The 207,978-nt window shown below is 41.3% G+C and overlaps 1 protein-coding gene and 1 long non-coding RNA gene across 2 annotated transcripts; one reads left to right on the top strand and one right to left on the bottom strand.

Moving 5' to 3' along the window:
* The first annotated feature begins 43,174 nt into the window (after positions 1–43,174).
* PTPRO (protein tyrosine phosphatase receptor type O) lies at positions 43,175–203,388 on the top strand. The gene is given in 29 exon segments (XM_049822262.1): positions 43,175–43,551; positions 43,553–43,592; positions 43,595–43,647; positions 132,912–133,185; positions 141,794–141,952; positions 143,957–144,109; positions 146,320–146,766; positions 147,793–147,954; positions 150,691–150,890; positions 154,566–154,686; positions 157,170–157,363; positions 159,798–159,909; positions 165,846–165,997; positions 168,644–168,764; positions 172,326–172,465; positions 175,159–175,291; positions 176,689–176,809; positions 178,512–178,580; positions 182,065–182,148; positions 185,546–185,581; positions 187,074–187,155; positions 188,202–188,292; positions 188,807–188,883; positions 191,223–191,357; positions 192,364–192,486; positions 194,022–194,176; positions 196,264–196,399; positions 199,884–200,004; positions 201,735–203,388. Coding segments are annotated over 28 exon segments (3,795 nt in total). The 5' UTR covers positions 43,175–43,431; the 3' UTR covers positions 199,989–200,004; positions 201,735–203,388.
* LOC126047941 (uncharacterized) lies at positions 49,195–58,341 on the bottom strand. The gene is made up of 3 exons (XR_007508736.1): positions 57,804–58,341; positions 51,584–54,600; positions 49,195–50,172 (listed from the first exon to the last, which is right to left on the bottom strand). It is a non-coding gene; the product is annotated as an uncharacterized LOC126047941 (long non-coding RNA).
* Positions 203,389–207,978: the final 4,590 nt, after the last annotated feature.

The following is a 207,978-nucleotide window of genomic DNA, read 5'->3' as shown; positions in this document are numbered from 1 at the left end:
ATGTTGCTATTACTGGTTTTGCTCTTTGTTACAGTTTGCTTTTCTGGTATTGTTATTTCTCCCTCCACACTTAGTCAGATCACAGAGAGATCCTTCAGTAGGTGTTTGTTAATGTAAAATTAATTGCTGTATAACCCTAAAGAAAGCAGGGTGACTGTAACTCACTTGTGCATATTTGTAATGATTAAATACCTACTTGCTTTAAAACTGATGAAGTTCAGTTTCTACACCAAAGTATATTTGGACTAATAATTAAATCACCTACATAATAGTCTGCAAACTAGCTAGTACTCATCTGCTAGAGAGATTTGTGTCATGGTTTTAATAAAGTACAGTTATAGAATTAAAAACCACTGGTAACAGTTGCGACAAATTTTGCAACAAATGTGCAATACCAGACTTTATTAATGAATGAGTTACACTGATGTGTCATCTTAATTTCTTACAGATGTATTCATGTTCTTTGAAAGGACCAGTGGAAATTGTCATAAATTCATTTGCTATTCATGTTAATGAATGCTAGCTCTTATTCTTCCTCAATGGTATTATGATTGCAATCTGGATTGCCATAGGGACCCCACTGTAATTCATCATTGCTTCAGTGTTCAAATTCTCTGGTGGAACCAGATATTGGTGTCGACAACATCTGGAGTTTTACGTCTCTCATCTTTTTTCTACCTCCCTCCCTCTGTTTAATCAAGAGAATGGGAAGGGGAAATTGCTGCCATTGTTAATATCTTCAAGAAACCAAATGACTGCTAGGACTTTGGAGGATATTTAGACCTAGGATTAGGAGATAGAGGCCTGTTCACAGAGGTGAGACTGAGGAACATCTGCTTTCAACACACTGTAATGCCAGTCGCCATGGCATGTCCAGAGAGGCGGGAGGCCACGCTTCCATCTCCCATTCTGAAGCCAAGCAGTGGATTTGGCAGGGGGTGCCCTTTCACAGGAGAGTGTCTTGGCAACCATAGTATAAATGTACGTGTGAATATATACTCCGTTTCTTTCTACTGGGGCTGTTTCGTGTTGTATCAAACAGTTCTGTACTTGCATCAAGGAGAAAGGTAGGTTGTCGGTGGATTTTACGTAGGAATCTTTATCCATGCCTGATCAAATCCAGACTTGCTTCCTACCCAAGCCCTTCAGATGCCAGTCCATTCTCAGGGGCAGGGTTTAAATGAGCTCAGGGATACACTGCAAGGGAAATCTTGAGTGGGGGCTATTCCTTAGCATAAACCATGTCTGCCTGTCCTTGTAGCGTGTGACAATACGCTGCTTTGTGGGAATGTGACCATGGTGAACATCAGATAGACACGTCAGCCTGTGTCCTTCCTAAGATGGTCTGATAACATGTACAGCAAGGTACTGTATGACTGCTGGGCACAGCCACGTAGCAGGATGGGGATACACAGTGCTGTCAGAGAGCATCCGTAGACATAGCTGAAAGGGCTAACCCTGCAGCCCTGTGGCCAGGAGGAAGACAAACATAGCACTCCCTGCCACAGAGAATATTTAATTACATTTAGGAAAACATTGATGTGATAAAATGATGGCACCCTGCCTCAAAACTGTATGGTATTTATGGGTAGGGTACTGTCTTGTGAGTTTGGAGAGACCTGGATTCAGAACTCTTCAACAAAAGGAAAAATTCAACTTGGCATCCTATACATAGCATCAGCTAAAGATAGAGTAAAGATAAAAGGGGGAGAAGTGAAGAAATTGTCACCATGAGAGTAATTTTCTTGACTTTTCTGTCTAAGCTATCCAGAACTGAAATGATTCGTTTTAGGTTAGCCAGACCACTGCATTAACAGAAAATGAGATTTTTATATTTTTTTTTAAGAGAAACAGACTTTCATCCTTTCCTTGGTTTCTCACTGATTTCTATTCCTGTGTGTAAGAGACAGCAATTTTGTTTACAAAATCCATTAACATTTATAAATTTTCCAGAAATGTGCTTTTGTGCTTTCCTCTGTCCTGTCTGCTCTGCTTGGGAGATCACATACAGATAATCCATCATCCTCCTTCAAATCTAGCCCTTCAAATTCCTCCTTGCCATAATCCCTAAAATCAACTTGAGAAATGTTTGTCTACAAATATGTTATGACCACTGCCCATCATGCTAACTAATATTTTTACAATCTTTGTCCTTCCCCATCATCGGTTGTCTTCCAGGACTATGAGTGTGTCGTGGTAGAGAACCAACCTTTGTGCATCCAAGTGCTCCACAATTGGAATGGCCTCTGCACAATCCACGTCAATGGGATGGTGGTGCATCTTGTAAACATCTTGAATGAAAAGTAGTAAGTACATTTTTCAGTCAAGGACTGGATGACCTGCTGTCCATGAGTCAACTCAGATCTGATTCACGTACCCAGGGCTGTTGGGGGCTGAATGATTTCTTCTGTCCTCCAGTGTGTGCTTGAACAATGTAATTTTGCCTTGAAGTGCACCTGTGTATTCCTTCTTTTTGGTGCCGTTTTGGAGAATGATACCCTGGGATTTATATTGCCACTTTTCTCCACAATATTCGTGCACAATGTCTGGAGGAAAAAAACCCACCAACTATTTAGATACTTGACTCCTATGATGTGTTAGTGTCATCTAAATACTTTTTTTGAACTGTCCCTGAATTCTTTATGTATAAGGCGATGGAGGAATTCAAGCAGCCTCAGACTCTTCTCTGTTCAGGGCACAGCTGGTGAAGGAAATTAGCTCCTTCAGCATTATAGAAGCTAGTTGGAGCTGGTAACAGACACTGAGCATTCCTGTGCTGCTCTGTGACTGTAGGACGTGAGGTGATGGTGCTAGTGGATAATCCATCCTCGTCTGGAAATCATTATTGTTATTCAGTCTAGCTTTTATATACTAATTACTGTTATCATATTACTTATCCAAGTCTCTGTGAACTAGTTTCTGAGACTGTGTGTGTGCACTAAAAGTTTCAGTCAGCAACAAAGACCTTTAGGCACCATTTGTAAATGAGTGATTAATAAACCAACATAAAAGTTTGTCAGGACAGAATGAGAGAAGCAGTCAGAGATACCCTCCAATGAAACAGAAGGCAATGTTAACAAACAGATGTTACAACCCCAAATTTCTCAGCATATTATCCTATGAGGTGGAGAAACTCTGAAAGGACTTATTTTGAAAAACTAGGAATGCCATAATTTGAGAAATCTTTTAAGCACATGTTAAATTCCCATGGACTCCCTGTTCAACGGAAGGCAAAGCTTGAAGGATTCAATAAAACGGCAGCAATTAAAACAGCAGAAATAAATACCTAAGATTAAGTCTCTAGTTTTTCACCTAGCCTTCCCATCATCATATAAACACCAATCCCATGGAAAGCAGTGTAACATTATTATGGAGATTAACTAACCAAGCAGTAGCTAGTTTATTTAAGCTGCTCATATTTTCAGTATCAACTAATAGTGGAATAGCAGGAATACAATTAAGAGTCCTCCTTAAGGAACACTATCCACTAATGCCTGTACTATAACCTTAATTAGTAAGGTATCATCATCATAATAATGTCTTTTAAAAATCCATTAAATGTTTTGGGCTCCAGTCAGACAAAGGATTAAAAAAATAAATGTTTCATTTCAAAATATTTACAGCTAATACTTAAAATTAGTTTAATCTCTTTTTATTTTGGCTTTACCCAGGAAAAAAAAAAAAAAAAACATACAGGAAACTCATAATTTAGAGCAATGAACATAGCTGCAATATCCTTGCATGATTAAAGAACATCCTATGCAATGGTACATTGTTTTTTCATTTGTCACTTGAGTTTTCTTCCTCGGGAATGAAATAGCATGTTTTCTCTAACATCACAGAAGATAGTCATTCAGCCATTTCATGTGTACAGGTGCACAGCAAATGGGCACTGAGAAAGAATACATCAAGTGAAATAGCTTAGTTATAAGAATTTTACAATGTTTTGGCAGGTGTTGGTTAAATTTATTCTAAACTGTGGATTCTTAAACACAAGGACCAGTACTTTTTCCACAGTCAAGATGATTCCTGTTTACATCTGTTTAAGGACAAAGGTAATCTGAAGTCCTTGCAGCAAAGAAAGATTAAGACTTTTCTGTTGTGTTCCATATCCAGACTGAAACACCAAAACAACAGCTCATCGCTGTCCTTGCAACAGAACAAGGAGACGTCAACATATTAGAAAGTGTCACGCACAAAGCAGAGAATGGCAGTGTATCTCTTTTCAGTAACGTAACTCCGATGAAAATAGCATAAATGTTTATAAATATTAGTACTAACATGAGAGTTCATCATTTGCTTACCTCAGAGTTTTGGTAAAAAAAATGTTAAAAGATAGTTGTGTTTCAAATTGTTTGATGTCTGTTTGGGAATTCTTTAAGAGGTCATGATATTCATGAAGAATTGGTAAGCACATCTTCTGAAAATCAGGCACCCAGAGTTGTCCATTGCCTTTGAAAACACCACCTCTTGTCTAAAATCACTGTTAATTGAATCAGTATTCATCTTTTGAGTGATTTAATTAGTGGATGCTTAATCTGACATATCGCATACCAGTTTGATGTTCAGAGAACCGTGATCCAGTATTTTGTAAATACCTGTTCCATATTAGATATTTCAAAGTGAGCAGCCAAACTGATGTAGCCCATACCATCCATCTTGCATACGATATTGTCCTATCTCCTCTTATAGTCAGTGACCTATTTTGGTGAGATGCATTGAGTCTAGCGCACCCTTTTTTTTTCCCATTAATGTAAGGTGATTTTAGTTGAGTAGCTCAGACAGAGCCGTTTACTTTTGGTCAAATAACTCCTATTTCCAGCTGAACTCTTGAAGGTTTGGTTCTCACAGTGCATTCCTATAAAGTGTATTTCCCAAGAAGTGACTGCCTCACAGCTGGACGCGCAGGACTTTTCTCCAGGAGTTCAAAATTTGGCATTCATATTCTACGTGTGTGCCTTACCAGGCAGGTTTGTGGCTTTCATTCTTGTTTTTACAGAAGATGAGAAACCTATAAAAATGACATATATTTATGGTACAACTTGTACACTGTTTTGGTCTATGGACAACGGTTTGTTTTCCAGCCACAACAGAAGCGTCCTGGAAAGCTTCATAATTGTCATTCCTGAGAGCTTTTCACCCAAAAAACTTTATCTCTTTGTCTCTCTTAAGTCCCAGTTTTGTCTACCTCCAGCTTTTACAATAAAAAAAATTGAAAAAAAAAAAGATAACCTGACCACTGTAATTGTGAACTACGATCTGCCTGGCTTTATTATAAGATCTGAGGCAGACACCATCATCACCAGCAGCTACATAAAGGACCTGATTGCTCCTTTTTTTGAGCCTGAATGGGGGACACAGCTTTTGTTTTAAGGAGGTCCACTGTTGTCCTCAGTGCTAAACCCCACTCTTACTGCCCTGGCAACCACAAGCCTTTCAGTAAAACAACCATGTCCAGATGCACACAGCTATTTAACGTGGGTTTCAGAGTAGCACCTCTTAAAAGGCACAAACTAGCAGTCTGTATTTATAAATTTGAATTCCTAGGCTGAATTTCAAACAAAACAAAGATATTTTCCCTTTTAGGTTTTCTGGGGATGCCATGGTGAGAGGAATGCCTTTTTATGTCTTTTTTAAGGCAGGCAGCGTGCGCATTCCATGGCCCTGTGCCATCTGCATCATTAAGCCACCTTCTTCCCTGATTTATATTAATCTCGTAAGCACTAAAACTCTGCTAACTATCCAGCCAAACTAAAAATAACCTCTGAAAATAATCCAATGTAAAAATGTTTGGCTTCCGAGAGAGAAAGCAATCTACCTACTCTTTACAGCCCTTCTACCATGTTAAAACGCCGAGTTACTGGTTATTGATGGTACCAAGAAATTTAAAGAAACTAATTGGTTGTGAGCTACTTCTGAATGGTAATTAAAGAAACCTGGTGTAGGTGCAGCTTTGAACTATCAAAAAGCTGTTAGACTAACACTATGGAAGAAATACAGTGAGCTCTTAACATAACAGTGTTTATGCATGGAAATTTCCCTAATGGGGTGCAAATTTATCCCTCCTTTCTTTGATTTGTGCCAAGTGTTGAACACTTATCCTATATTTTTAAGAGTGTTCCTGATTTTGTTCATTTTTCACATGACTAATTGGAAGGTTGTATTAAGTGATCAAAAATTTGCAGAGAAAAACTAACACTAGAAGTGTGTCTGTTCTTTAAATCTTGCTTTCCATGTATAATTCAGCTTGAAAAAACTCCATATTTATACAAAATGTATACCTCAAAATAAAAAGAAGAAAGAAGCATTGCAATAGTTCTACCCTGTAAAGCTAAACCAAAACTGGGGATGTGGGCTCATGATTTTGGAGGCCTTTTATTTTAGGAAAAGAGACTCACCTTTTTGAGTGCTGCCCTGTTGTCAGTGCAAAAAATGAAGGAGTCCTCCAGGTAATTCAGGACACCTGCAGAGCTTGAATTCTGGTTCATATAACTCTTAACAGCAGCATCTCTTGATCACTGCTTACAAAGGGAGCAAAGCTGTTTAGCTTCCTTATGTCAAATTTATTTCTTGGAATTAATCCCTTTGCCTGTTAAGACTTATAACTCCCCCAGGTGTCTTTCCACTTGCGTGCCAGGTAAGGAGATGGCATGTAGAGATGCAGACTTCTAGAAATACTTATTAATGGCTACATAAACCACAAATGGCTGTTACATACGAACCCCAAATTGATTGGAAAAGGATCATTGCATACTGTGTGCAGTGTAAGGCTTTGAAATCTGATAGCCAGCCAGCTCCTGGCACAGGAAAGAAATTTCTAGATAGGGGCTGTACAAAAGCTCTTTGGATATTTTCATTTAATGCATAGGAAAAGAAACAAAACAAAAAAAAGACCAGACATTAATGGCTTCTTTGTAATCTGTTGGTGTGGGGTTTCAAACTGCTGAGACTAGCAGAACAGCATTGGAGCTCTGTAGCCAAATCATAACAAGAAATGCTTTCCCCGTGTTATTTAGGACAATAGCAGCGACTGAATGAGCGTTTCCAAAAAGAAATGGGGTGGGTAGAACCTTCAGTTCCTATGTCTGCCTGGTTTAATACTTGAACTCTGAAAAGCTGTGTCAATCCAATGCAATGAATTGGGAATATCTGAAAAAAGTGTTGGAAATACTTGTTTACAGTAGTGTTTCAGTGACTTGAGTTTGAATGATATTTACTAAAAGCCTTTCTGTTTGGCGCACTTGGTCTCAGACAACAACATTTGCATTTAAGCACCACCTTTAAAACCAAAGTCCTACGTATCCGTCTAAGTTTTTTCTGTAATGACTGTAACAATCACTGAAATGCAGAAAGGATGTTTTTATTTCTAGATGACCTAGTCTATTGTGTGGTAGTATTAACCTATACACTCAACATTTTAGAACATAATTGTAATTTTCATCCCCTATATTTGTCATGAACTAAATAAGGCACAATATCTGGGGTCTGTTATCCCATGGCTGGGTGGTGCAGAGCAGATAAGGTGACTGCTTTGTTTGTAGCTCATTTTAGCATGCATATACTGAACCTGGAAGAGTATAGAGATTAGCACAGCTCTGTGCAAGGATGACAACCAATTTTATGAGTTATTCCACATCGTGGCGCATGGTCGCATGCCCCTGAAAGCACTGGAGCTTGTCTGACCTCAAAGCTCAGCAGGGTTAGACCCCAAAAGTCAGTACTTGGATGGGAAACCTGCAGTAGGCTTCCAGCTTGACATAAAGGGGGAAAAAATCATCACCCCGAGGACAACTAGACCTTGAAAGGGCTACCCAGAGAGGCTGTGGACTCTGTCCTTGTGAACTTTTAAAACCCGGCTGAAGAAAGCCATGGGCAACCAGGTCTGCATTCAGTGCTAAGCCTGCTTTTAGCAGGAGGCTGAGCTGACTGACCTGCTGAGGTGGCATCCAACCTGAATTATTCTAGGATTCTGTGGTCTGAGGTTTAATTTTATGTATTTCAATGCATTTATGTATTTTTTGTTGATAAAGTTGCATGTCTACATAAGTTGACTGTAATGGTAATAATATTCAATAATCATGATCATTGTATCATAAAAAAGAGGTCACACTTTCTGGCATGAGTAGAAAAATTATTTTTCATACATTTCTAAAGATAGCACTAATTGCCATAAGACTTATTTTGTTTATGCATAGGAAAAATTTCCACCAATTGCTAGTGATAGACTGTGGGATACTCAAAAGCCTATAAATGAAGTAAATAATAAAAATAATTGCAGATAGCTTCTTAGGATAAAAGTCTTTTTTTTTTTTTTCCTTATTTTTTTCTCTTTAAGAAATAGAAATGACCAAAAGCAGTAGTATATTTGTGATAGAAGCAGACTGGGATGGAGTATTCTCAATTCACAGAAATTACACAATCCAGTCATCAAATAAAAGCTTTGCTGTCCAAGATTCATCCACAGCTAAAAAGTTTGGTCTAGTCACATTTGGCTTAAAACTCCTTGTTTCTCTAACAATATACTAGTTTTTCTTTCAGTTGGAAGAACAATTACTAGGTATTTTGAAAGGACATGTTTTTCTTTTTAGTCACTGATCCTTCAAAATAGGTAAATACTCAAATGTGTCCAAAGTCGTCCATTTCTCCATTGTTGAGAAAGGACTAATCCATTGTCCCCTTGGTTATTCTGAAGACCTGGATGGCAGTGTTGAAGGGTCTGAAAATGTGAAAAGTTTGATGTTTTCTAAATATTTGAACAATATACTTTCATACATTACATAAAGGATTGTCTGTTGCAGTTTTGAAATTCTTCAGGAACAAAGTAATAATGGAGAGACTCTTTCAGTGACTGAATATAAATGCATATTTGTGAAGTATTTTTAATACTATTGCAAAGATAGATTTGATGCATGTTGAAGCTTGAAATAATACATTTATTGAGATAAAGAAAAATTGCTGATAAATTCATAATATAATCTTGCTCTAAATGTACATCATGGCAAAATGGAAAAAAAATGGAAAGCAATGTTATTCAGTGATATAAATTACCTCTCCAGTATTTCCTGGTTTAACTTTTACTAAGTAAAATCAACTTCAGTCACAAAAATTAATCAACTCCATTTATTCCTCTATGAAAAATCTCGACTTTTTAAGGAAATTTTTTAAGTTTCTGGAAGGTTAAGGCTTGGCCAAGGGCTGTATATGGATTATTATTGGATGAGTTCTGTGTTCCTAAGGGCCAACACTGGGTGGGTGCATGCTACAGCAGTCTAGCAGTAGGACATGGGCAATGTCCCTTCATTGTATCTAATGCTCATTTCTACCTTAAGTGAAACAGCATAAAACTATTTTCCTTCTATAACCAGGTCTGGATGGACTGGAGAAAAAATGTACTGGAAACTGGTTCTCTGAAGGGAAGTGTCAAAAGCTAGTAGTTCTTTTAGTTCTACTGCTTCATAGCTCGTCGGATTTCTAACTTTACTTCATATTGGTAAATGGAAACACGGGTACGTGGTATTTTTCTCACTATGGGATTCTGGCGTGGGCCTAGGAGTTCTTGCTGTGTGGAGATTTTTCCCTGCACAAGCTACAAGTCTTGTGCAAACAAACACACTGGGGAAAGTGGTTGTCGCCGGCCCCCACTACCTCCGGTGCAGCTCGTAAAAGGGACAGAAATAAGGGAGAGGGTCCCGCTGTACCACCTCAGCCCAGCTGGGAAAGGGAAGGTGTGTGACCATGCAGGCAGGCTGGCTCTGAAGACAGAGGGCTGAATTTCGACCTTGATGTAAGTATTTTGCAGCTGCACTGCTCCTTAGTGGTGCCCTTCAGTTAGAGCTCACTTTTGCAGGGACTACGAAATCTAGTCCTGAAGCAGTGATCTCTGCCAGTAGGCATGTTTGGTTGGTTACTTATAGAATTAATTAGTCTTAATGGCTTCAGGAACATGTTGTTGGGAGGAATGTGCTGGTTAGGTGGATTATCTGCAACAATGGCAAAGTCCTTCAGGGCAAGGCTTGGTGGGAAAGGCTGGGTTCCAAGGGCAAAATAATGGTTTACATCATATAATTAAGAAATGTATCACTGAGTATACACCCAGTGAAGCTGAATTAGGAAGGCTTTTGGATAGATTAATTCTGGCATTTCATACTGTGAGTTCTTTTTGTTGTGGGTTTGTTCTTGGGGGTTTTTTTATATAATGTATTTAAACAGCACGCAAAACATATTTGATCTGAATCTGTACAGAAAAGACTGTAATAATACAATACGTTCTAAACAGAGAGATGATTTAAATCAGTTTGGGAACTGTGGCTGCTATGAAGGGCAGCAGCTTGCTTTATAGGAGTTGCACCTGGTAAAGGTGACACAGCAATGTTCTGTAACATCTTCCCGTAAGAAGGGACATGAAGACAATCAGATATTTAGTTACAGCTCTTAAAAGAACATGAATAGAAATTCAGACTTCCAAATAAATTTTTGGATCCATTCTTTACTTTCTGCTTAAATTAGGCTACACCCCGACTCCAGAACCTGGGAATAGTTTTTAGGCTTCCAGGCTGAGTGCATGTCCAGATGTATTTTGACGCAAGTCAAGGAGAGCCCCCGGCATGCACCAGCAGTCACAGCCTGCCTCGGTTCCACCAAAAGGCAGCTGGGAGCCATCTGGCAGCAACACGAAGTGTATCCTCTAATATCTCGGCAAATGAGTATAAATGTAGCTAATACGCAGCTTCTCTGCATTCAGGCCGTAGCCTCCTTGTTCCAAAAGTCAGGGACTTGTGCTGACAGTGGAACCAACTGAAATATTCAGGATACCACTGATCTGCAATGAGACGTATTTCACTAACTCTTAAGATACACCTATTACGTGGCCAGCTCAGCTTCCTTTCCTTGCTGAAGGTTGCGTCACTGCACGTTTTTGTTAAAACACACCCTGAAGGAACAATATGAACAATATTGACCGTAAAGAATTAACATGCATCCTAGCATTAACTTCCACCGAAGCAGATTTTGTCTGAGGGATCATGTGTGAAAGTCCTTAATTACATTGACTTTAGCCAGAAGCATTCTTTCCTCCAAGAAATATGTGCCTAGATACACTTGCACAGCAACCACCTGTTTTTTGTAGGATAGTCAAGTAATAACACTTTGAAAAAGAGCAACTAAGTGCCCAACATATTAAAGCAAGGCAGTGTTAAAGCATTATTTACTACATTAGAAGCAATTTGTATTTATAGTAAAAATACCAAATATTTAAAATTCTAGCACTGCTATTGAGATGAAAATGGGAACAATCTTTTTAGGGCCATTTGTCTTAAAGTTAACTTGAGCTGGGTTTGTTGTTTACTGGATTAGGCAAGATGTATTTCAGCTGATAAATAAAGAATGGAGGTTTTGCCAGATGATGGACTTTCCCTAAATCGTGATTGACTCTGAAGGGATTTGCTTTGCTTCTTATGTAGTTTTTCTATTACACAGCCTTTCTGAGACGAGCTTTGACCAGTTTTGCAATGAGATGCGATTACTTTCTACTGCTCTATTTAACTGCAAAAATTGCTGTGAGCTGCAAATTCATTCACATGACAAAGTTCAGACTGAGCTATTCAGAGCTATGGAGAGAGACTCCATGGAAGTCAAAAGATTGTTTCTCTTATTCTGCATCCTTTCGAGGAGGCAGAGAAAGAGCAGATTTTGCCCATCACTGTGGAATAAGATGGTGTCAAGTATAGTAGCCTGTGGAAATTATAAGATATTACTCAGAAAACTTTGTCAAATAATTTTAAACTGAGAAAATGGCAAAATTGCGTGGGAGTTGAATTCTAGAGCAATGTGAAAGGCTGACTTCGATATGTTTTGAATTCAACTAGAGTAAAAGAAAAAAATTTTCCAGCACCTCACACTTGAATGAGAATATATTCCCTAGCGTACCACAGATTTGTGCCCCAGTGATTTTTGCCAGAAATATTGTGAATTTATGTTTTTGAAAGGCTTGTTGCATCTAAAAGATTATCATCTGCCATAATCATGCAGGCCTCTAAAGCTTATTGGAATATGTTAATGGATTTGCATTCCTTTGCCCTCTTTTTTGTTTAAGCCCTCTTGGTTTATGGTTGTTGTCAGGAAGAGCCTGTGCTTATCTTGTTGCCAAAGTACCTGTGCTTTTTTTCCTTCTTTCATCACAGAGGAGAAAAATTATACTTTGGTATCGTTTTATGCAACTGTACAGCAGGATCTACAATGGGAAAGACTTTTTTTCCTAGTGACCAGCTGTTTGAAACTAGCAGTGCATAAACACATCCATTCACCCAGATAATAATTTTCCCAGATTTGATTTAAGACACTTCATTGAAGTTGTTATGCTCATGTAAAAAAAGCAACAATATATGAGTGAATCAGGCCTTAGGCCTTGATTTTCATCCAAAAGATAAAAGCAAATTAAGAAATTTAGAGAACAAAACAATCGGTAAAGAACTGGAACTGAATCACTTATGGAGGGAGATTTAGGACTTAATCCTGCAAAGAAAAACCTGCTCTGGCCCTGATCCAAAACAGTGCTCAAGTCTTAACTCTAACTCCATCAGCAGTTTCACTAAAGCCATGGTAGCTTCACTAAAGCCAAATGTCTGCCCAAGTGCTTTGTAGACTGGGGACAGAATATCAGTAATTTGCAGGACTGAACTCTCAAAGGAATTATCTTGGTCAAGTGATAAGGACTGGTAATGAGTTGAACTTGCAAGCGAAATAGAAGGTGCTGGCTGTGGATATATCAATGGGTTGCTGAAGTCGAGTGAGGATTTGTAGGAAAGTTGTAGCAAAACCTACAGAAAGAAAATAGGTTTGCTATTAAACATTTTCAACTTTTTCTTTCCAATTAAAATAATTTCTAAATAGTTTTTTGTATTGGGTTTGCATGGCAAGGTTTTGGTAGCAGGGGGGGTTACAGGGGTGGCTTCTGTGAGAAGCTGCTGGAAGCTTCCCCCATGTCCGACAGAGCCAATGCCAGCCGGCTACAAGACGGACCCGTCACTGGCCAAGGCTGAGCCCATCAGCAATGGTGGTAGTACCTCTGGGAGAACAGATTTAAGAAGGGGGGGGGAAAGTTGCCGTGGCACAGAAAGTGCAGCCAGAGAGAAGTGTGAGAACATGTAAGAGAAACAGCCCTGCAGATCCCCAGGTCAGTGAAGGAGGGCAGGAGGTGCTCCAGGTGCCAGAGCAGAGATTCCCCTGCAGCCCGTGGGGAAGCCCCTGGTGAGGCAGGCTGTCCCCCTGCAGCCCAGGGAGCTCCACGGGGGAGCAGATCTCCACCTGCAGCCTGGGAAGGGTCCCATGCCAGAGCAGGTGGGTGCCCAAAGGAGGCTGTGACCCCGTGGGAAGCCTGCGCTGGAGCAGGCTCCTGGCAGGACCTGTGGCCCCATGGAGAGAGGAGCCCACGCTGGAGCAGGTTTGCTGGCAGGACTTGTGACCCCATGGGGGACCCACGCTGGAGCAGTCTGTGCCTGAAGGACTGCAGCCCGTGGAAGGACCTCACGCTGGAGCAGGGGAAGAGTGTGAGGAGTCCCGCCCTTGAGGAGGAAGGAGTGGCTGAAACAACGTGTGATGAACTGACCCCAACCCCCATTCCCCGTCCCCCTGTCCTGCTGTCAGGGCTAGGCAGAGAATCCGGGAGTGAAGCTGTGCCCGGGAAGAAGGGAGGGGTGGAGAAAAGGTGTTTTAAGATTTGGTTTTATTTCTCATTACCCTACTCTTGTTTGATTGGCCACAAATTAAGTTAATTTTCCCCAAGTTGAGTCTGTTTTGCCCATGACAGTAATTGGTTGAGTGATCTCTCCCTGTCCTTATCTTGACCCAGGAGCCTTTTGTTATATTTTCTCTCCCCTGTCCAGCTGAGGAGGGGGAGTGACAGAGTGGCTTGGGTGGGCACCTGGCGTCCAGCCAGGGTCAACCCACCACAGTTTTGAAACATCACAATGTTTTTGAGAACTGAAAATTTTTGTTGTGGCAAAATTCCTTTTTTGCCCTCAAACTTTCCATCCAAATTTGTCAGGTCAGAAGTTAGAACCAGAATTGAAGCATATGAGAATGCCTCCACGTTTGCTCTCTGGATAGAAGTTATTGCTTGGCTTTCTTCTCAAATAAATACCTCTGCTGTTTGTCTAGTTATTTGAGTGATATATACAACTCTTCTGTTTGCATGGCTTTGAAGATGCACAGTCAGTTTAATGGTACATGTATATAAATGATATATGTAATATATTCTTAATTATTTTTCATCAGCATACTGATGCAAGCTATATCATACCCGTTTCCTTGCAGATTGCTGTTCCTCGAGCTGAAATCTTTATTGAACCCTTTAAAATGATGATTGTTCTGCGGTTAGTCACCTTTTCAGGTAGACAAGAGAGACGTATTTTGGCTGTGGAGGAAAAAGGCAGTGTCTGAATGGTGAATTCTTTTCATAAGGCAAGCATGCCTGTGGCAACGTCTGCGGAGATGGAAATAGGTTGTGGATAACTGCTTGGCACTGAATGTAGGTTAGGTAAGACCGTTCAATGCTAAGCCAGGTGGGAGAACAGCCCAGAGCCCTTGGAGCCATCCTGAAGCCAGCCAGCCTGCCTCAGGAGGTGACACCGAGGACGCTGATTTGGGGGAAGCTGGATTTGCAGAGGGGTGGCCGGGTCTGCCTGCGGTCTCCCCCCTGTAAGGGCAGGCTGTGTTTCAGCCAAGGGACTGGATCTGCTGGCTCTCCCAGCCCTGGGGCAGGCAGGGGCTGGCTTTTGGCGTGGGAGACTGACCATGCTGCCTCCTCCCATAGCTGGGCTTTGAGAGGTTTTGTGTCCTGCAGGGCCAGTTATGCCTGGTGCTCGCTCTGGGACTGCTGCATTTTGGGTTCTGCATGCTTCTTTCCAAACCAGATGTGATAAAAATTTACTTTATAAGGAGTGATTTGTGCAAATAACCCAGGAATCCAGAGCTCGTATGTGGGTCAGAGTTCAGCTCACACTTGCTGGCTCACGAGCTGGTTTAGGACTCCTCAAGCTTCCCAGGATTTGCATTAGGATCCAATTTTTTTTTTTCTTGGATGTTTGGATCTGGGACTGTGGTTTGTACCATTTGAGACAGGATATTCAGATCCAGACATAGAGTTTAAATCTAGATTTAATCTGAGCTGTCTCCACTTATAAGCACATGTAGAGGAAGAGAAACAGGGTGTAAAGAAGGTGACTAAATTCCTCAGTGATCCAGAAGTGTTCATGTTCAGTTTCATTTGTATTTGGACAGAGATTTGAAATAATTTTCAAGTTATTTAAACAGACTGCCTCATTATGTCTTAATCTAAACTGGACATCTTTCTAAAAAGATGTTTTTAAAAGCACTGCTATAAACTAAATATAAATTACTGATGTGATGCAGGAATTGCTAATTCAGAATCTATGGCTTATGGTATTTTAGCATTTCCACTAGATGATATACTAGCTAATCATTAAGATGATTAAGAGGAAGACATGAATGAAAGTAACTGCAGATGGTCCTCAAGCTGCTGGAGTGCTACATCCAGATTTCAGATAGACCTCCAGCTGTTTAGGCGCTCATTATGCAAAGCAAAGGTTGCCCCAGAATTAACTTTTACTGCAAGCCCCCCACGAGACTTTGACCACCCAAATACCTACTAAGAAAATTTCTGCAGCGTACCACTTCATTTTCATTTATGCCACACTTCATTATATGTGGTAAATAAGCGTAGAAAGCAAACAACCAACAAGAGTCCCTTTGTCTACTACCCCACATGGGAATCATCTAACCTTAATAGGGAAGATGTGCTTTTGGAGTCCAACCAAGCTGGTAGTAGTCCTTCTACATTTGCTTTTCTTTAAGAAAATGCAGTTCATGCCCTTTCCCACTGAATAAATGGTTCTAATTATCGGAAACATTTCACATTTTTTCCAGTGTTTAATCACTGGCTTCCAAAAGGCCTGGACTTGGAACAGAATCTTGAAGCTCTGCATGACCACAGCCATTGCTCTTATCTGACTTAATCTTGCCCAACTCAGGGACAATATACAGCTATTTGATCTGTTGTGTAAAATACATCCAAGGTTATTGACCTATAGCCTCGTGCAGTCCCACTTGCTCACACAGGGTATCCCAGGGTTGCTTTAGCTCAATTGAGCAGTAATATTTTTTAAAAGTAACCCCAGTGAAACTTGTAGGGTGGGCTACCTGTTTAGGAATGTTGTGTTTACTGTGTAAAAGTACAACAGTCCAACTTGGGCTAATGCTGCTTTCTTGATGAAAACACTTGCCAGGGAAATTCTGCAGCTGGTTAAAAAAAAAAATAAAAAATAAAAATTAACCCATATATGAGCAGCATTCCTAAAGAAGGGAACCTGCAATTATCTGAAAATCTGTGGGGTTTTATAGTGCTGAAGAGGACTGAAGGACTCATATAAACCATCCTACAACTTCTACCTGTTACTTGCTCAGGATGGGAGAGGATTCTCAGGCAAGTACTTGAGTACAAATGCTCCAGAAGTGGCTGCTTCCCAGTACTCTGATAGCTTTCGGCAAACTGGGATTATGGAAAACTAGTTGCCTTTTGGGTGTTGAGGTTTGAAATTGCTATTCATTTTCTGCACAAGACACTAAAAAGAAAGGTGTCATCACAGGAAGCAATCCTGTTGGGGGTTTTTTTGCTCTTAGATGGACTTATGAAGATGAAAGTGTAATTAGAGGTATAGTTCATCTCCACATCTGAGAAACTGTGTAAAACCGGTGAGAAGGAGCTGTACGGCAACAGTCACATGCACTCCTTAAGCCTGACGCTGATAGTGACTCCTTGGCTTGGTACAGCCTTTTAAAGGCTTGTGATGGAAAGAAGAAGAAATGTCTCCTGACTCTAAAAATCTAGTTTGACATTTCCGTCTATGACAAATTAGCTGGTTTCTTTACAGTGACCATTTACGCAGTTTGAATCCCAACAAAGGTAAAATATGTGACATGTCTGCCTGGCATGAAGCATGGAAGTAAGCAACATGCCTCCATTCACCTCTGGCTTACTGTGCCGATGCTAAATTCAAGAAACACAGAATTTGAAATGTATGTAAGAATGTACTGGAAGCAGCATCAAAGCATTGTCTTCATCCATTCACAGTCTTGCAGAGTGTAGTAATGCATATTTTCTTGCTTATTCTTAGATTTGTAGTTTGACCCATGAGAATTATTTTTATCTCTTGCTGAGATCGGGGGAGTAGACAGGCTACACTAGAGCTCTGATATATTAGCTGATTAGAGCTTCTGGCAGACCTCAGGATGGAGTTTCTCACCAGCGAGTTCTCCAGAGGATTTCTGAGGGTGGGATTACTGTTAAGTTTGGGGTTTTTTCTGATCACAGTCCTGCTGCTAATAGAGTGTGTGAAACAGAAGTTCAAATGTTGGCATGTTCTTCTATGGGATAGCAATAGTCACAGTTTATAATTTCCATATCTGAAATTAGCTACACGATGATTTTCTGATCTGTGATCTGTAGTGCACCCAGAAGAAGCACAGTCTGTGGTTACTAGTCTAGTTATTAGTGCTTCTGTACTGCTTTTTCTCAAGCTTATGCAAATTAATGTAGGGGGAAAAAATATCATACAAGCTATGTGATTGCTTTTCTATGAAAACAAGGTATCAAAAATTGAGGAAGCGGGAATTCCTGCTGCCTCAGGTGCCTGAGGTAGAAGCATAGTCATTGTTCAGCTCTGACACAGTCTCTGTAATAAGTTTAACATCTGAATTTCCTCCAAAAATGCTAGTTTTCTCTATTGACAATACAAGAATCCTACTGTAAGTAGATTCTTAAATTTGATACTTAAATATGGAAGTGATTAGTTATTCCCCTCCCAACTGCTAGCACTTTCTGGGGCTTAACTTCTGTTCCTCAAAAGCTCTGAAATCTTTGATGGAAATATAACTGTGATTTCCCCCCCCACCCTGTTTGGAACTGGATATGGACCTTGCAGGGGTACACTGGTAAGCCACTGGGAGACTATCAAGAAATATTATCTTTCAGACAGTTTGAAATAGATTCAAAGTAACCAAAATGCAAAAGATGCACTGTATCCTCTTACCAGTCCCACAACATATGCATGGTAACTGAGCAATATTTGTAAGCTGCTGCTCTTCGCTGCACATGTAATACTAGGTTTAAGAGAATTTTAGAAGGGTTTAAGAGATTTTAAAACAATCTTTTGTTCCCTGTGATAGTTAATGACAAGCTGTGAGTGCTGGTTTCTCTCCAGTGCTTCCACTGAAGAAGGTGGAGATTTCCTTCTCTCATCTAGCTGAGTGAGACAACTGGGGTCCCGAGATGTGTGCGATCTTTGCGGCTTCCAGTGGAGGTGTTACAGCTGAGCAGAAGCTCCTTTCCACCTCCCAGCTGTATACTCCTCATTACTATACATTGCCAAAATTTCTGCAGGAATGCACAACGTTCTCATCTTCCCTTGCTGCTGTCCCACCTAGAGACTTTTAGAGGAAGAAGCGCTGCCTTTCCACCTTCTTGCATGCTCCTTCAGCGATCAAGTCCCAGCCATGGGCATGGCTGAGGTGCCTGTGCCCACCTTCCCACCTTCCCAGCCCTTCGAGCCACGTACACACACCACCCTATACCCGTCCCTGCCACACCAGAGCCTCAAGCCATAGAAGGGCAGCTGCCTTGTACTTCCCAGTTACTGTCTTAACTGTATTTTTTTGCGTGGTTTGGAGGGAGAAGCAGGAGTACCCCAGCTAAGCTGACCTTAGTGCTTCCTCCGCCCCAGCCTGTGGGGCCGAAAGGCTCTGTGCTCCCTGGGGGGGATGAGCAGGTGCGCACACAGACACCACAGCCGCGCTGCTGCGATAGGAATTTAATTTCTGTACCTTTGATTGACATGACGATATAGAAGGCTAAACCCATATGCAGTTCAACAGAGATCAGCGCCACGTTATGTGTTGATAATGAGGTCTAGGGGGACTTAATATCCACCAGCTGCACATCTACGGAGAAATAAAAGGAAGAGAAATTATGAATACTATCTCTTCCTTGTAGCAGTACTTAAAATATCGAGGCTTCTGGAATAAATCCTTGGCCTGAAGGAGTCTTAAACATATTGAACCTGGAGCGGTAATTTACATCTCCTTTGGGCCTGCCAAGGTCGGCCAAGTATAGGCAGCATCAGGCAGAGAATATAATGAAGTCTAATTCTTCCATACGCCAAAAACTTTATCGCTGCAGAAAACACGTTCGGGAAAGCCCATAAATGAGGGAAAATGAGATAGAAAAAGCACAAGTTTTAGCAAATCGGAAGGGAATTCAGCACTGGAATGGCTCTTACGGTGGGTGCCCGGTGTAAGAGAAAACTAAGCCAGAAGTGATCTAAGAAATAGTCAACAGGAGCAACGGGAAGACACTGCGTGACACCATCTCAGGCCACGGTGTGTCACGAAACCCTCAAAACCCGATCCAACATTGCCACCTGCGGGTCGCTGCGATGCGGAGCTGGAGGGCCCAGGGCAGCTCTGCCCGGGGGGGGCCGGGCACAAGGCCGAGCCGTGGGGGGCTGTCGGGCTGTCTGTCTGTCTGTCTGTCTGTCTGCCACCGCCAGCGGGGGGGGGGGCAGCCTCCGGGCAGGGCTTTGTCCACCGCGGGGGCGTCGTCCGGTTCATCAGGCACAACGTGTGATGCTGGCCTGAGAGGCTGGTGACTCAAACTCTCCACCCGTTGTAAAAGAGCGGGTTTGCTGATTTAAGAGAGGGGAATCGTTAATCTTCAGTTCCTTCCTTAGATCAGGTACCGGTATCGGTGATCCGGCTGAATGTCTCTTTGTGGTTTTAACTGAGTATTTGGAGCCACACGCCACTCTCGTTTGCGATGTCGGATTCTCAGCAGCTCCGTTGACTTCCCTGGGTTATACCTGCAGGGAATTTTGGCTTCAGGTGAGTTACACCAGAAGACAGTTTGCCAGTTACTGGCAGGTCTCTGGTTGAGTGCTGTCGCTGACCGTAGTTAAAAATTATACTCAAAGGTAACCCATCTTTCAGCGAAGCGTGAATTTCGCCGATATATCTGTTTATTCAATGGTATTGTGTTTAAATGCAGATTTTTAATTAAATATTTCCGTTTCTTCATAGTTTCATACACTAATCATACATTCTGATTGTCGTATATACATTATTTCCACACCTTCATTCTTATGAATGAAATACAAGAACGAACAGTGAAGTAGAATAATTATAAAACAAAATAAAATGTTCCACTGATATACAAACACTATATATATATATTAGACCTGTTATGTATGTGTTCATGCCTACAAAGAAGACAAAGTAAGAGGATGATGATGCATTTAAACACTCCAAATTCAATAAATGGGCAGCATTGAATTAGCTTGGGTTCCATTTGTGCAGGTGCACCACAGTTGGCTGGGGGTCACTTGAGAGGGTCACTGTAGAAGATGCAACGGATAGTATCCTACTACTTTTCAGGACGCTATCTTCCCTCCATGGGGTGTGCAGAGAAATTAATAAATACATGTAATATGTTGATTTCACTGGGTCTATGCTGACTTCTTTCAGCTGAAGGTCTGGAATCTGACATAAAAATCCGTATTGCTTGGCCAGTGTTTTGTTGACCAGGTTTTTCTTCTGGAAAGAACAAAGGAAGCAGATGGAAAGCTTGCAGAGTGTGTTGCCTGGGTACAGAATGACGAGTGGTCAGCTGCAGCAGGAGAGCTGCTGCTGTGAGAAAAGTTGAGGTGGAAAGGTAGCCGATGCCATCTCTGTCAGCAAGCGCTATGAAGACAACCCTAAAAAGATCTTGCAGTTGCTTTTCTGGGAAAAATTAAAGTAGAAATTTGTCATGTTCTGCTCTATGGGTGATAAGGCACCTGCTATGTAGTCTGAGGAGGGGTAGAAGAGGGTTGTTCTCATGCTTCCGACTACTACTTATATCTCTCCTCAGCTGACTTGTCCAACTGCTGGCTCCCTTTCTGGGCCAGTTGTGCCTGTGACCTGCCAGATTAGAGAGAACCAGAATGCAAAGGGTGGAAGCTGCACTGGTTACACCAGCTGCCCCTGCTTTGGGGAGAACCAGGTTTGCTTCTCACAGAAGATGACATACTTTATAGGTGGGATGCCACATAATTCTTCCTTTCCTTTATCTGCCCTCTCATCTCCATTTAAAGTGACTTTCATTTCTTCTTGAGCTGATGGTGAGATAACAAAGATTAGAAGACGATATAATTTGATCCACACCCAGATACTCACTGTTATCCCCTGCTTAGCAGATGACCCTAAAGTCTTTTATAATTTATGGATGAAACAGCAAAACATATGTGCAAATTGTTATTAATGCTATTGTTAGGCTATATTATCTCTCATAGTGCTGTATTGTGAATTAAAAAGTATTACAAAGCTGCTATGTAAAATAATTATCTTCATAATAAAATAATAAGTACGGGGAGGTCCTGAGGATTATATAAATATGACCATAGGACAGGTAAGCTATTCCTGCCAGGTACTGCAAACGGTTTCTGCATGTAAAGGTTACATGCAGCTCACAATGTGATCAAAAAAACAATCTCCAAAAACTTATTTTTACTCTTTGAAAATTGAGCAGGAGGAATTGTTCTCCTATAGGCCTTTCAAAAGATTATTTGCTGTGCCTCTTCCAGCTGTGAAAAAATATTTCTGAAGGAAATGGATGAATTCTTTTTATATACATTATGGCTTTGAGAAATACTAATTAGGAGTGGACTTATTTTTTTCTATTCTTTCAGATGCAGATGGGGATGGGAAAAAGAGGGTCTGCTGTGCAAGAGGAACTGAAGCAGACTTCCAACACTATATTTTAATCTGATTGTAATACTGGATTTCTCCACCTTCAGAAGCTTGAAGTCTTTTTTGAACACATTATTGCTCATAGAACATAGAGGTTGTGTGTTATGCTATTTCAAACTACTGTGCCTAAACTATCTGTTGCGATGTATTGTGAAAAACATGTACTTCATTTATTCATTTTGGAATGTAAGCGTGTGGGGCAAAATAAGGATGAAAAACCTCCTAAAATATTTGAGGGCCTCAGAATTATTTAATCCTCTTTTTTCTATGCTTTCTGTTTTGTTTCACAGTCATGACATTTGTGTCTTGAGATTCTCAGTGGGACTTGAAATATTTCTTGCCTAATTTCAGAGCAAAGACATCAGATGGATGTTGGCTGTGTCATATGCAGGGGTATGTTGTTATGTTCCTATTAGACTATAGGGGTGTTTTTGGAGTTGTGCTCCTGAAATGTCTTAACTCTGTTCATTTCTCTCTCTCTTCTTCCTTGGAATAGCGTGGTTGTTCTCGTGAGATGAAGAGATGCAAAGCCTAGTTACACCACCGTTGGCCAAGGAGAAGCAAACGGGGCCACGCTGTTGCTTCAGCCTCTGCTTTTGAGTTTTACTTCTGCTGCATCCTGTGAATTGTGATATGTAAATCTCTGTTGGCCATAAATCCCCAGTCTTGTCAGAATGACTGCAGATCATAGAAGGGAAAGGAAGGGTAGGATGCATTTTAATGCTTTTAAGCTTTGCTGAGGACATCTGGCCTGTGGTGATTTGCTTAAAAGAGGATTAATTGTAACGCAAACTCAGGAAGAATGGGGATTCTTTAGTGACAAGTGTCAAGTATACAGGAAATGTATTGTTTATAGGAGCCAGTGGAATCAAAACAGAATTATAAAACCTTTCCAGGATCTCCCTGATGTTTCAAAACACTTCAGAGAAATCCATTATATCTGGAGAGTTTCCCCAGCAGGAATTCTTCGTGTAATAGAGTTTTGTCCGCAATGTCTTCCGTTAGAATAAAGAAGTTCTTTGAAATCCAGAGTTACAGCAAGTGAAGTGAAGCTAATTTGTGTTTGCCTTATGCACAGAAGTGCTTTGCACAAACACAGTTTTGTCAGCAAATAGACTGTTACTCGTTAAATGAGAGTGTTTGTGCCACGTAATTAAAGTTCCATGGTCTGGCTTATTTGTTGCAGATGATAGACACCAACATAGACCCACAGCTCTATCCCTGAGGATGAACATCTGCAGCCCCACAGCCTTACTACCTGAGGGAGGACTCACTAACCCCAGGCATACCTACCGGGTGAGCTGGAGGCTGGTATAAAGATATCCAAGCTAGCAGAGATCCCAGCCAGTGTGGATTTCCAGTGTGGCTCTGAATGCAGCCCAGCCATTTTTTTGTGAAGTATGGTGCTCAGACTAATAAATCTGCCCCAGAAAAGTCTTTGGCTGTGGTCCTGCAGATACACAAGGGGACAGATTCATAAAGTGAACCAGATCTGTGATAGGTTTTCTGAAGGGTGACACTGCGCCAGTTGGATTTTTTAGTAACAGCAGCACTCACTAGTTTTGAAAATGAAATGTTGAGAACAGAGAAGTGCTGATTTCAGAATAACGTGGAAGTCAGCTATTACAGTCTTTGTATGAAATAAATATTGGATACCAATAAATAAGTGACGTTACACCCTGAAATGTTAGAAGACTTTGGCTTTTTGTTCTGAGAATGTGCTTTTGTTGAGCATCAGACAGGAAAGCTGTGGCATATGTTTTAAAATAAGGCTTTATTTTTCCCCATCCCCTTTAGAAATTTTTTGAGAATATGAGATTAAATGCCGAGGCTGTCAGGAAAGTAGTTGTGTGGTCAGGAGTGCGAGTGTTTGTAGGACCTTAAGCAAATAAAATTGTCAGTTCCATAAGACAAGATCCCCAAAAGGCAGAAGGGGAGGGATCAAAATGTTTCTACTTAGCAGTAATCTTTGTTGGATTGCTTGCTGTTTTAGGTTTAGGCTTGCTTCCAAAACCATAAATTTAAGACGACAAATAAAAAGAAATTTGAAATAGTAAAAAATTTTCAATCATCTGAGGTTTTTTTCAGGAAAATAACTGCATGAATTTACTACAAATTTGTGAATCACATCAGCTGATAAAAATGTGTACTTTTGGTGAAATATTTTAACTGAATCTCCTGTGATGTTTCCAAGTCACTTCACTTTTTGCTGTTGTGCTGATTTGGGCTGGGATAGAGTTAATTTTCTTCATAGTATCTGGTAAGGGACTATATTTTGGATTTGTGCTGCAAACAGTGTTGATAACACAGAGATGTTGTCATTACTGCTGAGCAGTGCTCACCCAGAGCCAAGGCCTTTTCTGCTCCTCACCCCACCAGCGAGGAGGCTGGGGGGGCACAAGGGGTTGGGGGGGACACAGCCGGGACAGCTGACCCCGACTGACCAGAGGGACATTCCAGACCATAGGACGTCGTGCTCAGCATAGAAAGGTGGGGGAAGAAGGAGGAAGGGGGGGACATTCAGAGTGACGGTGTTTGTCTCCCCAAGTCCCTGTTACACGCGCTGGAGCCCTGCTGTCCTGGACATGGCTGAACTCCTGCCCGCCCATGGGAAGTGGGGAGTGAATTCCTTGGTTTGCTTTGCTTGTGTGTGCGGCTTTTGCTTTACCTGTTAAACTGCCTTTATTTCAGCCCATGAGTTTTCTCACTTTTACCCTTCAATTCTCTCCCCCATCCCACTGTGAGGGAGGTGAGGGAGAGGCTGTGTGGGCCTTAGTTGCCGGCTGGGGTTAAACCATGACAGCTGTCTCCTTTTACGTGTATATAGAAGCGGCACAACCAAATGATCCAGCTAAAAAGAGGGACACGTACGGAGTTTGTGTGTGGCAAAAGTATTTCATGCTTTGCCTGCTCTTCTGACAACCTTGCGCTCCCCTTGTTCTTCGGCAGCAGGATGCTTCTCTGCACACAACCAGAAGAGGAGCGCCGGCCTCGCTGGGGCTGGGAGCCCCTCTGAGGCAGAGACGGACCATACCCAGGCACTGCTGAGACAGCCCTTTACAGCCATGTGTGGGTGCCTAGTCCAGCAGTGCTGGCTGGTAAACTGAAATAATGATCACTTCACTCAAAACAAGTGCATCCCCCTCACTCTCCATTTTGACTGTGCTTAAGCCTGGGTTCACTGAAAAGATCTAAATCTCTCCTTTCAAGGCACGTTTTGCATCATGTCTCTTTAAAACCTCCCTTCCACTTCCACAATCAGCTAATTACAATTAAAAGTAATGGAGAGGGTCACTTTCAGCAGTTGTTAATGGCAGCTAATCCATTAAAGGAGGGGAAGTAAAGAAGTATCTCATCCAACTGACACAGGAAAGAGCTTTAGAAGAGTTAGATCATAATTGTTCAGACTAGAATTTGGCTATGATGGTGCATTTAGCACCCCTAATCTCATAGGAAGGGCTGTGGGATCCTAAATAACTGTGTGAGTAGTTAGGAATCTGGTTTTATGTCTTGTCCAGAAGAAGTTTTTAAAAAAAGAAACAGGAAGGAAGATGTGGGTACCTGCCAGTGCATGACTGAATCAGTTGTGTTCACTGTAGGTTTTCTCACTTTCTTGGGAGCACCTGCTCAGGATCCTTTTCATGCCCACAATTTTTCTGCTGAGCAAGCTGCAGAATTATTGCCAGCATGGCTGCAGATGGCTTACTTGAAGGTGGTTGCTAAATCCCAAGCAGAGATTTAATTGGACACTCGGATAACACAGCCCTTCTGCGCATCACTTGTATTTATTATCCTGATTGCAACTGTATTGAGACAGCAGTTCCAAACAAGAATCATTTGCTGGACGTGGTGGGGATTTCTAGATGCTGGTCTTCCATGGAGGAGGGTCTGAGTGGGTGTTATGACACGTTGTGCTTTGTGGTGTTTGGGAGCGAGAAACTGCTGTCGGACCTGTGTATGCTTCTGTCCCTGAAGGTCAGTCCCAGGAGCAGCCCCCCATAGGCAGCTGCCTGGGTTGAGCCACGTGGTCCTCACCGCATCGAAGGCTCCCATGTGCCCTGAGAAAGCCTCAGCCCCAAAACACATTGCACAAAGCCAGCCCCTGCCAGAAGTATCTAGAGCTGCAGTGAAGTGGAAGGGACTACAAGTGGTCCAAAAAAGGTGGCAGGCGAAGCAGAAAGAAACAATAGCCCCTCTACTGCTGGGGGCAGCTGCTGGCCTGGGCAGTGGTGGCAGCCCCAGTTTTAGCAACGATGCACCGTAAGCTTCCACTGTCAGATTTGCAAAAGCAACCTGCCTCAGGCTTCCCGCATTTATTGCTGATTACAGGCACCAGATTGTTTCACTTTCTGTGGGTTTCTCCGAAGCTGCTTAATGTTCAACTGCACTTATTTTTTTGAAGCGTGGAAAAGCATTGCTGTTTGCTGGGAAGGGCTGAGAGAGGATCTCATCATCCTCATCACTTGAAATCTCGTGAGGTTCCTTTCCATAGCCATGGTTCCTTTCTCCTATCCCATAGAAAGCATTACATTATGATAATATTAAGACCGAGTACAGGTGCAGGATGAAATCAAGAACTGCTGAAGTTAAAGCTGTGTACACTGACTTAATGCTGCTTCTCCCTGGCTAGTCTTCTACACAGCCTGATAGGAAAGCATTTCTATTTTGCCTCTGCAAATCAATCAGCTCCCTAGCACCTTGAATAATTGCAGTTAATTTTTCAGACCCTCCAAAGTGGTGTGGGGGAGATTTCTCCTCTGCTGTATGAGAGGCAGCAGCTGAGTAAGGGATGGGTCAGCAGAAGCTGATGCTTCAACTGCTTCAACCTGTGTGTGGCTCAATGGCATTTTAGCCAAAATGCCGTTCAGAGACCTGGCCTTTCTTCTCTTTTGCTTTCCTGAGACTGGGCTAACAGCAGGAAGCTCTGTCCCTTTGCGTGGCCTAGTTACGCTGACGGGTTTACTGTGGGAAGCAGAGATAAGCCTTCTCCTGCCACCTTCTACCTTCCCCTGTTCTGAGAAGGGGGCGATGGGCAAGAACCCATCCAGGAGCACCGCTGCCCGTCTACAGTCCTACAGAGTTTGTCCGTGCTGCAAGGCAAGATGGCCTCGCTCCATCCCATGGGCTCATCCCAGCGAGTCTGACGCGGGCTGGTAATATGCTACTTTGTTTATTCTGGAGAAATGCACGTTAACTACTGGGTTACCTTTGCTAGTAGGAAGGAAATTGATGGCTTAGGTGTTATGTAGATTTCTAAATGTCTCGTAACTTCTATGTGACTAAGTGCCTCAACCCAGTAAGTATTGTGGATGTTGTTTGGGGTTTTTGCAGTACTTATACTGGATGATGTATCTTGCAGGATGAGGACCACAAATGACATTTGAAATATTACAAGTGGCTAAGAATGGTGCTGAACTCATTTCTTTTCACATTCAGTACTTTTTTTTAAACCATTGAGTATTTGCTAATTAACAGAGTCAGTGGCACAGTCCAACTATGTGCTCTAACACACATTTGTCTCTGAATGGAAGACTTCATTTTTTTCTTATAAGCTTAGATTTAAGCAGGTCATATACAAGGCTAGGTTAAAAATGTCAACTGTTTTCTGGAGAAAATTTCTCTGCTCACACAGGAAAAAAATACCTTTTTAACTTCCAGTGTGAAAAAATGGAAACATCTTGATGGGTAACTTACGTTTAAAGTAATGCCTCTCCTTCTTTTTTTTTTTTTTTTGTATAAAAAGTGTGACCAGTTCTATATACTTCAACAAAGCACATAACTTGAAAGCAACTAAGTAATCTGCAAGTATCCCTCTTTACTTGTCTTTATAATAGCAAAGTATTTTCAAAGGCTTTATAGTGGCTTTAGTTCTCCTGTTTCCAACTTCTGAATGTTAACTAAATTATTGTCACACTGCTACAGCTTTTCCTGTTTACTTTGGTACCTGTCATGCCAAACAGCATGAAATCCACTGCTTGCATGGCATACGTGGGGTTGGATTTTATGTCTCTGTGAAGAGGAGGACCATGGTTTCTCTAGTACCTCAGAGATTAAAATACTTTTTCTTACTCCTGGGAAATCAGCAAAACATTTCTCTGAATAAATGCTGCATTTGCAATCTTAGATAAATGTATGAATATTCTGGGATTTTCCTCAAGATGGAACACATTTATATTCTTAACGCATGCGAAGTTTTACGGTGTTTGCTGTGGGAAATGACATTTTTATCCTTGGTGGCATTCATGGATAAGAGGCTCATTTTTGTTATATGAGTAGCCTAAGAAGAAAAATCATCCATTTTGCATATTACCAAAGGCAGGGAGTGGGGTTTATTTTACTTCTGAAAAAAAGCTAAATAGTGATTTTTTTCTTTTTTTTTTTTTCCTGTGTGTGCTTGTAAGGCACACTATTGTGATGAGAAATAGTTAATCGCTCTTCTCTGAGCCTGATCATGACCTTAGATTTAAAACAGGAGCAACTCCATTTGCATCAGCACTACTATCTGAACTTAAACGGAATTTAAAAAACAAACAAACAAAAAAAAACCACAACAAAACAAAAAAAGAACCTCAAACCTCCTTTCTTCTGATTTTTAGAAAGTTGTTGATTTTAGTGATTTCAGTTCCAAAACCCAATGGTGCTTTAGAAACTGGGGGCTTCACAGCTTACTAACCAATTACTTGTGGATTTGGTATAGCATTGGTAGGAGGAGCTGCTAAAACCTTTCTAGCAAATTTAAAACGTTCACTAAAATCTTCATCAGTATTTCAGTAAAATTTAAAAAATAGTCTCTCTTCTTAGCATGTCTCCTGCTGAGAATAGACATGTGGATAAACTTTCCTTGGCAGTGAAGCTTGCCCTTGGTGGTTAGTAGGGGAAGAATCACAGCCTTGGGGCTGAAGGGGCTGGAAGGGCTCTGTGCTGTCTGTAGGGCGCCTGCCCCACGAGAGAGGCTGCTCCAGCTGAAGTCCCCGTGACAGCTTACTAAAAACTGGTGAGCCTATGATAAATTACTAAAAAAATGAAAGATAAATGGCTGTCTGATGTCCTGCAGTAAGACATGTGGTAACACGCTGCTGTCCCCAACGAGGTGTCGGTAAACTCCGTTTGCCTGCCTTACCTTTGAATGTGCTATGGCAAAAGTCACATGAATAATAATTTTTAAAAATCTGCCTTGTTTGCCCTCGAGAAACAGTGCAAAATGGGCATTTCATCTTTGGGACTTATGAATTGCCATTTTTAAGCAACTTAGAAAGTATAAGTTCTGATAATGTAATATTTGTGTAATATTGGACACACTTGTGTAATGCTTCTTTTTAAAATTCCACTGTAACTGGTCTCAGTGAAGGTACTGCAATGTATGAAGACCACTGTGGTTTCAGGGTGTGTTTGTTCGGGTTTTTTTACTATATCTTAATTGAAGCTTTTTTTTTTTTTTTTGCCAGAAATCTTTCTCTTTTTAACATCATGTGCCACAAAAGTTAAAAGCAGATTATACAGCTAGAGAAAATGATACCTGTTATACTTCCGATTGCCACATGGTGGCAATGTTTCAGAAAATTTTATGCAAGTCTGCTGACGATATTGTTGAACTCCAGCAGCGGGCTGATGGTGGGGGGTTTCCCTGTAACCCTCTCTGTACTGTGCGTAAATCAGTGTGGCAGTGCGGTGGGGACAAACACCCGTGTCAAGACGCAGGAGGAATCCACTAAGATGCTGGGGCAGAGAATTGTTGTGGTTGGCGGTGAGGATAGTGTAGAGGGATTTAATTATATTTTTTAAAATCCTCATAATCTCTTTAAATGGGATGGGAGAAACCAGCATTGCTGCTCTCTGAGCTCTTCATGTTCTCTTACTGATATTTAGGATTTAGGGGATTCCCCCCACCCCACCCCGTCCTACTCGATGTATTTATTTTACGTAGGGAAAATCAGAACTGTGATTTTTGAAGCTGAACAATGGGCAGAATGGCATATTTATTTATTTCTCTCACACGAGCATCTTCCAACATTGTAGTCTATGTCTAAGTAAGCAAAGTAATCTATGTTCACACAGGTACTGTCTTAACCTCTCAATGCACTGGAGACTTATGCCTGTTTGAAGCTTTACTCTGATAGGTGCCTGTGAAGAAATAAGTGTCTGTGCAGGAATAAATGCCAATATAATTTCTCAAATTTGCCATATTTGACAAAGACAAGAAGTAGGATGCAGCCAAAACCCTGGATCCAGCTAGCTTCAAGCATAGTCATAGTCTTGCAACTCAGGCAGCCATCTCTGCATTTCCTCAGCATCCAGATTCCTTTACAGAATTATTCTGTGGTTTAAATAGTAAGTTGAAAAATAAAATTAATGAGTTGGATTTTGCTAATCCCTGGGATTATGTTTTGACTTTATGCCATGTAATTGTTGAATGTCAGTTGTATATTGGTGAATATAAAGGAGTTGGAATTCCAGGCTTATGGAAAAGTTGTTACTGATCAGTACACACTGCTGCCCCATGAAATGACATACAGCTGTGGATCTATAAAATCAAAGGTGGCCTTTCCTTTTCCCTGGGTCTGGTCCTTTTTCCTTCCTCTTTTTGCCTAAAGTTGAGGTGGAGCCCTCAGGCTCTGCAAACATGCCTGCCCTGGCCTGACTCTCTCCATCAGGTAAAGGTACTCAATACATACTGGGTAGGACCCTGGGATAACTAAGCAATTTGTCGGATATGAAATTGAGTCCTAAGGAGAGATTAATAAAGTGTGAAGGTGCTGAACGTGTCTATGCATTCAGGAGTAGTCGCTTACACATTTTGTCCCCTGCAGAACTGCTGTGGAGTAACACAGGCGAAGAAAGGAGCGGGCGAGGTATGGCATTAACAAGTGCTGCTGAGAGGCTGCTGCAGTGCTTCTGCCAATAAAAGAAGTAAAAACAAAGTTCAGGAGAACTGAACTGAAGCTTTTTGCCAGCCATATTCCTCCGCTTCTTTGCCCTAATAAATAAGGGAATAAAGGATTAAGAGAGCTTCAGACTTGTTTTCAGCGGTGTGAAAGATTATGCTCAATGCTTAGGTTTATTTTCACCCACAAACAAGGTCCAGAGGGACGTTATGGCTACAGCTGTGAGAAGATTTATACTGTCATTGTCAATTTTTGTAGCACTTGGTGAGTGGGTTGTACGTTCGTACACTGGTCTATTTTTGTTCCATCTGTATCAAGTAGGCTAGTGTACATTCTTGCCCCATCCTTCCGATTTCAGAGGCATATCTTTGAATGTCCCTCCCAACCCACAGACTAACCTGAGCAATAGGAATTAATAGATCTGTCCCACCAATTCAATGATACTCTTTTTAAATCTTACCAAGTTTGCACAGACATACTTTAGCATCTGTTAGTTTCCAATGACATTCCTATTCCTGAGGCGATCTTAAATTCATTGAAGGGTTTTCCTTTCTGTAGAATATTGAGCAATAGAGTTATCTTTGATACCAATTTAATTAATTCTGCTGCAAGACACTAATTTATTCAGAAGGCTACCACTGATATTACACACACGCTGTATCACTTACAGCTAGTCTAATTTAATGTGCTGCACTTGTATTGATTTTTACTTTACAAAATACAGTCAGACAATAATGCATGGATTTGGAAAAGCTTTATAGTTCATAAACATTGGCACATTCATATTTGACTTTGTCAGCAAAGGAAAATTAAATCAAACAAGGTGCAATGATGCATTTGTTGCTTTGGGAGCCTCTAGTTCAGAACTTGACATTGATAAACTGTTATAATTAATTCTCTCCATTTAATGAGACGGTATACATTATCAGCAAATGTGAGCTTTGATGTCAACATATTATATTGACCATCTTCCTATATTAATTAGAACATGCCTTGATGGAGTCTTTCTTATATGTGACCAAAAGGGAAATGTAGTGAATTTTGCTTATGTGCCTAACCAACAACACTCATTGAGGCAGTTCATGCGTGCTTACCCAGAGCAACACTTACCCAGAGTCGGAGAATGTTTTTCAGTGATAAAGCAGAAGGAATTGGGAAAGTGAACTTCTTGGCTCTATTCCTGGATTTGTCATTGAGTCAGGCAAGTCATTAAACACAGTTTGACTCCAGCTTACCTAGCTGTTTAATGGAGATAGTAATATTTTCCTGTTATGGAGAGAGATTTTAAGGCTTAATTAATTAATATTGTGGAGCTCTTTGCCATACTCATATGAAAGTCAAAATATTGCTTGGCATAGGTTAAAGTGTATGAAAACAAAGTGTAATCTGATAGTGCTTTAATTTTATGCATTTTTACTGACAATTAAAATAATTTGATTGCACTGATGCTAACATTCAAATGCTTCAGGGTTATTGGAGAGCTTGTACTAAAAATGAGTGTCGTAATAGTTTACATACTTGCATGTAAAACACTAAGAATAGCTGGTTACCAATGCTGTTCTCATTTGATGATTTTATTTTGCCTTACAAGTGGAGAGAAAGTGCCAGAAAAATAAAAAAATTCAGGATGTTTTGACATTAACAGACACTAATAAGTGGTACTCAGTAGAGCTGCAGAATAAAGTGATTAAGTAGGTCAGCTTACTTGAAGAACAGGGAATAAAAATAAGGCTAAAACAGGGGTACAAATGGGTAGAAGGCCTGAAATCCATAAAAGACAGCAATATTTGTACAGCTGTGCCCAGGTAATGCACTGGTAACCACGAAAGAGAAGTACTGTTAATGAAAAGCAGACAGTCTGGCAAAAGAGGGTGTCTAAGACATATGTGTTAGATTCCTACAGCACTGTATATGGGGAGAAGCGGCAAAAGTACTTCATCAGCTGATGGTGATTGATCCCAGGACCTCAAACTGCTATGCTTCTGCTCTACGCCTGGTGCCACATCAGGCTATTGCAACGCCTGTGCCTCGTTTGAAATCTGGAGGACTTGGATGTGTTGCTACCAGTCAAGGGTTTTGCTTACTCCTCAGGCTATGGGCCAGACTCTTGCTTGATCACGTTTTGTTGGACGAGGACTTTCTAATAGTAAGCAACAACTTAAATGTCCACCTGTGTGTATTCTGCATGGATAATGATCTTAGCAGTTATCAATTCACTTCCATTACTGTTTGATCTCCTTTCTTAAAAATACTTTCCAACATTATTAATGCCATTCCAGTGAAAAGAACACCGCTATCTTGAGCTTCTTCAATGTCTACTTGCTTGTGAGACTCTTGGAAGAAAACAAGCATTTTCAGGCTCAGTCGAGCCTTTGGGGCTACACAGTCCAGTGGGTTTTTTCGCTATCATTGCAACAATGAACTTGTTGCCAGCACAGTAACCATCTTCTCATTGCTGACTCCTGTCGTGCTGACCGCTTGAATCAATATTGCACCTTAAAATGATAAAATACCTTGATTCATGTTGGATGGATCAGTGCTGTGAGGATGATTGACAGAAGTCTTGCAGATAAATCTCCGAGTCTTACAATGCACTGAAAATTATCCTGAAAATCTGTATTTTCATCTGGGTATTGTCTGTCGTCTTAGTTTCATCCTCTTTTCCTCAGGAATTTCAGTTGACCTCGGTATGTGTTTGCTGGCACAGTCAGATTTTTCCAATAAAATGAGTTGCCATATATAACAGGATCCCATTTCTCATCTCTGTCAAATGTAATTACTTTGACGGCAGTGCATTCAAATCCACCTTGATATTAGCACATTACTTCTTTCACTCAGTGACCGGACAGAAGCTGAAGAGTTGTTTGGTTTTTTAATATGCATCCTTTCACAAGGGTTTTCGTGGTCAAACATTTGCAACAAGGCTTACTTAAATTTGCGTCTTGCTATTCTGAACCCCAGCATGTATCTGTACCTTTCCACCAACCATTTATGTGTGCTACTGCAATAATGGAGTCCTTTTAATTTCAAGCTGTCCACGGTCAACAAGCTCCCCAAGTTAGAAGCAGGCCTGAATGAAATTCCTGGGAGCAAATATCTAATTAGACTTGGAGGGGGACGTGTTGTTCTGCCCAAGACAGGATGGGTTGAAAACAGGCATGAACCCCAAAGCTGAAGTATTCTTGGCACATATGTGAATTATTTTCAGCCTGACCTTGTGAATTCTTAAGCCTTTTACACTGAATAAATGGTATTTCCTCCTATAAACTGTTCCGTTGACTTGCGTAGATGTTTGTCACAGAACGCAATGCTCTAACAGAGTAAGCTGTTGTCAGAAAGCACTCACGGCACTTCATACATTTCAAATGGAGAGTTCTACATTTTCACTTCCTTTGCTGAATAGAAGACATAAGGTGTATCAGGTCTCATGAGCATCACCCTTTATTAGTTGCTTCTGGTTACACTCAGGTTCTGAGAATTACTGTACCAAGGTGTCTTTGTTTTCACTGGTTTTTAGCCCCGTGCATGTATTTGGGTCATGTCAGCTAGCAGTCTGCTTCAGAGGGGCTGTTTCCATGCACAGCCTCAGTAAAGCTCCACATTTAATTATTGCAGCTGAAGCTATTATGCTTGTAAACACTTTACCTCTGTCAAAGTCCCCATAATGTCATTTTGATGTTTTCTATGCTATTGATCTACCTCTCGCTTTGTGCGGCTTTCCTAAGCTGACAGAAAATGTCAGAGCTGTCTTGTCCAAAAGCGTCGGACCACTCCAGCCATTTCATAGCTGCCTCCGGTTTTACAAGGCGTTCGGTGTGTACTTGAACAGCTCTATAGATGCCTGTTTGATGTGTAGCGTGCAGTCTCCCGGGGCTCCAGAGTTTTACCCCGAGCTGATGCCAAGGTTCTACTCTATGATATGGAAATGCCAAGGTAATTTCATGCTTTGTAAAGCTCTATGAATATTTTTAATTATGACAAAAATGCCATGGAAATGAAGATTGTTCTGGGTTTTATTGTTGCATGTAGCTTTGTATGACTCTAATTTCATAGCAATTTAGTTCGTGTGGCACTTTGAGATTTGTGGGTTGTCTGGAAGCATAAGAAAGTGAACCCCATATTTGTCACGGATTTGATAACCTTGGCTAAGCTAACGCAGGGACTCTTCTGCAGAGTGCTAGCAGTGCTGGTTTGTTTGGGGGTTTTGGTTTTTGGGGGTTTTTTGGGGGTTTTTTGGTTTGTTTTTTTTCTGCCACTCCCATTGGAGACTGACAGTCTCTAGGCTCTGAAATGCCTCTGAAGCACAAGCTTGCCCCACGCTACTTCAGTAGACTTCAACACTATCCTGTAAGGACTTTGTGGGTCAGGGCAGGAGACAATATGTAAGTTAGCTCAAACTTTGGCCTTTTCAGAAACTGTGGGAGGTTTTCCTTATAAAAAGCTTTCTGCCTTGTAGTAGACTCCGAACATCAGATGATTTCTTTTATCTCACAGGAACTCCATAATGGGACACACACACACACAGAATTTACTAGGTTGATACCTGTGCTCAATTTGGGCAATATGTGTCCTCATACGTATTAGCCTACCTTGAGCACTGGGTGGGCATAGCTTTTGGTGTGGTACCACCGAGACTGGGTAAGGACACATGCAGGAGCGTGCTTTGTGGGGAGAGGACAGGCACTTGGCCTCTCCCTCAACTTTCCCTATCTAACCTAGGTCAGTGTCATTGCAATGAGCTCTCATCCTCTGCCCTCCTCCAGCATTAGTCAAATAGGCTGATTGAAAACACATACTGGTTTTGGCCGTGGTGAAGCAACTAAGAGCCCAGGCAGAGCTGTTGCCTGTGGAGTCGCCCCCTTGGCGTTGCTCAAGGGCCGATGGTGAAGGCGAAGCTGCCTGGTGGGGCTGGGTGGAGAGCAAGCACCCGTACAGGCAGGCGCTGCTGGCCCAAGGAAGGTTGCAGATGTGCTCAGGGGACTCGTGCTCATCCCATGTGAGACTTCACCTGCTCTGCCAGAGAAAGAGCATCGGTGCTGATGTCAGCTGGAGGCAGCAACTAAGGGCTCTGCTTCTCCTAATTCACTCGGACAGCATGGCTACCTGACTGACTTGCTCAGGTCTGCTAGCCTTCTTCTGATTTAAGGGATTGTTGAAGGTGTCACGGTAGGGACAGCAAATCACGGCATTAGAAAGAGCTGGGTGTGAAAATATGCTATATGAACTGTGAAGGAGTATTCCTAGAGGTGAAAGTCATCTTAGAAAAAAGCTTGCTGACTCATCATATCAATCTCTATTAAATAACTTTCCAAAAAATAAGGGAGGCAACCTATGTCTGCTGAAGTCAATAATGTAACTCCCATTAGTCTGAGAGTGTGTTAAGTTCATAAATGATGCATTTGACGTATTAATCTGCTAATTTATGTAAATGGGATAGACTGTATGTGTTCCTTGAGAGATGATCAAGAAAAAGGAAAGCAGACTATTTTTAATTAAGATTTTGCAAGTAGGTGTGTAGTGGGTCTGAAAAATGGGGGGGAGATTCTGTAGAGATGTTCTAACAGTTATGTATTTGAAAAAGCTTTTGTTTCCTGTCCTACTGTTGGACATTTTTTCCAAATACTCTGGAATGAGCCCACGTATAACGTACAGACAGGCAAAAATGAAAAAAAGAAAAATCCTGCATCATCCTGTCCTTTGTGTTTAACACTCTTTCTGACCCCTGAGATCTTGGAATGTTAAAGACTGAATTTAAAAAGAGAACATTGTTGCCTTACCTGATAAAACTACAGATTTTCTTCCTATTCCCACATAATACGTAAAATTCTCTTAAATCCTGCTAACCTGATTTCCTTAGTGATTTCTGCAGCTGAAATTAGAACACCTGATGGTGCCAATAATATATTTGCTGAATCTTGTCTTTTCTCTCTTCTCTGAATGAAACTCACCCCTAGGAAGTAAATTGTGAATGAAATGGGATTTTTATGAATATGTTTATGATTTCAAGTGATTTGACCCATTCTTACATAGCTGCAGGCCCATTTTCCACTCTGGGTTGCTTTTGAAATTGTTTACTCTGAGTACCCGGTAATTGGCACGATTAATCAAACGATGTGACCGACTGCTTTAGTAGCGTGTTGTCGCCTGATTGATTGGCTGGGATTTTCGTGAAGCAGAGGGAAGATGCTGAGTGTCCTTTCTTTAAGCAGAGCATCTTATTTCAAAGGGGTGAGGAAGAGCACGGTGGGAAGGTGGCCAGGGCTGGCAGCAGCATCCCACTAGGGTGGGTCAGGGCTGCTTACCCCACCCACGGGTACCCCAGGACAGGAGGTCGGCATCACGGATGCTGCTGTGGGAGTACAGGCAGGGAGCAGATAAAATAACGGGGCACTACAACCAAATGCGTGAAATGGTTCTTTTGTCTTAGTTTGGATTTCACGCTGCTGTCCACCCGTGGGTAACTTCTGCTGAGAAGAGATAACAAATCTGACTGCAGACTTCACAAGGGCTTTATTTTTCTTCAGTTTCAAGGTGAAACTTTGACTCTGAGGTGCTTCTGTTCATGGCCTTCTGCTACTATACAGTATATGAGCTATATACTTCCCTCACCTGCAGAGCCAGGGGACAGCTATTCTTGTTCCTTTGAGAAATGCTTTGATACCTGTGGTTGGGAAGTAGTACGCAGAAGCTAATATTATTATCTTTCTGTAGGAAAGAAATATTGCTAATGCAAAAAGGCTGTTTATTGAGGCCGTTTAGGAAATGGGAGTGAAAAGGCACTGATTTAAGGCATGCACATTTATACTGGGATATGGTAACCCCATACCATGAAGAAAGAAAAAAAATTTTGTGTACGTGCAGGGGAAGAAAAGAAGGATGTTATCTGTGCAAAATTGCAGCTCCTATTGTAAATTTCTGGGGAGAGAAATGTTTCCTGTAAGTATGACTCAGATTTCTGTGAATCAATAGAGCCTCTGAGGGTCAGAGGAAGTCAATATATTTTAGAGGTGAAAGGTACTAAAGTCTGTGGCTGACTGGAGCGAGCCAGAACCCAGGCTTTCTTCTGAATGTTTTTCCTTTCAGATTTTGGGGGGGATAAAGAGCCTGGACTGTTCTGCCATGTAAAGTACGTTTGAATACTGAGAATTACCCCTGGAAAGATGTACCCATCTTAAGCAGAAAAGATCACTTGTTTTGTTGTTTGGTTTTTTTTTTTTTTTTTATCATCTTATATGGCTGGGGAAGGTGCTAAAGACAGTCAGAAATGCCTAAACTCCTTCGTTTTCCAGAGTGAATGTGCCTTTGACCTGTTCAGATCATAGACAAAAATGGAGAAACGAGCTGCATCTGGAAGGAAACATACAGGCTACAATACAAAATAAGCACAGTTAGAAACTACAGCAATTATTTTAATTGACTGTATCTGCTGAAATTTGAAGGAGAACTATAGAGTAAAAGAGATGGTTCCTGATACTAGGCAGCACTGACCAAATATTGTTAGCTCACAAGAAAGGTAAACATATATGAATATTTTTCTTGATATAAAACTCCACTCACAGAACTTGCTCTGTTTCTCAGGCATCCTGTAGCACCCAGACACCCTAGGAGAGAGAAATAAAAGTTGCTTCTTACATTCTGCAAAAAAAACCCCAAAACATCCCAGTTCCTCTCCATACATAATTTCAGTGAACACTGCACAGTGTTAAAGGAAAGAAATATCAGACAAAATCTTTCATAGACTTATTTATAGGGGAGAAAATTCAATGTCAAAGACAATTTTTTAAAGGGAAATGACCTTTCATGGTATAGTTCACTGCTTCTCTTGCACTGAAAGACTAATAGGCATCTGGAAGCTGGTCAGGTTGTACATCTGAAGTGTGTCAATCATTCTTGTTATGAAAAGACAGATCTTAAAAAAAAAAAAAACCTGTCAAATTGTTTGTTAGGGGGGCTGTGGGACATGCTTTTAAAAGTCACAGGGCCTGTACTTATCAAAAAGAAAGCTAAGATAAATTTGCACTTGAACGCATAAGTGGCAACCCATGCACGTTATTCCAGCCACCCTTTGCACTTGTTTTTGTTATTGTTTTATCCGTTCCTGTCATTGAAATGACAGAATTTTAGGTTAGAATATATTTAAGAAGGATTCATGCTTTTTTTTTTCATAAGCTATTTTTCAGCCACAAATGTTTTTTGCTTCAAAAACTTCAAGGAGTAGGACTTCTTCTGCTTACAGGGTTTTGGGGTTGGTTTTTTTTTTTATAACCCTCATTTCATGCCATATTTATCCAGACTTGCTGAGGCCTGTAAAGCTTCATATAAATCTGGGCTTATACTGCAGCTAAGAATAAATGGTAATTTACAGCTTTTCCCCCTAGGCCAGGCAAACTTGGTAGATCTGACTGTGTTGCTTTGGGGTTTTCAGGGGCAAGGGAAGAATTTACTGTAAACCTGAAATTAAGTCCATGTAGGCTACAAGCAGGAACACTTTTATCAACTTTTGAAACCAGAAACCATCTTGACTTTTACTTTTCTCTAGTAATCTAGGGTGGGATATGGTAATTAATGCTCGTTCAGTTAGGATGTCACATTCATTAAATCACTGATTACAAGCAACCACGATTGTTTTAATTCATTAGGTCATTAAATTAAAGGTAAAGCTCTAACATTGTCACTAGCACAGCCTTCAAGCAGTTGATGAGCTACCCAAGAAGCTCTTGACAAAGTGTGTTTGATGTGGAGTCCTGCTTGTACGTGGTGCTCGTAAAATGCAAGAGGATTTTCTTTTAACGTTTTTTGTCTCCTAGTGATCTGTGTCCTATAATACCTTGAAATATCTTTATCGTGTTCCTGCATACTACACATCACAAAATAATTCATCCCCAGATTTTACAGTAAATCTAGTGAGCACAGACAGGTCTCTGGGAATTTTGTCGGTATCATAATACCCTGTTGCGCACCTCACTGGCAGGTCCCTCTGCTCCAAATTCTCTGCTTCACCATAATTCTGCCAGGTGGATGTAGAGAGAACCAAAGTCCCTTAAACTTGCTCTGATACCACTGCAGCCCAGCGTACATCATAGCCCAAGAAAAATTAAGGATGCCTTCCAAGTATATGCTTAGAACAGATTCCTAGGGAAAAATGAGAAATGCTCATAATACAACACGCTCTGACCATATATCCATGCCATAATGCCACATATGACCTTCAATAAATTCTGGGAAAAGATGGCAGGGATTCACGAGTGTCAGTCTAATGTGAGCCAAGGGACCTTCCTGATGGAGTGAAGGACTCCCCGTTCAGTCAGCTGCTGTGTACTGCAGGAGCTACAGAAATGCAAAGGTCGGGGCTTTGACTTAGTCCTTGCTACAGGGCCTTCTCGGTAACTGGGAATATGTTTCAGCTCGCACTGTGCCAAGAAGGGGTTTTTCAGAATTCTGGAATGCAATGGGGGGCGGGGGAAGTTTTAGGTCAAATCACCAAACCCACAGTATCTGATGCAGAAAAAAGCCATGTTTTATTCCAGAGTGGGTTCCCCATTTGAGCACTTTTATGCTGATTTTTATTTTTTATTTTTTTCTCAAACGTTTGCCTCTTTTACATTCAAAGAAACCAAATTCCACATTAATTTGTGAGGCGTGCTGCTGAATACTTCCTTTGTTTCCTCCTGGACCGATGTAGTGGGCTATCGAGCCCTTTGGAAGCCTTCTGACGGTCGGTGTACCTTTGAGCGGTGGATAGGGGCTTGAAGGACTTTCTGGAGCTTCTGGAATACCCTTGTATCAGTACCTTTCACTAACTGCCCACTTTCAAACACTTACAAATTGCCCTGTTTCTTTTTCCCTGAGTAAAAGGAAGATATCTCATTGCCTTGTTATTTTTAAAGCTTTGCTGGTTTATTAGTAGACTCATGGTTTTTATTGTTTAGATGCTGTAAACAAGTAAGGCTGCCATTGTTTTCATGGTTCCTTTTTTTTTTTCTCTGTAGTCTGCACTTGCTTTTCACACCTCCTATCAGAAAAGAAGAAATTTCTTTTGCTCCTCCTTCACGTCCTACCTTCTTGCATTCTTATGAAATGCTTTGTATGACTTTCCAGGCTTCACCCATTGAAAAAGCCTGGAGCACAACCTCTCCAGTATGACAATCTTTGCTTGATAGCTTTGCTCACATTATACCTTTTTTCTCTAAGCTGGTGTAGGCTTTTCTTGGCGGGAACTGGTCTACTGCCTGTGTCTAACACAATCCCAAATAGTTGCTAGAAAACACCTTTTAACTTTTTTTAATTAAAAAAAAAAAAACCAACCCCAAACTTAATGATAATTTCCTAAGGGATTCTATTCTATTGGCAGATTGGAACCTCCCAAAGCACTGGCACTTTTTTAAAAGGTTCAGTATCACTAGACACCCCCCCCCCCCCCCCCAATTTAAAAAGGATGCTATTCTTGCATTCTCTTGGCTGCATTTTTCTTTGTTGCAACAGCCAGACCAGAATGTTTTAATGTCTTAGTTTTTCACTGCAGGTGTCATTCCAGGAACGCTTCTCATTTCTTTCAGCTATTGTTCACTTCAACTCTTTGATTCAAATAGTGTTGTTCTGAGGCTAAAATGCTACTAGAAATTTATATTTAATTTTTTTGCTTTTTAGGTGTCTTTTAGTCTTGTTTGTGCCATCATCATTTTAACCTCTAAACATTGTAAATGAGTGGAATATTGGAGAAGAAAGACTGCACAAAGTACAATCTTAATGTCAAAAATCACTGGCTATTACAATTTAATTTATTCAGTAAACGAGAATTTCCTAGCCTAAAATTAAAGCCACAGCTCTCAAGTACTGATGACAATCTTAATTTCCTAAAGAAATTCACTGCTCTGTCTTTCAGATAACCTCTCTCTTCATCTTAAACCTGTGTACTGAAGGAAATTTAGCTACGGTTAACTCCTTGCATACCAATTTCAGATAATTCTCCAAACACCAACAGAGTGATGAGTACCCAAGAGAGGCCTGTGTCCTTCACTGGTAGCATTGAGTAGGTCTTTTCTGTCCCCAGCTTCTTATAAATGAAGACATGAATAGCATTTGCCTTCTGGAGCTCTAAATTTGGGCTTTGTGCCAGCATCTACACAGGACCTGACTTTCTCCTTCATTTTCTGGATTAATCCCCATCAAGTGTGGCAAATCAGTGCTTCAGGGCCCGTTTCAGTACAAAATAAGCACATCCCTCTGTGGCTTTGGCCACTTTGAAATCAAGCTTTTGTTGACTGAAGGCCCAAATTGTATGAAAATCAAAAATACGCCACGTATAAGCCGGGCAGGGCTCTGAAATGCAGGTTCTTTATTGTCTAATTTAGTAACGCTGGTAGAAAACAACTTTGTAATTGATCAGTTTAAAGGACATTCCCACAAGAATGTCAATAGAGTTCATCTTGCCTAAATGACTTGAAAAATTTGGTAACAAACCCTGAAGCTACTTTCAGCCACTATTTTAGTTTTCTAAGGAAAAGTGAGGTTGTGGCCCATTACTATAAGCGATGGACGCCACACCTAGATCCAAAATTGCTCTGAAGTTTAATGCCCTAGAAACAGCCTTATTACACTTACGACCTTATTTTGTTCAGATAGACATTGGTCATAGCTCCGATGGATGCACCCTAATTTATACTGGTGTGAGTGAGAGTGTGGTTGGTGACAAACCAGATTCTGATGTATTCCTGTTTTGGAAAGACTATTTTCATCATAGTGGTTGAATGAGGGGGGCATGCATAGGTGGCTTTGGGTTTGGTTTGGTTTTGTTTTGCTCTTCCCCCCCCCCCCCCTTTTTTTTTCCTGGGGACATCATCTTAAGCAAGACTCTTGAAAAGATGAATATTTTGCCTATCCTTAAGTTTGGAGATGGCCCTGATCAACTTGCAGGATTTCAGGGTGGGATGTGTGTGTGGGGGGGAAGACACAACAGGAGCCGTGACCTCAGGTTTTTCCGTGTGCCCCTCTAATCACTGGGCAGGAGGATCTCATGGGACAGGGTGAGTTCTTCTCCCCCCTTTGCAGGCTTAGACCTGTACCTGGAGCCCCCGAGGAGCTCTCCTCACGCTTGTTCTACCTCCTGAGAGCAGCCGTAGGGCAGTCCGCCCCGTTTCCAAACGCCGTGTCTCCTGCTGGTCCCTGGGTACCGGCCGCCGTAGCTCCAGCACGGCCGCCGCTGAGCAGCCGCCTCCCGCAGAAGCCCAAAGCCCCGTGCGGGGCCGGGTCCCTTCTCCGCCGCCCCCCGCCTCGGGGGATCGCGGCGGGGCGAGGCAGGGAAAATGACACTGGGAAGGGCCTGTGGCGGGGATGCGGGATTTGCTCTGCCGCCCGGCTGTCCCTGCCGGCGGAGAGGAGATGCTGTGGCGAGAGGGAGAGAGACAGCGGGGGGGGCGGCGTAGGGCGGCGGCCGCCGGGGGCTGGGGCCGCTCCCGCCGAGGAGCCGGAGCTCCCGGAGCCGCCGGGCGGCTCCCCCCACCCCTGCGCGATCGCCCCAACTCCGGGGAGGAGAGACACCCCCCGCCGCCGCCTCTCCTCCCCTTCCTCCTCCTCCTTCTCCTCCTCTCCCCCCCACCCCCCCCCCCCCCCCCCCCCGTCGCAAACCCCAAATAAAAGGGGCGGGGGGCGGCAGGATGCGCCGCTCGGCGGGGAGGTCGGCGCCGCCGCCGGCCGCCTGATGCTGCCGCAATTCGCCATTGCCGGGCACGGCTCGGAGCCGGGCGGAGGGAGGCGAGGCGCGGAGGCGGGGGGCCAGGGGGCAGAGGAGCAGCAGCCCCCCCCGCCCGGCCGCCCCCGCGGGCCGCGGCCGTCGTCCCCCCCGATGCCCGGCCGCCGCCGGCGAGGGGCCCCGGGGGCCCGCTCCTGCCTCCTCTGGCTCTTTGTGTTGCTGAAGGTAAGTGCCGGGGGAGGGGTGCGGGTGCCGTGTGTCGCTTCCCCCCCCCCCTCCCCCCCCCCCATCGCGGGCACCGAGCCCCCTCCGCGCCGCCTTTGTGTGCCTCGCCGGGACCTGCGGCGGAGGCAGGCGCTCAGCCCCGGCTCTCCCCGCTTTGTGCTCCCGCGGGCGGGTTTGGGAGCGGGGCGGCTTTTTTGGGGGGGGGGGGGCGCGATCCGCCCGGCGGGCAGCCCGCTCCGCCGGGCCGAGACGCGCCCCCCTCTCCCGCGTCCCCGCCGAAAGCGCCGATCTCGGCCGCCTCCGAAGTTGCCCGGCGGGGGGTGCCGGGTTTGGGGGGGGGGGGGGTTGCCCAGCGCTGTCCTTCAGCACCCACCGGCCCGGCCCCGGCGCTGGCTGCGGGGAAAGGCCCCCGGCAAAGGGCTCTCGCCTCCTCCCGCCGAGAGAACCGCTGTGGAAGCGGAGCTGACAAAGGGGCGGGCGGCGGATCGTGTCGGTTTTGCCGTGGCAGAATCTAACGCTGCTTTCTGATCAGCACCGCGCTCTGCTCAGGCTCAGCCTGTCTTCTTGGCAGATTAATTTTTCAAAGTTCTGCTTAATACTGCAAGCTTGGTTTCACATGACGGTTTTTATCTTTACGCTTTCGCTCCTTTAATGGTTTCTCGAGCGTGTTTAAGATGCTCCGTGTAACTTCCGAAAGAAAATGTACCCGTCGTCTAGGCGAATACAGCTGCCTATAAATGTCACTGCCCTGAAGTACAGTGTTCAGCACTACTGGAAACTTTGTTGTCTATTTGTCAGTCAGTGCTAAGGAGAGCTCTGCGACTAAGGACCTGACCTTTGAGAGTCTCATAAATGTAAATGTTCTATGGAAATCAGCAGGACTCCCTGTGTGAATAAGAGTTTGCAGGATCGTGTCCTAGAACAGCAGTGGTGTCACTTCTAAAATTGACATTGCATTGACAGAACTATTTAAAGGGAAGCTTTCGCAGCATCTGTTCACATATAGTAGTCAACTGTCAGCTGTCTCATTTTCATAACTGCTGAAACATACATTTATGCAAGATAGAATGTTAATATACAGGCAGAATTTTGTTCCTTGGAATTGGGTGATTTTTTTTTTTTTTTTTTTAGCCTTTATTTTCAAGAAAGTAAGGCCGTGGATCTTATGGCCCAGCAGAAAAATGAAGGTTCTAGTTTGTTCCCTTATATAGAAATGCACACGGTTTTAAGTAGCTGCTTTAACCCACAGTCACAGAGTTCATATTACTCTGAATCCTGGCTTTAAAAAAAGAATAAAATCAAGGTGTTGGGTTTTTTTTTACTAGCACTACTGTGACAAAAATTACTGTGGTAAAGCAAGACAGGTAGTTTAATTTTGTAAAATACTATACTTGTAAAGTAAATAATAAATCTCAAGAAATTTGGTAAGATTTGAAGGTAGCCAAGGCCTCAGGTTTTCATTCTGTTGGTAAGTAACCATCACTTCTGAGCCAGATAAAACTCGGACAAACCCAGGACTGCAATGACAAAGAAAGCTGATGAGCCTTAGCAGAACTTTGCAGTGTAAGAGAAGGGAAAGCTGTAGCTCAAGATAAAGGTGCATCAGTAACGTCATGTGTGACTGGATTATGACTTTGGTTGGATAGCAAGTCTACTGTAATTAGTTATCTTGTGTGTTGTTATTAGACACTACAATAGGAGGAGAACTGAGGCTTCAGAGGCTGCTTAAGAGTAAACATGGTTACGGGAAGGAAGTTGGGGAAGCAAGAGTGGTGCTTGTTTCAGATCACTGGAATAGGACCATTTTCCTGAGCCTGAAATTCGCTGCCTTTTCTTTAATGTCTGCATATTTTTTGCAGTGATAAATAATTGAAAACAGCTAATTTCAAAACAAGGCATTTCCCTAGTTTTACGCTATTTAGTTCTGCCAACTTGTTGAAGCAATACTAAAATTATCCAGCCTCGAATTATTAAATTGATGTTTCACCTGGAAGTTAATCTTATTGAAGAAGCAGCGGCATTGAACTGATGAATCTGAAGATGGGCAAAACTGATGTCTGTGTGCTTGCTATTTCAGCGTTAGCAGCCCAAATGTCACTTGCTAAGCTGTATCCGCTTGATGTGGCCTTGATGCCCATCTGGCAGTTTGTGAAATTATCAGCAGGCTTTGCACAGTGATAAAACTGCTCAAAGCACATTTTCTCTTCTCTTCCAGTTGCCATATTTCACAGCATAAAGTAATAGTGCCAACTTGTTCCAAGTCCTGACGTTGTCTCAGGTTGCTGCTACAGTCGGTGACAAAAGGAGATCAAACAGGGAGGGATATTGCCCGCCGCATGTCACGTGCCTGGTATTGTTGCCCATGGGCTAGTAATTAGTTCCTTCTCTTACAGTGTGATGTGAACGCTTTCTGTGCTCCAGGGTAATACTATAATCTTTTTTGGAAATACACCAATGTGATCTTAAACCTTTATCATTTTCTTTCTTCAGTGGTTTTCTTATCTGATGGCTAGCTTAGGAACTAGCAGAAGAAAGGCATTGTGGGCGAGCTTAGATATTAGTATGGATTTACAGTACTTGGGAGAAGAACAGGGCTGTGTCTTGCTTCAGATGAAAGCCTCCAACTATTCTGCTGTAGGAATCTCTTAATATATTGCCATTTCACAATGGGTCTGCGTTCTCTGGTGTTTCAGTCTCAAGGGCTGGAAGGTGCAGTGTTTAGCAGCATGCTTCGTAATGGTCTCATTTTGGTGTGGCAAAGACATGGCTGATCATAGCCAAAAGGAAAATCTGTACTTCAGCTAAATAAAGAACAATAAAAAGTAGACACGTTCCCTGATCCCAGTGACTGATGTTATCTTTCCCATCTTTTCTAACTGCAATCCAGCAACCTTTCCTTAGTCACGTCTACACTGAGCTTCCACCAGTTGAAGTTCTGCCCTGGATTATGTGACCGATAAGTCAGATGTCCCATGCTGTTAGTAGCTTGCAGCTGGGTGATTTTATGCTTCTTTGCTGTGTTATTTGTGTGGGATAAGGTAGAGCTTAAGTAGAGGACAAAGCATCTTAAATGTGCCAAACCTGATGCTGGGACATCATTTACAATCTGTTACACCTCCAAGAGGCTCTGACCAATGCTCTCAGTAGGAAAACAATGAGAAAAATGGTTGTCACAGTAGTTCCATCTATGGACTAAATAGGAGGGATGACACTTTTCAGGAAAATTGTCTACAAATGCAAATAAAAGAAAATGCATCTCTTATTTCCAGGAGACTGAAGTCTTTCTATATCAGTCATTTATATATGCTCTTCAGGCTCTGCATATAAACCGACAACACCCTCTTTCTTTCTCTTAGCAAGGGCAACTTTTTGTGTCTAGCAGGGTAGACTTTTGTCCACTACTACATCAGTTTATGGAGTTTGGTGTCATAGTGAAGTCTAAATACAGGTTTACGTGGACCAAGGCATTCAAAAAGATTTAGGTTCTGTAAGACTTTACTCAGCACAACCCTACCCAACAAAGGAAGTATATTTCTATTGGTGTAATTTGCAAGAATATCTGCATATAATGTCAGTAATTTGAAGCAAAAGCCATACCATCAGGACACTGCCTCTTTCTGTGGGAGAAACCTTTTTAAGAGAAAGGTTGATTTCACAGCTAGAAGCCCCAGTGCTTCACCACTGTTTCCTCCTGGCTGCAAAAAAACCCAACCAACCAACCAAAAAAACCCAAACAAACCAAAACCCCAAAGGACACTTAATGTGAATTTTCCTATGGAGTCCTTTTAGCATCTCTTCTTTCTCTAAGAGATGCTGATTGAAGTTCTTATTGAGAAAACAAGTTTGATTGGGTTTTTTTCCTCATGACCATGTCCTACTAGTACCAAAATACACACACACACACACACACGCCCCCCCTCCCCTCCATCTTACCAGTTCATCTTTGTTTGCAAAACTAACGTAAGGTTTCCTCATGGCTGGACAGGCTCAGAGGAGCAACTGAAGTAAAACAGTCTGAACTTTTCTGCCTACCACTAGTTTGAGACTATCCAGGCCATATGGGAAAGAAAGAAAGGCATTCTCCCAGCAAAAGCATAAGCTTTTCTTTTGCAAAAAGCTTGTTATGAATGGTCATCCTTAGCCCAGAACTTCTGTAAGTCATGTTCTCTCTCACTTCATTATTTTCATGGATTATTTCTAGACCAGGGTGATTCTAGAGGGCAAAGCTGATGAAGAGGATGCTTGGATGCCAACTCATGTTTACGGAACTGTAGTAGGCACTTGCAAAACCCTCTCTGCTAGTGGAATAAGGGTCTGCTATTACTCTTTGGCAAATTTCTGATTTTGTTGTGGTGAAATGATAGTGGGTGATCAAGAAAAGTTCTTTCATCTCTGCAGGAGTTATGAGCCCCAGACTCAAACTGCACGAGGTCAATAAGGCAATTTCTAGGTTGTATCCCCTCAGTCAGAAGCTGCACGCAAGGGTGATCCCTCATTCGGGTTAAGGCAGGGACCATGATGAATAAAGACTTACCTGTGGTGATCCCATGGCAATTCATTGATGGGCTCACAGACAGTGTGCCAACTGAACTTGAGAAGCCCACTAATCTCTGCATTTCTGATGTCACCATACAGAGCAATCCAGGCAGATCATGAAATGACCCTGCAGAGCTTCAGAATGAATGTTAAACTGAACAAAGTCTTGTGTAAATCTGTCTTGAGACTTATTTTACTGGTCAGTCTCAGCTCTGGAGAAGAGAGCTTTTTTTACTTAGGCATATGGGTCAGGACAATAACTGTCAAAAAATAAAGCTTTGAAAACAGGTCTTTTTGCTGAACAACTTTAAAGGCTCGTAGTTTACTTTGGTTTTAAGTGTTCTTTAAAATTATTTGCCTTTTCCGTTGGAGAAGTACGTATCCTTTTTATCATCCTGAGCGCTGTTATCTTCTAGTAAATTAGTGATTACATTTTGGTTACTCAAGATTTCAAAGATTCTATTCCTGTAGCAAAATGTAATTGACTGCAATGTAAAGAAAAAAATCAAACTTTGATAATTGTTAAAAATATTTTAAAATGAAAACCTTGACACAGAGCTTAGTACCTAGGAGTCTACCAGGAAAATGAAGAGAATGGCTTATTAAATATGTTCTGCACACAAAAGCTATTATAACTTTTTTTTTATTAAGCTTCTATCAGTGTATATTTGAAAAGAGGAAAATCTTTATGAAAGAAATGTGGCAATACACTCCAGCTGCCACGTGCACAATGTGTAACAGGTGAATAGAGAATGGGAGATACTTGAAACACAAAGTTTACCTTGCTTTTCATAGCACTGTGTAATCTTGAATGAATACAACCAGTGAAGGGAGCAACTCCTAAGGAAGAAGTCTGCTGTCTTTACGGTAAGCCAAACGTGATGCATTTTATTTCTGGAACTCCTTCATTTAAAAGCCACTGTAATTTCCTAGCATAAGAATGAAGGAGTTCCAGAAATAAAATTATATGCATCATGTCTGGCTCGCCATAAAGATAGCACATTGTACCAGAGCAAAAGTAGTATGTGCTGTGCTCAAATTACTATGGTTATCTTTGCACTTTCTTTTCTGTTATATGCGTGTATTTAGAGAAGAAATGCTTTACAGTAAGCATCGGTGATGGGAAAGTTGGTGACACAGCTGATAGTAACAGGGAGGAGAGCTATCGGGAGATATGTTTTTAAGGGAATTAATAGACTCAGCTTTCAGTATGCTGGTCTTGAGGTGGCAGCATGGCAACAAGAAGAGAATATGTGGGATGGGCACTGTGAATGGTTAGAAAGCATAATGTCGGGGATGGAAAAATTCAAGTGGGACATTTAAGCACAGGGATTGAGCACTTCAGAGGAGCTGAATGGAGATAACAAAAGTCAACAACTCTGTGCTATTATGTCAGCCAGAGATTTAACACGAGGTAGCTGTTTGGTAGATACGAACCTCCTGGAGGATAAAAATCTAAATTCCTTTTTAAGTACTTTGGGAAAAACAGATAATATTGCCTGTCAATGTAACAGCTGTGATTCTGAAATGATTGGGCCTCAGTGCTCTTTGGGAGGCTGAGACACGGGTCTTCTAGTTGTGTCAGAAGGATTGAACAACTGTAGCTTCTTTGTGTGCTGTAAACCTGGAAGTCCCCAATTTAGTTATGTTGACTTCCAACTATGTAGTGCAAAGGCCAAATCTTTGGGGTAAGAGAGGTAGGACCCAGTCTCTAGGTTGTTGATCAGATCAGAAACTCCTTCAATTTTAAGAGCTTTCAATCATTTCCTCTTGGGCTAGACACATCCCTGGAATCAACCAAGAAGGGGCTGTTCTTCTAGGCCGAGAGGAGTCTCCAGAGCAGACCACAGACTATCCCAGTTGCCTTGTTACCTTTGTGTAACCTGCTGTTTGGCACATGTCTCATCTGCACCACAGCTTTTCAGGATCATTTCCTCATTGTTCATATGGAATTCATTTTAACATGGAGAATCTTTACTCCTCATTCACCTATCAAATGAGAAGGAAGGGTCTAGTTCTCATTCCACTTACAAACAGCAAAGAAAGTTTAAGCTTGAGTAAGAAAAAAAAAAAACCAAACCAAAACCCCAACACCCTATTAAAATGTGGTGAAGAACAGTAGAGACAATTGGTGGAAAAAAATTCCACAGAAAGAATGCTAATTAGTGTTTTCCCAAAGTACTCCAAGGCGGATTTAAGAAAAAAATTAGCATTTTCTAACAGCAATGAAATTAATTTATTTATTATTTGCTTAGCACTGCTGTGCCTAGCTTTGTTCTGTATGCAAAATATCTGCAGACTCTGCCTGAAGTCTGAAAGATAGACACATCAAAATAAAGATGCTCTAGATAACTGAGAAATTATTATCATATATGCCAGTTGCTGGTATTCTCCAAGGGGCGGTATATCTTCCAAGCAGAAATAAGTCACAATCGCTTCCCCCAAGAGCTGAGCAGAGGGGTTTTTTTTGTTGTTGTTGTTTGCTGCTTTCATTTTTATTTGGTATTGATTTCTAGAGGATGTTGCTCATCAGAGCTTCTGGACATTTACATCAATTTAAAACATCAAAAAATAATTAATAATCAATGTGACTTTAATCCCTTCAAAGAGAACCTATTAACCTACAAAAAATGCTCTAGCTCACAATAGTTTCATGAAAGTAACTGTAAGCAGGGCAAGAGATGAAAGAGAGAAACATAACTCAGTTGTTTTTTTTTTTTTTTAAAGAGAACTTTTATTCAAAACAGAGAACATAGTCAATATTTTATTGTAATCTGCTTACCTTAAACTAGGAGGGCTGTTTTTTTAAATAACTTTCTTTCTCTAACTAGGCTGCCCCTGCCTAACCTTGCACTGATATTATCTTGAGTCATCAGTGTCTGCTTCTGAGGAAAAGATTATGATGTCACAAAATCAATATCAGAGGATCCTATACTGTAATCCCTTTTCAGGGAAGTCCATTAAATCAATGCCTCTCCTTCTGTGAGTAATGACTTTAGAATCAAGCCCTCTAATTTCGCTGTGGGAAGGAATAAGCAGATGGGATGGGATTTTACATAATTAACTAGCAGTTATTAAATACAAGAAAAATTATGACATTTTCTGAAAGATAAATGAATACATAGTGAATACTTAACTGTATTTCAAAATGATCTCTGGTATAAAATTCCTTCTCAGTGGGTTACAAAGTAATGTGTTAAGCACAAAATACTTTTTTTAATTTTTAAATCTTTCTTGAAAGCTAACTCAGGACTCCACAGGCTTCGAAGCCCATCAGGTTTCCTCAGCAGCATTGTGGGAAGGCATGCAAACTACAGAATGGTGACACCATATGATGTCACTGGCATTTAACTGAAACGGAAGCACTCCATGAATATGGATAATAATTTTGTGGTCTCACCTGTTGTTTATGTGAAACACTGATTTCTGTTAGCTGGAACCAAAACTGCCGGGTTGCCTCTAATTCTTAGGATGCTGGGAGCTATCAGAGAGTCTACTGTGCTTCTGGGAATGGGTCCAAACTCCAAAGAAAGTCAATAGAAGTCTTTATGTTGCTTTAAATGGGCTTTGGACCAATCTGCAGCAGGAAGACCTGCGATCTCAGCTGGGTGATGCCGTGAAGTTTGACGTGCAGCATCGAGTTAACCGCGACGTGCTGGTGACCTTGGGCTCGCTCGCCGCGGTGTCGGTAGCGCAAACGGGAGGCCACGGGATGGTTTTGATTTTTGGAAGCTGAGAGTCTGATAGCTTAAAGAAACTCCCCATCAGATAAATCTTGAGCAACCTTCTTGCTTAGGGAGTAGCTGTATTGGCAAGAATTGGTGTGTTGTAATCCGCTGCCGGAGCCAGTGTGACAGGAGAACACTTGAATGTTTCTGCTCTTACGAGAGAAGCTTCTTTGCAGGAAACTTAAGTTATGTAACTAGTGCTAGGCAAAAAATAGGGTGGTTTTCTCAAGGCAGAGCCATCAGTCCCCTCTTTTTCTTCCTCTAAATATTTCGGGGACTGTTCGAGTAAGAGTTTGGGTTTAAGTACGTTTTAACCTACAGCTACTTTTGCTGACATTGCAGCGTTAACACAGATACGTGGATGGATGGAAACCAAATTCTGCATCAATACCAGATACACACTTATATATGGATCTGAACAATACAGGTGGTCCCTGCCTCTTTAATAGGCTAGCTGAGTCAAAAGCGATACCAAAACCCAATGATGATCTGGGGCCTTTCAGTTTGAGAACATAGACTCTTATCCCGCTCTGCTCGGGTGCGACCTGAACACAGCCATTATTTCCCAGACTCTTCCACTTATACGCTTCCAGTTAACTACAGAGCAGTAGACTTTCCTATCTGATGACACAAATGGAAATACCAGTTCAAAATACATTCACGTGCTTATCTGAAATGCAGAAAGGAACCAGAATCTGAAAAGTAATTTAAGATAGGTATCTGGAAAATAATTTTTCTCTAAAGGGCAAATGCACAGTCAAATTAAGAGCTGGCAATGTGTTCAAGTTACATATTGAGTAGCTCGGCTGCTCTTGCTTGGAGGAACTCATGGTGGGGTTAAATCCTCTGAATTCCTTCCATGAAGAGGAGAAAACTGGATGTGTTCTTAGATACGCACCCAGAGCCATTGTGGAGATTAACTGAGTTCTGTCTGTTTCTCTGTGGACATAGTTTGGTTTAAAACTTGAGAATTAAAGAGGGGTGAATGGTCAAAAGAAGTTAACAATAGCAACAACTTTAAATGGGGTCTGTATCCGTATCTGCTGCATATTGTAAATATTCTTTAAAAAGAAGATATATAGTTTTTCCTTTTAATATTTTGCCATCGATGACCTGAAATTTGCAGGAGCCTTTTTGCAAAGCAACATGCCAGAGACCAGTTGGCTATGGCAGACATCGTGCTTGATGCTGGGACGAAGGGGTTTTTATGTGGTGGCATAACAGCCTAGCTATCAGATACCAGTTTTTCCTGGTAGGCATTACTGCACCAGGTGATGGACAGTAGCAAGTCAGGATATTGGTAAGTGTCCAAGTGGAGGAAACAAATTCTGAAATGTCTGTTATATGGTGCATGAGCATTCGGCTTGGAGCAGAGCCAGAATGCCTTCCCTGTGGCCTCACCAGAAGGACTGGTGTGACTGGAATAGTTGTTTGTGAACGTTATGAGGTTAGGAGACAAAATGGAAAAGAAACAGAAGTATTTTGGAACGTGCCAGAGTGTATCTTGCAGGCTTCATCTGTTCCAGTTACGTACATGGTTAATTCTGCATCCCTTTTCTGTAGCTAACTTTTAATAAAGAAGGGACCTGTTTGGAGATTGGCTTTTCGTAATGGTAGCTTGTAATGGTTGTAGAGAATCAACTGTTCATTGTCAATGCACACTGTGGGGGAATCTCATCTACTGATCAGGGTATTTTCATTTTTATTTGAAAGATTTTTTAATTTTATTTTTTCTTGAGGTAGGAATTTGTTGCCCTTTTGAGTGCTGGTTATATTATTAAAGCATATGAGAGCTAGCAGATACCTGAATTAGCATTAGTTTTAACTGGAAGAATCAATCTTGCCATTGAACTGTTTAGAATAATATGATTTGGTTTTCTAAGCTGATAGTTTACCATGTCTGCATTTGTCTGCTGTCCCGTAAGGTGTATGGGTCCCATACGGTGCTTAGAAAGGAAGAGTCAAATTTTCTCATGCTTACTTCCCAGTGTAGTAACTTATTGCACTGAGGTTCAACAACACAGCAGAACTGGGCTCGCAGCAAGCTATCTTGTCTAGAGCGAGGAAAGCCAAGGGCTGCTGCGTTGGGACTGCCTGGAGGTGCAGCCGTAAGGCTGCAAGTCAAAAGCAAGGAATGATTCTTTCCAAAAATGGTGAGGCGAAAGTCACAAGGGTATTATAAGCTGAATATGGTCTGGTTGGATATCACTGGACAGCTTTATGTTTTGCTGCCCGCTTTTTGGACTATCATAGGTATCTTCTTATTTATCCTTCTAGCTGGCTTTAGGCTGACAGTAATGCTGATAACTCCTCGCTCCACTGCATAGCTGGGAGGGTGTACAGGGCACACCGCTCAATTGCGGCACGTGGGGAAAGGGGGGAACAAGAGACTGCAATGGGCCAGTTGACAAAGCAGGTGATTCAGAATTGTCCCCTGGTTGTCAACAAAACGGCAAATGCTATAGTATAGAGCGGGGACTCTGTGCGTCTCTCAGGATACAGGGAAATGCGTAACTGTTGAGAGTCGTGCAGTAATTTAGGCTGGAAGGGATGTCTGGAGACCATCTGGTCAGAGCCTTGGCTCAGAGCAGGGCCAAGTAGGTCAGGAGCTAAGGGCCGTGTCCAGATAGGTTTTGAGTAACTGCAAGGATGGAGATTCCACCACCTCTCTGGACAACTTCTTAGGGCCCTGCAGTAAAGGAATGACAGTCAATTAGACCTTTTTAAAAGTCATGAATTGGGACTCAAAAAGCACGAAACTGTCTTATTAACTTGACCCTTTTTTTTTCAAATTCATTTAAAAAATAAATTTAGTCTATCTTTCTTTGTAGAATTTAAAACTCTGGGTTACAGTCACAAGGTTTTTGCTGAAGTCTGCTGCTTTTCTTGCATTCAGCATCTCCTTGGTGCTGGAGATTTAAATATAACATCAAGGAGAAAATTCTTAGAGCTGCCATTGTTAGGCTGTGCCTTAATTATCACTTAAACTTCCTAAAGAATCAGGCAGGTATTTGCCATCGTTGCCCATTCATTTCACACGATCACATTTCTCAAGAAGGCTTTTTGATTGAGAGGTGGGTTCCCCCCCCCACTTCTGACTTACACTTCTGGGAGGAGTACCATGTCTTTATATATTTTACAAGCTCAGGTCTTAGGCATGCAGGAAACCATTAAAGCTTCACTGCAGGGGTACTCGTGAGCAATGTGAATTAAAAGCTGTTGGGGCATGGCTGGCCTCTGTCCTAGCTGGCTTAGTGCTGGAGCAGAGGAGCTGCTCATCACTGCATCCTGTTTGAGAAACTTGTAAAAATCAAGGTTGAAAATTCTTATCTCAAAGAAATATGTGGAATCCTTTCTGGAAATTTCCCTTACACTTTTTGTATTGATAACTGAACCACTGCTCCTGAAATCAATAGAAGATTACCGGGACTCGATACACTTAATGAGCTCCAAAGGAACAGTTACTTTGGGCTGTGATTACAGCTTCTGCTGCCTGACTCTGCATCTTGCTAGCATTTTATTACTAATGATTTATAATGTCAGAGGGGAGGGTAAGTTCAGTGATTCATTAGCTTTTTTCACAGATTTTTGCTTTTAAACTATGTTAGCTCATACTTTCAGATGTTTACTTTTCCTTGCTAAAATACAGATTTCTTTTTTTTAACTACAGGACACAGAATAAAAAAAAAACCACAAACACAACAAAAAAACCCCAAACTCCTCCCCCGTTCCCCCCCCCCCCCGTCCCAAACACCCCCAAACAACAAAACCCACCTCCCACCTCCCCCCAAGATTAAAGAGTCTATAAAATGGTTGCTGTTCCTGTGGTCCTTACTTCCTCCAGTTCTGTTCCATGAATCCTGATTTCCAAACAATATCACCATAAAAAAGCCTTCTGCTTTAAAGAGTCAGATCTTCCAGCGAATAACACAAAAGCATGTTTTGCAGTTCTCAAAAAAAAAAAAAAAAAAAAAAAAAAAAAGAAAATCATCTCATAATGTCATCTGTTAGAGAAACAAAATGATGCTTTTTCCCTGAAGACCCTACAATGCCAGATTTAATTTATTTTGGGAAGAAAGAAAGACTATACTGTGGAATGTGCTTACCACTTGTGAAGTGAAAGGTGTCAGCAGAGAGTGTGAAGATATCCTGGAGAACAGAGCTTACACAGAACGAGACGAGTTTATAGTAAAAGGAAAAACCTCTGCACCCCTATATATTTAGCATAAAATAAATGGATAGAAGGGATTTTGAGATGCTATGCATGGCCTAGGGCAGATCAGCTGTGCTCAGTCTGTGGGTTCAGAAAGTTTGGTTCTCCAATCCAGCTCTTTTCAAAGCTAGATTTAGCTGTGCTGAAATCTCTGGCCTCCACTGTGCAGGGAGGGTGGTGTGGAGGAGACCTTGAGGTTTGCTTCACACGCCACTGTGCCCAGGAGAGCTGCAGGGCACGTGGGAAAGGGGCTCCAGACGGAAATGGCTCTGCCACAGAGCCCCTTGCCTGCAATGCAATTTAAATGCATGATTTCAGTTGATATTAATAATTTGGAAGGCTCATAAATTATTAAAACAGGAATTATCTGACAGTTGCATGTCGTGGATGCAGGAGTTTCACATATACTCTGGTTTTCCACAGTGTTTTTTTTTTTGATTTGTGTCTTTTACAAGTTTAAAGAACAGAGTCTAGTGGTGTCAGGTGGTGCCTGGGATATTGATCCTTTATGTTTTTGTCCAGAAACACTACCCCTTATTCCTACAGTTCTATGTGATGGATGACTGGTAATTGCTGGATGGCCGCTGTGAATTTTTGAATTTGTGAATTTTTGTGAACTTTTGAATTTTTTTCATTCCCCTCTGAATGAGGGGAAGCAGATGGACTGCAGAGATGTGTCTGGATCCTGCATTCAGGAACGCACGTGCTACGTGAAGAAGGCTAATAGAGGTGAAGGGGAATGTCCCCTTCTGCCCCCTGATAAATCCATCTCTGTGCTGTCAGAAATGGCTGTAGAATGGGAGCTCTGGGATTTTTCTCTACTGAAATGGTCTAGTCTCATTTATATCTTTTCCTCTTTGCATATTGGCATATTCCTTCTCTGCAAGTATTTATCCAAAGTCTTTACTTGAAGTGTCGGACTAAAGGTCATATCCATTTTTTTTCCCTCTCTCTCTCTCGTTTTTTTTCCCTCTAGTCCCTCTGCTTCTAAAGATGTCAAATTAAATAACTGATGATTTCTTCTGATGCCAGAAGGCCTTCACAATATGCATATTAGGGTTTAGTGTATTTTTCTTTTCTGCATTTCAGTGCTTTCAATTTGTATGCAGAGCCATCCTCTTACCATGAACTCCTGTGCCCAGAGCTGAGGATTATGTTCTTAGCCAACATATGTACTCAGCCTGAAATGCTAAATCTCTGCTACTAGAGGAATGGAAAGATGTTATGGTTAAAGGAGCTATGTCAAAGTAACCAGTCAGATCAAACTATAAATCTTTTCTGGTGAGAGGCAAGATAAAGATACTCCCTGAATGTTTGTGTCCCCTGACCAGCACTACCTCATAAATTTAAATATTGCTATTCTGACTGTGAGGGGTTAAATAAATATGTTTTTTAATTAAAAAACCCCAACAATCAGTTTTGTGGCATTGATGGAAGAGTCTCTGTGGATGCTGTTTGTTACAGGAGCGGTCAGATTTTGGTAGCCTGTAGCATGGGGACTGTGGAAAAGAGGATGGCAGTGGTGTAGTGGGGCCTGGGTTGTTTCCCCCCGCTTCAGCCAGCCGGGTTTCACTGGGAGACCAGAAGCGGTTCCTGCAGGACTCGACCTACCGATGTCTATCCTGTCCTGGCCCTATTGCAACAGGTCAGGCAGGAGAAGAGGGGGCAGAATATCTCACCTGGCTTTGTAGCTCCCCGCAGGATGTGTCAGGAGTTGCCACTGATGGTGGCTGTTGGCTGCAGCGCAAGGGTCGCTTCGTGGCGGGACGTGGGAGGCTGGTGGCCGGGACCTGCCCAGGCATTTGGGGAGGGTCCAGCTGCTCTTACCTCATGGCCTTGCCCGCCTGGCAGTCGTGCCAGGGCTCGTGGAAGCAGGTGGCCGGCCAGGCTTGCTAACATTGCCTTGCTGATGGTGCTCCTCCATCCCTGCAGCTCTGCGCTGGAGAAGGGTGCTGTTGTCTTCTCATTTTCAGAGAAAGGCAGCATTGCTAGCTGGGGAGAAGGTGGCAACACCATGCTTTCAGCTGGTCCTTTCCCTTTGAGTTCGTTTGTATCCTGAAAGGGAGGAAGCAGACGCTGTGTCCTCCTCTACAGTGCGACTGGATTGTGCTAGTGCATCCCTCTCTGATAAACAACTGGTACAAGCCACAGAGGGATTGCTGTGGTACCTCAGCTCTGATGTTTTCTGAGGGCTTATGTTACCATTCACATTCTCACATTGTCATAACAGAGTGCTGACTGGCACCTAAAATGCTGGTGGGGAGCTTATCCGTGGATAAGCTGCAGGCTGATCTGGTTTTCAGGTTGTGAAACTAGGCTTAGTACTTGAGGGGGAGAGAAGGAGCACCTCTGAGGCAGCATCTTGTTGGAGAGTTGAAAGACGTTTCTAGGAAAGTACAAAGACAAAGAATCTTTTCCTCTTCCTTTCCCTCATGAATTAAATACTAGAAGATTTTTTTTTTTTTTTTACAGTAATGGGCAGAGTGTGTGGATGTTTTATTTATTAATGCTGTGCAAGAAATATTGTAGAGGTTGGGTACTCAGAAGGTTTGAAAGGCAAAATAATAATTTGGATTAACCGACAAAAATTATTTTGTAGTTCTTGCTATGACAGAGAAGACTAAGAGTCTTCCCAGCAAATATTTTGATTCTCCAGAAAGAACATTTAAATCCTAAGCTTTCAGACCTCTTTAAAGAAAAACGGAGGCAGGGAGAGTCAGTCAAGGAAAATTCAGCAGCTTCAACAACCTTTGCAGGTATTCAGTGTCCGAGATCTGCATTTTTCCAAGAATAAAATATTAGCTCATTTCTCACATTTATCCTTTCTAGTGTTTGTCCTCTCGCTATTGTTTCCTCAACCCCTTTCCTCTCCAGCCCACTTCTTCCCCTTCTGTTTAACCTGTCATCTCCTCCTGCCCTGCTCAGCCCTGATTCTCCTCCACCCGCACATAACCCGGCTCAAGTCCTTTCGGCTCACACCCAGCCTCTAACACATTGTCCTCACCTAAACTGTGTAACCTCATTTCTGGAGTATTTTGCTTTTCACTCCTATGTGAAGTCGTATTTCTCCAGTAAACATTCTGGATTGCATTTTATAACAGTCAAAGAAAAGGCTTCTTTGCACACACCATTTGCAGCCATTTAGCCCAGCTCAATAGTTAACTTCCAGTGGAATGCTAAATAGTCACAAAAAGACTGATTACATGAAAAGACTATTTTAGTGAAAATAGCTGCTATTCAAATAGAGATCATATTTCTCAGGGAAAAAAAAGGGCCAATTACTGTGCTTAGTCACCTACACTGTGAATTCAAATGAACTTCATCTCAAGCAATGGCATTACACTGATTTTTACCAAATGTAACTAAAATCAACATCGGTCCCTGTGACTTTGAGCTCAGCTGGCTGTAACTATGCTAGGGTTTCATAACCTTGTCCTGATTACAGTTCATAGAATCACAAGATGGTTGAGGTTGGAAGGGACCTCTGGGGGTCATCTGGTCCAACAACCAAGTTCAAGCAGGGCCACCTAGAGCCAGTTGCCCAGGACTGTGTGCAGACAGCTTTTGAATAGCAAATAAGCATGTATCTCCACAACCTCTTTGGGCAACATACCACCACCAGCTGGCCCTGGGATACTAGCACAGGATCAACACATAGTGGACCCTTGATGTAGATATCCTACTGTAAAATGTAAATAGACTAACTGGGTTTTTTTTAACCTAAAATTTCTTTACACCTCAAAAATAGGTAGTTGTCTTAAAAATATTGTGCTGTAATCTTAGAAGGATGGGGGTTCCAAAAATCTTTGTGAAGAGCTTAAAATTGATTTTTATTCTTGTCTCCCTCTCATCACCTTTTCTTGGAAAGCACTTAATGCAAGCCTGTTTGGGTATTTTTGTCTGTCTGAATTACATATATTCCTTCCATTAATCATACTCCAAGCTTTCTGGTAGATAAATTGGTCCTCCCCTACACCAGGACAGGTTGATGGCCCATAAAATAGATTTTCCAGGGCTATAGCTATGGCTATGTGATTTACACGAAGGCCCTCCCTAAGTTGTAAACTCACAATTACTAACAACAGTGGTGCTCCCACAAAACACACTGGGATTTAATTGGTCACATTATTAACAAACGGTAATGCTTTCCCTAGAAGGTATATGACCTTTTGAATATCGCAGTTTTAAGTTCTTATAATCTTGCTAGAAAACCAACCACTCCGCCAATTTGTGAAAGCAGATAAATAATGAACTAAAACCACAAAAGCATGTTTTGTGAAGGTTATCTTCAAAGGGTTTCACTGGAGGCCCCTAATCTGTGGATTGAGACCTGGTGGCTAGGTACAGGCTCTGATATAAAAGGAATTGAACAACAGCTGTAAGCTGCAGCTGGGGTTGGTGGGGGTCCCCTTCAACAGAGGTGTCTCGCTGACAGTACAACTTTGTGGGTTCGGTGGTGTGTGGCCTTCCTGAACAGGTTGTGCGGCTGGACTGGTGGCTCTGCAAGAGTGTTGAGGGGTACGTGGGTCACGTAGCTGCAGAGGGGAAGCAGGAACAAAACGATAGGGACAAACAAGCAAGCATCAGGTGGCCGTGCTGAGAGTCATGTGGCTTTGCCAGTATTTCCTCTTTTTCCTTCCAGAAATTTTGTCCAGCCACACTTACGTGACTTTGCAAATCTTTCGTGGTTTCTGCATGTCTGATAGCCAGAACAGGTTGAAGGAGCTGCTTGTAGGAGCTACCAGGCTGTGGAGACTTGTATAACCAGTAGGTCCAACTTCCCCAGTGAGCTGAGATTTGCTGCGCACGTGCGGGATACCTTACAGAGTAAAGAGGAAAGTGATGCCTTCATGCTTCTGAATACATTAGGAAGCACTGCAAATGCCTTCAAAAGCATCTGCACGTGTGTTTCTGTACAAGTCCAGCAGTAGACTTTCCTTAATCCTGCATGCTAATGTAATTACAGGTGGGCCAGCAAGGCTGTATCTGGCTTCCACTGAAATCGATGTCGGTCTCTCTACTATATTTCCACCTATGAAGGTGGTGGCACTGGCCACAAGTAAGGGCTTTTTCCTTGCAATACCTACTTGCGAGCATAGACCTTCTCTGAGCAAAGCCCGTAAGGCTGCGCCTAGCCTGGAACACACGGCTTCGACAAAGTGACCCACAGCCTGAGCCTGGGGATGTCCTTAACCACCCGGCTGAACTGGGGCTGGAGAATTCACTCTCGTCAATGATCACATTGACTTCAGGCTGTTTTGCGGGCCTCGGGGCCATCTTGAGTACAGACTGCAAAATGTGGCTATGTAATGAGGAGAGATATAGCGTCTTCCAAAGTACAATGTCTGTGATGACGGTACCTTGTGTTTAGTGGCAGCAATTAATACAGTGGTGTCAGATCTTAGGTTCACCCGGCTCATGTTGCTTCATCCTAAGGGTTTGCTGGTGCCGGGAGGTTTCACTCCTTTTGGCTCCAGTCCTGCTCTGTGCAAAGCCACTGGCCCCTCTCTTGCACCACCTCTGCTACTCATCAGACCCTTTTTTTGGAACCAGCCCTGCTCACTGCTTCAGCTGAGGTAGTTTTGTGGAGCGTTAGTAGGTTCAGCCTTCATGAGTGGTCCAGCAGGCAGTGGGAGCGGATGGCTGGGAGGGGATGGGGGAAACAAGGAGCAATTCCTCCTTCCTCTGCTAACAGCAGGCTGTTGGGGCCGCACAAACTATCTCATGTCTCTTCACTTCTAGAAATAGGAGCAAACCCAAGCGGTGCTTGAGCAGGAACCCACCTGGAACAAGCAGTTCACTAGGAAGGAAATTTTCCTGAGTTTCTTTTCAAGAAGAGTAGGAACTGTACTTGGAGTCTTCATGAAATTCAGTCGGGTCGATCAGATATTGTTTGTGTTTTCAGCTATGCACAAAGGCCTTGCCAGTGGACCTGGTGCTAGCGAGTCTCACTGTACGCTGGCCCAAGGTTGTTCTGTCCCAGAAGACTGCTGTGAGTCATGTGTGCATCATTAGCAGTGCTAGTAAAAAAAAGAGGGGGAAGCGGGGAAGAGAAAAGAGGAAAAAGACAAAAAAAAGAGCAAATGGAGAGACTCCCCTGGCTCAAATGAATAGGAGGCAGGTGTAAACACGTTTTTTAATATAAATAGAAGTTTCAGGTAGATTTCATCTTGCAAATACTTCAGTGTGTCTTATGTAATTGTTTTTGGGAAATGTGAGGAAAACTATTGGGAAAAATGGGTTCTGCATCAATGTAGGATGTTACAGTCCTGTCCTGAAATTTGTAAAGGGATTGTGCTGGGACTCTGCCTTTCATTCTGTAACAGATTTCCTAGATGGGCTTTGTGAATGGGGAATAAGGACAGCCAGTAAAGGATGGCTGAAATTTTGATGAAGACCAGGCCAATTTTACCCATGGCAGTTCTTTTACCCTCTGGTCATTTCTAGAAATAATTTATCGTTAAGTAAGAGTGTTCTAGATAGATGTCAGCTGTCAGTTGAAAAAGAGTCTGGAGATGAAATACATTTAAAATATCTGCCATTATTAAGTAAATAAAGTGACCTGAATTGAAAGCATTCATTTGGTCAGCAAACCTAATTACTACTGTAAAACCTTGCTTGGCTGCATTTTGGTAAACTACAGTTCTTCACTGGAAATGGTTATTTTTAGGTTTTTACTTCAACAGAGACAGGTGATTCTGCTGAAGTGGAAGTATCTCTGCAGATTAACATGAGACAAAGGATAATTAAATCCTGGCACCTAAAGATGCTGAGAAGGGTAGAGAGTATTAGCACTGGTGTTCATGTACTTGCTAATGTCTATCTCATCTCCATAAGAAAATGAAAATTAATGATGCAGTATTTTATATTTTAATGATTCCATACCCATGTTTAACTGCAGTTTGTAAACCACAAATCTTATCTTCCTGTCATTAATACACAAATGAAGATACTGGGGTTTATTTTCTGGTTATTTTTTACTATGGATTACCATGTCCTTTTAAAACAGCTTATTGGTAATTGCTAAAAGTCATTCTCAGATTAATGTACACATTTTATAGATGTGTAAGAGGGCCCCTACAAGGAGAATGTTCATGGAGAATTTGGGACCAAGCTGCTCTTTGTGTCTTCAAAAATACACGCTGGGTGAGCTGGGTAACCTGTCCGTGGCACACATAATGCGCTTGCAGAGAGGGAAATAGGATTCAGGAGAGTGAACCGCTGCCTGTTCTGATCACAGGAATGAGTGAATTAGTGAATACAAACCAAATTTCAGTCATAAGTAATGCATTAACATTGGTATTACACCATCAGCATTGCCCTTCTGCCCTTAGTAAAACTAAAGTAAGTTCACCTTTTAAATTATATTCAGATTATAATTGAGCATTTTGAGTGATGGCTTCATCTACTGCAAGCAAAAGGAAGTGATTTATAATGTGTGTCAGTAGAACATTGTTATGCGAGGAGAGATTAACAATCATAATTTCAGACCCAACAGTATTTGTAATTCTGAATTGTCTGTTTTAATGCAAATGCTCTGTCTTAAATACTGTGCTCTGTCTTAATTAGATAAAATAATCCTTCCTTGCTTGAGTAGTCCCCTAAATTAGTGACCAGCCTAACATCCTCAAGATCATGCTTTTGCATTATTTAATCCATACCGATTGTACAAACTGAAAGACAAAGAGAAGAAACTGCTCTCTTACACATGCAGCACAAGAAGCATAGCTTCGGATTGAAATTCCTCTGGATTCATTTCCAGTTGTTCATTTCAAGAGGAGGCTCCCGTAGGCACCAGTGGGCTCAGATCAGACTTCCCCCTGGTTGAGCAGCTTCTGCAGCACGCTTTTTGGGAATTTCTGTGCTGTAGAAGTAGTGTCCGTAGAGAGTCAGCATCAGCCTGACCCAGTGCACTGCTGACACCGTGAACAGAGCACGCTCAAGCAAGGAGAAGAGATCTGGGACTGATCCCCTAGTGCTGGTAGCGATTACTCACCGGCCCTTTGGCTAGTTGGGTCTGCAGTGCAGTCGGGATGTGGGATTACATCTCGGGTACTTGTGCCTAAACTGGTTTTAATCCAGTCGGGTCAGCTACCGTTAGCAGCAGAGCCGCGGTGGTGTGGGCTTCAGCCGCCGAGTACGCAGCCAAGGTGCAGCCTGCACCGAAACCGGTGTTTCCATGGCTCCGTAGCTAGCGGGCATGAGGCCAAACTGCCTTCCACGTGTGTAATCCTGTTAAACTCAGTGGGACCGCTTCCATGAGGGAAGAGCAGCAGAATTGGACTGTGCAGCATAACCGAATGAAAATTGCTTGGCAGCGGAGTGCAGCTGCATTTGCAATAGGAACGCCTGGGAGCAATGGATAACCAGCCTGTGCTGGCGTAGGGTCCTCCCCTCACAGAAGGAGAATCTGCTTTCTGGGACTCGTCCGTTGCAGCTGAGGCTTGTGTCTGTGGTGAGATTTGGTTTGCCTCACGTTGCCATTAGAAAGATGTGCATAGCCTGGGCCTGGGCTGTAGGTTTTGCTGCGTGCTCAGTGGAGGGGAGTGGATTATACATCCCAGATGTTTCACGTCGGTGCTAAGGTGTGATAACTTACTCTTCAGACCCGGTCATCTCTGTCCAGACAGCATGAATCCAACTTGCTCAGACCAGATGCCCCCATTTTAGGTAGTTTCAGCTGAGGTTGAGATGACTCCAGTGAGGAAAGTCGATGCTTTCTGGCAGCAGCTCTGTGCTGCCCTGGGGTCCAGCCAGCCCCCAGCACTCCTTCCCTTATGGCTTGGGTTGTCCTGTGCTGGCTTTTCTTGCCCACGTGACAGCACAGGCAGAGGGATTTGGGGGCAACAGATAGCAAATAAAGCACAGGGCTGGAAATTTCCTGGCATCCTCGAATACTGAGATTCAAATGAAATTTCATTTAAAAACTTTCTGCAAATTATGTGAAAAAATGAGGGGTGCACTCGTGCAGTACATTCTAGCAGTGCATGGCAAGGTCTTCTGAATTTTTTTTGTGCTTCAAAAGACCATGACGTTTTGTGAACTGACAACTTTACACTTTATTAATAGCACAAATGCTCCTAGGCATTTGGTATATGGTGCTGGAAGGATAGATGTCTGGAAACATTGCACATTCATTTTCCCCTCATTATTCACGAAAAAACTTTCAGCTACTGGGGAGAAGGGTTGTTAGTATTTTCTCAGTGCCAGATTTTCTTGGGTGGTGTTTTTGTTTTTTCCCCCTTTAATACAAGGGGAAATACAAGATTGTGTTCTGTATCAGCCTACAGCATTGCCAAAACCTGACATAGGATTTGTACAAAGTTCAGAGCTGATATTAGAAGCTCTATCTGTAATATTTATTAGGCATCACGGTGAAACCTGCCTGGCCTCTGGTTCCACTATAATTTTGAAGCTCCCATTAGACTCGTTGGATGTTGTAACTGAAGTTCATATCTCTTAAATGCACCTTTCGGGCTGCATACGATTATATGCTGCAAAAAGCAGAGGAATTTCAGTATCTCTTGGTCATGAAAGCTTCTGGGTAATTTCAGCAGTTTTGAATGAAGTCATTTGGACTAAGGTTTTCAAAGCTCTGGAAGAGATTTAAAGAACATTAATGGTAGGCGAATATTAAAGCATCAACCCTGTGTTTTAAATCCAGAATTGACTTCTGCTGCCTTTGTAGAGTTAGGATTTCACCCTGAAGTCTTAGTGATGATGGCTGAAACCTAGTCAGTCCTCTTTCCCTTCTACATATTACAGGTTAAACCAAGAAAGCCTGGATGAAATAAAGAAATACCTATTAGTGGCTTTCCACTTCATTTTTTTTTGGAGGCAGGGAAGAGGCTGACTAGCATTTTTTGTTTGTGTTTCCATTCCAACGAGCACTTCTTCTCTAAATAGATGTAGAAATACTGAAAAAGCATGAGAGAAACAGTTCACTGGCTACTAGCAGAAATTGCCTGGAATCATGTAAAACCGCATGTCCACAAAATCTAAACAGGCATACAAACTTTGAGTTGCTCATCTAACCTGTTAAAAAGATGGTCCATTTTATATCACCAGTTTTTAATCTCATGCATCCAAAAGCAAGGCTTTCTTATGCAGAAGAAAACAAGGCTGACGACCCGTATCTGGTATGTGTTATAATGTACCTGTTCAAACTGTGTTGCATTATTCATCTAGAAGTAAACAGGAGGCTTCTTGTCAAACACTCAGTTCCCTTCTTCTCTCCAAAACCATTGAGATCTTTAATTGCATGTTTTAAAAAAGTCTGACTTGATTTTTAGAGAGCATACAAAGCCATGTGATTAGTCAGCTCTGACTACAGAAAACATAACCCGCGTTGGATTCTCAATATCACAAGACAAATGCATAAGGCTTGGAGTACAATCATAAGATAATTTACTCCATCCTCCAGCTTTTGGACTCTGAAATCTTTTAATTGGTATTTTCCAATCCATGAAAGGTGCTGCAGAAAGTGGCACAGAGATCTTGTGTTAAGCTGGAGGAGAAACAATAGCATCGGTTCCTTCTGTGCTTAATCTGCTTATTAAAAATGTCTCTACCTCATATGAGATTCATTTGTAAAGCATCCTCTTTGCTTCTCAGAAGTTGAAATATTAACACCAGAAGTAAAATCGGCTTTACAGTGCTTTCTTTTTCATCCATGTATTTACTTAGATGCTTCTTCTAGTACACAGTGAAACTACATTGTTTCACTTCATATTCCTTGGTGGGTTCCATTTAATAGCTTTATTTATTTTTTATTTTTTTATTACTTGATTGTCATGGCCTAACATGGCATTGTGGTGGCTCCTTTATACAGGAGAAAAAAGGTGGGGGGTTGGGGGGTTTCTTTGGTTGTTTGGGTACATTTTTTTAATTTTTTTTTTTATTCTTTGGGTTTTGTTCATGTTTATTATGTGTTCTTTAAACATAATAAGCATTCCTAAAATATTTGTGTTCACATCAGGCTACATAATTTTTTTCCAATTCTCTGACTTTGTTGTTGTTGCTATTGTTTTACAAAACACAGTTTTGAAACTCAAATTGGTAGGTACCCTTTGAAAGGCTGAAATTAGTCTTTGAAGTGCAGTGTGATATGGACTTGACAGCTTTTTGAAACAAACAAGGCCGGAGATGTGGTTCGCAGCAATCTTCCTGGATGCAATCCATTTCTGGTGCCTGGGTCCCAAGGAAGTGGGTCAGCAGACTGTGCCAGTGGATAAAATACGTGGATAGGATCGTTTGGCTGCTTTGGTTTTGGGGATGGGACAGATTTGTATTTCTTCTATCTCTTTTTGTTACAGGCAATTTTATTTTCTAGATTATTGGTTCAGGTGTCTTATTCCTTTTCAAATTGGAATAATACGTTGCTTTTATTACAAGTTGTACTTACTGTATGTATTTCTATTACGCATAGCATGGCATAAGAAGTATACATAAAAATACTGTGGGTAGAAGAAAAAATCTCACGCACTGCCTGATAATTAAACTTATGTCAAGACCAGTAAGCTGTGAAATTTCCCGAAGTAATGCCTGAATCCTATGGTAATATGATTTTAAACAAATATTTCTTCAATAAACTGGGTGGCTAGGAAAGGTTTTTTTCTCTCCAAAACTAAGTAATAGCAGCAGTAAATGATGATAGATAATACCCTTGTGAATATTTCCATTTCACCTGCCAATCTCACACTACTTTACAGGAAAGAATAAGTAGCTTTTCTTGTTGGGTTTATAAGAGGGGGTTTGCTGTAACACATACATACCTTACAGATGGTTATAATTTCTAGAGCCGTCACTCAAATTACTTGATAGTAATTTAGCCCATGGGAATCCTTCTCACTCGTGTTACTCTTCCCTTTGTTAACATAAAAAAAAAAATAAATCAAGATCTGGGTAACCAACACCAAAGCCTCCTTTCTGTGGAAAGGCAGAATTTCCTTCCTGCCTTGGTCCTCTGCCCTGGACCATCGTTACACCTCTGCGCAGACATAGCTGTAGTTAATTACCGGACTAGTGAAAGCTGGACTTTTCCTTAGCACGTGCAGGTGAAACGCTTCCCCTGACAGTCCCCCCTTCACCTCCGCCGAGGCTGCTGCTCATGTTGCAGCCCCTGGTTTTGAGGGATGAGCCTCATGGACAGGCTTATCTACTGCCGCAGGAAGGCAGCAACGTTTGCTCTCCAATGCCCTTGGAGCTGGATTAAGTAGTGACCTATAAAAGAGCCCGTATATCCACTTCCCAGTCCCTTAAAGCCATTTATTCCTATTAGCGTTAACTTTTTTGGCATCAACTTATTTTCACTCGATGAGTTAAGATCATTATCAAAATGCAGTGAAATTAATTCAGAAAAGAATATGCAAAGGAAATAAAGTATGCTAATCCCAGGGAATCACTTTTTCATGGTTCAAATAAAAGCAGCCTCCTTCTCTTTTTTTTTCTGCCTTTCTGATTTTTATTTCCCTTTTATGACTGCAATTTGAAATTTTAGGCCCTCATTTTTACTAAGCGTAAGAACAGCTTACATGTTTCACTGGCAAGTGCTGAGGTCTTAATGTGACTATATCTTCACCTTGTCAGAGAGGTATTAAGAGACCTGTGACAGATGTCCTGGTTCTACCAGAATGAAATTTTAAACAGGGTGCAAGTGAATATGGCATGGATATTGTCGCTGGTTTTTGCCTGGTTTATGCCCCTTCTTTTTTTCTTTTTTTTTCTTTTTTTTTTTTGTCTTCCCCTTAATGTTCTTTTCTCGCTTCCTTCGGAAATCAGTGGTTTTGTCGTTAGCCAGGCAAGTTACTGTCTGAAGCTCCTGATTTACTCCAGATATAGGTACTGAGGTTTGTAAATACAAGCGGAGCCAGGGGCTAGTAACATTGGCTGAACTGAGAAAATTCAGAAAAATCAAGGACATATCTGGGATCATAATCTGAGTAATATATGGGGCTCCTATAGGACCTCAGAGTAGATAATTGGAGTTTCGTAACTTTTAAGACTGCTGATGTATTGAGAACATTTTATTGCCTTGTGGAGCACCAACAAAATTTGATTTCAGCTTCAGGACAGAGGCATCTGTGACTGCTGTTTTGCAAAAGCCAAGTCCCATCACTGTGAGGGACCATAGTGTAAGTCAGTGCCAAATTAATTTCTTTCCTCTTGTGTTTACATGTTGAGTGGGTGAGAGCAAACATTTCAGCACCTTGGAATTCTTCTACTTACTTGCCGTTTAATGCCTTTATCAGACAAACTGTAAATAAGAGTGTAATTAATTATTCTCTACTTACATGACAAGTTGCATATAAGTTCTCTCCCCCCAGGAGTCTATTATTTACCTGATCGTAAATTACTGCAGGGTTATCTGGAGACCACCTGGAAGATGAACATGAGTTTTGCATTCAGTTATTTGTACATCCTTTCCTACCTGATAGCTAGATTTTGCTGAAGACCCCACACAAAGAAAGGAGAATTTAGGAGACACCAGCTCTTACAACTGCAGCTGGCTCATTTTCTCTTGCCTGGGTGAATCAACATATGGCAAATTCTTTACTCTTAACTAAATTTGCTGCATAAGAAAGCTGCCAAATTCATAGTTCTGGAGACAAAATCCTCATGCCTATCCACACTGAAGATGCCACTGAAAATAATGCCAACTCCACATGCTGCAGCTCTTTCACAGCGGGCACTTTCTGGGGGTGAATCAAGTACTTTGTGTCCATCACAAGATCCTCTGCTTACTCCTGCTATTACTATTGGGAAATGAGTATTCTCAGGGTCAGGGACTGCATCATGTCACTGCATGGCTCATTCATGGTGTATATATGAACCACCAGCAAATTTAATTTTCTTCTCTAATAGTAGTAGAACTGCAGCCTGTCTTTTTGGTTCCCTGATTTTGGTCCCTTCCTGCTTCCCGAAGTCCTAAAAAAAAAAAAAAAAAAATATTTTAGGCATAAAACTGTAAGTGACAAAAATGTAGCTAGTGAGAAAATTCCTCCAAAAAGTGATGCAGGAGAAGCATTAAGACATTTGCAAAAGACAAAAGGAGGGAAGGGACTAATTAACCTTTTGCTTTGTCATTGTCATGGATTTGCCTTGAAATTTTGTGCGTTTTCAAAATTTCAAAACAAAGATCTAATGCATGAATAGATACAAAAGTATCCCCCCCCCCCGACTTTGTTTTGGGGAAAAATAATAATCATAATTTTGACTCATTTTCTCCTATAGTACTATAAATTAGAAGTGGTCATACGGAGACTGTAGAAACCTTAATTAGACACCTCATTAATAAATACTGTAACCTTTATAAATGCTTTAGGATGACCCAAACATTCAATAAGTAAACCTTTGTATAAAACTTTTCCCAAGTGAAGTTGGTGGGAACATTGCCATTGACTTCACTAGAGGTAAGACTTTATTTACACTGTAGCTTTTTAGTATGCAATCAACCTAATTCAAGGTTGTGTGACATAATGATTTTTCTTATCTTCCTCTAGCTATTCTGTCTGTTTTGTAATTACCTACTGCTTCTCCAGGCACTGGAAACAAGATTGTACTTCTAATAGATATTGAGAGATTTGGGGCTTTTCTTGATAGAATATAGAAAGACACTTAACATGTTAATAGTACACAGTGATCTGAAAATGCTATTTTTTTAGGAATGAAGTTCACCGTTTAGAGTGTTTCCATTTTGATCAGTTGGGCTTCATCTAAAACATCTTGTGAAGAGTCAGACTGGCTCTTTACTGGAATTGTCGTTTTGGTTTTCATTTATAAAGGAAGGACATTCACTGACCATCTTACCGATATCAAATGCACATTTCTTGCCATCCAAGCACAACCATCTTCCACTTTTGGCTGACAGAGAGAGGCACTGACTTCTTATCTTTTTACCCTTTGCATCTTCTTTAACACCTCATTAGAGAGGGGCACTGGTTCAGCATTTTATCCGCCTGAATCGCTCAGATAATTTAATTGTGGGATTTCCCTTCCTCTTTCCAGTTAATTTTTGCAGGTCAGTAACCTATTGCAGGGAAGCTGGCTAGCTCTGGTCTGCTGTTCAGCTTAGTAAGCAGTCTGGTGGTCTCCTACCAGGCAAAAGCACTCTTTTGAATTTAATATAAGGATGCCAAAAATTCTCTGGAAGATCCCACCAGAAACTGAAAAGCAGCCCAGGGAGGGAGAGGGGAGAGGAGTGGAGTTTGATCTGTACTCTTGAATGAATACATGGTAGATAATATACAGTAGGATAAGGCTATCCATATGGGAACTGCGTGCTACATGTTGTCTTTGGCAATAGCTTTCCCATTTCCCTGATACCTCAGCTGTACTGCAGAGGACTAAACCCTGTTGGAGATGGTCTCCAAAACTGAAAGACTGATGTTGTGCATCCCTCCAACTAGTTCGGTTGGTCTGCCTGATTATCCACTGGTTACAGCACAAGTATGGCTCTGCAGAGCAGGCTCTGTCAGCACCAACCAGCTTCTAGTTAAAGTTAAAGTTTAGTTAAAGCCAGCTTCTCCACCCCACCGTTACCAGTTTTCTAGCTCTTTCTCTTCACATAAACTGGATATTGACATAAGTGTACAGAAACTATGGAGGTTTCTGTGGCTTTGAGTTTGAAGAAATTTTCCCTGGCTGATTATTTCAGTATTATTGCAAATATTACACATGCCAAAAAAACCCAAACAACAATAACAACAAAAAAGACAAACCTACAAATCTGAATGTTGCTTGAAAGGGAAGAAGTAAATGAAGTAGAAGAAACACTTTACAGAATAGAAATAGGCTAAAGAAAAGCAGCCTAATTCAGTAACCAATTGCCCGAAGCCATTTTTAACCATGAAGAGGTTTGTCAGTTCAGCTTAGAAAAAACTTGGGTGAAAAAAAACCCCCAGAAGTGAAATGGTTAGCCTTCCAGGGTGAGGAGAATGCTGTGAGACTGCAGCAAACCAGCACATTTGCACACCACCGGATAGCAAGAAGCAGTCAGAATAGCATTTCTCGTTTACCTGCATGATCCTGCCTACAGCTTTCAGGGTTTGTGGGAACTAGGTCCTCAAATCTCATTGCAATTTGATTGGAGCTAGCTGTCTAATTTCCTCTTCTGCAAATCTCATTTTATATGAAGTACACAGCCACAGAGGGCCAAAAGCAACATCCCTCAGGTAACAGCGCTGTGTTCAGCATGCTGCGCTCCATGCTCAGAAGTTCACCCTAAGAGCAGCTGTGGTTTAAACTGACAGTACCAACAAGGATGTGACTACAGGCTTTATTATCATTTAACACTGTGATTTTAATAGTAATTTCCACAAAACAAAATTTTGCGAGACAAAATAATTTTTTACACAGGAAAGGGAAAACTACTGAATGAAAATGCTAAATTCCCATCAACCCTTCGGCAGTGAAAGGACATGTTAGAAGCTTCACAGTCCTCTGTTATTGTATATGAATTTGCATAAATCTCTCATCCCAGAAATTAAAATACCAAATGCCTCAAGCCACAAAATACTCTCAGTATATTTCTGATTTCACTGTGACAAAGAAGCATTGGAAATCTCAAGGAGATGAGAATGGTCTCCTGGGACTCTACTCTGATTTTTCCCTTAGAAGTTGGCACAGGATAGGTGTAAAGTGGCTTCAGATGAAATGATTCACGAAGTAATTAAAAAATGTGGTGAATGAGGTATCTTCAAACCATAGTCCTATGATGTAGATCAGAATTTATTCAATATTCAGAAGCAAAGTTTATGAATTGCCTTTTTTGGTGGATTAGACCTTGGCTCTCGTACTTCTGGGACTGAGTACTCCCATTCTCTTTGCACTGCAGCTGGCTCTTCTGTTGAGTTACACCCATTTGTCCTTTTTCAGTCTACTAAATGGCCTTCAGCTTCTTGTGAAGGTCAGGAATAGGAAAAGGATTGCAATAAATACCATTGTTCCAAAATATGCTTTTTTTTATTAGCATTAAATCTTGGAGCAGCTGCTAAGAGGAAAGGATCATTAACATTATTGAGCACTTTTAATTACAGTAAAGGTTGTATTATCCTGTCCTCTATATTTAGCATGAGTCTGTCTGGAGTGAAACTATAATATTGAGCCCTATCAGTATAAGTCTTATCTGAAATCATATGCCTATGGAAGCCAAATCCTGTTTGCATTCAAAGCCAGGTAGACCTATAAACATCAATAGAAATATCAAGTAAGTTAAGTGAAAGGAACGTGGCACTTGCTGTTTTTGGCATGAAGTGAACAATGCAAACGACTATAATTTACAGTTTATAAATATTCATGAGGAAAAGCTTAGATTCTGTGACACATACTAAAACTGGGTTGTTTTGTTGGATTTTGGACCAAACTGGGGAATTTCAGGTAAAGTTAGATTACAAAAAAAACCCCAAACCAACCAAACATAAACCCCCCCCAAACCCAAAACAAACAAACAAAACAAATGGCAAAAATGATTTTATCAGTGATTTGTCCAAGTATGGTGTCTGTTCATATTCCTTGAGAAAGAGCCTGGGGTTTAAACACTAACTTGTGTTTAAACTGCTGAAGTGACAAGCCTGGACTCCAGTTCCACTGACCCAGTTCTCTCATTGTGAAAATCTCGTTCCCCTGCGGAGTGAGCGATATGTCTGAGGCAGGGCAAGCCTGTGCTCTGCTCCTTATGTGATCAGAATGAGCTAGTATTTTTTGTATACTTTAATTTTCAAGCCACTTGCAAAGTGATTTTTTTTTTTTTTCTCCTGCTTCTCTGCCACATACATTTACCTTTAGACTGACTTATTTCTTAGCATCACCAGTCCTTATCTGCTGCTTCACAGACTGATTTCTCCTGCATAAAGCCAAAACAAAGCTTGGTGGAGTTTCAAATGAAGTGTAAGCAGGCAGCTGAAAATTAGCATCTATATGCCAGGCCTGGGTTATGAGATAGGCAAGGAGAATCGACTGCTAAATCATTGCTAAGAAGGACTGGTCCAAAAGTCTGTTGGTTGCTCTGTTCCCTTCAGCCCTGTTCACTTAACATCTGCCCAGAGGGTCAGCGCTCACTTAACACAGCAATTAGCCAACCAATGACCCCTGTAGGCAGCACCTCATTGCAGGGATTATGCTACATGGTTGTATTTTTCTCTTTTGAAGGTAGACAACCTCAGATGCAGATATAACAACCTGGACGCAAATGACTGGGTCACCTACTTCCACGGAGCACGTGGAGTGGGATCCCATTGCAGCTGTATGCTCAGAAATACCAAAGTGCAAATTTTGTTGCCACCTTGGCTTCCTCTGATCAATACTATGTTACATGTTAATGACCTTTTCAAAATGGAAAGTGTGATAGTTTTACTGAGGGGTACTCACTGAGAAATTGGAGCTGTGTTGGTGGTTTTGACCATGTTGAATATAATTGTTTCCTTGTAGTGAGAGGGTACCTTCCCCCTTTCAAAGAGGTGATGAAAAGGGGCTTAATAGTGTTTAATAACTTGCAAATTCATCTGTTTAAAAAGATCTGCTTGCAACTTATCAGAGCTTTTTCTATATCTTGATGAAAAACATTTTCAAGGACAGCTATAGGGGAAGACAAAGTATTGGCTGCCTGGTATTAATTTTAATTCATCAGAAAAAAAGGAGAAGCCAAGTGATTAGGAAGAGAAGCTCTTGTCTAATCATGCCCACCTCTGCAAAGTGTGGCCACTGCTGCTTACAAGTGATCCTCTTCTGATAACCCCCTGCTGCCAAACCTGTCTGCAAGCTTTTGGATCTTTTTTCCCAGATGTGGGATCTCCTCAGGTGTCTTCAACCTACTTCCCAGCTGCCCAGTTATTCTGCAGCCCGGCAAATCACACGAGCCAGGCCACATCCCTGCCGCCCACTGCCCTGGCGTTAGCACTGAATTGGTGAGGGGGGAACGCTGTAATTTTACAATTTCACTATGGAATTCAGTGGGAAGCCAGGGTGAACTTCCGTCCTATAAATCATCAGTAATGTAACCACCGGCTTGGTGCAGTCAGGATTTAAATTCATATCCTCACTGTTTGTAGGGTGGGTTGTTAAAATGACTTGCTCTCTGTTAGATCCTGGCTTTCAGCAGTAACTTGTATAGAGCCTTGGAGGTAGGGGCAGCTTTAGCAACTGGTGATTTAGCTGACGATCATAAGATGATCTACAAACAAGAAACATTTTTTATTTCTTGGCAGTCACTACATCTTGATGAAATCAGCAAGAGGTTTGACCTACAAGAGGGAAGGGCTGAGAGAAAATTATTCTTGGATACACATGAAAATAGGGCAACTTTGGCATTATCAGCGTGTTTGATTCTTTTTTTACATTTTATAGGGCTGTCCGTGTCTACCTTATTTGTCAAGTACAGGTGCAAGTCTGTTTTAAAGTCCAACTTGGTTCACCCTGTTTATTTGCTTATGCAGAAGCACAAAGTTAGGAGGGGCCGGGGCTGAGCTCCTGTGCCGACTGAACGCGGAGTCAGAGCCGTCCCGTGCCACAGCTTGAGCTACAGCTTTCTCCTACACAGTATGGGCAAACTGGCCCATGAGTAAAGGTGCAAGCGAGGACAAGCACTGCCTTGCAAAGGAGGCATTTTCTGAATCCCAGGTTCGCACCCCCTGGCCTATGTGAAAGGGGACCTTGCTTTTCCCCTTCTTGTCCTCAGTTGGTCCCCGTCTTCCTTTGCCAGACAGGGAAGTCAGAGATACTGCAGCGAGCTGGGAGACCTGTCTTCAGAGCCATGGCAAGATCTGGCAGACAGTTCTCCGGTTCCAAATAGTAGGATTTTTAATATGTTAAATTTAAATTTTGCCTGCTGTCTTCCATGCCCTCACAGATCACTGTTAGAAATTTAAAGATACTCCTGTAGTTCTTGTCCCCATTGGCAAAAACTAACTTGGGAATTTCTTAGGGGGAATGACACAGGAAAGGTGGGCCAGGAGGGAAACTGGATCTTCATGCTAGTCCTAAGCTAAAACGTGCTGAAGTAAATAAGAGCTCTCTATGGACTTAAATATGTTCAGCCAGGAAGTGTAAGTGCATTTGTACATGCAGAAGCACAAAAAGAGGTGAGCAATCTGCTTGTGTCAGCTTTGCTCTTCCTGAAGATACACGTATGGCTTTTGCTTTGGTGTTTTTTTTTCCTCTTTTTTCTTTTCCCTTTAACAAGAATATATGCCCTAGGGGTGATACAAAGACAAAAGTATTTTATCTGGAAATTTTTGTTATGGGTTCATTCTCCCGCTCATTAAAAAACCCACTGAAATGTGAAAATTTTCAGCCATCTCATTTCATTTATCTGTGAGGATCCAGACTCCACGCTGAGGTCATTAGTATCTCAGGTGTATTACCTCACCGCAGTCTGTTGCTATGGAAATAGCTCCAAGCATCTTCAGTGTCTTGGCCGTATACTGCCCATGCATCTTGGCAAGAAAGGCTACGTACAAGGGAGCAAACTTTAGTTTTAAAATGTACCGATGCAAATTTAAATATTTACAGGTATTTCAAATTCTTTACCTGGCTGTAAATTCACCTATACTTGGTGGTGACTTTATGCAGATGTATTTCCTTCTTACCTGCCTGATTTTCATCCCTTCCATTTGTGTGATTCCTGAAGAAAAGGAGTGGCCTATACAGAAAATAACAATCATATAAAGAAAAAGTTTTTTCCTCCCATTTGTCTTGCAGATATGTAGGTATTCCTGTGTGTCGCTCCCAGCAATATAGCTATACAAGCACTGCATCTAATATGCTACTGTATTTAATAATAGATCAAGCCTCAGATAATGTCATGTTCTCCCCGAGTTTACTGTTTTGACTTATTCTTTTTATACTACACTGCTAATTATCAAATGGCTTAAACATAGTTACTCTTCCAGGCTGTTTTGCACCTTTCATTTAAGGATCTTCAAGAGCTATATACAAGTTAAGACTGAATTAAGCTGCTCTTGCCTCTCTGAGCGAATATGGAAGAATTATCACAATATTCTCTCTGTTCGAGCTGCAGGCTGTAGCTGCTGACTCTGTGGCTTACAGCAATAACCCTTGGCTTAAAGGAGAGTGGGGCATTTTATGTGCGTGGAGTATCTGAGCGGTGCTGTGCCCCTGTGACAGCTAGGAAAGGTGACAGACCAAGGTGGCAGATGATGCCAGGCTGCCAAATATCCCCTGGAGAGCTATGTGCTGCTGCATTCAAGTTCAAGGCAGCTGTGAGGGCTGATCTTAAATTTCTTGAAGACTGAAGCGCTTTCCTTTCCTTCACAAGCTTTGGGGTTCGGAAAGCCTAAAGGTGAAATAAAACAGAGAGGGGTGGGTTTTTTGTTTGTTTTTTTTTTTCTCTCCCCTGTTCCTTACTTTAACTAAAGAGGTAGCATTCTTCCGACTAATCCAGTGGTGAAAGTTTTAGATATTTTACTAGAGAAAATTAGCCAACTGTTGTACGTAGGAAGGAAGTTAGCGCATTAGCAGAGGCACCTCCTCTGTGGGAGATGTGCAGTAAGAGTCCAACACCTGGGTACTGTCTTTACCTTTCTGCTCCCACGCTGGTCCCTGTTGCCACTAAAACTTTGAAGCCTTTGCTTTTTTTGTTTTTGTCTGTTTGTTTGTTTGTTCCCTCCCCCCTTCCCTCTAGAATGCTTTTCAGAAAACCCCAGATAATGCAGTGAGCTAGACTTACGTTTTTAATTTACCTGGCTCGAGATGTGCAGTGAGCAGTCCGCCTGTCATTCCCCACTCATTTGATTGTGCTCTAAGCTTATATACTTCTGTTTGATACAGTGCTCTGGAGACTTGCTAGCAGCCAGCTAATAATTTCTATAATCTTATCTCCCAGACTCAGGAGTGTGGGCTACATTCTGTTTCCACTCTTTCCTCAGAACATACTCACTTCCAGGGCGGCTGGAGAGATGCAATAGAAAGCCAAATTTAGTCTACGCAGCTTGACAGACCTTGCAAGGTTCTTCTCTTATGAAACCTGAGTATTGGTGATCATCAGCAGGTCGAATTAGTACAACAAAGTTTCCTAGTACACCTGCCGAGCTGTTGGTATAGGTAATTGGCTCATGTAGATCAGCAGGCTGGCTGAAGCAGCAGCCATGCGGTCTGAGATGGTATAAAACCCCCCAGAGCACAGGTTGGTTTGATACCATAGCAGGCAGAGTAGGAGAGTTTGTAGGATTTCTTTCTAACCCTTGCTAGTGATAGGTTTAGGCTTTGAAGCTGTGAGATTTGATTACCTTGGGTTTACCCCGCCGGCTTCATGTACCTAGCACGCCCACTGGCTTTTCCCCTGATTCTCTTAGGCATAAGTGGCTCGGAGAGGGGCAGTGAGGATGAAGGGGCAGCAGTAGCACAGAATATCTTTCCTTCTTAACATCTGAGTCCCAATCTTGCTGTTATCCAAGCATATATTTTATGCTTGCACTTGAAAGAGAAGGCTTTTTCAAGCTTTAAAATTCCCTAGAGAAGAAAATACTGGGGGTTTTTATTGCCTTCTCTTTTCGTTTATCGTTTTTAAGATGTGCAGAAATGGAACTTGCCTGGTAGCGGCTGGCAGTACTTCACTGACTTTGAAGAGTCTCTGCCAAGTTACACCCAATATGATCAGGCTCATTTTGGAAGGAACTGTGCAAACAAATTATCATGGAGTGAGATATCGGAGTTGGTGATGATACATAATGTTGCACCTAATATTTAGCAATGGAGTTTGGCTTGGTTTTCAGTGTTCTTGCTGAGTATGACATCTGGTATGATGGAAACTTATATGCACTTTATAAAGTTTAAGAAAAATATTATTAAATTAATTCTGGTGGCTGCTACCTTAAGTTCCTGATTTAGTTGGTGGGATTTTATACTGGGATTGTAAATAGAAGACATTGGTATCATGCTTATTGCAGCTGATCGAGCTATACATGGCCCCAAGGGACAGTTAACCCATATCACCCCCCAAAAAAAGGAGAAAGAAAAAAAAAAAAAAAAAGAAGAGTGCAGTGTCTGCTCCCAACGTGCTGACTGTAAAGCCCTTACTGCAAGGATTTGCTATAGACCAGAACTATGCATTAATAGGAATTCCTTCTATGAAGAAGCACACCCTTCCTGGGGGATGTCTTTCACTGCCAGTATCTTGCAGTGAGTGGAAATGCCAGGCAGTGATGGAGGAGAGAATTGCCAGGACTGAATGACAGCTTTTGTTTGTTGATGAAATGCTGCTTGTGAGGAAATCCTCAGGAGTTTGGCACTAAAGTTTGTGGGTGCCAGGGTGTCATGACTTCTTCCGCTAACTTTTGTGTTGATGTATAAGCATGCAACTCTGCCAAATAAATACTTTCTTTTCTTTTCTTTTCTTTTCTTTTCTTTTCTTTTCTTTTCTTTTCTTTTCTTTTCTTTTCTTTTCTTTTCTTTTCTTTTCTTTTCTTTTCTTTTCTTTTCTTTTCTTTTCTTTTCTTTTCTTTTCTTTTCTTTTCTTTTCTTTTCTTTTCTTTTCTTTTCTTTTCTTTTCTTTTCTTTTCTTTTCTTTTCTTTTCTTTTCTTTTCTTTTCTTTTCTTTTCTTTTCTTTTCTTTTCTTTTCTTTTCTTTTCTTTTCTTTTCTTTTCTTTTCTTTTCTTTTCTTTTCTTTTCTTTTCTTTTCTTTTCTTTTCTTTTCTTTTCTTTTCTTTTCTTTTCTTTTCTTTTCTTTTCTTTTCTTTTCTTTTCTTTTCTTTTCTTTTCTTTTCTTTTCTTTTCTTTTCTTTTCTTTTCTTTTCTTTTCGGATTTTGAGGGGGAAATGCCAACTACTGCAGGTATTACTAATCTTGATTAGTAGCAGTAATAGAGACATGGAGCCCAAGCAAAAAAGACCATAATCTTCCAGCACCTTTGCCTTTATAGTTGCTTCATAGAGCTTTAAATAATTATATTAAGTACCTACAGGAGACTGTCGTGACAAGCTCCTGCTGATGCTGTTGTCAGTGGAGCTATACCATTGTAGGCAATGGTAGGCAGTCTTTTTCATAAAAAGCTCTTGTATAGACATACACTATTTACAGGCATAATTGAAAAAAAATTATATTAGGAACAGACTAGAAGGAGAAAGGTACTAAGTTTGCCAGCAGGAATTCATGAAGCCCATGTATTACTGGTTTTATTGACAAAGACATTAAGAAGTGATAACTGACTTTGGGCAAATTAATTTTTGATCCATAAACAGAGATGAGTTAAAAGCTGGCGACATGCAAGGATTAGGCACCAAACACCTTATAATGATGTGGACATCTATTTTTCTGTCTGTTTATAGCTTACTACATGCTAGCCATTTTCCAGTCATACCGGTCTATCCCACGCAAACTTGTATCTGAGAAAAGCTATGTGCAAGAGAGAAAATAACAGACTGAATATGCTGTCTCTTATGTCAAATGCCTTGGAAATGGATCCACCTGATTCTATTTTTATTTCTGTGTTGAAAATGTGTCATATTTACTTGTAGAACTATACTGTATTTTTCTTCTTTTTTTTGACACAGAAGGAAGCCCAAGCTCTAAACAAGAGTTTAAGGAAGGGAAAAACCCCACCTCCCTTCTTTACTAACACTGTAAATTCCAATTACAGAAGTGTAGGCAGATCAAGTGCAGGGCCATTTATTTCCTTCAGCTGTCAGTTTTGCAGTTTTTTGTTTATGCTTACTAGGGATGAAGAATACATCTATTTTCTAAGAATGCGGTATAAAACACTAGGGTATCAGTTCTGATCCTGTGTGTTTTTTTTACATTAAAATTTTTACTGAAGGCATGAGACAAAGAAGAACTCAGAATCAGGCCCCTAGCCAGAAATATGTGAGAACTTAAAAGCCAAGCAGAATAATTGGATCTTTGCTAACAAACTGACAGAAACTGTCATAGATAATCAGATTAACATGGCAGAAAGCCCTTAAAACAGTGACAAAGTAATGTTCCTTTCTTGCCCACAGGAAACTTTTGAATTTAACAAGCCAAAGAACAGGCTAGCTGTGCATAATGTCATTATCAAAGCCAAAGCAATGTTCGCTGTCACACCTTTCTCTCTCTCTCAAACCTTTTGAAGAAATGGAACACGTAGAAGTGCTTTCCAGAGGAACCTCATTATTTATCCCCGCACCCGAGGTGCGTGCTGCGTGCCTTTCCCAATGCCATCCTTCACGGCCACCTCTGCCTGCTCGGTGGCCCCTCTCATTTTGCAGAGGAGCTGGTGTCTCTGCTCACAGCCAGAGCGGCACCGCGACGGAAGGCGACGGCCGTCCGAACCTCTTCTTGGAGTGGCGTACTCTGAAATAACTGTAAAAAGCAGCAAGAGTTTATTCAGTATTTTTAGCAGGGCCAAGCACGTAGGAAAAGCGTTCTCCCAGAGCTGTTGTCTGCTGATAAGATATGTATGCAAAAGACTTGTGTGACCTATTTGATTGGGCCTTTCATAGCTGAAATTAAGATACACTAGGAGAGAAGAAAAGGGTAAAAAAGCGGCAAAAAGACAAAGGTAAGCCTATTTCCAAATCCCTGCCCTTTAGATATCCGATATAGTGATAGCAAAATCCTAATTCTCCAAATGTGTATTTGGAGGCTTTTAATATGTGAAGAGACTTCTTTTTAAGCCTAGGCTTTGCGGAAACCCGCATTCAATTTCTTCAAGCTGCGTCTGTTGTCTTAGGCAAATCACTTTAATCTTCCCCTGCCTCAAATCTCTATGGTGTAGCACAGATAGATTAAGTTTACTGCAGATATCCAAATTATCAATGGCACAAACCCTCCAGGAAAAGGCTCCTTTGATCTTGCAGTAAGAAGAGCCCTACTGAAGCTAATGAGACTGAACGTGCAGGATAAGTGCTGCTGTAGGTATAATAAAGCTACTGGCGAGGTGGGAGGGAGAGTAATTTTTCCTTCGCATCTAGATTGCGTTTTGTTGGTGGAGGGAAGGTGGAAGTCCAAGCGGATCCAGGTTTGTGTCTATGAAATGTCAGTACATTTTTGTCAGCCTGCTTACGTAGGCATCCTTCTCTCCCTGTGCTCCTCACGAGTATATAAGCCATCCTCCTCCAGTGACCCAGCAGTGAGTAATTACCTCTCCTCCACATCGTTTAATCATGCTGGTATTTTACATGGCACAGCTGTGTTGCACTTCCTGCTGCTGGAATTAAACGCGCCTTATGGCTTTGGCCTCAAAAAGGGCTGATCCTGCAAGGTGTAGCCTGCCCTCCCCGCTGCTGAGAAGTGCCGGCTGGCACCCTGGGTGACACAACTGCAGGTCGTGGGGCCAGGTCCAAAACCGGGTTGGTTGAAACTTGTGGCCTGCGTGGTACAGGAGGTCGGCTGAGGTGGTCAGAGCGCCTCTAAAACGATCGATCTGTGCAGCCTTAGCGCTGAGGTGTTCAGGATTGCCCAGACTGAAACTGGAGTCCCTTTTACCAAAGATTATTCCTGCGAAATGGTACTTTAACGTGGAGAGCATCGTAAAGTTGCAGGCTGGTTTTGGATGTATGTATTCTGCTAACTCTCTGTTGTCCATCTGCCTACGTGATTTTGGTGGAGAATTAAGTGCTGCTTTTCTGTCCTTTGTCATGCTTGCTTTATATTCTTTCAGAGTGCTGTAGGAAAGACGTTAAGGATATGGCCATATCTTTTTTTTTTTTTTTTTATGGTTAGGTACACTGTTCAAAAACAATCCCTGAGACCAGAGATGGTGTGAAATAATTTTCTTTTCTATTTTTCTCTAAAGTTACTTTTATTCTTGATTGATGGGGAGATCCCTCATTAGTTATCAATGGAGTTACAGCATGATGGAATAATTAGAACAGGAAGGGATCTCTGATGGGAATTTTATAGAAATTTTGTAGAAATAATGAACTTCTGGTTAAAAAACAGAAATGGAACTTTGAAGATGTGCATTAACTTTTCTTCTCTGCCTTAGGTTTCTTTCAATAATCTCAGTCATGTTGTTTATAGTAAAAGACCTAAAGATACTTTATTTTCTAGGTTCTTTTATACTGTGTTTGCTACTTTGCTGACCTAATGCTTCCCTTTCCTGCATTTTGTCTATCGTTTGTAATAATCAAACTCCTTTAGGGAAAGGACTAGTTGTCACTCTGTACAACATCTAGTGCATTTGAATCTTGATCATGGTTGTAGTAACAATACTCTTCAAAAAAAGGTGACACCACCACCTGCAGACAGGTCTTTTGTACGGATGCTAGATACTAATTTTCTGTGACATGACTGTAGTACAGGATGTCCAGCATCAATCATAAAATATTATTTCCTGAAGCAATGAACTTTGGTAACAAATTAGTCACTGCTGTCTCTTGTACGTGAAAGAAAATGAATGTTAATCATCGTAGTGAATAATGACCCCAAGACGCATCTTATGGAAACAAGTGTATGTTATTTTGTTTGCTTCAATAATGGTTGTATTTGCCTCAGTCTGCTCTTAGCTGCTTGTCTGCTACCCATCAGAGGTTCATTACTGTGTTGTGGTGGTGTTAAGTACAAAAGCACGTGTACAGCATTTTGGATACCTACCTATGTTGAACACTTAAATGAAAAATATGCACCCAGACGACTACAGACAGCTTGCCAGGCTGAGGTAAAGCTCCCTTTAAACACGTACAGGTTCAAACAAGCTTTTTTAATAAGCAAGCTCTTGTAGTTGCAATTTTCGTCAGCTACTGACCTGGTTCCTTTGCAAAGTAGGGGCTCCTCTACAGATTGCTCTGTGGACCACAGGTCTCTTGTTCTAGGCTTGTCTTCCCTCCTGGAGAGGGAAAGGCATGTCAAGGCCCCTAAGTGCAACGAGGAGTCATAGCACTGATGCTGCAGGTCTGCCTGTGCGTCAGCAAGTACGTTCCAAACTTGGCAGAAATCGAGTTATCGGGGACCTGTGGGGTCACCCTTACAACCTGAAGTTAAACTGGCCTGTTTACTGGGTTGACGTGTCCTGTGCATCAAAGGTTTACAGAATAAACTGACAATGTCAAAGGGTTTGCAAATGACCTTTTAAACAATCCTAGCAATCAGTGCAGGCTGAAGGCTTACAGTCAAGCACTGTGAACTATTTTGGTTGGTTTTCACTAGCATGGATCATTAATGTAGTATGTCAAGAACTGTATATGAGCTTTTGTTTTGGTACAGTATTATTTCTGTTCTCTGAAATGACTTCTGCTTTGGACTAGTGTCTAGCACACAGGTCAGTATGTGAACTGTAGCTAGGGTTAGATCTTTTAAGGCTCTGCCTACAGCAGGAAAAATAGGTATTGAGTTCCTAATTTTAAAAAAATCACGTGGAATCTCTTTGTGTTTCATACTTTCAGATTTGGGGAGTTTTTTACATGCATGCAGTTTGGGGACTTAAGTGGGTGAACTTGTGCTGGGTGCTGTTCAAACACAAATGCAGAGGCCAGTTCTGCCTCAGAGGTCTACCTAGAAAAGACAAAGCCAGGCTGCTTGATCAGCAGTACTGCAGCTGCAGGTGGTTGAAGATGCAGTGATGCTGTGATATGAGCCGACAGGAGTAAGCAGATGTGCAGCATAGCTTAACTACTGGATGCAGGGGGAGAGCAGCATCTGCCACTAATGGAAATACCTATTTTCAGAAAATCTGATTGGCAGCAAGAATGGCTAGCAAAAAATAAAACATACAGAAGCAAAGAATACAGAGAACCACTATGTGAGTGTGAGTTTTGTTGGGGTTGTTTTTTTCTTTTTTTTTGTTCAGATTCAAAGACATGGCACAATGCTTCATCTTCCTATGCAAACAGCTGTGTGTATATGTGCCTCAAATTTAGCTTTATTTTAAGAATAATTTCTTGGGCTAGTTTTTTGCTCTTTCATCAGAACTCTACTGAGGCATGTATCAATTTCAAGGAAACATTCACTGAAAAAATTTACTGGATGCAAAATGAAATCCCTTGTTTTAAAGAGCGACTGATTCTGGAAGAGGTAGTGTTTTAAGGACCTGAGTGTTTATCTGAGATGTGCAACCCTCAGGTCCTCATCCTGTTTCAGCAGGATGCCACTTTACAAGCAAACGCCCTAAATTATTGATGGTTTCATGATGGTGCTCTCGGCCTTTCAGGTTGGAGCTGCCACAATCAGTGTTTATAATGTGCATTGCTCCAACCTAAGAGTGACTGAATTTGTAGCCTGGGAATCAAGCCCCTTGTGTGGGATGCTGTGAGCAGAGGGACCTGAACTCTAATTTTCTACTACTCGTTTCTATTCTTTTGACTATAAACTAAATTTCTTTTAGACCCTGTTACCGTGTATATTCACAGAAAGTGATGTCTCTAGCAGATGAAACATACAAAACCTACCGCAAAATAAAAAGTTTAACTGCAGTTAAAGTCAACAAAACTTGTCAAATGGGAATGTCTAAACTTCCCACCTCCTTCCCTTTCTTTTAATCTGTTTTCTCCTCCTTTCCCTGCTGCCCTCTTCCCTTCCTCCCACCTTGTGTTTCTTGTCTTCCATGGAAAATGTTACAAGTTCCGTTTCATCTTGGTGAAGAACAGGGAAAAAAATTAATCTCATTTCCTTTCTGCAAGATGAAAGAACAATGTCCCATCACTTTTACTGATGTTCAAGTCAGCCAAAAACTAAAGAACCTGCGTATTTAGAAAGCAAAACAGATTGTAATTGGTACTCCCACTAGATGCAATAATCTTTGAATGCTGCCAAGCAATGCTTAGAAAGGTGAGAATTTTTTTCCTAACACTTGTGGATGAAAAATGCAAGGAAATAAAATAATTCTTGGTGTGATTCTTATGAAAAGATCCAGCAATTTTAGTAAGAGTGGAGAGAAAACAGATCATAAGGGAAGAAAAAGAGCACAGAAGAAAAATAGCCTGTTAGAAAGGAAGATATGATTATGCCTTTTAGCAGTGTCAGTGCTGGCATAATTAAGCTGGTGTACGGCCTGGTTTGTGAGTGATTACTACAGAAGAAGCAGTGCTTTCTTTGTACCAAGTCTGATTCCTTCCTGATGACTTATTAAGGCTTCCACTAGCTTTGCAGAGCTGGAAGCGGCTGCACAAAGCCTCCATCAGCAGAGGTGGGCGAAAAGCATGACACGGGTGCTGGGGAACAGGGAACAGAATTGCAGAAAGAGTGAATTATTAAGTCAGCAAACTTTTAACACTTTATTTTAAATTGGCTGGCAAGATTTGGATAGTTCAAGGGATGATTAATCGAGCAGACTCTGTCTGCAAAGCAGGGGCTTTGGCAGCCGCGCAGGCTTTGGGTTTCCCCCACCTCCCTTTCCTTCCCACCCCGGTGCCGCAGTAAGACCTGGCCCTGCTGCTTGCCAGCCTTTGCTTTGAACAGCATCACGATGCCGGTTACCCTTCCCTCCCAAGGGTTTTCCTTCTCCTTCCCTGTGCGTTTTTCCTTTCACCCGGACCCATTTAATGGTTGGGTTCAGAGCGGTTTGCTGTGGCAGGACTGTGGGGTGGAAGGCAGCAAGGAGTAACTGTGCTGCAGGAACACCCCGATCGTTGCACCATGGCCTTGGAGCTTCTCCACTGCCTGCTTTGTAGAAGTTGGCAGTTTCACAGCTTTTCCTTTGGTGCTGGCGAGAGCCGTGCCAGGAAAGCAGCCCCTTTTTGTCCCCCGCTGTACCCTCCGCCTGCTCATTCCTGCCTGCAGCCCCAGGCTGTCCTCTGCCCGTGCCTTCGTTTGTGTGGCTACGCAGAGGGGGAGATGGGGGGAGAGTTTCAAGTTGGAAATAACCACTCCGAGTGATGCAATGTGATGTGCCAGTACTGTGCCCCCAGGCCACGGCACGGTCTCTCCTTGTTTATCCTTGTTGCTGATATAATTGTAATTTGTGCCACAAGAGAAAGGGCCTCCTTATATCCAATCTCTGTCCTTCCCTAAGTGGCTGAATAATACATCCCTAGAACTACCACCCGGCTCAAACTTCAGAATTCTTCTTGTAAGCTTGTGGAGCCCATTAACTGAACATTTCCTCAGAGAAGAATATTAGGATTGTTTCCAGGAGCATCTGGCTTTATCTTGGGTTTCTCTTACCCTCAGAAACCTCAGATACATCCAGTAACTGACTATTCAGAGAGGAAACTCATCATCTTTCCCGCTACCATGTGGCTTAAAGTTCCTCTTCTCCAAGGAGACGGCTCAGTGCAGAAGGGGTGCTACATGGGGAGGAGGAAGACTGGGAGGCCTTCTTTGGGTCTGAGGATGATGAGAGCAGTGAGAGGGTCGGCAGAGGGCAGCTGGATTCATGGTTCCTAAGAAGTTTCTACCTGGGGTGGATCAACGCAAATGAGTAACATATAAGGCCCCTGAAACGTCAGGAGACAGAGACTGTCTCTTCTCTCTCTTTCCAAGCCACTGAAAACCTAAAGTCCACAGATCCATCTTGCCTCAGGGCATCCTTTAGGAAGCCCCTCTCCTTCCTCCTGCCTCGCAGGACTGCGACACAGAGGTTATGAGAGCGGTTGATGTTTTCCGCTTTCCTGAGGTATAAAATGCAGCAGCCTAGAATGCAAGGCAATCGGGGCCACTGCAGAAACACTGAGATTAGTTTGCAAATGTGTCAGTTCATGCATTTTTTTAACAGGTGTCAGAAAGGGTGGCTGTCGTTTCAAAAGGCATTTAATTGGCATTCCAGTTTGTCTTTTTTTAATTGCACAAAAATGCAGTGAGAAGGAAAACTGTGAGTGGGAGATTAAATAGGACAGTCTGTCTGCAATAAAATGGAGTTTCCTTAATTAAATCTGTTCAGAAGTTGCTAAAATTTTGTCATTTGCTTTATCTCGCCATTTAGTTTCTGGAAAGAGGGGAAAAAGTGGGTATGTTCACATAAAAATTAATTTATTAGTATCACCTTCCGCAGATGTCTAACAGGCTGACGTTACAGTAGACTTCCTGGCAGAGAAATGGTTGACTCACAAAGGCTTAAGTTTGCTTAGAACTTCTGCACAGTAAATTCAGGAATTCTTTGAATGCTCAGCATCTGCGTGTGTCATCTGAATCCATGTGCTGACTTCTGAAATGCACTTGCTATTCAACAGCATGAAGCAAGACTGTAAAGACTAAAGAACATGAACCTAATTCCTGGCTATTTTAGTGATATATTTCCTACTGTTTGTAAGGGAAATCCATGGATCTGTGACTCACCGATCCAAAAAGTACACATGGACTTCTAGAGAGACAAATTTGTGATCGTACCCAAATAAATATAGCTAGCTGTACTCTAGGGTTGACACCTACAGTCCACGTGTGTCTTAACGCCTAATTTTTAATCAGTGAAGTCCTATTAGTTACCTGTATTATGAGTTCCTACCCATGTTCTATCTGAAAAGCTCTACACATCTTTTAATCAATTTTTGTGATTCAGATACTTTCATTCAAAAATTGCTTTCTTCAAAGTATTTTCTTGCATTGACTAAAAATCATTATTCTGCAGGCTACATTCTCAGAAACTTTAGATATTTGCTGAAATACAGAATAGCTACAGTGACATTTAAAGCACTTCCCCCCTCCCACCCCTCAACTAAATACCCCCTGGGAAAAATTGTAGGATATTTGTCCCTCTGAAATTCACCCATTACTTTGGTGAGCAATCATCCTAATTTCTTTCTCTTGAAAATTTGATGTTAGCTACAGCAAAGCAATTGTTAATGACACATTATTTGTTTTATGGAAGTATCCAACACACAGGACCCCGTGCAAATATGCTCTGAGAACTGTCCTTTTCTTAGGAAGATAAATAGAGAAGGAAAGCACAGAGAAACACAAAGTAGCATAGCTCCGAGCAGATAGCAATGAGCTAGTTTTAAACCTTAGCTGTCAGTTGAGTTGTTACAGCAGTTAGTTTATATTGCATGTATTTTCTTTCCTCAGCTTCTTGCAGAGGGTATTCATTGGACAGAATATAAGTTGCAATCTGGGTGAGGTTTTGCTCCAGGCACCCAGCTGGCTATGGAAAGTTGCATGCTTTTTGACCACCAGCAGGTTCTCTGCTCAGGGCACTCCTGCAACTCGTGGGACCCACCTTTGAACTGCATAGCACGATGCTACAGTTTGGGCCAAAGCTCAAATTATGCCCCAAATGGGTCTGATGCTTTGGGTGCCCCATCCGATACATGCAATATTCCAAACTCTGACCCTTGCTGATAAAGAAAATGGCACTTCTCCCGAAATCTGTTGGCAAGTCTTTCATGCCCAGTTTGGCTTTGGCGAGATTCTTGCCTGGGTCAGCTTGTTGAGCTTTGCCATTGCAGAGTGTTGTTTGTTTTTTTTTTACAGTATTTTATCCAAACTGTGGTGTTTACTCTTCCGTCGAAGGAAACCTATAAATGCAGGTGAAATTTCCATAGCCCTCACCCGACAAGCAGCACATAATGAGTTGGGTTAATGATACTGCTTCCTCGGGAGTAAAATGGAGACTTTTGCTGCTGCAGTTGGTAATTGGGGATTTCAGCTGTTCTGCGTGGAATGAAGTTGAGCTGACAAAAAGGTAATTACACTACAGTGTATTAAAAAGCAGGTACTGCACGTATAATTACTGAAGACTTTGTGTATGTGTGTTTTCTTAACTTCATAGTTATCCCCTAACAACAGAGCTGGGGATGGCTGGCACAGGGTGCTTGCCAAGAAAAGCAGATTAGGAGGGCTATTACAAACCAATGTTCAAAGCCAGACTTAACAAATGCTCGCTTACTCCTGAGAGGGGGAGTAAGGAATGGAAAGAGAACCAGAGAGATGAATTTCTGAAAGAAATGAGTTTGTTTATGTCTGTGCTGTTATGTTCTGCCCTTGCTTTACCACTACTAATAACACAGCAGAACGGCAGTATACGAAGGAGTCTCAGAAGGGCGTCAGTATTTATTTCCATGTGGGGTTGTCCGCTGTGCAGGGGCCGTCTCTATGGAGCCAGGCTGGGGCACCGGTAGCCACTGCGTTAGTTCTTCGAGCTGCAACAGCAAAATGGCGCAGAAGTGGGTGTCCGCTGCCCGCTGGCTGCACCACCTCTTCGAGCTGCCTCTGCCGCAGACTTCTCCCGCGGGCGAGACAGGGAAACTCCAGCAGTTCAGTGATGGGTGGTGTTAGTCACCAGAAGCACTCTTGTCTCTCTTGCGGCATTCTGGTTTTGGCGTTTAGTCCGTTTAAGTTTGCACTAGATCTTCCTTTATCATTTGCTATGTGCTATCTGATGTCTTCCTCTCTGTCGCATCCCCAGCTTCTGTGTGACAGCAGCCCCCTCCCCAGCCCTTCTCCCTTTGCCTGTACTTGGACAGCTCTGCTCCAGCTGACAGGAGGGGCGATTCTCTTTTTCTCCTCGCCTCCTTTCCATCCCCATGTCTTGAAAGGGTCAGGAACGTGACAGAAGCTCTCTTCATCTCCAAGATCATTTATATGTGGGGCATCGTGGCCCGTGTGGAGCTGCTGGCACAGCTGAGAGGAAAGGCCATCTGTGTCAGCAAGGACAGTCATTTCCTATGAAGATTAATTTGGAAGTTCCCATTGACAGGACCCCTTTGCTGCGGTCCTACGTGGCTGCTGGCAGCGAGGCGGCTCAGTGGCGGTCTGACAGCTCACCTCCTGGTGCAGTGAGTCCTGGGCCAGGGCATTGGGCTGCCGTGCCACGCTGTCACCCTGCTTCCCTCCAGTTTGGCTGCTTATACGTAGCCTATCCCTCTGGTCTTTAAACTGTGGGAACAATCAAGCCAGAGATTGGTTTAATGCAGAAATTCATGGCATTTGTGAGAGTGTTCAACGTGTATTCATTTTCTTGCAGAGGAGAGTGGTGTAGCCTCTCAGACCATGTAGAAAGGTGAGGAGCTCTGGGCTGGGTTTTCTCACCAGCTGTGATCACTGACCTGAAGCTACCTCCTTGATGTTTTGCATTAGAAACATATAAATTCAGCAGGTTAAACACTGTTAAAGTAGCCCAACTGCTGGCAAAGGGGTGCCTGCAGGACGCCAGGCGCTGGTCTCTCTCCCCACCCCAGGGAGCACGTGCTGCGTCTCTGAGCAGGAAGGGGGATGGAGAAACGTCCCCTGCAGTTTGCCCAAGCTCTCAGCGTACATACAGAGCTAATCAGGAGTGACTGCATCTAAACAAAAAGGGAAAGTGATGATAATGCTGTGGTATCATGACAGGTGCTTCATCCATACCTGGGTAGACCAAATTAGCCTTGCAAGACACCACACAGCAAAACACTTCTAGGTAGAATACATAGAAAATGAATTTGTAGTTGCCTTCTGTAGATAAGTTGAGGGCATTAGACCCTAGAGATCACAATTGATATTGTTCATCCTCTTCTGTCATATAGGTGTGTAAAGGTGAAAGAGAGAGTTAGGCTTCGAAGACACCACACCTGACAGGGGAGAAATTCCTAGAGGAATGAAGGGTGAAGTTATCACCTCGAATATGAGCAAAAAATGGAGATGCCAACATCCTACTTCTGTATCTGAAAAGCTGCTGAAGATTTTTTTCTCCATGTATGCAGGGAGAACAGCAAATACTAGTATGATGCCTTAGTAAGGAATTTCTTTCCATATACAGTACACACTTATGTGCAGAGAAAAATACTGGACTAGTGAAATGCTCACTTGGTGGTATCCATCAAACTTCCCCAGAAACCTAAAAGCCAACACTGAAATTTTATAGCCTTAAAGAAAATACTGCTGAGTGGCATGCTGCAACATAAAAATATGCAAAATGTTTTCACAATACAGATATAAGTGTAAAATAAGATTCTTTTCTGTGTAGTCAAATACATCGCAAAGAAGTAAATATAATAATCTGTTGTTGATACACAAACCTCAGGGAGAGTAATTTCCACCTAAGGCAAAGCACTGCTCTGTCATTAGCAAAACAAGAGTAACAGTGAATGCAAATGAGGTCATCTTTTTACTGACGGTCCAAATTGTGAGTCTGCTGCTGTAGTCGTGGCAGTGAGCATCCTGCCTGAGCGAGGAGCCCTGAACTGCATTCTGAGAAGGTGGCACTGAGAATAAGGGAAGTCTGCTTGTGCTTCACATCCTAAATTATTAATCTAGCTCCTCCTGCCATTTTAAAATTGTAATATTATTTCTGAGCTCTTAGGGCAGGCAGGTTTGCTCTGCCGCCTGAAAAACCTGTTTGTTTCATGTTCTTCCCTCCACCCCACCCCACCCCACCCCCTTACAGAAAAAAAACCCTCAAAACCCTGGAGATTTTTAGAACTAGCACTAATAAGCCACTCCCAGTTGTATTTTCTTAGTTACAAAGCAGTTACATAGTAGTTCCATGGCTCTTTTGATATAGGAAGCCCCTTTCGTACTTCTGCATTGTCTCTAATGTGGAATCCAACTTGCACATGCTCAGATACACTGTTGTCCAAAAGCAAGAATACTGGAAATTGGATTCTTAATAGAGCAAAGTGCTTGCAGCAGAATAACTAAGATTATATCTGTAGTTATCACCGTAGACTTCACGTCTTAGTAATGGAGGAGTCATTGCTGATAAAACAATAATGCATTTCTGCATTGCATGATGTAAGGCTCATGTTGATGTTATTTACTGTATTGGGCATAGTTATCTGAAAACTACCCAAAACGTTTAATGCAGGATAACAATATGCTTCCTACAGCATCCTGAGAGTTCTGTTGTCATCCAGTAAGGGTAACAGTGTTGTAGGGATAGGGAGTGCTTTTATTAGACAGGAGGGAACAAGATGTTGCTGATGAAATTCCTGCAGATCAGTAGGTCCTGGCTTAAATATTGCCATGAGATTTGTCATTTCAGGGTCTCTGCAGACTCAGGTAGCTTGCATTGCATTGATTTTTTTTCTCTAGACACATTCTCAGCTATTTCCTGACCATAAGAGTTTATAATTTTTTTTTCTCTCTCTTTTTAGCAAAAGTTTAACATTTAGCATGGTTATACAGTGGTAGCTGACGTTGTGTGTCCTGGGCTGTAACAGCTTGCCATAGTCCATCAGCAGATTTAGTTCAGAGGATTTGGAGGGTGAAAAGACACAGAATTTTAAGCAGTTGTTATAATGAAAAATTACCGGGTGCCTTTGTTTTTTATCCTTTGCCTTCTTGTCGCTATCATGATGTAACTAGAGCCTTGGTTACTACCATTCTGAGCCATGGCTCTTTAAATCCTGTTTGCCGCCGTCCAGGACATGAGGGTCACCAGGGTCTGATATCATGTTAAACGCGTGCAGCCTGGGGAAAAGCTAAGGGTGAGACATTTGCTTGATTGCACGTTTTTCAGCATGCTAGCTCCTTCCTTGTGTCAAGCCCACTGAAGTACCAGTGCTCGGCGTGACTTTGCAGACCTGGACCTTGGGGACAGGGTGGCAAGACAGGTCAGGCTCATGTCGCGCACTGGCCACATTTTATGATGACCCCATTGGTACTCATGTCTGAGCACACAACTTTCACTTTCCCTTAAATTGTAGCTGATTTTCCCCAATGAAATTAATTCCAGGAGCTTTCCCATGGCTTTCTTATGTGGACTGAGGGAGAACAGAAAGAGATCAAATTAGGATTTCCTGCTCCTTATTACATACTTCCAGCCAAGCAGCCTTGAATCTTTCCTGTGACACGTTCATGTTTAACAGTTGTGTACAAAAGAATGAGGATTCCTCACCAAAGACAGTATAGAAAGAGGCAATTTCCACTCCCCAGTAAGAGCTGGTATGTGGTTTAAACAAAATGGTCCTTGATAATTCTGAATCTCTCCAGAGATGGATTTTTCACCCTTCAGAAAATGTGGAAAAAAGAGATTACACAAAACAAACTTTATTTTTGTAATATCTCTAGTTCTTCCTAAATCTTTCTGCTGTCTCTGGATAGTTTAGGTTCATTTCTATCAGAGATCTCCATTAAAGGTTGTAGGGTTCCTTTGTTACAAACAAATGCAATTTCACCAATAATTTTAGCTCTGGGCTGATAAAAACCAGCTTCTGCTGGATCTTATAATGACATCCAACTGCCTGGTCTTATGACTCTGCAGGCTGTTTCTAAGCTATGTTTTTTATATCTCTTTAAAAACACTGCCACAAATTTGGAAAAGGCTTAGGAAAAAAGGTATGAGAGTGATGCGAGGCTTGGGAAACATGCCTTATAGTGGGAGATTAAAGCAGCACGGTCTGGTTAGTTTATCCATGGGAAGGGAAGGAGTCAAATTGATTGTGGTCTAGGAGAACCAACATGGACAAGAGACTTCTGATACTGCATAGCATTTTCATTTCCATATTTTTTATTCTGTTAGATCAGAAGATTTGATGCTGAATTTAATATGAAAAAAAAATTACATTATGGGTAACTAATCTGTGTGGCAACTTAGGGAAGCAGTGGATTCTTCCTTACTTGTAAGTCTTTATAATTCAGTAGTACCTACCTCTTTTATACATGTTTTTCTTTAATATATTATAAGGGAAAGAAAAATTGATACAGCCAAGACTGGAAATCTGTGTAAAAACATGTTATGGCTCAAGCAGCTGTTTTAGGCTTAACTTAAGAGAAATTGGTTGGTGTTCTCTGGCCTGGGTTATGTGAAATGTCAGAATAGACAACCAGAATGCTGCCTTCTTACCTTGCAAAAATAAATCTGAGAATATGATCAGTTAGTAAAATAGGCTGTTATGAATCAAGGGGTGCTAGTAAGCAAAGAAACATGTAGTAAACATGTACATTAGGAGAGAAATGATGAAATCGAGGATTTTCCTGGGGAGATAGATTCCCTGTCTTGTTTCCTTCTGTCTTAGCAAACCTTGTCAATTTGAATGAGTGTTGGTATTGAACTGATAATGGCCAATTATACTTTATTGGCTCTGTTAATATATGACAGTTGTGCAGAAGTAAAGCTCACAGACTGGTGCCGGTTATCCTGTCAGTGAAAGGCAGGTTAGCCTGATGATTCTGCAGAGATTGATTAAGCAATGAGTCTTGACAAGGCTTGCAACATTGCTGCAAAATAATCAGACCTCTGGGAACTTTTAAGATTACCAGCATGAGCCTTGCATTCCCGTGGGTGTATTTATCACATGGGATCCTCACCATAGAGTGGCTATTAATACGCAGTCGTTCGCGTTAGAAATATTTTGCTGGTACTGTTCGGGTCCCTTGGAAGATTCATCTGGTCTGTTTGACTTGCTATCAAAAAAGCCAGTAAAGCCACACTGCTGACTGTAAACCTCTGCTTCTTATGCTTAGTATCGCTCCTTCTCTGCACCCAGGTACAAATAGCAGTCCCCATGCTACCTACCTCATCAAATTTATACTGGCAAGTAAAAAAATTGGCTCCAGCAGTAGGGCTGTCAGGGATCAGTGGCCTAGCACGGATGACCCATCTCTCCTTGTAAAGCAGTCAGCAGGTGAGAAGCTCTCCTATAAATGAGCTAAATAAACTGAAATACCCTGTCACTGACAGCTTGTTTTCCATGCTCTGCCAGAGACAAGAGTTTTCCATGACTTTATCGTACAAATCTTTTTTACAAACTCCGTCTGTTTCTTGCATGGCAGACAAAAAGAGGGAACAGTCTTCTCTGCTGATGGCAGGAGGGAGAGACTTTCCAGCAGCATGCCGCAGCTGGGGCCTCTGCTTGCCAGAGTGCGACAAAACAGTCTGCCTGCTTACACCTGTGTGTACATCAGCCATCCGTGCAGCAGCGTTGCCACTTGTGCTTTCTTTACCCTTCACTCTCTGCCTGTGTTTGTTTACCTGGTCTGCCTATGCTCTTGTCCGAGGGAAGACGAAGATCAACTTAGAAAAGTTCGTGTGCTGCTAGAATCCAGTTTCTCTGCTCTTTTTTACTTCTTCCTAGAGCAGAAGAAAACAGCAGACGCGAAACCATCAGTCTCCATGCAGGCTGATAACACGTTGCACGAGGAAAGTTCTTGGCAGAGCTTGATTAGCTTAAGCACAGGGTCACGTTAATTGTATCTCTGTGGCTCTTGGATGAAGCTAGGCTACACGCAGGCAGCCCAAAGCCCGGGCAAACCGGTTTCCCATCTGTCTGCAAAAAACCTCTGTGGACATACCCCGAGTGAGTCAAGCTCTTTCAATTAAAAAAAATAATTGGGATTAGCAATTAGCTCTTTATTTCAGTGGGCTTTGGCTGTGGTTGAAGGCATGTCCATATGCAGTACCTGGGAGATACCCGAAATAGATATGAATAAACTGCTTCTCAGCAGCACTAATGAGGCTCTGCAAAGCACTGCTCTAATGTGGCTGTACTGCTGCGTTCCCCAAGTGCCCTGCTTCGTCCCTGTGTAGACGCTTCTTGGAGTACAGCGCAGGAAGTAAAAGCTCTATGTAAGTAGTCCTCATTCATGCAAATAATGCCATTGCCATCACTGACGTGATTTGTGTGGTGTAAGGCTCAAAGTTTGATGAGTCTTTTCTCCTAATTTAGGATTTTTATTTAGCTCTTCTAGGAGTTTCCAGATTATGCATTGGGAGGAATGAATGGGGCAACAGACAGAGATCTGAATTTGCTAAGAGCTGGAATGAGAGTCTTCTCAGCTTTAATAGCTGATGACTTCTGCTTACTCAGTCTGTGTGGAATCTCCCTGAGTGGATCAGGCAATACCTGTAGACTCAAACTACAAACTTTTGGCTCGTCTAGACATGGGGTTTTTTGCACACAAAAGGCAAAAATCTTAAGAGTCAAATTTGAGAATTTTGCTCACTTCATATACAGGGTTTGTGGGTGTTCAGTGTTTTTTTGGTTTGTTCTGGTTTTTTTTTTAAAAAGGTCTATAGTAAAGAAACTGAGAGGGGAACTTAGAAAACAGATTGTAGAATCTGGATACTGTTGGACCCAGTTTAGTAGCTTGATCTGAGTCAAAGAATAGAATTTAGCAGTATTTCAGTCACTATTGCTTTGACTGTATTTAAGATAGTTTTACTGGGAGGGAGGGAATGTTAAAGGTGGATGATGTATTCTGAAAGTATAATGAAGTGTTAGTTAGTTCAGTAGCACCCCTTCTATGCGAGTGTCCTTTCCAAAGCCAGCTAAATTGTTATCTGTTGAATAACGATGCAGTGAGCAACTATTGCCTTCTTGCTCTAGCATCCATCAGATTAAATAACTTGTGCATCAGTCATTCTGCATAGCGCAAAATGTCATTTTAATAGAGCAGTGACATGGGATCAATAGTGCCTGCTTTGAAAATTAACTAGATTTGTCTTGTACTGCTTGCTGGATCTTGGAGATGAGAAAGCAAGCAGACTGTATTCAGAGTAATGTAAAGAATGAATAAAAATGTGTTTCAGTAGTATTGAAGCATCCAGCATTAAGGAGTTTGCTGTCTTGAAACAATATTCTAATCTTCCAAGACAGGCTTAAGTCTATCTAAATGAATCATTTACATGTTTGCTAGACACACATGCACACTCACACGTGCACACACACTCACATACAGGTTTCCATGAAGGCATAAAGTGATGTGAAACTATCTCAGGTAACAGTCCAATAAAGCGTATGTACCTATCTGCCTTGATCATGGTGGAACTCAACTGTACTCCATATTTTTAAGGACGCTGTGAAGTAGTCTTTTAAGGAGAAGATGCTCAGTGAAGTAGTATCTTGTATAAACAGTAAAATGTGGGACCTTGACCAAATGTGCTTAGGCTTTTAGAGAATATGTTCAAAAGTCCTTTATGAATCCAAATTTAGTTAGTGATATTAATTTCAAAATATGTCCCCTCTTGTTTTCATGATCACTTCAACCCACATCAACATTTTGCCCTTTGGGCTAGTCTTATACTAGGTTGTAAGGGCTGTGATGGGACTATTTAATCAAGCTATATAGAAAATTGAGAAACAATTGTAGCTGGTCAACAGAACAGGTGTTATTCCGGCACACGATCACATGCTTGAATCTAAATTCAGTTAGAGGGCACTCACAAATGGTATGTATGCATGTCAGTGAAATAGGTTCGATGAGTTTATAAATCAACTGGTTGTTGCACAAATGGTAAAAAGGTCTTTAGGCATCCACCATGTTGCCACCATTGCTGCCAAACAAGTGACACCTTATCATCTCCTGTCTTTTCATAACTGTATTCCACAACTCAGCATCTCACATAGCTGAAGCCAAAACTACCAATAAGGTTAATTTCCAGGTCGGATGACTTAATGAGAAAAATGTGGGGAAGGATGACTTAGAAACTATGCAGTAGATACAGAAATATGGTAATTAAAAGAACATACACTTTCCCTAAATTGCTCCAAATTTATAGCTCTGCAGGGTAAAGGGAACTGAAAGCAGACATGAAGCTTGGTGAAAAGGAGATTCAAGAAGGAGAGAAATAGCACAGGCATGGAGAAAACAACCTGCAGGAGAAGGGGGTGAATTACTGTTATTAAAGCATCATATATCCTATTTTTAATTAATTTTTTACTGATTTTCACAATCTATAAAATTGATTTAATTTTTGTTGATCCAATGATATATCCTTAAATACTTAAATATAGTCTTAAATACATCCTTATATCTTTAAATTTCAATAGTCTTTTATCTTTTTCTTACTGGCAATGAGCATTGGTCAAGTTCAGATAGGATGATGTGTGTATTTTGACTCATGATAATCTCTGTGAATGCTGCTTCTTGTCAACTCTTTCTCATCAGAGCCCCTAACCTTCATCATCAACATAGCAAATTGGTCCATTTATTTGGAAATCATACACACACACAAAAAGGCATTGATTCTTTGTGTCTTAATAAATAGATGTGAAGTCTATAGCTGTGTTAACCACCCTATATTAGCTCTTGAAAATTGGTAAATATTCCTGGCTGTAATAACAGCCATAAGTTCAGGTGCAGAATTTTAGGAAGGCACATCAGGAACAGGTATATGCATTCATACATCTGACAAATGGTGTTAATTAGTGAAAAGGTAAAGGATAACTTGTGCTCAAACTTAGTCAGTCTAAAACACCTTACAAACCTGAGCCTGTACTTTGTGTGTGTGTGCATACACAATATGTACATATGCTATATACAGGTGTATGTATGTATACAGTGACAGTTTTGGTGAGGGGTCAAAAACATGAGCATTCCTCTGAAATCAATGGAGAGTCAGGGATCTTAAAGTGTCGTTTCTGAGTGAAAGCACTTTTGGATATTGTTTTCTTTCTCTAAAAATATATAGTGTTCTGGCATTGCATTTATCTAGGCATTGCATTCAAACCAGAAATGAACTGCAACAGACCACAGTGTAACGGAGCTTTTTGAACTTGGTATTCGTTGCGAGAATCTTAATGGGAGGTTTGCTTTGCTTGTTGGGATCATCTCTGTGTGGATCTTCTCATCTCTTTGGAGGAGTAGAATTAATGGCTGAAAACTACCTGAGTGAGCAGAGCAAGTGGTGTGCACTCAGCTTTTAGATTCAGCCTTTCTCTCCTCAGAAACTCGGTTCAAATTCCAGAAAAGGCTGCCTGAAAAGCTTCTTATATTATTTCTGTGCTCATCATTGCTCTCAACATGTCAGTGGGATGAAAGCCTCTACGGAAATGTAACATCATTATCATTCTTGTTTTCCTCAGTATGGAGTGAAAAAGGGGTCATGGAGAATGATGCTAACAAAAATGACTGGAGAAAGGTGAATAAAACATAGATATATGACTTCTAATGAACACGTTGACGGATTAGATGGGAAACAAGACATCAAATACTTCCTTGCTCTGACTGAAATCACTGCTGGCTGCAGTGCCCCAATTAGTCACAGAGAAATGGCAACACTGGGTCAGGCGGGTGGACCACGCAGCATTGTTTTCCCTCATCTCATTTGGCAACGTCGCAATAAAACCTGTTTAAAACGAAAATCAGGAGTAGGGCAGATGCTGTTTTCCCCTCGCCCTGCTTCATCTTCATGGCTTGTATATGGCTCTGACTTCAGCGAGGTCCCCGCAGTCACATCTGGGTCCAGCTGCCGCCCGCGCAGAGCCTGCCGAGGAGAGCCGGCAGAAGGGGCTGTGGGTACGGGCTCTTCCCCCGCCGCGGCTGCTGCCTTCAGCCGTGACCTTGGACTAGCCGATCCATCTCCCTGTGCCGGTCTTCCCGGTTGTGAAGAACCGAGAGCAGAATAATTCTGAATTACCTTACAAGGCTTTTGGGGGGTCTTAATGAATATTCGCAGAGCACTTTGAGACTCTTGAATGAAAGAAGCTATAAAAATGCAAGATGTTATTATTTATTTATGAAGGTCCTCTGGGTTTTGGCCAACAGCATGAATTGTTGACATTTAATTATTGAAACAGTATGCCTATCAGACCCCTTATGGTAGGAAGAGATAAATAATGCAGAAGACTTCAGAAAACCTGGTCAATACCCTCTCGAGATCTGAAGCAAATATACCAGACACGTAGCTCCAGCCTAAAAAGAACTGAATAATTAAACCCAGGAATGAGATCAGTGTTCTGAATGCTCTTTATAGTTCGTGCACAATGTTCTACAAGTTAGTTATTATTAGTCCATTACTTACAAGCAGCCTTTTCTAAATAAATACCATAGAGCTCGCCTATAATGGTCTCTTTGTTGTGAATGTATTAAGGACCGGTGAAAATGTATAAGTGTTTTAAGTTATTTGAGCAATTACAACGTTTCTCCCTGCTATCTTGCAGCTTTAAGGGTTTTTAAAAAAATTTACCATAGAACCAATTAATACTGTTAAATATGCAATCAATCATCTTGATATGAAAAGAAAAAAGGAGTTAGATGCTCAGAATGCTTTTGAAGAAGCTGCTTAAAAAGAAGGAAAAGGCTGTGCAGTCACATTAATTATACAGTGTACTTTAGATGATGTTTTTCATCCAAGCGTTGCAAAGTTTTTACAACTGTTGAGGCTTAATGCCACTGCAAGGCAGAGTACGTTATTTACAGTACTGATGGATAAAGTGAGACACCCTTGTGTTGTAAGACAGCCTGTGACAGGATCTTGGGCGCACAGCAAGGAAACAAGGAAATTCTATTCCTCCTCTGCAGGGCATGCTTCCTCCTCTCCAAACTCTGACTGTAGAAAAGCAGTGGTATTAACATTTACAGAGGGCTACTAGAAGGCAGAGATACTTCAGGAAACCAGAAAACAAACACCTTTTGCCCCATGTTCTTAATTGCTTGCTCATTTTAATGCCTGGATTTTGGTCGCACAAAGATTTATAAATTGGTGCAATTGGCTAACCCTAGCAAGTCCCTGTTTATCCGATGCCATGCTGCAGGCTAAGTAAATTTGAGATTAGAGCTCCTCCATCTCTGTGACAATGCAGTGATACTGGACATGATGCTAAATGAAACCTCTGACTGAGCCATGGGATTTTAGCAGTGATTTGAATGGAGATTTTTTTTTTTTTGCCAACTCTCTTGCAAGACAGTAGTTCAGGAATTTATCTATTGCAATACATCATAGGGATTTTGACTAACTTAGAGCTGTTCATTAAATTATTATATTCTGACTGTCATTTCAAGTAGAAACAATATTTCTCTTCATTTCCAGCTCCATGGCAATTATATCACAACTGACCGTACTGAAGGAACGATGGTCTCTGTAGAATCATGCAAAGTGTAATTTGCTGCCCATTGATTAACTGGCATCGTCTCCATAGCATCTCACCTCTTTCTGGCTGCCTCTTGTTAAAGTACTGACCGTGTCTGACCCTGTCTCAGTTAGCAGATATGACAAGCTCACAGCCTTAGGTAGTGTGGCTCAGAAATAGTTGGGGAAATGGAGAACAGCCAATTTCTGTGATGACTGTAGAAGAGGATTAGTAAAGTCCACAGATGTGAATGATTCCTTCAAGCAATGCAGCTACTGAGCTAGAGAATACTGAAGGAGGCTAATAATTCAGCCTGAAACTCCGCTGGCTGGGACAAACAGTGCTGCTGGATGCTGCTCCTTATCCGAGTGGAGGCTGAAAGGATGAAAAAACATATTCTCCTTTTCTCTCCTTCCTTCCTTCCTTCCTTAGCTGTTGTAGTTAAGGGTAGTCATTGTATATTTATATTTGATATTTCCAATATATTTGTGAGTTTTGGAAACAGGACTGAAGGTTGAGACTTCATCTAATACCAGCAAAAAAAGAGAATAATAATAAAAAAAAAAAGTGGATGATTGTCCTCTAACTGTTAGTCTGAATTTACTCTAGCATAAGCTAAAGGGGTTTCCTTTGCTTCATATTACATTATACAAAAAGCTACAAATGAATGACCAGATTTTTGAGTGCTTACTGATGTGTTTGGCTCAACTCTTGCAATTAAGCTTTCAAAACATTTGCTGTGATATTTAAATGATAGGCATTTCGCATGCTGCAAGTATATGGCATTTTGGAAGAGTCCAGCTAAAGCACTGTTAAGCATGCCTTCCATTTGACTACCTCACCAGTAAGCACTATGGTTAGTGTGAAGTCCAGGAATTAAACTGTCTGTGCCATAAACCAGGATAGTGGAATATTGAAAAGAGAAACCATACCCCAAAACACATCCTGTGCTTAAAAATCCAGTGCATTCTGGGATCCCTGACAGAATGCGGAAATGTTCCCATGATCAACACCTTTCTCTAATAATTCTGGTTAATTGCCTTAAAGCTTAAAGACAATCGGGGGGGGCGGGGGGGGGGGGTGCTTAAAAAATGAACAAGAAGATCTAGAGTCAATCTGTGGCTCAGGCATTGGCTTAAGCTTAGTGATGCTGAATAAATCAGATTCTCTTCCTTTGCCTTGCTTTATTCATTGGAGGAAGGAATGAGAATCTCTGTACTTACCGAGTTATAAGTTATGCTGTCTGCGACAGCCTGTGACTGTACAGTGCTCGGTACAGTGGTTCCCCTAGCTTGATTAATATCGTGAATTTAACACAAGCTTTAGGAGTACTGTGGTATGGGGCATGGCAAAGTAGGCAGAAAAGGACTGGGATATTAACACTACTGCAGATTTTGAGAACCAAGGTCTTGCATTAATTTCTTCCTGTCATTAACTTTCCTTGTCTTACCAATATTTTCTGTAGGATGTGAAGTCATATCTGATATTGATTGCTGTGTAGTCTGAAGCAGATAAGTGTCAGCTTGCATTAAACTGTAGTTAGACCTCTCCTCTCCCCCCCAACCCTCCCCCTCAGTGCTTTAATGCTGTAAGTAGGTCATTGCAGAACTGGAAGCTGTATTTTTTTTCCTTCTCCCCCATGTGGCTGCTGGAATACATTTAATTGCAAAGCAGAGCATCAAAGCTGGAGTAGCCAAGCTCACCTCCAAAAGATAATTAGCAAATCTCTGTTTGTGCAGTGCGCTGGAGGGTGAGCTGCAATTAGAGATGGATAAATACTCTGGCGTTTGGAGTCCTCACGTTTTTAAAAACAATTCCTGTTTGAGACTTCAAGAGATGTGTGTTTTATTGGGCCAAAGCAGTGCTCAGATTCCCAGTTCAAATGCACTGATAGGTGTATATATATAGTCAGGTAATGGGGACGTGGATGGCTTCAATGCTCTATTTTGGAGGCTTGGCTAAAACATAAAGCAGAAGTGACAGACTGAAACTGAGAAGAAGGAGAGAAATGAGGTTTTTTACTCGAAACTGTGTCAGGTGAAGTGCAAAGGGCCAGCTTCCAGTTGACATGTGGTGAAGCTGTAATCCAGCCAGTGACGGTTGGTATGCTTTTGGGTGTTTTGGTGCCTACACATTACTGTGAATATGTGAGGACAGCTGTTTGAAAACACTTGATTTCTGGATGCGTCTAACATAAAGACTATTTAAGCTTTTAGAAGATTGAGCTGGAGAATTGATTGGACTAGGGTTTGTGCATAAAAGTTTAGACAAACTGGTAGGTTTAAGCATAGGATGAGAAACTAGGATATCTAGAGTCTCTTCCCGACTCTGCTAGGAACTTCCTAGATGAACTCCCTGTATGAACTTGTGCAGTAATGTAGCCCCCAAAATAAGAAATATGGTATTATTTTAAAGACTTTAGTAAATCATTGCACTCTAGTGATTATGAGATAAAGTAATAAGCAGTGTCATAAAAATATTTATTAACAAACCAAATACAGACTCTCATATTGCCATTTTAAGCATTATACCAACATACTTTCTGGTTTTTGGTTCGGTCTTCATTTTTTAAACGGGATAAAATTCCTCATCTTGGTCATATAGATTGTCTTAATAACTGGACAGTTAAATGATGGAAGTTTTATGCAGAATTCTTTTGCGGTCATAAACACACATGTTGTCATTCATCACTGGAAAGGGCTAAATCTGCAGGGACTACCTGTCACGCTTTAATAATGCTAATTACGTTTCATTGGCAGCTACAGCCAGAAGATTTTAATCCAAATGGCTTCCTTTCAGGTTAGGAAAAAAGTATACAAAATCCTAAAATTTAAACCCCTATTATTTACCTGTATGTAGTGTGCCAAGACCTCACGTGACCATTAAATGAGAGATTATTGAGGGCTTTTTTTGAGACATCTGGGAAATTCTGAATTGGCCGTGACTTGTCTCAGGATGGGATGTTCAGAGGAGCTAAGGGCCCTGAGCGCAGCCGATCCAGGGAAAGTGCAGCTGCATGGGACCTCCGCAGCTTCGCTGGCCTTCTGCATCTTGCCCAGTGGACTGGAATAGAGAGTTTGGCAATGTGCATCAGAATGGAAACGGTGGGTCAAGTTCGGAGCTGAGGTGTCTGCCCTGAAGTTGTGCCAAGCTGGAAGTGGCCCTACCTGTTGTAAATCTTTGCAGCGATTACATTAGGGGTCTTTTTATGGGTCTTTATCCAGCCTTGGAACAAATATGCATGCTGGCACTGTGCTGCTGGCTCTTGACTGCTACACTTTACTCATTTTCTGAAATAGGGTAATAGAGCTAATTTCATGTGTGTTTTTCTTTTTGTCCTGGGCTGCCTTGTCAAAAGCAAGGCTAGTTTATTCAGTTTCAGTTGAATCCAGATTGGCAAATGCAGGGAAGATGTTAGCCCACAGTAAAAGACACCTCAGCTCCACTGGAATACATTTCTAAATGTGTAAACGCTTCCCTCTTTTTGCCATCAGATCATTCTGATCACTTTGCTTTATTTGGATATAAGGCATCCAGTTCTTGAGTTTTCCAAAACGTTTTTTTCTGGGTTTCTAATCTGTGCTAAATCCTTGTGGATACCTTTTTTTTTTTTTTTTTTTTTTTACTTCTTTTTTCCCCTCCTTTTGTGAGTGCCTGTCCCTGGGTTTGCCACTAGCTCTGCTGGTTACATGTGCCTTTTTGTGTCTTAATTTGTGGAACAGGATAATGCTACTTTATTTCTTTGTAAAACCATTCAAGAATTACAGCTGAAGAGAAAGCTTGGAATCATTATTTTTTCTTGCTGTATGGGGAGCTTCTTTTCTGTGGCAGAAATAATAACATTCATTCTCATTAATTTAAATTACAAATCGAAAATCGGTAGCTTCTCTGCAAAGATGGTGACAACACCGCAGCTCTAAAGTGTAGCATGCAGCCAGACCCTCAGCTGATATAGCTCAGCATATTCCACTGGAGGTAATGAAGCTGTGATTTACAGCAGATAAGCATCTACAATATCTCTAAAAGGCATCTACAGTATCTCTAAAAGCCCTCTCTACAATCTGTCACCTGCTATTGTGGGCTCACCAGCAGGATGTGATAATAGGATAGAAAAGGAATTATGGAAAGGCTCGCTTTCTTCTCACGTAGGAAAAGGAGCTTGGTCAGAAAAGCAAGGTATGAGTTAGTCCGTCTGTTCTCCAAGGAGCGCTCGCTCCAGACCCTGTCCCGTACCCGCTGTCTTGGGCCTCTGATGGCTTGCCAAAACTACAGGGCCAAATTTTCAAGCAAGCATTTCAGGTGGTGCTTAATGGGGAGACAGCGTGTGGAAACGTGCCCTAAAATGAGTTCCCTGAGTCCGTACAGCACAGCTGTCCTTAACCGGGGAGTTAGGATGGCTCCAACCTACATTTTCCACCCATAGCATTCCGAGACAGCCACCCTGGGCTACCACGTTGCCGTGCCCCCTGTGCCGGCCGGCTCCGCCGGGCCGTGCTGGCAGCTGCGGGAAGGGCAGAGGAAGCTGCCCGGGTTGGCTCTGCGCGAGCTAGGAAAATTCGGCAATTTGCCGTGCTCTTTGCCCAGTTGGAGCAATGCAAAAAGAGCAGATGGCATTAAATAATTTGGCCGATGCTGTTTTCATTATTCGCTCCGCTGTAGAGTTTTTTGCATAAAATCTGTGGTTTGGCACGTGCTATAGATAGATTTTTAAAGGAATAATATGCACATAGTTGCAAAAGCAAACTATTGAAGAAACAAGGTTTTTGTATTCTTGGTGTCTCCGGGAGTTGAGGTGTACCACCTACTTTTCGCTGAAATTTGCAAACTACTTTTGTGTTTACTTTTACATTTTCTACAAATATGTTTATGAGAAAGTAGTTCAACAATTGATAACTTTTCAATTTTCATCAATCAGCTTTAGTTAAATAGCCTTAGAAACCTACAACTTTTGTATTTTTAAAGACTTTTTTTTGTAAAATCATAAATTATGTGGTTTACCTTTAAAAGCAAAACTTTTTCCCCCCGAGGTGTGAAAAACTGGTTTTCATTTGTGTTAAAAGACAGAAAAGGTTGAATGACAGTATTCAGCAACTATCTTCTGAAGCTGTGTTACTTTGTTTTCTATTTTTATTGAGTGACCATGGAAAGCTAATTATTGTGTGGTTATATTGGCTGAAATGTGTAAGATATTGCTGACAAGAAAGTGGTATTCTTTTTTCAGTGGGCATCAAACAGACACTTCATCAATCTAATCTAACACCTCATCTAACTAATTTCCTTCCAGATGTTTTATTTCTTTAATTCAAACTGCAAAAAATACCAAAATTTTTCCATGCGCTTGTTCTTTTGGACATCTCCTACTCAGGTGACAGATCTCTATTTCATATAATTAGAGATGATATAAAAAGCTGAAGATTTCAGTTCTTTCTCTTCAGGGAACTGTCTCCTGGGCCATGAAGAAAAAATTGAAAATTATGTATTTCCTGTAAAGTATAATTAGAACACTTTAAAGAAATTCTATAATGAAATAGGATGCTGAGTTAGTGTGCAAAAACACATTAGGTGTTTCCTTGAACTTGCTTAGAGACCATAGAGAATTATTATTATGTGGCAGCTGATATTTTAGTGCTGTCCTGTCATTATATTCTTTCTGAGGTCCCATAACTAGGGCTGAGCTAAGCAGTCTCAAAAAATTAAGAATTTCCTCTTTAGTCCTGCAAATAAACCTTGGCTCCATATTAAACCTGAACTTTTCCCAGCCACTGAATTTTTTGAATATGTTGTTTTCCATGCCTGTTCTCCATTACGGACAGGAAGGGGAAGCACCAGAAATGCAACAGGAAATTTAGATGAAGATCTACAATAGCAGAAAACGTATCTCAGAGCACCAGCTGAAGATTCGTTATTCACCACCATAAGTTCAAAATGGCATGAATTTGAACATGGCTATTGATCCTCAGCCTACTGAGATGTGCAGAAATGTGTTTAAATAGACTGAATCTTTAAGTGATTGTCATACGTATATATGGCACATTTAAATATGACTGATGCATTTCCTTTCCTGAACTGGGAGTGAGGTAGGCTCTAGGCTTTTATTGTGATCTTGTCATAAAAAATCAGATTTTTTTTAACATTAAAATTTGCCTTCCTGAATCATCTTGAGCTGTGCATCTAAGTCCCTGTTTTATGGATATTAAAAATGTTAACAGATTGACAAAGTTTCTCCCCTCACCAGAGTCTAAGGAACATAAGCCTTTCTGAAGTCAGCTTAAACACTAAGGTTCTGCCTTTAGTAGGCGTAGTAGGAAAACAGCAGGAGAGCTACTAGCATATCTCTGACAGCTTTAGGTACCACCCTTGGCCCTTACAGGTGCATTGACATCCACTCTGAGACACACAGAGCTACGTGTACTCAATAGAAAATTCTGTCTGATTTTTGTACATGGTCAGATATTCCCACCAAAATAAACTTAATCTCTTGAGGGTCTGTATAGAAAGCTGACACAGGGACCTGGGTTTGAAGCAGAGAGTTTTATGATCATCTAGAGAAAGTTTATTCTAAAGTTTCCTACTTTGGGGGCATAAAACACTTTAATACTGCACTGATGCTGCAAACTTCCTTTTTGTTGTGGTTTAAGCCCAGCCGGCAGCTAAGGCCCACGCAGCCCCTCACTCGCCTCCCTCACAGTGTGATGGGGGAGAGAATCGGAAGAGTAAAAGTGAGAAAACTTGTAGGCTGAAATAAAGGCAGTTTAACAGGCAAAGCAAAAGCCACGCACGCAAGCAAAGCAAACCAAGGAATTTACTCCCCGCTTCCCATGGGCAGGCAGGAGTTCAGCCATCTCCAGGACAGCAGGGCTCCATCAGGCCTAACGGGGACTTGGGAAGACAAACGCCATCACTCCCAACGTCCCCTGCTTCTTTCTCCTTCCCCCAGCTTTCTATGCTGAGCATGACGTCCTGTGGTCTGGACCATCCCTCGGGTCAGTCGGGGTCAGCTGTCCCGGCTGTGTCCCCTCCCAAATCCTTGTGCCCCCCCCAGCCTCCTCGCTGGTGGGGTGAGGAGCAGAAAAGGCCTTGGCTCGGTGTGAGCACTGCTCAGCAGTAAGGAAAACATCCCTGTGTTATCAACACTGTTTTCAGCACAAATCCAAAACACAGCCCCATACTAGCTACTAGGAAGAAAAATTAACTCTATCCCAGCCAAAACCAGCACACTTTTGCTGCCTGTTGACTTTGCATCTTGATAGGGAGGTGCAATGGATGAGAAGCAATGTTCCCCACCTATGTGAAATATGAAACATAAAATGGAAACCTACATTCCTCCTTCCTCCTGCTTGAGGGCTGGTAAGGTACTGAGGGAACAGGCAGTCTTTTGTTCAGTTTTTGGAGATGTAACAATTTCTCTGTATTAATTTTTCATCTTTGAAACCTTCTTTTGTAACTTGTTGACTCCCTGTGAGAAAGGAGCTGGATTTTGAGGTCTCAGTTAATGCTGGTCTCTAACAGACCCATGGGGGCACTACAGACCTATGACTGATTCACTTTGGTGCTGAGCTTTCTTATTAAACAAATTTTTTCTTATCCAGTAGAAAGAGAAATACTGGACTACATTTGCTGTGACCAGGTGGTATCTGTTCTCCATGATGGTTACAGAAATATGGTGCCTACAAGAGGACGTGAAATTGGTAGGGAGGTGTTCCTTGTAATCCTCTGAGGAGTATGACAAGAACACAGCAGTCCCTAGAAGCAGTGATTTATGCTAACCTCAATACAGTCACTTCATTTAGATCTTCCTATTTATTCCCTGCACAGAGTATAAAATGCTATAGCCTCTGCAGTCAAGTGCATTGCAGTTAGTGCCTTTAATCTGTATAATACACTCTTGTTCGAGTTACTTCATATTCTGTATCTTTTTTGGATGCCTTCATGTTCATAAAGGGTTTGACTGGGTTGGGTCTGTATTCTGCGGATTTATGTTACCTTCTGAATACAGACTACACTGCAGAGTATTTTCCTCTATAAATGTCTAATAAAAAATAGAGTATTATAAAGCCTTGGCTGGCAAAGCCCCTTATTTAGTTAACCAAAATGTATAGGTTCTAGAGTCACTCTGAGGTTTTTTTAAAGTTATAACATGAGGATATGTAAGGATCAGGAACGAAAGGGTTCAGAAAGGCTGAGAGCTGTCAGCAATGGGTGGCAAAACCTGACCTAGATTGTCAGTTTACCCTTTTTAGTCACAAAACTTACATTTTTAGCGGGTAAGACCGTCTTCTGTCAGATTTTTGGGGGCTTGGGGATTTGCATTTATTTTGAACTAGTCTTCTGAATGCTTTTTGTGGCTTTTTTGGGTTGTGAATATACTCATACGTATATATGATGTTCTTGACAGATTTGCTAGGTTCTGTCATGTGCTTTATTTCATACTTTTCTTTTTCCTTTGTGGTACGCATTGTTTTGTGCCATGTCACATAGGATAAATTGGAGATGACAGTAAACAATGTGCCTGACGTAGTATCTTGTATCTGATCTGAGGGCAATGTCGATTCCACCCTTCAAGGATTTCCCTCAAGATCTGTACCACAGCCTCAGATGTGGCAGGGGTAGAAGATGCTGTCACAGCTAAATCCCTTTGCACAGTAAAACTCTACAGATACACTTGGAGAAAACTCCATTAGAAATGAAAGTCTGTTTCCAGTGAAAGTAGAATAAATTTAATTAGTTTAGTGCAAAATGAAAAATATACTTCCAGTTGCAGAAATGCATCCTCCCATCCCTCCTGCAAAGGGAACCTCTCCTTGCAGGAGTGAATATTACTACCCTGATCTACCATTACCTTTCGCCCTGTAATTATCACATGTGTGCAAAAGGGATGTAGCTGTATCTATTCTGATGTATCAGCATACACCTTTTGCTCACTCTTTTTGGGTGGTACAAATGCCTGAATGAGATGGAAAATGAAGAAACAGGTACAAGGAACAGCAAAAGGTTCAGACTTTTTGTGATCTTATGAGGCCTCTTGATATGTCTTAATAATTACTGCGGGTCATTGCAGAACTGCGGGGGGACTATTGCGTCTTTAATGTGCAGGACATTAGGGAACCACAGGGCTCAAATATCATGTTTTTATTACCGTAATGTCTCAGACCACCATTCGTGGTGAAATGAATATAGGTGAAATACATTGCGGTGTATTGACCTACAGGCAGGTAAGATTCTCAGGCTTTCTGAAATATTAGACTACACTTCAGGCACCTATAAGCAACTGCCTCGGGTGCTGCTAGCAGCCTCGAGCATGCTAAAACCCTCTGGGAAGCTGTGAAGACACTGTAGGAGTTAGCTCTGTCCTCAGGCACTTGAAAGCCAGCTGGGGTGCGCCTGCCCGCGCAGAGAGTGGGGAGCAGCCCAAGGCGAGGAGCATGGCAGCGGGCATCGCCCGGGCATCGCCCAGGCACCGCGGGGCTCCCCAGGCGGCCGTCTGCTCCCAGCTTGGCCGGGGCTGGCACCTCACCCTGCAGCAACCCTCATTTCCATGACAGAAAGGGGCTATTTCAGCTTTGAGTGGTCCAGAGGTGGGAGACAAGCCTTGCTGGTGCCCGACACCTGGGGAAAGCTGTGTGCTTCTTCGTAGGGAGCTGTTGTCTCAGGGCTCCCTGCTCCAAGGGTTTTCCTCCCTCCTACGTGCCGAGTACCCATCACGTATCGTGGTGGCACTTCGTTCTTTGAACCAGGAGTCGTGTTTTCAGTTTTGTTGTAAAAACCTCACTGTTGTAGTTTTTTTAAAAAGGTGCTCACCTTACTATAAATTGAGCCCAATTTCAATGCAGTCTTATGTATGCAATAGCATGAATGAATGAATATTAACCGAGAGTGGTGCATAATAATTATGTGAGGTTGACAGATAATTTCCATCGAGGAGCAGGACTGGGTGCAATTAACTTGCTGAAGGAATTACATGGACAATTATCGTATATTTTGGGTAATGAAGAAATGCCAACTCACTAAATGGATGTCTTCTGAGTAAACAGTTATGTTCATTTCAAACCTCATTTATATAATGAATGATATGCAAACTGCATTTGGACTGTAATAGATATAGCTCAGGTCACCAGCTAATTTAAAATACATATAAATATTACAACTCCCTTGCAGATATCATTAGTGAAAGTACTAAATTTGGAGCCTCTGGTCTTAAGTTCGGAAACTGCTAGGCTCGTTTGGCAAACCACTGCACAGCTTCACCCAACCTTCTGCAGGTCAGAGGAATAAGTTACTGTGCCCACCACGTAAGATTTTCCACCTTCTTTCCCTGTCTCCTTAACCCCAAAATGTCTTTTTCTTTCCCCCTGTAAAATACAGGAGGGTCCTAAGGTAATTTCTTCCCCCAGAAAGTTATTAACTCTTGAGAATAGGGGCCATTTCAATTTTAACTCCATCAGGTGTTTTGAAAGAACACTGCTTTTTCCAAATTTTACCCTACTACAAATAGCAATAAATCCTTGCAGGAGCCCTTTCAGCCTGTAGAAGCAGCCGTCTCCCAGACAGTCCATGATTGACCGATCCCAGTGCACAGCGGTTACTCTCAGGTTGTCTCTTGGTGATTGCACATGCTTTGTCATCAATTTTTTTCTTAGCTTTTCATGGATTAATCATCCTTAGCAAGTCAATGGCTAATAGGGCAAGGGCTGTGCTGTGTTGCTGCAACAAGCAAACAGATGCACTTGAATCTTCTGATGTTTCCCCACTGTTTCAGCTGAAATTTTTGAGGATGTCAGAATGTTTTTGTACTGACAAAGAAACAGAATGCATCCATGGAGAGCATTTTCAGTAGAGCAGACCAGACTAAGATAGGAACATTTTAAATGGTAAAGTGCTTAATTAAGTCTTTAATTACTACAGGAAAAGCTTAAATGCATCAGTCAACTTGGTTTAAGCTTCAGTGTGTTTTTTGAATTGTCAAAGACACAGAATAGACATTTTTCCATTTAAATCAGAATTTGCATACTTGAATTCTTAGCAATCATAGCAACTTACAGAACAAAACCTGTAGTGATTACGGATGGCTTAGAGTTCAGAGGTAGATTCTAGCTATAGAATCTGCTCTCGGATTTGAATATTGAGATGTTTGGAGTTGTTTAGATTCAGGTTTAGAGAGGAGCCATTCACAAAGACAAGAGGCAAGTATGGGTTTCAGTGTGGGAGGAGTGGCGTTCTGTGGTGGTTTGACCCTGGCTGGGCACCAGCTGCCCACCAAAGCCGCTCTATCACTCCCCCTCCTCAGCTGGGCAGGGGGGGAGAAAATATAGCAGAAGGCTCGTGGGTCAAGATGAGGACAGTTTAATAAAGTGAAAGCAAAGAAAAACGAATTATGTTATTCTCTGCTTCCCATCAGCAGGTGATGTCTGGCCACTTCCCGGGAAGCATGGCTTCAGTACGTGTAGTGATTGCTCCAGAAGACCAAAATGCCCCCCTTCCAGGTCCCTTTACTTATCTTTTATATCTGAGCTGATGTCATATGGTATGGAATATCCATTTGGTTAGTTTGGGTCAGCTGTCCTGGTTATGTCCCCTCCCAAGGTCTTGCCCTGCCCCAGCCTGCCATTGAGGGGAGGGGGCAAAAATGTTGGAGAGCCAGCCTTGATGCTGTGCCAGCACTGCTCAGCACTAGCCAAAACACTGGTGTGTTATCAACACCTTTCTAGCTACCAATGCAGAGCACAGCACTACGAGGGCTGCTATGGGGAAAATTAACTCCATCTCAGCCAGACTCAATACACATTCTCACTGATCTCTATTATCTACTCATTTCATAGATTAGAAAGCTTTAATTAGTATTAACAGCATGGAGCCCCCAAAACATAAAAGGGGAACAATTCATTTACAATTTTGTATTCTTATGTTACTGATATCTAGTTAGGAGCTGAAACTCCTGGGGTTCAGCTGAAGCCTAGAAAGCTGCTCTCTGTCCTTCCTCCCCTTTGGAGAATAGGAAGCATCTTCCCCTCCTCCTCCTTTCTTTGCTTTGGGAGATCAGTGCAGTTACCAGGGATTTCTCCTTTCCTTCCAACCCTGTCTCAGTGCTCCCACTTCTGTGAATGTTGCAGCAAAATATGCCTTCCTTGTTTTGGCTGAACTCCACCACATCAATCATCCTGTATGCAGGAAAGAAAGAAATCGCTATGAAATGGGTGGCTTGATCCAACTTTCTCAATTCCACTGAGACTGGGCTAAAGAAATCTAGTTACTATGGTTTCGTCTCTATTATTTCCCCTCTGTGGCGCCTTTAACCATTCATTTAGCTTATGATAGTTTACAGACAGGCATTAGCTCACCTAGCCATCCTCTAAGCTAGCAGGAAGCTACGCTAGCTAGTGCTAACTCCATGCTAATATACTTGACCTCTCATTAACGTGTATGACCGTAGCATCTTATTTATCTCAATTAAGTAGCACCTGTCTGGCTCACAGTTCCTGTAAAGTACCACGCAAACAAATCCTTCACACATCTTCGTTATTACTCTGTCTGTAGAACCTCTTAAACTGATAATTTCCATGGGAGTAGAGTGAACGCTTTGAAATTACTAAGGGCTTTTCAGAAATTCAGTATTAATAGTTAATTAAGCTAAGTAAAAATGTTTTTTAGTTAAGGGCATAGGTAAGTTTAAGAGATTATATATTGCCTTTTCTTCTGCTTTATAATTCAAATCAAGTCCCACAGAGGATCTGTACCTTTTGCATCCATACCCATCCCCCAGCAAAGTTCCTTCTCTTCCTTACACCCTGCCATAGACCATAGGCATAGTAGGGTTTGTTTAGCATAGGAGCTACTATACATTGCTTTAGAGTTTGTTTCCTTGTTAGAAGAATGGTCTGCATTTTTGGCAAGAGAACTGTACTGTTGTTGCTTTGCAAGGCAATTATGCAATGCGAGGGTTGTAGTAAGCAGGAAACATATCTCAGCCTCAGTCTCTCTAACTGGAGTCAGCCTTCAGGCAGATTGACCCCTGAAGACACAAGTATTGCTATTTTGGCTAAGTTCGCACAGAGGAATTTGCCTGAATGCTGCTCTGTCACTCTTGTTCAAACAGCGGTGTAGGTGATGTAAAATTAATAAGCCGCATGAGTCATAGACACATGATGCTGTATTTATAGCATTCTTGTGAGGTCTCATTAACGTGTATTAGAAAAGTGCTTTGAAATTCTCTAGTGAAAGATACCATATCACAGAAATACAGAGCATTTTCCAATCTTGATATCAGCTTTAATCAGCTCTTCAATATAAATTGACTCGATCTGAACTTCACTTTGGGATCGTCTTCCTCAGGGTGGCAAGAAGGTTACGAGACTGAAGTGCTCCCAGACTTCTTGGAAAACTAAGTGACCATCCAAGAAGTCTGTGGCTTGGGCACTTTTTACATTACATTTGTACCGTAAACCATACAGATTTTCTCTAGTCTTTCCCACTCGGCTGCAATATCGGCAGTAGAGCCACATAATTAACCAAAAATATTCTTTCATTACTATTTGTTAACATAATAGCTGGGAATTTAGGCTCAGATAGTCAACCAAAACATACTCCTCTGCTACTGAATTTTGAGTGGGAGGAAGCATGGTGGGGGAGAGAACATGAGTACAAATTGCCTTTTCTCCTCCACTCTCATTTGTTCTCAGTACTGGGTGGCCTTGCTGCCTTCTGAAAGGGAGGGAGGCAGAAGCAGGGAGTTAAGGGAGCAAATTGGGATTAGTCACTGCAGCGATCACGCACAGAAGAATATATGATTATTTCAGGCTGACTTTTCTTGGTGTCTTGTCAAAAAGCACAGTTTCTGTGTACAGAGTAAGTGGAGACTTAGCAGAAGGATCTTCTGGGCCGCCATGGCTGACATTAGAAAGTAGTTCCCAACTGAAAGCTTTTCAAACAAAATTATTTGTGGGATTCTCATGTTACTTCAGGTCAGGGTCTCTGTGTGTTAAGAATGATGTCCTTCTGCACAGAACAGAGGACATGCAAACCCCTTTTCCTCCTGGGGAGCAAAGAAATGGAAACTAAAATATTTTCATTATCCCATAGCTGTGCTCAATGGCTGCAATGCAGACTGAAGGAGCAGTGAGAACTCCTGGTAGCACAGGAAACCTATTGGGCTGGTTGCCATCACCACTGGATGAGGTAACCAGCTTGGTCTCCAAAGGAGCAGCATCTATCCACAACAGTCAGGAGCAAGAAAAAAAAAAAGATGCAGAAGAAAGAGAGAGAGCCTGTAGAATGCAACATGCAGTTAAATCAGTCAGAGATACAAAACACTTGTGTTTCTAATCTACTGGGTTTTAAAATTTATTTTAAAGGTGAGGAACATGGGAGCAAACCACATGCAAATTTTACATGAAATTTGTTTCCTAGTTATGTATTTTCTGAATATGTACCTGAAGTAAATTGACAGAGGCTGTTGAGATTTATTACAAACCTCTATAAAAAGGAGCATTCTTCCTTATTTATGGCAAGGCAGTGTCATGTGCAGGGAGCATTAAGGAAAGAAGCAGAAATAGGTACTTGTGTCTCCTGTTGCTGGCAGAACAGAAGGCGGGTAACAACGTGGAAAGACTAGCATCAAATAATGGTTGCAAAAGTCTTCGGGTCTGTGCAGGATAACCAGTGGGGGGATTCAATAAGTTAGCTGATATCATCAAAACACACAGGAAACATATTTTAAATATTAAGTGTTCAATTCAACTCTCATTTATCTAGGATAACAGAAGCTGGGATAAACCAAAGACAGGTGTAATGAAACATTTATAAACAGGGTTCTAAGAATATGAGCAACACATCCACCTTGAAAACTTATAAACAAATTTCTCTAGTGAATAGGCGTAGTCTTGAACTGGAGCCAGCAGAGAAGGAAAGAGCCTGAACGACTTGCGCCGTGGATCTGTCCTTGTGCGGCCGCCCAGGGCAGCCAGCCGAACCAGGGAAAAGCAAAGCCAAGATCATGAGAGCTTCAACATCTGCCCATACCCAGAGCTGACTGCGCTGTGTGGATGGAGCCCCTGAATTTGATCGCCCAATGTGTAATAACAGTTCTGACTAGCAGTGGCTCGAGGGGGTTATTATTCAGAGCAAATAATGCTGTGTCAAGCCCCTTATGTTTCTCCAGTTTCTAGCATGACACATAGTCACTAAAATAGTCCTTCCTTTTATGAACCTTGTGCTGCTCCCACAGCAGAACAAGCCCTCCTTCTGTTAATTGAGACACAGAGAAATGTCTTTTAACTTCTCAAATTACTGAGTGAATTTTTTTTTCCTCCTCCCCCAACTTCCTTGCTTCCTCCTTCTACCAGAGATCACTGTAGCAGGAAAGAAGTCAAACAGCACACATAATGCAGATAATTACTTCCCGGATGGTATCGTTTTTCTTTTGGATATGCTGCCTGACAGTTAAAATCTCAAAGAAAGAAAAAGATCTGAGAGGTATTCAATTAAATCCCTCTTAAAAAAAAAAAAAATATCTGTCTTACCAGGGCAAAATCCTTCTTAACATTTTTTGTGTATGTAGAATCAATTAGTTATCACAGTTGTAACTTCTTCTGCCCTTTGAGGAGTTTTGTTTGAATTATAATCATTATTCTATCTGCGCTCTTGGTTTTTCTCCCTAGATCCTCACTCTGAGCTGCTTTTGCAAAAGCGCGCTGGAATTTCTTGTAATAGCTGACATGAAATACTTGATATGAAACAAAAGAAAACCCCACCATGTAAGATGTGGATGTCAAGTATGTTCTCAATAATTTTTTCAAAACGTAAGTTTAAATGAAATAACGTACAAGATTTTCAGCGTCAGGTAAAATACTTGAGTTCTCTTAAACATAAATCAATGCTAGCATCAGTGAGTTAGCCTAGGACTGCACGAATCATGCTTTGGCCCAAGGTATGGAAGTTATAAAGGCCAGATTTTTAGATCTATGAAGGTACAAATTGGTGCCAGTGGGATTTTCAAAAGCAAAAATTTGTATACTGGATCTGTAAACACCTTTAAAAAACTCAGAGTGCTTTTCACCTGCTGGAAAAACCTCTGCCGCTACTTTGCTTACCCATGAGGCCAAGTCAGAGTAATGTTGGGATTAGCCACAGCGAGGGATGGCACAATTCTGAGAGCACTTGTTGAGATCACAGCTTCCCTGGGGTGAAATAAGGAAGGATGATCTTGCCATTAACCTGGCGGACTGGGACCCAAGGAGAACAGACTGGATTCACATTTGAATGGAGAAGGTAGCTTTGTTTCCATCCTCACATCTGCAGTTATCAAACTGTGCCGTAGCAGGTGATGATGAGAGTTGTAGGCATATGATTTCAAGCTACATTCATGCCAGATTGGATGACTGGTTTTTTCTGACCTGCAAATGAGTGATAGCTACTGGCTTTTCTAGGACAGCTTAATAAAACAGCATGGTCTTTACTTTCCAAATTCTGTCTTACCATGTGTAGATGCAGACTGCTTTTTGCTGGCAGAGACATGTTTTTGTGTTGTTTGGAATTATTTGTAATGTGCTTGTAGCAGGAGATTTCAACCAAGAATGGAGTCTCATTGTAGGAAGCACAATTTTTTCTTTTGTTATTATTTAAGTTGATATGGAAGAAGGAGTTGCTCTGTAGCCCTTAAAACTTACAAGTAACACAAAGGTTTATGGGCTGAATAGGCTCCAATGTGCTGTGCTGTACCAGGCACGATACTGGACCTAGTTGTTTGGGTTTTTTCTTAGAGCTGCAAAAGGAGAAAACTTTGATTGTTAGGTGAAACTGGTATAATCTTGAATCTTTCTTTAGATCTTAAAATCTTCTGTTCCTCCACAAACTTCTTGTCAGGTTAGGGAAGTAGCAATGGGGAGACAGTCTGGGTTAATAGTATGTTGTGTCTCATAGCAGTGTGAAGAGGAGAATTTTGAGGAGCTCAGGTGTGTCAGCATGAGGCACAGAGCCTCATCTTAGGGAATGAAATTGTTACATCCTCATAAAGATCTCTCTGAATTGTAGAGCTGTCTGGGTCTATACAGATGTAGCGCTTTCATTTTATTTTTGCTTCTGTGTGCCTTGCTAACAATTGGTGTGGTGTGATTTTTTGATTTCACACTTGCTAATTGCTATATGTTTCAGGAGCATGTGTCAGTTTTGTTTCACAGCAAGAGCCCTAATCGTGAATGACGCCTTGTTGCTGCTGTGCACTTTCAAATCTATTCTAGGTTAGTCAAAAAAGTCACACGTTATGATAGTATGAAACACTCAGAAAGAAGCCTGTTTTTATGACAGAGGTGAAGACGAGTTACACTGAGGCAGTGTATTGAGAGAATAATAGAACTCCCAAATCTGTATTCATCTGCACGTTACTTTGTACATAATGGGACTTTCATCTGGCTCAAGGAATACAGGACAAATTATTTCACAAGGATGATATGTCCTTGTACTGTTTCTCCAGTGAATTGGACACAGATAGGTCTTCCATTACACATCACTCATGCATGTCTTTTTCCCCCCCCTTTGTCACGGTCTAACCCCAGCCAGCAACTAAGAACCATGCAGCCACTTGCTCACTCCTGCCTCCCAGTGTGATGGGGAGGAGAATAAAAAAAAAAAAAAAAAGTAAAACTCATGGGTTGAGGTAAGAATGGTTTAATAACTAAAGTAAAATAAAATATAATAACAACAATAATAAAAATTAAGAATAGTAATGAAAAGGAATATAGAAAAAAAAAAAAGAGAGAAATAATACCCAAGGGAAAACAAGTGATGCACAATGCAATTGCTCACCACCCCCTGACCGATGCCCAAGCAGCAATCCACCCCTCCCAGCCAACTCCCCCCAGTTTGTATACTGAGCATGCCGTTCTATGGTATGGAATATCCCTTTGGCTAGTTTGGGTCAGCTGTGCCAGCCATGCTCCCTCTCAGCTTCTGGTGCACCTGCTCGCTGGCAGAGCATGGGAAACTGAAAAATCCTTATCTTAGGATAAGTGCTACTTAGCAACAACTAAAACATCAGTGTGTTATCAATGTTATTGTCACACTAAATCTAAAACACACTGTACCAGCTACTAAGAAGAAAATTAACTCTATCCCAGCTGAGACCAGGACACCCTTTCAAGTAGAGACAAATGGGAAAAATCCAAGATTTCTCCATCTTTTGTTTTTAGTGTGGCCAGTACTACTGTGGCCCAGTTCCTGCTCTTTGGAGCATCATCTCTAGTGTTTGGGTCTCGTCTTTCTTATTTATGCATACCTTCTGCACTTGTGTGCAACTTTATAAGGATGTTGATGTTTTTCTGTCTTTTTGGTATGCAAAGGCTGAGAACTGAATGAAGAGCTTACAGGGCTAATAAGATGAGAAAGGAGAATACTGTCAAATGGATTATAGTTTATTCATACACATGAAAATACTTAATGCAAGTACGAATGTTCACTTTCACATACATACTAGGAGATGTATTTGCAACAGCAGAGATAAGCAGAGCATGGCTAATTTTGTTTCCGTAGATAAATATGTTTTTGCTTACAGCCTGAGCTGTGGTAACTGATTGTGTTTATGATCCAAATCTTTGGGGTAATTTAAGCCAAACATTTTTTACCTGGTGCTTGAAGTGAACTCAGAGTATGCACCCAGTCTGTTACTGCTGGTGTTTCATTAAGCTGTGGAGAAGGAGTTGGCTGCAAATGGCTTTTGGTGCTGTGAGATGTAGGGAGCTCACAGGGCTGTTGGGTGATGAGTTTCTCCTCTGAAGTCTGGGAGGTGGGCAGGAAACATGATGGCAACACTGAGCCATAACTTTCTTCTGTGTGCTCTCAGCGCTCTTGGTATCACTTGAGAAATCATCACAAGAACATGCCTGGAGCTGCAATACTTAATATAACCTATTGTGAGTTAGCTACAAAAACCCCCCAACCAAACACCGAATATTCTCCCTTTTCTGCGGCTTTATATTTCTAAAGGCTGATGGGAAACAGCTTGGTTGAGAGTCTATTGACTCTCCTGGCACCTGAGTTAAGTAGCAAAAATTAGATCAGGAATAAACCTGAGTGGAGAAACAACACTGTAGTCTAATGTTGACAGTAAAGGGGTTTCATTGCTGCATGAGCACCCTGTCATGGAAGTAGAGGAAAAACTGAATGATGTCTGTAAGGACCTGGTGGAGAATAAGTCAAGAATGTATTTAAAATTTTAAAAAGCTGTAAATAACTAAAAGAAACCACTCATTTGGATTGGTTACCAAACAGCTCCCATTGCCATGGGGGCTCAGTTCTGCCAGTGTGCATGTTCTTGCATCTTTCTGATGGGTAGGTTCTGTATGTACACGTACATAAATGACCATGCTCTGCAAGTGGAGAGATTTAAAGGTGCACACTTGACAGTTAAAAAAAAAAGTCTAAGTGCCCAGCTCTGATTTTTTTTAAAGATCTTGTAGATACTTATCTGCATCGTAAGATACATATGTACATTTACAAAACTGATCGTAGTGACTTTTCATGGTCACATGTGGAAAAAGAAGAACCTGGATTTTGGTATTCTGAAGTACAGGCAGACATGCTTACAGGAGGATAGTGAAAAAATGCTTTGGTTCAGTCAAAGAGTTGGGCAAGAGCTTAGGCAATATATTTGTGGCTTGAATTTTGGGTGAGGGAATTGATAAGAGAGATGTATATATTTGCATTGCAGTTATTGAGAAACGACCATACTGAAACTGGCAAATGGCAGCCAGCCGACTAGACTGATATATTTTTTGCCTGGATTAGTGTAATGTAAAATGACCAGTGCTTATGTATGGAAGCACCACTTGCTGTAAATTAAAGAAAAGGAAAAAAACCACGTCATCATCTCCATCCTTCCCTTTCACTGGCAACAAAAATACTTCATAAAATGGAAAAAGAAAACAAAGACATAAACCAATACATGGTGAACTCATATCTAGAAGTTAACTAGGAAAGAAAATATTTATCACTTTTAAACTGTGCATATTTTTCTATGTCACAGTGATAATATTACACATTGCATTGTCTAGTGACCTGAAAGCTTTCTATGTTACCAATGAGATAATGCCTATGAAATAAAGCTCAGTAAATATTTACTGTGGGGTGTGTCTGGGAAAGGCCATGTTGACTCATTTAAGGTCATGCTGTTTATAAAATCATCCTTTTCAGAAGAGACAATAAAGGATTATCATCCTGAGTTAAAATGAGGAAACATTTTTCTAAAATCATATATTTTTGTTTTACAGTCAGTTCTACTTTAGGGAACAGATTTCCCATTGATGATTTCCACACACCCTTTTCTCAGCTGACTTTCATCTCTTGGTGTATTCAGCCATTGTCATGCCTCGGGAAAAGCTCTGTCAGGTATTAAAAGAGAAACATCTAAAAGAAAGCTAATGGCTAAAGTTTAATTCTATAAATTCTGTATTCAAAGGGTTTGTAACTGCTAAACCAGCTAGAGATTTAATCTGTATGCTCTCCATATTGTTACTGCTGAACTACCTCAGCCTAAGATACTAGTCTGAGGAATGTATTTATAAAGGTTTGTCTGCATCCCTGTTGGCCTCTGAATAACTGCCAAGTGGAAAAACCACACGACAGCAGCAAGGCGTAATAATTTCTGTGAAGAGAACACCAAACCTGCAGAACAGGGTTCTTGGTGTCACCTAATGAACCAAGACTTTTATTATCCTTTGAATGACTTTTTAGCAACCTCACTTCATAAAAGACACAAAACAAATTAGAAGGAAGTTTCAGGGGTTTATTATTCTTTGGCAACTCAGGAAGAGAGACCTTGATCTCCTGAATGATTCTTGTACGCAGGGCCAACCTTTGTCACATAGGCAAAGGATTTATGAACGTTCTTACATCTTTTGCTGAGTAGGACCTTTTGAATGCTTAAAGCTATATGCCTTGCTCAGTCATGGCCATCATGTACTTTTTCACTGCTGAAAAAAAGAATAGCTAAACAAAATTTAAACCTTATAATATCAATTTAGACAAAAAAAGATTAGGAGCCATAATACATAAAAGTGGCAATACAAATCTGAGTCACAGCTGTCATCATACCATACATAGCTGATGTTTCTGGTCTCATCTGACTTGTGATGTTTAAAAGGAAGGTGCACAGAAAGAGAAAAGCATCTGCAGAAGGCAGTTTGTTTCATCTTAAGTGGATAAATTAAATTCTTCAGATTCATCTCTCCCTACAGAGTACAGAGGAAGCCTAGATGATGAGATTTGACCATATGCCCAATTTTTAGTTTGATAAAATGAAGCCAGATGAATCCCACACCAAGTATGGAAGTCTCAGCATAAAAGTTCTGACCAACATGTCATTAAAGTCTCCTCCCTTTGAAGGTAACAGGGTATTCAGTATTTCAGTTATATACACAGAAGTGTGCAGAATATTTAAGCAAGTTCTTGTGATGGCACACAAGTGGATCCCAATGAAGGATAAATGTGGTGGCTGTGTATTAGAGTAGAAGGCATAATTATTTTCCTGATCTGGTAAACACAGTTGCAGAAGATTCTGCTTTGCAAGTTGAAGCCATTAAGCTGCTAGCAGAGGACAGTGTAGCAGAATTATATCTTTCATGACAGCCGTATAACACTCAGTAACCTGGACTGTCATCCCTCTGATAGATCACAGCAGTCATTCTCCCCTGGACAGTCTCTTCTTCTGGGCAGGTGGGGTGGCACGTGTTACATCTGAAAGGACTTTACCCCACAGCTGAGGATCCTGACTCCATTTCCTAAGCTCTTTGTATTCACTCCTCTCATTCACTTCCTTGAAGTCAACATGTGGCAACTGTACTAAAAACTAAATGGTTGATACGCTACGACGAAGTAAATCCTGCTGGAGCTGTCCCTGCAGGGGAAGGTGGCAGTGACAAGCTATGAGGTTTTGTGGCATTAGAGAGTTTGGTAGCGCTCAGGACTACTGAGCAGCACGTTGCCAGCAGTAGCGTGATGGACAAGCCTTCTGTGAGTAGGAATTTATCAAATCAGTACAAATGGCTGAGCTGAGCCTAGAGCCACACTAGAAATGAATTGAAAATCAGGCTGTAGCAACAACTGAAATGTTCTGTGTGGATTTTCAGTTGACCCTCTGCTGTATAGAGAATTACAGAGCTCATATCTTGCTAGTAATCGGGGAAATGGCACTGGCTGCTTGCCTCTCTTTGAGGACAGGTTGGGAAAAAGCAAAAAAAAAACCCAACCCAAACCACCAAATGAAACAACCAACTCCCCCAAAACCTGCACAGCAACTACTTTAGGAAAAAAACCCCAAACATTCAGCCACAGGAACTATGTATAAATAACGTGAGAAAATTTCAGCAGGTTACGTGGTCAGCTCTTGCCAATTTAGAGAACATATGAAAACAACAGGGTAAACAAAGGGCAAAATATCAGCTTCCACTTGTACCTCAAAACAAAATAAACCTGTGCTTGAACCTGAGTAAGCAATCTTTCAGGGGATAGCCATAGCTACATTATGGTTATGGCTTGGGGCAGAAAAGTGGTAAGTATTTTAAAGCACAGAATAGGAAGACTGGTGATCAGGATTTAGACATTTTTTTTCCTGACCATGCAATGGCTCCTGTGACCTTTGAAGAAAGGGTAGTGGGTGTTTGGGGCTTTTTTTTCTATGGGGATTGAGGGGCAGGGGGTGATAGAAAAATGAGCAGAAGTAAGGCAGACCACTTGTTTAAGGTCAACTCCAGACCAAACTGAAGTCAGCAGCTTAGATAGGGACAAAACCTCACATCTGCTTCTGAATTCTTCTTTGTGTCAGAAAAACTGATTTGAAACAGAAAACTATTCTTTTTTTTCTATTAATGGCTCCTTATTTCAAATTTCCAAACCTCTCTAGTAGTCTCAGAACATATTTGAAAAAACAGAGTTTTTTAAAATACTTAAGAGCATTTTGGTGCCCAGGTCTCTTTAAAATCACTTGGAGTTATGGAACAAGGGCTTAGGCTCCTGGAATAGCCCCTAACTATAAGTTTATTCATTGCATCTATTCTGTTCTCTTATTAAAGATTAACATGGGGGAAACAGAAAATCATGTTGTCTTCCATCATTTTTCATTAAGTTGCTTTATGATTTCAAATGAATTGTATAACTGCCTGGGTCTCCAGTTTCTCACATAAATGAAAACTCTTAACTTCCTCCCTGCTGTGCTCTTTGTAGATAATGCAAATAGCAAAGAATTCTATTCTGTCTTTAAGAACTAGTTCACTTGTGCACATACAACGGGTATATATACACCCTATCAATTAAAAATGAAGGCATTTTCACTTTTGTAGTACCCATAAGGGTCAGTCCCTAGTCCTCCATCATACTCTCTGCCAGAGCCTGTGAGACGAAGTTCAGCTCACACCAGTTCAGGCCAGTTCCTCTCAGCTGCACAGAGTGATGGAGCACATCATGGTCGCAGTTTTCTCATGGTGCAACAACAGTTTTCGTATTCTGTTGAACATCAGGAATTTTCTGTGTGACTTTCTAATGTCACCTTTCAGTATCAATAGCTGTTCAGAAGCTGCTTCAGCATCAGAAGCTTATATTACAGGGGTTTATATTACAGACTTCCATCATTCGCACAGGTGAATCCACAGTTTTGGAGCTGAAGCACTGAAGAGCGTGAATGATTTCTCCTTCCATCATTCAGAAAACACATCTCCTTCAGTATTGCTTCTCACCTCCCATAGGGCACTTTGAAATGTAAGACACCTCAGAGATCGTTTGACACCATGGAAAGAGAGATTTCTTTCTAATAAACCAAGTTCTTAAAAATCCACATTAATTTCTCACTCTGCCTTCTCCTTCAGCATTTTCCAGGGGAGATCTGTTCCTCCTTTCCTCTGTGATGGAGAGGGAACTGAAGTATAGTTGGATGTGTTTTGACCTGTAGATACTGTGCTGTGGAACCACTTACTCTCAATTGATAGAGAATGCGTACATTCTTAGGTTAACATATATGTGGAGCATACTGTTCAATTAACTCCTGTTCCTAGAAAGTAATCTTTCTTTTCCTTTCCCCCTAACTTCTCCTTTTCAGAATTTAAAAGAGAAGCCACGTAACATGACCTTGTCTTCCCACCTAGCCTATGTACAGCTCTGATCATTTTACATCTGTTCAGGTAGAAATTTGCTTTCACTGTTCTCTCAAAGACAGAGAACAAGTATTGACTGGAGAAGATCACTACAAGGACCAGTTTGGTAGAACTAAGGGAACTGATGAGGCGATGTATTATGTTTCTTGTGCCCTTTTTTGTTTCCCGTTATTCACATGCAGGCTCAAGAGGGAAGATGCATTTTAATTAAAGCACATGGTTCATCTGGCATGTGTATGTGTTTGAGTATATCCACAAGGGATGGCTAAACTTTAATTGCAGAGGCTCCATAAAGGTCTGAGTTGGGGAAGGGAACCATATTCATATTTTCCTTCAGAAGAATTATCCTTTTTGACACGGTTTTAGTACTAGAGAGAAGTAAAAAATCTAGAGTGAAGACAAACCAAACTATATCTGCCTGAGTGTGAATTCCTGTCATATTTGGGGTGTGTATGTGCAGTCAGGATCAATAATAGGGAGAAATGCCATCTGTGAAGTACTAACCTAGTTTCAAACTTTGTCAACATCAAGGTCTCTGGATCACTATGCTTGGGTTTTGCCCTCTCCAGTTTGCACTAGAAAGATGGGGTAGAAGTATATATTTAGCAATAATTTATTAAATATTGGATATGCTAACAAGGTGATACATAAAAGATATTAACCTTACTGAATGCAAACATTTCTTTTTCACATACTTAGCATTCTGGCATTTACTTAATGCTATCATAATAGCAGTTGATAGTGTCAAGAAAGATTTCCTTCCAGATTATTAACTTCAGAATGGTAGCAAAACGTGGTGGACTGTACATACCATATTGACATTTGCTTAAAAACCCCCACTCTCACATTCTGCATTCATGTGCAGAGAGGGGAAAAAATACCTGTCCCTTTAAAACTGTCTCCCAGAGCAAAGAAATGTTGAAGCTCATTTATAAAATATGACCAAGCAGATTGTTATTACTGGCTTTTTGAGACTGAGAATAGCAACAGTGCTGAGGACACTATTCATGGAGCAGAATGCCAGAAATGGTGTGTTAACCTGAATCAAACATCATAAATTATTGAGAACTGCTGCTTTTGCTATCTTTTCACTTCTTAAAGTATTCATTTTTGCATGGAGAATCTTTAAGATAAGGGTCTCCATTTCTCCCATGGAGTATTTCTTCCAAAGAGTATTTACTAACGGAAGTTCTCTGCACAACCTGTGGGGAAGTGTAGATAAAAACAAAAGCCACAAGAATAAATATCCGTATTTGCAAGAAGTCTTTACATTTTTCTTACAAGCCTGTAACATTTCTGTTCACACTCTTGAAGACCATTTCAAACAATCCTTTCCTCTTGCGGTGAACACTCAAGTCTGTGCCTGCTCTAGAATTCACTGGGACACATGGAAAGCTTAGGATGTACTTTCTTCCCCAGATTCTGTAAGTCCGACTTTGCCTTTTTTTCCTTTTTGTTAAAACTACAGGATCTAATAATGAGAGCTAGCAATTCCAAAGAAGCCTCGGTGCGGGGCAATTTCCACCCGGTCCTTACACCTTCCACCCCTTGTGCTCAGAGAGGATCTTTCTCAGGTCATGGCTGTTAACAACTGCTTTTTCTGAGACTGCTTGTATCTTTTTGTGAAACCACATCAGTTTCAGTTATACAAAATATTTTGTTATTGAGAGCCTTTGAAACTTTAAGAATAAAGAGACTGGATGTGGACATAAGCAGTGTAAGGTTTGATGTTGCAACATTTAGAAGAAAATACTTTGTGAATAGTACGAGCAGAGCGCTGTGAAAATAAGAAAGATAAGTATTGGGCTGAGCCAGGTGATACAGTAAAGATGGACGCAAGGTGGGAACCTGAACGGTCATCTAAAGTGAAGATTTAAGTATTAATTCATACTTTAAAACACCGATAAATTGTGTGAAACCAGAGTCTGTTGCCTGTTCTGGATGGTGACTTTACATTGCACCAGAAGTGAGTTTCAGGGACCCCTCTTTTTTCTAGCTATAAAGGATTGGAAGGTGGCTGGGATCATCCCCAAACTGTGACGTTTCTAGCCTGCAGAGAGAGAGAGAGAGAATTTTCTAAAATAGAGTAAATTACTAAACCAGTTTAAATAGGCCAGAATTTGACTCTGTTCCCATATGAGCCACAGTGAGTCATATGAAACAAATTTCCAACAAGTGCATAGTAGATTTATTGGAGGTAAGATTCCAATTTCTGAACAAAATGAATGTGTACCATTTTTATTGTAATTGTTGTTCAGTATCATTTGTCACCATCAGAGGAAAAACATACTTTAGGAAGCTGCTACAAAACTACTGTCATGTGACTTTTTTGCATGTTTTGCAATACTGTTTATTTTATGATATTTCTTATGTGCTGTCTGTGGAGGTACCACTGCAAGACTTTAGCAGAGGCCAAGATCCTGAAATCTGGATCTCAGTCCTGCCTTTGTAAGGCTTGGACTCACTGCACCCAGTGACAGAGGACGGAAAGAATTTTTCTGAGCCAGGAGCACAGACCCTTTGCTTGTTCAGTGCACTTTCAAAAGTAATTCAGATCTCAGATGAATCCACAGGTACTCTGTCTAAAGAGCTGATCCTGGATCTCAGTCATTCCATTTAAGTACCTAAGATTGAGTAAAATGAATCTTGGTGAGAACGAGACCTTGTGACTAAGAATTAAATTAGCATTATTGGCCACTGCAACAGATTACATCTGATTGTAGTAGAATCACTCACAAAAATAGCCAGTGTTTCATCCAAGAGTTCTGGATATAGCGTTCAATATTGTCTTGTAATACTTGCATTGATGTTACTTCTGACCACCATTATACAGTAGGTGATCATAATGGTACTTTTGCCAAGTAGTAGATCCTCATAACTTTGAAATTTATTCCTGCTTTGGGATTTCAGATGCCCACTTAGAAAACTCTGTGATACTTCAGGATTTACTCTGTAAGTGCTGACAGAAGTCAGATTTGTTCAAGGTCTTAATTCCACTTGTCTAGCGTTAGATAACGTGATGCAGTTACCAGCACTTTAATTTTACAGAGCTGATGAGCACCCACAGCTCCTCTTAAAGTCAGCAGAACATGTAACTATTTGCACTTCTGATAATTGGGTTCTGGCCCAATATATTTCAGAGTGAGAGGTTCAAAAGGTGAAGTACATAAAATTAGTAGCTGTTTTGCAACTTTGATCTCTTCCTCATGTGTAAAACTCATACTGTTATAAGGAAATAAACTGAGGATATAGACTTCTGAAAAAGAGAACTCTGAGCTCTGCTGCACACCATTTATTTTCCTATTACTCTTTGAATATTGTTTATTTGACATGTTGTATATCTCCTTGCCTCCCCCTCCTTTTCATTTTAATTGGGACCTGGTTATTGGCTGGAAATTCCACTAGCATGACTCATCCCTGCACTGGAAATGACTGTGAACAGGCATCACATTGTGGGATTTACTTCCCCCTCTGGTTTTTTTTTTTTTTTTTTTTTTTTTTTTTTTTTTTTTTTTACTAAGTGCTTTATCGTGGCACGAGCTTGTAATAATAAACTAGGAAGGAAGTTGGAGCTAATCATTTGGTTCTGAATGCACAAGCCCTGCCAAATTTCCCCACAGGCATGAAACAGCCGCTCAAGCTGTGACACCAGCAAATTAAATCCTGGAGGTAGCTGACCAGAAGTAATGAAATGTGTATTTACCATACTGATGCTGTCAGTCCTAAGACACACTGGCTTTACAATCTAGTTAAGTGGGGCATGTTTGTCACTTCCAGCAGTGCTTAGAAAAAATACTCAGGTTTTTCCCTAGCCTTCTCCTCAAAATCATAAGCCCAGTGCTGGCTGGTAACCCTCCCCTCAGACAACATGGAGAACAGGATGCCCAGAATGGTCTGTTCTTTTAAAACACTGCCAACATGAAATCCATATCCCAAAGGAGATAAGTGATCTCATCTTATGACATGTTAATTGCCAAGCCTTTTTATTCATCCCTTGTCTGGCACTTCATTCTATAAACCAAACCTTACAGCTGAAATGAAAGGATAAAAATTATTTCAAGAGCCAATGGATAATAAACAACAGATGCCTCCCACAAACCATGTGTCCCATGCATGCAGCAGTTTAAAAACCTGGACACGTACAGGTGTGTGGAAGAGGGCCACATAATCCCTGAAAAGACTACATGCCACTCAAGAGAGGGATGCATTATGCAGGTGGGTGCAGGCATGGGATGGATGAGCCACACAGCTACTAAAGAGAGGTCACTCAGAAAATGGCTGTGCATCATGGCAGCAGTGGTTCAAAAGCATCTGGACACAGGCACATGAAAGAGGGAGGCTATCATTTCACAATCCTTACCGGCTTAGGAGATCAAGGACTCAGAAAAAGTTATTTTCCCCAGTTAGGTGTTGTCATAAGTAACACTAGCATATGGCTGAGAGGTTTCTATGTGTTTAGATAGCAGAAGCATGTTATGCTAATTTTGTGAGAACTATTGAAGAAGGTTAGTGGGTCATCTGCTGAACGGTACTTGCTGTGAATTCAAGAAAACATTGCGAGGGGAAAAATGAAAGTATGGTCTTCAACACGTTTAATACAATACTCATGGAAGAATCGAAGAATAGAATCACACCCCATATGAGCACTCGCTGAAAGCATCTAATTATATCCTAGGAATGTCTATAACACTGCAATTATATGCTTAATTTCCAGCTGTACTTGATTAACATCACAGATGATTTATAATACCACCAAACACAAGGAGCTTGCTTTGAACCATTTGTTGGCATGTTTAAATTTGCTGGGTTCTTTTGTCTGTCTCTTCATAGCAAGGTAGGCACATTGAGTTAGTACCATGCAATAAAGCGGCAAAGCCAAGGGAAGACTAGAGTAATTTTAGAGATTACACTGTTCTCTTTCCTCTAGTGGAGCATTGAAATGCAAGTCTGTAGAAGGTCAAAACCCACTGACTTCTGTAGGATTATACATGCACTTCAAGCTTAATATGTAGAAATAACCTTGCTGAATCAGGTGTGTCTTTCCTTGCTCGGTCTTGGAAGACTACCATACTCTCTGTGATACAATAATGCACATGCTTCTGGAAAGCCAGTCTGGGGGTACCTTCTTTCTCCTGTCTTGCCACATCAGGAGAGCTGGAGTAGGAATCATTCCACATTTGCTTAGTGTGGGGAGAATGGGGAGAAAGAAGGATAAGAGAACCTCTACTTGTTTTTGACCAGATCTAAACATAATCCCTAGTTAAAGGTTTGATTCTGTGTGGATCCAAATGCTGGATCAGGATTTGAGGCAAAATACAAACACTTGAAATGTGGTATTTTGATCTACTCAAGGGTAAGCCTGTAGAATTCAGATGAGGTTAAGGAAAACACATGGAAGCTTTTGCGTAATTGTAGTCTTACATTGTAAACCTTTTGGAGCAATCGCTCTGCCATCTGTGACAAATTACCCAGACTTCCACACCAAAGTATTCGTCCATTGATAACATTGGCTTATATCATTTTAGCAACTTAAAAGTCATTTTTAAAAGGACTGATGAAAGCAAACCTCAAATCAGCAGCTGAAGTAGCATTGCCTCTATTTTTGGTCTCAGGCTTGAAGCTGTCTAGACTGGTTATCCTATTTGTGCTGGACCTACTGTATGCCTGTTACCTGTTCTCATGTTGAGTCAGATGAGTGGGTTTGCTTAGGTCCTTTCTTCTCAAGCCTATAGTTTTGCCTATAGGGTGATATGACCTTAAGTACACTGTGAAATCTCAGTGATAAAAGCATATATATATATGTAAATGCAAACTACCATTATTTAAAATCTTACAGTCCTAGAAACAATTCTTTGTTCTTGGGATTTTTGGGTTTTTTTGGGGTTTTGTTTTTTTGGGGTTTGTTTTTGGTTGTTTTTTTTTAATGCTAGGAGTTGGCAACACCATATGTGTGAATTCCAAATAGGGAGCCTGGCTCCTGCAGCACAAATCCAAAAAAGATTACTCTCATGAAACAATCCCCACGAAAGAAAACTACAGAACAGGAGGTAGGCAAGCTGTTAGAATTAATCTCTGAAGAAGGTGTCTAGCTCTTTGGTACAGGAACAACCTGACTGAATAAGTTGCAAACTAGCCATGGTTGCCCACCTGCCCACCCTGCCCTCCAAACAGAGCTCTCAGCCTGTGAAATATGAGGGAGAAAAAGATACTGTGGAGTTGGGAACTGAAAATATCAGGTATTACAGTTTTCACTGGGGGTAGGGGAAAAAAATTTTAAGTGGCAGTGTGGCCTAATAAACAAAAAGGCAACTCTTGATGTAAGCTTGAACTTTTCCATCTCATTAATTACCATGAATCTGTTTTGAAATTCCTGTAGAGAACAAGTGCTTCTTGCTGACAGCTGGTTTGCAATTAATAAAATGGAAAGTGTTTTCAGCTGGCAATGACTTAACATGCTCATGATATATGAAAACAAGGTTAAATTGCTCCTTTCTCTCTACTACTAATAGAAGAAATATTGAAAATGAAATGGCGTAGCTTAGGAAATGAAAAGTGCCAACCAAAGCCATGGACATAGTGCTGAGAGCTGCTTATCACCTGGTACTTGCTACAACGGGCATATTTGGAAAAGCTTAGTCAGTGCCAAAAATTATTCTTCAGTTGCAGGCTTTCAGAATATATTGCAATGAAGAATATATGATCCTGTTTCTGCAAGATAAAGGAGTCTTGATTAATTAATCTCTTTTGGGGGATTTAAATGACTTACCCTTTGTGGCTTTATCAGAAATCCTCTTGCCCCTGATAGCCTTTTTAATCTCATCCTTCTTCTGCTCTACTCCACCTTCCGTCAGGAAAGAATGGTGGAGGCTTTGTTCCTCGGGATGTAAGGGATGGAGTAGCCAGAGCATCAGAAAGCACACGGCAGGAACCAGCCTCCGCTGCAGAGACTGTCCTGATAATCAGATGCCTGTGGACTTTGGCTGACTGTGAATTGTGTTCTGAAATAATTGCTACAGTTGGATGTCAACTCTCTTGCAGAATACGAAATGTAATGTTATCACAAATATAACATGAGTATCCAACAATACCAAGGGAAATAAGTAAAAGTGAAATAATAGATTTTACTTCAGCAAAGTCTTTATTCTTGTCTTGTAGAATGCAGAACCTTTCCAAGTTACTGTCCGAGAAGACAATTGTATCATTGTCTCCCTGGAAGCGTCTGATGTGGTGAGCTCATCCTCTGTATATGTTGTGAAGATAGCTGGAGAATCCAAGAACTACTTTTTCCAGTTCGAAGAATTCAATAGCACTTTACCTGCCCCTGTGGTTTTTAATGCCAAATACCACGGCCTATATTACATAGTGACTCTGTTGGTAGTGAACTCAAATATGGTTTCCAAGTCAGCAAGATCAATCACTGTGTTAACCAGTAAGTAATACCTTATTCTTTTTTTTTTTCCTTCTGTTTCTTCCCTTTGTGTGTGGTTTTTCCCCCCCCAAAGTTCTTGTGGAGAAGGTTGGGTGGGGCTTTTTGTTTTCAATAGGTCCTGCTTGCGCGTAGGATGACTCCTTGTGTGAGAACAGCAGGGAAGGTGTGTTGAGAAGGCTTGTGAGTGAAAATTCACAAGGTCTGGGCAAGAAGCTGTGGGTTTCCCCCGGCTGACCCTTCCTGAACGCTGACTGGAGAGGTTTAACATACTGAAATAAGTGTGATGGATGAACCACCTTTCCAGATGTTTATCCTAAATCCTTTGAACCAGGAGTTCTAAAGATCTAGTAAAAGGCATAAAAAGTGTTGACTGACATTTCAGCATAAGCACTCCTGTTACATGGTGAGGTATGTTCTGTTTTAAATGCTGTAACAATGTTCTTTGATTGCTAATATATTGAAGCAGTACTAAACTTGGGAAGCAGATAATAGTCACTAAAATCATGTGTTTCTGCCAGTACAGCTGAAGGTTTTTGTGATGGAGACCATATTTGTAGGAGTCTGTCTCTTACTACCTCCAGGTGCATTGATCCTGGGGGAGAGGAGCGATTTTGTTTTCTCTGTCATCATGTGAAGCACCACAGACTTCTGTGTGATTCCTGCCATATTTTTGGCTGTGCTGTTGCTCCGGAATGGTTTCCATGTGCCAACCAAAAAACAATTTGTAGAATATAAAATGATTTCTTCATCTGGAAGACAGATTCAAGAAAAGACAGACAAAAATATTATTTGGATGGAGCAAACCCAGTTTCCAGATTTTTTATTTTTATTTTTTTTTTTGCTAAATGGCACTTGGAATCTACGGACAGTTTTAGTTGGCTTGCAGATGAGGAATGGTTATGATTTTGTGTACTTATATTATTCTGTCAATGAGGAAATGCCATCCACTGTAATAACATTCAAAGGATATTACAGTAGCCTCACCTGTTACTGAGTGAGGTGCTTGAAATTTAAGAGTAACCAGATTTTTGCATCATCTATACATTCTTCAGCCTTCCCTTGTGTGCTCAAGTGGTGCCCTGATGAGCACAATCACGAAGGGTCCCGTGGGGAAAGTATCATGTTGTTGTGTAATGCAAGTCTTTCATAAGGCATATGTGCAAGAACATCTATGTGTAGCAAGCAATTTAAGGATTCATAGGCAGCCTGAATTTCCTTTTCTTTGACTGCTTTAACCCTGCAGACAAAGTAGTAATCCTAACCCAATTTCCTATTTTATGGTTGGTTTGTTTGTTTTCTTAAAAGAAAATGATGGAAGCATCAGGTGTCATACACAACTGAAAAAAGATGCCTCACTCTCCATTTCCAGGGGGTTTTGAATGCTGCACTTGCGGTTGTGCAGCAGGGCTCATCGCGGTTTGATTTCCAGAGCCCACGAGGGTCACTGGTAGCAGGGGAAGGTGTGATCCAGGGTGGCAGATGGAGCACACGCTCCCGTGCAAGGGATCTCTGAAGGCAGAAGGGAGCCAGTGTCGCTCAGCCCATCAAAGCCAGCCCCACACTGCCCATTTCTGGCTCAGGGGGTTTCCGCAAGGTGTTCCCGAAAGAGCGGGAGGCTGACGGCTCCAGGGGGCGTATCTCATGTCACTCCCCCTCCTCCAAGGCCTGACGGTGTCCTTTCCAAGGGAAAGGAGCCCACCCCTTCCCACCGCCTGTCCCACGCGGGTGGGCTGGCAGCACCTCGGGGTTTCCTGCCGTGCCCTCTGCTGCTCACCCAGACCTCGGAAGGACCCGTGATTTTGGCCGTCGGCCAGCGCTGCTGGGGGAACTCGTGTAACAAAAAAGGGAACGGCGAATGTCACTGGTTTTGTCTCAACACAAAGACAACCAGCTTCATGGAAAAGAAAGGGCGCTCCTGCGGGCGGCGCTGAAGGATGCCGTACTGAGCAGGAAAAGTACGCTGGACATCGCAAGCTTGGCCAGGGAAAGGGCCCCATCTCCTTCCGAGTGGTTTCTGTCAGGCAGACTGATGAGTGCTAGCTCTCACGGGGCAGCCTCAGCTACTAACGTAGCTCGTCTTTTGGAGCACAAGGCTACAGGAATGAAAGTAAACTTGGAATGAAAAGGCAGCGTGGCAGGCTGGACTTTTTAAGGTATGTTTCAGTACAGTGCTTTCGAGAAGAGATCTTAAAACTCATGTAGTGACCACTGGCTTCTCCTACACAACGGCATGAGTTGATAGTCGGGTTTCCTTTTCTTTTTTATTTTCCCTTTTATTGGTATTGTCCACTGCCTGGTTTACATCATTTTCTGACTATTAATTAACTTGATTTTTTTGGCAGGCAATAATTAGGATAGATTCATATTTTTCTTCGTGCCATATGCTCTCTCTGCCTGTTTAACATTCTTAGTTTATTTTAACCGCGCATAGACATATAACTATCTAATTTCTTCCATCTATATCTTACGCATGAAAAAATAGCACATTGCAACCAGCTTCCAGGACCAAATTAATTCCTGTGCTAATTTCACTGGTATCAGGAGAGCTTTAGCAGTGGCAGATTGGCCCCATTCATTAGGCTGCCACAAGATAAATCAAGCAGGATAGCCAGTGATGCCAATGTGGTTATTCCCAAGTCTGTACTTTGATATTTCCCAATAGCTTTCTGGGATCTCCTGATGTCTGCAAAGGACTCCGTGCGGGGAGATGCAGTCTTTCAGCTTGGCCATATGCTGGAGATCTGAGTTTCACACAGAGCAGTGCGTATCCGAATTATGCCTGTCAAAACGAGAGTAAGGTCCTTCAAAGAGATTGCCTACTTAGAAATTCAGTGAGAGTCATGAAAGACCTCTGCTTTCCAATGGTATATCTTGATGACATTTCCTTTCTCCTGTTCACATCCCTCAGCGATGTGCTGCTTCTCAGCATGTTGGCAAGAAAAAGGTAGGTCTCTTCACAGGTTGAAACTTCATCCCATTTAAGTCAGAGAAGACTTTTGGTTTACCCCTCTAAGGTTTCTGTCCAGAAAAAAAAAAAAGATTCCTCCAAAGAAAGATGATTTAAAAGCTAACCAAACATGTATTTTATACATTATATATATGCATATAGAATTGTATGTGTAAATAGAAATACATATAAATATACGTGTGCATAAATATGTACGTATAAAAATATAAAATATCTTAACATTATATGAATATACATGTATGCACGCTACCATTTGAGCTTCTATTGTTAATTTGGGCCTTCTCTACAAGACTGAACAGTTTATTTTCTGCTTGTCTCTGACTGGGATAATTTCAGGGTTTTCTTATGTTAATCAAAACACCACAAACTATAGAGTTTACTTGTTTAGGTTCTGTAGTCCAGATTGTTGTAATGCAAAGTATGAGCTATTTGCTGCAATATTTCTTCTCAGAGCCCAAGGGTTTTGTCAGCTTGAGCACAGCCTGCATCCTTGCATTGCTTCCTGAGCTGGGACGTTAGGGAGGACGAGATGAACTGGGTGCATTCAACCCTTAGATAGGAAACCTGTAAAATAGAATTTGAGCGTAAAATAGCACTGCTTCTTTGGATTCTATAGCAAAGCTGTGTTCAGCAAATTAGACCCAGTACTTCACTGAAGGAGAAAAACTGAAACCCTGACCACTTCTTATTAAAGATCCCTGTGATGGTTTTCACAAGGACAGGTGTGTGAATCTTGCTGTTCTGGCCAGATTCCTGTGAGTGCAGTTGTGTTGTGCCTATCAAAATGACCTTCCTCCCAGTTTTCAGTCTGGACAAGGTTAGAATTAGTTCTGGTATCTAATGCAATTATTTCAAGTCTGCTTTCTTCTGCTCTTGGAGTTTTGGCTTTTCAATGGGAGTGAAGTAACTGCAGAATTTATATAATTAATTTAGTGTTTTGCAATATTTGAAAGAAAGTTCCACCTTATTACTAATTGGGTTTAAAGTAGTTTATGAGAGAATAAAGAGCACGAATGTAAAATCAGTGACTGAAATTCTCACTCATCCTCCATTTTCCCAGCTTGAAGCCTTATTTTATTTTTCTCAGGGTGACTCATACCCATATAGCCTTTTTTTTTTCCAAATTCACTGTCAATTTTTCTATTCATTGTGAAGGAAAAAATGTTTGTATATTCGAAGGAATCAGGAAAGCAGTACATTGCAAAGCTATCGTGTGCTGTAGGAAAAATGTATCTCTAGTGGGAATTAGAGAAATCAGGATCTCAGGACCTCTGAGGGTAATTAAGAGCAGCTCTGCCTGACTTTTATTTTGGCTCATGATTAGGAGTTTTGAGTGGTAAATGTCTCATTGTTTCGAAAGCAGATGATTCCTTTCATAAATCACTGTAAAATATATTCCCTTTAGGGAGAGTTCTGCCTCTGTATCTTGTACAAAAAGTACTCTCCTCAAGAGACCATCAGGCCTGCTGCCTGGGAGTCTGATCTCTTCAGCTCTCAGAAAGTAATTGGCATTAGACCTAGTTAATGCTCGGTTGTCATTGTGCCAGATGCTGCAGGAAGTGATTCAGCAGGTCCAATCCTTTCCTCTGGCTCGTTAATGGATCAGAGCATTGAAGTAGGAGCTTCAGAGTTGGGGGTTTTTTCCAATGAAATGTAAAACTTAAGCTCTTTGTGTTTTTCTTTCTTAAAGGATGACATGGCATGTCTTTAAAAAGGCAGGTTATCCATGGCAGCCCTAATTTTGAAATGTAACTCAGAACATCTAGGTCCGTTAGTGCTCAGCTTTACCCAGCAAACAAATCATGTTGTCACCCTTTTAAGGTGAAAAAAGTTTTCCATCAGAATCAAAGAAACAAAAAGAACTGCAACCATATGATTTCCTGCCATAATTTCCATTGGAGGGCAGATCTGAAGTATTGGCCTAAATCTGTTTAAGAACAACAGATATGCCTTTGTTCTTGTGAAGACATTATTTTTTAGTTTGTATCATCTTTTTGTCATGTGGGCATCTAGAAATTGCAGTATATACCATCATTGCTCAGATGCTACTTTCACTTACATTCCCCTTTCATAAGCAATAGCACATGGCATCTCTATTAGCTATGATAAACTTGAACATTATGTTCCTGAAGTATTAAACAGCAGCTTTTTAATCTCAGAAATGGTTGCTTTTTAGCAAGAGATAAAATGATCCCTAAAGTTTATAGCATAAGGGAAGCTTTATCCTGGCTATGACTTAACTCCCAGTAACTATATAGGCAACATAAATAGTGTCATCCTGAGTAGAAAATGGCATAATTCACAACTTCTTCATATGAATAAAGGGCATTACCTGTGGGAGTTAGGTCACTCCATTAATGGGGCTTCCTTTTTATAAAAGTCATGATATGAAGGTGAATCATGATTAATTTGGGTTTGAGTGTGAGAAGCAAGAGAGTTGATCTCAGTCCCATTTCAACCACCCACGTGTAATACTACATCTAACCTACCACAGTAATCAATCATTAATTCAATCTGAAGAGTGACCTAATCTACAATGGAATATAGTACTTATTTTCAATGTACTTTCCCCACCCCCCCACCCCGAATTGCAAATGTTAATGTGTCTGGCACAAATTGAATGCATTAATGGAGAATGTAGCATCCAGAATTTTCCAGGGCATTTGAGGAAGACATTAGCCGTATTTACTATGCTATCCTGATGTTTGTATAATGTGAGCTATGTGCTAAATGCAAAATGCTGTAGAGTCCAGGAGAAACACAGAAGTTAAATTTCCCATAAACAGATATAATGGGAAAACAGTTGCTATAGGAGCAGCAGATTCTGAGACACTAAGAAAAAAGGCAAATTTAGGTCTTGATCCTGCAAGCTTGTCTATGTGCATTTAATATAATCTGCAAGTCTAAAAATAAAGAGATTGTACGTGAAGAAGTGCCTTAAACATGCTATTAGAGGGACACTGAAATCCTCTAAGTCCTTCTGTAATATGACTTCACATGTCAATGTAGTGCAGAGCATTTATAAAGCTCTAAGATTTCTGAAGTATTATATTACACTTTATTTAGGCTACTTCTTGAGAACCACTGAAATCTTTGAAAAGCTGGATCCTAAATACTGAAAATTGTAAAATTAAAAAGACCAGACTGTTTATGCTCTGAATTATAAATATACATAGTGAAGGGTGACATTTTACATATTCTTTAAGTTTAATAACCCTAGGAGCAGTTAGTAAGTGAAAAACAGAACATGATTTTTATCTGCTGAGTGTCTTTTTAATTTCACAGTGTGCAAATAGCTTTTGATGTGAAGATTTGGTGCCGAAGGAAGTAAGATAATGGAAGAATCTTTAAATTGCATTATATCACTCATGCTACTCTGCTAACATCAGCCATGAGCAACGAGAGGATAGTAAGCGGAAGATAACAACAAGAGAGAGAGTCTGTGGTGATTACCGCTTAATTCAATTATTGGTTAATTAAATCAAAGCATCAGGAGGAAAAATCATTTGGATTAAAAATGAATATAACTTCCATCTTTTATTTGATTTGTTGTAGGAAGGAATAAATGGGGTAATTTAATCACTGACATAAGAAAGTTTCAGTAATTCTTTCAGAAATAAGGAGACATCAGATGTGAATGAGATAGCAGAAGAAAGCCCAGGGCACACCCGATAACATGAAAGATGACTGCACATAAGCGTTGTGCTATTTAGAGATTGTTATTGACATTTAAACTACTATCGTGTGCTGTGTGAGCTGTGATATAAACCCTCTGGTCATGTGGATAGTCAGATCAACTATTTATTTCAGAATAAGCAATGGGAAAAGCCTCAGCAGAAAGAAGAGGGTAGGCTTTGTTGTTTCCCATGATATGCTTTGCTCCTGTTTATTTCTAGGCTTATCACAAAATGTCAGCAAAATTTTCACAGATCCCATCACTGAAGTGCCTGTTGGTATTTGTGAGATTGGGAGTTTCTGTTTTTAAGTGGTTAACACACAAATATACTGATATTTACCTGAAGCTAATGAAGCGTCTTTGCCATGAGAAATAGTTTAATAATCCCACACGATTGCATTCCCATGCTCTGACAAAGTTGAAAATGATTCCACAACTTCTTCTTAAGACTTGGGGAAAGATTCTGTTTGCATCTGTGGCTTTTGTTCTTAGTTGTTTTCTCTTCTCCACTTCTCATCACATCTGGAAACTTAGTGCTGTGGTGAAAATCCTGTGCTGGTAATTGGGATTTAATTTTCGCTTCCACTACAGTCTTGCTTTTCCATCTTTGATTAATCTGTTCCACCTTCTGTGGCATAATTCCACTTTTGAAACTGACACTGGTCTTCCCTTTCATCTACTCTTTCTCTTGGCCGTTGTGACTCTATGCTCTAAGGGAAAAATATTTTGTGTTTTTCTCCAGGGCCTACCGCAGCAGAACTTTGAACACAAATGTGTCCTCTAAGGCTATGCTAATCAACAGCCTGAATTTTTCAATCTTTTCCCTACAGTGTGCAGGAACTAAATCAACACAATAATACTTATAAGGTTGTAGGCATAATTACTGAGGGTGTTGTGCATTAACTACCTCTATTAAAATATGTTAGTATGACAAACTTCAATGAACGCTATAACCTTGTTTTAAATATCTGCTTGGCCCTCTTAACCAATGTATATTTCGGTTGCCTTTTTTTTTTTTTTTTTTTTTTTTCCCCTGAGAAGAGCATCAAGCAAAAGGGTAATTATTTATAATTTTTTTTTGTGGATAAAGGAGGCTGAATAAAACTGTGACTCTCTTATTGTTAGCAACAATCCAGGTTTCCAGCTGCACTGAATTGACACAGCTTTCCTTAGTCGATGGAGCTACATGGGTCTAGATGCCATATCACAAGACACAGGGTATTTTTCTTACTTTTTGTAGCCCACCTGGCTCAGAGTTCAGAGCATTAGATCAGCAGATCCCCTGTGCCCTCCAGTAAACTACTTTTCTGTACCTCAGTTCTTCATCTGTAAAATAATGGTAATGGTACTGCTATATTTTATAGAAGTTTGGTGTGGATAAATATATTGAAGATGGTGGCCGTCTCAGATATGGTAGGAATGGGGACCCATGAAATAAAGGAATGAATACATATCAAAATAGAAAATCTGCATTCAGGTAGCTTCTTTTTGCTGTTACACTGATAAGCTTCTCAGCTAATCTTAAAAGTTCACATTTATGCCACAGTTATGAGCAATTTCAAGTGTTTTGTTGTTTTTATCTGGGCACTTTTACATGATTGGCAAGCATTAAAGACTAAAATCTTTCTGGGGTCATGACTGAGTGCTTAAATAGTAACTGCTATTTCAATCTTATTTTTTATAGCAAATAAGGAAATTTTATGTTAAAGTGTAAACATCAAGAACTTAAATTGTTTTGTGGGGGAACACACAAATATTGGCTCTGACAACATCCCAAGTAGCTTTTCCCTAGACCTCTGTGAAGCTCCAAATATCACCTGGTAGATTTAAGAGTGCCTAGCAAAACCTAGCAATACCTAGCAAAACCATTTGTTTCATTGGTCGTGCATATGTGTGAAGAGCTCAGTTTGCCTATTAACCTGCTTCTTTCTTCCTTTTTTTCCTTTTATTTGCATATCCTTTAGAACCCCTTCCTGTGAGCAATGTTTCTATCTATGATTACAAACCATCACCAGAAACAGGAGTGTTGTTTGAAATTCAGTACCCAGAGAAGTACAATGTTTTTACCAGGGTAAATATAAGCTACTGGGAAGGAAAAGACTACCGAACAATGCTGTACAAAGGTAGGAGGAAACTATTCCACTAAAACTTAATGCTAACTCTGCTGGAAACATTTTAAACAGTGGTCTTAGGTGTGTTTTTGACATGTATTGGACATAATAATTTCTATTTCTGGTAATGTGTCTGTTCGTATAATAACTTTTATATCATGAAGTAAGGGATGGGCCCTTGAATTGAGCTGGTGGTTCACATTGGATTTAAACCTGCTTCCCATCCTAGTTCTAGTGATGCTTCCTTTCTTCTGGATTTTAGAGGAAGACTGGGTGGTCTGGATTTTTTTCATCAGTTCTGCTATCAACTTGGGAAGGGATGCCCAATTTCTGGTGCTTCCAAATAAACATGTACACTAAAATCCCCAAAATGTTCCACCATTTTTTTTATCTTCCCTGCTGATGTACAATCCAAAAAAAAAAAAGAAAAAGAAAAAGGAAAGAAGCCCCAAACTCAGTAGGAAGGACAGAGATGTGTTTTTTGCTTTCTAGATATGCTTGTTGAAATCCCTGGATGACATTCTGTGTCAGTTGAAAGCATTAAAAAACTTACCAGTTTCTTCCCTCTGGCCAAGGTTTTGTCGTTGGTGAACAGCTGATAGGAGAGCTCTGGGATACCCTAGAGCTGGGAAACCCGTTCAATATACCTGATTCCTGGTGCAGGATTTAAACCTGGTAGTTCTGCATCACCGCACAGTGACACAGTGCTGATAGTACTATGCTGTATAGTACTGTATATTATTGTAGCATTCAGTATTGTCCCTGAGCTAATAAACCCTGCTGCATATTATAAATGTCAATTTTCGTAAAATAATCTAATCAAGGGCAATCAATCTAACAATCTAGACAGTCAGTTTAAACAATTTAAACAACCAATCTAACCATCTAAACAATCTAATAAGAGCAAATTCTGCTTTCTTTTTTATTTGCTTATAACAACTCCCTTTTGCCCTGCCATATAGCTTAAGCATAGCGTCTATCTCAGAGATGTAAATGGGACTGTGCTCTGGAAAACATCGTAAGAGATGAGAAAGGCACCTGCATACTCTGCGGGCCCTGAAACCCCAATGGTTTAACATTGCATAGTGGCAGTAAAATGCCTTTGAGCAATCCAGTAGGTGCTGGATTTTAGGCGCCGAACTAAGGGTCCCAATGTAGAAGTCTGGTCACTGTAAGCTCTCTCTGAAGTCAGCAGAGGGAGATACGCACCTCCAGAAAGAGGTCAGAAAATTTTGGAGTCTCTTTGCTTCAATACAGTGGGGCTAGAAATCACATTTTCAAGGCTGTGAAGTGCCAGAAGTTAGGACGGTAGTTCTGAATCATAGCACAAAATATAGGTGACCTCTTTCCAGGGAACAAAAGGGGTACCAGCAGTAATTTTTGTTTTCTACAGCTAATACATGTTTCCAGGGGCTGTGTGCAGCTGCAGCTGCTGATAAATAAAAAAGTCAAACCGAGTTAAGAGATTCGCTACTCAGCTTGCACACTCCTTCCCATAGCCAAATAGCCCTAAGCAACTTCTCTTCAGCCCCCACGTGTACCGACGGTGGACGTGAGCTCAGCTCTCGGTACCGCGGCTTGCACTCAGCTGCGTGGTGGATGGCCCTTTCAGCATCTACCCCGGACATTATGCCTCAGTCAGCAAAAGACCAAGGAGGCTTTTGCGTGCAGCAGTTAAAGGTCTGAAGAAACTGTCAGATACTCTTTGAGATATTCAGTGTCACGTGGAACAGGTTGCCAGGTTCGGTTCCCTTTCCTGTGAAAAGTAGTTCATGTTTCTTGTGCTGGGCTGCTTTTTTTTTTTTTTTTCTTTTCTTTAGCAAAGTGCCTTTGACAGCCAGGAAAAATGTTGGCAAACTAAATTATTAGAATTTCGTGTCTCAGACCAGGCTGTGCAATGTTTAAACATCTGAAACGCTGCCAGTTCAGCATGTGCAGTTGCATTATCAGAAAGTGAACATTTGATGCATTTTCCTCTTTTTTTCCTTTCTTCTTTTCTTTTTAAACCTTGGGCAGACTTCTTTAAAGGTAAAACGGTTTTCAATCACTGGCTACCAGGCATATGCTACAGTAACATCACGTTTCAGTTGGTATCAGAAGCGACCTTCAACAAAAGCACGCTAGTGGAATACAGCGGGGTCCAGCATGAGCCCAAACGGCACAGAACAGGTGAAAAAAATTATTATGTACCTCTTGCTCCAAGTCTGTATGGCTGCTTTCCTTTCTGCTGTGGGGAGGGGATGGATCCCACAGAGAGGAGGGTCTGTGTGGGAGCAGTCCTGGCCGCTGCTCCTGGCCAGGAGCATGGGAGGAGGATGCTGTGGCTAGGGATATGTGTACAATACAGTGCAAAGGGAAATTGGCCTGAGTGTTTCTGTTATAAAGCTTGCTTCTTAGAAAATAAATTCTGCTTCACATGAGATATCCTAGGCCTTGTGCTAGGAATTAATTTTTAAGCCACAGGAATAGCCACGCTGAGCATACTATTGATCTATCTGTATTGGTCTGTCTGCTTGCACAGTGAATCATAGCTAAACTGTTGGAGAAGGCCTTCCTCATTGTGCTGTCTTCTGTCACAAAGAATGTCATAGTCACCCCACTTGGTGGCCACTTTATGCCCTGAAGCATGAACTTTTAATCTCCAAGACAGCAATGTTGCAAAGGCTGAAAATTGCATTTGTTCAGGGTCCAGAACTAATTTAATTTGGTCCTGGGATGGTGCCCAAAACTTTTCTGTTCATCTGTTGGACCACAGACATTTTCCAGGGTCCAAAGTGAAACGAACCAGTGGTAAAGTCAAAAGGCCAAATCTTCAGATGAATACACTGATGTTGGTCCATTGCCTTGGGCAGAGCAAAGCCAACTGATGCCAGCTGAGTTCTGTCCTGAGGATCCTAAATATAGTTATTGAGATACTGAACCATAAGAATACAACCAACAGGATCTCATTTTTATTTCCTGCTGCCCTCCCATCCCCCATTCTTCGCACAAACTGCAACGAGATTGTAGTGTCTGGTTTTGTATTAGTGGCCGTGGCTGGGACAGGGGAGGTGAACAAATTAGTGTCTTGTAAGATGCCAGCTTAAATGCCAGTCAAAATTGTTTGCAGAGGCTACTCACACTTACCGTGTGTAAGGGCAGACAGACAAGCAATTACAGTGAGGCAGACAAAATGGTGTGTGTTCACCTTCTGGCATAACTTCTTCTCATGCCAGAATCTTGTCTTCTGGAGACCCAAATCTTAAGATCAAGCTTTCACAAATATTAAAATTTAAACTGATGTTTAATGCTTGTGAAAAGGTGGCTGCTAAAAGCATATGAAAAGCCCTACAGCAACGTGAAGGTCATACTTTTTAAATGTGAGCTATGCCATATATTAGTTTTGCATATGTTTTTCAATTCCTGTCTACAGAAGTATTTTTTTCCATGATCAAGGTCTTTCTGGAAGACACAATAGAATAAATGAAGATCTACTCTTACAAATTCACACTGGAGTAGCCTTGCTGCTTTAATAGCACTGAAGTCTGATTTACTGTGACTTCACATCTACTTTTCTTCCTGGCTGTCATGGTTTAAGCCCAGCCAGCAGCTAGGCACCACACAGCTGCTCACTCACTGCCCCTTCCCAATGGGATGCAGAGGAAAATCGGAAAAAAAAGTAAAACTCATAGGTTAAGATAAGAACAGTTTAATAACGAAAGTAAAATAAAATGTAATACTAACAATAGTAGTAATAGTAATAGTAGTAATGAAAAGGAATACAATATAATAACATAAATAAATAAATAAATAAAACCCAAGAGAAGACAAGTGATACACAATGCGATTGCTCGTGACCCGTGCACATCACCAATGCCCAAGCAGCAATCCACCCCTCCCAACTGACTCCCCCCAGTTTGTATACTGAGCATGACGTTCTATGGTATGGAATTCCTTTGGCTAGTTCAGGTCAGCTGTCCTGGCCGTGCTCCTTCCCACCTTCTTGTGCACCTGCTTGCTGGCAGAGCATGGGAAACTGAAAAGTCCTTGATTTGGGATCAGCACTACTTAGCAACAGCTAAAACATCAGTGTGTTATCAACATTATTCTCACACTAAATCCAAAACACACTCTACCAGCTACTAAGAAGAAATTAACTCTATCCCAGCTGATTCTTGAATCATGATTCTTCTGTGAATTTACACTCATCTTGATCCCACTAGAATCACTTCTACTATAAGTATATATAAGAGAAGGAAGAATCTTAATAAGAACTAGTTATTTCAGAATATCCCTAGATGCATTGTTTTCTTGCAAACAATATTTCTCTGGGGAATTAACACATCGTAAAGGCGTACAGAACATAGCTATTAAAAGACTAACCCTTGCTTCTCTTTTAGTTCCTTACCCACCTCGAAACATTTCTGTTCAGATTGTACCAATCAACAGAAACAACTGGGAAGAGCACAGTGGGAATTTTGCAGAAGAATCATTCATGGGACCACAAGAAATCATAAGAAAAGAAAAACTTAGCCATTTTTCTGACAACCCACCTGAAAGTCCAGCAGCGAACACATCTGCAGCCTGGCCGGACTACCGCTATAACAGCACTGAGTATGAAACCACATCACAGCCGTACTGGTGGTCTAACGAAGCTGAGTCATCCGAGGGTGAAGAGGAGTTTGTCAATGCAGTTGCCAGTGATTACGAGGCCAATGATGTCAACACATCGGGAAAACTCACGCCAGAGCCCCCCTCCTTCCTTCCTGTGCAAATGGTGCTGACCTGGTTACCACCAAAGCCACCTACTGCGTTTGATGGTTTCCATATCAATGTTGAAAGGGAAGGTAAAACAGAGCCTCACACCCTTTTTGTACCTCTTTTCTGTAATTCCATTGCTGGGTTGTCTCCTCTGCAAATTATTAATTAGCTAGTACTGTGCTTCATAGGACTTTGTTACATCTCCTGTATTTCTTGAGAAGTTTCTTGCATTGAATAGCATCTAGTTTTGGTTGAGCATCATAAAAGTAAGGGAGGAGGGGTAAATCGCAGTTTGCAATTCTCTTCTGTTAAACAAGATTTATACTCTTGTATATATTGCTGCACTGTTTACACTGCAGTTATCATAAATCCATTCCGGTATCGGAGAAAGGACAAATGAACTGATTTTTGAAATTTGAGACAAAGAAGGCACATTATACCTTGTAGTTTTGTCTGCCACTGAGAAAGGTTCTCAGGGGGACCTTGACTGGACAGGGCATACAGAAAAGATAGTCTAGATTCAGATTAACAGTTGTCTCAGAGGACAGCTACCAAATATATTCCTTAGGCCACAAGGAGGCTGTGGTGAAGAACGGGGAGACTTTTCAAGTGATGGAGCTACAAGAAAGTCACCATGTTGCTTAAAGATTTTCTGTTTTAAAAACCTATTCTATCCAAATGAATTTTATTTCCTGACAAGCAGGTTTTGTAAGCCTTCCCACACTAAGGGCAAATACTTTTTTTTTTTTTTTTTTTTTTTTTTTTCCCCAGAATAAAAATGCAATAGATAGAAAATTGGAAGCTCCTTTTCTTCCATGCCATGCTATTTTTCACTTGCACAGTCATGGAAACCCTATTTTATCATCCCTTCTACAGAATGAAAATTTAGCCTGGGTTTATTGTTCCTCTACACCTACCCTGCAACCTTGGTCATTAATTACTCTTGTACTGATGGCAAGAAATAAAACTACCCACATAAATCCAGTCCTTTTGGATACCTTTTAATCCCACAGCAGAAACAGTATTAGCATTTCTGATATAAATCATTTCCGCAGTGGCTGGAACCTTTCAAATTTCAATTAATCCACACTTTTTTTCCCCCCCTGATTTAGAGAACTCCACGGAATTTTTGACAGTAAGTGAGGACACTCACAAATTTGTTGCTGAACTGAAAGAACCAGGAAAATATAAGTTGTCTGTAACAACATTTAGCTCCTCTGGCTCTTGTGAAGTTCGGGGAAGTCAATCAGCAAAAACACTTAGCTTTTACATCAGTAAGTATCTCAACAAATCTCTTTTTCTCCCAGACCAATATAACTTTAATGTACAGAGTTTGACCACTGTGGCAGCTCTGGCATCTGCTGCAGGATCAGAAGAGTTTGGTCTTCTGGAATTCCCTGCAGCAGAGAAGGAAATATGGTGAAAGTGTGTTATATATTATATCCTGCCTGGATGGGCCTCCCTCATGCTGTCTTGGCAGAGCTAAGAACTGAAAGCAGGTGACGTATTTGAGAGAGTCGTTGTCCAGTGTTCAGAAATGGCTCACTGAAACAGGTTCCCCTCTTGCATCTTTCAGAGAGGATTTAATTCCAATAATTAAATCGGTGGTTATAGAAATTCTTGAAAATACTTAACTTCCTTACTCCTGGAGGCTGTATGTACCAGGTTAGGGATGAAGGGCATCTCAGGCTGACAGTGTGGGAATTGCACAATTAAACACTGAACTCTGAAATTGCATGGTCTCTGAGAGAACATGGGGCAAATTACAGTAGATGAAATAGTTCAGCCTGCTAAATTCAGAGAAGGAAAAGTAATTTATTATTTCCCTGTAGAATCCCAGGGTTTCTTAACTGAAGACTTGGTAAAAGAGAAAGTAGTAATACACTACTGTGTAAACTAATATCATGACTGACAATTAGATCAGCAAGTGAGACAGCTGTTGGTGAATTCAGATTATTATCCTTGTGATGGCTGTGGTCACCTTTGTACCTTTTTCTATGAAAGCAAATAGATATAGCCTACAAATTGCCCATACAATGAGAACAGGGGAACACTTGCAGCACTACACAACTTTACATGTGGGAGGACAGTGTCTCCCCTGAATCATGAATGCTGCAACAAGACAGGGTAGCTAAGGCTGGCAGAACTATTCATATTAAAATGAAATGTACTTAAGTACATTACTAATAAAAACTGTGTCTTTAGTAGCTCATAACATTTACAAATGCTAGCTATTTAGGCTTAAATTCATCATAAAGTTTGGCTGCATGTAACTCAATTCCCCTATTGCTCCTATGTTTTCAACTTCATAGTTGAAAGAAACAGTACTTGGAAAACAAAGAAAAAAGAGGAAACAGCACATGAGTGAAAGGGTCTCTGCTGTTGTAATTTCACTGTCTTCTGGTTTTCTTTAGGAATAGTTCTTAGGCAGCTTCATTATATGGAAATCATTAAAGTATGTATAAGCACACAAGTATATCAAATAAATTATGTAGCATTGCTATTAGTACCAAATATTATTCCATTTTACAAGATGTGACTTATTTCCATTAAGCAATATGTAATACAATGTCTTCCATGAAGTCTACTAACTGGTGAGAGAGACCCGAGAGAAATGAGACAATATTAATCCAAAGTATAGGTGTATGGATTGCTAGATTAAGGATGAACTTGAATCTCATTCAGTATAAAGTATTAAGGTGTTACAGGAATGTAACAAATATTTTCATTTTTTATGTAACACATGAGAACATTTGGTTTTTGTGGTTTTGTCTGTTAGTTTTGCAGGCTTTTAGAACCAGGTGAGGATTCTTGGCAATTGTCTTATTCATTTTGTCAAACACAAGATCCTTAGTATTTTAGAAAGATTTTTGTATGTATTTCTGGTAGTATGCCAAATCTGAGAGCACAAGTACTCTTCAGGTGAAATTGCTTTTCCATTCCTCTTTATGAGTCTGATCAAGTAGGTTTTTTGTGTGGGGACTTCAACTTTGGGCTGTGACATGAGGTAGCTCAGTTCCCTTAATGCTGATGCTGAAACAATTTCTGAATAGTAAGAGCTACAGATACATCCACTGGCTCCAGAGACTAAGCTAATGACCGAATTCCTCCTTTTACCTGTGTAGGTGTGAGTCTGTTGTCGTGAATAAATTTTGCTCAGAGCTTCAGCCTTATCTTATCCTTGTAGCACTCAGTCAGTGAATCATCTTGTCAAATTACTGGCTTGTATTACATAAATTTTTGTTGCACCCAGATATCAGTATGGATTGTCAAATCTTATAGGCTGATCTTACACCAAATTCTTGCTCTGGCATTTGCTTTATTTTCTCAATAAAAATAAAGTACCATTAGAATTTCATGGAGGAAGGAATGTCAGAGAGCTGTCACAAACGTCACTTAAAAGTAACAAGAAAAGCTGACGATTTTCATGAAATCTGAAATTTTGACCAAGTCTAGCTGAACTTATTTTCCAAATTGTTATTTTATCTACATTTAAACCTGTGTTCTCTAGTAAGTCCTTCAAAAAGTCTAATGGAGAATGAGATTCTTCACGGTGGTAACCTCTGTGAACTCAATTTTCACGCTTCAAGGCTGTAGTACATTTGGAGGGTATGTTAGTATGTGGAGAAGCAAAAAATTTTATATGCTTATCCTTTAATATTTGTCAGTTATCTGCCCATGATTGGATAGCACTGCTTTTAAACATTCCCTTGGAGCAAATCTGATATTGCTGGGTGGTTTCTGGTAAGCGATAGAGACTACTGCAATCCGAATTTTCAAACGGGGACGTTTCTCTCATCATCTGCTCTGCTGCAGGTGAAATAGCACCAGCCACAGGCTGTTTCCCAGGGGCTGCCATCTTCACTGCCTGAGGGCTGTGGAGATGGACAACTGTCAGTCCAGCCTCTTTCACTAGTAGTAAATGATCCCGTGAAAGAAGGATGTTTTAACATGTATGCCTCAAATGCATAGAGTGGCCTGCTCACGTGTGCTTTTGGGACTTGTCCCAGGCCCCGCAGGTGAATGGATAGAAGAGCTCACGGAAAAGCCCCAGCATGTGGCCGTGACGGTGCTAAGCTCCACTACTGCCCTGACATCCTGGACAGCGTCACACGAGAGTGGCGGCAACGGCACCATCGTGTCTGTGGTCTCCCTGACCTGTCAGAAGCAAAAGGAAAGTCAAAGGCTTGAAAAACACTACTGCACTGAGGTAAGGGGCGGAAGCTGGAGCCTTTACAAATACAGGAAAAAATTGCTCATCATCCTGCTGTCTGGGATTGTCATGCCTCAGGGCCCTATCAGGCTCAGGGCTGCAGAGCACAGCAGTAGGTGCTCCCTTCTGCAATCTAAAGGGACACGGATGATGCAGAGTGGAGGGGAGAGCACAGCATTCAGGAATGAGAGTGTGCAGTAAACTATAGTACTTTTAAAATTGTATTTCTTTTGGACCGACTGTGGCCAATCCTTTCTTCAAACTTGAGTTATGTTGTACGCTTTGAGACGTTTTTGTGGCAGTAGGCAAAATGGTGCCATATCATAATAACACTTAGACATATGCTGTAATCCGTTTGTATTAAGCAAAGTGCTCACATGCATGATTATCATCAAACTAACATAAATTCTTTCTTAGATAACCTACGTATGAATACAGAACCTGATTCTAAACTTCCTGGAAGTTTAGTGGTGATCAGAAGTCAGCTTTTCTTTTCATCTATAAAAAAAAAGATGTCAGCACTGGGAAGTAAATAGTAATTCAGACCACCTGTGATTTGGATGGACAACAGCTCTTTACAGTTGCCTCATGGGATGTATTTATAATGATCAAGAATCATGAACCCCAAAATATCGCAGTTTTCTGTTACTTGAAACCCTTAGTGTGTGCAACCCCATGTCAGATACTGTGGCTATGATGGATCAGTGGCATGTGGCTTCAATGAGAAAGAGGGTTTAGCCCACATCTCAGTTACCTTACCAAGATGCTGATAAGGCCATATTGCGAGTCATGCCACAACTTCTGTCTGGCTCCCTAAATGTGTATGATGGAGGAGTCTGCAAAGGACTGCAGTGCTGCCCTGCTGCACCCTCAGCTTGTAGATGTGGCACTTAGGGACATGGTTTTAGTGGTGGACTTGGCAGTGTTGGGTTAATGGCTGGACTCGATGATCTTGAAGGTCTTTTCCAACCTAGATGATTCTATGGGAGTGGAAAGAGACACTTCCAGTAAATCTTTATCTCCTTCAACTTTGCGGTTAGCCCTCCAAGTTAATTCATACAGAGAGTCTGCATCCTTTAAAAGTGTCTCTTAAAATGAATCTTTGTCAAAATGTTTTGAGGTTTATTCCAATGGCTGTGAACTTAAATGTTTGGAAGTGTCTTTTCATGATAATTTGAGAATTGTTTTCCAGAATCAGCCTGTAATCTCATTGAGTTATTTTCCTTCCATTTATTAAAAGTGCAGTCATTTAATCAGGAAGCAAAACAATACAGTAGGTGATTATAAACCACAGGTCTCAAGTATATACATATATGATTACAGTAAATACCACAGGATTCATCTACAAACTCAAAAACAAGTACCTAAAGCTAATCCATGGATAAACAAGATATCTGTAAAAGTAACTGCATGTTTATTGCAAGTAAGGTCTGAATACAGTTGTTTCTTTCTGTCATTACAAATATTCGTACCACCACTAATCAAATTTTATCAGCTTATTGTACCTGGAATTATTAATGGCTGTTAGTTTGAATTCTCCTTGGTGAGCTGAAAAGGGCAAAATTCAATGCAGAGTTCTATCCATTTCTAACATTGTGCAGGAGTTAAAAGTGATTTAGCTTTCCAAAGCAGCTGTTAAAGACAAATTCTGTTCCTTACTAAATCTGTGCTGGTACTGATATATTCATGTGCGTTGCAGTAAACCACCAGTGCAAAGGTGGCTGTGATACAGACTTTGGAAAGGTTGTGAAGAAAATGTTAGTAGGAAATACCAGACCGCAGTTCTAGAAAGGGTGCATGAAGTCCTTTCCTCAAAGCTGTTCTGTGCATTTGCTGTTAGCTGGTTCTTCAGGAGAGAAGACTTTTCATATTGTATCAGACCAGGAATCACTTGGTCAGGCATTCTGCCTCCAGCTCTGACTGAAACCTAGTGTGGCACAGCAGAAATTTTAATGGTGATGTTTCAAACTGAAAAGAAAAATCATAGTGTCCCTCAGTCAGGTTTTTGTAGTGCTGTGCAGCGGAGGTGAAAGAGAGTAATTTCTGATTTCACCATGCAGTCACTTAACACATCCGTTCAGAAGAAAGCTTTCTCATAATGCTGCCTTCAGCTCACAGAGCTGCAGATGAATTGGATGACTGATGAAAAGCCTCAGGTTTTTATTGAAAACACATGGCCTAAATACTCCAGCCTGAATAATATCACCTGAATATGACAAGACTACCTGGACTTGTGCATAGCGTTTGACACTGTCGCGCGTGACATCCTTGTCTCTAAAATGGAGAGTCATGGATTTGATGGATGGACCGCTCAGTGGATAAGGAATTGGCTGGGTGATCGTACTCAAAGAGTTGCAGTCAATGGCTCGATGTCCAAGTGGCGATGAGTGGCGTTCCTCAGGGGTCAGTACTGGGACCAGTGCTGTTTAACATCTTTGCCGGCAACGTGGACAGCCGGAATGAGTGCACCCTCGGCAAGTTTGTCGATGACACCAAGCCGTGTGGTGCGGTCGACAAGCTAGAGGGAAGGGATGCCGTCCAGAGGGACCTTGACAGGCTGGAGAGGTGGGCCTCTGCGAACCTCATGAAGTTCAGCAAGGCCAAGTGCAAGGTCCTGCACACGGGTCGGGTCAATTCCAAGCACAAATACAGGCTGGGTGGAGAATGGATTGAGCGCAGCCCTGAAGAGAAGGACTTGGGGTTATTAGTGGATAAAAAACTGAATATGAGCCAGCAGTGTGCACTTACAGCCCCGAAAGCCGATCTCACCCTGGGCTGCATCAAAACAAGTGTGACCAGCAGGTCAAGAGAGGTGGTTCTCCCCCTCTGCTCCGCTTTCGTGAAACCCCACCTGGAGTACTGTGTTCAGGTCTGGGGCCCCCAGCATAAGAAAGATATGGACCTGCTTGAGCAGGTCCAAAGAAGGGCCATGAAGATGATCAGAGAGCTGGAGCACTTCCCCTGTGAGGACAGACTAAGAGAGTTGAGGTTGTTCAGCCTGGAGAAGAGAAGGCTCTGGAGAGACCTTATAGTGGCCTGTCAGTACTTAAAGGGGGCCTACAGGAAAGATGGGGAGGGACTCTTTAACAGGGAGTGTAGTGATAGCATGAGGATGTTTTAAACTGAAAGAGAGCAGGTTTAGGTTAGATGTAAGGAAGAAGTTCTTCACTGTGGGGGTGGTGAGGCACTGGAACAGGTTGCCCAGAGAAGTTGTGGGTGCCCCATCCCTGGCAGTGTTCAAGGCCAGGCTGGATGGGGCTTTGAGCAACCTGGTCTAGTGGAAGGTGTCCTTGCCCATTGCAGGGCGGTTGGAACTAGATGATTTTTAAGATCCCTTCCAACCCAAACTGTTCTATGATTCTGTGATTCTATGAATAATGTAGCCTGAATATTTCAATAAATTTTCACAGTAGGAGAGAGTGGGCCTGCAGTGTGACAGCTGACCTTATGCAGCAAGGCAAGTGTGATTCTTTGTGTCAGATCATTTGTCAAGTCAGTCCTGACCATTTTCACAGTTTAGGCATTTGGGTCTTAATGAATGGAGTTTTAGCCACTGATGCCAGTGTGTTCAGAATAATGTGTGTTGTAACTGGAGTAGTTCAAGTATAGTCTCAATATTCTTTTACTTAACCAAGTAAAAACTTCATATCTGATGTGTTCCCCTCCTATTAGGTGAACTCAAGCAGCAGCCTCATTGAAAATCTTGTTCCTGGTGCTCAGTACCAAGTGGTGGTTTACCTACGGAAAGGACCATTGGTTGGACCGCCTTCTGATCCTGTTACATTTTCCATTGGTAACGCCTGCATCTACTGTTTGAAATGTGTTTCTTTTGTTTTGTTTTTAAATATGTGTAGTATATTCACTAGGTCCTAGAGCCCATGAAGGAGTACAAAATTGTCATGTTGGTGATTTCAAATGTAGTGAACACTCCTTGAGAATACTTTTCTTGTATTGTCTAGCCCATTGTAGGGAAAACACTCCTTCAGTGGAAGATAGATATTTCACATTTAAATGTTAAGTTATTACCAAACCTAACTACAGAGCAGTTATGGCCAGGATTCACACACAGAGCACCCTGTGGAAAGAACCATCTTCACTCTTGGACACCTGAATATATGTTTGTCTCTAGCAGTGCTCATGGATGGCCTCTGTCATTTAGTGTTGGAGTCACCTCACCTAGGTGTAGCCAGCCTGAGCTGCAGGTGGTCTGTGGTGCATGGAGAGATGTGGGCACTTCTAGACGTTATGCATTCCCACTGTCTCATGAAGTGTGTGGGACTGCTGTTAAGGCATTTGTTGCAAATATGCTTTATGAAGGATGTAATGTGGCCCAGTCTGAAAGCCAGAACGATAAGGGTCAGGAGAGCTGGCTTATCTCCTACAGTACTACATGACCATCACCAACTTCAGTTGTGTATGCCTTCATTTTCTTGAGTTTAACAGTGGATCTTGATGTTCTCTGCTTTGAAATTTGAAGATAAGAAGAACCCTCTGAGACCGAGCGCAACATTTTCAAGAATGTGGTTTTATGCCAACAGGCAGAGCTACTGCCCCATGCCTGTAATTTGGTATTCCACCAGGCTCCGAAGTAGTCACTTAGGATAGAATTCAGTATCTTTTAGTTTCAGTATCATTTATTTTGTTAAGGTTACCACTTTAACAAAATGTATTAAGAGAAAGGGCAAAGAGAAAAGAGATTCGGTGTATATACAGTTACATTTGCAGAGAAATATTTAACCTGAGTCACCCAGCTTCTCATTTTGACAAATAGTTTGCCTTGTGGGAAAGCAGGTGGCTGAAAGTTAGAGATCTTCAGTATTTTTCATTCTGCTGCTTCTCTGTGATGTAGGGAAGAAAGTGAAACAAAAAACCCAAAGTTAACTTCTTAAGAATTGAATCCTTAAATGAAAGGAAATACGTGGACTAGTGAATATAGTGAGACCCTTTTCATTCTAGGCAATCTTCTTATATATTTTCATAAATTGGGTTTGAATAAAACTTTGAAAAGAGAGTATGGTATATTTCAGTAAAGGAAAAAATAGTAAGTTAAAAATATATATATTTTCTTATTAAAATCTCTATCACTGGACAATTTTTACAAATGCTTTTGATTTTCTTTCGCACTGTAGTTACTTCAGAAATCTGCAAAATTCTATTTGCACTTGAGAAAGTAAAATCATATATTCCCAAAGTAAATAAGTTCCTTCATTTTCTCCACTTTTGTGTGGCCTCACAACCATAAAAGGTTCTTACTAAATTCAAAATGGTAATCAGTTTCTATACAAAACATCTCATAGGTTTCTTATTATAAAGGGGATGTTTTTATGCAGTAAAACAACAGTTGTATGAGTTTTAATTTCATAACAGGATATTGAATTTGATATTAAAATAGTAGAACCGCAAAATAAATTGTTCTGTGAAATTATCAGTGGTGGTTAATGACGAATGAAACTAAAATAAGATAAAATACACTTTAAAATGTATTCAATTCTCCCCACGTTTTTCCTAAGCCTCACTTTCACTGGCTGAGTATTAACACTTTAGAGAAAGCAAAGAAAAGATGTGGTAAATGATTTATGAAGGGAAAGGCAATCACGTCCTCACATGGGCTGAAGTAATCTGGGTGCTGATCTCCGCTCTGACCTGGCATACAATAGCTGGGGCTCTGCAACCCTTGCAAATGTTAGCAAAGTACTTATTTAAGTAGTCTCAGTTAAGTCATGAAGAATAATTGCTTTCCAGACAAGTAAGGGTTGCAGAAGTTGACCCTTATGTGACATTCTTCAAATCACTTGACTCCTCTTTCTCAGTGTCATCATCTGTGAGGCAAGAATAGCAATACATGGCAGCACCTTTAGGTTCCCCAGGGAAGGAGGGCTAGACAGAAAACCTGTTCTTTCTCATAGTCTTCATCTTCCAAAGTGTTATGGCTTTCGAAGCTTTTGGTTTTGAGCAACTTGAAATTTCTCCTGAACATCCTGATTTTCAAAGTAGAATGGAGCCCTCTGTTTATGAAAAAGCAAGCCCTGTGCTTTACCTCAGGCTAAGCAGCCAACACCAAGTACCCTGTAGTCATTTCTGAAAAAAAAAAGACATAACAAACTGGAGAACGAATGATGAAAAATGGTATTTGACTGATTGTGATAAGGAAGCTCTTGGAAATTAATGTCAGGAACAAACCAGAAATAGGTAGACCTTGGTTAAGGAAACGTATTGTTTTAAAGTAAAGTGTAACTGACAATGCAAACGTCACTAACCACAATTTCTGGTTTATAGTGCCCACTGGAATAAAGGATCTGACGCTTTACCCTTTGGGACCTACTGCTGTGGTTTTGAGCTGGAACAGACCTTTCCTTGGGGTGTTCAGGAAATATGTTGTAGAAATGTTTTACTTCAACCCATCGACGATGACTTCTGAGTGGACAACCTACTACGAAATTGCAGCCACCGTCTCCTTAACTGCCTCCGTGGTAAAGTGACCATTACTGACTATTGCTTTCCCATGCCTGTGTGGCCCTGGCACCTTGTGACATTTCTTTGCCTTTCCCCCATGATTATGTATATATGCCTTTAAGCCTGGCACATTTTTCCAGGCAGAGCAGAGAAAATGGCCAGGATGCTAGAGGCATTTTCTGTTCTAAAGTAAGGGAATGCCAGCTGAACCATGCTAAATTTTAAGCAGAGCGATGAGATAGGAGACGAGCCTCTTTTTTGTTGACAAATGGGCATGTTCAGCAAGTCCGGAGGCAGCTTCAGTTTGTGGGTCAGTTTGTCAGTCAAGGCTTTAAAAATTCCATCATCTCCTTGGGGGGAGTAGTCCAAACCCTTATCTACTTAATTAATATTGATAATATGGATTTGGGGCTTGCGGGCTAGTCTTATAGTGTGCCATCTGGAAGGCTTAGCTACAGGGATGCTCTTGTGAAAATAGCCTTCATGTTTCTGAAGCTACAAAGACTTATGCCAGGATTTCAACTAGGTGGAAATTGATCTCTAGAAGAACATGCATACACATATATACAAGGGCATCTTTGCAGAAATGAAGTGAAATCTTCTTCTTCTTTTCCATTATTTCCTAGAGGACGTGAACAGATTTTATTCAGACTTCACTGTAGCACAAGACAGCAAGCAATTTTAGCTGAAATTAGTTGTTCAGAAAGTTATGAGTATGCAAAAAGGATAGCAATAACTTTTGCTGCTTGTGAAAGCCACAGTGATTTACCATAATTATTTGCATAATACCATTTGTGGAGTCATTTTGGCTACAGCGGCTTAACTGTAATTGGGTATGTGACTGAAAATTTAGCACATAAATCTCCAGGGATATTAAAAACAAAAATAACTTACCAAATGAGTAATTAATATCTTGTAATCATGACTCAGCACAATTAGATTAACACCTGAGTGATCCGAGTCATCTTGGAAGTAATGCCATCTTCCAGAGTCAATGTGGCTCATTAGAAAATGAGATGATATTGTCCCTTACTGTTGCAAATCCTGTTCAAAGAAGCCAAGTTGGAACTCCTTTGTCTGAATTTCAGTCTGAAGTGTGACAGTGTATATCACAGCCAAAGTTGGCATTTCTTAAAGAATAATTTTAAGGGGTAATCCTGAATTAGAAAAAGAGTCTCTTCCTGTTCTTCTCTTATGGAATTTAACATATGGGTAGGTATTGGTGAACTTTTGTTTTGAGTTCTCCAGAGGCACTCCAGAATCCCAGCGCGTCCCACAAATTTCCCTATGATCTACTGACATCTCAGAGTCATGTGTACTGGAGCAACAGTGTAAGCCCAGTGAGAAGGCAGGGGAATCAAAAATCAAGCTATCTGACAGCTTAGGTCAAAAATTGTTTCCTGAAACGTTATCACTTAGTGAGAAAGAACCTTTGGAACTGAATTTGCCCTTTCACTCTATTTAGTTGCTTTGTTCATTTTGTGCTCTGTATCTTATTTTAAAATTGTCAAAGCAATGTTTTCCATATTACCAGGGGCATGTCAGAAGAAGTCCAAGCATCTTCAAGGTTTTGGTGTTAATTGGATACAACTTTTTCTAAAAAGCATAAAAAGAATAGTCCACAAAGCCTATATTTGGATTGCCTTGTAGTATCTGGGGAGAAAAGGCCACTGCAAACAGCAGAGATCTGTGAAAAATAGCAATTTCTGATTTGTTGAAAATTTTCATTATTTCCAATTTGCTTTTGTTATGAATTTTAAAAATATAAGGCTTTTCATTTTAACATAAAATTAAATATTTGAAGTGTTTTGTGCTGTCAGTGGAAGTATTTGAATTTTAACTTAAATATTACATATGATAGTATAAAATATATTGCATTTTATACTTCATTTATCTCATTTGTATTTATATATATATAAAATTTGTCTCATAAGTCATTTATGTTTCATTCATATTTCATTTATAATAAATGATAATATGAAGTGAAATACACTTTGAAAATTGGAAAAAGTCTTTTGAAGTGACAATATCTGAGTCAAAACATTGTTTTTAATTTATCCTCACATGCTATTTAATCAAAATAGAAAAGCCTACTTTTGCCAGTTAAATATTCTGCCTTCATCAACTCAGAATTTTGTGATGGAAGGTTGCTCTGCGGGAATTGTTCTCACCACCCTGGAAATCAATGAGAAGTTCCCGTGGAAGGTAGGACCTGGGACCATGTGCATGTGGAGAAGCAGCAGAGCCGTCACAACTGTGTTTGCTCCCACTGCACAGATTTTTGAATAAATTCAAACACCAAATTGCATAGATTTCTACCGGAGTAAGGAATGGGAGCTCAGTAAAATGAGTGTGGGCACTGGATTTATAAATATTGCTGTATTTTATAAGTCACACCTCATGATGGTGAGTTTTCTCCTAAGGTGCTGTTTGTCTTTTGTCACTTCACAGAAAATAGCTAACCTGCTGCCTGCTTGGTATTACAATTTCCGGGTCACTATGGTGACTTGGGGGGACCCAGAGCTGAGCTGCTGTGACAGCTCCACCATCAGCTTCATAACAGGTAAGCAGCTGTCTGAAAAGTCTGTGGAAATGCTCCCAGGAGCAGAATTGTTGAGAAAGTCCGTCTTGGGTGTTCTGTCTCACCTGCAGATACTTGCAAGTTAGGATATTTAACAGCTACGTGGGGTTGTTTTGGGGGTTTTGGGGTTTTTAATTTTTTAATTTTTTTTAAGGGAAGCTCTGAGGACTGCTTTAAATGAATATATATTAATTTCCTATGTAAAGCATAGTGCTTGATTACTCTGTTCCAGTCCTCCGTCGGCTCAATGCATGGCTCCAGTGAGGGCCAGCGATCCTGCTCACCTTTTATGACATCGTATGTTTTACACATTGAAAAGTTAATGGGTATATAAGTAATCTGAATTCTTCTGTTTGCTAATATTACGAAACATTTTTTCCATATATTTGCAGTGTTTCCAACTGCCTTTTCCTCCTCTTTCCCTCCTCCAGTAATCCACAGCTCAGATACCTTAACTAACATGGAGCAGAGCTATGCGCTCTTAGGCAGACCGAGGCAAGTAGTAAGTTTGGTAGCACGTTATTCTTGTCCTCCAGCTTTGTCTTTTCTGCTGGGTTTTTTTTGCTTGCTCACAGTAGGGAGACAAGGGTGCTCCTGTGATCAAAGCATTGCACCCACACTGGCTAAATTGGCCTTGGGAAACTGTGTGGTGCCAGCAAGTCATTTGTAATCTGAATTCTCAGCTGCAGTAAATTGATATAACCACATGGATCACCCTCTTCCAGTTGGGACTGGCCTTGCATTTAACACACTCCGTTGTCTCTTATCAGATACTTCGGGTTCAAATCTTCAATATGTCAGACAGATCAGCTGGAGAGGGAAGAGCATACAAGAGCTCCTGTTAGTGCCTTGCCATGTGCATTCCTAGCATCCAGGCTGGCTAAGTCAAAGTTCCCTATTGAATCATTTTGCTTTTAGGTACCACTGTTTAGTTCACCCTGCAGAAGGTGATTGAAAGCAGTAAATAATTCAGATGCATCGTGAAAGGAAATAAAGTATGCATTGCTCTTCTAGCTGTAGAAATCAAATTATGAGGAAAATCAGCCTACAAGGTCCCAGCCACTCTCTCCAAAACAAATACTAGCCTAGTCCCAGATATTCTTTTCAGTGAGAGGCTAAGAGGATGGAACTGAGGAAGGAACTGAACAAGACCCATTTGCAATTATGATTAATATAGTGCCTGTGCTCGACAGCGCGACAACAGAAAATTATTAGCGGGTTAAGACCTAGCTTCACTGAAGTCTTCAGAAACCCTCTCATTCTGAGATATCTGATCCCAAGCTGCACTGCCGACAAACTCTGGCGCTTCTCCAGTGTATCAGAAATTCATACCACCCACCAGGGCCCTGTGAAAGGTCTCCAGGGATATTCATTGTCCTTTGGCATCAATCAGCTTTTCCGTAGCACTATAAGGAAGCAATTTTCTAGCTGGTTTGTTGCTGTATGAGGAGGGGAGAAATGTCTTTTCCAACTGATTTGGGTACCAAGTTCAGCATTTTAGAGTGGAGATGTTCCAGTGGTGCCTTCACACTTCAATATTGTGTCTCCGAATATCTGCATCAGGAATCAGGGAGATTAAGGTTATTCCAAAATATAAGCCATCATTAGGATCAGTCTGGATCTCTGTATGGAGAAAGTAAAGGCTGTTACTGCTATTAGATGTAACATCAATCAACTCCTTAACTAGCAGATGTAGACAAAACCAGAAACGGATGAATCTCTTAAATGATGTCATCCACTTGTGGCTGGCAAAACCTCTTTTCGAAAAGGTCAACTGGTCTTCAGTGAAATATCCAACTGGAAAGTTGTACCAATGCTTAATTCCTCTTATTATCAAAGGTTCATACTTTGCTTCTGATCTAATTTGTCTAGTTTTAATACCCAGTCCATAATTCTTGTTACACTTTTCTCTTATTAATTGAAGAGACACAAAGTTTTTCCCTCCTCTCTATACAGAATTTAGTTTCACTCTTTTCTGTTGATAAATTGCTCTCATTGAACTCTTCAGGTGCTCTCACAGTAAGGCAATTTCTCATGTTACTTTTTTCCCTGCTCTGCCTCTCTAATTTTTGCTGTCTTTAACAAAGTATGTGAAAACTGAAAGTGTAATACCAGCCTGCTGAATACTCCTACAGAGGCAAAATCAGCTCCCTATTCAATTCTCTCCTGTTTGTGCATCTAGATGACTGCATTTGCTGTGGCATCATGCTGGAGGTCTGTGTTGATTTGCCACTATTCTGTGGTTTCTGACTCCTTCCTATGGTAGCTGCTTTCCAGAATTTGTCATTTGGGAAGTGTTGTCTGCATGTCTTTTTCCTAAAGACTCAATTTTGCACCTGGCACCTTGAAATACATTTTGTTTGAACAGGCCCAGCGTAGGGGCCAATAATTCAAATCACAGCCCTGTCTAAATCCTCCACTCCTCTGCCATTTGCCATGTTACTTGCATGGTTCATCAGCAGTGCTTTTACTTCCAGGCTATTGATGAAAATGTTGAATAGCAGGGAGCCAGATCACAGCATTTTAAGGGAATTTTAAGAGTCCTAACAGAGAAATCTGATTTGATCAAATTATAAATCCTTATCAATAGATGGTCACCATTAAATAGACACCTGTCCTCCGATTGCCTTACTACCTGCAATCTCTTCAGCTTTGTCCAGGGCCTGCTGTCAGGCTAACTTGCAAGAAAATGGCATGCCAATTTTTCACGTCTGCAGGTTTGAAATGTTTGTCCCCAGTAGGTGCTGCCTTTTCACTCATTCAAGTTACCAGGGGACCGCATAGTTCTTTATCACCCTCAGCCTCTCTTTCCAGAGAGGGAACAGATGGTTTTATGGAGCACTTGGTCCCTTTCCACATCATTCTGAACAACACTACCTCCCCTGCACAGGTTGCCAGGAATTAAAACAAACAAACAAAAAAACAACCAAAAAGCCCTGGATTTTAAAATACTAGAATGAAGGTTTTGTAGTCTTCCTGACAGTACACCATCTGTCAGTTCTTCCCTGTATAACTGGAAAGCTAACCTCTGCACCTGGAACGTAAGCTTGATTCTTTTAAAACCAAGCAGAAGGGTCATCTGGCAGTTTGGGACCACACCGTGCTGAAAGCTCAGAGCAGGCAAAGCATTTCCCTTAATGCAGGATCCCACCGCTCGCGTGGAGTCTATGGCGAGGCTGGGGCCTTGGTGACCTGCAGTACCTGGAATGAAAAGGGTATTACAGGAGACCAGATGATATATAGCTCTCTCCCACAACAAGTGGTCAGACATCCCCAGGAGAGTGGGGGAGACTGGGGGATCCCAGAGACTTATCAAAACCGGCATTTGTTCTGCCAGGCTCCTGCCGCGACGGCTGCACGCTGTTGTTTTAGCGCAGGGAGAGATTGTGGTGCTGCCAGTGTTGCTGTGGTGACTAATGAGTTTTTAATGCCACCTGCTGTAAACAGCTGGATTTAAAGCAATCCTAAGCGAGGGCTCTTTAGACCACCAACATTTTCTTTTACCGTGAGAACGCTTTTAGCTTGGGAGAAGCAAAAAAGAGTAAGAAAGGCGAACTCTTGGTGTCGGTGAGTACCACCATGTCTGCTACCTGTTGGACCCGTGGATGCTTTTGGCTCTCGCTTTAGGCCAGGTCAGCAGGGGGACGTGCAGCCCCCGGGTGCTACTCAGTGCCCAGGGGAACGCGGTGCGAGGGGAGTGGGTCACGCAAGGCCTGGCCCCGAGTCTCCTTTCACGTCTCCTCGATGTTCGGTGCCAGATACCTAAAGCAAACAGCTGTGTGAACGTTAAGAGGGAAGGCATGTCATCGATGTTTAGGTATAGGAGGAAATTATTATCGGCATGTAAGAATCATGCCAGTCGTGACCTTCATTTGTAAGGAAGCCTTGTGTAGGGATGGACCCGGAACTCTAGAGATTAAGAGAAGCGTTACTGTAAAGATTTCACACTAAATAAGGTAGCTTCGTTGCAACAGCATAAAAGGCCATTTTCGAGATTAATTGGAGAGAATAGTCTTGCTAAACGTTTCTAAACGACTCTAAATGGCCCGCGCGTTGTGTTTGCTGCCCTCCTCAGCCATCGCTTCAGTCAGCCGGTTCCCCGAGGAACGTCTGGGTGCCAGTCACAGAACCCTTCCTGAGAGCAGCAGTGACATCTTGTGGCCCCTTCCAGGAGACCCCAGCTCCCGAGGCCGTCCTGCCCTTCCTCACCCGGGGCTCTGGGGGGGGACCAGAGGGCAGGACCCCCCACCCGGGCACTGCCACCCCCCACCCGAGCCGCCTTTGCCCAGACTCGCCGGCCTCGGCGGGACCTGTGCAGGGGAGGCTCAACCGGCCCCATCGTTTTCCCTACGGTGCTCCTAAAGAATCTGCCAAGCACACAGTCGGTAGGCGATCGAGGTGAGCTGGCCGCCTACAGTCCCTCTGCAATTAATAGAGAGGCACCTCTGTCGTCCTAAAAGCGGATTCGTTTACCCTGTGTGCAAGCCAGTGCCACACAGAGTCGAGGTATTTTCAGATTAATTTCACTGATGCGCATGAATGGGTGCCTGTCTCAAGACAGCACACCCTTGTCTCAAAAATTCCCACATTCATATGCTTAAGTAATACTTATTCATTATTATTTTTCTAAACGGTTGCTTCGTTCTTCTTCGCCTCTCATGTAAATTAGTGTGCAGACTCTATCTATTCTTCCCTCGTTGTCTTCTTTTGAGCAGGTGGTATCAGTTGAGTAGGTGGTCAGTGAATCGGTGGTTGTGCTCTCCCCCTGTAGGAATTACCTTTTACCTACTTCTTACTCTGTCTTGGCAGTTCCAAGTGGTTCTTCAAGGTTTGTTGATCAGACCACAATCCATTATCTTTTCTGACATAAGCATTCTACCTATCTACAAAGCCCCATTGTCTAATAGTTTATCCCTAAACCCTAAATCATGTCTAGTTATTGTTTCCTTACTTTACATATTAACTGATGGGGGGGGTCTGTACACAGGACTTTAGCAGGTCCCTGGTTATTTCAATCATATTATGCGTATTAATTGAGAACACTTCCAGGAGGTAATTCTCACCTTAAATACCTATTTTAGGAGGAGATGCGTTGCTCTGGAGGTTGCTATCTTTCTTCTTGGGCTGCACAGGGAGCCAAGGCCTTGCTGGCAGCATCAAGCCGTCAAACAGGCTGATGGGGCTGCGGTGGGGCAGTTGGAGCTGCGCAGCGCAAGGGACAGCTGGGCAGGAGCTGGGTGTGTGGAGGAAGAGGAGGGACAACAGCTGCTTCACCTAATAATGTAGCTACCATATGCCTGGAGACCAGACACTTGGTGCTTAGATGGCTGTCACCTGGCGGCTGCCTTCTGTGACGGTGGGAATTCCTCCTGGGGATCAAATGTGGCCATAACTTGTTGTGCAAAAAGATGTTATTTGGAAAACTGCAGGTTCGGGGCTTTTCCTCCTAGGAAGATGCAAGCTCAATAAAGAGAAGATATTTTTTTCCTGTGGAAAAGCTATCCAAATTACTCGGTGTGACAATTCTTCTTTATTTCTCACTGATTGTCATTTTGTTTCAGTGCTATAACACAGTGAAGCAACATCTGAAGCTTTTAACTTGACTTTGAATTCCATTTCTAAATGTTGACTCAAAAAAATGGTTTGTATCAGCCAGTAGCTTCATGATTTGATATTTTACTTTTTTTAACTGAAAGATTGCAAACAGAAATGTATTTGTGGTCCAAATATCTCCCAGGTTAAATGCTGATTTTTGTTTGTTTCAGCTAGTGCTTGGGTGCAGATGCTTTTACTAATATTTTTTTGCTATCTTTGTGATACTCTCTTCCCAATAGTATCCTTTGGCAGAAGTTTATTACTGTATTTGATAATCAGCTATGCTAGACCCTGTCTGTAATACACTTGCCTTCTTCCTTCAGCACCAGTGGCACCTGAGATTACCTCTATAGAATATTACAACCACCTTTTGTACGTCACCTGGACCTATGGAGGAGATGGTACTGACCTTTCTCATTCCAGGATGCTGCATTGGATGGTCATTGCAGAAGGAAAGAAAAAAATCAAGAAGAGTGTGAGTATGAGGGGGGAAGGTGTTGCTCATTTCTCTGTATTTTTTTTGCTGACTTGATAATTTTCTATTATAAAGTTTAAGCAAGTTGATTAAGATTTGTAGAAGCCTGATCAGTTAAAGTTATTTCACAGTGTTAGCACGCACTTCCAAAGACTCAAGCTCTCAAAACAGCCAGTGGACAAAATGGTTCTATGGTGATCCGGTGCAAGTGTTGATAATTTAGGTAAGAATTTAAAAATAGCTTATAAACTTCTGAGCTCCAGACAGTAAAACATAAAAAGTATTTTTTAGCAAACAGATATGGTCTTTTCAGTTTCTATTTATGAATAACCAGACTACACTACCAGCTGAGTCTTTTTAGTTCATTCAGGCCAGGTACTATCACTTCCCATGTTCTGACTTTATCAGACAGACATCTTTATAAATTATGTTTTTCATTTTCTGTTTGAATACAAGTTCCGCTAACTGGTGGGTTACCCAGAATGTGTGCACTTCTTAGAAAACTTGCCAGATGTTAAGATGTGTTCTTGGCAGATTCTCTTGAACTCTTTGAGCGTATTTAAAAATCACTTAGAGAAAGAAATCCAGGGTTTCCAATTATGGAATAAAGTCACGCTGCTGTAAGGTGCTGAGATGCCTGTTTAACCTGAAGCAAAAGAGCAGCCCCTGGACGTACAGTGAGAAGTGTTTGAAGGAGCGGTGGAGCGCTGCAGCGCAGGAAGGCGTACAGCCAGCAGCGTAGCTTCATACAGCCTGTGGTCTGTGACTGCCTTCTACACCGCTATTGATCTTTTAATCATTGACAGGGAGAAAGTGCCTGGTCTTTTTCAAGGGAAAGGTTTCCCTTCTACAGCTGAAGACTCAGCTGAATTGGAAGTGGATTTTCAGCTTAAGTGGAAATTCGTCAGCAATTTTTGCTTGGATTTATAGGGACCTCCCCGCTTTCATTGGATGCCTAGTGGCTGCAAGAGTGCAACCCATCTGGAGCTTGTTGCAGCATGAATCTAATTACATGATTAGTAGAACTGTTCAAAAACATGACATTTCTGAACAGCAGGAACTTCCAATATTTGGATCTTTGTTTCAAATGATGAAGAAAACTCAAAATTTTATTTTTTTTCCTACAAAGAAAATATTCTAACAATTAAATTCTAAAAAAATTGTGCTGTGATATCCCTCTCCTCTCTTCCTTCCAAAAGTCATGTTCTCTGTAAGGTTATTATTCTTCCAGGAAAAAATCTGATTTCTGTGCCATTCAACTTCATTGAATATGAAAATCTTAAGATTAAATAAATATAAAATAAATATTGAATATGAAATTAAATTAAAAAGAATACTGAATACGTAATTTTAGATTAAATAAAACATTAAAAATAAAGCGTATCTACAACAGAGCATAGCTACAAATAAAACTCAAGAGCTTTAGGAATGTCTTTAGAAATGTTTGTCTTTATGTTATTTTCAGGACAAGGGAACCTAGAAAGTATTCTTTAGGAAGTTCCTGCAACAACCTTTCTATAGCTAACTTTTATTGTCCTGCTCGTATTTGTAAATATGGATATACGCTTGCAGGCATCAGGGAGTACTTCTTCTCCTAAGCTCTGTTAGTCACTTTCAGAAATTATTTCCTTCAAAAATCATACTATATTGTAATATTTTTATCTGGTTTATTAAGATTATTAAGATTGCTATTATGGTTGTTTTTCTTGTGGGGTTATTAAAATAAATAGGTAACACTAGCAGGCAGTGTTCACTTTTTGTTCCTGCTATTTGGTTACTTCCCAAGACTCTGTAGAAGTTGGTCAGTTTTTAAAGAAGTGATGAAAATAATGTGCATAGTTCTGTTAGTCTTTATTCAGAACTGTCTGGTTCTCTTGGAACTGAAGCTTCAACCTGAAAACTAAGTGACTATGAAAACCAGCATGAGATGCCTGCATGTGCCCTTTGTAGATAGTCTACAAGTGCTCTGAAAATAGTCTGTTGCATATCTGAGTTCTCCATGACCCTGGAGAAATGGGGAGCTTATTCACCCCTAAAGTAACAGGAAGAAGTTCTCCATAATCTTATGAATCTCAGCTTAGTTTTGGATCATATCTGGTTTCAAACTTGCAGATGACTGAAGTTAGCCCCTGAGATCTATTGTCAAGTCAACAGGTCTCCAGGTAGGTGTTAGACTTGCCCAGCTGGATTTAATTTGCAGGTTCTTAGGATATATGAAGGCTTGCCTATATGTGTCTTGTGTACTCTGCTTAGAGATATCTGACCTGATTTAAACTCCTCTAAAATTGCAGTGGACTCAAATCCATGGCTTGTTTAGTGTTTTGCACAACTTGAAAAATCTAGATGCAAGAGTACTTTCATTGGTGTGGGGCAGATTTTCTTTCTTCCTTACATTTTCACTGGTCGTATAGAAAATACAGCCTAATACTGTCTTCTTTTTGCATTGTGATATTCTGCCAAGTGTTACAGCTTTCCACAGCCAGTGTAAGTGCGAACTTGTTCATGTAACAAGTCTAGAGTATGCAGAAGACTCCTGCTGTGATGCACAGAACTTACTTTGTAGTATATTAAGTGACCAGATTAGTTTTACAAGAAGGAGGTATGGTTTGTGTCATATTTAACAGTTGGTGTCTATAATTATTGTAGGTAACACGCAATGTGATGACTGCAGTGTTGAGCTTGCCACCGGGGGACATTTACAACCTTTCGGTGACTGCTTGTACTGAAAGAGGCAGCAATACTTCCCTGCCCCAGCTTGTGAAATTGGGTAAGAAATGCTTGTTTGTAAATTATAAACTCACTCTTTTTCTCATTTGACTGTAAATGTAACTCTGTCAGCAGATTCAGCATCTTCCTTATTTCAGTCATGTACCTGTGACTGCGTTTCTTTTGCAAAGCTGTAACTTTCACCTCACCTTGCTATGAAGATTGTCTCATTCCTGTATGTGAAGCTACTCTCCTGAAATAGTATTGCTCAAGAGGAGCAAGAGTGGCAGAATTTGACTGTAAGTGGAAGTAGGAGAGTGGAAATCGCTTAATGCCTCGCTGGGAGAACAACTCTGCTTCATAGTTGCTCCCCTAAGGTCTTGAACACAGGCAGGTTTTGGGAACTGCGACTCAGGCTTTATAGATGAACCCTTCAATACAAAGCAGAATCTTCCCTGTTTCTGACAAGCCTACATCTGGGTCTGCACTCTGCTACCTGGTCTGCTTTCCTATCTCCCCTCCTCTCTCCCTGGACATATCCATAGTCTTCCAACATGAAAAATGTATCTTTAAATACAAATCAGTGACAGTACTCTTTAAAAAAAACTAATCAGATTCATGGCTGTGGAACCCAGCATCATTCTAAGAGAAATATGTGTAATCTACTCAAAGAAACAAGAAAAGACTTAAGAACTTCATCCTTTATGTAGGACTTTAAAATATAACTTTATGCCTAACATCTTCCTTTACCTATGAGGAAGGCTGGACACTACACCATTATACCTTAAAAGATTTTACTTTGCTTTTGCACGTACATAGAATTGTTGAGCCCTAGGTACCCGAAACTGTGAAATTTTGAAGCGTGCCTAACTGCTTTCACAGGCATTAACTCCACTGTGAAGGAGGGTAGGGAAGAGTTAGTAATTTTGAACTGGATTATCTTCTCTATACGCATGATAAACTTTTCCTGAGTGACAGTGAAAAAGTGAATTTAAAGGGCTCTGTAACTTCTAATTGAATTAGAGGTCTTGAAGCAATCATTGTCTATTCATCTTTCTCAGTAGCTCTTACTCAGATCTCTTAAACAGTGCTGGAGCAAGCAGTACAACCATAAGAATCTCAAGTTCTTCCAGGTCTTTTCACCAAAGGGAATACTTGAAAGATGTAGACAAATTCCGTGGATTTTTCTCTTCCCTGTGTAAGTCCTACCCACTGTTTTCCCCATGCCTTTTGTCTGTGCACAAAGTTACAGGCGCGTAGCTCTTCATTCCCAGGACTGGGTGGGTGGATGTGTGAGGGTGAGTGTATCTCCCCACTACCATTGTCCAAATATTTCAGGGGAGTATTTCAAAATATCAGCTAGCTTTATCTTTCAGACAGGTCCACAAGTGCCACGTACTATTCGTGTTGTACACCCTGCAGCCTAGCTGTATCTTCCTCTTCTTTGCTTATGGACAGGCAGTCTCTTATCGAACTGGTATAGTTATTGTGCTCTTACTCTTTCATTGACAACAAAGAGAAGGTGGAATGAATTCTTTTTCAATAAATCACTTCTCGACTTCTGGGTGTGGCTTTTTGTTGGTTTTGGTTTTGTTTATTTTTCTTTATGCTGTTTGCACTTTGAATAGACAATAGTAAGGATATTTTACCAGAGGTTTTCCTTCTCTCTGTTTCTCAGGGAGCAATGGGAGTTGTAATTAGCAGTAGTGGGAACTGACTCTAAGTGATAGACGACTCAGCACTTGGCAGTCACTTAAGCACTCTTGCCAAATGTTCTTCCCTCCATGATGTTTGCTTCATCCTGGCAACTTTCCACTTGCAGAAAAATCAAGCCATTTGCTGGAGGCAAAAGGAGGATTTGCTTGGGATGATGCCCAAATGCAAAACTCATATTTTAATTGAGGCCATTTTTTACCTGGAGTGAGGGGTGGAATGTGTTTCTGAATCCAAGAGCAGATATATGGGTGTAATTAAGAGAGAGGGACGCTTTCCTATGTAGTTCTAGGACAACATGTACACTGCAATCCCTGTGACACAGAAGAAGCCACGTGAATGTGCCTCAGTTCCTACCCAACTCTCTCCCTAATGCCAATATAATCTTGGCAACCTTGAACCCTAGAACACTGATCTGATTGTCTGAGGATCAGATACGTCTCCAAAATGTCTATAACCACTTGAGCAACTGCTTTGTGCCAAGTTTTTTGTGGCAGATCTTACATATCACGTCCAGGCTCCTGTGACAGCATCTCACTGCATGGGAATAACAAATTATTTGTGAAGGGAAAAAATACGAGAAAATGTTGTTGTACATAGCACATTGTATATAGCGTGTCAGGATCCTGGAATCGGGTCATTGTTGGAGAATGACAGCTTTCATTAAACATCCATAGATGAGGAAATCTGAACACTGTGGAGAACAGCTCGGAAATGTACAACCCAAACTTTGCACTCTCTGAAGGCAAACCAAAGGAGCCCAGGATGCCTGAGGCGTTGAAAGGTAGGGATTGCCAGTACCTGTCGTGTGAAGTCATCAGGATGAAAATCAGGATCAAGCCTTGGTCGTTAAATAATCTTGGGGAAAAAAAACGTATCTCGCCTTAACACATTACCTAGGCTGTTTGCCCCTCCCTCTGCTCCTCAAGGTTTCCCCCCCTGTTCTCCTGTGCTTTCTGTACTCCAGGTTTGTTCAGGTGAGGTTGCAGAGGAGGGTGGCCTTCGCCGGAGGTCAGAGCCCAGCCACGGGGATCCATGGGTGCCAAGGTGGCCCTGGAGGCGGCAGCTGCTGCCACCCCACGTGGGGCCAGGGGCGCTGGGTGCAGACCCCCAGCCGTGTTTCACAGTATCTCTGATACCATCACTCCCAGGAGAGCCTCCGTACCCCTCCTGTCACGGGGCTGCCTCCTCCTTGCCAGGCCCGTGTATGTGTTTGCCCATTGTCCGTTCATCCGGCACAGCAGCGACGAAAATCAAAGCAATAAATTGAAGACCCCTGAGATGTGGACTTCTGCATCCAGTGAAGAAAGAAAATTCCTGCAGCTAACTGAAACGAACACAGATCCAATGGCCCTTAAATGTTAGCCTTAAAAAAAAAAAAAAAAAAAAAAGACTGCAAGCTTTTTTTTAAACTGATAATTGACTAAATATTTCCTCTGCTACAGTTAAATGAACCTAGATGGCCTTCGCTTGTGGGAAGCTGCTTCTTTATCATCTCCTGGGGTAGGCCTTGTGAAGAAAAGCTTTCTCAGGCCAAATGTGTTGCTTACAGGTGGACAGTCATCTTCTCCCAAAAGAATTTCTGCTAACATCATTCTATTAATAGAATACACTGATCATTCTCAAACAAGGGCTTTGCTGAAAAGGGAAGTGAAGTAATTATCCAACTGTCCAAATAGAGAACAGTTTAAATAGAGAAGAAAAACCAAGACACTTCATCATCTTCCCATTTTACAGTGGTAGTTTATCATCATGAGAGGTAGGGCTTTACATTGACAGGCTTTATCTGAAGGAAATGAAAGGTAGAAAGACATCAGGCATTGCTTTTATTTTTGTTCAAGGCTGCTGCTTCTCAGTTGTCTGGAAACTTAAAGATAAGCTTAATAAAAGCAGATTTTCTCTTAACCAGAACCAGCCCCTCCAAAATCACTGTTTGCTGTCAACAAGACTCAGACCTCTGTGACTCTGCTGTGGGTGGAAGAAGGAGTGGCCGATTTCTTTGAAGTCTACTGCCAGCAGGCTGGATCTGGTCAGGAAACAAAAGTCCAGGTATGTAAGCTTCTCTTCTTTGGTTTCTGCTCTTCATCTCTAAAACTGAGACTGGTCCTTGCATCCTTCTGGTTTGCTGTCCGCTGCTTAGCGTTTGTGTGTAAAGCCCAATGACATTTTATGCTCAGTGCACAGGTTAGGTCATTAAACCGAATGTGGTAAGGTGGTTCAGAGTTAAACCTTTAAAGGCTAAATGACTAAAGCATTTAAAATACTAAAATATTTAATTATTTTGCAATATTACAATTGGCTTCTGTCTTATTGACAAAATTATAACTAGTTGGGCAGAAGCTATGTATATTCAACAGAGCGTCAGTCTTTGGCTACTCATGAAAATGGCTCTAATATACCATGCAAAACCTAAAAGGCCACAAAACTAAAGGAATGTCAATGGGCAGGAAGGGAAAAATGGTCAGGGAGCTTGATAAGTAATGTGAAAAATAGACATACTTAGGTGCCATGAGATCTTTTATGCTGCATTTAATTATTTCTGGCTTACTTTATTCCTGGCTTTGAGAACTGTTAACTGAAGTACAGTAGGACCTTCACTGCTATTCAAAGTGTAACTTTATGCTGCAAATGCAGCTGCTCCTCATGCATTTTGTCTCTTAGGGTATTTCCTTCAAGACTCACCTTCTCAGCCTCACAAATGAACCTCCTTTTCTCTCTGTCCAGTTAGGTACCTGTGCTCAACGTGCACCTGAATATCTGAGTGTTTAGATTGGTAACGTCATTCAGTGAAGAACAGAGCAGTAGTAGTTTTAATTCCTTGAGATTCAATGCCATGCAACTTATGAGGCTTTCTTTGAGGTTTAGCTGATGGTAACGGTGATGGTAGTGGTGAATCACTGTGACTACATGCCATGAAAAAACATTCTGTCATGTGTACTGTCACACATAATGTGAAATCATTCAGACAAAAGTAAAATATTAACCACTCACAGAAGAGACATACACACTCTTTAATCCTATGGAAGACCAGTCTGAATTATTTAATATTCTTTTTAAATCAAGAAAGGCACTGACTAAGGGGAAAAAAATAATGTTTAAATGCACTTTAATCTTTTAGATAGTTTGCATTCCACATCTAGATTTCCTGCTTTTTCACAGTGAATAGCTAAAGATCGTGAAGTCATTATCCACTTAGCAGAGATTCAAAATAATGATGTGATCAGGCAAGGGAGGTACCACAGGATTTGCAGCTTTAGTGCATAGCAGATCTGTTCTAAGAACATCAGGAAAAGACTGCTCCATTTGGCAGCAGCTTTAGTGGGTGTCTCATTTGTTGACATGAACATCTGGCACTGGGAAATGAACAGAGATTGTCAGCTCACTTGTCATTAGATTCATCACTCTCTTTTCTGTCTCTATGGAAAAAGGGGAAGGGCTCCTTTTTGAACTGTAAAAAGGGATGCTTTCCCATTAGACTGGTGAAAATTCATTGTTTGTGATTTTCCATGCTAATTACAGGAACACTTTAGTCCCTTTCCTCTATTTTCAAATCAGCAAAATGAACAGCAACAGCTTTCCGAGTTTGAACATCTTGGGTTTTGTTTGACTAATTTAAGTTTCCCAGAGGGGAAAATGGAAAACATCCAACCAAGTCCAATTGCCAAACTGCGGCCCCTCCTTCTAGCTCAGGGAATAAAAGTCTCCTCCCTTACACTCACGTACATGTGATTTCATCTGCGTAACATAACTCAGAATTGCACCGCAACAGGAACCCTTGCTTGCCTAGGAGCCCGTGACTGACAGCAGGCCACTGCAAAAATCCAGTGCTCGGGACTTGTTGCAGCGTCTCGCACTCCCCATCTGGAGTGAGTTCATTCATGAAACCTCTCCTTGTTCCCTTTCTAAACCACTGGCTCAGTGTCTCTATTTTCGCATCTACAACCCACCCTTGGTTCTGCTGGAGAGTACAGAAAAGCCTCTGAGAACCTTAAGGGGATCTATCGTTAAGTCAATGCATGTGTTCCGTTTGTTTTCTTTTGCCGTACCAGCATTTAAAAAACACAAGTGTTTACCAGGGACATAGTAATTAAAACATTGTATAAATATGTTACGTAAAGAGTTTCTACTAGCTAGAAACACTGAGGTGTAGGATGTCTGATCGTAGTTATTACCCAAAGGCTTTGCTCGAGTTTTGTGTTTCACCTTGGCCACTCAAACGACTCGCAGCTCTTCGCATCCAGACGAACTGCCTCAGAGGCAGAGATGACACATATTCGTACGAGGGTGCGGAGACTGTGGCTGCTTTGGCTGTGCTTTGAATAAAAATGACTCTGTTTTCCTCCTACCTGTATGGCTTAGTAAGCAGAGCTCACGAGCTCTGCCCATCTCTGGGGATGTCCCACAGGTTGCAGCGCTTTCCCCCCTCAAGTGTGTGCCTGACCAAGCCCCTGCGAGGCACCCTCCTGCCCTCCCCGAGGGGGCCTGGGGCTTCCTGGGGGGCTCTGGGCTGTTCCGCCTGCTGTTTTCACCCCTGTTCCTCTCCCTTCTTCTGCCAGACTGCCTATTTTCAAGAGCAGGCCCTGGCTGCCTTCCCTGGGTTTCGCAGTGCTGGGTTGCCTTCACCACATCTGCCTTTACCTGGTCAAAATGTATATATGGGCGGAGGGGGGAGCACTGATTTGTGCTCTTGCATTTACAGGAGAGACAGGCTTCTCTGTGTGTGTTTTTCCCCATCTCTGCAGGAACCTGTCACTGTCTCTTCACACGTGGTGACCATTTCCAGCCTAACGCCTGCCACTTCCTACAACTGCAGCGTGACCACCTTCAGCCACAACAGCCCCAGCGTCCCCACTTTCATTGCGGTTTCCACCATGGGTAAGCAGCACTTCCCTGCTTTGTTCTTCCTCCTCCACTTACAACATCTGTTTCTCTTTGCTTTCCAAAGCTGCTCTCGGTAATGCTGGCCCCAGGGGATGTTTGTATCGTGGAAAGGCTGCCAGAAGTGGATGGGATGGGGAAGTGGCTTTAAAATTCCGTAGGAAAATCCCTGCTGGGGGACTGACTTGGAAAAATATGAACCAGAGGGTCATTCTCTACTAGGTTTTAGAAATCAGGGACCTAGTTTTTGGTGTCAAGGCTGAACACCCAGGTACTGCTTGATGACATATACGGAGAAAAATGTCTTCTCAGCCAAGCCCAAACAAGAGGTAGATCACATTTATAAGCTGCTAAGGCAAAAAATCATTTTCTGCTTTTGGTAAAGAAGGGGAGATAGGGTGAGAGAGAAGGAGAAGGGCCACTGCAGGATCTTGAGCAGTCACACCCTAAAGGGATAGCTCCTGATGGAGGCTTCCCAGGCCTGTTGTGGGCCTGGCTCTCTGCTGACTCTGAAGAAAGAATATCGGTGTTGAACTGCCCAGAACACTGGACTTTTCTTTAAAATCTCCCCTTCAGAATGATCAGTGTCATTTCTGCTTAGTTAGGGAGTTTTGTAGCTTTAGTCACTAGTCCTGTTCATCATACACCACTCCACGCTGGAGTTCAGTGTCTGATACTTAGCTTAAATATCTCCATGATTTTTAATCTAAAAAATGCTTCTTTAGACAACTGTGGATGTAAAGTTATTCTGAGCAAGCAAAGTAGAGAGGGTTTCTTACATAGTGAGTAGAGCAAGGTATCGGGTCTCATAGTACAGTCAATAAGCATGTAATGTGGACTAAAATCAATCACGGTTTTGTTATTGAGGGTTGATTCCAGCTCTTGTTTAAAACAGAATATTTTTTTAAAATTTATTTGCCAAAGTAATTCAATCAACTTCAGCCCAGTATATTACAGAGACTCAGCCTGTTATTTTGCTTTTGGGTCAGAAAAGGTATTGATTACTGTTGAAGAACAAATTCAGAGTTGAAATGTGCTTTGGAGACATAGATGATGATGAATATCTGTATTTCATATTTCCTTCACCCTTTTCTCTTGAGTTATGAATGTCAGTTAAAAACATAAAAAAAAAAAAAAAAAAAAAAAAAAAAGAGAACATGACAGAGTTTAACAAAATGCCAGAGTGAAGTCATTTCCCCACAGAAATCTTGTAAGAGCAATAACTAGTCAAAACCTCCCTTTCTCCCTAGTGGCAGATTTTTCTCTCTGTAACACTCCAAGCTGAATGAGATCAGTTCAGAAAAATAACACTGTCAACATTCAGGGAAAGAAAAAACCCTAAACTGTCAGCGCTTCTGAATTGAATAACCAAGAGTCCTTGTTTGTATGTACAGTCACTGAGATGAATCCCAACGTAGTGGTAATCTCTGTGTTAGCCATCCTAAGTATCCTTCTGATTGGACTGCTGCTGGTGACTCTTGTTGTACTCAGGAGGAAACATCTACAAATGGCCAGGTAAGTCCAAATCTATGCTAATTCCAAAAATTTCAGACAATAATAAACACTTCGTGACAGTAGTTACAATTGAGGACGCTTGTGTGCATGGGTGCTGCTTGAGATGCTTGTGAACACGATACCTTCAAAATAATTGTCTTGCTGCTGTTTAGGAGTAGCGTGTCTTCTCCCTCTATCTACTTTCATTCTTGGCCTGAGTTAAAAGCCTCAACCTTTGTCTCATTTTGAGCTTTGCAAGATTGAGTCTAAAAGAAGTGCAGTCACTTATTATAAAAGGCTTGTGTCAGGAACCTAAAGGATAACTAGGATCTGAGGCAACTGGGCACGAGCAGGACACCAAGATGCTTTGCAAATCTTTTATATTGTTTGGAACAGATTTTCCATATCAACAGATAAGATGGTTTGTCCATCAGGTCCAGGATGCTGCATTTCAGAGGCCTGGCAGCCAAACCCCTGGGATGAGGAAGGATGTGCCAAGGGCCCTCAGAGCCTCCAAATCCTGGTCTTCCAGTTGTCCAAATTCTGCACTCTAATGGGCTTCATTCCTATGGGAACTGCAGCATCAGAAAGAGTGTATGGGCTCACCTAGACCTTGTCTTTCTACACAGTCAGGATGCAGCCAAATATACACTAAGACCCACAAATCCAGAAGGGATCTCAGGTCCTGCTGTTCATCTGTAACATTAATAATCCCAATCTGATGTGTCATACAGATGAAGGGAAAAATTATCTTGTAGGCATAAACCTTTTTTTTACAAAATCTGTGGTTCCTTCAGCTACCTGCACCAATCATTTGCACCTGAATATTGAAATTCAGTTTCCTTTTCCTGCTGTCTTATCTGTAACAGTTCACTTTAATGTGGGTTACATTACGGCCTGAGGAAACTGTGGAAGTTTCTCCACACCCTTGATATGTGGTCCACCTCCTGGTTTTGGAAGTGTCCTAGAGTCTTCATCCTTTTATAATCTATGTAATGTATTTTACATTAATTTACTGCATCAAGAAAAGAAATGACTTCATGTAAAAAAACTTACGTGAAGAACCTTGCACTTGGCTACCTAGCAGACACGCTGCATTTTGTCATGTCTTGGCTATCTATTCCATGCAATGGATGACCACATCACACATATTTTGCAGGCTATCTTTCAGGGAACATCATGTGGTCAGTTTATCATTTGTAGCTGAAAATAATGGACTTGTGATAAATTCACTGGGATGTTATTCAGAAAATTCAATTTTTTTCCACAATTATTTTGTGAACTCAAAATTACCATGATCCTGTCAAATGGAGACAATTATACATCTTCTCCTCAGAGTTGGGACTCTATTTAGTATAGAAAGGTAAATATTTAGCAAGTGTACTGAGGCCAGCAGCTAGTACTAGTGCCAGACTACAGAAAACTCAAATCTGCCCAGAAGATGGGGTCTATTGGAGATCTTTATTAGCAACTTCTCCCATGTTTCACACTTTTTAAGCATTATTAGGAACCCCAGTCTCGGGTGGTGTTGAACATTTATTGGGTTTGGATGACTACGTTAAGGGATTTCAGTTACGTTTATCATGGATTATCTCAGAACTAGTCACAGATGTGAGCGTTCGGCACTTCTCCACAACTCAGAGTTCTTTGTTAAGTCGATGTCATTGCAAGCGTTGTGAATCCAAAAATGGTAACTTTGTACCCAATGTTGTTCCTGAAACAGGGAGTGTGGGGCTGGAACCTTTGTCAATTTTGCATCTTTAGAGAGAGATGGAAAGCTTCCCTATAATTGGTGAGTGTTTGAAGCAAAGATTTTAACTATGTTTTTCCCCATCTCTGCTTTTTGGCAAATATGATCCTTAATCTTGAGTGCTTGTTTTTTATGTCATCACTGTCCCTCTTCAAGATAAAACTACTTTACCTGTTAGTTTATTATTTTACTTCTTGAGTGATGACTCGAGACCATGTATTCTGTTACCTGCTATTTTTAGTAGGCAATTATGTTTATACATGCCAACCAAGTCACATAGATGTGTTTTGGGAGGATATTTTTTTTCCTTTCTCTTACAGACGTATTTTCTAAAATAACACAAGTGTAGAAACTTGATCTATAAATCCATTAGCACTGCCACAGATATATTTGCATCCAGGAGTAAGCTTGACTGTAGATGACCAATTAGCAGCTGTCTTCATGCAGTACCATTAATTAAATTTTCCTTGCAGTGCAAGACAAGGAAAGCCAACTCAAATATTTACTGTAACTTAATGTTCAGTGCTGTTGAAAAGACTCAAAAAACCCCCCATGTTCTTGCTGGTCTAGAAAACCACCTACAAGAGTTGCAGGCACTGACTATGGACTCCAAACTGTCACTGACACCATCAGCCAAAGAGAAGTATTTGAACAAAGAAAGTCTGTAGGATTAGCTTTTATAGAAGCAAAAGGGCTCTGAGAGCTACCTGACTGGCGCCAGTGTGGTCATTTCCATTCCTATTTTGATAACCAAATGGGTGCTAATGACTGATCCAAGGTTTCCTGTTTTGTTATTAGCAATTTCTGCAAAAACCTCTTATCTTTCAAGGCAAGTCCGAACACAGATATTTAAAGCATGCTGTCAGCCCCATTCCCGTACATAGGAAGAAGAAAATATGCTCTTTGGTTTTACGCCCATGGTCAGCTTTGTTGACAGCCAGGGAGTAGGAAAGAGGAGTTGGTGCGTGGGGAACTGCTTCCATGATCTCATAGGACCCAGCCTGCCAGCAAGGACAGGATTAAATGGATTGACACTGCACCACAACAAGCCTTTTGCTAATAAGCGTGCAAACTGAACTAACAAGCCCAGCAAATCTTGTCAATACCTCACTGTGCTGCTAATTAACTGGATATTAAACAAGCTTCACTTGCTTGGTTTAGCTTTAATAGCAGCCAGCTGTATGCAGTACAAACTAATCTCTCTTTTAGCTTCTCTTGCTTGGACTATATTAATGGCAAAGAAGGCAGAAGATCAAACACTTGTGTTAATTAAATATCCAGGCTTGAATCAAATGATTACACTAGCGACAGATGTTATTAAAACCATAAAAGGCTTTTTTATGGGAAGGGGAATTAATTAATAGGTTTGGATGTGAAAGTGAACATTCCTGTTGCTTGATTTAGTCTATGTGTATGTATGTATGTGTGTATATAAGCATATATGTATACACACATAAATCATGTCATAAAAATATAAATTGGGGAAAATATTCCTGCTTAATATCTCCACAAATTTTTGCTAACTGAAGGCAGTGTGCCATTATCTTATGGTCCTGACTTTTCTGAGAGTTAGTAAAGATAATCTTGTTTTGTGTGCCTCTGTTGTCTGATGTCAAGACCAGATTCACTATCCATCCAGGCAGCCAAATGGGAAATAGGGCCCTAAAGGCAAGTAGAAGGATAAAGAAACCCATTTTGCTTGGGGTCGTTCAGGGATCTAGTAAGGGAGCTATGAACATATCCACCGATTCCTAAGGAAATCTCAGCTCAGCAGGTTTCAGGATTTGAGCAATCTCTGAGTCACTTTCTTTTAATTAAATAAAATTGTTCAGTACACCTGAGCAGTAGGTGAAAGACTATATAATTCCAGGAAAACAATATTGTATTTTGGGGGCAATTACATATTTTTCATGCATTGAAATGAAATACGTTGAATAAAATATCAAATCACGCTAGCCTGTGATTTGATAAAGTGTGAAAATTTCTCATGGTGATCTGACAATGAAGGAAGACCCAGTCTTGAATAATTCCTTCTGCCTCTGTAGGCAAGAGGAAGTAAAAATCTTACTTGGAGTTTCCCAGAGGAAAGAGGAGTATTCTGGCAACATCATCACTTCTCTCTTCTAAGCCTAATGAAAACCTCTCTGTGGCACCAGAGATCTGCTTATGGAAAACCAGATTTCATCCTCAGTCCCGTCCCATAGAAACCCTAACAAACACATAAGTTCTAAGGCCCTGATGCTGCAACCACTATGGCATATGATTAACAAGAAAGGGCTCTCGCTTCTGGCTGACCCACACAGTCCCTGCCAACGCCTTGGGAAGGTGCCCTGTAGAAACTGCACTGCCCATTTTCTTGTTGGCAGCAAAGCTCATTAAAGTATAACTTGGAATTTTTACTGTGTGAGCAGAAGTTTTCCACCACCGGTTGGAAGATTAAGATTAGAGATGAGATGATTACATTTGACATGATTTGCTCATCAGGGAAAACACGGTATCTGCTTACTTCATAAGAGCCAAGAGTACTGAAAAAGGAATTTTCACTTTGTGGTTCCTCTTTAGAACAGTTGTAGAAGGATGGTATTGCATTTAGGACAGCAGATTTTCTGATGGGGAAAAAACACGCTGAGGGTGTATTTGGCAAAAAATCCTGCTCCTGGGGCAATTTTTGTTTGAAGTTTCATGAGTTTTTCACACTTGCAAAGTACCTGTACCCACTCCACCAGTAGGTAGAACAGGCCTGAGTGGGTTTCCTGCATTAATGCATAGCAGAATCTGGTAAACAGGTTGCAAATGCAGAAGTTTAGAATGATTTTGTACTCAAATTTCCTTTAGCCACAGTGAAACCTGCTATGAAGAGTTAGTCATAGAAACTACAGTTAGAAAAAGTTCAAATGATGTTTTGCTGAAAACCTAGGAGAGAATTTAAAGCACTTAAAAATGGGACTCTGCAAAATGTTACATGGATGTTTTCAGAAATATGACTCAATAGAGGGTATTAAAAGATAGGGGAATGATCTGAATTTATCTCTGATACAGATGTTCCGATAGCCACAGGATCACTTGCAGAAGTGAACACAGGAGATTATCATAGTTGTACATGGTAAAAACAAACTACGTCTGTCCTGAAATACCTCAAAACATCAGTAAATAGACTTAGCACCACCTCTGTAATGGTCATAAACCTGTGGATGAAATTTTCAAACACATTTTACCCTCTGAAAATCTGCCAGTTTATCAATTAACATTGATTTAGAATAACACACCTGAATCAATACCATAAACCACATTTATTTTGATCATATAGAATTTTATGTTGGATAGCTGAAAATCCTGCATAGGGTGTCAGGTTGAGGAATAAAAATTCTATGGATGCTAATAATATTCTTATGAAGTAAGTAAGAAAAAGCCTTTATGGGTTTAGCCGATTTTTAAAATAGAATTTGCTGATCTCCTGATTTCTGTTTGTCTTACTAACTCTCCTCACTTTTTCATCTTTATGTATGTTATTTATTAATGCTCACAGGCGTAGAAGTGTATTTGCTTTCCTAACTCTGCTACCCTCATGCCTTTGGACTGATTATCTTTTGGCATTTTATATTAATCCTTGGTAAGTGATTTACTTGTTTTTCCATGTGCAATGTATAAACAATGTTAATTTCTATTACATGAAAAATGTGTGATACCTTTGTTTTCAAACGGGTCAAAGCTTTTGAAGGTATAATTTTCTTGTACTAGAACATGGATTGGAGAGGATGTGGGTATCAAAGTATTTGCTACCCTGCTTCATCTAGTTTGTCTGTTTATGCTCCAACCTATTTTGGTATTAAAAAGCTAATCTTATGCTGGTTGTCATATTCATCTCATTGCTCTCTTTGCGATTTTTGCCACTTCATTATAAGTCCTGGCTTCTTCTGTCCCAGTTATTCATCTGTTCATTGCCTGGCATTGCCTCCTGCTGCTGCTGCTTTTCTATTACTAAAATTGCTTGATCGTGCTCCACCTGTTTGGTGTGTGATGTCGAATACCTTAGCTTTTAAAGGTGCAGTTATGTTCTCCTGACATCAGTACAAGTTTTTTGCTTTTGGAAACAGCAGTTCACTGAGAATCAATGCAAACTAGCAGTCCCAAAGTGTAACAATTGGGTCACTGTGTGCGCGTCTCTGTGTGTATGTGTGTATATTTCATAGCTGAATCTGTAAATAATTTATGAAGACTTAGTAAGGGACTGATTGGGTTTTTTTTAAATACTTAACCAACAAAGCCACAGGATCTGTTTAGAACCAGAACTGTTTTACAAACTGTTTAACAAATAATTATAATTGACTGTGATCTAAAAATGCTTAATTTATATAAAAGAAACTTAAGTTCCTGATGGTCTTTGGTCCAAAGTATAGTGATTTACAAAAACTTGGTACCGAAGTTAAGATTAACTTATGAACAAACGTCTTCCCTGGTGTTACTATACGACACCAAAGCCCTGGCAGGCAGTCATCGACACCTTCAGCACAGGGATTTCCGAGACTGGTTTTCCTTGGGTCACACTGGGTCTGTAGAAAATCCCATCTAAATTTTCGGTTAGCAGAGAAATGTGTGGTTTTATGTAACTAAAGAAAGGTCCATTTCTTCTCCAATGAAAGGAAAAGCATGCTCTGCACATGCACCCAGCTGAAGAGCAGATGGAATTCTTCCACATCTCTCCAAGGCTAATATTATATTGACTTGTAACTTGTCTGATGTAAACTCCACCAAGTGTCAGAGCTGCACAGTGATGGAGGATCAGGCAAGCAGTTTATTTTTGTGGAGGTCACACTGATCTCTCTTAACTCTCTAATGGTCAAGAAGCCCAAGGTGGCTGCTGTCAATGGCACTGCTGCAAAAAGAGTCGTCATCTTCTTTTGCTCCTTTGCCTCTTTTTGTTTAATATGCACTAATATGCATTAACTCGCCTTTCCAGAGTGTGTTTCTCTTCAGAGGTTTCCTCTTCGATCACACTACCTAGTTTAGATGACCAAGTTTAAAGGAGCTGAAGTTGAATGAGATTAGATTAATCCCTCTCTTTGTATTTTAATCTGTAGGGTAAATGAAAGAACAGATGAAACACCAGCTCATGTTTCAAATGTCTTTGTTTTGCACACAAGGTGGCTTAAAACATTTACAAACATTCAGGAAACAATTGCAATGCTAAGAAACAAAGGCCTCTAGAGACTACCAAAGCACAAGAAATTGTTGCTGAGAAATGGATGTCAGTCATTTGTTTTATTGCCTCTTGAAGCATTCCTTGGAGAAGCATTCTTAGAAGCATTCCCATCATAAACAGCATTTAGATATCTTTTTCTTTTTAAATGAATTCCAATGTGCCTGACATTAAAGGGTTTACCACAGTCACAGGGGATAGAAATGTGTTGACTAATTTAGAGAAATTAATTTTAAGTTTTCTCTGGAAAAAATCTTTGAAGATGTAGAATAAATACTACTAGGCTATGTGTATAGTACACATGAATGTACAGATACTATACAGATAATATCTGTATAGAAAACACGGTAGGCTGAAAAGGTTTATAATATTTGCAAAGTAAATCTCCACATTAGTGTAAAGCTGGTATTGCTATAGCTCTTGTTAACTCTGCAGGCAATGCTCCACACCTAAATGGAAATGTACCCTGACAGGAACAAAATTACTACAGGTTGTGGCTGCTTCAAAAACGGAACATTTTGTAAAACTTAATTCTGGAAATGAATAGGGTTTGGGGTTTTTTTTATTTCACTTCTAAAATTAGCAGGGTAGAAAACTAAAAATACTCCACTTTTTAATATTTCTTTCTGTATATTTTCATTGTTTGAAAATTAAAAGTCTTTACCTTTCAATTACTGATTGAAGCTATGATCCAAGTGATCTAGAAATCATTTTAATATCATCATGAAATTAAAAATAGCATCATTATAATGTGATGAATGAACAGATATTGTTCAATGCCCAGGAAAAAAAAGAATGACACTACTAAAATCCCTTCTGAGTAAGCAAGAATCTCTTTGTGCTCAGTGGCTGGTTTAACAGAGGGGATCAGTGTTTTCAGACTTCTAGCCAAATTATTCCAGCGTGCTCACTTTATGCGTTTAATCTGATTGATTGCTTAATTTTTTTATGGCAACAACAAAATGAACGTACACACCCCCTCCAAAAAAACACATGGTGGTAGTTAGTGTAGTGCAGTTCTTAAGTCCGTATCTTAGAGGTTATACTGCTTAACACATTCTTAAGCTTGCTCGCAACTGTCGCTAGTGAATTATATCACTTATAAATCATGCGAAGGCAGTGTATTACATGACTGGCATGATTATTTCTAGCTGTTAAAAGTCAATTAAAATTATCTAAGGTTTAAACTTGAGTCCCACTGAAGTCAGTAGGATATTGGCCATTGTCTTCATTGATCATCATAAGCAGGTTATGAAATGGGTGAGAAATAGCGTTCAGGCCCTTTTTCCTTCACCCTTCCTTGAATTTGCAAATGGTGGTCTTCCCCCTTTAGCCAACAGATGCTTCTTGTTCCCGGTTGCTCGCTCGCTAGTGCTGGCATCCAGTTTCCCAGCCCGGTAGAGCCGGAGCGGAGCAGCCCCGGGGTCACGGCGGTGCCCCATCCCCTGCAGCAGCACAGCCCCCTGCCAGGCTCGGCTGGGTTCAGGCCCCGGGGAGTCAGCCCCAGCCCACCTGAAGCCAGTGATGCTGTTGGGTCGGGATTTGTAGAGGACCCATGGCTTCTGTTGGGCACAGGTTTTCGCTTTCACAAGCAGGTTGTTCTCAGAGCCACAGAATGGAAAATGCTTCTCATTGGTGTCAATGGAAATTTTGCTATCAGCTTAAAAATATCCAAGATATTGTCTCCAATCTCATCCTGAGTATGATGGTGACCAGAAGACATATGTTCTTAAATCAGTACTAACTTTGAATAAAGACTATACAATAGTTCAATGAATGAAAAACACTTTTTTTTTTTTCTTTTTTACAGGAGTAAAAATGGATTAAAGAAGAGAAAGCTGACCAAGTATGTAACTTCTATAATAGTTAAAGAAACAAATGTATCGTCTTAGACTAAACATGCATTATGGAGTACATGGTATAATGACATTGCAGTTACAGATAGAGAAAACTTCTTGATAAATACATCCTGAGAGAGAGATCTGAAGACAGAAAACAACCAATAATTGGACAAAGGAAGAGATAGGTTGTGGTAAAACAGGTCCTTACTGACAGAAAATTAGTCATCAGGGAAAAGATCAATTATCCAACTTAGTGATTCCAACAGAGCTTATCCTTAGTTAAAAATGACAAATGGTGAAAAACTGGGAGGCATTTGTTTCTAGTGATATTTCCCTCTTGACGTGAGGCTCTCACTACGGTTGTTGCTAGAACATTAGATCATTAATGCTAACGGGTAAACAGGAGTAATTAAGTGGTGATAAGACAGGTTCCTTTGGGCATATTGCCTCAAAGTAAATGAAAAGATTACTGTGTACACGCTTCAGTAGCTTGTAAATTAGAGCATGATAATTAGGTGAGGGAAGCTGTTTACCTGTGTTTCGTTATTCAAAGTGTTAGCCTAATTATTTCTCCGTCATGTTCAGAGGCTGTGCCTGTACTAACAGATAGACCCTCACCTGGTGAAAAAGTGTGTAGAATGATGGTTGTCACTAAATCAAGGCTAATTTATACCTGCTGAAGCTCTGCATGGCTTTGTATGCCACCTTTTTTTTAGCCACCATCTCTCTCGGAGGAGAATTTGACCTCTAATGACAGATGTGCGTAGTTCTTAAAGCCAGCAGAGAAAGCAGTCACAGCAGTGGCATCCAAAATGCTGGTTTACAGGATTTTTTTTTTGGTGGGCCTTCTAAAAAAATCAAAACCTAAATATGAAATCCATTTTTCTCTGTGAGCAAAGCTCAGATGAGTTTTAAAAGTGTCTCCGACAGACGTGAAAATATCTGAAAGCAACATTTTACGTGGCACGAGAGGCAACTTAAATGAAGCAGCAGCTGATGCTGCTGGGATGGTACTGAGAGTGGGTCTGCGGCGGGGGGCTGGATCACCGCTTGTCGCAGTGCCACCTGTGCCTTGGGGACATACCCACCTGCAAAAGCTGTGCAGGGGCCCCGGAGTTGTAGGAAGGGTGCATGGGCCATCGCCCGCACCTCAGACCAATGGTTTCCCTTGGGTAGGACAACTCTCTCCTCCTCCTCAAACCAGGATGCTCAGTATCATCAGCACCAGCAGCTGCAGCATTGAGCTCACCCCTCTCTCAGCCTCTCTTTCTGGTGCTGTTATGGTATGGTGCAGGTAATGAGCAATATGCCCACCATTTGGTGGCACTGAACCACAGGTTTTTTCTTTTTTTTTTCCTCTTTATTGTTGCTTTCTAGCATTAACAGTTGCAAATACATATTCATGACTTGATAGTATTCTGGGGGAAAATAGAAATAAAATGTACTAAAAAAGGTTGGGGTTTTTTTCCTTAATTTCTGTGTGTTTTTCTTTTAAAGCCCTGTCCAGTTGGATGATTTTGATGGCTACATCAAGGATATGGCCAAAGATTCAGATTATAAATTCTCCCTGCAATTTGAGGTAAATCTGTGGAGACACTGTCCTCTCCTAGCTGCCATGCCTAGATCAGCTTTTTCCAGTTGTTAGGTTTGCATGATGTGTTCCTGTGCTCTGTGTTGTTTAATATGCACTGTTGCTAGGTGGGTCAGCTTTGCTTCCAGTTCTGCAGAATTTAAAAGTGGACCTTGGTGTCATTAAAGACCGCATTTAGTAAGCTGATTTGAGTAGCTCACCACATTCGAGTCAAGATAATTGTCAGACCGACACACTTCCTTTGAGTTTAGGAGGTGCTGGCAGCCTGAATCAAATTCAGGATTTTAACGTCTGTCTTTTATTTATTTAATGCCCTTAATTTGAGGGGAAGCATTGGAATGAGAAGGTAACATGAAAAATCTCTTTAAGAGCAAGGAGGTCTCTCTAAGACCAGTTCAGGTATGTTGTCTTAATTACCCAGAATTTAAAGTCAGTTTAGTAGTATAAAGCTAAAAAGCTGTTATCCTAGGGCTAGCTCCGAAAGATTTAAACATGGAAAGGAGGTGGGGAGGACTGTCAGGGTGTTACCACTGTTCTGGGTGGCTGACCTGTTCCCTTCCTGCCAGTGAAAAGTCCTCTGGTGCATCATAAATTAGATGTAGGTGCTGAAGGTAATGACTAAAACGATCTTCCAGGCCTTCCCCAGTATCGAGATCAAAAGCCGCTTGAGGACTTGAAGAAAACCCTTTAAGTGGGGGGGATGACCACCACAGAAATAACTTATCAACCCCCTGGTTTGCCACTCTTTTGGCTAATTAAGTGCGGCTAGAGAGGAGCAGTCGGCAGTCGCAGCCTTGGATGGCAGCAGTGCGTTGGCAGGATCAGCAGGAGAGCCCACATCATTGCTCTCTGGTTGTCAGGAGCCAAACTCAGAGGCATCAGATAAGGAAAGTCAGTGTAATCCTGCTGTCAGTTTACAAAGTGATTTATGAGCATTTTCAGTCTGGTACCTGCCACAAGTAATCACTTCACAAAGAGTTATTTTTTGAGTGTTTGTGAGTTTGACCTTGGCGTTTTTCTTTCTATTACCCCAGGAGCTAAAACTGATTGGGCTTGACATACCCCACTTTGCCGCTGATCTTCCCATGAATCGCTGTAAAAATCGCTACACAAATATCCTGCCATGTAAGTACAATACATACAGGCTCCTGCTAAAGTCTCTTGAGAGGGAAAGAAGAGTTTTAATAAGAGAATTGGAGAATCAGGGCAAATTTTCTGACTGATAAAAGCCTTTTCTAAAACCTGCCCTTAGAAAGAACCGGGCGATAGATGGGTTTTGTTAGCTTTGAAGGCACATAGCTTTCTGGGGACGTTTATCCAGACAGGAGTTTTGAAGTGAGAAACACAAGGTCGTTTCTACTACTGAGTAGTGTTACTTTATTTCTCTTGCGATTTTAATGAAACCTAAGGGAGCCCAAAGGGACAGCAGTTGGAGGGTGCATTTTGCGGAACAGTAATGATGGTGCATCCATGTAGTGTTTACTGAAGCAAACATTGCTCACTGTTGGTAAATATAAGCATTTTCTATTTTTTTAATAGATTTTTTTCAGTTTTTATAGGATTGATTTTAATATTGCCTAGTTGGAGCTGAGTGCCATGTTTGAGAGACAAATTATTTTTATTTTTTTTCCTTTTACAGATGATTTTAGTCGTGTCCGATTAGTTTCAATGAATGAAGAAGAGGGATCTGACTACATTAACGCCAACTACATTCCTGTGAGTACAGAGGCTCGGTCAGTGTAAAGCACAGTGTCCTGCACAGCAGCTAGCACATGTCACCTGCAAATAGCACAGTATCTCCTGGAAGCTCAGTCACATTCTCAGCATCTCCTTCGGCTTCCACTATTTTGCCTATAGGGAACTGTGCTTTCCACCAGCCACCAACAAAAAAAAGGCGGAGGGGAAAGAGTTTTGGTAAATTTTGCCACAGTGGCGCTGGGTGAGCTGTGAATGTTTGCAAAACCTAGGTTGGACTGGTAGGGAAATGGGGAGGAAATGTTAAGTGATTCAGTGGCTTTTTAAGACAGCTAGGAAAATCGAAAACATGTAAATGAGAAACTTTTCTAGGTTTCTACAGCATGCGGAAAAAGGATTAAGCCAGACACGCCACAACTGACAAAAGGCCCACAGCCCAGATGGTGCGTGGAGGGAGCTTCTGCTTTCTGCCTCGTCCCCGGTGCTCCCGGCGCGCCTCCCGCCGCCTGGCATCGAGACGCCATTTACCAGGGAGTAGCACCCGGGGGTTTGGGATAATGAAAGTATACACAGAGCTGTCGTCAACCCGTTTGACACTGGGGGTGGGCTAAAGCCTCGTCAGCTCTTTCCACTCTGGCCGGAGCTCGTGCAGTCAGGGAGGCTTTTTCCTGCCGCTGCCGCAAGGGTTTTCCCCTCCGTGACCCACCCGTGGCTCGGTGCCAGCTGTGTTCGGGGGAGAGCAACCACCAGTGGGTCACTCTGCATGGAGAGGAGGCAGGGCGCTACCCCACCCATTTAGAAAAAGACCTTGCACTTGGGGACCATAGGCAGGGGAGCATTTCTGCACCCTGGCCGTGAACAGAAGACGGAGCTGGTCCTGGCTGTGCTGGAGAGAGCTGAGTCAGCGCTACGGCAAAGGGAGGAGCCCTCGGATGAGTCAGTGAAACCACTTCTTTCTTTGTCACTGTGGCATCGCCCGTTCATGTACTACTGAGCAAGTTGCCTCCACCTAGTTTCTACGTGTCAGGAGCATGAACATGAACACTCAAGCTGCAAGTGCCTGAGCTCGCACTGAATCAAGAAAGAAAATTGTTCCAGCGTTCAAAAGCATCATTCGCAAACCAGGAAACTTCTGTGACGTGGGATTATGGATAATAGGATTTCCTGTAGCAGTCCTTGGGATTGGGATTGCTCAATTCTGCTTTGTATAGTTTACACCTCTTTAGTTCTACTTAGAGCATAATGCTGACCATAGAAACTGGGACAGTCTTAATGCCTGGCTTTTCCTGACAATTGCTTCTCCACTGAGTACCTGCCTCCAAACACAGATACCAGTGGTGATCTGTGTCTCTGTAGTAACAGATTTGACACTTAGGTCAGACATAGCCCATGCAGACAAACAAACAGCAAATTCTGTGTAGTGCAAAAACTCAGGTTGAGCTGACTTCTAGAGAAGTCTGGAGGAAGGCATTTATGAAAAGTGCTCCCAAATCACAAATATTTTTACAATCCGCATACTGTGGTGGCACGGGATCATGCTGTGTGTTGGATGTATCTTTTGCTCTTATTAAGAATATCATATAGCTTTCCAAATGCAGTTTTGATGATGATGGCTCAGCAAATATGGTTATAGCAAATGCCAAAATGTCCATTCTGTGGATCTTTTGTTATAGTCTTTACAACGGTCTTTTGGTTTTGCAGAGGGGAAGGAGTCTTTCCAACTAAAAGCATGTTGATAGAGACGGGAGAAGGAATACATGGATATAAAGCACCTGAGCTTCAATAAGACAGCAATGATAATCTGTTAAGGGTGTTAACTCAGCAAGTTCTTTGTTATTTTAAGTAGAATTCTAATTAATATTTTACTAATTTAAGTCCTTATGACATAAACACGTGCACATAATCCTGCTCATTACTACCTTCCATTTACATCAGCAACTGAAAATCACCGCAGGCACTGCTTGGGATGAGCAGGCTAAGCGTCTATAATTGTTTTTTATGTCTGTAACTAAACAAACTCTTAGATTATGAAATCTGGAAGAAGCTGGAACTTTGATTTAGGATTCTCATTACCTGTTTTTTTAATGTTGCCTTTCCTGTTTTCAGGATAAAGGATTTATATAATAACATATTCATCTTCTGTCTTTCATTCTGATTGCTTATACTTTGGGAGCATTAAAAACTGGCAGAAATTGTAATCTCCTCAAAATAAATAAAAAAAGGCATGGAGTAGTTTCTTCATATTAGAAACCACTTTAAGAAGTACAAAGCAAGCTAAAAAAATACGTATGCCAGAGGAAAATATGTGTTCTGAAGCATTAATCATGTTGGTAAATAGCACCTGTCTCTTTGTTTCTTAGGGTTATAATTCACCCCAGGAATACATTGCAACCCAAGGGCCACTGCCAGAAACTAGGAATGATTTTTGGAAGATGGTTCTCCAGCAAAAATCTCAAATTATTGTTATGCTCACTCAATGTAATGAGAAAAGAAGGGTATGTAACAAAATCTTGCACATAGTATAAAGAAACTACTCTGAAAACATATTTCTTTTCTGGTGGGTGAATTCCTTTGCATTGTGTTCTGACCATGAGGCAGCATCATAACCGGGACTGGAATGGCACTTCATTCACATATGGCAGGCCTTTCAGGATGCTTAAGGGACTGGAACATTTTTCACACGAGGAGAGGTTGAGGGTGCTGGGACTCTTCAGCCTGGAAAAGAGAAGGCTCAGGGGGATCTTGTCACTGTGTATAAATATCTGAGGGGTGGGAATGGAGACAAGGCACCCCTCAGTGGTGCCCAGTGACAGGATAAGAGGCAATGGGCACAAATTAAAACACATTAAATTCCATCTGAACGTCAGGAAGCACTTTTTTACTGTCAGGGTGACTGAGCACTGGCGCACATTGCCCAGAGGTTGTGGAGTCTCCATCCTTGGAGATATTCAAAAGCCATCTATCTGGACATGGTCCTGAGCAGGCTGCTCTAGGTGGCCCTGCTTGAGCAGGGTTGTTGGACAAGATGACCTCTGCAGGTCTCTTCCAGCCTCAACCATTCTGTGATTCTGTGCTTAAGTTTAAATAGTAACAAAAGTGTTATGCTTCACATTTTCCTTGGCATTATGATAGAAATATTTGGAATACAATTTTATTTTTATATACATATGTTCTTGTTCCCTATGTTTTGTTCCTTTTAGACCTATTCTATTAGGAAAAGTAACAATCTACAAAGACGCTATGTATTTTCATTTTTCACTATACTCATGCTACCCTTCAGAAAACCAATGTATAGCTTATGTCCGTAGTTACACAAGTAGGAACGATCAGGCTGAAAGTCACTGCAGGATATATTACCTCTTATTGTAGCATCAAGGAAATAGTGCTGTAGACATTTCTAAAACTAAGGTTCAGTATACTTTTGTGCTTTTTTTATAGACGGATATATATATATATATATATAAAAAAATACAAATATGTATGTATTTATTTCCCTTTCAGGTGAAATGTGATCATTACTGGCCTTTTACAGAGGACCCTGTTGCATATGGGGACATCACGGTAGAGATGCTGTCCGAGGAGGAGCACACAGACTGGGTTTATAGGAATTTCCGAATTAGCTATGTAAGTGAAATATTTTTCATGGCCCTACTAAAAGAGTGGGAGTAATTTTGGTCCAGCCTGTTCTTTAACTTTTGTCCATTTATGGCATTCAGTGGAAAATGGCTTAGAGAAAGATCGATAGCCTTACCCTCACTCCACACAGGCAAATGGCTAAATCACAAAACTTTCCCCTAAAATTGTTGTCGCTGTGAATTCATCAGCAAAGTGCAAGACTGAAACAAAACTAGTACTAGAGTTCTGGATGTTTTTGTGGTGCCGATAATTAGTGACAACAAATGTGTAAACTTCTTTTCTTCATATCTTCTTACTATAAGTCATTCCAAAGTTGAAAATACCAATGTAGAAATTGAAAATATTTTTCAAAAGGGCAATTCTGCAATATTCATATATTCCTGCAAAGCATTGAAACACATGCGAGAGCATGCGATTTCCAAATTAAAGCTCTTCAGATTTTCGGGCATTTCTTTCCAGCTTTGTTTCCTGCACCAGCTCGCGAAGGAAAGGTTAGAGATATGGAGGGGATGTGAAAAAAGCTATCTGCCGGCACGTTGACATTGGCCCAGGACCTTAGTCCTGCTCAGCCATGCCTTGCTGCATTACAAAGCGTGCACAGGGTGCAGGCTAGGAGTGCAAATGCATAAAACACGATGTGTTGGGCTGTTGGCATCCATTGAAAATAAGGACAAGACTGCAGTTTGCAGTTCAGGTAAAACTGTCCTTTACCAAACCCAGGGCAGTTACTTCAGGGTCTTTTGTACTGATCTCCTTTTTTAATATCCTTTGCCTAAGGATCTGCTGTTGCCTGTGACTGGAGACGAGTTACTTAGCCTGACCCAGAATGGCAAAACTAAAAGCATTGCTTGCCATGGGCTTTGGTGATGACACCTCCCACCTCTCTCCATGTTTTGAATTCCTTTACATCTCAAAGACAAAATGAATTGTGTTGATGATCTCATTTCACCTAAAGTCACCAGAGTTTTTAGCATTGTAAACCTTTTTTATAATAACGGGTATTTTTCTAAATATTTCTTTTGCCCATGTATTGATTTTTTTTCTTCCCTTTTGGTATTTTTTTTTTCCTTTGAAACTTGAAAAGAAAAACTCTTTAGACTCCAGTGTTGATTGTTTGCCAACAGTGTTATTCTTTATCTGTGGCAAAGCAAGAAAAGGATAGGGAATGGAGTAGAAAGAGGAAGAAAGCCTAAACCTGAAAAATCAACAATTATTGATTTAAAAGCAAAATCAAATCAAACTACCATGGGGGGGGGGGAAGCAAAAAACAAATCTCAAACCCAGAAACAAGAGTTCATGCCCTTTTGATAATGATGGCCTGATACCCCCTCCCCTTTTCAAGCAAATAGCATGTAAATTCTTTGCCACTTTTTTGTTTGACTTTTTTACTTAAGTTGTATTTAGGAGGAAAAAAAAAAAGAAAAAAACCCACCACAAAACAACAAAAACCCCTCAGTCTGACTGAGCGTGACTGCACTATTAAAACTCCTGTGAACATGCTGCTGTTCTGCTTCTCTCATTAGGCTGATGAGGTGCAAGACGTGATGCATTTTAACTACACTGCCTGGCCAGATCACGGTGTCCCCACGACCAACGCTGCCGAAAGTATCCTCCAGTTTGTACAGATGGTCAGGCAGAAAACAGCAAAGAGTAAAGGCCCCATGATCATACACTGCAGGTAAATGCTTCCAGGAAATCGAGAACTGAAGGATGTAACACTAAATGAGTTGGGAAACAGCTGAAAAAAGAGATTTTGGCATTTTGCTCATCTGCTAGCTGGAGATGGTTCTCTCTAGCGTTAAGCGTAAAGGATTAGTCCCCTGCTTTGACTACAGTGGGGCTGGGATTTCAGTCTGGAGCCATGGACACCGAGGCATTTCTTTCTAGAGGAGAGTCATCTTTTTGGATGTTATCAACAAACGTTCAGGAGGTGCAGCAGGGGATCCTGATTTACACCAGCTCAGAGCCTGCCCCTGCTCTCTTATTTCCACACCTTTGTGATACAGATGGTGAGGTCCAGCCAGCAGCCTGCTGCAGCTTGCTGCTCCCCTGCAGACATGTGTCTCTGTGCAGATCCTTCTCCTCTGGTCATTTGCCTTTTGGTACATTCAGGAGGTGATGTGAAGAGCGCTATCGTGTGCTAGCAGTAATACCAGTATCCCATGCTAACAGTTATATGTGTTTTTTCTTTTATTTTTGGAGGAAGGTTGTTTTATATACTGTCAGATTTATCTATTGTGCATCATCTGGCCTTTTATTAAGATGCTCATTTACTTGGCCTCTCTGGGGGCAGCTGCCGTGTTAGTGATGATATCATACCAGATTCATTCCTCACGCAACTCTCCCAACTGACTTCAAACCTCTTTGTGGCTCCTGGTGTGAGAGCTGCTCACAACAGATTTCTCAGAAATACGTAAATAGATAGTTTGCAATGGATGAATACACATACTTTACAGTGACATACTCCTAATGGAAGTCAAGTCTTGCTAAGATTAATCTCAGCCAACCCTACATCACCCATCCCAGAGGCAGCAGTTACAATGCTGCACAAGGCGTCAGCACCCTCCAGCGCTGTCTTTCCTGCTTCTGATGTGATGGGCAGCACTGTCTCTTGCCACCACTTTGCACACTTTTGAGACCTACTTCCCAGAAAACAGTCTTTTATAGCAATATAATTTCTGGTTTCCAGGTATGGCACTTAATGTTCTACTGGAATGCATAACAACAACGGCGGCCCTCCCCTGTAACTTAATGGAGAAGTGCATAGGGGATATTGTTCTGGGAGTCCTAATATCAGGAAAGGTGCTAGTAAGCCAGGGAAGAGATTTATATGTAGTGTTGTGAAATCAAAAGCCTTATATACCATTTAATTGTTCCGGGAAGGAAGACAAGCCAGTATCAGAGAGCTGGGTAACAACTGTAGTATTTTCTTTTTAATTAGGATGCTTCTAGCAGCAGAGAGAGATATTTTCATATAGTATTTTTAGAGTATACTGTACATCTGTCTTAGACCACAGATTAAAAGTAGCAATGCTATGAAATTAGTGGAAGGGGGGAGAGAAAGAATGTATTGATCAGTTCCTACAGCCATTGTTCTCAAACATTAAGGAAGGCACAGAATGAATTAAATAGGTCAGAAGTTCCGGTGTATGTGTCTTGTTTGAGATATTGACACTTTAGTTAAACACGAGCACAACCCCTCACCCCATTTCATGACAGTTATATTGAACTGTATTGAGATGAACTGTTAAACTTTGTTGCAAGTACTTTCAAGGCTTTTTTGAAAAATATGACAAGATAGCAGAAAAAAACTTTTGCTAAGACACAAACTCTATCCTTAGTAGTAGGTATGGTATTGGGATGCTCTATGAAACTGTAAAAACTCTAAAGCCACACTCATAATGAAATCAGACTTAAATGTTATATGTGAAATCACAATGCAAAGAATCATATGCACATAAGTAGGAAGAGAGACAGCTATGGGTGGCTGAGGGTGTGCATGCACATTCTGCATGTGAGTACATGAAAAGGAGTATAGGAAGGTGAAATAATTGCAGAGCCATCCACTCCATACCTTCTGCCTAAACAATGGATGAAGAGTTGCATGGCATTAAATCCTACAGATTAACCAGCCTCTCTGACCTCAGATTGGCTACATCTGATTATCGCAAGCTGCAGGACACCTGCTTTTGCAGCGCCACTGATTTTCCTGTGTGTCCCCATCAGAAAAGCCTGATACATGATGCATGTCTGTATGTGTTGCAGTGCTGGAGTGGGACGAACAGGAACCTTCATAGCCCTGGATCGGCTCTTACAGCACATCCGTGATCACGAGTTCGTAGACATATTGGGCCTGGTGTCTGACATGCGGTCCTACAGAATGTCCATGGTGCAGACAGAGGTAGGATCTGTTCCCTTCATCATTGTGACTGTATCATCATTGCATGTACATGTATGTGCATTTCATATGTCTCTGTAGCATGTTCATCTCCAATGACTGTTGTTCCCCCTGAACACTTGACAAAATAGCTATGAATAGATACAATTAGGTTTTCATCTTCATTGTAATATTGTCATGTTATTAATCTGCTGCATAGGTGGGTCTGATAATATATCTACAAGCTCACTGATATCGTCTAGAGGTGATGAGTTATTCTCACCTTCTGTAAAATTAATATGCAAAAACTGCATTAGAAGAGATTAACATATGAAATTTTCAAACCATTTTGAAAAGAATTGGGCTTGCTGAGGGGATTAATGGCTCATGAAATGATATCAGTATCAGACAGCCAGTCACGCTTGTTCAAGAGGGTATCATCTGGCCAAGCACAGGAACTCAGTTATGCAATGGTAATGTAAATAACAAGCAAAACAGACAAAAGGATTGTGAGTCTGCCAGACACCCTCCTTGCCCCTCTCCCTGCCCAAATATCTACTTTTCTTTTTCTGTTTTTAAGGCAAATGTCAGGAGAACACTCCTATTGTCAGAACATATAATGGGAAAAAAAAAAAAAAAAATCACAAACTCCAAAGCAGAAGCTTCTATGCATCTGAAACCTTCCAAGGTCCTCTACTAGTGATGGAAAGATTTCATGACTGTTGTACTCTTCACTGGTTAGACACAGTATAAACTGACAACCTCCATACAGTTGGAAGTGCCACCATCCCCGTTTGCAGGATAGGTCTGGCAGATAATTTGTTGCCAAGGATTGCTGAACCCAGAGCAAAGCAAAGAACACTTAGCAGGGATAGCAGAGGAGAAGGAAAACCTGCAGTGATGACAGCTAGCATCTAGAAATGAAAAAAGCTCATTATTCTCAGACCATTCTCGATCAATCCTATCAAACTGCCACTTTTCATTACAATTCACTATATTAATGCAAAGGCAGATCTTTATGTAAACACCAGAGAAACAAATAGTGGTGGTTGATTTCAGCTGCAACTATGTTACCCCTCAGAGGTGATATGGTTTTTATTTATTTATTTTAATGTACAAAATCATTGCCTGCCAGGGCTGATGTCAAGGGCTGGGCTTTGGCTGTCACTGAGCTCCTGCTGCTCCAGGCAGTGGCCAAGCCTGGCCACAGAGGTCACTAGGTGGCAATGGCACTCGGGCACAGAAGAGGCTTTCCTTACAAAACCTGAAACCACACACAGCTCACCTGGGTTCACGTTGCCTCGTACACTGGAAACTTGGCAGTGTCTCACTAAGCAGCTTAGAAAACCAAATGGCACAGGCCCAAAAAGGGGCTTAGACTGGAGAGTATCCTGAACTGAAACCAGTTGCTCCAAATTCGTGGGTGTGAGGAAATCCAGACATTTCTGTGGTCTGAACCATGCTTCAGAGTATTGATCTCTGCCAGCATCAGCAGACCCCTGGAGACTGGGGCTGAAAGCCAGACTTGGGTTTTGGGACAGTTGTTTTTGCTTGAGATCCACTTGCTCCCATGCCTAGTGCACATAAAGCTTAGTGTAAGGAGTTATCAGGATTTGCCTTCTCCCTCTTTGACATCTAGAAGTCAGTCAGTCATCAGTTAAGGTTATTCCAAATTGAATTACAGTGTTTAATCTGTATGATAATAATGCTTGGAAAATCCAGTCCATAACCAAAACCAAAGAAGATAACCACAGTCTTGTTGCAGAAAAACCTGTCCACAAATATAGTGCATGTGATTGACCTGACTGACTTACAGTGTCAGTTGCACAGAGGTTGATAAATTCCCAAATGATTAACAACTGCTCTGTGAACAAAATCAGGTTTCAGCTTTTCATTGGTAAAGAAGTCAAGCACAAAGGAACAGGATGCTCATTAAAAGATTTCAGGTGCATATGGGGCACGGATGCAATTTGTTGCACATACAGCAATCAGGTACCTTTCTGGGAATTAATTAATTTTCAGGCAATATAAAGTAGACCCACTTAGGCTCAGATCCAACTGAACTATTCCATTCTGTTGTATTGTTGTATTGTACTCTACTCCGGTCTGTAGTATTCCATTCTTCTCTCTTCCTTTTTCTTTTCCCTTCTTTTCTATTCTGTTGTACTCTATTCTATTCCTTTCCATTCTGTTGTATTCTATTGTATTCTGTTCCATTCTGTTGTGTTGTATTCTATTCTGTTTTATTCCATTCTGCTCCATTCTTTTGTTTTCTATTCCATTCCATTCTGTTGTATGCTATGCTATTCTATTGTCTTCTGTTCTGTGGTATTCTATTTCATTCCGTTGTATTCCATTCCATTCTATTCTGTTCCATGGTGTTCTGTTCCATTCTGTTCTATGCTATGCTATTCTATTGTCTTCTGTTCTGTGGTATTCTATTCTATTCCATTCTGTTGTGTTCTGTTGTATTCTATTCCTTTCTATTCTGCTGTATTCCATTGTATTCTATTCTGTTGTGATGTATTCAATTCTATTTTATTCTATTCTGTTGTATTCTATTCCATTCTATTCTGTTGTATTCCATTCCATTGTATTTTATTCTGTTGTGTTCTATTTCATTGTATTCCATTCTTTTCTATTGTGTGCTGTTGTGTTGTATTCTATTACATTCTGTTGGATTCTGTTGGGTGGTATTCTATTCCATTCCATTGTATTCTGTTCTGTTGTAGTCCATTCTATTCTATTCTGTTGTATTCTATTACATTCTGTTGGATTCTGTTGGGTGGTATTCCGTTCCATTCCATTGTATTCTGTTCTGTTGTAGTCCATTCTATTCTATTCTGTTGTATTCTATTACATTCTGTTGGATTCTGTTGGGTGGTATTCCGTTCCATTCCATTGTATTCTGTTGTATTCTGTTCTGTTGTAGTCCATTCTATTCTATTCTGTTGTATTCTATTACATTCTGTTGGATGGTATTCTATTCCATTCCATTCCATTGTATTCTGTTGTATTCTGTTCTGTTGTAGTCCATTCTATTCTATTCTGTTGTATTCTATTACGTTCTGTTGGATGGTATTCTATTCTGTTCTATGGTATTCCATTCTATTCTGTTGTAATCTGTTCTGTTGTATTCCATTCTATTCTAGTTCGTTCTTTTCTATTCTGTTGTATTGTCATATTTTTGTATTCTACTCCATCCCATTCTGTTGTATGCTGTGGTATTCTATTCTATTGTCAGCACTCAGGTTACTACTACTAAGTGACTGTGATTCTGGGGGAGCTCAGGTGGATTTCATGCCTTGCCAGCTGCTATTTATCTGTAACAATTGTGGGCTATTATTTTGGCAGCTGACAGCTCACCATGCATTGAGTGGATCTGAAGAGGGAGAGACAGAGAAGCTGTGCAGGCTGTTAATGTGAACTATCAAACTGTTTCACTGTTTGGATTTTTGTCATGCTTTCTGAGGTACAAAAACACCCACTCATTTGGTCTTTCTTCCAGGAACAATACATTTTTATTCACCAGTGTGTGCAACTGATGTGGCAAAAGAAGAAGCAGCAGTTCTGCATCAGTGATGTCATATATGAGAACGTCAGCAAGTCCTAGTTCAGAGTCACAGGTGGTAAGTCAGGCAAGCCCAGCCCTGCGCCATGCCCACAGCCTTGCGTCCCAGCAGCTGTGCAGCAGCAACCAGCATCATGGGTGTTTGCTCCAGGAGCTTTGCTGGCAGTTTGGAGCTTTCCAGGCCTCATCCCCCGCTGAGCTGATGTTCATGTGAAAAGCGCAAGGAAAATCCCTCTAACCTCTTGCAGTAAATAATCCGCTATGCTTTCCACAGCACTGTAAGAGTATATTGGCTCACTCATTGTTCCAAGAAAAAGAGAATTGGGAACTCTTGAGAGAGCCATCTAACTATTCCCTGCCACTTGTCCTAACACGCCCTATAAAGCTTAAAGGATGGGAGGACTTGAAGATATGAAAGTCATTCTCAAGTCACTTACCAACTCCCAGGTCACCAAGGCCAGCAGAGTTTTGGGGATGCTCTGCCAACACTGTTGTTGGAGCAGCAGATCCTGCTGGAGGGCAAGATGGAAACCAAAAAGATCTGATGTGAAACACTGGAGAATTTTTTTCATAAATCTAGAGCCAGGGAACAAGAAGGGTGTCTCAAACCGGTACTACCATTAGCATAACCGAAGCAACCATCTTGCCTTTCCCCTGAGCCCCAGTGCCTGAATTGTTGTATGCAACCGGCCCAGCCCAGTCCCCAGCTACAGAGTAAAACACATGGCTCTGACCTACTGGCATGATTTAATCCCAGCTGGCAACTCAGCACCACACAGCCGCTCACTCACTCCCCAACCCCCCAGGGGGATGGGGGAGAGAATCAGAAAAAAGTAAAACTCATGGATTATAACATGAGTTTATCAAAACAGAAAGGAAGAAACTAATAATGATAATAATAACAATAATAAAATGACAATAAAAAAGGATTGGAATATACAAAACAAGTGATGCACAGTGCAATTGCTCACCACCGGCTGACCAGTGCCCAGTTAGTTCCCAAGCAGCAATTCCCCCCAGGCCAACTCCCCCCAGTTTATATACTGGACATGACATCACCTGGTATGGAATACCCCTTTGGCCAGTTTGGGTCAGCTGCCCTGGCTGTGTCCCCTCCCAACTTCTTGTGCCCCTCCAGCCTTCGTGCTGGCTGGGCTTGAGAAACTGAAACATCCTTGACTTCAAACAAACACTACTTAGTAACAACTGAAAACATCAGAGTGTTATCAACATTATTCTCATACTGAACCCAGAAAATAACACTACACCAGCTACTAGAAAGAAAATTAACTCTATCCCAGACAAAACCAGGACACCTACCAAGAGGTTTGTTGATGGGGACAAGCTATGAGGATGTACATCAATGCTGTTTAAGCTAATGAGCTTTAATTCATTAGGTGGCAGTAATAACCCAGCCATAACCTTAATATTTGCTTTTGGGTGAAGCAGGACACTACAGCCTTTCAACACAAACTGGCTTGCAAATAACTGCTGGAGAGCTGGGCTGTGGGCACCAACACCAGCCGTCTCTGCTGAGTGTCTGTGGCGTTGCACATGCGCCTTTATTAGCTTCTGCGTACATCATTCCTCTGCCTGTAAAATGAACTCCAATTTGCCTCACTTTTCCTAATGTTTGAGTAGTTTACTGTTTCATCGGAGTCCCAGAGCCCAGCTGCTTCTACTGGTGGGCTGCAGTCCCAGCCTGTATCCATAGCTGGCAAAAATAAATGCTAAGAACTGTATTTATTTCCTTATTTATTTCTAAATCATTCTGTGTTTTGGTTTCAGGTGAGACCATGAAGCACACCCATCTTCCCTTGCTTCTGATTTTTTTTTTTCTTTTGATGGTTTGAATGGCCAGTTGTTCTGCCACGAGAGACCGCTGCTTTGCAGTACACGGACAATGAAAGAAAGAAACTTTTAACTTTCTGAAGCACTGGGGAGACAAAGCCTTAACGAGCCTGCGGTGTCTTTTGAACTGTTTAATTTCTGGACATTTTTTTAGAATACTGGACCAAATTCAACTAAACAACATGAAGGAAAAGACACTATACGTGCATAAAATAGATTGCTCCAGAGTGATGAGTTTTTGTTCGGTACTTTTGGTTAATTTTTTTAAATTATTTTTTGTTTTCTGTGCAGGTTGGGCTTAAGGTTAAAGTAAGTGCAATATTTTTTTAATGGTTGACTGAAGAGCTTTCTTCATGTGTCACTGGTCTGTGCTAATGTCTATAGGAGAGCAGGCATTGTTAGTATCTAATAATACCTCATTAGTAAATAGCGAGGCATGAACATACATGAAGAAATCCGGAGATTGTGAGAGAAAAGGGGGTGGGAGGGTAGAGGGGTTTGCTGGGTACATGGATTTGACTGTTTCCTACAGCACTGATGTACGTGGGGTCTGGGGGGAGCACAAGACCCGAGGAACGGACTGACAAGCAGAAATCCAAACCATGAAGCCTAAAGCTGAAGCAGGCAGCCAACACTGACAGATAAGGTGGTTTTGGTTCTTAACTGTGCTACTACTAATTAAGCAGAGGATTGCTCTTTTTGCCAACCTTTTCAATAAAGCCACTGATCAGGCTCCTGTTTTAGACTAATCTAATCAAAGGGCAGCTGAATTTCAAGCTGGGATATCTTAGACTCCATTACTATCGCATTTAACTGTCCGAGCAGTCTATGGTGCCTATACCCCTCATTTGTTTATTATTTTTAATAAGTATTAACCCCATGTAAAAACATGAAGCTGATTCAGGTTGGGGGGGAGGGGGGCATGGGGCAGAAGGATTAAAAAAAAAAAAAAAAAAAAAAAAAAAAAAAGTGCTTTAACAGATGTAACTATTTCTCCAAGCCAGGAATTCACAATGTTACAAACCCAAGGTTTTGGCATGTGAAGGGCTGGTTATTGCTTTATTGCTACAAGGCTGCCAAAGCATTGGTATGGATTCCTGCAGGGGCTTCGGGGTCAGGGCTGGGGGGTCTTTTCTTTTTTGCTGTCAGTTTCAGTTCTAGTCAGAGTAATTAGCTATATATATATTATTTTTTTGTCTTTGTATAATTCTGGTACATCATTGTGTATTGTGACATGGATGCTATCAGAAGGGATGTTGACGGCATTTTTGTAACCTGTTGCTTTGTGTCACCTCATTGGAAGTTAGCAGCAATGGTACTCAATGTAAACAAAACAAACTTGAACTGAAAGTAAACACACTGGATTGCTTACCTGTGAAGAAGTCACTATCAGCAAAACAGCAAACGCACCCACATATCCTTTCTACTCACTCCGCGGCCTGCTATCGCCTGTCAGGGTACCAGGGTGTAGTTTGGTAGCTCAGCTACTTCCAGGAGCCTGGTAACCTCCTTCAGAGGATATTTGATTTTCTTCTTCCAAGGTGTTATTCCACTAGCAGGTAAATAGGTGTATATTCCTTTAATATCTACTTCATCATCATATTGGTTACAATGGAAAACTCCCTTCAAAGTATCCCATCTATATTATGCAAAACTGCATAGACTTAACATAATCCCCCAAATAAAAGAGGTCCTCGTGAAGGGTACTGAAGAAACTAGACTTTACCTCTGATTATTAAATGGGTATGACATGAATTGCACACCCCTCCTCTTTCCATGGATTAACACTGTTTCTGCTAAGCCCAGTCTTAAAGCAGAGGTGCTATTTCTCTCAATAAGATGCACAGAGGTCAGTGCAAAAGGGCAGCAAGCCCTGCTTTCAGGGAGGAGATTGCTAACAAGAAAGGCTTCAATGGTAGACACTTCTCTCTCATTTCACCAATGCGCCTCAGCTGGAGGGCTTGCCATTTCAGTAGGAACAGCAAAGATTTGTCTGGCCTAATTTGAACAGAAGACAGAATTATAAATGAGCATTTGACCATTCAGACCTTGTCTTCATGCTTTTTTAAAAAAAGGTTTCAGAGTTTCATTATATGTTTACTCAGAAAATATATTCACATCCCTCTACAGCACTAGCCAGGGGGAAAAAAACCCAACAAAACAACAAACCACAACTGTTCTTGCTTTCTCATCTACTGCCTCCTCCCTCCTGCTGGCCATTTCCCATCAAGTCTACATTTATTCTGTATCATAGACCAGAGCAAGCAGGTTACTTTTAAAACATTCACATGCACACAAAATATCACAGTGTGAGCTGGCTGTAACAGAAGCTTGGCTGAATGTGACAGGGTACAAGATTGCTGCAAAGATGCCAAAATCACATTGTTGCAAACAATACTGCCTGAATAGCCTGAATTTACTAGACAGTTTTTGAATGCATGTCAAAAAATCATTCCATTTGCACAGTAACAGGTGGGTTTTTTCTTTTAATAGCTACTTAATCACAAAATCAATTACAATGAAAACTCCTTCAGAAAAATACCTTTTCCTACCCCATATAGTATGCAAAACTGCATAGGTGGGTGCGTTGGAATGGCAGTGGAAACCATCTCTCCCAGAGTTCAAGACACAAGTAAAGCAAGGAAATAGTCTGGGAGACACTGTGGCTCAAAAGACTCCTGCAGGGCCTTTTAGCCTGAATCGACATGTCACATTTTCGGTTTTACCTTGTCACGCTCCTTGAAAGCAAGTCCAAAAGAGCAATGTTTTGGGACTCGTGCTGCATGTTGATATGGTTTCCAGCATCTGTCAAAGTAAAACTCTCAAGTCATTGCAGCTGCAAAGCTGTCTGAAGATTCAGGTTTTGTAATAGGTTTTTTGAATTATGGGTTTCATGCCTATAGTTCTGCTGACACCATAGATGCTCTATATTCATCTGCTGCTCTTACAGCATCTACTGACCCAGATGTATGTAAAAGCAGCTCTGCACAGTGAGCGACCATTAACTGAAACCAGGGCAGGTTTTCTCCTTGTTGCCTCATGCTGTGCATGCTGCCACGGAAGGAACAAGTAAGCCTAAAGACATGTTTTAGAAGACCTAGGAAGTTTTTAGATCCATGTGTGAAAACATTGTCTCTCCTAGCATGCCATGTGGAGTGAGCCCTGACACACTTGGCTCTTCAGAACCGTTTCCTTCCATCCTCACACAAGGATTAAGAACAGGTTGAGAAACCTTACTTGTGCTTTACTTCATTTTACAGGGTTTTTTCCTGTGCCTAAAAGACAACAAAGTTGCCCCTTGTCAAATATTCATCATCATAATCTTAGGCACCAAAATGGCTTTTCCTTCCCTTAGTGCATTAACCACAGAGTCACACCGCCTCCCTCCCACTTCTAACTTTTTAAAGGGCTTGAGGGAAAACAATAGTTTCATTCAGGCAGGCAAAAGCTGTTGCTTTTAGCCATTTCTTGTGAGAGGATGACACTGTCAGTGCTGTTGACATGGATGGGAGCAGGGGGCTTTGAGCTTTGCTGCTGCTGTGATGGGCAGCAGTGGTGGCTAGGAAGCATCTGGGAAGTCTCCCTCTTTTCCTTCATCTCCTCTTTTATTCTACAAGTATTGCCAAGAAGTAGAAGCACAGACTAATATCCCGATACTGGTTTTGGTCTGGGTGTTGAAGAAGTAGTAAAAGGCCAAAGTCACAACCTAAGCATGTAACTACAGAGAAACTGAAAAAAAGATACTGGAGAGCCAAAGGCAGTTAAATAGACAGTTGCCAGCAAAAATAAGGCCACAGTAAAAATCCAACATGTTTGTGAAATATTTAAACACAAAACCCAATGCACACTTACAAAGTTCCCTCATTTTGCACTTCCCGTACATAACACTGTTGCTTGTATGCAAAAGTAGGAGGCTGAGCACAGAAATATTCCCTCAAATACTCTTGATCTGTCAGACTCAATCCTTAGACAGGGATGTTTGTTTCATGTTTTAGACACTACACAGACTCCACAGTTCAGTAAAAAACATCATAGAAAAACTGGGCTCCTATAAAATGGTAGCTTGGCCAGAAACATGGGCTCCCATTCATAATCCTGTTTCCCTTATGCATGATATGCAGCCCAGGAAAACGAGTGGAGATACATGCTTGAACAAGGATCTGGTGTTCAAGGTATAGCTTGCTTCTGTGTGTGTCCAAAAAACCTGAAAACTCAAAATGTCTTCACTTCCCATAATAAAAATAAAAATTCTGATAGTTACATGTTTCCTAATTAGAAGGACTTAATCCACATCATACAGTTATTCATGGATTTCTAAATTAGCAAAGTACTGATGTTACTGTCCAGCAAAGCACTTCCAAGGACACTTTTAGAGTTTCATAAACACTGGTGAATACAAAGTCACTGGGAGCTCTGCACATTTCAGAATATCGTATCATTTTGGATATCTGCTCCCCCATAAACCATTGATTTCTGCACACATCCATAATGTGGAAGTCCGCACTTATTTCCCAGCCCCACTCAAAACACAAACTTTTATATAGCACAATGCTTTGAGCAATAAAAGTATGTATAAAAATCTCACTTATAGATCACAATTTGTCAGAGCAAAGCACTGTTTAACATTTGAATTGCTAGACGGTAAGTAAACTGTTCCATGCATCAATATTGGTTAGAAGTGTTCTTTCTGAATTAAATGTGAGGTTTCACAGTGGTTTTCTCTCCCCATGGCATCCCCAAGGGAACAAGCAGACTAAAGGAGTGGGAAGAAGTGCCTTGCTGATGTAAAAAGGTATGCGCTTAGTAAGCATAAAACTGCTGAGTGAACATAGGCTGCTAAAACTTCCTACACCCAGTTAAAAAGGTACTCAATGGCAGCAAAATAGCAAAGTAATTCCTATGTTATCAAACACGACTCCTTTTTCGACATAAGGCACTTTTCTGACATTTAAAAAAACCTGTTTTGTTTCCCTTTCAATGGCACTTTTCACTTATCACATCTTTCTAAAATATTAGTGTAAAAAAAAAAAAAAAATAATCCTCACAGCTCATAATCCTAAAGCAAACATTGAAAGAAACATCACATTTTACCACTGTTTTCATTTAAGACACTGAAAATTTCAAAGAAAACATTTTATTTTCATTTGAGGAATGCCAAATGAGATCCCCTTTTGATTTCTCATAACTGCCAACAAGCTTAAAATTCAAAAACTGCGCAGCAGAGGAGTGAAGCTCCCTGCAGTGCTTTAAACCATCAAGGAAATTCCAGCAAAAAAGAGAAATATCTGCCTTAACAGCATTCAGATTTCACAGACTGTAACACAGAAATCATAAAGTCTAGTTCAGCAAAGTTAAAGGCTAAAATACAACTTGAGTTGTACTGTATTAAGTCATAAGTAGTTAATTTAAAAACTATGAAAAAACACAGAAACAAACCAATCAACCAAACCCCCAAATTATTCTGCTTATCCCTCAAGTATCTGGAAGGGGTCTTCTGTTTTCCTCCCGTCTCCAAAGATGCCTCTGAGCACACTGACCACATTCAAACTTGTCTGGCTCTTTCTATATAACTTAACAACTACACAGAAAGCCAGCTTCCAAAAAACAGTTGTGAAAGCACCTCTTTTCTCTCGGAGATGAAACACGGGTGCTTCCTCCAAGACCTCCGCATGCCAAACTCCACAAAGTCCGAAAAGTCTCAGAGCTGATGCCTCCTCCTGGGCAAAAGCAAACCCTATGCTGAATGCTAGAACAAGCTTGCAGAGAGCATGAATATCAGCTTGATATTTCGGTAACAAACGGGGAAATAGAGGTGCAGGTAACCACCACAAGGCCTTTTATGGAATCGGACACACTTTCCATGAGAAAAGACAGCGACCCTTATTTTTAAATATGAGTTTCAAAGACCTTTTTAGAAATTTCCTGCTCCTGGTACTTACAAGTAACGAAGCATCTATGTAAGAGTAGCTTCAGATCTTCCTTTCTTTTCTTACTCATTCACCACGCAGCGTAGGGGAGTTTGCTGTACAGTGAACGCTCTTCAGGCTAGGTATGGACACTTACTAGAGAGGGTGGGGAAGAAGACATTGTAAACGTGGATCAGCGAATACATCAAGCCTTTGGAGGTCTGGGCTTGACCTTCAATGAGAGGACAGGCAGTGAGACAGACCATTTTCCCCCC

The sequence above is a fragment of the Accipiter gentilis genome, chromosome 18, assembly GCF_929443795.1.
Source record: "Accipiter gentilis chromosome 18, bAccGen1.1, whole genome shotgun sequence".
NCBI classification, from domain to species: Eukaryota; Metazoa; Chordata; class Aves; order Accipitriformes; family Accipitridae; genus Astur; species Astur gentilis.
This window is presented reverse-complemented; position numbering and strand designations above follow the sequence as displayed.